Source organism: Danio rerio, chromosome 12 (genome assembly GCF_049306965.1).
Source record: "Danio rerio strain Tuebingen ecotype United States chromosome 12, GRCz12tu, whole genome shotgun sequence".
Taxonomy (NCBI): domain Eukaryota; kingdom Metazoa; phylum Chordata; class Actinopteri; order Cypriniformes; family Danionidae; genus Danio; species Danio rerio.
The window spans coordinates 37,526,173-37,738,315 of NC_133187.1; the positions used below are offsets into that span (position 1 = coordinate 37,526,173).

The 212,143-nt window shown below is 36.6% G+C and overlaps 2 protein-coding genes, 1 long non-coding RNA gene and 1 other non-coding gene across 57 annotated transcripts; 1 reads left to right on the top strand and 3 right to left on the bottom strand.

The window, feature by feature from the left end:
• Nucleotides 1-6,762: 6,762 nt before the first annotated feature.
• Nucleotides 6,763-95,373, top strand: baiap2b (BAR/IMD domain containing adaptor protein 2b). Of its 49 annotated transcripts, none has more exons than XM_073918742.1 (15): nucleotides 6,763-6,941; nucleotides 29,842-29,917; nucleotides 33,032-33,126; nucleotides 52,081-52,142; nucleotides 53,615-53,686; nucleotides 55,434-55,571; nucleotides 65,782-65,934; nucleotides 71,040-71,279; nucleotides 73,981-74,176; nucleotides 75,678-75,879; nucleotides 75,971-76,039; nucleotides 78,309-78,468; nucleotides 81,424-81,461; nucleotides 91,020-91,047; nucleotides 92,946-95,373. In XM_073918742.1, the coding sequence occupies exons 4-14, from the start codon at nucleotides 52,098-52,100 to the stop codon at nucleotides 91,045-91,047; spliced, it is 1,341 nt and encodes a 446-aa protein (XP_073774843.1). In that variant the 5' UTR covers nucleotides 6,763-6,941; nucleotides 29,842-29,917; nucleotides 33,032-33,126; nucleotides 52,081-52,097; the 3' UTR covers nucleotides 92,946-95,373. The 49 variants fall into 49 exon arrangements, with proteins under 49 accessions (XP_073774843.1, XP_073774816.1, XP_073774849.1 ...); XM_073918715.1 differs by having other exon boundaries at nucleotides 33,032-33,118; XM_073918748.1 differs by lacking the exon at nucleotides 91,020-91,047 and adding an exon at nucleotides 81,668-81,719 and having other exon boundaries at nucleotides 92,946-94,907.
• On the bottom strand, nucleotides 94,394-98,029 carry LOC137490710 (uncharacterized). Its single transcript, XR_011010626.2, has 4 exons — nucleotides 97,967-98,029; nucleotides 97,545-97,608; nucleotides 97,136-97,261; nucleotides 94,394-96,169 (listed from the first exon to the last, which is right to left on the bottom strand). It is a non-coding gene; the product is annotated as an uncharacterized lncRNA (long non-coding RNA).
• A 2,908-nt stretch (nucleotides 98,030-100,937) lies between these two features.
• Nucleotides 100,938-189,775, bottom strand: aatkb (apoptosis-associated tyrosine kinase b). Of its 6 annotated transcripts, XM_678332.11 has the most exons (14): nucleotides 189,251-189,775; nucleotides 140,385-140,518; nucleotides 126,958-127,099; nucleotides 116,025-116,104; nucleotides 115,176-115,294; nucleotides 112,563-112,650; nucleotides 110,682-110,815; nucleotides 109,110-109,194; nucleotides 108,804-108,925; nucleotides 108,537-108,686; nucleotides 104,745-108,198; nucleotides 104,505-104,649; nucleotides 104,209-104,418; nucleotides 100,938-102,732 (listed from the first exon to the last, which is right to left on the bottom strand). In XM_678332.11, the coding sequence occupies exons 1-14, from the start codon at nucleotides 189,330-189,332 to the stop codon at nucleotides 102,704-102,706; spliced, it is 4,974 nt and encodes a 1,657-aa protein (XP_683424.7). In that variant the 5' UTR covers nucleotides 189,333-189,775; the 3' UTR covers nucleotides 100,938-102,703. The 6 variants fall into 6 exon arrangements, with proteins under 6 accessions (XP_683424.7, XP_005156444.2, XP_073774810.1 ...); XM_005156387.6 differs by lacking the exons at nucleotides 140,385-140,518; nucleotides 189,251-189,775 and adding an exon at nucleotides 132,786-133,101; XM_073918709.1 differs by lacking the exons at nucleotides 140,385-140,518; nucleotides 189,251-189,775 and adding an exon at nucleotides 132,786-133,101 and having other exon boundaries at nucleotides 115,651-116,104.
• On the bottom strand, nucleotides 110,413-110,497 carry dre-mir-338-1 (microRNA 338-1). Its single transcript, NR_034207.1, has one exon. It is a non-coding gene; the product is annotated as a microRNA 338-1 (primary transcript).
• Nucleotides 189,776-212,143: the final 22,368 nt, after the last annotated feature.

The window sequence follows — 212,143 nt, forward strand, 5'->3', positions numbered from 1 at the left end:
AACTGCTTATTTATATACATTTTTTTACAGTGTACACATAATTTTGAATGGTCATGCTGATACAATAATATTTCTTCATACATTTTGCTTCGGCTTAGTCTCTTATTTATCAGGGGTCACCACAGCAGAATGAACCGCCAACTAATCCGACATATATTTTACGCAGTGGATGCCCTTCCAGCCACAACTCGGTACTAGGAAACACCCATACACTCTCGCATTCACACACACTCTCATACGCTACGGTCAATTTAGACCATCCAATTCATCTATAGTGCATGTCTTTGGACTGTGGGGGAAACCGGAGCACGCTTAAAATGTTTAATCATCTTGTTTGATCCTGCCTCTTTTTGCAGAGCTGTATGACAGAATTTTGCATGCTCAAACTCTAGTGTGACCACGGCATAATTTTGAGAGGATCACGTGCTTATGATTGACCACGGCTGGTCCCGCATTAGCTAACACACGATGCACCAATCATATGATTCCTATATCAACATAAATAATCAGAGTTTCTTATCTTAGTTACCCTTGTCTTGAAGAATCCCTCCTTTTACCATTACTCTTCCTCCTCCCCCTTTTCGTAGATAGGGCAACATGGTGTCCCAGGGGTTAGCACTGTTGCATCCCAGCAAGAATGTCACTGGTTCTAGTCTCTAACAGGCCAGTCAAGAGGGGTCTGGCTGCAGACCTGGTGCAGTGCAATCTGGGCTGCATCCAATGCTTTTTAATGGGCTCACCTAACCCTACCCGTCACAGTGACGTCACTAGCTCCATTTGAGTGCATTGTGTCTGACATTGCATCGCTGAGTGACGCAGTCTCAGCTTGCATCATATAGGCTGCATCCAGATACTATTGGGCCAGTTGACATTTCTGTGTGGAGTTTGCATGTTCTCACTGTGTTCGTGTGGGTTTCCTTTGGGCGCTCCGGTTTCCCCCACAGTCCAAAAACATGCGCTATAAGTGAATTGGATTAACTAAATTGGCTTTGGTTTCTGTGTGTGTGTGTTTGTGTGTGTGTTTGTGTGTGAATGACAATGAGAATGAGAAAGTGTTTCCTAGTACAGGGCATCCACTGTGTAAAACATATGCCGGAATAGTTAGCAGTTCATTTCGCTGTGGTGACCCCTGATAAATAAGGCCCAGTCTCAATTCTACCCCTTAGTCCTTCCCCTTGCCCCTCGCTTTGTGCATTCCTGTGAAGGGGTTGGGGTGTCCCACTTCTCTTAAGCTTGAAAGCATGTGCTAAGGGGGAGGGGTAAACACCCCTTCGAATGAAGATTTTTCAGCGCCACACTCGAAACCAAGGGGTACGAAAATTTCCCAGAATACACCAGCCACAATGGCAGATAGCTGCACCCGGAAGTAAGGAGATCCACAAAATAGTATTTTTTTTTGTCATTATTACGAATTTTTACAACAAACAAGCACATGTTTTAATACATTCATAACCGTGTTCGTGTTTTACCTTCATACTTTAAAAAAATGCTTAAGTAAAAACTGCTATATTTCGCAATCTATAATCCCTAATAATAACTCCAGTATAGCAGTTCCACACCATTCTGTCACTCGATGACATTTGAATACCCTGTCAGAAAAGTCTAGTGACTGGAAATGAGCTGTTTACAGTGTCTGCTATAATGTTAATGTTGTTTTTGGTGTGTTTACACAGATGCATATGGCCACTGTGTAAATACACAGTTCAGTTATGATCTTATTGCCACATTATATCATTATGATAACATGATATATGCCTTCGGTGATTTTCTGAAGATAAATACCAAAAAAATAACACAACTGGAATAACTACAGCAGTCACAATCGTCGATCCCAAATGAAGCAAGAGATCGCGATGACATATGATGATGTGTGCAGGGGCTGTAGTGTTGTCCCAATTCTTAGGAGTACATTTTGAAGCCCTTCCCCTTCACATTGGTTTTTAAAGGCCAAGGAAAAGGGGAAGGGGTACTAAAATAGAATTGGGATTGGGCCTAAGCTAAAAAAAAAGAATGAATAACATTGTTGTGTAAGCATGACCATTAAAGATCATTCATGCACTGTTAAAGAATATCTGTATAATAACAGTTTTTTGTATTTTGTGATTCGTCTTTTTATTTTTCCTTGTTTATTTATGTGTTTGAGTTGCATTATGGGAGCTTGAGCTTACTTCCAACAACTTTTAACCTTGAAAAAGGTTGAAAAAGTGACTTTTAAGAGAATTGACCAAACCAAATTGGCACCAGATCAGCTCTTAGTCCGCAACATATCTCATTCATTCTTTTTTTTCAGGTTAGTCCCTTTAATAATCAGCTGTCGCCACAGCGGAATGAACCGCCAACATATCCAGCAAATGTTTTATGCAGTGGATGCCCTTCCAGCTGCAATCCATCACTGGGAAACATCCATACACTTTTATCCACACACATACACTACGGATAATTTAGCTTACCCAATTCACCTGTACCACATGTCTTTAAACTGTAGAGGAAACCGGAGCACCCGGAGAAAAGCCACGCCAACACGGGGAGAACATGCAAACTCCACATAGAAATGCCAACTGACCCAGCCGGTACTCGAACCAGTGACCTTCTTGCAGTGAGGGGATAGTGCTACCCACTGCGCCACTGTGACACCCTAACAATATATCTCTCCATAGCAATTCCTAATTTATCATTAGCCATAAACAAGGAATTGAGTTCTTGAGATCTACTTGAGCTGAAACTCTCCACTCGCCCTTCAATCAGGAGGGAGCCCCAGGCTTGATGATCTTCTGAGCATGCCAAACAAGCTTTATTATCAATCATCAGCTAAGTGTGAACTCTTGAAAACATAATTAGTCTAATCAAATTAAGTCCATTGCGCATTTCGATTAATTAAAAAAAAAACATCAAAAACATATTGAATTAGGAATTAAAAAAATATTTTATTAGTTACAATGGATATTTCAAGAATTTACATGCTTAAAACAAAAAATAAATATGGTTATTTTAAATTCTATTCATGTAAGGTACTTTGGGAAACCAAAAATGGCTCTTTTATGGCATCTCTGTAAAAACACCAACTTGGAAGCTTTATTTTGAAAAGTACAAGATAGCACACATAAGAGTTGCTAAATATTCTAGAATCCAAAATAATAGTGTAATCAAATCATATTTATGTTCACTGTTTAAACGAGGATTTAAAACAATTAATTTATTATAAGATGAAGACTATGATACAACAGTAGACTATAATTCAATATAACTGTATATTGAAATATTTTTATTCTCAGGGACACGTTCAGTTTTATTTGTCAATCACATTTCTTTAATGATTATGAGTGCCAGTAATCCTGAATGTGCGGTATTTATTTGTGTAGTCATAGTTGTCTATTATATATACAGAAACAGACAGAGAGAGAGAGTGAGAGAGAGACAGACAGAGAGAGAGAGCGCAGGAAGAAAGTGTGTTGGTGGTGTGGGCTGGAGCTCCGGAGAGATAAAGGAATTCCTGCCTACATCACACGCACAGACCCACGCGTCAAGTGCCCACTGCTGATCCTCCTCCATTCCTCGGAGAACACTCCACCATGAGTGATGCAGTCATAATGATGCTCCATTTTGGAAAAACAATCTTAAATAATCTTCATGTCTCTATTTATGAATTACTACAAATTTTTGTTTGAATGTACATTTATTTTTATGTTGTTTTTTGACATGGATTGCACATTTGAGTCATGATTTTGAAAGAGTGATAAAATTGTTTATTTCCATGTACTGTTCGCTAAAGTCATGCTCTTTTATAACATGAACAAAACACTTTTGAGAGGGTTTGTGAATAAGCATTTAATGCTGGCGAACCCATTCAGTTTAAGAGTCACTTACTGTGTCCTAAATTGAGAACGCTTGTACTTGAAGTGTATATTGTGTGAAAAACAGTAGGCTAGGGTAAATTATGAACGTCTGAATTCATATTTGAAACAGTAAGCAGCCCACATCCAGTTAAATTCTGAAGTGAAAATTACACTTTGCTAGGATTTATAAATAGCAACGAAGCAATCAACTGATGCTGGTACACTTGAAAAATTCCAATATATATCATAACCCAATGTTGGGTCCAAACATTGGGTTGAAAAGTGTCATTCAAATTTAGATAACACAACATTGGATTTGTCTATAATTGACCCAACACTGGGTTATGACAACCCAGCATTTGTTAAAGTACACCATGACAGAAACAATACAGCAAATGTTCATTAATTTATTTTCTTGTCGGCTTAGTCCCTTTATTAATCTGGGGTCGCCACAGCGGAATGAACCGCCAACTTATCCAAGAAGTTTTTTTACGCAGCGGATGCCCTTCCAGCCACAACCCATCTCTGGGAAACATTCACATACACTCATTCACACACACACTCATACAGTGCGGACAATTTAGCCTACCCAATTCACCTGTACCGCATGTTTTTGGACTGTGGTGGAAACCGGAGCACCCGGAGGAAACCCACGCGAACGAAGGGAGAACATGCTCCACACAGAAACACCAACTGAGCCGAGGTTCGAACCAGCGACCTTCTTGCTGTGAGGCTAATGTGCTACCCACTGCGCCACTGCGTCGCCTACAGCAAATGTTTTATGTCCAAATTTTTCATTTTCAGAACATACTTTAAGAGCGAAATTTCATACAGGGATATAATTACTTTCAATCAATTATAAAATTGTTCATAAGGTTTACAGAGATTTCATTTTAAGTTTCAAAATGATTTCAATAGTCAAAGGATAAAATTTGAAATGATTAACAGCCGTTGCACTTGTGTCTTTAGTGTCTTAATCCATTTACTTTTTCATTTCATTTTGTCTTCATTCAGTCTTTCAAATGGACTATATTAGTGGACTAATTCTGAAAGGGATACAGCTGTGGATATGGACATCAATATAGCATATTTTTTGTGACACTGTACAATATTAAATACTTTTTTACGGGTCTGTGAGGGGTACAGGTTTAGAGTAGACGTTAATAAAAACAATTTAATGGGAAATTGAATAATTAATATAAATTATTATCGTTAACTTCTCTATGGGCGATGCGGTGGCACAGTAAGTAGTGCTGCCACCTCACAGCGAGAAGGTTGCTGGTTCGAGCCTCGGCTGGGTCAGTTGGCGTTTCTGTGTGGAGTTTGCCTGTTCTTCCAGCGTTCACGTGGGTTTCCTCTGGGTGCTCCGGTGTCCCCCTCAATCCAAAGACATGCGGTACAGGAGTATTTGGTAGGCTAAATTGTCCGTAGTGTATGAATGTGAATGAGTGTGTATGGTTGTTTCCCAGAGATGGGTTGCAGCTGGAAGGGCATCCGCTGCGTGAAACATATGCTGGATAAGTTGGCGGTTCATTCTGCAGTGGCGACCCCAGATTAATAAAGGGACTAAGCTGAAAAGAAAATGAATGAATGAAGTTCTGTATCCTTTCTAGCAACAATCCACAAAAAAATAAAAGTAAACGAATGAGTATACGAGAGATAATTAATGACCACATCTTCACTTGTCTCCACCTACTGGCGAACGATGTAATGTAGAGAAATAATTTTTTTGTAAACATATAATTCAGTGTATTGACAACAATAATTACTATTTGTACGCTACTGTGAGAGGAAAAGGTTTAGGGTTTAGGTAGATATTAATAAAACATTTTAATTGGAAATTTAATCATTAATATAAATTATTATTGTTAATTTCTAAATCCTTTCTAGTAACAACCCTACAAATAGAGAATAGTAAACTAATGAGTGTACGAGTGACGATTAAATTGACCACATCTTCACTTGTCGCCACCTACTGGTGAACGATGTAATGTAGAGAAAATAATTTTTTGTAAACTTAAAATTCAGTTTATTGACAACAATAATTGCTATATTACGTTACTGTGAGGGGTACATTCGACATTAATAAAACAATTTAATGGGAAATTTAATAATTAATAAAAATAAATATCGTTAACTTCTGTATCCTTTTTAGCAACAACCCTACAAATAGATAAAATGGAACGAATGAGTGTATGAGAAACGATTAATTCGACCACATCTAGTTGCCACCTACTGGCGAAAGATGTAATGTTGAGAACGGATTCTTTAGTAAACAGTTAATTCAGTTCATTGAAATTAATCAATATTAATTAAAAGAGTGCTTCAGTTTCCCCCACAAGTCCAAAGACATGCGCTAGAGGTGAATTGGGTAGGCTAAATTGTCTGTACTGTATGTGTGTGAATGAGAGAGTAGGTGAATGAGAGAGTGTTGCAGCTGGAAGGGCATCTGCGTAGAACATATGCTGCATAGGTTGGCGGTTCATTCCACTGTGACGACCCCTGATTAATAAAAAGACTAAGCCGAAAAGAAAATGAATGAATGAATTACAAGAGTGGGTTTTATTGTACAAAGACGATTCAAGAATGCACTGAGCTTGATGATCTACTCACAGCTTAGCGTCTTGCCATTTATTACAACAGAGTGTTACCTATAATGCTATAGTAAATGGTCTTAGTCTGAAGCTCATTCACTAGCCCCGCGAAAGCTCCTGACAATCGGAGGACGCTCTTCTCTTTTCTTCCGTCGCGTCGCTCGTTCACAGCGGCGCGGGAGGTGAACGCGCAGAGGCGGAGTCCGCGGGAACATCAAGTGCAGCTCCAGTGACGAGGATGAGCGCGTACGGTGGATTCCCGCCACTCCGGCGGCTGCGCGTGGGCATCAGTGAGAGAGTTCCGTATAAAAGCTCCCGCATCCTCCTCTGCCTCTGACACTCTCTCTGTGTTTGAATGATACGGTGTCTTCTTCCTCTCCTCCTCCTCCTCTTGTGTTTTCTCGGAAACATTTTCCTGCAGTAGATATTGAAATTCTCGTCTATGGTTCTGACTCAAGCTTCCAAAATGTCCCGGACTGACGAGGTGCACCGTATAACGGAGAATGTTTATAAGGTAAGTTATTATTTAATAGACCTATTTTTGTCTTTGTAAGTATTTTGCATTAATCATTATGCAGATATTACATGTCAGGTTAAATTATTAGTGTTTTAAAATGTAACCGAAAAGGATTTAAAGTTGCTTACTGTGAATAACTTGTTTGATGGGACACTTCAACCCCCCCCAAAAGACATTTTGTCGTCATTTAGTCATTCTTACGATGGTCAAAAGTTGTAGTTTGTGTCTCTGTGTGTTTGTGCACATATAGAGAATATGAGGGGCTCGTATCCTCCATTTCTACTGAGACTGTTACTTTGAAGTCAATTTATACAGAATTTGTACAATGAACTGTCCCTTTAAATGATGCAGACTAGAGACACATGTAATGTAGAAATAGCTGGTTTCAGTGTGGAACCAGTTTAACCAAATAATTCAATCTGTCATCTCACCTGTACTCTCTGAAACTCATGTGAGTTTCAAGTGCCTGTCACTTATGTAATAAGCTTGAGTGTTCACTTCTGTACTTTTGTGAAATCTTAAATAGAAAATTTAACAACCCTCGCCTTGCTCCAAACCTGTTTCAGTTTCTTTATTTTTGTTGAACACAAAATATGCTGATGAATTTTATAAAACCCATTCATTGTAATGTAATCCATAGTAGTTAATAATACAATGAAAGGTGATGGCTATTTGGGTTTACAACATTCTTCCAAGTATCTCATTTTGTGTTCAACAGAAAAGAGAAATTTATAAAGGCTTGGAACCACTTGAGGCTGAGTAAATGATGTGATTGTTCTGGTCTTTGAATGTGTTAGCTTGTGTATGCTTGTATTTGTTTTGCTCTAAGTGAGTTCTCGGTTAGTAAAGTGGTATGAAACTGATTGTGTAAAACAGATGGAGCATATCTGCGTCCCATCAGGAAAGAGTGACTAATGCACTTGCATGGATCCCCATGGCAGTCGCATACGAACATCCTTTTACTTCTTTTCTCTGCCAGCTTTTCCCGCGTGGAGCTCACGTCTGTTGTAGCGTACAGTACCTCTTTGAAACCACCTGACTCACCAATCTAAACCTCGGTGGCTGACCCAGTGAAGCGTGTTAGTCAATCCTGCTGACATCTGTTAAGGGAGTTTAATGTTTAGGTTGTTAATTCCAACCCATGGAGCTAATATCCTTGGGAAGGGACGCTATTATTACATGGGCATTTTTGGGGAGGGGTCAGAGGAATACTGTGCTGTGAGGATCTTTTGACTGAATTGATGTAGCAAATGCATTTTTTAAATAATTAAACATTAGAGGAGATGCAGTACATTTAGTTTTATACATATAGGCTGTCAAAAATCATGTAGATTATTAAGTTATATATTTTAGCGTAACAACAATGTATTTTTAATAAAATGGATATCTTTTTAAGCTCTGTGATTTGACTAATTTAATTAAAATAAAATCGGAATGAATTCTACATTTAGACATATATATTAAAATAGGAAAAATATATACTAAATATTATATGCTAAATAGTTTCCCAGAGATAGGTTGCAGCTGGAAGGGCATTCGCTGCGTGAAACATGTTCTGGATAAGTTGGCGGTTCATTCCGCTGTGGCGATCCCGGATTAATAAAGGGACTAAGCTGAAACGAAAATGAATATATACTAAATAAAAAAAAACTTTCATAAAAAAAGGTAATAAAAAAGTTACAGATCAGTGATGCCCAAAGTAGAGCCTGCAGGCCAAAGTTGGCCCATCGTAACCTTTGATTTGGCCCACCATCTCATCTGAAAAGAGAGTATAAGGGTGAGGGTTGGGCTGAATGCCTTGAACACGGAAATCGCCATTTTCTAATTTGACGCAACCGTTGTTTGTTTTATTGATGAACTACAAAAAAGCAAACTGAAATTAAATGTTTCAATTAAATGTAAATCAATCTAATTTTAAAAAATGTAATTACTGTGACTCGACATATAAAGGATTATGGAGACGTTGGCAAGCAAATCAAGGCAAAAAGTAGTGTAATTCTGTTATAAATTAGATTGTTTTTACTGTAATAAGTTTATTGTACAATGTAAAAAAGAATTAGAGAACTAAAAAACATTATTAAATAAATTAAGAAACTACCCATGGCAAATTGCTCCACCTATATTTACCTTCAGCCCACTAGCCTCAATCAAGTTTGGTTTTTGGCTCATGTTCTAGATGAACTATGCATGTTATACTGTATATTAAATATTTTTAAATCCTCAATTACATATAATCTGAGTAGAGCTTGTATACAAATTTCGACAGTAGCCTGAGAAAGCAGTTTAAAAATAGTTTAAAATATAAATTAAATTAAATGGGTCATTGAGTGTGTATGGATGTTTCCCAGTACTGGGTTGCAGCTGGAAGGGCATCCACTGTTTAAAACATAGTATGCTGGATAAGTTGGCAGTTCATTCCGCTGTGGCGACCCCTAATGAATAAAGGGACTAAGCTGAAAGAAAATGAATGAATGAATGAAATGGGTTTAGATTAGTCACATATCATCATAATATATGTATATAATGCTATTATAGAATTTAAACACATTTTAAGTGCTCTTTTGGCCGATATTAAATGTAGATTAGTATTGTACGGTGCTAATTTTACTTGCAGACTTTGCGAAAATAAAATACATGTGTGATTTTAGGGAAACACAAAACAGCGATTGATACAGCACTCTCTGTATGTGAACAAACAGGAATCTTGTGCTTCCTTGGAAAGACTCGTCTGAAGCTGAAGTCAAAAAAAGGCAATGATAATATCTCAGTTCCTAATAAAGGAAGTTATATGTCTTCCACTGTAAATCTTTCTTAAACGTGGAGATACATTTTTCATACGCTTATAAAAGTTGTGTAACCGACCAAAAGAAAAGCTGTAGTTTAATAACTGGGCGTTTCTTGACCACATAATCCTCCTTCAGGATTATTTTGCATGCGTTAGTACAGTATTATGTTCTTGTCAATGGCAGAAGTTTCAGAATATTTACATAGAAACCATCTCCAGTGTTTGCACGGCCTTTGATGATTTTTTCCTGGATAGATTGTTTCAGGATTAACTAAAAACATAAAGCTTACACATTTCAATGTCTTTACATAGATAGGATGATTTTTAAATAGTCATAATTGGTGGAATAAACTACTTCAAAACCCATATTAAGACACTTTAGAAAGTAATCAGTTGAAGCCGGCTACAATATTAATGATTTGAAACCTCTGTTGGGGTTCATTACTATGATATCCTGTGGTGTATTATATTGAATGAGAAATGGAAACTCAAGTCACGACCAGTGTTACCTCTAGCTTTGAGCATTAAGGTCATTTTGTCCTTTCAGACTTTCAAGTGGGAGGATATTCATTCCTCACTGGGTCTCTTGGCTTCTTTAGGCTCTGTGATTTGTATAATTATGGGTATTGTGAGACCACAGTGGGGTTCTCTATTATAAGAAATAAAGAGACAGCGGATGCAATGAAGCGATAAACTGTACTCAGTACTCACTGATAGAAGAACGATGTAGTGGGCCATTTGACAGCGTCAGGCATCATCTTTCACATCAGTAATTCACAACTGGTGTGAAATGGATCAGAAATGGGGTGCAGGATAGTTCTGTTTCAGACAGCAGGGCAAAACAATTAATGACAAAAAATTCTGGACACTTCTCTTTTGTTGGACGGACTTTTACATTGTTTTAAAATATTGCTGTTGCTGCCTGAACTGATTTGAGTCTAGTGATGTGTCATGTTTTATTAGAAAGCACTGCAAGAAATCATTATTGATCCTTTAAAACCATTTCAGTAAAAACTGCTAGTTTAACATTGGTGCATCCGTAAGCAATGCCATATATAACATGTAAAATAGACAACTAAATGTTTAAACATACATAGATGAAACAGCATAACAAATACAGTTATTAATTATGTTGTATCTTTTTGTGCTGGAAAAACCAATAAAACTTTATAGTGAAGCGTCAAATTTTAAGGCAAGCCATTTCACTTGGCGGCCATCTTTGAAACGCGTTTCTAGCAGTAAGCTTGGGCATTCTATCTGAATGGGGAAACATCAAATTCTCCAAAACTGTTTGCCAAGCTTACGATTACATTACATATTTGGAATCACCAATTAAATTAATCAATAACTGTCTCATAAGTTTAATTTCTAAACTTTCGAATCAAACAAAAATCTTGTCAGGTTGCCTAAGCTAATGGGCATGCACACTTGAAAGGAACAAGATCACGACACCAACCTCATTTAAGGTTTTATTCTACGCATTATCATCCTCTGAACAATGCTTTGTCAGATTATGCTGTTTTTTTTTAATAATTCACAACTTGGTCTTGATGGTAAATCTCCTCCAGAAATGACAGAGAGGATTTGTTTACAAGTTAGTGGGCATTTGAATGGTTGCTGTCATGTGATGTGGGTTTGACAGGACGGACTGTACCTCATGTTCGTTTCATACAGATTGCAAAACCAAACAACTTTTGTTTTCAAGGGCACTTCAATTTAAAAGCACAGATTTCAAGCTTTATGTGGATATATTTCTTATGTCTGTGAAGCAAGTATTGTCAGATGCCAGTGGTAAAAGCATACGTCTGGTCCGAGCTTCTCCCCTGATGAAATGTCAGTCTATGGCAATCAATGATTGGCTCCTGTACTAAAAGGCGGGGCTTTATTTCCATATTGACCGTTACACTTTTCCTCATTCAAAACTATAGGGGTGACATGTCTTGTGTATTCTATATTCTTTGTTTTGATGTGTTGAATGTTTAATGATGACACTTCATAATCTATTCAGTTCATCTTGGTGCATCAAGTACATTTTGTCACCTGCATTAACTGGTTTACCTGAACGTTTCTTGAAATACCTGCTTGTGTTAACCACAATGTGTTTTATGTGAACTCAAATATTGGGTGAAATTATGGGTGTTTCCCCATTCAGCTTATTTATTGTTTACATTTGCTTATCACATTCATTGTGTTGGACATATGCAATTTATTTATTTATGCAGCTACCTATGTACATTCACATTTTTACCACTATTCTGAGTTTTAGATACATAGATACATGTAACTGGCTGCTTGCTTTGTCTTTTATAATGCTCATATTTATGTCCATGTGAAACTGTGGATTGTGTTGCACAGATTTTTGTGGGGGAATATATTTTAAATGCCAAAAACAGCCATATCACCTTGCAGCCCAACACCGGTTACTCACTGAAGCTAAGCAGGGCTGAGCCTGGTCAGTACCTCGATGGGAGACCACATGGAAAAACTAGCTTTCTGTTGGAAATGGTGTTAGTAAGGCCAGCAGGGGGCGCCCAACCTGTGGTCTGTGTTAGTCCTAATGCCCTAGTAAATGTGAAGGGGACACTATACTGTCAGTGGGCGCCATCTTTCGAATGAGACGTTAAACTGAGGGCATTAAAAACCCCATGGCACTTCTTGTAAAAAGTAGGGGTGTAACCCCGGTGTCCTGGCCAAATTTCCTCCATCGGCCCTCATCCATCATGGCCTCCCAATCATCCCCAACCACCGAATTGGCTCTAAAAGTGTCTCTCCACTCCACCTATAGCTGGTGTGTGGTGAGCGCATTGGTGTCGTTGTCCTGTGGCTGCCGTCGCATCATCCAAGTAGATGCTGCACACTGGTGGTGTGTAGAAACTAGGGGTGTCACGATTTTTAATCGAAATCGATCGAAATTTATGCTCAATTTTGACTATCGAATCAAAAAATAGAATTGCCGATGCTGCCACGCCCCCATGTCCCGTCAGCTTGGCTTGTTGAAAAAAACAGGCTTGTTGAAGTGCTTGTTAAACTGCAGAAGCAGGAGACCCATAGACAGAGCCTAAATCCTCTCCTCTTTCAATGAAGTCGCCGGTGTGTAAGCATTTTGGATTTCCAGTGAGTTATGTTGACAATTTTCGTGTTGTCGACAAAAAAAAAACACAGTTTTGCAAGCTCTGCTATGTACATATTACGTACGGTTCGTCCGATAGACAACACCGGCATCGCGATCCTTCGCCCGCCCCCGTTGCAAATCCGCTCGCGGAAAGTACACACTCAGGCCCTGTTTACACTGTCTTTGTTTTTAAATGGCATTTTAGAACGACAACGATTTGACATCCACAGTGGCGTGTAGCATTTCTGAGCAGCCCTCCTTCCTCTCTACCTCTGAAAATGCACATCACGTGACCACACAGACACAGACGCACTCACAGCCATGCGCTCAGCAGGTCCAGGACTGCTTCAATCTTTCACTCACTTGTTCTTAGTCATTTTAGCGAACACCTCAGATACTGTTGGCTGGTTCCTGTTGGTTGTGCGTCTTTTTTAACCGACTTCATTATAACGACACAGATCACTGCCTATTCATGAGTCCCGCAGAAAAAGTGATTGACAGGTGGTAATGATGTGTGTATCTTGCCTTTATTCATTTACTGTATGATTTGTTTATGGGTAAAACAAAGACCATGCAGGTCAGTTAGTTTAAACAGTTGGCTACAAATAATTAATTGGTCATTAATTAATTAATTATTCATAATCGAAAATCGAATCGAATCGTGCCTTTAGAATCGAAAATGTAATCGAATCGAGGATTTGGAGGATCGTGACACCTTTAGTAGAAACCCCCCTGATTATTGTGAAGCGCTTTGGGTGTAAGGCCATACACAGTAAATGCGCTATATAAATACACACATTACAGTACATTAAACTACAATTTAGTCAAATGCTTTGAATGGAAATATACAACGCTATTATGGGTAAAACATCAGACTGTTTTATAAACAAACATGGAAGGTGTGTAGAAATTGGCGAATGGCAGATCTGCTGAATTATTTTGTAGCAGCTTTCATGAAAAACTGGATTTGCTGACTCTCTGCGGATTCTTTGTCCAACTTTGTATGTGATTTCGGGAGTGTGTCGGTGTGTATGTTTGTGTGTATGCCTGGCAGCTGCTTAGTAATCTCCCAGGACCCTGGGAGCTCAAATCCACCCGTCTGCACTTACGAGTGACTCAGCCTGCATCTGCCAGTGTGTGGGCAGTGTCTCACGGGCCATTGGAGTATGTGTGTCAGTTTGTGCATGTGCCTCTGTCTGTGTGTGTGTGTGTGCGGGTGTGGGTAGTGTCTCGCAGACTGAACGGTCTGGTTGTGAGAATGTGCCTCTGCCATAGCGTAGGGGTTTTGTGTAAGTTCAGCTTTGTGTGTGCCCACGGTGAGTAGGACAGTGAGACCTCCGAGATTGTCATCTGTTGGAGGCTGTTTTCTTCATACCACGCTACACTGCCCACATCCAGTCCACATGTCCACACTTGTGGGCCACACGTTTTGTTTTTTCAATGTAGGTATTAGGATCAATCATGCATATGCTTATTTTGGTAAAGCATTATTTGGTGGTCCCCTTTAGGCATTCAGTTGTGCTCATATAATGTCAACTAACTCTCATTAGACTAGTAATAGAGTTTTATTAGACTCTTAGGTAGGGGAAAGATCTAGTTGAATATCCTTTTGATGTAAATACAAAGTTACTAAGCCTTTTTTTATTGGTATGAGCTGATAAATGTTGATTTTATGTCACTTTTATAGGCCTTATTTGTTAAAGGGGATAAATTCTGGATTATTTCTGCTGATCCACTTCAGGTTAGGTTGGTCTCAACATTTGCTTTTCTTTTAATTTCTGATTACGCCCCAAGTCTAGGGGAAACAAAAAGGGCATAATAAACGAAGAAAAAACAAATGTGTTGGGGGGGTGGATTTCCCAAACTAAACAAAACTTAAAGCAAAAGATTCCCACAAAAAACTCACACACTCAGTTGAGAGTATATATGAAGATATCTATTATAGAAAAATGGGGTTAATATAAATGAGCATTTCGTCAGGGTGATCACAGGCCAAAATAACAACAAACAAAAGAATCTATAAAATAAATCCACTAAATTACCTATTACTATTTAAAGGAAAATACAAAAAAGCTTATCTTACTCCCTAACATAAACAACGTCAAAAGTTATCAAATAAATAGGCAGGTCACCCCTACACGCTCAAACTCTCAAAAATATTTTCAAGAGTTCACACTTAGCTGATGATTGATAGTAAAGCTAGTTTGGCGTGCTGTCCCGGGAGAGAGCCCTGAGCTGATAAGATCCTCGAGCCCTGGGCTCCCTCCCGTTGCAAGGCGAGAGGGGAGTTTGAGCTCAGGTAGCTCTCGATGACTCCCCTTCTTGCTTGTTGTAGCTAAGTGTCAGATATGTATACTGAAAGGTGTACTCAGAGGTTAGCTAATGTATTTTGATTAATTATTTAGAGTGCTTGTTTTTGAACTGTGGGAGGAAACCGGAGGACCCGGGGAAAACCCGCGCGACCACGGGGAGAACGAGCAAACTCCGCACAGAAATGCTGTCTGGTTTGGAAAGGAATTAAACCAGGGGCATTCTTGGTGTGAGGCAACAGCGCTAATCGCTGGCCACCGTGACGCACTTTTGAAAGGAGGGAAAGTAGGGTTGGGTGGGGGAGGGGGTTTCTTCGAGAAGAAGATATTGAGATGAGAAAAGTCTGGTTATTTATAGTGAGTTAAGGATCGTCTGATACGATTAGCTAAAGTTGGAACAGCTGCGAACAATCATAAGCACGTGATCCTCTCGAAAATTGTTTATGAATAAACTTCACTTAACATATGATGGTCATCAATACAATGTTGGTTGTTGGTCGTCGGCCGGAGGGGTGAGGGAAACCCGGGAGCTACACTCCAAACACCGAACGCACAGAAATGAGCTCTTCGAACCCTGCCGGAAGCTCCTTATATACAGGCTTTTGAGACCAGCAGCCAATCAGAACAGGGAATCACGCCGGTATGGGAGCCTATGAGACAACAGAAAAACAACAAGAAGGCGGGACAAAAGAAAAGGACAGAGTACAATCCGCAATAATAAATAAATAAACTTCAGTCGTGACAAGGGAAAACAAAAATCAGAAATTATCAGAAATTATCTCTGCTTTTATTAACAGAATTGTCATTTTGGATGCACCAACGCTTTAATGAAAGTGCTGAATAAGTGAGGGATTAGTATTAAACTGGTAAAGCTGTCAGCCTTTGGTATCACATTCAAAATGTAAAAAAGTGTTTATATCCACCCCATGCATTTCCATTGTTTGCTGGATATCTGCCACCTAGTTCCAAAACCAGCATTGTGTGTTTGCTTTGTGTTCAGGTGTGTGTGTGTTCCCAACGAAAAGTGTATTTTGAGGGCGGAGTGGGGATTTTCTTCACAGGCTTGGGTGAGGTCAACTGGCTTTCCTCTCTCAAAGTGTTATTTGATTTTCTGGTTCATATGCATAGCAATTAGAAAAGCGCAGTATGTGTCCTCTTGCGGAGTGGTTTTGGCATTATATAAGAAGTCCTCGTTTCAACTTTGCCTCTTATCTCAGTCCAAGGCATCTGGAGAGACTTAAAATAAGATAGATGTCATTAAAAATGGGTCCTAAATAATTTTTTGTTTGTTTTTGTGGTGTAAGCTGTCGAAGAGAAGACAGATGGTAGCTTAACAACATGTTGGACAAAAGCTGTTGGACTGTTTGTTTGCGTCTGTGTTTTTTGACTGCCTGTAGTACCTCTAAAGGGAATGGGAATCTTAGTTGAGACAAGGAGATTATAAAAGCTCTGTAAAGGGCAAAGCTTATGACTTTATGCAAAAACCTGGTACTTACAGATGGTCGCATTATGACTGTGCCGCCTTCCTTCATTATGGCATGTTTGTTTATTAATTGACTGCTTTATAGCTCTTGGCTGAATAGTGACCTCTGTTGTTGTTTTTCTACTTTCAGAATTCATTTTCATTAAGAACAGACTGTGAATCCAAATGGTTGGCCATATTCGTATCGGCCGGTTTTTAATGTTATCGTTATTGACCTGATAAGAAAATAAGTAATCGGTAGAATAAATTCTAGATTATTTTTGGCAGTTCATATGTATGCTGCATGTGTGCATTTAAGAAGACTTTTGCTAATGGAAGACTACATATTCACAGTCTGTGTGTTTGTCACATTGGAAAAAAGGAGTTTAAAATTGAATTCTTAAATGATTTTGGGAATAACGCAATGTTTCCTTGTTTTTTTTAAATGTAAAAATAAAACAAGTTGTCCACTGTTTTTGTTTAAGATGAGTTTTTGTAATTAGCATCAGAAAATGTTACATCAAGATTCAAAATTATCAGCCTCTTATATCACTTATCGATTTCCAAATATAAATAGTCATTAGCCTAAATTTCCTTGTCGATGCATAAGTTTCTTTTTTAAAACATAAGATTATGACAGACAGATTTTGGGCTCTATTTTAACGGTCTAGGCGCAAAGTCTAAAGCTCATGGCAAAAGCATTAAGGGCATGTCCAAATCCACTTTTGCTATTTTAAGTATAGAAAAATACGCTCTGCACCCTGGCGCATGGTCTAACAGGGTTGAGCTTATTCTCCTAATGAGTTATAGGTGTGTTTTGAGCATAATTTGCAATAAACCAATCAGTCTCATCTCCCATTCCCTTTAAGAGTCAGCAATGTTGCGGCATGGCGCATTTGCTATTTACATGGTGGACTTTGTAAGTGGAAAAACTAAAAGCTTCACTGTTGAGAAAACAGTTAAACAGACCATCTGCAGCACGAAGATAAAGATCGAACCTCCTCCATTCATCCTCTTTACTTTCCCTTTACTTTACTCTTTACTGTACTCCTTTACTTTGTGGATAAAAAACAGTGGAAAGACATCATCAGCTTACATATTTTTGTTTGTTAAGCTCAAAGATTTGTTTTAAAGCTATTTCTAAATTCAGTTCTAAAGTGTTTTAAAAAGTTAAATCAAAACACATGTCCTATTCTTATGCCACATATAGTGATGCATATGTCTCCAAAACTCGAAAGGAGGACAAAACAAAATAAGTTTTTATTAAAACAAATATAAATTAGCATATAATAAATAATACAGCTGATAATAATAGTATTATACAAATGCAAATTATCATGAACGAACTGAAAAAAGGCATGAAGAAGGCATGGAGGCGGTGGTTTTTATATATATTCACATAGAAAATAATAATTTTTGTAACATTAGATTTTTTTGTAACACCTTTAAATTTTTTCATATGTAGAGATATTTGCGTACTGCTCTACATTCTGTATGTATTAAGCAATGTGTAAGCATTTGAACCCGCATAACTAACGCGCTCTACGCTGTACTTTTACCAGCATTTAATTGGTCACTGGCGTGGTCTATTTCAGTTCCCCCAAATAACAACGCCCCAACAATGCACCTTAACACACCTTCATTTTAGATCAGCACACCCATGAGTCTACAGATGGATTTTAAACAACATGGTGCAAAACATGAAAATTAGGGTTGCGCTGGTCTAAAAATAGCTACTCTATTGTGCTGGCTGTATGATAGAACCCTTTGTTGTGAAAGTGAATCAGTTAAGAATGCTACATTTAGATTTTGAGGGTACTGTATGTTAACCAGGCCAAGTGTTCATTTAAATCAAGATTCATTTAAATTAAAATATTTCACTCCTTATTTCAGATGAATATATTGTATAATGTATAAAATAAATAAGTGATTATGAGTCATGCAGTGCTCTTGGTTTGATTGACTTACTGCTTGTCAGGCTCCTCAGGTTATCAAATCAAATGCATTTCGAGCAGTTGTACATGCAGACCTGTCATTTAGCAATTACTGGTGTTTAATTTGTAATAAATGAAACATTTAAGTCTTGTAATTCCAGGCACAGGCTTAGTCAGGGCTCAAACGTGGCATGAGATTGTATTTTTGTTGGTGTGGTGTTGTGGTTAAAGCTAAGGGTTAGTAGTAACCAGATTAAATGGTTTTATGTGTGCACGCAGATGGCGAGAGAGACCGCACTGCTGTGATTTGTAGGTGAGAGCCTTGCCAGCTGTTTGGATGTCAGTGATGATGAAAGAGTGAATGAGAAAAACGAGGAGGAAAAGATTTTATGTTGCCAGCGGCATACCATCAGATTATCGCGTCCTTGCAGGCACAGAATGTTTTTGTACTTTATTAAAAAAATCAGAGTTACACTCTTGGAGCACTAAACAGAGACATCTGTGCAATGTAATCAATTCTTTTATAGTCATTTAGACTCGAATGGCCCTGAATTTCGGGAATTCATTAAACAATGATTTAAATAACATTTTGGACCTCTCACATGAGCTTTATGTGGAAATCCACTCCAGGGTTATTGATAGAAAATGATCTAATTGTATAAAATGCTTTAGGAGATTTAAGAGAAACTAGATTTACATTTTCTGAAGATATTTGGTGGCTGTCTGTCCAAATCAGTTCTTACCGAAAAGAGCACATGCTAAATTATATTATCCTTATATATGTATTGATATTGTCTCAGGCTGTCTACAGGCTGTAATATACACTCACCGGCCACTTTATTAAGTGTCCAATTGCTTGTTAATGCAAACTTCAAATCAGCCAATCATAAGGTAATAACTCAATGCATTTGGGCATGTATACATGGTCAAGACGATCTGCTGCAGTTCAAACCGAGCATCAGAATGGGGAAGAAAGGTGAATTAAGTGACTATGAACGTGGTATGGTTATTTGTGCTAAAACATGAATCATCTTAGACTGGTTTCTTGAACATGACAATGTACTCAACAAGTTTACGGCACTCAAATGGACTCCACAGTCACCAGATCTCAATTCAATAGAGCATCTTTGGGATGTGGTGGAACTGGAAATTGGCATCATGGATGTGCAGCTGACAAATCTGCATAATTTTATCATGTCAATATGGACCAAAGTCTCTAAGGAATATTTCCAGTACCTTCTTGAATCTATGCCATGAATAATTTGGGCAGTTCTGAAGGCAAAAGTCGGTCCAACGCGGTACTTGTATGGTGTGCCTAATAAAGTGGCCAATAAGTGGATTTGTCTCAAACCTACAAGGGGATCTGCTTACATGACAATATTTTGGCTTGTCCCCTTCATTCCACTCCATAGGCTAATGTGGTCTTTTGGCAGCCATCATGGATATAATGTGATTGAAGAGGAATCTGTTTTTGCCATGCCTGTTATGAATAGGGCCTGAAACAGAATCAGGGCAAACATACTACTGTCATATGTCTGCCAGCCAGTGGTTTGAGTGGGTACCAGAATAAGGACGGAGGATGGAACTGGCAAGAAATGAAAGAAACATATTACTATTTCCCTGATGCACAAATGTGTAAGGTTACTGTGATGAGATTCTATATTTGCCTTGATTATACTGCAAATGATAGCAGTCTATCAGAGTCTCACTGTAACTGACAAACTGTCTGGTTATAATGATCTCATTTTAACCTGCAATAAAAAAATTTAAAAAACGTTTGGGAGAAAATATTCTGATCAATTCTAAATATAAATACAACACTGAAAACAATATTATATATTTATAAAAAAAAAAAGCATTTAAAATTTTAATAAGGTTGGCGCGGTGGAGCAGCGATGTCACCTCACAACAAGAAGGTCACTGGTTCGAGCCTCAGCTGGGTCAGTTGGCATTTCTGTGTGCATGTTCTCCTCCAGGTGCTTCGGTTTCCCCCACAAGTCCAAAGACATGTGCTATAAGAGAATTGAGTAAGCTGAATTGTCGGTAGTGTCTGTATGTGAATGAGCAGCCTGATCTCAGGAGAAATGTAAGTATTTTACGTTTTTTTCAGTTTAGTGGCTTATTCAGTTTATTGGAGTTTAGTCATATAAAAATGTACGATTTTAAAAAGGAGGCGTGGCAACCAACCCCGCCCCTAAACCCAACCGTCATTGGGTGATAAACAAATTGTACTAAATTGGAATTAGATCATACGATTTAGCCTCTAAATCAAGAAGTTACAAATTGTCGTAAGATTGCGTTGGACTGAAAGTGTATGGGTGTTTCCCAGTGATGGGTTGCAGCTGGAAGGGCATTCTTCACAAAAACATATGGTAAATAAGTTGGCGGTTCGTTCCACTGTGGCAACCCCTGGTTAACATATGGGGCTAAGCCAAAAAGAAAATGAATGAAATATTATTGAGGGCGACATGCTGGCTCAGTGGTTAGCACTGTCGCAAAAGTGAACATCAAGATGATTTGATTCCATCAATATTTTGGATTTTAAAAAATGCTATTTAGAATCTGTTATGTTTGTGACACTTTTAAAAATGAAGGTTCCAAATGGGTGTTTTTATGGGTGTTATACCATAATAGAGCCATTTTTGGTTTCCCAAAGAACCTTACATAAGTGATATTTAAAAAGGAACTGAGTGCTTTTTTTATTAGGGGCCATGTAAAATCCTTAAATATCAATTGTAATTGAATAATAATTTTAAAATTCATAATTAAATATATTTATAGGGTGGCGCAGTGGGTAGCACTGTCACCTCAAAGCAAAAAGGTTGCTGGTTCGAGCCTTGGCTGGGTCATTTGGTGTTTCTGTGTGGAGTTTGCATGTTCTCCCCATGTTCGGGTGGGTTTCCTCTGGGTGCTGGTTCCTCCACAAGTCCAAAGAAATGCTATAGGTGAAGCGGGTAAACGAAATTGGCTGTCTTGTGTGTGTGTGAATGAGAGTGTGTAGATGTTTCCCATTACCTGGTTGCGGCTGGAAGGACATCCACTACGTAAATATGCTGGAATAGTTGGCAATTCATTCAGTTGTAGCGACACCTGATAAATAAGGGACTAAGCTGAAGGAAAATGAATGAATATATGAAATTTAATTGATAAATTATTAAATGTGTTAGCATTTTTTAAATTTAACTTTTTATAATTTAGAAAAATGTGTGAAATAATGTTGCATCACCATTCAGCATAACAGTATGTCAAAATAAATCACTATAATAAAAGTTCATAGTACATTTGATCATATTTTAAATGATTTTATGATATATTACTTGCTAACAAGCAGGTATCAATTGGTGGTTTGAAGGATAGTGGCAAATTAATATAAATTACATTCACAATTTTTGGAGGGTTGCACTATAGTTCTTCAATAGAGTGTTTTAAAAGATCTTTAAATACATGTCTGACAAGATTATATGAAGTTTATAAGGAACTACTGTGACTGCATGACATTTTAGTTGGTTGTTCTGTTAATAGTTTTAAAGATGTATAATACAATTTTTTTTTTTTGCAAAGACAAAATGTGACATTCTGATAATTAATATTTATAACAGCAAGTAGAAGGAATTTTTGGCATTATGGTAATAAGGAATTGGAGGAAATCGTATTTTATTGTTATTAAGCAATCAGATCTTTTGATTTTGATTTCTTTAAAAGTTAGAGGTAGACTACAATAGAAATATACACTAAAGGTGCAAGGAAAGGAAATAGAATGAACGGATGCATGTGTGTGTTTGGGAAAGGGTGAGAATCTTTGCTGTGACATTTCTCTCGAGATCTCATGGGAGAGTGCACCAGCAGAAAGACGAATCCCTGATTGTGTGCAGAAACAGCCCCATTATATTTATACATATATTCATTCTACATAGGCACATGCACCAACACACGCATTCATCATTGTCTCCATCATTCAAATTGAAATCGTCCTTCACTCATTTCTCATCCACATTTCTGTGAATGGATTAAGGCTTTGGGCTGGAGGGGGACACAGTGTTCCATCAGTTTAAGGTAACGAGCTCTATAGCTGCACAAACTCCACCTCCTGCTGCGATCAGATGGTACGATCCGAACGTGCGGGGAATTGGAATGCGCTGAGAGTAATGCGGGGGAATTCCGACACAACCATACATGGGCAGGGAAGCTGTTCTCTCTCCATCTCACCTCTCCAAGCGTCCTCTGAAGTGGGATGCACACGCAGTGCTGATGTTCACAGCGAACTCGCACAGGCACACATACACCCACGCACGTACACGCACAGGGGCTCATCTCAAATGTAAATTGGTAAGATGAGCGCCAGGGCGGCTTGTAGGAGTGAGACAGCTGTAACTAAATGACTTGCAGCATCCACAGTGGACACGGAAAAGATATTGGTGCATGTGGGAAGCTGGAGGCAGGCGCAGCAGAAAAACTCAGATCAAGGACATAATGTTAGTCTTGAAGTGTAATAAAAGTGAAGTTTGGCAAGTGTGTGTTTGCAAGTTTTGCAAATTGATGCGCTCCCTCTGGAAATGAACGAACATTTCTGGAAAAATGGCTTCAAATTTTGATTTCAGACAGAAGCGGACAAAATGGTGTGCAGTATGCACTTGAATGATATATTCAGAATGTCAACGTGAATGAAAATATAGTTAACAAAACAAGCCTGATGATAGGTCAGATCTCCTGTCAGTCAAACTCCCAGATAAGGGTCAATTAAGCACTATTACATAGTAATATTAATGGCAATCATTTAAACTCGCAATGAAAGTGGCAGTTGTTTCTTGAGTAGTGATTGGTAAAATTTATCAAATGTATGAATGATTATAAGTGGCTGAATGCAATCTTCCAGTTTATTATCTAAAAGGGACAGAGTTGATATGGTTTATTTGTGTTTTTTTTAAACAATACACTACCTGACAAAAGTCTTGTCATCACTCGCAGTTGTAAGAGCAACAAATAATAACTTGACTTCTAGTTGATCATTTGAAAAAGTGGCAGAAGGTAGATTTTTCTGATGAATCATCTGTTGAAACACATCTCAATCATTACAAATACTGCTGAAGACCTATTGGAACCCACATGGACCCAAGATTCTCACTGAAATCAGTCAAGTTTGGTGAAGGAAAAGTAATGGTTTGGGATTACATTCAGTATGGGGGTGTGCGAGAGACCTGCGGAGTGGATGGCAACATCAACAGCCTGATGTTTCAAGACGTTTGTGCCACCAAATACATAACAAACCACAGGAGAGGGCAAATTCTTCAGCAGGATAGCACTCCGTTTCATACTTCAGCCTCCTCATCCAAGTTCCTGAAAGTGAAGAAGGTCAAGGTGCTCCAGGATTGGCCAGCCTAGTCACTAGAAATAAACATTACTGAGCATGTCTGGGGTAAGATGAAGTAGGAGGCATTGAAGACGAATCCAAATAATCTAGATGAACTCTGGAACTCTAAGATAACTTTATTAATAAGTTATTTGAGTCATTTCAGAGATGTATTGATGCAGTCCTCAAAGCTCAGGGAAGTCATGTACAATATTAATTATTTTTTCCACTGCACCATGACTTTTTATTCTATACTATACAATATTTTTGTTAAGTGACAAGACTTTGGTTTAATTAAATTAAATCATTATAAATCAAGGCATGACCATATTTTATATTGGTAAAAATAGCATAATCTACAGGCCTTCACCTTTCATATAAGCCATTTCTAATACTAAATCATCAACTAGAATTCAAGTTGTTCCTAAAACTTGGATAGGCGACAAGACTTTTGTAAGGTAGTGTACTTGGGAAACTTAACTTGCAGTTGTATATATAATTATTTTAATTAATTGATTATGTAAATCCCAAGACTGACCATTTAGTTTGATGCATGAATAAAACAATTCCAGTAATTACATGAAGCGCTGTATTACATGTTTTGGAAAAAAAAATATTCATTTCTGACCATTTTACCAGAAAAAAAAAAATCGAACAATAATTGTCATTTTGGTACACTTTGATGAGTGAATTACTACTAGTAGGCTCAAAAGGTTGTTATCATTCATCCACATGGAAGTTAACAAGAATTATTTATATTGTTAATTAAATTTCCCAATAATTGTATTTTATTAACGTCTACCCCTACCCCAAACCTAAACCCAACCATTACAGTAATGTAAAAACAGATCTGGATCTGGAGTCTTCTTTATTAGTATAGCTGATTAACCATGATTAGTTGGCACAGAAGGCACCTACTGTTCCATATCTATCAGCTGATAACCACTGATAACGCCCATTCAATCGAGTGATAACATTTGAAGCGGATGTGTACTCCTAACATTGTAGAAACTAAACATACCCAAAAGTATAGCAATATCTGGTAACCTTGTGGGGACATTTTTTTTGTTCCCCATGAGGAAAATGGCTCAAAAATGAAAAAGAAAGAAGTAAAAATGCAGATTGTTTCCTAAGGGTTGGGTTTTAGGGGTAATAGTCAGGGAATATTCCCATAAAGATAGCCATACAAGTGTGCGTGTGTTGCATTTTACTTGTTTCTCTTAGAAAAAATGAATGTGTGATAAAGCTGAAATGTCTTGCTTGCTAGGAAATATATAAAATGTAAATTACAGTGCTTCAAGGCATAAGAGGTCTTTCTGAACAAGCAAGTGTCAGGTTCACCTTAAGCTTGAACAAGTAAAGAGTCAGGGTCACTTTAAACTTGCAGTTATGTAGAAAACATCTCTGCCCACATATAGTTTGTTTCTCTCTATACTTGTATAATAATGAAATAAATTTAAGTGTCTTTGGAATTATACGGATTTAAGCCACATCTACAGTATTAACATCATAGATACAATATTATATACAATATTATTTCCATATTTCCATGGCGGCGCAGTAGGTAGTGCTGTCGCCTCACAGCAAGAAGGTCGCTGGGTCGCTAGTTCGAACCTCGGCTCAGTTGCCGTTTCTGTATGGAGTTTGCATGTTCTCCCTGCGTTCGCGTGGGTTTCCTCCGGGTGCTCCAGTTTCCCCTCACAGTCCAAAGACATGCGGTACAGGTGAATTGGGTAGGCTAAATTGTCCGTAGTGTATGAGTGTGTGTATGTGTGGATGTTTCCCAGAGATGGGTTGCGGCTGGAAGGGCATCCGCTGTGTAAAAACAAGCTGGATAAGTTGGCGGTTCATTCCGCTGTGGCGACCCCAGATTAATAAAGGGACTAAGCCGACAAGAAAATGAATGAATGAATGTTATTTCCACTGAATATCAAACAAGTGTGTTAGTTTCAGAACTGATTCATTTATTTCCAGCATTGAAAATTATAACTAACAGACTGTAATTAACAATGCTTTGAGCAGAAGGTGAGCTGTTTAAAATCAACCCTGCATGGTTTTAAAAACCTATTTTGACCCGCCGATTAATACACATCATCATCATTTCCCCACTCAACTGTCCTGAAGCTGTAGGACTCAAGAGAATTACATAACGCTGAAGCCTTTACCAGGCTGAATCCCCACAATGTTTTAAAGTGTATGTGAAGGGGCAGACGAAAACGGCCACTTTTGTGCACCCACCTGACACTGAAGCATAGATTACACTCATCAATCTGTTCCAAGCTGTCTGACACAGCCGCTCTATCAGTTTCACATCACAGGTTTACGTTATTGCAGGTTTACTGTGTATACCACAAATTGGTTGGTGTTAATGTACTGTATAAGCGTGTAGATGCGGTAAATGAGGCATGTTTACAAACCTTCCAGTTCAACAAAGTCTGACCATTCTGTGAATAATAGCATTATAAAGGCAGTTTTTGTGTAAAGTGGAGAGTTGTTCATATTCTCAGAGGCTCCTTGCTCTTTTAGTAAATCCATTTTATTAAGACATGTACAGATTTAAAGTAAAATAACCAATGCAACAGGGTTTTTGGAACAAATGCTGTAGATTTCTGCTGATGTGAATAGATATTTATTAAGACACTGTGAAAATGGAGCTTAATTTGGTTGAAATATGTTACATAAAAATGAACATCCTACTATTTCCATCTACAAAACTATTCTGTGCTGTTTTATACTGTAATATGTGAGTGTACCTTCATTTCAGGGGAAGCGTGCAGTTTCTCTGTGCAAGCCCTGCTGATAGAATATTCATCAATATAAAATCTTACTCATTAGTTAAGACTATTAATTACGTCCTAATGAACATGTCTGTAATGAAGTGCAGAAAAATTACATGGTAATCTGTGTTTAGTGTCTGGCAGAGGCATACAGAGAAGAAAATGACACCTAATCGGGAGTTTGGTTGCTCTCGTTCATGCTTGTTAGACATGAATTGATTGCTGTGGGTCTAATCAAGGAAAGAGAGTTTTGCCTGTGGAGTGTTTTTAATGCTTTTAATGATTAGATGTTGGGTGGACATCAGCTTGGCACTGCTTCATGGATTAGGATGATTTCAGCGCTCTGAGAAATGTTGGGGAGAGGAAATGTAGTTTGGTTAAATTTATTGACTTAGTCTTTTTTTGTCTACTTGTGATCTCATAAAACAGATACGATTTTAAGGTTTGGAATGAATTGCATTTTGGTTATTTATTGCTTTATGACTGCTTTATGTTTAACCACTTATATATTTGTATACTAATATCAAAAGTTGACTTTAAACATGTGTAGAAACACACTTCACTGTTATGTTGTTGTTTTTTCAAACATGCTAAAGCTTCACTTTAGTCTTTAATGCCTGAATGGCATTTCACCTCGTGCAAGTGATCATGTGCTCTCATCTCACAAGAATGTGGCGCAGTGAGATCCATCATACTACAGTTGTGTAATTCCTTTCTTGATGAAAACATGCCAGCTGTGCTTGCCTAGCACCCAACCATGAATATCTTTGTTTCCTTCTCATCTCTTCAGTTGGTATTTATGTCTTGGTCTGTGATTCCTTCTTCCTTTATAAGGATTTTATAATGAAGATTAGTACGGCTGGACGGACTGATGTATGATTACTTACAGCAGATGACGAATTACATAAGAAATAATTGTGAGTTGAGATGATGTTAGATAAGACGTGACGGTGAGAGAAAGACAAGGATGTCTATGAATGATTTTCTTGGGGTTGATTTAGTTGCCCTGCTTATTTCTAGAAGACTGGCATACAGTATTGTTGAGTGTATCGGTATGGTTTTAGCTGGGATTTGTAAATTTGTAATTATAGATGGTAATGATAATGAATGACCAACACATTTATTTAAATTGTAATATTTCACAGTATTGCATAAAATCCAAATGAATGAATTTAAAGATGTTTCACTCAAAATGTACAAAACAAATTCTGTTTTTCTTAAACATTTTTTTTTTCTGGGAAAATATAGTGCAATGCTTCACATTGAGTGAGTGGGCCTGATAAACCATCTGTAGGATACATCTCAAACACTCAGTAACAAGGATTGAATAATCAAATAATAAAACATAAAATGAAACCCATTTACACTTGACATGGAATCTATATATTGCTGTTTTCTGGTGATTTGAAGTGCTTCTTCTATCCTGAATGTTCTTTTATCCTATGAAAGTTGCTGTGGGTAAAAGCATCTGCTTAATGAATAAATGCAAATGTAAATGCTTGGGAATATATATTTAAATTTCAGATGAAGAATAAAAAAAAAAGTTTAAACCAAAGAATTTACTGACAAATAATCAAAATCAAATTTCTTAATTAGACTATTTTGCCTTTATTAATGTTGCTTAATATGTTCTTTTTACTAGTAGGCTTATGTCGAAAATTATATTAAATGTATATTTCTGATAATCACCAGTGATCGAGTGTTTGCGTGTCGCTGGAGAACTACACATATGCCACTTAAATGAACTACAACTTTCATCATGCACCTCACACACACCAGTTCCTGAATCCCCCTGATTACACACATACAGCTGGAAGTTCATGATGGACTGATTACCGGGACTATACACAGCACACACACAGATCTTTGCTGAGTCTTGTGATCTGAGTGAGCACTACTGAAGCGTTTTCCTTGTCTTGATGTGTTTTTGACATTTGCTTTGTTTTGCTGTTTACGTTGTTTTGCTGCCTGTCCCAAACATTCATCTGTATTTTGATCACGCTTTTAGATTGTCTGTACGCTCCTGTCTGTCCCTGTTTTGACCTTTGCCTGCTTGACAGTTTTCTTAATAAACTGCACATGGATCCTACTCTTTACAAAAGTTATATAGATAATGTAAAAACATTTTTAGATAAAGCTTATTTCGGAAGACCTTTAAGTCACAGTTTTCTGTACAGCAATATGAAGATTAAAACAGCCTGTCTTTGTCCTCATTTTATTTTACTGGGAATCTGCTGTCACTGTTGTCAACTGGAGCACAGGATGGGATTTGGGATATTTCCAAGAAATTTAGAATATAGTCAACTTTATTTAAGAACATAAACAACTTTACTCCAATTCTGTAAAACCTAGCATTTTTCTCCATAGCCGTCACAGTGTTTGTATTGCACAGCACTTTATTGCTAGTGGATAGCTTGTACGTTTACTTTCCTACATTCTGTGTCCTGGTGTACTCTACCCCTTACTATGTCTCTTTATATGCTGCCCTATTATTGTCAAAGTCTGAAGAATGAACAGAAAAAAAACTACTTTTGTGGCCAAATGTTCTCGAAGCAAATTCGTCAAGTCGAGATGGAGAGAGATTTTACTGTGAATAGACCAGCAAAGCTCTTTTGCGAATAGGAAGAGGACTCTTCAATGAGGAGTTTCAGCAGAAATGAATAGATTTTAAAGGGCAACTCTTAATGTTGGATTAGGTGAGTCAGGCTGTGGGTAGATCTCCACATTCTCCCGCAATCCTGTGCTCACCAGCAACAAAAGAATGGCAAATCCCAGCTGGCACAATGCCCTCCCAGTCCTGCTAATAAGTGTTCTGAAGGGAGGGGGCATTAGAGCTCTGGCTCACTTTTTCTCCCTCTATTCATCTCTCTTGTTATCTCCACATGCACTGCATCATCCTGTCCATAATCATTAACAATAGACAGATCCTTTATTGTAATATGGAGTTGACACTTACAAGCAGCTATCTGCTTTCTTAAACATGATTTATCATTAAACTTCATTACATTTCTCATTTTTGGTGGTGATCAACATTTGGTTAAAAGGAATATATAACAATTTTAACAGTACTTACTTTTAAAAAGTGACTTTATATTGTAATAATTTACCTTTTCCCCAATTAGTATAACTGCTGCTGTGGTGTTGACAAAATCTGTGTTGTTTCTGTTGCAGTCCATCATGGAGCAGTTCAACCCTTGCTTAAGGAACTTTGTTGCCATGGGGAAGACTTATGAGAAGGCCCTTTCCAGTGAGTACATCAGCGGCTTGTTCATTACCACTCTTGCAGGCAATGAGCCAGCTATTCAAGCTTTTTTTTCATTGGTCTGCTTTTATTTTTGAGAATAAGTTGCTTGAAATTCATGCTTCAATGGGGCTCTGCTCCTTGACATTCCTTGGTTGCATACACCTTCACGACCAGCATCTGGGATTTTTTTTTCTGATATACAAACTCAAGTTCTTGCATAGAAATAGCAGATTGTTGTTTAAATGTTTGTTGAATGTTTGTTAAGAATTTATGTTTTTATGTTTGTGGGGCAGGATACTTCCTGCTTCTTTGTAGTCATAGAATGTTTAACGTCTAAATCCATCTGCACCCTGAAACCCTTGAGCATCCATCCGGTTCATGCATGTTGCATCTCCAGAGCTGTCACATCCATGTAACCAATGAAACTCGATGTATTATTCCTGTTATGTGTGCGGAACTCCATGTGTGTTTTCGAGATTTTGACTGGGCAAGGACAAAGATGTAGGCGTTTTTTTGGAGCAAAAAATATGCACTGGGAGTATGGGAGAGTAAATTGGAACAGAGGACATGCATAAATAGGCCAGAGAGAGCTCTGGGAGCAGACACAGTCCCATAGAGGGAGCGAAAAGGGAACAGGGAAGATGTATATTCAGGACAAGAATGGTACGTGGAAAGAATATGGCGAACATACCAAGGTAGCACAGGTACAACAATTAAATGCCATTTTTTTTTCATAGTGCTTCATCTGAGAGTAAAAATGTACTAACATGGTCTTATGTGAACTTCTAACTCGTAAAATGTTGGGGTGGGTGATACTAACTTGGCACAATGACATAGAAATTATATTAAAAGCACAACATCTAGTGTCAGTTGGTGTCGTGGCTAGTTAGACATTAACATGAATAACATGAAATAGGTAACTTTTAAATAATCTTTTTTTTTTACATCATTTTTTCTAAGTGCTAAACCTTTGAGATTTGCATTATACACTGATAAAGTTTTGCCCTAACTTCTCAGGGTATAATGTGTACCATTTTGTGCTCAATGAAGCCCCATAGACAGGGCAGAACATTTAGAATAAAACCCAGAAGAACAGGGGTCTCCAACCCTGCTCCTGGAGAGATACCATGCTACAGAGTTCAGCTCCAACCCCAATCAATCTGTTCAAGATGTTCAGGATAACTTGATAATTGCAGACTGGTATGTTAGAGAAGGTTTGTAAATGAAGTCTGCAGGAAAGGAGCAGGGTTGAAGACCTCTTTTTAAACACTGTGCCATGCTGCAGTGGACTATCATTTCACTCACCATTCCAGACTTCATCTAATATTTTATGAGGCAGATAATACAGGGAAACGACCAATGCTCTAGAGGGTATCCACAAGAGCGTGTGTATGTGTGCGAGAGTGTGAAGTCTGATAGATAAGGTTAAAAATAGACCCAACTAGAGTGAGATTTGCACTTTCATCCTTGCAGTCTTGGCTGTTGCTTTGGAGGTTTGCAGAATCCATCGTGCGGATTTGCTGCAGTTGTAAATAGGCCAGGTTTAACAGGCAGCATGGTGGAAACCCTCAAAAGTACCCACTAAAGACTAGTGCAGATGGTGGCCACTGGGCTTTTGCATGTTTTGGATTGCTTGGCTAAAGAAACCAATAGTGAAGCTAATAGATCATTTGGAGACAATAAAATGTCATAGCGCCAAAAAATTGACAAATTGGCAATAGTGGCTTGTGGTCAAGTTGATTTTGGAGATCCATCTACATGCCTTACCATTGTTGATAATGACGATGTCTTTGTGCATAAGCAGCTGTTAAGCCTAAAGTTTCTCTCTCCATTACCTAACACTCTCAGAAAAGGACTGAACGGGTTAGGATGTTAAAAAATAATTGGAAAAACCAAAGACTTTACCATTTGTATTCAATTAAGATTTCTATCTGCACTAAGCTAGAGACTATCACATACACATTGCAATGGATAACTGGATATAGATTGGGCTTTTCAACTTGGGATTGTCTCTTGTGGCTGATCAATGCTTTCTCAGAGATGGCTGGAGAGACTTTGTCCTATTTTTTCAGACCTCTGTAATCCTCTTTCCTTCTGCTGCCTCTCTCGTTTCTTTACCCCTCACCACTCAGCCTAACCGCTGGAGCACCAAAGCCCCCAGATTTCCCCCTCTAATCCCTCACAACCAGGACACACCTTATCCTGAGCCTGGGATTTGTGCGGACACTAGTAAATAAGTCTATACATTCATATGTGACTGGGCTGCCATTAGTGTCCAAACACTCCCTTTGCTTGGAATTGAGATGGCCATACATCATAATGAATTTGATGTAACTGTCAACAAGGTTGTTAGGGACAGAAGTACAGTCCTTTTAATTCAGATTCCAGAAGCAGATCCTCAAACACAAGGATGTGATTTGCAGTGTGTACTACTGCTGGACAGACAGGCTCCAGTGTTTAAATTCTGGTCTCTACAGATAAGCCAGACATTACTGTCGTTATTTTTCATGACCTGTGATCCTACAACACACTGGGTGTACTTCTATCCCTTATAAGCCTTAAGATTTGATTTTAAAAATCTGAAATCTATCAGTTGATTCTACTGCACATGCTAACCTTTGCTAACCGCTTCCTCTGTACCTTCTGGTTGTAAGTTTCACGGTGCTCCAAAACACTTTGTGCTTCTTGGCTCTCTCCAGCCTCGCTAAACTACCATGATCCTCTGGCTTCGACGAGAGCCTGATTTCAGAGCCAGTCCTCCTTAGACATGGTGACACAGAAGAGGCACAGCTGTCCTTGTGGCAGGACCTCACACAGAATAAGTGATTGCTTTCAGTAATGCGCTATCTGATGTGAATGATTTTGGAGGGTATCAAGCTTTCTTTATTTCTGCTTTATTATTTCAAAGTAATGGTACTTTTGCTATTCATTACTCACCAATCACAAGCTCCACCCCCACCCCCCCAGTTCTCTGGCCGAGCCATCATAGAACATAGAAGCTTTCCCATCCACCACTCCTGTTTTCATAGACGCAGCACCTGTGGGTTAAGGGAAGCTTCGGGTTAGCACCTAAGCACAACCCCAATTCTTATGTCCCCAATGCTTCCATGTTTCCAGGTGTGACATTTGCAGCAAAAGGCTACTTCGACGCACTGGTGCGGATGGGAGAGCTGGCCAGCGAGAGTCACGGCTCTAAGGATCTTGGTGAGTTTGTATAGATTGTAGATGCAGTGCCCCCTGTGGTTGGGAGGGGGATTGCAAAAGAGAATAAACTAAAGGTTTCAGTGTGAATGGCTTTGGGTGTGTGGGTACATAGTGCAGCATATCTAAACTGTATCTTTGGGCATATCACAAACACACACTCTGCAGATTCCTTCATTTGCTCGTTGGTGAATGGTTGCATTGTGTTCATTCTATCCTGTCATCTTATTTCCGTGTCTCTCTATGAATAACTGTTAGATTTAGGGAGTCTAGACACTATCATTTACACAAGTGTACAGTTCTTTCGCAGTAAATGTACTAATCCTGTCACTTTCTTTGCCCTTTGATGAACGGTTTGGCTGATTATGAACACGCAATCAATTTTTAATTGTTATTTGAGTAATGACATTAATGGTGACTTTTAACCAATTCATAAGGTCTGAGTAGTTTTTTTTTTCTTAGCATACACCCTTTTAGATTTCAGTTTTAGTTTTTGCACATAGCATGATATTTTTTTTATATCTGTATCATTTTGTAAATGAATACTATTTTTGCATTAGGAGAGCATCAATTATTCTCTCCTGCTCTTGAATGAAATGTACTATACAAATGATCACACAACATGTCTATGGAAATGTAATGTTTTTTCAGATGACATAAAGAGAACTTAGCCGAAGTCACAGTACAATAATGCATTCTTTCCTCACTAGTCTTGCTGCCCATTCATTATTTATACAAGTGACTGTGTTTTGTAGCTAGAAACCATAGCAACCAATGGAAAAATGGGTGCACCAGATACTTCAGAACATTTGTCTTTTACTTTTCCAGGAACAGTTGTTCTACTCTATTCTGAAACAAGCTTTTTGAACCAATACATGTGAATATCATTTCATTTAAATCAGGATGTGTTGACTGAGACTCATTACTCTGACAAGCCTTGTTGTCAATGTGTGTTTAGTAAGTCTGATAAATTGGACTTCAGAAGAATGTAAGACCTTTGACAGAATTGACTGAATCTACAGTATAATCTGGGATTCAATCTAATGTTGCTAAAATCACATCAGAGTCACAGCAGAAAATATGAGTGATTTACAGGGCTGGCTATGGCCCAGTTCCAATTCTATTTTTGTACCCATTGGCCCTTGAAACAGAGTGTGAAGGGGAAAGGCTTCAAAATGTACCCCTTAGAAATGGGACAGTACTATAACAACTGCACATGTCATCAGATGTCATCGCGATCTCTTGGTTCATATGAGATCGACAACCTTGTCTGCTGTAGTTATTCCAGTTGCATTATTTTTTGGTATTTATCTTCAGGACATCACTGAAGGCAACGATATCATGCTATCATAAAGATCTAATGTGGCAATAAGATCGTAACTGTACTGTGCATTTACACAGTGGCCTTATTCATCTATGTAAACACAAGAAAACCACATTACATTATAGCAGACACTGTAAAAAGCTCATTCTTAGCCACTAGACTTTTCTGACAGGGTATTCGAGTGTCATCGCGTATCAGAATGTTGTGGAACTGCTGTAGAGGAGTTATCATTATGGATTATAGATAGTGAAATGTAATTTTTTTTAAAGCAGTAAAACATGAAGACCGTCATGAAAGTATTGAAACATGTGCTTGTTTTTTGTAAAAAAAATTAATAATAACAAAAAATTCTAATTTGTGCATCTGTTGACTTCAGTGTGCAGCCATGTTGCTGTTGAGGCTGGTGTATTCTGGGAAATTTTCGTACCCCTTGGTTTTGAGGGTGGTCTTGAAAAAAATTTGTTTCAAGGGCTATCTAGCCCTTCCCCTTAGCCTTACTCCTTCAAGCTAAAGAGAATTGGGAGACCCCTACCCCTCGTTTTGCGCATTCACTTGAAGGGGTAGGGGTCTCCCAATTCTCTTTAGCTTGAAGGCGTAGGGCTAAGAGGAAGGGCTAGATAGCCCTTGAAACAAGAGATTTTTCAAGACCACACTCGAAAGGGCTAAGGAGTAGAATTGGGATTGGGGCTACATTTCCATTATTCATCTCAGAAACATTTTTTATCCTTTTTTCTGAGCATTTATCTTCACTGGTTGGCATCTCATTAACTACAAATTAAATGGACTTTAAAATCCTAGTTCTAATTTGCACTGTAAATGGCTATTATTTAAAGGAATTCAGCTTCATCTCATCCTGAGATTGTTTACCTGATTTGCAACCTTCTTTATATATCTAAACCGTATATAGCCAGTCAGAACTGGAGTCCTTATGAGATTATATTTTAGGCTGCTGGCGAGTTATATCTTGATTGCTGCTGTCTCAGCATTGTTAAAAAAAGGAGCAATATCGGTCACACTTTACAATAAGGTTCATTAGTTAATGTTAATTAATGCATTTACTAACATGAACAAACAATGAACAATACATTTACTACTGTATTTGTTAATGTTAGTTAAAATTAGTTAATGATAATACAGTAGTTTATTGTTAGTTCATGTTAACTCATGGTGCATTAACTAATGTTAACAAGCATTGACTTGGATGTTAATAATGCATAAGTAAATGTTCAATTATGATTAATTAATGCTGTACATGTGTTGTTCATGATTAGTTCATGTTAGTAAATGCATTAACTAATGAACCTTATTGTAAAGTGTTACCGCGATATCTGTATATGAAAAAAAGGTTTAATATACGCCTTTTCACTAGAGACTTTTCACCATTAGACACATTACAGCACAGTCATTTCTCATGTAATATACTCTTCCCTCTTACAATATTGCATTTAATGTGTAATTTAATACTCATGTCATCTGTCTGTGCCTGTAATTTACAATATAAGACAACCATGACTGAGCTTATTAGTAATCTCTTCTTCTGGCATGTTATAGTGAATAGATTATGACATACCCAGAGGTCGCTTAATATTTTTAAAAAGTTTACATTAAAAATATCAGCCAAAAATTCAATATCAACGTATCACTACAGTATGTTTCACCTTTGCTAACAATTGAAACTAATGAGGAGTGTCATAGAGTCTTTCCCTTCACATGGCCTAAGAGCATTCCAGATGCATGTCATAACAACAAAACATACCTGTTCTTTGTCTGCACTGTGTGCTGTGATTGATATGCATGAGCAAGACGAGTGACAGGTTTTGTTAGGATCAGATCAGTTCAGAAAAGCACATGTTGAATGTCAGTATTATAGGGCCAGAGGCTTTGAACGAGCTTGCAGGAGAACAGCAGCATGAAGTGGAATCTTTTCTCCAATTTGGCCACCGGCAGAATGAGTTTGTGTTACAAGTTTATACTCATGCAGCATTTGAGTGGGTTTAAGCACGTGGGAACTGTAGCATCAGCCATGTGGACCCAACCGACTGCTGCACACTTAAATAATTCTCTACAGAGAGGTCTTAGCCCAGCTTTAATAATTGATTCAGACTTCTTTCTGACTTTAGCATAATTGTATGCTATAAGGCCGTTGTGAAGATTTTAGTCTGACCTTGCTGACCTCAGACTATCATGATAATAGCCATGAAATCAGTGCTACAATCTCAGACTACCACTTTTGCCTGTCAGATTCAACAGCAGAAGATGTTCCTGTGTTCATGAACCTGTTAGCGTGTTTCTGAAATGGACTGGAGGATGTTACACAACAGCGGCTAGATGTGTATTAATATTGTAAGGCCTAATGCATAATGCGTAGCACAGTTCACATGTCTGTGATGTACTGTACTTTAAGTCTTTAAGTGCACTTGTTGTACTTGTTGCTTATGCATATTGAAAAGTGGGACAGTTGTATATATATATATATATATTTGTGATACATTAAACAATAAAAATAAACAATGCTTAATGGTTTTCGGTTAGACTTTAAAAGTATTGAATAATAGATATTCAATAAACAAATGTAAAATAACACTGAACAGTCTTTATTCTGTTGCATGAAATAATTAAACAATAAATCTTCATTAAAGTGACAAACTTTATTATTTCTTGAGCCCAAATGGTTTAAATTCACTTGAAATCTAAAGTCACAGGCATTAAAAAAACTCATCCAAACAAAAGTCTTTCATATTATTAGAGTAAAGGTAAACTTTGCGATTACTACACAAATCGCATGTTCTCTGTGTTTTCTGGTTAATTATAATCCCAGTTTGACATTGCAGATCTGGTGATATATTGTGCAGCCCTAATTTTTGGATATTTTAGCAATATATTTGCATAATATTACGTTACTAAGTAAAGTGGTGAATTGGTTATGTGAACCAGAAAAGAATTGTCATGAACCAGTTTGCAGAAAAAAAGGGTGTAAAAATTAAGTTTTTTTCGGTGCACAGACGAAGAAAATTAGGTATCAGTAATAGATCCTAACTGGTTACTACCTACTGACGTCATTTATCTCATATGGGCTATGTTACAGTAGTTTACTATTGGGAGGGAGCCGATTATGAGTAACTAAAATGCCCCAACTACTTAAAAATGCAGAAGCTCTGCATGTTTCCTCTCCTCTCGGCTGTTAAAGCAAACTTGTGGATCCAGACTCAAGCATGTCTGCAGAGCGAGTTTTCTCCACCACGTCTATCATGGATCAGCTGTGATCGCTGCGTCACTCGGTGAACAGTGCCAGAGCGTTAGAGCCAATCGCAGCCTTTTCTGTTGAGCATGAGACCAATCATATGGTGTAAGAACTCACTCTACAGCGCTTAAAAAGCAAGCTAATAAGCAGGGATAATATTTACGTTTGTTTATTTATTTCTGTGATTGTATTTTTTGAGTTTTGTTTGATACCGTACGTTCAAAAAGTTTTCTTTGAGCAGGTAAAATTAAAGGTACAGTGCAAATATCTGACTTAAATTAAAGGACAAACTTGTATTACAAATACACAGAAAATGTATTTATAAATGATACATTTTAATACAGGAATTCTTGTGCTGTGAAGTAAAATATGAAACTGTGTATGGAAAGCATCGTCAATGCACTGTGATGCATTGAGATATCAAATTGAACGGAATTGATGGCATGATAATCGTAACCTAACCGAACCGAAATGTGAGGCCAGTGTAGGTTCACACCCCTAATAAGCAGATTACCCAGTCTGCCTAGGGCTGTAGACTAAAGGTCAAAACTTTGGAAATAACGTTCAGTTATTTTGTAAAAAATCATCATTTTGCTTTGAAAGATCTCAATGCATCATTAAAAGCCATGGGTGTTCATTTTGCAAAGTAAATTTTAGCTTTTGCGCAAAATTAGCCCATCAATATTAAGTGTAAACTGAACTGTTCATTAGCACAGATAATGATGTCAGCCAGAAGTTTTCAGATAGCGATCAGTCACAGTTACACAACTGACTGAGCAGAAGTAATCGAAATGCATGAAATTCTTTTATATGGTTGCAAGAGCTTTGCTGTCAGGGTAGCGGATAATGGTGAGATTTCATTAAGTGGCGTTATCTTCCTCTTCATTGCATCCTCAACTCTGAATAACTCGTGATCTCTCGCTGCGTGGTGATTCTTCAATGCAGCACTTGTGCGTATCGCAGTCAGCCCACGCACCGATGCAGGAGGAGAGAGAGCGAGCCGTGAGCTATAAATAGATGAAACCCTTGCCTTAACAGGAGAAGTTCCGCTAGAGAGAGAGAGAATGAGAGAGCAAGAGTAATGTGAACGCGGCCCGTGCTGTGGATTTAGAGTCCCAGAAAGCCTCCTCGGTGATGTCAGTGTTTCCAAAAACAGCTTCCCCTGTCTGCCTCTTCATTGCTGCACGAGTGCGTGGAATACTAAACAGCTTCCTGTTCCCCCTGCCCAAATATGGCTATCAGTCGTCATGCCTGTGAGATACCAGCAGGTCGTCGCATTCTCACGTTTGTCGTTTCAGCTTTGGGAGGTTTCCATCAAATTAAAGACCCTTATGCTGATAATTAGCCTAAATCCTGGATTTTCTTGCTTGAGCATAAATATTTGCAGAAAAGCAACTGTGTTCGCTCACCAAACACAATTAGTTGCATCTGCAAGCATCTCGCTGTCGCTTTAGTCACAAAATAACTCTGGGGCGTTTGAATAATTAATGCTGGCAAATCTTGGTGCAAACTGAAATGCTTCGGCAACACATCCGGTCTCATTTTTGATAAGCTGTTCAAACAAATCCCTCAAAATATGTCTTAGATTAGATTTGCAGTCCAGATATAGAATTGTTGCTACTTTAACAATGGATTTAATGTTTGGAAAATGGCCTGAAAGCTAAATCTGTCCTTTAATAAACTTGGATTGAGGAAAATGTGACATTTCTGCTGAAATATTAGACTTTTCTAACCATTGCTGAATAATGACCAATTGAAGTCTAAGAAGAACTAATATAAATTAAAATAAGTAGTGTGAAGTGATTGAGGGAAGGATGGAACATGAGACTGACAGGTGGATTAGTGCAGTGGCAGCAGTATTGCAGTCGATGTGCCAGACCATTGTGGTAAAGAAGGAGCTGAGCCAAAAGGCGAAGCTCTCGATTTACTGGTCAATCTACATTCTTACTCTTACCTATGCTCATGAGCATTGGGTCATGACCGAAAGGACAAGATCTTGGATACAAGTGGCCGAAATGAATTTCCTTTACAGTGTGGCAGGGCGCACCCTTATGGCCCATTCACACAGGGCGTCAGCGTCAATGCTATTGCTGAACTGAATTATGTGTCTGTTAACGCTGCTTCAGTGGCATTGCCCACTGCAAATGTTGGGACTTTTTCAACTTTTCAAGCGCCAACGGAAGCGTCAACCGATCAGATCACTGTATGCAAATACACCAGCTCAGACAGTAGCCGATTCCAGACTAATTTCATTGGCTGACGCTGCTATGACGCTCACATCAGCCCCAACTTCAGACACGCCCTCTGTCAAGGGTTGATGCTAAAGCCTCATGTGATTCGGATGTTTTTGATAGGGTAAGGAGCTCTGTCACCCGGGAGGGGTTCGGAGCAGAGCTGCTGCTTCTTCACATTGAGAGAAGTCAGCTGAGCGGGCTCAAGCATCTGTTTTGGATGCCTCCTGGACACCTACCTAATAGAGGTATTCCAGGCATGTCCCACCGGGAGGAGGCCTCGGGGAAGACCCAGAACACTGGAGGGACTATGTCTCTTGGCTGGCCTGGGAATGCCTCGAGAGCTGGAGGAAGAGACTGCTGCTCTCGTGACCTAACCCCCGGAAAAGCAGATGAAATGAATGAATGAAAATAAGTAGTGTCCTTCCTTACATGATGTACATGCAATAAACCAAATTGAATAAAATAGTATAAAATACAAGAAAAACATTCAACAAGAACAGTGCAAATACTCTCCACAGGAAGTGAAGAAATAGCACTTTACTATGTGATTGACTCCGTCCTGATGTTGGGAGCGCAGCAGCAGGTTGGCAGAGACATAGTTTCATTTTCACTCCAAGTAGGTGGAATTGGTACTGTCATAACAGGGTTTGAGTGTTTCCTCACCTCACTGAAAGTCATCGTCTCACCCTCTGAGTGTCTTTCCTTACACACAAACAAGCACACGTTTATAAAAAATGGCAAATGGCTCCATCACCTTTGAGGAAAGCATCACAGAGCTGATAATTGCTGCTACAGATGCCATCACAAACAGTAGAGTCGCCTGGCAATGAATCCACCGCTGTTTTACCAGAGCAGCCCTGGGAGAACACATTTCTTAAAGAGCATTTCATCCTCTCACAGGTAGACAAATTAATGAGTCGGGCTGTAGAGAAGGTTTCGCTCATGAATATTGCATTTACATTTTTGTAGCTCTTTCATAATCGACTAGTAATGTAAGTCTTTGTGAGCTACCTACTTAGATAGCAATTTAAGGGATTATAAGTAAGGGGCATATTTGCCTACTTTAATATCTCTCTTTTTTGGAAGACATAAGGTGAATTAGCTTCGCTCATATTTTAAGCAGTGTTGATTTATGAAGTATTCATTTTTTTCCATACAGGGATTTAAAAAGTCTTTGTTAAAGCATTATAAGAACAAAACCAACCAGCTGTGATTGGAATTATATGTAAAGCAGGCAACAATTGTTTACATTATATAATCAAAAACTAGTCAAGCTGTTGATTGTATATTAAAAGAAAATGTACTTTAAGTTTAATATGCCAATCGTACACGCACATTTAGGTAATTTTGAGAACAAAGGAAAAGTGTAAAAAAACTTACATCATTTGCATTCTCTTATGGCAGTGGGCGGAGCTAAATATTTATTTTGCAATTGTGGAGTTAATGCAAACACATACAATTACTTTAAGCATTATAAGCAGAGCTCATAACAATTATTTCTTTAAAGGTTTATCGGCTATTGGTAAAACATTCAAAATTCTATCTGAAGAAAATGAATGGGGGTTTAATTCCAGCACCTGGCTGTTGCAGCATAAAAGGCTTTACTCAGTATCTGTCCTTCCCACATGTTTTTACTTTCATGTTGTTAGCTTAGCAAAATCGTAATGCTTGGCTCCATTGGAATTCCATGCCCTACTTGTGTAGTATACATTCATGGCGATGTTGACCAATTTGGCATTGGATGATGTCTAATGTGAAACTTTGCGATGGACAATGGCATTGTTGGCATCGTGATGGTTGTTATTAAATAATTAATTTATAATGAATTGAATTGTAGCCTACTGTTTCCACTACCTGACCCACATTGTCTTTGTTTTACCCATAACTATTGCAGATGTGCACATTGCGTTATTAATACTGAATTAATATATTGTGCAGCCCTAATGTTGGAGTAGTTTTCATTAATAAAATGGCAGACAAAAAGTACCCAGTTCATGTCTAGACAGTAAAGTGCATAATGTCTCATTTGGGACACAACTTATTACTTTGGTTATATTTTACTTAAACTGCCTATAGGTAATAGATAGTAGGCAGCACAATTTGGGAACAGTAATATTTCTTGATCTTCATGAGCTGAAGATCCTGCTGGTCCAATGAAAATCAATTGTCATGGACAGTGATAACAGTGTAAATTATATTTCATCATCAACAAATGAATTTGGCTGCCCAGCACATCCAACCTGCACCCCCCCACACCCGCCTCCCTCCCTTATATCTGTTCTGCTGCAGTAATCAATCTCCATTATGACCTCATCAGCTGCTTTCTAATAGTTATGTATACGGTCCTGAGCCACAAAGTAATGACCGCAAAAAAATGATTAAGGCCTTGGGGTTTCGCTCTCAATGAGGCATTTACAAATTTCATTTTGGGTCACTGGGTTTTACAGTCAAATACGAGTGGACAATTATATTGAAGTGTGTGGATCAATTGAATTGTTTTGTTTGATTTTCTGTAGATATAAACCAAAATGTAAGAGCAGGGAAAAAGACAGAGTTATGCACTGCAGCGTTAAAAGAAATTCAGCCTATCAGAGGATTCAGAAGAGCAGATTTTGATTCAAAAGTTGGTTCAAAGTTTTTTATATAGATTGAGTGCTGTCTAATTTTCCCAGTATTACTATTATCAGAAAGACTGAAATCATTTGAGAACAACTACTGTTGATGAACTGAGTTAGATTAATAAGAGTCAAGAGAACAAAATGGAAAATAAAAGAAGAAAGTGAGAGGTTTTCTACATAGCTCTCTCTCTTTCTCACTGGCTCTGTGTTTGATGAGAGTGCATTATTAGGCTCATCTTTCTCTGGAAGGTTAGGTCGACCCGCTGAGACTCCACAGTGTCATAAAATCTTGCTTTTAGGGCCTTTGATTTTTTTTAACTAAACTACATATTTTTTGTATTCTGGTATTTCATTTTTTGCTTTCTAATGGCCCGTTTCCACTGAGTGGTAAGGTATTGTAGAGTATGGGTCGGTACGGGTCACTTTTATCAGGCTTGCGTTTTCACTGCCAAAAGGGTACCAATGGTGGGTGTGGTGTACGATAGAAAATTTCATTACTAACCTTTCTATGAACATTATTTGATTATAACTGCAGATCAATAAAATAGCCTACCGTAACGTCTGCGATTTAAAAAAAATAAATTAAAATAAATAAATAAATAAATAAATGCAACATACTGTACATGAACACATACAGACCCTTACGGTCTCAGATATGTTCCTAATTACAGAAAAATTACACTCAGCATAAATTTAGTCCTTATTTGGGTTCAAAAACATATAGCCCACAGTCAGTGCAAACCTCTCATCTGTATCTTTAGCCCATGTAACCTCTGTTAGAGAGTAATTCCGTCATTCTGAGTTCATAATAGTCCAAAAGGTGATGATAATAGTTAAACATCTTTTAGGTTGCTGAAAGAATCATTTGCTCCTTTGTTTTTTCCGGCTTCTCCTTTGTTTTTTCACGCTTCACTCTTGTGTTTGTCTATTTCTGAAAGGATGTCAAAAGCATTTCAATATCACATGCACATTATTATCATCAGCTCATAAAGTTATTATTTCAAATACAGGCGCGCACACGAGCTCTTTCAAGAAAGTTAAACTGCTCATGCTTGAGACAGCCTTGTAAACAACGAGCCAGATGATAGATTCTGCTCTTCTTCTTGGCTTTGTGGCTGTTTATCAAGACGACGACAAGGTTTTGTTTAAGCTCAGGTCGACCATGGCTCATTATTATTGTATACATTATCACAGTGTAATGTCTCAGCTGTGTATTGAAAAATGGCACTTCCTTTGTTTTCATTCTCCTGGCTTATGCACACGCTAGTAACGTATCACTGTAAACCAATGACGTTCAGCTGCATGTCTTGCTCCACCTTTTGGCCCTCTTTTGTTGTACGGTACGGTTGACTTTTTGGTACTTTTGACAGTGGAAACGGCCATAAAAGTGTACCGAACCATACCATACCACTCAATGGAAACGGGCCATGAGGTACTGTACAGATCACTGCATAGAATCAGGTTTTTAAGTGAAGTTTCCTAAACTCTTTTCAAGAGGAGCACATGATATGATTGAGCACGACTGGCTGCTCATCTGTAATCAGTAATAATCCAATCAGATTGATCCAAGCTTACAATAAATGGATTGATTTTTCCCTACTGCTCTATCTTTGTTTTGGAAGAATCCCCCCCTCCACCCCATCTCCTCCTTATGGGAACTTATGGGACCTACCTGATCTCAGATCCCCTTATATGCTTATTGACCGGGTGGAAGCCAAGCTCAGGGTTCTCTCCCAGGACAGCACGCCAAACCTACTATTAACGCCAACCATATCTAAGAGGGAACTCTTGAATTCAATTCAATTCATCTTTACTTCTGTCGTACTTTTACAATGTACATTGTGTCAAAGCACTATAGAAATAAAGATGAATTGAATTCATCATATTTTAATATACAGTTGTTGTGTAAATGTACCTTTAGTTAAATCTTGGGAACTAATTTATAATTTTAGTTGATGCGTGGCCATGTTTTACTTAATTGTACTCATGCTTGGCCATGTTTTAATTTGTTTCTTCTTTTTAGTTATAAAGTGACAACATTGCACTAATTAGTTCTTTCATTTTAGTTAAATCCTGGCCACATTCTACTAATTTGTTCCCTTGTTTAAGTTAAATCACCACTGTATTGTAGTCTAATTAGTTTCTTTATTTTAAAAGCGTCTGCTAAATGACTAAATGTAAATGTAATTAAGGTAACCTTTGGCCATAAAGAGAACAGAGTAAAGTGATGGGCATGGATTTTTCTCTTATGGCAATGGTGTCTTTTTCCATTATGTATTAAACTCCACAGAAAACCATGATTTAGCAAAAAGAGATTTTGCGAAAGCCGTTTCATGTTGACTTGTGTGCTGCAAATCAAAAGTCATTCTCATTTTAAGCTCTTTATCTTTTTTGTATTTACTCCATACTAAGTCCTCAGTGCTTTATTAAAATCATTTACTAATATGTATTTTTTTCCTCAAGCAAGCCAAGATGTCTTTACTAATTATTTTTCAAGGCTGGGTGCTAGATGCCACAGCATTTTTTTTCAGACTGTACCCTAATTGATTTGGCCCTTTAAGAGCAGACAACAATATGTTTAAGTCTTTGAAAGCTGCAGATGTTGTGATCCGTGCTGATTACTGGTAAGCAGCTTAGAGCCCTGCCGAGCGCGCCTGAATTGCAGCAGAGGGACGGAGGGGGTGGGAAGGATGAGGATGGGGAGTGTGTCACACTATTGTGCTGACTTACACAGGAAATGAGAGTGTGTGTCGACCCGCAGACCAGATATCTGGATGGGGGACAACAGGGTAGGGGGAGGTCAGGGAACGGTCTGCAGTGGAGGGGTCTTTAAATTACATAAAAGATGATGAATGCCAGTAGAAAATAAACATGTCAAATTATGTCTTAATATCTCAGGTTTTTAAAAAAGTTATACACAGTGTCCACATAAATAACTAAAATTCTATATTATGGATATCAGGCCAGCAACCAGCAATGTCACTTTGTAAAGCAACACTACTGTACATACATGACCACATACTGAGTAGTCTGATGTTGTTGTTTTTGTTGTCTAGAACTACTTACAGTATACTGTATGCATGCTTATAGATCGAATATGTAATGCTCATGTGCATAATGTCACTCGTGAAAATGAAATTACTAAAATTTGTGTATTTAAAAAATCTGTATTTAAAAGTTGCATTTTTACATCGACCAAAATGCCGTTATGTTGTAAATCAGGGGTGTCAAACTCAATTCCTGGAGGGTCGAAGCCCTACACAGTTTAGTTCCAACCCTGCTCCAACACACTTACCTGTAGGTTTCAAACAAGCCTGAAGGACTCAATTAGTTTGATCAGGTGTGTTTAATTAGGATTGGAACTAAACTGTGCAGAGCTGCGGCCTTTTTGGAACTGAGTTTGACACTTGTGTTGTAAATGAACAGCCAAAATGCATACAAAGTGTTGTGATCACTTTAAAATAATGGTCCATTAGGTAAGGTTAGTTAAAGAGCCCATATTATACATGAAATAGGGTCATATCTTGGTTGTAAGGGTCTCCAACAACAGTCTAATATGCATGCAAGGTCAAAAAACACTTTCATGGTCTCATAATCTGCATTTATTTTTACCTAATTATCCCAGCGACTCCCGTATGAATCGTCCAGTGATTCATTTGTTCCCAAACCCCTCCTTAGCGCGAATCTAATCTGCGCTGATTGGACCAATGACAGCCTGTTGCGATTGGTCGACTGCCTTCAGTCAGAGAGTAAAATGCACAACAGCTAATCAGCAATATAAAAGTAATCACAGTTCATACACGCTCGATAGTGTAGGCGTGGATTTTAGCTGCCAGTGGGTCAATGTATATTCAGTCGATGGACTTGAAAATTCAGACGATTAACTATTTTATTGAGCAAAAACTCCAAAAACTGTTGAGGAGATATCCAAGCTTGTCTCACTCTGCTCTTTTCACAGACACAAACACACACACACACACACACACACACACACACACACACACACATTGCCATTGTCCGCGCACACAAACACAAAAACACACACAGACCTCCGGGCAACAACGCGCGCGCGCACACACACTACCCTCGTCCACGGAGCTCCGTAAACAAAGCAGCATGCATCGCGTGACTTTGCACGCGATAAGAGAATATAGCCAGGTAACCTGATACAGTACACGCGGTTACAAGTAATAAACCACAACTAAATACATTTGCAAGCTAGAGTCAACGAGGCAACAACTTTAATCGCACGTACTTACACTTGAGAAATAGAGGAAGAAACCCATCCTGACGTCCATCAGTAAGTTACTCTTTACTGATCCTTCCTTTAACAAACGCCGATGAAGTATTCTTTGTAGCATGTAGTTTGCAGAAGTTTCCAACTGCTTGGTTATAATGCTGAGGTTTCATCTTTGGGTAGAGGCTCGATAATATCCAGTGTGACTTCAATCGACCGGCATGTTTGTGTGCGTGTGTTTGTGGGTGTGTGTGTGTGTCTGCGTTACTGCGTCAGAGGGCGGGGCCTCAGGTTTGAAATCTCCCGGGTTTGCGCGTGCACGTGAATAACTTGGTTTCGTTCGTACGTCATAGCGAAACACCTAATGACTCGGTATCAAGGCGACTCGTTTGAAGCACTACGAGTCGACTCTTTTATAGATGAATCAATCGATTTAAACACTGTACTCTTACAGATTTAAGCCTTAGCTGGATACTTCACTTCACTTAGAGCTGTTACACACTACATGGAGGGGAATTTTCAAAAACCCATAATATGGGCTCTTTAATGTATTTACTAACATGAACAAACTATTAGTAATACATTTATTATGGTATTTATTCAACTTTATTAACGCTAGTTAAAGTTATTTAAGTTAAAATAATGTTAGTTCATATTAGTTCATGTTAGCTCACTTTGATTTACGTAACTCATATTAACAAGCACAACTTTGGACTTTAATAATGCATTAGTTAATGTTGAACTATGATTAATAAATGCTTTACAAGGTTATTCATACTTAGTTAATGTTAGTAAATACATTCACTAATAAACCAATAGTACCCTTTTGGTGGGCATGCTGTATGACAGAAAGTTTCATTCGACGTCATTCTTGCTCGAAGACATGTCAAAGTAAAGCTGTACGGGTCATTCACAAATCGTATGAGAAGCACTTCTCACAAAACAGATGCTTTCAAAAGGGTACCTAGCACAACAAAAGGGTACCAAAAGGCGGAGCCAGACGGGCAGCGAAATTTACACAGAAACATCACTCACTCGTGCACAAGCCAGGAGAATGAAAACAAAGGAAGCGCCATTTTTAAATACACAGCTGAGACATTACACCGTAATAATATACATATAATAACAAGCCATGGTCGACCCGAGCTCAAACAAATCTTGCCGTCGTCTTGATAAACAGCCACAAAGCCAAGAAGAAGAGCAGAATCTACCCTGTGCAATGTAGTTGTTTACAAGGCTGTCTGAAGCGCAAGTGGTTTCAGTTTCTTGAGAGAGCTCATATGAGCATTTATAATTTATGTTGCGTGGGTGTTGAGATCCCGATCTTTTAACATTCTTTAATGATCTGTAAACAAGTAGTGAAAGAAAACACCTTTATTGAAACTCACCACATCCACATGAGCTCATAACTTCTTGAGCAGATGATAATAACGTGCGTGTGATTATTGAAGTGCTTATGACATCTGATCCTTTCAGACACGGACAAACGTGAGAGTGACCCATGAAAAAAAGGAGAAGCTGGAAAAAACAAAGGAGCAAATATTTTTTAACAGCCTAAAACATGAACAAACTGCCATGTTTAACTATTATCATCACCTTTTGGTCTATTATGAACTTGGAATGACAGAACTACATTTTAACAGAGGTTACGTGTGCTGGTGAAGATTAAAGATACAGATGAGAGGTTTGCACTGTGGGTTATTTGTTGCGTGTTGTTTTTGAACCCAGATAAGGACAAGACACCAAGTTAGCCCTGAGAAAAACCTGCTCAGATGTACATACATGTAGACTTTCAGAAGAGATGTCAATGTCTTAAACTGTGCTCAGATGTGACAGCAGACTTGGCAAATGACTCAATGTATCAATATACTAAATATTAACCTTGCTTATTTCTAATAAGAATTAAAAAATAATTCACAAAACATATTTTTCTAAAAAACACATTGCATCCAGTCAAAACTGCATTATTGAGAGCGAAAAACATATCTTGTACTTAATTTACACAACATTTGGATTCAACATTAAGCAACAGGTAGCCCCAAATAAAATGAAAACCTAAACTACAAAATTATGATGACACATTACCAGTAACAACTTCATTAACTTTATCTTCCATTTTTATTTTTGCAAATCACATAAATTCATCCTTAATATTTAGCCAGCTATCTACTAGATAACAACCGCAATTTTTCATTCTCGACCTTACAAAAAAATTTAATTCATATCTGCTCCCTCGTTCCCGCAAATCTCTGTGCCAGAAACATTGGCTGAATTCAGGTATCAGCACATGTGTAATGTGCGTGTGCATATCCACCCTTAATAATCTCTCTGTTTGGATGGATGTTACTGGTTGCATGGCCTCTGCTGACCTTGAACTGAAACAACACTATCAACTGGACTGTCCCTGTATTTCTCAGAAGGCAGGGCTTAAGAGGAAGTCTTGATTAGATATGTACTGATGCAGTTATCCTGGGTCAGGGATGGCCGATTCAAAGACAGCAGGTCACGCTTTATGAAACTCTAGCTCAGATTTAGAAGGCATCTGTATTGATTTCATTGAAGGCATTTAATATTTAGTTATATAGCTCCACAATATGAGGTATGATTCATAAACAGGAATGATTTGCATCCACTGGCAGTCCAGGAGGTAGAGAGACGTCATGCCCATTGGATGTACGCGAATGTCTGTCATTGTTCTTTTACTGTAGAAGTGTTTTGTATGTCTTTCCAAAGTGTCTATGAGTGACACTGCCCTCTGTGTTACATACTGTGTGTGTGTTATATTTCATTATTGTATAGAGCCAGTTCTAACCTGGTTAATGCAGAGTTAGAGAGGAGTTTGATGGATGGATGGATGGAAGAAAGTTGTCTCAGCACTCTACTATTATGTCTGTCCCTGTGGACATGTGCATTGACTGACTAATGTAATGAATGGAAGTCTTATTTTTATGGCTGCTTTGATAACTTAATATGACTTAAACCTTTACTATCGCACTCAAAGATGCCAGCAGACAGTTTGAGCTTTTAAAGCATCAAAAAACACTTGTGTGCTTTGATGGCACTTGCCCTTGATTTGTGCATCAGAAAAACACAGAGATAAGCAAAATTTCAGCAGCCAAGTGTTTGTGCTTAAACCTTCTGCAGAAATTCTAACTGTACACTAAACAAAACCACCCAGGCTTATTCTGAAAACGTACCTCTATATACATTTCTGAAAACCGCCCAATATGTCCAAGGAGCTACGTTTTATGCAGTTTTTGTTTTTAAGAATCCACCGGAGGCTGCTGTGTTCACTTTTTGAGATCTCAAATTTCTCTCGCGAGTGCTACTCATGCCTGCTGTTTTCGCATAAATCCACCAGAGGTCGCTGTCGACTTACCGATCGACTGACCCACCCTCCTCCATCCCTAAACCAATAGTATTTTTAAAAGCACAGATTGACCAGTGAGATACGATTGCAGATTAAACTAACTTTTTTCTTTATATATTTAAAAAAATTATTTATATGATGCAATAAACATATGCTAATTCTAAAAATGTATCCCTTTATACATTTATGGAGATCATAAATTATGTAGCCTGAGGTACACATGGGTGCGTTTCACCTTTAAAATGAACAATATGGGATGGTATGATGCCTTTTCTTTTCGCGCTTACCTACGTGTGGACGGCTTTTCTGCTGTTACCAGTTTGTCCGGTGGCTCGCCGCGTACGTTGGCAGACTTGTATCAATGAGCGAAATTGACCGCAATGACAGGGTTTGAGTCTGACAAAGAATGGTTCCAGAAAGGGGTGGGACACAAACTCAATCCAAAAAAGTAAATAACAGGCTGAGAATGTGGTAAGATCTAAAAACATGGTAAAAAAAAAAAAAAAAATAAATATATATATATATATATATATATATATATATATATATATATATATATATATATATATATATATATATATATATATATATATAGGCCTTTTCTTTTTCTAGATTGCTTTTGAAAACACTGTCGATTGGGTTTATGGAGGTGGGTGGGCGGAACAATTTGTGGTTTTGAAAACATTGAGTTTAGGGAAGGAGGAGGGTGGGTCAGTCGATTGGTCAGCCTCTGATGGATTTACACGAGAACAGTAGGCATGAGTGGCACTCACAAGAGAAATTTGAGATCTTAAAAGCGAACACAGCGGCCTCTGGTGCATTCACAAAAACCGAAACTGCAAAAAAGCGTAGCTCTTGGGCCGTTTTTGGCGCTCTCCAGAAATGTATATAGTGGTACGTATTCAGAATGAGCCTGCATTGGATGCAATGATGAATTTATCACTTTGATTGTTAGTGATCTCTACATTCTTGACATTAATATGCTGATTATGTGTTCATGAAAATTGAAAGTGTATTTGCATTTTATTACTTAGAATGTTTTACAATGACAAAGTGTAATAACAATAATAACAAATATTACAATAAAGAAATTCAACAGGTAATTCATAATAAATGCTGATAATTAAAATGTAAAATTATTAGTCTAAACATGGGTGTCAAAACTCATTATCAACATCTTATTTTTAATGATTTTTGAATGCCTTCTATTTTCACTGTGGCATTGTAGAAAACACTGCTGTGAATCTGTGTTGATGATTCTAGGGCAGCCCTCTGGCCTGTGTTATTTATGCATTTAGTGTTAGGGGAGGTTTGACTCATTCACCCTCTCACTCGTTCTCCTTTTCACTCTGTCTTAAGGTTTTCTGTACTTTTGTTCCTGCTCAAACTAGGTCTTTTGTTCCTTTTTTTACAATGCATTGCCTAATCAGAAGAGGCAGCATGTAGGTACCCCGACTAAACACAGCACACATGCCTCAAACGGCTGCATGATTCACCTCTTCTCTCTTTATTCGTTTCCTTTGTTCAATCTTGTGCCACAGAATGATACGTTGATATGAAAAATGTATGCTAACATTTTCCATGAATATTTTTTTCATCTTTTTTATCATTTTTTGCTTTTCATGTTTATTAAACATGCTTGCACCGTTTTCCATTAATATTTTTGATTTATTTCATTTGGTATGCATCTTCACAAAAGCATATTTTAGTCCATATTATATTTCAGTGTGATCTTTCATTTGTTTTCTTTTATTAAACAACTTGGTTTAATATTTTGTGGATTTGAATTTATTTATTGCCTTTTGTAGCTTGATTGTTGGTGTTTATTTTTACTCTTCTCTCTCTTCCCCCTTTTTCTCTTCAGTGCACCTTTGTCTAGCTGCGTAGTGCAAAATAATTGTAATGACAATTTAATTATTTCTTCTTTGTCTTTCTCTTAAGGGGATGTGCTTTTTCAGATGGCGGAGGTTCACAGACAGATTCAGATGCAGCTAGAGGACATGGTGAGTGTCATTAATGTGATGAACATCATGTTGCCTCATAGGCTCACATTTTCTCATTACGTTTTCTCACAACATGACTGAGTCGATCAGGTCGTATCTAAAAGAGCCCATTAGCCCCTGGGGTAAGGAAATGGAAGGGAGTGGTGTCTCAAAATGTCACATCGACTGCTTCCGTATATACATGGAGGACAATAGACCACAGTCACGTGTAAATACAGTACACAGACTTTCCTGTTCTGTGTGACACAGCTGCAGAAGTTAAACAAGCCATATCTGAAAGGATAAGAGTGCTAAAAATGTCTCTTTTGGTTCTTTAGGCTCTTTTGTCTCTTGCTTTTTAGTGTTTTTATTGGTCATTAGGGGTGTAACGGATGACGGTTGATCTGTGATTTGTACGGATCACAACCCACGCTTCGGAGCACACGTGGTCCGCGGATTAATACGTTTCTTTTTTACTGGTAGATTAATCCTAAATTTGTAACGATCACAGTGAGATCGCCTCTCGCGTCATTCAAATAGAAAGTATAAAAGCATTTAGGCTTTCCTGTAAATTGTAATGATAATGGAAGCTGTTGTAGGTTATTCGGGATGTGGTGAGTTTCATTAAAGGTGTTTTCTTTCACTACTTGTTTACAGATCATTAAAGAACGTTAAAAGATCGGGATCTCAACACCCACGCAACATAAATTATAAATGATGGTGATTTGCATTTAATGGATCGGCAAATTACCTTGAGCTGGAAATCGAACTCAGGTCGCCACGAGCACTTGGGTGCTATATGTCGACGCACTAACCGCTAGCCAACTACCAATGATTTGCATTTGTTTATTAATCCTTTGAATTGCTGCATTCATATATGAAGACATGAAAATCAAGAAAGAGTTTCAGTCTTTTGAGTTATAAAGTTACTAACAGTCAAATAACACAGAAGTACTGGGATAACAGTTTATAGCTTTAATACTATAACCCTAACCCATTGGTTTTAATAAAACCAATGATGTTATGCATTTAACAACAGTTAAAAGTTGAAAGTTGTAGCTAGCAGTTACATTATTTAACCAATAGGTGGCGACAACCAGCCCTCAAAAATATGCCACTGAATAATTCTTCAAAAATTATCCATCTAGCAACGAAACATGAAGATTTGTGAGTGAAAAATTAAATCATTTTTTGAAAATAAGACTAAAAATAAATATAGGCTGTACAAATTATTATGTTAGAGTTCGGTGTGTTAAAACCAAGAACACTTGCAGTGCTGTTTTTGTAATAAATGGAAAGCAAATTACATTTGTCTTCTCCCCTTTTTAGCTAATCTGAAAAATGGTCCGATCTGTGATTAAAAGCCACAATGTGATCTGAAGCGTGAGATTTGTGATCTGTTATACCACTAGTATTCAGTTGCATGAGTAAAATTGCTATGTAGTTTTGATGTGTATTTGATATAAACTGTATTGTTCTACTGTGATTTTCAGCTGAAATCATTCCATAATGAACTACTCACAGAACTGGAGAAAAAAGTGGAGTTGGATGTTCGCTATTTAAATGTAAGTATATAAAGACACAAAAGCACTTACCATCTTGGCTAAACAGAAAATCTGCGTGTGAATATGTATGGGAAATTCTTTTGCTGGCGATGTGGTCGCCTCACAGCAAGAAGATTGCTGGTTTGAGCCTCGGTTGGGTCAGAGTTTCTGTGTGGAGTTTGCATGTTCTCCCCGCGTTGACATGGGTTTCTTCTGAGTGCTGCAGTTTTCCCCCATAAGTCCACAAGACATGCTGTACAGGTAAATTGAGTAAGCTAAATTGTCCAAAGTGTGTGTGTGTGAATGTTTCCCAGTGATGGGTTGCATCTGGAAGGGCATCTGCTGCGTAAAACATGTGCTGGATAAGTTGGCGGTTCATTCCGCTGTGGCGACCCCAGATTAATAAAGGGACTAAGCCAAAAAGAAAATGCTCTCATTGCATACTTTCATAGGTGCTATAAAGTATAGTTTTAAATTAATTTGGACTCTACTGTTGTTTTATTTTATAAATTTACCTTTATAGTTATCATCCTTTTTGTGAACGAATCTTTAATTGAGATGTGAAAAGTACTAGGCCTATGTTTAACTGAGTTTAAGTAGGCCTGCTATCACCATTTCATGAGCACTGAAGTGTTTAAAGTAGACACTGGTGAATGTGAAGAGAGCAAAACATTAATTAAAGATAATTAACCATATATATTTTTCAAATAAGTAACATATGATGCACGTTATAAATTTATTAACAAACTTTAGCTACCATAAGAACAATAATAAAGATGTAAAGCGTCAGTTTGTAAACAGCATGTTTTACTTTAGGTCATTAAAAAATATTAAATTCCCTCAAGATTGTCTTTTTACCAAACACAGTCAAGCACTGTGTCTATGTCTCATTTCTTATTCTCTATATTTCAGTAAATTGGTCTAATCCACCCCCAAATAACATCTCTTTTAAACCCAATAATTGAGTTTAGTGCATGTAATGAAAGCAAGAGCATTACTGCTATTAACACCAATGTCTTCTAAAAGCCTTGTCTTTTCTCCTGTGTGAAGAAAAGTGTGTTTTTTTCACTTGAAAGAAATCAGTTTATATGCATGAAAGATCAGCAGTGCATCTGAAACAAGGCTTTCAGCTACACAGATTAAAAAAGTCTTCTTATACTGGGGTCTTCGACAGGCTTGTGTGTAAATGCATCAGTTTGACCCTCAGCTTCTTGGCAAGAAATCAAAAGCACATTAATTTGGTCACTCGTTTTCTGCGTTGACAAAAATAATTAACTGCGCTCCCACACATAGTAAGGACAGGAAAAAAACCTCAGTCAAATGTAGCAGAAGGCTTTGGCAGGGAAGACTGGTGGAAACAAAGAGGCATGGTCTGAAACACAATGAATCCCAGGAGCAGGAAGATGCATTGAGGACAATGAAAGAGCTGATTGGACCAACTCAGCCAAGTTCCCATTAGTAATGAACATGTGAAACCTTCAGGTCTTTTAAATTCTGGGTTAAGCATTGCTAAGAAACAGTCAATTCAAGATGAGCATTTATTATTAACTTTTAAACCTCAGGATGTCCTGAGAATAACAGTATAATGCATGCTACAATAAAGAGGCCAATCTCATCCCATTCTAGTTGGCATTCGTCCACTTGAGGTCTTTTTGGGATGGAAGCTTGATAAATTTATTTAAAATGCAACCATTAAATTCCTCGTCTTGTCCATTTGGATATTGTTAGCCGCTGATTGAGATGAGAGCTGTGTTGTGTCGTCTGGCAGGCAGCTCTGAAGAAATATCAGATGGAACACAAAAGTAAAGGAGAAAGTCTGGAGAAATGCCAGGCCGAGCTGAAGAAACTGCGCAGGAAGAGTCAGGGCAGCAAGAACCCCTCCAAATATGGAGACAAGGAGATGCAGGTGAGTCAGCGCTCTACTTCTTTTTCGTTGGATTAGTTATGGATTAATTCTGTCATTCATTTTCAATGTGTCAATCCAAACCTGCACAACCTACCTTTCTGTTTTCAACAACAGAATTGTTCACTTTTCTTGCTGAAGACCTACAGTTTTTCATAAAAATCTTTATTATATGGCTTCAGAAGATCTAAAATCTACCAAATGAGCTTGTCCTGTTAATTATGTCTGCATGGAAAGTCCTCTTCACTCCATGGATTATGGTCATAAAGATTTGCAATGACATGAGGTTGAGTAAAAGATTTATTTTTGGATGAAATATTCCTTTAAAAATCGCTTTGTCAATCTACTCTTAATAAATATCATACTAAAATAAATGTCCAAATGAGTTCGGCAGTGCTTTAGAAAGTTCTAGAACTTGGACAAAGAATTTGTTTGTGGTGTATATGAAATCTGTAGCATCTAACTGAGATTTCCTGTAATGCTGTGTTCACACCAGACGAGTTTTGCGCGAATAAATTGCACTATTCACGCGTAGACACGTGAACATTTTGAGTTTACTAGCTTCATTTGCGCATCAAATTATCTTCATTTGTCTGTCAAATTCGCTTCACAATAGATGCAGATTCACATCATGGCCAGGGCTTTTGTTTGTCCACTGACTTGTTGCTAAATAGCTAACATGGATTTTATTAAGAGGGTAGCTGTGCTTTATGTGCTTTAGGAAGGCTAAAAAACAGTGTAGATTTGATCGGTGCCTTGTCTGAGTCCTCTAGATTCTTCCAGAGGTGCACTCAGCTCTGTGAGTTCATAAACTCCTCTAGAAACTGTACCTGGATGTTGTAAGCTTTCAGCTGTGATTTTGACTGAGTCGAGCCCAGTTTAATGAGCTGTTTCAGGGTTTCTACAGGCTTCATCAAGTCACATTTAAGACTTTTTAAGACCCTTAAGACAATTAAGAATTTAATTTGAGACTTATATAGGGTTAAACATTAAGCATTTTTCCCTAATGGCCCTGTATTATCATGAGAAATCATATAATTGTTTTTAGTTGTCTTTCCCCAGGCAATTTAATGGGGAATGTTGTGAACTGCTGTTATGAATTGTATCTCTTTGCGATAAAAACTTAAATATAAAAAATAAGGTTTTACTGAGATGTATTGTTGTTGATTGGATGAATGTTGGCCCAATTAGGTAGCTTTAATTGGACAATGCAAAATTAAGACCTGTTTAGAATGACGTAAGACCTACAACACAATATTTCAGTAAGTTTTAGAATTTCAGACAATTAAGACTGGTGTCGCCAGGAGAATTTCCCCTCGGGACACCCACTGTAGGTGCTACGTCATAATCATGCCCCTACAAGAGCAAGCTCCTGATTGATTAATCAGACACAAATGTCCGCTAAGTTCCAGACTTTTCCACTCGAGTGAAGCAACTTGCACCACTTCATACAAGGGAACCATGTCATTCGCGCAAATCACGCTGCAGGATGTCTATTCGCATCTTTGCATTGACTTAATATGTAAATCACTTGTGCTTGATGCTTCATCCGTGTCTGGTGTGAATGCACCATTAGGATGCAATATATGCTATAATGCATCTGTTTCTAGTAATAATCCCTATAAATCGCCTTTGTCTTTTAACAGCTCACATATAGATTTGAGAACACAGAAGTGAGAAAGTTGAAAGTTTTGTTTGAATGCCGAAAATATTGTTCAACTTGTTTATTCAAAATAACCATACACCGTATTATAGTTTGCAGGGGCATTTTCAAATCCTAATGAGAATGAATTTTCCACACATTGTAGATCTACAAGGTTTAAAAATGTTTTCATCATGTTCTTTCTTGTCAAAGGTGTATTTTTGCTGATTGATATGCTGTTGCTCTTTTCATGCTCCTGCTTTGCACTGAATCAGACATTAAACTGTGAAAACAGAAGACATAGATTGTAGTTTAAGTCTGTTTAGGTGTTAGAGAAAATCCCACTCTGTTTGGCTGAAGTCCTGCCATACAATATTGTATTTGCTTTGTGTGGGTTTGATTGTGAGCGGTGTCCTTGTGCTTTTGTTCATCGAGGCCTCACTGTACGGGGGTTGAACGGCTTGTTTTGAGCAGGTGTGGGTCAGGGGGAAGTGGGAGTGTTGTACTGTGGGCTGACCCCAGGTCACTTCATGCCATTAGCTGTAGGTGTGCTCCTCATAACACACAATGTTGCATAAATGCTGTGGGCTTCGCTTCCTTATTAAACACTCCACAGGTGTATAGCAGAAATGTGAGTGGGTTCTTGAAATGAAGTAAGCGACCTCTATAAAGCAAACTTCCTGTTCCAGATTCTAACAAAAACTGGAGGAGGATTACAGTGAGCTAAACATCAAAGGCAATTCGTTTCTATGCATCAAGAGTGGGGATAAATTCTAAAGTTAGGAATTTGTTTCCGGTTGTTGCTAGATCAGTTAAGTTTGTGGCTGGAAGTTAATGATAATTATTCATTTTATTTACAAAATTTCCAATTTATTGTATTTTATTAGCGTCTATGTAAAAACTGTATTTGTACCGAGTATTATTTATGTTATCTATTAAATTACCCAGTAAATTGTCTTTTTTAATGGCTGCCCCACCCCAACCCTAAACCCAACTAGCACAGTACTGTAGAAATATACATTTTTGTAATACAATGTCATAAAAAATGCAGCTATTATGATCTGCATATTGCACTTTCGGCCGGCCGTGTATCCATCCTAGACTTTACCTTTGTTTCTGTTTGAGTTCATGTTCAAAAAGAGAAACATGAAGTTGAATTGAAATGTGATGACAGAAAAGGAAAATTCTTCTAAACTCTAATTTAGCACACCAGAATTTCACTAGTTAATAAAGTTTGAGTAATTGTTTTATTCTACTGAGGTCTGTTAACATTTTTACCAAACAAAAATCACAAATTAAAGCAGGATTTTAACAGTTTTAATTGTTGCGACTGAAAATCAGGGTTATTCAACCAAACATTGATTTCCTAAATCTTCTTAAGGTAAAACATTTGTATTAGGGCTGCACAATATTGGACAAGTCGGACGATGTGATATTTTATTTTTCTGCGATATACTGTATCTATACAACTTCATTAAATGATTGAATAGCACCAATTTGGAAAGAACCTATAGTCACACTTCATTTAAAGGTTTAATTCTCGCTAGCAAATCCTTTAATATGACTTTTGCTTCAATAAACTCCTAATTTGCTCCTTATTAATATGTATTAATGTAGTTTAGGGTTGACACGGTGGCTCTGTGGGTTGCACGATCGCCTCACAGCAAAAAAGGTCGCTGATTCTAGCCTCAGCTGGCATTTCTGTGTGGAGTTTGCATGTTCTCCCTGTGTTCAAATTCCAATGACATGCGCTATAGGCGAATTGGGTAAGCTAAATTGTCCGTAGTGTGTGTGATTGAGTGTATATGGGTGTTTTCCAGTGATGAGTTGCTGCTGGAAGGGCATCCGCTGTGTGAAACATAAGTTGGCGGTTCATTACGCTGTGGTGAACCCCAAATTAATAAAGGGATTAAGCTGAAAAGAAAATGAATGAATGAAGGTAGTTTAGGTATTGGTTAGGGATGTAGAATAAGATCATATAGAATATGTAGATTATAAGTACTTAAAAGCAGCCAGTATCTCATCAAAACGCATGCTAATAAGCAACTGGTTAATAGTGAGAATTGGTCCCTAAAGTGTTATTAAATGTGTTCATTTTGATTGATTGGGATGATTCTGTAAGGCAGTGAATCATGCATAAAATGTAATGAACAAACTACAAGCATAGTGGAACACAACAAAGCAAAAGTAAATGTAAAATAAACAGTGCATGCTTTATCCTTTTGTAGATTTAAAATGTAAAAAAAATACACAGCAAAATCAATTCAACTTATCATCCATATCTTGCGATGCTGAAACGATATATTGTGCAGCCCTAATTTCTATTGTTTCTAAAAATGTATATAAATATCTGAAAACATTCTATCTTTTAGTTTTTAACAATTGCCATTTTATGCTGTTAATGCAGACATTAAAAAAAAAAAATCTGTATTTCGCAGAATTTTTGCTCAAACACAAAACCATCCATTTAACATCTAGAAAAATTTATAATTTCCAATTTATAAGTCTCCTTATAAGAATAAGAATAATAAAATAAATAAACAAACACACATATGAAATATATAAATAAATGAAAACTCTACTTTCAGCACTGCAATTGTTTTGGCCCTCTGAGACCTCAACATATTCGGCGCCAAGATTAAACTTTAAAACATTTATGCACTTATTTTCATGACTTGTGATCGAAGGCCAAAAGTTTATTGCAGCTCTAAAGAGAGAAGTGCATTTAGAAAACAGATAGAAATCACATTCTGAGTATTGGTTTAGCCGAAGCCTTCAGGACATGAAAAATCTGTAAGTCAAAACATCTCTGGCTTTAGCCTGTATACCCCAGATACTCTCCTGGATTTTTATTTATTTATTTATATATAGTTTAGTTGTTATGAAAGCTAAAAAAAACATGCTGTGTGCGTAAAGCCTTCCCATGGTTCTCTACGCGTGGCTACTCTCATCAGATTTATTAAATTTTTTCCAATGAAAGTAAGTTTTTTTCCTCCTGTAATAGCTTTTGTCAATTATTTATAGGTGTATGTGTGCTCATTCCATTTAGCAGCTCAGTATGAACCGTGGATGAATTTTACATGTAGGGCTCATGGTCCCCGCTGTGCGTCACACTGCTTTCAGAGATGGCATGAACAAAACACTGTGAAACTCACTTCTGCAAGCCGTGGAGAATACCTTTCATACACTCCATGACATGCAATTATAGTTGAAGCATATCGGTTAATGGTCAATTTTACCATCATTTTTTTGCTTACATGATAATAAAAGTAAAATAAATATTTAAAAAATTCTAATAACATTAAAATGCGATCTTTGTCATTTTCAAAAAAATATATTTACTCTACATTATACTGTCATGAGTAAAATCACTGATAGTATCAGTTTATTTAAACAAATTATCATTTTAATGTCCGTATAATATTAATTGTACAATTACCAGACAATCCACACACAATATATATATATATATATATATATATATATATATATATATATATATATATATATATATATATATATATATATATATAAAATATATCTTCCCATTGCTAGTTAATTGTAGAATCCAGTCATTAAAAAAATGTTCACAAAAAAAAGAAAAAAAAACAGTAATAATGGAAAACGTCATAGTTTAGCAAATTTATCATAAAAAGCACTACTGTACACCTGATCAGATATGGTGTCTGTGAATATTAATTCATAAAAAGTCTTTGAAAAAGTTGTGCTTGAATAAATAGTGCAGTTTCATTTACTCAAACACAAGTTCCAACAGTTTTATCTAAAATATGTGATATATTTGAGCTTTTTCTGTGCAATCCCATGTTCTGGTACTGACCTCTGGATAATTTTATCTACATTTGTTATATCTACTTTCATGATTTCAATTAATTTGACAATTAATATCAAATTTTTATAGGAAAACAATGCAAACTATGAAGGGGAAAATGTTTGTTTGAGAATCAAAATGGAGAATGTTAAACACAATAGCATAGTTTGTTTAAGAAACACTGCTTTTCCAGTTCCCTCTGCTTGCTAGAGAGAAACACAGGCCTCTCCCCACAGAAACGGTTCCAGTATTAATACCATGACCAATCTAATGCACTCATTTGTGTCTTTATTTCCTTGAGGAATCATAATGCAGAGAAATGATGTTGCCCTGCAATCGTATCCTGCATTCATATTCAGCATGTGTTGAAATGAGGCCATGCGGAGGGCAGGCAGATTGATTTGAGCTGGAATGTCATTTATGATTTCAGCCTGCAGTAGTGTAGGATATAGACCCACATTCTATCATTTTGCACGTGTATGTGTGTCTACATCTGTATTCCCCTTGGGTACTAAACTAAATGCATGTAGTGCAGAAATTCTCAAATGAATCAGACTTTTGATCCGAGTCAAACTATGACATGCTGCAGTAGTTAACTAGCCGTTTACCAACTCTAGTGTGAGCGCTGTGATTTTAACATGACAGATATTTAATGAGTGGCTATAATCGACTATGATTATGTCAGCGACTTTGTAAGAGGTATTTAATGTCAGTGCTAATCGTGCAGTCTGTGACCTGGACCACTGTGCGATTGTACTGTAAATAAAGATGTTGATTTTTTTTTACATGTCTGATCGTGCAAATATAGTTCAAATAAATCATAGGTGAACCTCTATTACTTCATGCTGTACTGCAGCCATCAAAGCTGACAGATAAAACACTGGGTTTCATACATTGCTCTGTAAATGAGAGTGAATTTCTGTCAGCATTTGAAACCCTTGTTCACTCTTAAAAATAAATGTTCTTGGTTGGCATTGATGGTTCCACATATAACCTTCAAAGAGCCCTTATTATGCATTAAAACGGTCATAATTTGGTTTTGGGGGTCTCTAACAACATGCTGATATGCATACAAGGTCAAAAAAACACTTTCATTGTCTTATAATCTGCATTTATTTTTACCTAATTATCCAATGACTCCTGTATGATTTGTCTAGTGATTCATTTGTTCCCAAGCCCCTTCTTAGCATGATGCTAATCTGCACTGATTGTTCTGATGACTCAGTCTATTGCGATTGGTCGACTACATTCAGCGCGAGACAAAGAGAAATACCCACCACAGCTTTTCAATAATTTTGAAGTAGCCAGAGTGCAGAGTATATGTGTGACCCCAATGAAGGAGTGCATTAAAGCAATGAAGTTAAACACCAGCATATTGCTTTATTCTTAATCATAAGTAATAACAATGACACACAATTAGTATTAATTCAGTAGCTAATTCAGAAACTTGACCGCCCAACGAGTATAGAAACAGCTGACGGTGGCCAAACCAACTACAAATGGCAGAGGATCGCGAGTTCACAAACGTGTTTGAATTCGTAAAGAAAGTTGCATGCATGGTTTTAGAGGCAATATGTGAATATAGAGGGTTAACCAGATACAGTACAAGTCGCATGGAGCGATTACAAGTAACAATTAAATACGTATTTTGCAAGCTAGAGAAAACAAATAATTGTGAAATGGAGGAAGAAACTGATCCATGAACTCTGTACTGATAAAGTTTCTTTCAAGCTCTGAAAAAGTCCCATAATGCAATAGTCTTTTCTGATCCTTCTCAGCTGAAGAATCCCCAGTTGCAGGGTAAATTTCTGCATTAATCACTAGAACGCTTATATATTCAGTCATGATGAGTCCCACACACACTCTGCTAGCGTTTGAAGGGAAAGGTGCGTTCACGTTTTACCAAATCCGGCACTTCATTGTTTTGTGTTGACATTGATACAAACAGGCAAAAGATCTGTATGAACGACGACTCATTTAAACGACTCTGGGGCGAGTTTTTTGTTTTAAAAAAGTTGATTTTTTAAACACTTTCAGATTTAAACCTAAGCTGGATGTTTTTACTTATTGCTGTGTTACACACTGCATGAAAGGCAATTTTCAAGAACAGATAATAATGTAGGGGCTCTTTACCATCCATAGAAACTTTTTATTCCATAGAATGTTCTTTACAGTTGAAAACGCTGCTCTAAATGATTTAAATAATCTTCACACTTAGAGAAAAATAGTTAAAAACTAAACTGGTCATTAGGAACCAAAACAGTTCATGATTGCCATCACTACAGAAACTATTACTTTTAAGAGTGTATATTCAGACCGTTTATGGGCAGTTTTGAACACAAATGCATATACGTTTAAGTTTTGCCTGACAATATAATGATACATTTTTGCACTTATCTCTGGAGAGTTGTTGCTACATGGACAGTTGTGTAAGTGCACTCGCTGGACCTCAGGGTTCAGCCATAGTGCGTGGATTGTACATGAACTGTACATGTAGATTTAATCTTCATGACTCAGACACTGAAAGAAAATTAAATAAAAGAAGAAAAGAGGTCTTGTGTATGGGTCATTAAATAAAAAAGAACATCCCGCACTGTAGTGCTGTCATTAACAAGTGAAAAAGACACAGTCATGTCTGATCCATTAGCACAAAAGCACAAGCAGTCTACATGCAAAGGCAGGATATGACATCATGTTCAAGTATCGAGATCAGAACATTTCTACTGATCACAGCTTGCTTAATCGCTTACAAATTCCATTGGGAATAGTAAGATGTTATAACAAATGTATTTTATTATTTAATACATTTAAAGTGAAGTTTATTCATAAACTAATTTCGAGAGGATCACGTGCTTATGATTTATCACGGCTGGTCTCGAATTTGCTAATCAGTAACTTCCAATCATTCGAGACCTAAGCTACTATAAATAACCACAGTTTTCAATTCACTTTATTTTCGTTTGGAAGAAACCCCCCTCCTCCCCTTTTCCTCCTCCTTTACCTCTGACTGGGCGACACGGTGGCCCAGTGGTTAGCACTGCGAGCCCCACAGCAAGAACACCGCCGGCCCTGGCCCCCTAGGACCGGTGGATGTTTCTGTAAGGAGTTTGTATGTTCTCCCCGTGTCCGCGTGGGTTTTCCCCGGGTGCTCCGGTTTCCTCCCACCATCCAAAGACATTCAATATACATAAAAACCAAGCATTTATCTAACCCTTGTGTTCCCTTAGCTACAGCAGCGGGGGAGTTCTGAGATCCACCAAGCTCGGGCTCCCCTCTCGCTCTGCCAAACGGGAGGAAGCCCCGGACTCGAGGATTCCTTGAGCTCGGGGCCCTCTCCCGGGACAGCATGCCAAACAAGCTTTTATAAATCATCAGCTAAGTGTGAACTCTTGAAATGTAATTAATTCTATTAAAATTAACATTGTTTTGCAGGTAACTATTTGTCAGATTTAACAAATGTTTTAGTCAATAAACCATAAAATAAGTGGTTCACCTATTAAATTGTGTTTTATATCATCTTGTACAATTAGAAAAAGGTAACTTAAAAGACCTGAAGTGAAGAAGTGTAACATGCTTTCAGTCAGTGTCTTCATTTCTGTGACCTACAACATTTCACTTATTAATTCCCAATAAAGTTAAACGTCAAAGCAAAGCCTTTCAAGCTTGAGAAGTAATGTGAACAAGTGTTTGTGTTGATGTGCAGAAATATTCAGCATTTTTGTTTGCTGATCATGCTACCTGTGACCACCAAACTCCCATTCGCAATAGTGTTTTACCTACAGGCTGATAACATCTAAACTTGCTTGACAACTCAGAACATGCTTTTATATTTGACACAACAACATCTGTTCCTTGATTAAGCCTAGGGTGTTTTAGTGCTTCCTGCTGTTCTCTTTCACCTCTAACTGTTATCCATCTGAGTTTAACGCAAAAGTTAATGTGAAGTTGAAGCTCATTTAGTCTTAAAATGTAGTGTTTGGTGATAGTATTGTGTACCAATGCACTGGATGAGGATGATTGCTTTGCTCAATCCAGTGACTAAACTCATGACACATCAAATACTGAGAGACTTAGTGAATATAGGGAACAAATGCATGCATCACCTGTGACATGTTTTCACACAAAACAATGACCTTTTTAACTTGAGACTAATAATAGATTCACAAACAGTGATTCCAGCATTGTTCATCAACACTTAGTGGGAAGGAATCAGCAATGCAGGTTGAGTAACCTTATGAAGGGTGTTATTTGTGTGTGTGTGTATGTGTGCTAGTGGTTGGATAACATCCAGTTCCTGCAAGGTGTATGTCCTTGTTAGATGATGTTTTGGCTATGGTGTGATCTCTAGCGTAGCAGCAGCTTTGGTTATTTTTATGTTGTTATACACTATACTTGTGCTGATTATTCATTTTATTTGTATAAAATTAACACTTTTTATATTTATTTTATTTTGCAATACAAAGCAAAGCAACGAGCAGGGCGATCTGTGTTACATGGAATCTGATCAAACCAAATAATCCGGCTACATTCAGCCCTCATCAGCTTTTGCGTGCTATGGATCATTGAGCTTTAGCATTCCCATTTGCCATCATACAATGAGAGTAACAGCAAGCCTACGTGGTCGTCATTTTAAATGTGTGGTTTGTCTTAGCATGGCCTTCATTACATCAGGCAGAGCCCAAATGGGGCGTTGTTTGCCATTTTTTTTTATGTCTGCTTCACACCACCTTCCTGTCCTTCAGTATGTCGAGACCATCAGCAGCAAACAAAATGAGCTGGATAACTACATCTCCGAGAGCTACAAGAATGCCCTATCTGAAGAGAGACGGAGGTACTGCTTTCTTGTTGACCGTCAGTGCGCAGTGGCCAAAACCAGCAACACCTACCACACCAAGGTGAGAATGTCACGTCATGCTGAAGAAAATTTGGGTCGCAGAAACACTGAAATTCACTTCAGTTAGACACAAATTGGGTTAAGCATGACTTATAGAACTTATGTGCTCATTTAAAAGTGTTAAAGACAACATGAAATGCCATTTACAAGACATTTTGAAGTGAAGCTAAATAATCAGTGAGGCTAATCTGACTTTAGATATTTGGTTGGATCGTTTGATCAGTTTTTTTGTCAAAATGGCATTCGTTGCATTAACAAAAATTACTAACACGATAAAACTCACTATAAGACAAAACCAACACATTAAAGAAGGTATATAAGATGTCATGTTGCCTTTCATTCATATAAAGCAAATCATATATTATAAGTATCCATTTTGCCAAGTACATGATGTAGTTGGACAACTTTACACTTTGTGTTCAGTTGTTTCTGCCCCCAAATCTCATTATTCAGTCATTCATATCATTTCAGTGCTGATCATTCCACCATGCTTGCTAGAGAATGTGCTTTATATTTTGGGAAAGAGTCTTGGTGTGTTCACACTTTTCTGGTTTGGCTTGATTGAAATGAACTTGAGTTGTAAGTGTGATTCATTAATGTTCTAATTGCAGTTTTCTTTTAACAGTTAAGTAACATATCTAATCAAGATTAATGTACTTTTGATTGCTTATCAGTTATCAAGGAGATTTAAGTGGTGAAAACGGTGGATTATTCACCATTACGCAGCAAAGGATGATTATTCATTTTAGGACACATTGATCAAAAATACACCAGAGATTCTGTGATATCTGGTGGATTCACCAGCACGCAGAACACCAGTCATTCCCACGTAAGCACTGACTCCTCCATGACGCCTACGCTTCAGAGTTGGTGATAGACAGAGCGCTGGGAGCAACGATGGCAAGAGAAGGAAAAGAGAAAGGGAGGGCCAGGCAGAGAGTGGCCCACTTTTACAAGAACAGACTGTTCAGAAGATAATCACCGTTTTCATGTATGTGTAGGAAGACATTTCTCTGCATGCAAATGAAGAAACATTAGAGACAAAGACAAAGAGGTGATTTTCATTGGGTGAAATTCTCTTCTTCGTAATACTAGCCATATCTCACCTACTTTTATGAGAGCAGGAAGAACAAAAGTGACGTGAACTAAACTGACCATCTGCCAGAGTTTGTCATTGCTGGATCTTAACGCTCTCACCCACGCCAGTCATGCAATAGCAATGGTACTTGATACTTACTCACTCGACTGCAACCGAGAGCAGAAGGAACAAAGAGAGTATAAAGACTCTCTCGCACTCAGATGACTAAGAGATTTTACCACAAACCAAGAGTCCTCCAAATCATCCAAATAAAAATATATACATTTAAAGGCTATCAGAGGAACTAATGGGCTGCATCTAAACATGCAAATTTCGTACAGCATGTAACAAAGGTCTGAACCCTAAATCCATCCAAAACTGTAAATGATTCTCAAAATCAGAGGAATTGTTGGATATCAATCATGTAGAAGTGCATAAAAACACAACCGTAAGCCTAAACTTAATACAAACGGTAAACCCATTCCTTAATTCTGATTGGCTAATTGGAACGTTGTTCCAGTATCAACATAGATGTTAATAAAGCAACATGACCTACTTGGTGAAATCAGGTTGGTGAGAGTCTGATGTCTGAATTTAAAAAATACCAGCATAACAACATTGTAAAAGTAGTAACTATAACATTTGCTCCCCAAAATAAGTACGTACTATGCAATTTTGGACACAGCTGTGTTCTCCAAATTCACTTCTTTTATCTAAAAAGTTATTTAAAATATATATTTACTGCAAGATCCGTCCTCATGGAGCAACTTTTTGAGTAATTCAAAATGGCAACATGCTAGTTACCTCTGAGTTTTAGCCAATATGTTTAGGCCAAAAACCAAAGTTCACCCAAAAACTAAATGCACATTGGCATAAGTCCTTCCAAACTTGTATGATTGCTTAAATTTACCAAAGAACATAAGGTGAGATCACATTTGGCAGAATATTTACCTTTTGGTACCATGTACTTCACATTTTACATGATCTTACAATACTTTTGGATGAGGAAGAAGCCAGAAGTGAAAATGTTTTTGGTGTATTATATCTAAAGCTCTCGTATCTCATTGGCTTCTTCAGTTTTAGCATTGAAGGATCTTGATAATATAGTAACCCAAGATACAAGAGATGTATTTTAATGCATGCTGTTAAGTGGAAATTTCAATACATGTCAACTAAACTTTTAATCCAGTGTTACAATTAATCTCTATGCTAATACAAGGTGGAAACAGGTCTTTTAAAACTGGCACAACATGTCTTGAAGTGTTTGTTTTTTTTTAAATAAAAAGGATTTAAGAGCTACAACGCTGAGCTAGACCTTTAGGAAATAATAGTTCAGGACTTCAGCAATATCAATCAGTGTTTGTGTTTCACCTAAAAAGTCAGTCATGGAAGTTTGGAACGGCATGAGAGTGAGTTAATGTGAATAATTATGACAGAACATCAATGTTCTTGGTGAACAATCCGTTTAAAACCATGTTAATATGTCAACATCTTCTTCAGCAATAGTTTAATGAGCTGTGACTGTTCACAAAATCTGTCATACCTTTTAAAGTGGAGACAGAAATTGCTCTCTATGGTTCTTTCCTATTGTGACACATACGCATGTTAAACCTTTTCCTATAACAAGAAAAAGAAATGCACACTGGGACTTTATAGGGAATTGGTTGTATCTCTGTCATTTGCTAACTTCTGTGAATGGCAGGCTGTTGGAGGGAAAGGAACCTTAAAAGAGAAAAAAGCCCCTGCAATTTCCTATAAAAAAATAGGATCTTTAGTTTTGGTTTTATGGTGACTAAGTTCTGCCAATTGTTTTGAACACAGTAAAAATGGTGCTATCGTTTGAGATTTTATGAACCCAGTGAGGTCGTGACAGAGTCTGCAGGTGCTCGGGCAGGCAGGACGGTGATAATTGCTTTGGGTGGGGTGGTATGTGGTCGTGACTTAGAAAAGGACCACGGGGGCTTAGCAAAAATGGTACTGACCTGCGCCGGCCAAATAGAGACTGCAGAGTTATTATGAGTTCAGAGCGAAGGAGAATTGAGAACAAAGATTAGATGAAAGGTCTTGACTTGTGAAAATCACGATTCATAGAAGTATGCATTTAAGATCGAGATATTTGGTTTAATGTTTAGTGCATTAATCATACTTTCTGTATGTTAAATTAACAGTGCACCCAAAACCACAAGTACAGTTAAAGGGATACAGTTGCTATTTACTCAACCACAAGTGGTTAGAAATCTTTAGGAGTTTCCTTTATCTGTTGAACACAAAAGAAAATATTTTTGAAGAAAGCTGAAAACCTGTAACAATTGACTTCCATAGTGGAAAAAAAATACAAATGCTATAAAAGTCAGTGGTTACAGGTTTCCAGCTTTCTTCAAAATCTCATATTTTCTGTTTGACAGAAGAAAGAAACTCATAAGGCTTTGAAACAAGTAAATGTTGAGTAAACGATGACAGAATTATTTTTGGGGCGAACAATCTTTAAACTATATTCCAAGACCAAATTCTGTTGTTTCTGTAAAGCAGAAAATACTAATACAATATCTGTGCAATTCTCAAATTCCTTTTTGCATTTTCAAATGACCACACACATACAACCGAAATCTAGAAAAATATTTGTATTTGAATGTGAATGCGAATGAGAGTTAAGATTTTCAGCCAAGATCATTGCATTTTTAAAATATTTAGTAACATTCTTAGGTTTTTCTTTCTCCGTCTCGGTAAAGATTCTACAAAAAAATAATATATTAAATTATTATTTAAGCACAATTTGTATCAGAAATATCTATTTAAATGTACACGTTAAATAAGGCCAAATCTAGATTCACTATAACTATTTATCTGTGATCATTAAAAAGAGCTTGGTGTTTTTATTGTAGATACTGACATGAATGACACGAGCAGTGTTGGGGAAAGTTACTTTAGAAAGTAGTGCATTAAGATATTGAGTTACCTCCCAAAAAAGTAATTTGTTGCGTTTTTTAGGTTCTTTTTATGGTGAGTAATGCATTATGTTACTTTTGCATCACATTTTTTGACCTGGCTGTGGCTTGATCTCTGCGATGCGTTTGCTACTTTTGTACTTTTTGTCTTATTAGTGAAGTAAAATCACTGTCCATTCAGATAATCCTCTTTTCCTTTTCTTCAATGTGTTCAAAATAATGAGAATATTTACATCACAGAACTGTAAGGCTCTGTCATCTTCCTTTCTGTCTGTCCCTGCAATCTCTTATTGTGTGCGGGATTTAACGTGAACTTTTAATTCAGAAATGTTTTTTTAAAAGTGAATTAACTAAACAAAAAAAGTAACTCGCATTACATTTTTCAAAAAGTAACTTAAATATTATTACTTAATTTTTAAAATTAATGTGTTACTTTACTCGTTACTTAAAAATTTATATTTTTACGCAACCTGCTTATAATGTGTTATACTGTAATACTAAAGTGTTTTCCCTAACACTGGACACAAGCGTGCATAAATTATGATTAATTAAATTTTTGGGTAAATTATCCCTCGTCACATCCTTCTAAAAAACGGGTCTTCTGTATTTTACCTAAGCATCCATGCACTGCTCAAACAGATGATCTGAATTACTGAAAAGGGTTTAAAGATAAAGCTGCTCTTCTTGCGCTCTACATTTGGAGGTCTCCAGGCACTCCTCGTCTCTGTCCTTCTTCAGCTCTGGTCAGCCAGACTCAGCGCCTGTGCATGGGGCAGAGTAATGAGGCTATTTCAGGCTTCAACCTACAGGGAGGGCAGCTTGTCAGGATAGAGAGAAATGTCTCAGAGCATCAGAGAAGCGTTAGGTGAGAAGGGATCACTTTATCACATCCCTATCAGTCCATCAGTTGAAGAGCTCAACCCTCAAACCTCAACTGTGCAGAAGCGGAAGTTTATTTTGGGAGTCTGTTGTCCTTATTTGCCCACATGGACTATTCTAAACTGTGCATTTGCAGGTGTGTACAGCTTGCATTACTCCTGCTTGGTGCTAATAGTAGTTTTGGTGCTGTTGGTTTGTTTTTAGGGCAGAGACTTGCTGACGCAGAAGATCCCTTTGTGGCAACAAGCGTGTGCCGACCCAAATAAACTCCCTGAGCGGGCAATGCTCCTGGCTCAGCAGATGAGCTCAGGGGCAGCGGGGACGCTGGGACCCAGTGTCCATCACACCTCCAAATCTAACCTGACCATCTCAGACCCCATCCCAGGGGCAAAGCCACTTCCCGTGCCACCTGAGCTCGCAGCTCTCATGGGGAACCAACAGTCGGTGAGTTCAAAACTGTGTGTGGTCCAAATAAAACATGACTGTGAGCCACCGAATGACTGACTGTCTCGACTGTAGCTGGAAGATTTGTAAACGGCTGCATTAATGATGTGTATAATTAAGTCCTGAGGGTGTTTGGGGGTGTAGGAGGGAGGCATTTACAGCCATAGGAAGGAGAGAAGGATATAAAGTCATTAAAATACAGTTTCATAATGACCACAGTGCTGTGAAAGGAATAATTAGAAACCTGCTGGCACTTGCATTTCTCTTTAGTTTACAGATTATCATCACAGAGCTGGTGCAAGGAGTATAGCTGAAGTTGGGGTGTAATGAATCACGGTTGATCCGTGATCCAATCGGATCACAATCCATGGTTCTAAACGCACATTACTTTTTTTGAACTTGGAGGTTAATCTAACATTTACAACAATTGCAAAGAGATCGCCTCCCGCGTCATTCAAATGACGTGTATTAAAAGCATTTTGGCTTCATTGTAAAATATAATGATGACTGAAATCGTTGTGGTGGGACCTAAATGTTTTCTTAGGGTGTTAATTAAAGGTGTTTTCTGTCACTGTTTGTTTAGCCTGAATTAATGTGTTCAGTGTAAAGCTGCGCAATTAAACATTAAAAGATCGGGATCTCAATTCAAACCCATGCAACATGAGCGATAAATGATAAGGATTCACATATGTTTGTTAATCCTTCAAAGCGTTGCGTTCAAATCTGCGTTTGTTTGAGAGAGATTCAGTTTTTACACTTTTTCACTTAATTACAAACAATGAAATAACACAGCAGTATTGGGAAAACAGGTAATATTTCAGATATAAACACTGATGTTTATGGTAAAGATTACCGTTTAATGGAACTTGACGCTGGCGAATGTTTTAGCAATTACATTGTGTAACCAGGAGAAGCAGTGGCGCAGTAGGTAGTGCTGTTGCCTTACAGCAAGAAGGTCGCTGGGTCGCTGGTTCGATCCTCGGCTCAGTTTGGCGTTTCTGTGTGGAGTTTGCATGTTCTCCCTGCTTTGCGTGAGTTTCCTCCGGGTGCTCCGGTATCCCCCACAGTCCAAAGCTATTTGAATTGGGTGAATTGGGTAGGCTAAATTGTCCGTAGTGTATGAGTGTGGATGTTTCCCAGAAATGGGTTGCAGCTGGAAGGGCATCCGCTGCGTAAAAAAACTTGCTGGATAAGTTGGCTGTTCATTCCGCTGTAAAAAACCCAGATTAATAAAGGGACAAAGCTGACAACAAAATTAATGAATGAATTGTGTAACCAATGGATGGCAACAAACAACCATCAAAATTATGTCAATGAATAGGTTTTTAAAGATGATACACTGAAACTAAGTTTTATGTGCGAGTTGTTAAATAATTAATTAATTATTAATTTAATATTATGTACAAGATGTTAGATTTCTGTATTAGGCATTATCAGCAAAAGTAACAAAGATTATTTTTTGTATTGAATATATTTCTTTTTTTCAGCAGCTTCTTTTTTGATATATATTTTTTATTAAAATGACAGGTTCTAAGTTTTGTTTGTTAAAACCAATGTTTTTTGCAGTAATATTATTGTATAAATGGAAAGCAAATGACATTTGTCTCCTTCCATTTTTACTGATCCGAAAAATGGTTTGATCCGTGACTCGAAAACTATAGTGTGATCCGAACTGTGAGATTTGTAATCTGTTACACCACTAAGCTGAAGTATATTCATTCATTCATTCAATTTTCTTTTGGCTTGATCCCCAATTCCAACTAGTGGAAGTAAATATTTCTTAAATAGTGAGCCTGTATTTGGTCTGTTATCCTTGATTTGCCAGCATGGGATTTCCAATAGTGAGAAACATTTGAATAAGCCAGATTTTGAGAAATGTTGCTTTTAAAAATGATTGTTCAGATAAAAAAAAAAAAGATAAAATTGCTATAGACCATTTCAATGTGGTCATGTTCTGGCCCATGAACATTTCCTGCTTGTTATCAAACTATTTCATAACTGTAACAAGCGGCGAATTATAATCATAACAATCATAACTTTGTTTAAACAGCTCTCATAACATTATTTATTAATATGTGGCTCTTTTTGGAAACAGGAAATACGTTTGGACCATTGTTATTGTTTAGATGTTTCACAAATGTCTATAACAGATTCAATTACACATGGAAACCCTGCATCTTAAAGAGTGTCTTCAATTATTTTAAAGATGTACCAGAAAACACCAGAATGTGCCTGTGAAGTTTCAGCTCAAAATACCTCACATATCATTTCACATTTCATGGAGTAATTGTGTGTTTTTGCAAAAACATTTTTTTTATATATTAAATGCAAATAATTTGCTCCCTGCCCCCCTATCCAGAAGAGGGCAGAGCCTTTACATTGCATACCTCAGATATTCTGACAACACAAAAAAAACTGCATCTTTTAATCTGCATCTTTATCAGTATAAACTCCTGATATACAGCCTTCCCAGTGCTGAGACACAAAGCATGTTCCCAGAAAGCTGGCTTTCAAACTACACGCCGCATTCTCTTTCATGTGACCTGTCAAATACACACAAAGTAATGTCAAAAGCTCACAAGAAAAGCACAACTTCACATAATACTGGTTGTGTCTGTCAATGCGCACTGCGGAATGGATTTTTGAACTCAGATCTTTTTAGGGCCCCTTCAATTATTCATAAAAAATGTCCGTTTTGCAGAGGATGATGGGAGCAGATAGTGTCCCCATAGTGAATGGCTCTGGAGTTCATGTCGGAGAAGACTACCAACGCTGGATGGAGACCAGAGCCGCACATGATAAACAATCCCAGCAGCCCCACAGACACGGTGGAGAGAGCTTCTCCAACACCCTTCCGGTCCGCAAAGTTGCTCCAGTAAAGCCCAAGAACACTCTGGGTAAGTTAAAGTTACAGTGCAATAAGTGAATCACCTGCCACTGCACTGAACTCCAGTCTCAGACCATCACATGAACTGCTGTTTATTCAATTCACAACTTCATTTTGAACTGGTGTCTGTAGCTGTGTCATTGTCTTTGCACCTGTGCGCTTATTCTTACGCTGCTCTCCTTGAGAAAGTAGTGAGTGGACAATAACAGGGCAAACACTGCTGGAAATGAAAACAGGGCAGAACAGGTGGGAATACAGAGGACAGCTTTAAAAATGGATAGAAAATAGGTGAAGGGTATAGCTTCTCTTTGAGAAAAGTAGATTTAGGAAGCAGCAGAATTGAGCGCTCTTTCTTAATGAGTGTTGTACAAGATTTAATTTTGTTCAACCGAACTGTTTCTAATTGGTTACTGCATACCTAGGCAGCATCCTTAAATAAATAAAATCTTGTGACCAAATTAAGGGAGCGATTCAAATAATGATTCTCAGGATGTTTTTACATCTGCCTTATTTATTTTGGTTTAATTTCACTAGAGTTCATTTTCCCTCTTGTTGCGGTTTGTTTGGGCAGGTGTGAATGTAGCAATCATACTCGAGTGCGCACCAAAAGTGGACCAAAAAAGCACTCTGTATGCTTTCAAATGAACCCTGTAGCAGTTTGTTTGTGGTGAGAACATCAGAACTATAACAGACCCAACCACAAAAAGTATTGCGCCTTTTAGCTGCAGTAGTCCGATGCAGTGTGCATTATGGGATGTGGAAGAAAAATATTTGTTGACAGTGCTTTATCAAACAATTTCAAACAGAGAGAGAGAAAGAAAGAGAGGGAAAAACATTACCTGATGGATCGTTGGTAATATTTCCGGAAGATGACCATGTCACAGTTTGGCTAAATTAATTCACGCCACCTCCTGAGGTGACTTGTGATTCGCCTTCGCTGTTTGGAATGCATTAAAACATTGTTTTCCAGCCGCAGCCGCGCTTTCATTCTCGAAATGTAAAGTTAGTCTAAAGTGATGTATACAAACTATATAGTATACTATGACAATCAGCCAGCGCAGTCGTCCCTGCATAATAAAAAGCAACATTTTGTGTCTGCTGGTTTGTTTACTTGCGGGAGTTTCGCTGGCATTTTCCTGCACGTTAATTCTGAACAATCGAAAAGCAGTTTAGGAAATACGTTCAATAACATCTGGCCAATGAGTGATGTGGATTTTGACTACATTTTGGTTCTTTCAACTGGTTTGGACCAAAGCAATCAGTGTGGTGTGAAAAGAACCCAAAAACGACAGAAAAACGCTACAATGTATTATTTGTTGTCCTTGGTCCAGATTAAGTGAACCGAACCACAGACGTGAAAGCAGCCTCACATGCACCAAAAATGTTATTGTCTCATTTTGTTTCGTTTTAAACACATAAATACAAATGGTACTTTTTAATATACACCTGATATACGCATTGATTTATAAGCCCTCAATCACTAAATATGCATGTCTAACCTCTGACCCCAGCGGAGACACAGACGCTGCCCAGGTCAAGCTCGATGACCACTGGATTGGAGAGAAATGGACGGACGCGTGTTCAGGCCCTCTTCTCCCACGCCGCAGGGGACAACAGCACACTCCTCAGCTTTACAGAAGGAGACATCATCACACTGCTGGTGCCTGAAGCCAGAGACGGCTGGCACTACGGTGAAAATGAGAAGAACAGAATGTAAGCATCCTGTGGTTCAAAATCTGCACATGCATAGGATTATTTTCGATAATGAAAATCTGAGAATCTGCTTCAAATTTAATATTAACAGGAGAGGCTGGTTCCCGTTCTCCTACACGCGCTTGATTGCAGAACCGGACAGTAATAAACTCCACGTCAGGTGAGTCTGTCTGAATATTAATAAGTTTACAAAAGCCCTTTCAATGTTTAAATGGCATTTGTTGCTGCGCTGGCACCACGCAATTACTGAACTGCATTCATCAGCAGAAAAACACCTTTAATCATGCCACTGAGAAAGACATGCATGTGCATTAAAGACATTAAAGGTGCAGTAGGTGATTGTCTTCAGAAACATTTTTTGTTGTGCTGGTTGAAAGTCTCTTCACATTCCAATAGTAACAATTAACATAAATGATCTAAATGTATTTATATATAAGTAATTTTATATTCTAGTAAGGCATAACTAAAACTAAAACAAAAAAAATGTTAGTCCAATTAAAAATGTCAGGCAGACAATTTCCATAATTCTAATAAGCAGCCCAAACAACATATGGAGATTTGTACATCACTCAGATCTGCCATTTGCATGTGTAGGGGCTCAGACCAGACATGAGTTTCAGCAGATTTTGTGTGAGAAGTTTAGAAATGAAAATAAATAGTTGTTGTTTAAATGTATTGGTGATTCCTAATATGACATTTAATTGTGAGCTTGGCAAGCAGTTGTGGAGAATTTGATGTTTCCCCATTTAAACAGAATGCCTGAGAGGTGTTTCAAAGATGGCCACCCAGTGAAATGACTTGCCTTAAAGGAACTTTGGTCACCAAAGCTTTAGTAGATTTTGTTTTTGTTACAAATGGGTTTTATGCATAGAAGTGTTGTTCAGCCACTAAAATCTACCATCGAAAGATTAATGTGACTATTTTCAGTTTTATAAGTTATTTTTTATTTAATTTAACAACAAAACAGAAGTAAATGGAGCTATTCCGCTTAGCCTGCTTCACTGAGGTGAAGTTGGTTTTATTTTCACATTGGTTTATTTTTGAACAATGATAACGCCTGACCTGCATCCTATATTGTTTAACATGCTACTTTGTATATTCGCTCTGAAATAGCGTGCAAATGTAAGTGTAATTCCTGCACACCGCTGGCCAACCACTAAGCCTACAGTAGTCGCTTTAGGGCAAAGACCATGAGAGAGTGAGACCAGAAATCCTGTATACATGAATTATACCACATTGACATTTATAAGTTTAGCTTGCTACACAAATGAAAATGTGCTAGATATATTATTATAATATAATATTATTATGCATATATAATACAGTTTTTCATTTAAAATTGTAGTATTATAAAGTACTATAAAGTTTTCTAACTTGTGAATGACCTAATCTAGCGGGTCTCTATCATCTTTAATGTGTGTGTTCACGTGATTTCAGGAGGCGTGGCTTTGGATGGCCGGGGAGGGATTGCGTTTTAAAAATCTTATGCTAACTGGTAAATATTTAGGCAGATCACCTACTGCAATGGTTTTCAAAGTGGGGGTCGGGACCCCCCGAGGGGTCGCGGGACAATGAAGGGGGGGGGGTCGCCTGGTGGTTTCCAAAAATCTATTTATTTTTAATAAACCATAAAAATTACCATATTTTATCCATAACCTTCTAAAGAGAAAAAAATAGTCGTTTTTACCATATAAAGTTACTATAGTAGCTTATAGTTACTACTTCTATTGGATTGCAACCCTGGGGTAATTGCATTGTATTAAAGACACAGCAATATTGCAGATGCAGCAGATTTCATAACACCTGGTTAAACTTTGTGACCCATTTACAGCTCTCATACATAAAAAAACAATTAAAAGAAGAATAGACTTGGGTCCATTGGTGTGTGTGTGTGCCATTGCATGCAAGGTTTCTGTATTTATAACCACCTCAGAGGATATTGGGGGTCACGAGTCACTGGCATTGTCATTTAGGGGGTCGCGGCCTGAAAAGTTTGGGAACCCCTGACCTACTGCACCTTTAATGCTGGCATGATGACTCAGAAGTCACCTTGTTTACTTTATTCATGCATGTTTGTAATCTTATTGGGTTTATTCACTGGTGCATGTTATTGAAAAGAAAAAAACGTCCTAGTAACCTTTAAGAGAAAATTAATGTCTTCCACTAAAATGTCTTTCCTTTCCACTGACGTCACTTGGATAATGTTAATGTCATAATGTTAGCAATTGAAACATTCCTTGTGCAAAGAGTATTCATTTTGTCTCCATTCTAGCAATCACCACCCACTTTTCTTGATCCGGTCAATTCGCGGTGCAATAAAACGCCGTTTCGCCATTCATGAAAAACATCACATAGCTAGCTGCTATAAAATATAAATGAGCTGCAAATGGCATTTGATGTTGACTTTAATGGTGTGTATGTGTTTGCAGTTTGCAGCATAACAGGAGCAGCAGCACAGGAAATCTTCTGGAGAGAGAGATGGCATTGCCAACGCCTGATTATGGCATGCCCACACGCTTCGCCCAGCAGCAGAGCACAGCACACAGCCGACAGAGACCATACAGCGTGGCAGTGCCAGGATTCTCACAAGTAAGCAGATATCACACACACACCCTGTCTACCCTCAGTGCAGCACCATTATGTACACAGAGATTAACCTTGACAGATATATGTATATATTAGTATAGCTTTCTATAAAAATGTCATTAGTACCGAAGCATTAATCACCTTTCATACACATTCATCAGACATGCTGAAATATAGCCGAGCGACAGTTCGATTAGAGCAGTCCAATCTCCAGTTAACCGGATAGAGGACGTTCCAGGACATTACCCTAAACCAGGATCACTTTCAACTGGGGGCCGTGTGTTATTTTAGCAAGCTGAGCCCACATTGAAAAAGACCTGTCCTGTTTGATTAAATGCCCCTTTGAGAGGCCATTTTAAGATTTATGAATAGACAGATTTGAGGTGGGGACAAATCAAAGAGAAGCGACTGCAGCAAGAGTGTGTCTGTGTGTGTGTGTGTCTGTCTGTCTGACTTAGGAGGTCTTCATATCAAAATGAAATCAGAATCACCTTTATTGGCAAATACACTGGAATATGTCTTGGTGTGCTACTTAAAAAATATAAAGCTATGAAATAATAATAAAAATAAATAAAATAAATAAATAAATATTAAAAAGTCAAATTAGAGATATTAATTGTGCATTGTAAAATGCATTTTCATACATAGATGCCAGAGTTGGTTGTAACACGTTCCACAGTAACGTGTTACTGTATTCACATTTTTGAAATGGTTGCTTCTTCAGGTGGAAATACATTGATTTCATTGAGCATGAAAACAAAAATATTGCTGTGAAATGCAGTCTATGTTTAGTCTCTAAAGAACTTTCAACTGCTTTTAACTCGACCAGCAATTTGTTCAGCACTAGAACAAAAAGCATTCTACGACAATACTCGTCACCAAGGAGGACCCCGGCGCCCAAAAACAAGGCGGTCCAACTCCAAATTGAATTTTTGTGCAGGACCAGGAGTGATGGTCATCTTCAGATTGTAAAGAGAAGCGTAGCTGCTTATAGGGCTGTACACATATTGCGTCTTTTGCACGTGTGCGTGTATTGGAGCCCATATTGTGCACTCACATTTCCCAGCCACACCCAGTTGAAAACAGCTAGTCACGTGACAAGAACTGACCTGTCAGCTTCATACTTCGGAATATCCACATTTAGGTAGACTAATTACCTCAGACAAACACAGAACACCCAAACACTGCAGTGCTTTTCATACTGTGGATGTTATTAGTTTCAGGTATCCAGTTTTCTTCTTTTGTGTAAAAAAAAAAAGACAAATGGGTTTGGAACAAGTAAATGATGAGAGAATATTAAGTTTTGGCTGAACTCTTAAGTATTTTAAATATGTCAAGCTGCTGTGATCAACCCTTCGTAGAGTTTTTCAGTAAATATATTAAATTACTGAAAGAGCTGCAGTTTATTTAGGATTTTAATACAGTAAATATATTTTAGATGTTTAAAAAGTAACTTCAAAGTAATTAGTAACCTCATTGCTTTTTACATGAAGTAATTAGAAATGTAATCAGATTACAATTTTCCAGTAGTAATCAGTAATTTGTAATGTATTTTTTAAAGTAACTTACCCAACACAGATGGATGCATAACCCTAGAAAGTAAAGCTATGCTTCGGCTTTCTGGATTTTTAATCGAAACAGAAGTCAGCATTGCTTTAAAACAAAGAATATGTAGGGTTTGACATTTGAAATTCATCACTTATTTTGATAAATCCTTGCGTGATTTTTTTGTACTAATCTTTAATAAAATAATCCAATTTGTATAGCATTTCTTGTGTATGTGTTCATTTTACCTTCTTAGGAGATTCAAAACACACGGCACAATCCCTTCCTCACAATCCTCTCACTCCACCCTTTTATTACACAGTCAATCATATTACGTCGACCACTCAATAGTTAAAAACAATCTCATTTTCGTTTCAATATACTGTAATTAACCACACAAGAAATATTTCCTTCACCCTTTAAAAGCGTTATCTCCATTGTACAGGAAAATAACATCAATGATCATCATTCACTTATTCATCTCTACGTCAATGTAATGAAATTCCGAAAGTCTATAACATTAAAAATGCATTTTCATCTTATTATTTGTATCATTACTCAAAATCCATGATTCACAATATTATAGATAAACAATAAAACATTAAAGAAAAACTGATAGGTCCAATTCTTCATTTAAATTACGAGTATTTTCTGTTTTTATTATGATTATTTTCCTGTTTAATGGAGATAATGCTCTTAAAGGTGAAGGAAACATTTCTTGTGTGGTTAATTACAGTATATTGAAATGAAAATGAGATTGTTTTTAACTATTGAGTGAGTGGTCATCTAACTAATAACGTAAAGTGATTGACTGTGGGATAAAAGGGTGGAGGGAGTGGATTGTGTCACACACTGAGGAAGGCATTGTGCTAAAACATCTGTGTTTTGTATCTTCTAAGAATGTAAAATAAAGTTTATATTTAATTAATGCGAATCATGACCTTCTGAATAATATTATTATTAGATTAATGAACCAAAATTTAAAAAACCGCAAGCACACTTCATTAATGAACGTGATTGCTCGTGTATGTAAAATATAGCACACTCTCATAGTGGTAAGGAACACTCTTTGTCATGGATTCAGAAGTAGGGCTTTGTTACATAACAAAGCCAGCAACGAACATAACCCGCTCATATTTACCCCAGGGTTTCCTGTTTAATGCATTCAATATTTATTGTCATGGCTGTAAAAAACAGATATGCCCAACTGCTGTTCCTCTGGTCCCCTGAAGTCATGCATAGTTGACACTTCCAATTGCTCCTCTTCAGAATGCACTCAATGACCTCCTTTTTACTCCCCGTTATAATAGAGATGCTTTAGCTCCAGCATCATCAATACTGCAGTTCAGAAGTAATGCATGTTCTTCTACTGCCATCTGCTGGATTTAAAGATCTTCTTCTCTTCCTTCACAGCAAGGGCTGGAGGAGTACGAGTCTCGATTCCAAGCAAGGTAAGACCACATTTTCACTTATACAAACACTTTCTGAACAACACTGACACGATGTTTAAAAACACTTTGAGTTCTTTCTTTCTTTCTTTTTTTGTTTGAATAATTTCTCTCTGGTTTTGTTTAATTAAAAATGCCACGTTTATATTTTGAACTCATGACAATTTTGGCAAGCAAAAAAAAAAAAGTGTTGTTTGCTTGACCTGCAGCCGGAGCAGACGAACATAGCAGATGATTCTGATGGTCTAGCCCAAACAAAAGGTGGGCAGGTGACCAAGAAATGGACACCTAAACCCATATTGAACAGGAGAGAATCCTCTGATTGTTTAAATGGGTTTCATAAAAGTGATAGAGTCAGTCATTGATGGTCATTTCCCCATAGATGAGAGGCATAGATATTATCTCAGACAATACTTTAACAATCTGACTGCACAAGATTTTTAAATTGTAGATGTATAGAAACAATGAAGAACCCTAGTTCATCCATGGGGAAGCAGACCATTCCCAGCTTTTATTCCAAATTCCTTAGCATCCCCAAATTTGACGTAGGTGCTGATGAACGTTTTTAAACAGTTTGTGTTTTTCTCATTTAAGTTTCCATCCCATTCTTGCTTTTGCTGTCCACGTGTGTCTGTCCTAATTAGACTTTAAGTGTCTTTTGTTCCAGCTTTAATTTCTATAGGCATATTCCCATCATAAGCAATCCCCACATGCTGCTGTAGTTTCACTTTACACCCTGATACACACACCATTTAGATTGGACTTCCATGATGCATTTGAAACAATGGGCTGCATTTTCACATTACAAGTGTATGCCTCGAAAGCTTTTTATGATTCCTGGTTTTGATTAGCATGTTTAAATAGCATTATTTATAAATACACATACATGTCTTGCAGGAAATGCAGCCCATTATATTATGTTTGTAATCTGCATTAATATAGAATTATTGTAGCAATAACATTAAAGGCATAGTTCACACAAAAAAGAAAATGGTCATCATTTACTCGTGGACTTCTTCCGTATTTGCAGCATAGAATTGGAAAATAAATCCGGCTTAAAAAATGGCTATTTTCTATATGTCTCCTGAAGGCATGCAATATTTAAAACAACTGTTAAACTAACTATTCTGTTACATAATGAGTCTGATCAAGGTTTCTGCAGGTTACACAAAGTCAGATTTAGGACTTTTTAAGACCTTTTTAAGGCTGTTTTGAATGAAATTCCAGATTAATACAGGGCTAAACACTATGGATTTTTCTTATGGCTCGGTTGATCCTGTGGAAAAGGTTTACTTGCCTCGTTCAAAAAATTACAAATGAGTTATTTTTTTCCACTTATTTTAAATAATGTGTCAAAACAAGAAAACCCTAGTTGTATACAAGCACATTTTTAGCATACCTGTTTTTCCCAAAAAATAAAAATAAAAAAACATTTTGGTAAATTTGAATTTGGCTAAAAGTGTTTTTGAGATGGATTGTTGGTAATTGGAGACATGGACAGATGAAAATTAAGACTTGTTTAATAGGATTTAAGACCTACAAGACAATATTTTAGTGAATTTAAAACTTTTTAAGACCTAAGATTTTATTTTTGAAATTTAAGACATTTTAACCCTTGTGCACTGTTCAAATTTAATACCATTTTGTTGTGTTCAGGGTGAAAACATCCACTGAATTAAACATGACACATGACACATAAAATAAATCAGATAATTTATTTTATCAAATTTCTTTTGCATAAATCTGTTAATCAACCTCAGTCCTGATCAAAACTATGAAATTGTTTAGAAAATTACAGGATTTTATCTCTTTAATTGCTAAATTCATAAATTATGTCACTGATTTGCTGAAAAAAATACACACAAAATGACGTATTTTCAATATAAAAAGTATGGACTGGATTGTGGACTGGATTTTTTTCTTCCTTTTATTACAGTCTCTGACATGTAATAAAATGCTTTGATGCATTGTTAGATTTTAATTTTTTTCCTCCCTAATTTACTGTTGGTGGCTGTTTTTGCCCCATTGACTTCCATTATAACCACATTTGATGGTGCATACATACAGTCTTTGTTTTTGTTTACTCCATGCAGTTCTTAGAGCTGAGATGCATATTTTGATTTTCTCAAACACATCAAAGAAAGCGCATAAAGGTCACTCTCACACACTCACAGACAACTTTAATTTGTTGCTATACTCCATATAAAATCCAGACACTAAGCTTTTTTTCTTCTTAAGGGTTAATGGTGCCAACTGATGATCAACAGTAAAAATGACAAATTTTACCTCTTCCCAACAGGGAAAACCACCAACAATCAATGCATGAATATATGGTGTCATGGTTTTGCAATGTTAAAATGGAAGCCAATGGGGCAAAAACAGCTAGCAAATTAAGGTGAAAAAAAGAAAATTGATCAAAAAAAATGTATCAAAGACCATGTTGTTTCACGTTCAAGACTTTGATAAAAGGTAAAACAAATCCAGTCCACAATTACTTTTTATATTGAAAATGTCATTTAGTATATTTTTTATGATAAATCAGCGACATCATTTATGAATTTGGCAATTAAACAGTTAAATCCTGTAACTGTTCGGAAAGTTTTGATCAGATCTGAGGTTGATTAACAGATTTATACAAATAATAATAATAATAATCTGATACATTTTTACAGCAGTTTAATTCAGTGGATGTTTTCATCCAGAACATAAAAAAGAGTAGTAAATTTGCCCAGAGTGTATTGTTTTTTTTTTTTTCAATTCAAAGCATTTTCTCAAAATGTGTGTCAAAATAAGATGTCACCCAAAATCATTTGCTGAAACAGAGAAAGTTGTGGCCAAATTAAGACTCAAAATCAGTGGATGAAAACATCCCCAACAGTAGATAAGGGTTAAGACCCAGCAGAAACCCTGATAATGTTTCATTACAAAATGACATCAGCTACAGACCTGGCATGCATAATACAGTGATTTACTCATGTTGTTTGCTTCTCTGAGGCACAGCTTATTTATAGAAGAAAAACAAATGAACTAGATATTTTCACATAGCATTAAAAGAAAATTCCCAACTATATATTGAAAGCTAGTCTCCAGTGTTCGATTCATATGGGCGTTTAAAAGGCGCCAGTACACATAAAGTCACACCAATTTGAAAAGTGCAAGCAAATGATGACAGTTTTCATTTCTAGGTGAATTATCCCTTGAACATCAGTGCTTATGCTCTGTGCTTCAATGTGTCTTTGTCCAAAGCCGACCTGGCAGCATCTCCCTCTCTTTGTTCTACAGCACGGAGGGCAAATTGATTTCGACAGTGTGAGAGGACAGACAGACAGACAGACACACACCCTACCCTCCGTCCACATTCACACCCCTGTCTTCCTTTATCTCAACAATCATCCCCTTCACTCCACCCTCAGAGGAAGAGGATCTAGATCCACTTCTCTTTCTCGTATTTTATCCGTTTTGGAAGCAGCCTAATGGAGCCGGAATGCCCAGTGTTCCATCTTGACCTTCCTCATTATACGCTCCTTTCATGAGGATGTTGAACTTACTTCAATAAACATGCTGAATTGCCTATATGTATCTCTTGCCTGTCTTTCATGCATGTACATGTCAGCAATGTGTAAAGTAAATGCATCAATTCTGCCATACAGGGGTTGACTGATTAAAGCCAAATGAAAATACAAACTCATTTACATCATGAGCCTTTCTTCTGTGGAACACAATACGGTTTATTATATAACATCTAAAAAAAAGAGTAGTGCTGTAAATGTGCGTTTCATGTCAAATACAAAAGTGAAAGCAGTTTTTTTACTGACACCTCAAAAGAAAGATCAAGATTGATCTGCTTCATGATCTGACTGCAGTCTGGGTTCATTTATTATCTCTCTTTATATAGCCTAATTTAAGCCTATAATGCAGAATTCTAGCCAACGTTTTTTTAATACATTGACTAATTCGATTTTTACAAAACTTGACAACTGAAACGAGACTATATATGAGAAAGTCTTAACTCTAATTTCCCTATTTCATACGTCACGACTTAATAAGTGTATATGGTGACCACAGCTGATCAGCATTATTTATTGTCACTTTGGAGCTTGGCAGCATTTGGATAATACTCTATTGTGCTCTATTGAAGAAAGCATATTTGTTATGGGGAGTTAATGGAAACTATAAAGCTGCTGTGAATTCATTGTTTGTAACGGTGGATTTCTTCACATATAAACATGTTAATATTGAAAAGGAAGGATTGAAAAACTATATAGATTTATTCAGCTGTTTTTGAAGTATTGGTTTCCACTCTGCAGTTGAGTTGATTTAATCCTTCTCCACAGCTTTCATTGTTTTTCCACTTGATTGATTATACTGCTGATGTAAAAGTTCTCCATGATCTCACATCTCATCTGGAGCCTCTTCAGTAAAGTGTGTTTTTTCTAAATGCATCAAGTGTTGATTAGAGAAGGTCATACTTGACCTTCACGGTGTCTCAAGTGATGTTTGTTGTGTTCTGAAGTTAAATCCGTTACATACAAATGAGAAAACATTTCCTGGAATAGAATTCATGCATGAAAGAAAAGACAACTGGTACCTACATATCCATATCCCATGATCACCCCCCACAAGAGGAGCAATAAGCTGAGAAGCCCCAACAAGCATTATTGTTTCTAAAAGATGTCTAATAGACGTCTAAACATAGTTGTTTTGGCTAAAACAAGGCTAAATTTGAGCTGTCAGTTAAAATCTAAATCAACGTCTAAAAAGAGGCCAAAATTAGACTAGTCATCAAATCAACAGAAATAAATGACTACTGTGGAAATATACATTTCTATCATCTAATTCCAAATGAACAACAATCTACGTATAACTGAAAAGTTATATTCTTTGGTTTTTAATTATATCATTTCATTGACATGCCAGCTAGGAGGGACATTTAACTTTGCCTTGCTGACTACAGGCTAAGCCACAGTGATGCAATTATCGGTTTCAGAGCATGCCTGTATCTATTGTCTTCTCTGTCTCCAGAACATCATTTGCATACTGTAGTACTTATATACTGATGAGATCAGACCTGGAGAAGGCATGGCACCCTGCAGACAACCAGACTTCATTTGCATGCTTTGTTTGACTGTCCCCACCTACATGTGTAAATGTATAATGTTTGCTGTGCAGTTTAGAGTTTGCTTTCGATGACGCCACAGCCTCGCTGAGTTCTTCTTATTAAAAAAGATTCTGCTTTGAAGACAACCGAAAGATTCTCCCTGGTTTTTGGGGCTCACTTATTTGTTTACAACACTGCACATATAAAGTCTGTCTAATCTGTCTTTGCGACTAGTCTAGTTTTGGCCTATTCTTAGACGTCTATTAGATTTTCACTGACAGCCCAAGTTTAACCTTGTTTTAGTCAAGCTGTCTAAGTTTAGATGTCTATTAGACATCTATTAAACACTAAATTGTTTGCTGGGTGTTGAACATGATTCCTAACCATGGTAAATCACTGTAACGCATGGTTGGCTTATTGCTTGTATAAATAAAAAGCAGAAAGAAATAAAGAATAGTCTACAGGTGCCAAGCAACATCTTTGCTGTAGAATGTTCAGCAGTGTATATTTTTACAGCGATACGTCTATATTAACAACGTGCCAAGTCTTAATATAATCCATGTGATCCAGTGCCTTGTACATAGCATATACTATTTGTATATACCATTAATCAGATAATGAAATGTAAACATGAATATTTTCTTTTGACATAAACACATTTCTTTTATTTACTTCAACAAGATCCCTGTACAGCTTTTTGATTCAAAACATTTGTAAACGCTAGCAATAATCAAATTTGATACCATCTTTTTTTTTTAAGTTCAGTATGACTTTACACTTCTTATAATACACTTACACGACACTTGTGTGAGTTTTTAGCTTCTTTTCACAGGAGTGAAAGCGTAAGTCTTTTAGTTCCAGTTTGACGAAACGGAACTGATCAAATGCTTTTTTATAAAGATTCGAAATGCTTATGATTAAGCTTTCTCTGATGTGATAGAAACACTATATCGCTTGTCAAACAGTAATGTTTAAAGCTGCGCTCACTGCTTTACTCTGTATTGTACTTGTTCATGAAGGTGATGCACAATTAAATAAAATGCACCTTCAGTATGTGTGATGATGGATCTCAATTTGATCTCTTTTTTCCTGAACTGACGATCCTGCCCGGTGCTTTGTGTCTATCATTCCCCTGATAGTTTTGTTTTTTTGGCTCTCTGTTTGTCTTTCTCTGTTTGTAACTAACCCCATGTCTTGCTATAGCTCTGCCAACACTCTCCATCTCTGTTTTGATGAATTTAGAGACAAAAGCAGTAAATCAAGGACTGGAAGCCATTGCCAGTGTTTCTTCTTTCTGCACTAAAGTAAAGACCGCCACGCTCAGAGAGAGAGAGAGAGAGCTCCGCCTCTGTCATTTATGTCATTTTGCTTCTGGAATGCCCACTTTTGGATGTAAACGGAGAGAAAGTACAATAATTGTACAGCAATGTGTAAACTCTCCAATGTGCATGTTTTTTGCCCAAATCTAGAACGGTGTAATATTGCTAAACGAATATGTGACTTTCTACACTTGAAGAAACAAATAAACAGTTCTTCAGATTAAAGTGGTGTAGTCATGTCTTAGATAGTTTTTGTCTGCCCTCATCATAATCATGCATCAACAGACTGAGAGACTGTCTTCATTTGAGTTATTTGTCTCTAAATTGATCTGAAATGGGTCAGCTGATGTTGTGGAGCGAGTCTTTTACTCTGTGTCCTTTAGCTGTGCAGTTTAAGTGATTGTCAAACACTCATATATTGATCACTGCACACACTGTCAATAATAGTGAAATGTTTGTCCGCACAAAGAATGAAAACTTTCAAATCATACAATAGACAAGAAAGACTTTAGATTTTTGGCTTGACAAAGTCTAACTTAACTGGAAGATTTAAAGGTCATACAGTCTATCAGAAAGACATACAGATAGCAATACAGATAGTCAAAATAATGCTTGAACACTCTTTGACTACAGTGTTTGCTATGCTGTAAAATCATTGTTAATAATTTGCTATAGAAATCTGGGTAATTGCTAATGTGCTAGCATTACTACCAATTTAAGAGTGCCTTAGAAGGAGAATGTAGATATACAGGGTGATTCAAAAAGAATACCACAACTTTGAGAATCGAGAATCCTGCAAAGAAAAATAGGAACGCTAAGCATTTTGTCGTCGATTTAAGGAAGCTCTGAAGTTTCACATTGATGAACTAAAAGAAGGAATAACTGCAGCTATCCAAACTGTTACCCCCGAGATGCTACAGAGAGTGTGGAACGAGTCTGAGTATCGGGTTGATGTCACTTGAGTGTCTGGAGGGGGTCATATTGAACATCTATCAACTTGTTTTCTACTGAAAAAAAACTTGAAGTACTCTTCACATTGATTAAATACCCAGTGTTCCATCGTGTTTCTTTGATTAAATACAGATTTTCAAATTGTGGTATTCTTTTTGAATCACCCTGTACATACAGTAGCTGAACAATAAGATTTCAGAACATGGAAATGTAATACTGTTAACCTGAAACACCATTGTTTCCTCATTCTCATGTAAATCTCATCATGAGATAAAATACCAGTTTAAAACAGGCCAATCGGAACCATACACCAATTCTGACAATACACATGGGGATCATTAATATGCATGACAGTGTATGATTGGCCACAACATTTTTGAGTGAGATTACAACAGAGATATATTTTCTTTATTTTTAAGTTTATCTAAGCTTGTATTAGACATACTCTGTATGTGGGACTTTTTTGATAACGAAAGAAACAGGGATACTAAAAAGTAGCTGTTTAGTGAGTGTTCATAGCTCATCTGAACACATAATTCAGGACGCAGATTATAAATTCATCCAGAAGTGGGATGAGGTCTGTTTAATTGTATCTTTGTTAGTTATATATCGTCTATATTGTTACATTTAACACAATCCTACTGTTGTATATGTCAGAGAATTCATTATATTGAACTTATCTATTGAAAGACATTCTATATATAAATATAAAGGTATTTATATCTTATGTATAAAATGCTCAAACCAAAAAGACTTGAACACACCTGACGTACAGTATGACTTGCCAACTCATAAAAACAAACTGTCCAAGAGGACCTGAACAAACCATTATACTAGATGGAAAGCTTAAATAAATCTAAAAGGTTTCTTAGACTGAAGTTAGATTTTTTTGTCAGTTGGAGTTTGAAGAGTCAATGCAAGTATTTTATTATCAAATGTTCAGGAAAACTGTGTTTGTGGTCATGGGAGAAAACTAGAGGAAATTGAGGAGTCTGACCTGTATAAAGACCTGTTCTGTGTTTGATGGTTGAACTGTAAAAAATTTTAGTTTATTTTACTTAAAATAAGTGAGCAAACCTGTTCCTTTTAAAATTAAGTAAATGAACTATGTGCATATATATAAAAAATAAGTTGGATCAACTTAAGTCACAAGTCACAACAGTTTTACTTTTAATTGATATAAAGTCAATGCTTTTAACGCAACAGGTTAACTCACTTTTTTAAAGTCAAGTAAATAATCACTTTTTACAGGGCGGCTAAGAAATAGCTAAGAAGTTAGACAAAGAAAATGTAGTTTCCTTAGTAGTAGCTCAAATAGAATGATACTATTTTTGCTTTTCTCAAGCCAACATGATAAAATAGTAGTTTTGATGGGTTTAATAATCATTCTCATTTCGAAACAAAAAAAATAAATCAATAGAAACCATCATAGAATTAATGCTATGTTACGAGTTAGTTATTAGTTAGTTAATGCTTTTAATAGAAATGATATTGGTTTTATTAGATACTTAAATGATTTTAATGATAAACTTACATGTTTTCATTCTATTGGTGGCATGTTAAAATTAATAAATCCTAATCGAATAAATTCCAGAACACACACTAAACCATTAAAACATACTTGATTTGATGGTTCAAATTTGATGGATTGTAATGTTTTTAATGGTATTTGAGTGGTAACCTGATCAAATCATTCTTGTTGTGAACAGGGGTAACAAGATCACATCCTTCAGCCTTAACTATGTTCATCCTCATGTTCATTTTATCTGTTTTGGAATCAAATCACAACTAATACGTTTATAAAATCATATACTACTAGCATCTAATTCCTTAAGCTATGAACTGTCAAATGCATAATGCTGAGTTAAATTCAATGATTAATAGTCCAAAGTTCTTGTAAAGGTTTTGAATTTATTGTAGGCAAAAATCTGAAAATCAATTTTTTTTACTATTAAATGTCAAAGTTGTGATTCTCAAGTCACTGCAGAAGTTTCCATTTGTGTGACCTTTGAAAGCTGATGATCGGTGTTTTCTGAAGGTTACAGCAGCAGGCTGCTTTAAATACGACAGCTTTCAGTGAAAGCCCCAGCCATGTTTTATTTGATATGAATTATAGAAACATTAAAACTATAAGTTGTTACATTAAAGAAGACAAAAAGTCAAAATCCAGGCCTGTTTTCATTTCTCTTTCAGCGTGGTTCCTGAATTTGAACGCTTTTGAGTGAGTAAATCATTTAATTAATAGGAAAATAAATAAAGAAACTGCATGACATCATTGCAAGTCCTAAAAACAATAACATTTCAAGGCCCCAAATATTTCAATGCTTAGTAGTATTTTTAAAGCAATATCTAATAGTAATGTTTGTAAAATACAAAATGTGTGTGTTTAAATATGTATTTTGGCACAATTATTCACACAAGAAGTGTTTGGTGTGGGTCTGTATATTGCCACTGGTTACTTTCCCTCCACAGCATGTCAAAGGTTATAATTTGCATGATTATAAATCAGTTTCATGTTTTGTCCTCCCGCTTGATGCTATGAAGCTTCACTTTGTTCAATGTCATATTTGAAAATGAAATATGATGTGGTCATTTCCTGACATGACTATTAATACAGCTACTCTGAAATGAATCTTATGAGGAATGACGGATGGATAAATGACTCCGGGAAGAGAGACGGAACTTGAATTATAATCGCTGCACAACAAAATCTTGCACAATTTACCTCCATTTACTCAAATATTCAAGTGTATCTATCTGCGGACTCCAAGAGAGTGGCGTAACAAGAATGGGGTGCAACTTGTAGTAAGTTAGAGATGTAACTTGCAGTTATCGAGACCCCATTGAACCATGCAATATGTCACAATGAGATGTTGTTGGCAAGATGGATGAAATATTTAACAGAGAATATTTAAAAAACGCTTTCATGAGTTTTCTCCAAATTTATCCAAAATCTATACATTTGATATATTATTATATTCATTCATTTAGCAACTCCACTCAGACTTCTTTATCTGTTTTGTCATGACAGTAAGCCTACTCTGCATCGCCCCCTGTGGCTGCAAATAACAGAACAATGGTGAGCGTGTCAAGTATGAGACTCCTGGCTGTACGTTAATAAATGTGATTGGTTTAGGGTTGAGGAAGGTGTAGATGTTATAAACTGTGATATTGGGTTAAGGGTTGGGGTAGGTAGACGTTAATAAATATGATGGTTGGGTTTACGTTTGCAGAAGGTGTAGATGTTAATAAATGTAATGTCTGGGTTTAGGCTTGGCGAAAGTGTAGATGTTATTAACTGTGATGGTTGGTTTAAGGTTGGGGTAAGTGTAGACATTAAAAACGATGATGGTTGGGTTTACGTTTGGGGAAGGTGTAGATGTTAATAAACTGTGATGTTTGGGTTTAGGCTTGGGGAAGGTGTGGACGTGCATAACTGTGATGGTTGGGTTAAGGTTGGGGTAGGTGTAGACATTAATAACGATGATGGTTGGGTTTACGTTTGGGGAAGGTGTAGATGTTAATAAAAAGTAATGTTTGGGTTTAGGGTAGGGGAAGGTGTGGACGTTCATAACTGTGATGGTTGGGTAAAGTTTGGGGTAGATGTAGACATTAATAACTATGATGGTTGGGTTTACGTTTGGGGAAGGTGTGGACGTTCATAACTGTGATGGTTGGGTAAAGGTTGGGGTAGGTGTAGACGTTAATAACGATGATAGTTGGGTTTACGTTTGGGGAAGGAGTATGTTAATAAATGTGATGGTTGCGTTTAGGTTTGGGAAAGGTGTAGACGTTAATAAATATGATGACTGGGTTTACGTTTGGGGAAGGTGTATATGTAAAAAAAAAATGTGATGGTCGGCTTTAAGGTTGGGTGAGGTGTAGCCATTAATAACTGATGGGTAAAGCACTATCTTGCTGACAATAGAGCTGTGGCGTGGGTTCCCATAACTTCAAGTTACAGTATGCAGACAGACCCTACTCTAAATATTGAGCTTTTTTTTTTTAATTCATTCCGCATGCCACAGGATTTTTGAAAATACTTTTAAAAACATGTTTTAATACAATGCCACATCACTTTAAAAAGATGCTGCGGTTTGTTTGTTTTTGTTTGTTTAGAACGATGGATCCTCTCCAATTCAGCACATTCGCGCTCACATCTCGGCAAAGACAAAGAAATGCTGCCAGCAAGCAGAAACCCAAACTCATCATAACTGAAGAGCTTGGATCTCGCCTTCTTCATTAGGACTTCAAATGCATTTTTGTTTTTGTAAGCCACATGGACTGTGACGGTTGGGTTAAGGGTTGGAGTTGGTAGACGTTAATAAATATGATGGTTGGGTTTATGTTTGCAGAAGCTAAACATAAGATTAAAGCTACTCTACAGAACTTTAACTATGGCAAATTACCCAGAGCTACAGAAAGCCACGCTCTGAGCTTCTTTTGACACAAATATTGCCATTGCTATTAATTCAGCTTAATATAGATCATTCAGATCATCATACATGATTTCCATCTATGACTGGAAGAAACTAATCTCTTTTTTGTGTATAGAGAATGTGAATTTTAAGTAAAACCTTTTTTATTTTAAGAGCTGTAAAAAGTCTGTTTGGTTTACTGGAGAAAATGCTCAAATGACTAAATATTATTTAAAAGCATGATACTTTTCTATTTGATATTGTTTTTTACATAACACATGCCTTTCTGCCACCATATGAAAAATGAACTGCGGTTTCCTGCACTTTATTTCAAATTAATATTATTTCCATAAATTATTGTTAGCCACAATCAAGTTCTCAGGGTATGTTTACACAGCAATATTTGGAAAAAAAAGAGAAAACTTTTTTTTTTATTTTGCATTTAATATTGTATTAAACGATAAAGAATTCTAAAATATAAGTTTGTAAAATTGTGAAATTCTTTTTTTGGTCTAAAGCAATGTGTATTGTCATCTGCTGTCATTGCATACAAAAGACAGTATTTTAGTTGTTTTGTGTGATGGGCAACCTATAGAAAACACTGTCATCAATAGTATAAGCAAAGCTTTTAAAAATGCAGAAAAAAACCGTTTTGAGCTTTAATACTGTGTAAACGTACTCTTCCATGAGATATCTTGGTGTCAAATGATATTCAAACATATATGAAATCTTTATCACATTTTACATGAGATACTCCCCAGCCGGCATTTCAACGGTGATTCAACGTTGAATCAACGTCAGGTCTATGGTTGGATCAACGTTGAATTACCTTTCGATTTTGCAAATTGGATCAACGTTTATATAGTGACGTTGTTTCACCGTCAGACCACCACCGGTGATTCACCGTTGAAATCACAACGTTGTTTCACTCTTACCTTCTTCATGGGTGAATTGTGGTCGTTTTGTAGACGTTGAATGAAGGTTGAATTACCTTTCGATTTTGCAAATTGGATCAACGTTGATACCGTGACGTTGTTTCACCGTCATACATTTCAACGTAAGTTAAATAGAAATTACATACAACGCAAAGTCCATAAATATAGCAAACAAAATTTTACTAATAAAAAATACACGACAAATACACAACTTAGTCTGTGTATCAATTTATTTAATTCACACCTCATTATTTCAATTATTCTAAATATACAGCAACATTTACAGCATACATAGTTCATTAAAACCATGCAGGTTATGCTGTACACTCAAATACAGAAAAAAGGCATACAATGAAATAGTCACTTTTTAATTAGGTTTCATGAATTAAAGTTAATGTTTACTAACATGAACAAAGAACAAATACTTGTACAGCATTTATTATTCATTTAATTAATTGAAATATGTCCTGATGCTATTAAAATCAAAATGTATGCTTGTTAACATTAATGCACTGAGCTGACATGAACTGTACTTTCTTTATATGAAAGATGCTTCATTGCTCTTTGTTCGTGTTAGTAAACACATTAACACTTACTAATACAACCTTATTGTAAAGTGTTACCGTCTTCAGAAAGACAGATACTAACTAAATTAAACTAAGTAACTAAACTACGCTTCAATTCTGTTTACAAAGTTTACAAAATACCCATTTTTAAAGTGGCTGCAGTAAAAAAATAAAATAAAAAACATCACTCACAACTAAGAATCACAAGTGAAATACATTACATCTGTTTGAGGTTTTATAGATTGATAGAAACAGATAGAGGTAAAAGATGGCACTGGGGACAAAGTATCAAGTGTAAAACACTAAAACATCTATATCAGTCTAGCAGTTAAATACATATTTATTTCTCAAACACCAGGTGAGTTTCCTACAAAATTAATAATGAGGTTTGCTATTCCAATTCATTGTGAATGAATGGCTTCACATTCACAATAGTGAAAACTCATGCTATAATCTTAACCTGACATTACTCATTCACTTTGCAGGTCTGCATGCTAAATATTTAGTTTTTTTTTTTTTTTTTGTATAAAGTACATCTATTGTGTTTAGCATTACTGCAGCAAAACTGAGCACCTGTGACAGTGGAACATAGACAAATATTTCAGTAAATCATCAAGAAAATGTGTTGAATATATGGTTTGATTCTCTCTCACAAACACAACAGTAAAAGCAATTTGTTATTCCATTATTATTATTATTAGTATCATAAAAATTGCATGTTCACATGGGTCTTATAATAATGGCTCACATTTGTGAATGTAGGACCACTATTTCACTATTACATGTCACATTAAGTGTTCATATAGGTTCTGTAATTAATTACTTGTGTCATCCCACAAGTCCTGTTAATCTTTAGAACACAAACTAAAATATTTTAGATTAAATGCTCCTCACCCTCTACAGACAGCAATGGTCCCAAGATGGTCATTGTCAAGATAAGGCACAAAACACATTGTCAAAACGTTCCATGTGACTTCAGTGATTTCAACTGTGAACATACCAAGCTCCAACAACACTTTAGTGAGGCAAAACAAAACATTAAATACAATTGTGTTTGCGTATATCTCTCCCTCATCAGATCAGCGTGTGTTTACTACGAGCAGTAAGCACACACCATGACCTGTTGTGGCAAAGGCAAACAAGTTATTTTTACAGTACTTACTGTGATTTAACCTTTATGACAAATGTACTGGACCTGTTACACATATCACTATCTTTTATAAACACAAATTTCACTGTAACGGATGCTATTGTTTTGCTCCAGTTATACCTTTAGAGAACACCGTACTAGTCAGACATCCATACAAAAGCAGAGAGTTTGGTCTTGTGTAGCAGAACTGCAATAGATGCCTGTCTGTCTAGGCTGACACTGGTTTAGGCCATCAGTATGTCCTTGATGCCCTCAAATGGAGCCTCCAGAAAACCTGCAATAAATGAAATATGAGGTTACAACTAAGTTGGTATCAGCTATTATACAAAGTGAAATTCAAATATTTATTTTTTTATTGAATCCAAATTAGTCCTATAATATCGCCACACTCAATCATTTTGAGTCATCCATCTGAATATTCCTAACTAAGAGAAGTGAAGAATTAGGTGTGATATCGTCAGGAAGCCCTTCGCTACCACCGGTGCCAGCATTTCCAGAATTCAAATTTCAGATTCTCGAAAAAATTGCTTTTATTTATTTTTTTTAACCAAGGCTGCAGTAAAGAATCATGAAACATTCAACACATCTAATAATTACAAGTTGTTGTAAACCATTACATGTACTGTAAAAGCTGTTTAAAGCTTTTTAGACATGGTTGAGAAAAACTCTAGAAGGAGTAGCACTTCTGCAAAAGTCTGCATGTAGGACAGAGAATTAAAGGGATAGTTCAAAATTTGTATTCTGTCGTCATTTACTGACCACGTTGAACACAAAAGAAGATATTTTGAAGAAAGCTGCAAATCTATTTAACCATTGACTTCTATAGTATTTTTTTCTACTATGGAGGTCAATGTTTACAGGTTTTTAGTTTTTTTTTTTTCAGAATAGCCTCTTTTGTGTTCAACAAAATAAACTCATAATGGTTTTAAACCATTTGGGGAGTAAAATGTGAGTAAATTTTCATTCTTGGGTGAACTATCCCTTTAAGTTGGAAAAGACCAGAATTCTTAAGTAGACCCTTTTCGCAAGACAGATGATGCATTTCATTTGTCATCTTAATCCTCAAGTTTTTAATATTTAGATTTATTTAAATAGCATGTTTATTTATTTGTTTTAATGACATTTAATAAAAACAACTTCTCAATGACATCACATGTACTGGACCTGCTACACATGTATCACTATTTTTTTTAATACAAATTTTACTGTAACGGGTGCTGTTGTTTTGCTCCAGTAATACCTTTAGAGAACACAGTAGTAGTCAAGACATCCATACAAAAGCCTTGGCATGGAGTAGCAGAACTGCAGTCTGTCCAGGCTGACACAGGTAGGCTATCTGCGTGTTCTTGATGCCCCTCAACTGGACCTTCCAGAAAACTCAGAAAGTTAAAACCCATTACACCTTTTATCTGCTACTATACAAAGTGTAATTTAAGCATTAATTTCTCACTAAATACATATTTGTTCCCCAATACTGTCACATAGTATAACATCACAACATGATTTCACAATAATAATATCAATATAACAATATAATATCACAACATGGCCTAACAATCAATAAACAAACAGATTAGAAAGAGAAAATCACCAACCAAAGCACCAAAAAGATTTAACAGATAGCTTTGTTAAAGGTAAAGTAAACTTACATGGACAAAGCCTTTTCCATTTAATGCTGTGCAAGTTAGTGCGTCTCTGGAGTAAGTTACATGTCTAAAAGCAAAAACAACAACAACAGTGAAACGACAGCAGTTCACTTTGTAATAATAACACTAATAATACAGCGTATAAAATGGATATTGTTTTATAACGTTGCTCAGTAACTTTAAACTGCGTTTGGAGTTTATCGCTTTGAATTTGCCATAAAAACGCTCATTTAGACTAACGTTAAACATGTGACATACTTGAGGTTAGCTGCGTCACCGGAGCGCAAACAAGACTAAAAACAAACTGGAAAGTTTTAAATGCTTCAAAATTCGAAACACTACACCAAGTCACATTTAAGATACACTGTGTGTAAAACAAAATCGGGGGGTAAATAAAACATTAAAGCATCTAAAAACACGCTTACCTCTGAATTCTGCTGCACTGCAGGTCAGGTGTTCGTAATTAAGTGAAGTGAAGCGCTGCGCGTGGCCGCGTGCGCCGAGTCCTCCGATACCATGGTAACCAAACATGTTGAATATTGGGTGAAGCCATGACGTTAATTCAACATACAGACCATGATAAAAAAAAATGTCAACGTTGATTTGTACAAGGATTTCTGTAACTTTTTTCAACCATTTATCATTCAACATTGTTTCAACATTAAAGCAACAACTGACGTATTTTCAACCACATTTCAACGTTGAAGCCTTGTCATATGCAGGCTGTTTTTCAACCGTTCAACATTAAACGTTCTATCAACATTATTTCAACGTTCAAAACACATCTGACCTTATTTCAACTATATTTCAACGTTGAAGGTCGGTCGTGTGCCGGCTGGGTCATGATACCATATTTAATATTGTAGGTCTCATTCATTGCAATCACTGCACTTGTTCATGTCAAACACAAAAGAAATGTATTTTTGGGAAAATGCCAGTTCTTTTAGTCATCAAATTACGTTAAAAATAAAACTAAAAAAACTAATCTACTACTGAAAAACTAAAAGAGAAGTTTGTAAACTCTTCAATGTCTTTTGTATTGCACAGAACAAAAGTTGAACACTTCAAGTCTAATATTTAACTAAACTTTTATTTAACTCATGAACCACACTGTTCCAGTTACTATGACCATTTATGTGAAGCTGCTTTGACACAATCTACATTGTAAAAGCGCTATACAAATAAAGCTGAATTGAATTGAATTGAATATTAGGGCCATTCTTTTGCCATTTCACCAAACTTTCAATTGAACTATCAGTAGCATTCATTCAAGGATAAATCCTCATTACCCAAAATATGTCATCAGCAAGCCTTACATTATTTTTTAGCAATGTTTTTGCAGATATTAAGATTTCAGGATGTATTGAGAAGGGCTTATTCATTCTTTTATCTCTTAAAAATATTTAAACCTTGCTTCTATGGCGTATAAACCGAGCGTATAAATTTAATGCCTTTCAATAAGGTATCACCTGTGTTCACTTACTAGCACAGACCATATCAACTATTAGCATACGATTTCACGACGTCCCGACTAAAGAGATAGTGTGTGTGTGTGTGTGTGTGTGTGTGCGTGTGTGTGTGTGTGTGTATGTGTATGTGTGTTTCTTTCGGTTTATCACGACGGGCTGCTGGGTACAATACGTGACGTCAGAAGCACTTTAAGTACACTTTTAGTACAAAACCCTTAGAAATTAAGTTTTACCTCAAGTTCCTTTTGGAGGATTGATCGTCATCTTGATAATCCAACAAACGTGTCCACTATGTGAGGATGGGTAGGTGGGTGATTTTCTTTCTCTCTTTTTTTATGGTTTTCATGACAAGACCGGCATTACAATACACAATGAACAGCGTCTCTTACTAGCCTTTTTTCCGCTCTTGTCAGTATTGGTGAGTTTTGCCTTCTCGATGACATCACGGCAAGCGATAAATAAAAAATGTCTTATTTGTAAATAATGTAAATATTACCTCTGTACTGGGAATTTTGGAAAAATGTCCTGCATTTACTGTGCACTTTTTTAGTTGTATTTTCTTTCCATTTTATTTTCTGCACTTGTACTGTTTGTCTCATATCAAACAATGTGCACAAAACGTATATGTTGACACAAATAAAGCAACCAGTTGTTTAAATGTGAGTGTTACCTGTGCATTTGTCTTATTTATACTCTTAGCAGTATATTTTTACAATGTAAAGGCCCCTACTCTTATGGCACATTTCAGATGTCCCCAATTTAAAAACAGTCAATTGGATTAAAACAGTTAATAATTACAACATTACAGATAATTCAGACAACTACCGTGTATTGGAGATGCAGTCATTTTGCTCTCTGAGGTTTAGAAACAAGTTGTGACCATTTCTATAAGGCAGACTGCTTAGGTTTAAGCTATGAAAAGCAAGCTGCCAACTTACAGTTTTTCTTGATTGCTATGAGGCAGCTGTCAACTGAAACTTTACATTTTAAAAATGGTTAACACACAGGCCTAAATAGCGGCCCTCATTGTCAAAATGACACATTTTGCTTGCATAAAGCACATACAGTGTCAAAACATTTAAAATATGCAACAAAAGCTAGTTTTACCTTCAAACAACACAACTTGCAAACAAGTATATGATCCTTTTAATTAATCATTACACAATAGACAACAAAATGCAAAATACAGAACTCAGTGTGAATCAGTGCACCATTGTTTGCCATTGTATTGCCAATGCCATTTGTTGTCTTTCTATTTGAGCTGTCAAATCTGCCTTTTTGCAAAGAATTGGATCTAGAATAAGAAATGGTTGGATAAAATTTATATTGAATTTATGACATTATTTTAAACTGAGGCAGAAAACTGAAATACTGTAAAAAAAAAAAAAAAAGAAAAAGAAAACAGACAAAATAAATAAAATACTGCAAATATTAGAGAAAACACATGTAAACCAATATACAGTCAAATGTATTGGGAGTATAGGACATAGTCGCTATTGACCTTCTCCATCAATGCTGGCACAAAACAACACAGACCTTCCATCGTTTTTAATGTTTGCAGACTGATTGCTAATTGAAGATTTGTGTGAAGGAGTGTTAAACCGGTGCTTCAGTGAATTCATACGGATCTTGGTGTTTTCTAATAGTTAGGAATAGATGGTTTCTGTTTGGTTACCATAGCTAAAACAATGGAGTTTGGCCTGCTTGAATGACATCCGTGTTAACTATCTTGAAAAATGGCGGGGAAAAAGTGTCAACCCAATGAGAGGGTTTGCACATTTGCAAGACCCGTCTTCTGCTCTGCTGGGATAGTGATAATGACAATGAAGTGGAATCTAGTTTCTTTAACCAGGTCAAAACAAACATGAAAAACTGTAAAAACTCATCGTAATTATCTGCATTGGTTTAAAATAAAACAAAAGAGAACCAGCAAACAGAATATTTTTATTTTTCTCACTAAGTTTGTGACACTTTGAAGAACAGACCAACACTTACTCTCGCTTAACATGATACTGCAATTCAAAACCATCGTGAGGGAAAAATCAGTGAATCTGCCACTCTGAATCAGAAAAAAACACACATGATGTGGCACAATCCTGTGCTGCGTTTCTTTGGCAAAAAACACATTTTCCCTTTACCACCTGAGTCTCCATTTGATCCTCCAGTAGTTTAAAATTGTTGAATTAAATACAAAAATAGTACAGACTGTTGTCTAGTTTGATCTAAGATGGACGATTACGTAGAATAAACGCCTTCGCGGGCAAACAAACAGAACATATCGAGAGTAAAGTATCAAGATTTATGCTTGCTCAGACGTACAGAAGTGTTCAGGTATCCATCCGTACTGTACACCGTACTGTTTTCAGTCGCATCATTCTTGTTCACATTCGATGTTGAACACGATGTTGAAGTGCTCAAACACTTGTGAAAAAAGTCACAAAATTGTATGTCCGTTTTGGTTATTGTCCAACGGCTATTGAAGTTCAGCAAGACAGTCTTTTAAGCATTGCAGTTTTTTCTGTTCTTCAGAGTTCAAGGAAATATAAAACATGTTGGCTAATAAATAATACTGTTTATATATGATTAACACCCTGATCATAATACAACCCGGCTTTAATCCTCAAAATATAGCCTAGTGGGCATGAACAGCATCATTTGAATGGGGTGATTGCAGGTAAAGTGGACACTTTCTGCTTATTCTTTTAATTAAATGCCTATTAATGTCATATGAATCAGGATTATTTAAATTTTAAAGCATTCCTCTTTGCAAGTAGTCACCCTAAATACATTACTTAATACAAGTCAAACCATGAAACCTCCATTGTGTTTTCAATTATATATTTAATTTTGATTATTATTTTCTACTCGTCTACATCGAAACTTCAATACTTTAAAATGGTTTCATCTTAATGATTCAAAAGATTTCATGGATTCAGCTGCAAATGTCAAACTCATGAATATGGAAATAGCTAAAAATATCAAAATCAAGTGCAAGTTGAATTTACAAATCAAAACACTAATAAAATAACTAAATAAATAACATAAAATATTTAAAACACTAAGATCATTCCAGTGTGATTACTTTAATAAAATCATGAAGTGGTTTCAGAATGCCATGTCACCAACACAATGCTACTCTCGGGCAGGTGACAAACACAAGGCAGCTGTGTGTTGTGAACTTCACTGTAGTCATAAAAACATTAAAATACCTTCTCCATTTTAAAACGACTGCTTTTCTACACGAATAACACTGCATTGATATTTCACAGTAAAAATCAGTTTGGTTTTGTTACATTTAGCTAAGATGGCGTTGTTCGATTTATGGATGCATTTAACGTCTTTCAACACTTTCCAAAAATACAGTATCTGATGTTGTAAACAGTCACAGTCAGTTTCCAGTCGGTCCATAAAAACTAAGCAGGTCCGTCCAAACACTCTCCCATGTATAATATATGCTTGGTTTTAGTTTCTTTGTGTTGTGTTTGTTTTCGTTATTTCCATATGTTTTTTTTTTCTTCAAAAGAGACGCTCTGTGTTTGCTGACAATAAGAGGCACTGTCTTTGAGGGGATTTAAAAACTGTTTCCAAAGAGATTCAAACCCTGTTCTTACTTTGATCTCCTTAATAAAAAAAAGAAGAAGAAGCAAACAAAAATAAATAAGGGTCCGTCACTGTTGGCAGTAGTTGGACGATTCACTCCTTTTCCCCATCTTCACTGCTCCCTTTAAGATATAGAAACAAAGAACTTTACAGCAGATGTATGTTTAACAAAAGATATGTTTACATGACAACAATGTACTAAAAACTGACCAAATGTTTTTCATTTGTGTTTGTAAAACCAAAAAATTTATTTGTATTGCTAAAATAATCCATGTTCATGGAAATTGTAAATAAAATATATTTTACATTCCAGGCCAGTAGTTGGTGCTGTCACTTTGTAAAGAAACTGTGCAATTATGTAACCCACCGGTCCTACCGCACCCAACCCAGTCTGAGATGGGACTGAACTGGCGATTCTTTGAATGGAAACCGGTTGCTCTAACAAGGAGGCTAAAGACCATGGCCTTTAACGTCTGTCGCTAGAGCGCCTTTTGAGTTCAGAGGAGTGAGGTTTACCTCATTGTACTTTGGTAGCTGGCCTCTGTTACACTCACCCCCCCTAAACCTCACTCGCATCACGGACGAGCCCCTACGTGTAACCCACCGGTCCTACTGCAACCAACCAGGTCTGAGCTGGGATTGAACAGGCAATTATTTGAATGGAAGTTGGTTGCTCTAACAAGGAGGCTAAAGACCATGGCCTCTAGCGTCTGTCGCTAGAGCACCTTTTGAGTTCAGACTTCGCTAGCTGGCCTCTGTTACACATACACAGCATGTTCCATTCGGAAGGGCTCATCCCTGTGCCATAATCACTTTAAAACGCTTACTCTCCCAAGTGACAGTAAGGGATGAGCTTTCTGAATGAAACATGCAGTTCGAAACCAAACAACTTCCTTGTGAAAAAGATTATGCAGTGTCCATGAGTTCTACCCTTCGAAGTACTTCATTTATTTTTCATACTATGGAAGCTAATAGATTTCAGCTTTCTCTTAAATTATTTCATTGATTCATTCATTTATTCATTTTCCTTCGACTTAGTTCCTGATTTATCAGAAGTCGCTATAGCGGAATGAACCACTAAACTATGGCGTCATATGTTTTACGCAGCTGATGTCCTTCAAGCTGCAACCCAGTAATGGGAAACATCCATACACTCTTTCATTTTCACACACTCATACACTACGGCCAATCTTGTTTACCGATCTCACTTATTTCACATGTCTTTAGACTGTGGGGGAAACTGGAGCACCCGGAGGAAACCCATGCCAACATAGGGAGAACATGCAAACTCCACACACTAATGCCAACTGGCCCAGCCAGGACTCGAACTAACGACCTTCTTGCTGTGAGACAACAGTGCTAAACACTAAGCCACCATGCCACCCCTAAAAATATCTTGTTTTGTTTTAAAAAGAATAAAGGAACTCATAAAGGTTTGTAAACCCTAGAGATTGAGTAAATAGTGAGTAAATGTTATTTATTTTTTGAGTGAACTACCCCTTTAAGTACACCTAGTGTTGACCCCTTAATTTGTCCAAACGATCTAATTGTGTTCTCATTAATTGTAAGAACACTGCTTGAAAGCTGTGCCTTCTCACCTCCTGCAGAATCCATATCTGAATCTGAGACATGAGTGATAGAGAAACGGGATACGCTGGATGGAGAAACGGTAAAACGGGAGACCTGTGCCACAGGTTTAGGGCTAATGGACTCTAGGTTTTGCTTTTCAGTGTGGTCAGGAGGGGACCCCTTGGAAGATGTGGGAAGGGGCAACAATGGGAAATCATCTTCCCATTCAAATCCTGCACCTGAGATTATGGAGAAAGCAGGTTGTTAAATACTTGGTCTGATAGATACTTAGATGTAAATGACCAAATAAGAAAGAGACTCTTACTCTCTTCTGAGATGTTTCCATCCGACGAATCATCTGAGGCATTGACCTTTTCCTGTTGGTGCTGCGCTTTACCTTTTGCACTTGGTTTGCTTGATTCTCCACCCAAGGGAAAACTGTGATCTGCCAGCTCTCTGGTTGGACTTTCCTGGAGGGTATGACATGCAGTTTATTGATTACACTTACTGTAAACAAAAAAATTCAATATTTCATTGAAAATCATCTTAAATATCTAATAAATACCTGATCAAACAAATATACTGTGACATCATCGAAGAAGGACACAACCTTCTTTTTGCCCTCCGTTTCCTCAGACAGCAAAGATGTTGGCATCTTAAGAAGGCTTCTGAGCTTGTGCGCATCACTGCAGTCACTTATAATGATGGGCACGGTCAAGACCTCGTCCTCGCTTTCTTCACTCTGCTCTTGGATGCTGTATGTGCGCAGCTCCTCATCAGACTCATCGCTGTCCTCAGAGTCGCCATCTTCCTCATCTGCCTCCTCACCATCTGTGGGAGAAACCCGTCCTTCTAGCGGAGGGGGAGGAGAGCCAGATCGTGCGGAGATTCTTTTCCGTCCTTCTCCTTCACAGTCCTTACTCTTGGATTTTAGCTCCTCGTGTGTAGGAGAGTCATTCTTTTCTGCTGTTTCCTTTTGAGACTGTAGTTCCTCTTCGGACAAAATGGCACAGCTGACATCTTTGACTATGTCCTCTTCATTCTCATCAGTAAGTACCTCTGGATTGGGCTTGTTTACAAGATTGCCTTCAAAAGTAACTTGGTCATGAGACAGACTATCTTCACTTTCTACTTGTTTGAAAGATTCCTCTTGCTTTCCATCAGTACCAAGTTCTTCAGATGCTAAAAGTTCTGCAGAGAGATCTGAAACAACACCAATATTTTCATTATCTTCAAAACTACTTTTTATGGTAGAAACGTCTTTAAGAGGTGAGAGAGACATGCTACAGATTGTGCCACACACAGACAAACTTTCATCTGTCTTTGATGGAAGGTTTGAGATTGAATGATCAGACAGTTCAGGGATTTTTTCACTCTCCTTTGTAGATGGCATAAGATATTCATCTACATCTGTCTCCTTTTGTGGAGGAAGTTGTTCCTCTTTATATATAATTTCCCCTGGTCTGTCTTTCTGATCTTCAAGTTCATTGATGTCCTCTTCGCTTTCTTTATCTTTGCCAGCATCATAATCAGAAAAGTAGGCAGAATCTCTGTATGGTGTTTTATCACTCAGTGCTTTCAGCTCTCCATCACTGCTCTCAGATGCTGTCAAGGCCACTGCAGTATAAAAATCACCCTCAAGTTTCTCACATTCTGTTGTTGTAATCTCTTGGTCTTCACTGACAAAACTTGTCCCAGATGTTACCTTTCCCAAAGGTTGAATGAAAGTCTTGGAATCTTGTACCTCATGAGGTTCCTTTAAGACAAACTCTGGAGATTCATTGTTTTCTGTGTCATAGCCACTATCTACAGTCTTAGGAGAGCTTGATGGATGGATGGAGGCCGGACTGAGAGTCTCACTGGAACATGCAGTAGACGGTATGTCAATAGAGTCCATGGAGTCTGGAGTACCAACTTGTTTTTGTAATGACTTGAATGCTGGACTGGGGTAGTCAACAGTTTCCACTTCAATTGCAAAATCACCAAAAATGCCTGAGGTTACGTCAGTGATGTCATCATCGCTGCAGTCATCTATCTCAACCAGGCTGATACTAGAGTGTCCACGGTCCATACCACTGTCTGCAGTCTTACTCAGCTCAGACTCTGGTTCTGGTTTGGATAATTCTGCTGGGGATATTTCCAACTGTGGGTATATGGCGATAATTTCAGTTTTTGGATCTGCTGTAGATATATCTTGATGCAATGTTTTTTCTTGTTTTAAGTTTGTTTCTCCTACTGCAATATCCACAAATTGCTCCGAGATGTCAAACTGTTTAGCTCCTTCTCTTGATGCTTCTATTTTGGAGATTATATGTCCAGCAGATAAAGGTAGATGTTGGTCTCTGTTGGGCAAGGTCATGGTTTTCCCTGGAATACAGTCAATCATGAAGCAGTTCCTCACAAGTGTTCCTGTTAAAGGGTCTACAAAATGTGAACTGCTCAAAGCTTGACAACATGGCACAGGGTATACTTCAGCCTCTCTAGGTTCGTGGCACATATGGATGTATGAGTTGCACTCAGGTGAAGGGTTTGAAGGTACATGTCTTCCATGTACCAAGCAAGTATTGCTTTTAATCGGTGCCTCCAAGTAGTCAACAGGTTTGGTCATATGGTATGACAGGGTCTGCTGCTCTGGCCATGTATCCTCAATATCAGTCATTGGCATAGTGTAGTGGAAGTCTGCATATGAATCCTGGATACAAGACCCCTGCCTCTGACGCAAGGTCCTTGGGTTTGTATTTGGTGGATTGCTGGCAGACCAGCTTCTTCCTCGCCTCTCCACAAAGATGTCTTCCTCTTCATCAGACTCGGTGTCATCTCGACCTACAAATACAGCACCACCTGATGCTATGTCAGTACAAACAGAGTGGCTACCTGGCATAGTCTTCCTCAAAGAACCCATCATATCATAGTATCCACCCGTTACATTCTTTCCTATAATGGAGCCTTGAATGCTCTCCAAATAAGGATCAGCATAGCCTTGTGGAGGACTTCCAAGTGATGGTGAGATGCCTAAAGGGTCCTCCAGTTCCCCAAGTGCTTGTCTCAGACTTCGAGAGCCCCAGCTTTCTTGTAGAGTTTCTGTTGAGTCTCGTATCATATAGCGGCCCATAACCTTAGGAGGTGATGGTTCAAAGTAATAACCTCCATCCCTGTCTTTGTATGAGACATAGTGGCCTGATTCCCATGCTCTAAGGGGGCTACCGTGGCCCAAAAGAGGCTCCATAGTTAAAGACATAGCAGGGCTGGAGTCGGAATCATAAGCACCACTTTTGTGAACTTCAGCTGACCAGTAAATGTCTGGTTTAGCCTCAGGGGGACAGTTCATACACTCACCAGAGTCTCCACTACCAGTTAAAAAGCTTCCATTACTGCCCCCAAACTCTGGGCTGTAAGCACACATGGTAAAGTTCATATCAATATTGCTTTGTACTGGCTCCTCAATGCGAATATAGTACTCGTTGCTCACTGATGGACTATGAGCACTTAGCACAGGCACCACACCAGGGGTGTGTAATTGTTTGGGCTCATAATATGAAGGAGAAACCCCTAGGGCAAGTCCATCAACAGCACATCCCCCCACTATTCCTCCTGGAGGATAGTAGACCTCCTGACAATGAGGATTGCCTTGACCCAAAGTGCCTGTTGTGGATGAGGAATGATAGTGCTGCTCAGCACGTGCCTGCTCCCATTTGTACTCAAAGTTGAGGCCATGACTAGTTTCAGTAACCGTTAAGATGTCATCTCCAGACTCTGAATGGTAGCCATCTCCACTGGGAAACTGCTCCAGCAGGGGGAACGACGAAGTGGTGGATGACATTGGCATATCAATTGCAAGTGCTCCAGCTCCATGAAGATTAGCTTGGCTTGTGTTTGGTCTCATGGAGTTCCAGCGTCTCTCAAAGTCTTCCTCTGCCTCACTGGCTCCTTTGGCACATAAGTAACTAAGCAAAAGATGAACTTCTTCTGCATTGGGCCTTTGGTCAGGCTGAAGCCAACAAAACTGCATTACTTCATACCTGATGACAAAAACACATACCCTTTTAGTGCAAATGCGACAAAAATATACTATAAATAAAAGTGAAATATTATGTCTTTTTTGATCTGTCTGTTTTGCACTGTAAATCCTCCATTATATAAAAGAAATTTGAAGTATTTGAATTTCCAGCTAAATGTAATGAATAAGAGCCAAATATGGAAAAAGTGCAATTTTTAATGTGTTTAAGGGCACAGACTTCACAGAAGAGAGGGGTGAAGATTAAAAAGCTCTACTGAAGCAAAAAGTCAAGGCTCTAACTCTAAGTAATGGTTAATGAAATGTGTAAGAAGAGCTATATAAAGTTTATTAGACACCCACCAGCGGTCAGCAAGTGGGTACTTAAGAATAGGCTTGGACAGCTTCAATTGCTGATCCTTCACAGCATAACTGAGAACCTGTCGGTCTGAATAATGGCGGTACGGCTGATTCCCTAACTCAAACAGCTCCCAGATGGTTACACCAAGTGACCTTAAAAACAGAGAGGAACATAGAACTCTGGTAAATAACAGCAATTAATGCATTTATATTCAACAATAAAAATGATTTATTCTTCCTAAACTGCCTAACTACTCTAAATACACTGACCAGATGTTGCTTTCCTTGGTTTGGTCCACTACCAGCAAATTACCATGAACCTCATCCACCAGTTCAGGGGCAATCCAGCGTAAAGGTACCCAGGTCTGGTCTGATGTCACAAAGTAGTCATCCTGGAAAAAAAAAAAAAAACATGAAGAGAGGGGGCTATGGTTAATGTTAATAAAATATACAAACTATGAAAGTATCTATGAAACTATGAAAATCTGAAAGTCATGCTTACATGTTAGTATTATTCGTATAATGGACTTTGTTATTGATAAAGTAATAAAAAAGTATAGATTAAAGTGTACATGCCTTGTACTTGTTGTGTGATAGTCCATAGTCTCCGATCTTAACTTTTATGTCTGATGTTAGCAGGCAGTTTCTTAAAGCCAGATCCCTGCAGAAAATCAGAGCCATATGAAATAATTAACCAATAAATGAAAAGTACCTTCTACAAATAGAACATGGTCTAAAATACATTATGTATGGAAGATAGCTTAAACTTAACTGGATGTTATTAATTTGGAATACTGCAAAATATACGTTCACTGGCCACTTTATTAGGTACACCTTACTAGTACCAGGTTGGACCCCCTTTTGCCTTCAGAACTGCTTTAATCCTTCGTGGCATAGATTCAACAAGGTACTGTAAACATTCCTCTAAGATTTTGGTCCATATTGACATGATAGCATCATGCAGTTAAGCAGATTTGTCGGCTGCACATCCATGATGCCAATCTTCCATTTCACCACATCCCACAGGATAGGATTTAAGAAAGATTTAAGAAACCAGTCTGAAATGATTCATGCTTAATGACATGGGGCGTTATCCTGCTGGAAGTAGCCATCAGAAGATGGGTACACTGTGGTCATAAAGGGATGGACCTGGTCAGCAACTATACTCAGGTAGACTGTTGCATTCACACAATGCTACTAATGAGCCTAAAGTGTGCCAATAAAATATTCCCCACACCATTACACCAGCCTGAATCAGTAATACAAGGCAGGATGGATCCATGTTTTCATGTTGTTGACGTAAAATTCTGACCCTACCATCTGAATGTCGCAGCAGGAATTGAGACTCATCAGACCAGGCAACGTTTTTTCAATCTTCTATTGACCATAACGAACTGCAGCCTCAGTTTCCTGTTCTTAACTGACAGGAGTGGCACCCGGTGTGGTCTTCTGCTGCTGTAGCCCATCTGCCTCAAGGTTTGACATGTTGTGCGTTCAGAGATGCTCTTCTGCATAACTCAGTTGTAACAAGTGGTTATTTGAGTTACTGTTGCTTTTTATCAGCTGGATTTAACAACCGTGCCACATTTAAAGTCACTTAAATCAGCTTTCTTTCTTTCCGTTGCTCGATTTGAACAGCAGATCGTCTTGACTATGTCTACATGCCTAAATGTATTAAGTTGCTGCCGTTAACAAGCAGTTGGACAGCTGTACCTAATAAAGTGGCCAGTAAGTGTACATGGGTACAAAAATGCAGTATGAATTGAATAATATTTTATGAACTGATTTTTACTTTTCAAAATTAATTCCCTTGTCTTCATGAACCCGTTCAAAGTACTGTATCTTGGCAAGGACATGTTGAAGTAGCTGGAAGATGTGTGGTGACCTCCGGCAACAAAATCACTGATGCTGGAGTGGAAGAAAAACACTCAGGCAGCATCAGGAGATTGTTGCAGGGAGAAACCTTGAGACAGAAAATCGGCAATGCACATATTCACAATCATAAGCTTCATACTTATCATTTCAATCTGATTGCAGGCTTCCAGTATTGTTTTCGAGAATGAAAATAAAGACTGTGGTCATTTGTCCTAGAATTCAAACATGTTTTACATTAAAACCGAATGATTAAGTATGAAAGTGATGACTGACCTATGGGTGAAGTTGTTTTTGTGAAGGTGCAGCAGGCCTGAAGTGATTTCGCATGCCATCCTCTGAAGCAGTAAAGGGTCAGGGATCAAGGAATCGGCAGTCCGGCAGCTGCACAGGTAACCTTTAACATCACCCTGTCAACACAGAAAACAGAAAGCACATGCTGAAATGCAAAGGATGCTATAAATTCTAATCAACATGCATAGACATCAAAAGACTGTGCTGTCAGTCTGATTTGCTTCAGATTGCCACTGGGGGGAGATATTTAGCAAGACATTATGAGGGCAGCAGCTTTTTGATGTTGTTGCTAAGGGTGTTCTGTTAAAAAATATACTGCAGCACATGTGATCTGGGTAGACAATAACATGAGACGAATGATCTAACAAGAAGAAGCCTAAAATGTGACCTATATATGGTAACATGAAAACTACATATATGACATATTTGACTATCACCTATATCAAATTTCATATATGCAGCATACTATACTTCAAAATATTGCAAAAATGCCAGCTTACATATATATCAAAAGTAAATCAACCATTGGAATTACAAATATGTAAATATATGTTCAATCATAGAGTCATTTATATACGGTTGAAGTCAGAAATATTAGACCCCCTGAATTATTTTTTCAACACATTTCTAAACATAAGACTTTTAATAACTATATATATATATAATAGTCCTGCTCACACTCATTCTTATACTGTAATAGCAAAAGTTGTAAAAAATTCTCTCTCTCTCTATATATATATATATACTGTATACACACACACACACACACACACACACACACACACACACACACACACACACACACACACACACACACACACACAATATATGAGTGACATGTTCTGAGTAAAAGCAACCCAAAATGTAATGTATTATTCAACTAAATCCTAACCTTGACCATCTTCTCAGTGCGGGAGTTCACAAAGACTGTCCAAGAAAAACAACCCAAGTTGTGGGAAATCAAGATAAATAGAAATGCAAAACATACTATCTTCTCTGATATTTAAATAGCTGTTTATTGCTAAAGTAAGTTCATCTGTCAAATAAAATTCTTAGTTCAATGTGGATTTTCAATCTAGTTAAGAAAATTCACAAATACCCCTTTTCTAGACACGTTTCATGTTTTATTGATGTGTACTTTTCAAAACCTTGCACTTGAATGTTTTTTCAGGGTGAGCAGTAGGGAACTTTCTCGCCAATAAGAGTTACATGAACATGCAGTCATGCACAAAGATTTCTGTTCAATTATTCATTCAATTTCAACAAACTCTATCTTATAACACTTGGAACTTATACCACATTGGATGGGACCATTCTTTGGTATTTTTGCATCTTATTAAAAAGCCTAATGTTGTTTGATATTACGGTGGCTCAGTGGTTAGCACTGTCGCCTCACAGCAAAAAGGTCACCGATTCGATTCCCAGCTGAGCCTGTAGGCATTTTAACCGTGAAAAAGTGAATTGAGTAAAAAAAAAAAAGTGTGCGTGTGTGAATGCAGAAGCGTATGGGTGTTTCTCAGAACTGGGTTGCAGCTGGAAGGGCATCCGCTGCATAAAACACAAGTCGAAACAGTTGGCGGTTCATTCCGCTGTGACAATGAATATATGAATGTTTGATTTTACAGCATATAATTATAAACAAGCGTAAGCAGGATATTTTAAAAAAATCTTCTTTTGTGGAACTGAATTGAATTGGTTTCAAAAATGGACATACAGCATTAGCCCATCACTAGACAGAGTAAACGATGACGTAATTTTCAGCTTTGAGAGAGCTGTCTTTAAGGTTTAGAGGTTTTAGAAGGGAAAAACACACAAGGGGGATAAAACATAAAATAAAGTGAAAAACAGAGCTATTAGACTAACCAGTGGGCAGAACTCCATGACCACCAAGTAGGGTGTGACCTCTGTGCACTGAGCGAGGCATTGCACTAGAGCTGGATGCTGGAGAGATCTGCAGAAAGAGTTTTAGAACATACATCACAATCATATGCTACATTTCATTTAAAGAGATTGTTGAGCAATAAATTAAATTCCTGTCCGAACTTACTCTCACTCTCATGTTGCTCCAAACCTAAATTACCCATTTTTTTCAATTATTATTTACTTTAATCTATGCGTTTTTATTTTAGTTTTTAATTAAATTCACTTTTAGTATTTGCTCAAGACAATGAGAGTCAGCAATTGTTTTTAAAGCCCTTTGACTTTAATTGTGTGAAACATTCAATAAAAAACAACATATGATAATACACATATGGTCTTTTAGTCTACAACTGGTGTTTTGGTTGTCAAGTTCTCATGCATGCCAATAGACTGAACATGTAACGCACATACAAAGTCACTTTTTTCCCCATAAAAATCCCATTTTTGTTGTTTACACACACTCAATGATAAGTTTAAAGTTTATGTACACACCTCAAAACAGATGTGTACATAAATAGTTAATGTGCATGAAACATTTTTAGTTTTTAGTTTAAAACTTGTCATGTAAATGCCCTCTAAATGATCACAGACTGTGCAGTTTTGAGTGATCCGTCCATTTAATCTCCTACAAAGGGCTAATTTCAAAGTCTGCATGACCTGGAAGTTACTGAGACTTTTATATTAGTATGTTGATGTACTTCCAACTGAAACCGAATATTGAGCAGGGAGCAGGGCTTTCTTTTGCACATCAATCCCTCATATCAAACTAATGGTACACTGAAAAGAAAAGATTCATTGGATTTACTTTTTTTTTTAAGGTAAGTGGCTGCAAACAATTTATATTGGCTGAATGTAAACAAACAAATTAATTTATACATTACTAACTAAAGTTCATTTGTTTAAATCCTTAGAAAAAACTTTCAGCCCATACAAATAGTTTGCTATGACTTACCTTAAATCCAATGAATGATTTGTTTTAGTGTAAGGGTATTAATATGCAGTTGCTAGGGAAGCCCTCAAATTTATGTCAACAGATGGACCACCACTCCAAACACAAAAGCAAATGGTCAGATTAAAGATTATCAAAACAAATAAATATTTTTAGCGAGTTAACTTGCACAGAATAATTATTCACCTTAAGAATAACAATGTGAGCTTGCAAAATAAACATTTTAAATATTGACTAGCAGTTTGTCCTATCATTTCAATAACCACACCTTATTTAGCTTGTTTCTTTCTTGCTAAACAAACTAAATGGGGTATATGCACACAGTTTAGTCATTTTCAGCCAAAGCGCCATTACAAAATCACCACGTTTAAGAACTGATTTCTTTAGTGATTTTCAGTGCCTGATTGATATATGAAATAAACTGGGTCATGGAGGATTGTATTAAATTCCACTTTTCTGCATCATGTCTTTACAATATTCAAATGTTCACTACCTGACAAAAGTCTTGTCACCAATCCAAGTTTTAGGAACAACAAATAATATTTTGACCTCTAGTTGATCATTTGGTATCAGAAGTGGCTTATATAAAAGGCAAAGTCCTCTAGATTACGCTTATTTTACCGAAATAAAAACATATCATGCCTTGATATTTAAAGATTTAATTAGGACAGTAAGGTCTGACTTCGCTTAGACGAAAATCTTGTCACTTGCATCCATACAGCTCAGCAATGACTCAAATCACTTCTGAATAAAGTCATCTGGAATGGCAATGTAAGCGTTCTTGCAGGACTCCTAGAGTTTTGATTCTTTGGATTCATCTTCAATGCCTCCTCCATCTTACCCCAGACATGCTCAATAATGTTCATTCTGGGGACTGGGCTGGCCAATCCTGGAGCACCTTGACCTTCTTTGCTTTCAGGAACTTTGATGTGGAGGCTGAAGTATGAGAAGGAGCGCTATCCTGCTGAAGAATCTCTCCTGTGGTTTGTAATGTAATAGGCAGCACAAATGTTTTGATACCTCAGTCTGTTGATCTTGCCATCCACTCTGCAGATCTCTCACACACCCCCATACACCCCCAACCTCAAACAATGATTGTTCCTTCACCAAACTTTACTGATTTCTGTGAGAATCTTGGGTCCATGTGGGTTCTAATAGGTCTTCTGCAGTATTTGTAATGATTGGGATGCAGTTCAACTGATGATTCATCAGAAAATCTTACCTTCTACCACTTTTCCAAATGATCAACTAGAAGTCAAGTTATTATTTGTTGCTCTTACAACTGGGATCAATGACAAGACTTTTGTCAAGTAGTGTATTTTACCTCAGTATATTAAATGGAGCTTCTGTGCTAGCCTGCTGTTATACTGATGGCGCTTGCGTTTACACAGCCTTTCATCTCATTTCACACTCGAACAACTAAATGAATGCTTCAGTCTATTTAACTGATTGTATTTTTAATACACTACAACATCGATGCTGTAAAAGAAACTTTATGACATTGAAAATAGAAACATAAACCTTTAACCAGATGTTTATCGTTGGCTGAAAACACCAGCTGTGCATATACCCCATTAATATACAGTAGAAATAAAATGGAGGATTACCGATAAGGCCGTGCCTCCTCCAGGAAATGCATCTGGTCCTGCACACTGGCACTGGCCTTCAGTTCCTTCACCACCACCTGGGTACTGCTGAGACCAGAGTGAACCTCCCCCAACAACACCTGTGGACGGCACCCGCCGACACACATATACACAAAACACACACAGACACACAGGGGAAAGACAACACAAACACACAAACAGGTGTGAACAGAGGGAAAATGGACAACACACACAAACACAATTATGGACAGAGTGACACAGACAGACAGACAGACACAAATAAATACAGACAAGAAGAAAATGGACACACGGGAAGAAAGAAAGGAAATGGAAGACAGATATTCCACACAAATAAGGATCAAAAGAAGTCCAGGAATCATGCTCAAATGGAAACGCAGACAGACCAAACAACACAAAACCAGATGGGACATTGGTAAACATGCAGCCACAGAGACACACATACAGATGGACATACCCATTCAATGGGAAGTTGGGGTAATTGGGGAAGTGTGTGTGTTTATGTATGTGTGTTACAAAAGACAAAGAAGTAGAGAGAAAGAAAGAGAGAATGAGAATGAAAGAGGCTCAGTTATTCCTGTGAAATTTTAAACTGCTTCACTGCTACATAGAAATATCATCAAATTCTCTGAGGGAACAGTCAAGACACCGGCCCAACATCAAAGCACAGACGAGGAGCTGGTAATGTAGCGTGGACGATATTTTCACATCCTCGGGACTAAACTATAGAGCTAAACCTTTGATCCACTGCAGTACAGTACATGCTTAGGGCATTGATGTCTGCGAGGTGCACATATAAAACAAATAAAACAACAAACTGACTAGATTTACCTTGCCAAACCAGCCATTTCCAATCTCCTTAATGTAGAGCAAACTCTGGCGGCCAAGATCGGTGGATCTCAGGAGCTGGACTGAAAGACCATTATCAGCAAGAAAAGACAGAGACAGAACAAGACAGTAATTAGTTAATGGGCCAAACAGAAGATCTGCCACTCAGAGTCTAGAACATTTAGATAGAAAACATAAATAAAGAACAGAACATACTATAAATGAAGGAATGAATTCGATTTTTAGGTACAGTACAAGATGGTCTTTGATTCATTCTCAAACTTTGAGACAATTCTGCTGTCATCAAGACTTTACTGGATGTAAAAAAAAAAATAATAATAATTGAAAACTGTCATTATTGACTTCCAATCCAAATTAAAACTCTGCCATTTCTTAATCCTATATATGCTGAGTTCAATGCAGCCTCTAAGTGCCATCTGAAATTATTATTTTCGTAGCCTCCTATATTTATGTTCAGTTATTTCACTATTTTTAGGGGTGACACGGTAGTTAGCATTGTCACCTCACAGCAAGAAGGTCACTGGTTTGAGTCCCAGCAGGGCCAGTTGGCATTTCTGTGTGGAGTTTGCATGTTCTCCCCATGTTCGTGTGGGTTTTCTCTAGGTGCTCCGATTCCCCCCACAGTCCAAAGACATGCGGTACAGGTGAATCGAATAGACTAAATTGGCCGTAGTGTATGAGTGTGTGAATGAGTGTGTATGGGGGTTTCCCAGAACTGGGATGCAAATAAAAGATGTGGTAAAACAAATGCTGGATAAGTAGGCGGTCCATTCCGCTGTGGTGACTCCTGATGAATAAAGGAACTAAGTCGAAGAAACATTTATGAATATTTTACTTTAAAGGCAATGAAACAACCTATTCATCACCATAAACGTGAAATTACTAACACAGGAGCCTGAGAAAAATTATAATTTTAGCAGACGATTTACTTAAATACAAGATACATAATATAAATAGATGATTTATGACATATTTCCTGGATTTAATATATGATATTGAAATTAATTTATAATCAAATCAAATCAAAGTGTATTAAAAAAGTAGCACAAAGCCAACACACAAAGAACATTTGTAAATAGTATACTGCCTTTGTTTTTGTTAAGTAAAACTAATAAATAATATCGAAATTAAGATATATAATATGTATTTAAATGTAAGAAGAATATCTTGAAAACACTTAAAGATTGATTACAGTAATTCCTCGATAATTCACGGTTCACTTTTCATGGCCTCGCAATTTCGTGGATTTTTTTCCTGCAATTTGACATGTTTTTTTGTCCTCCAGCACACTGTTCTGTGTTCTGTGTCTTGATTAGCGCATTGTGTTCTGCTTCCTGACTGGCTGTAGACCATTGTCAATCAATCTTCTCCGTGACAAGTCTCCTGTACAGTGTGTAATGCGTTCAGCTATTTTCATCTTCGAGCACTAGCAGTGTGACTCTGAAGTGCCGGACTGTAAGTTTGCAAGTTTTCTCCCTACAATGCAAATGAAACGTTCTGCACTGTCAAAGGCAACTCCAATAGCACCCAAAGGACAGAGGAAGATGCTAACCATTGCACGAAACAATGAACTACTGGACATGCAAAAGGAAGGTAGAAGTTTTGCGGCTGTAGGGCACCATTACGGAATAAATAAATGAAGATCGAATGGTTTTGATTTTTGGTTTCATTCTATAATACTGGACTTAGTTTTCTACTAAAGTTTGAACTTTGAGAGAATTTAAAAAGAGAGAAAAATGTAAATGTTAATGTCTGTCTGAGAAAGGTGTAAAAAGTGTGTACAACATCTATAACAATTGTAAAAAATAAAGCAGGCTACTTGGCAGATTTTGCCTATTGCGGGTTATTTTTTTAGAACGTAACTCCCTGGAATAACAAGTGACCAATAAAAAGACTAAAATCACTACTGATAAACACTATAATACCATCAAAAAGTGATGATTGATGATGGTTCAAACTACTTATTTAAAATAAGCTGAAACAACAAAATTCCTCAACTTTTTTTGGTGGGACAACTTAATTGTTTTATGTTCAATCCACTTTAATTAGTAAAAAAAAAAATCATAAGCTAACATAAATCCGTTATGTTGTCCCAGCACAAATCAGAAAGCCAGCATTTTTGCATATTTTACACACAGGAGCCTGAGAAAAATTATAATTTTAGAAGGCGATTTGCTTACATACAAGATTTTTTTTTTTAAAGATTTTGCATCTGAACATTGATTTTCATTTTGTTTGTAAGCTTTCTCACAATTCTGACTTTACATTTCTCAAGTAAAACTGCATTTTTAAAGTTAAAATAAACAGAATTCTGAGAATTCACTGTACAAATGCAGACTTTTTTAGTTTACATGTCACAGTTTAGATTATAAATCCTCTGAATAGAAAATAAATATGTTTTCTACCATGGGAGATAAAGTCAAAATTGTGATATAAAAAGTCATAATTACCTTTTTTTCTAGCTCTGGCAGAAATGGACTTCCATAAAGCGCAAAAAAGCAGAATTGTGCTCAAAATGTTTGGATTTCTTTGGTTAGATCCATTGCAAAGTCAAAAAGCAAAAAAACACAAACAAATAAAAATATAAATCAATCAAAAAGTACAACAAAGCAAAATCAAAACAACATTAGCTTAACTGTTACAACATCACACACCCTTAGTGCACAATTGAGCTTAACAAAAATAGCATCAAGATTTTCCTCCGACAAGAAAATCATCCTCCAAATATTCTCTCCAAAAGGCAGTGAGTGATCTCCTCTGCAAGAGTGATGTAAAATGGTACAAAGTAAAACTCAAGAGTCTGTCTAAAGTGTTCAAAATCTCCCTGTGATCTATCAAACCGCTTGAAAGGCATTTTTTCTTTCTCAGAGAAGACAGGGAATGGATCAGTCTGCTGCAGTAGGGACCGATTTTGAAGAGTGATTTTCTGTTTCGCTCAACCTCTCGTCTGTCAGATCCCTGCATATCTCTATCATCTTAAAAAGCCGTAACAGTGCCTTTCTCTCTTTCTCTCATCTTATCGTGCCCACAAACAGACAGTTTATTGTAAGAGTGCATGACATACTGTCTTGCTCCCTGTCCTCTTTTTTTTTATGCAGCAGCCATATTTTACGCCCATGTGGTGCTGTAGAGGCTGTTCATTCTGTCTGCCCCCTTTTAGAGAGCCTTCGCTGGGGAGAAATGGAGAATTGGGCTCTTTGTCATGTCGGCGGTGCTGCTTGGTACCACTGAGAGGATGGAAACACTAAAGCTATTATTCTTGAGGTTTCCAGCATGAGATATGGGAAAGCAAATGGCTGGTAAGCGAATCAGAAATGTTTGATGTGGGTACGGATAGGAAAAAACAAATCAGAATAATTATTACATCACGATAGAGTTGCAAACCGCTGTATATGATATATGACATATTGCCAGTATTAACTGTAATATACGTACACTGGCCACTTTATTAGGTACGCTTTACTAGTACCTGCCAGGTTGAACCCACTTTTGCCTTTAGAACTGCTTTAATCATTCGTAGCATAGATTCAGCAAGGTACTGGAAATATTCCTCTGAGATTTTGGTCCATATTGACATGATAGCATCACACAGTTGCTGCAGATATGTGGGTTGCATATTCATGATGCAAATTCCCCCTTCCATCACATACCAAAGGTCCTCTATTGGATTTGAGTACAGTGAACTCATTGTCATGGTCAAGAAACCTGAGATGATTCGTGCTTTATGACATGGCGCACTATCCTGCTAGAAGTAGCCATCAGAAGATGGGTACACTGTGGTACGGGGATGGACATGGTCAGCAACAATACTCAGGTAGGCTGTGGCGTTGACATGATGCTCAATTGGTACTAATGGGTCCAAAGTGTGCCAAAAAAATATCCCCCACACCATTACACCACCACCAGCAGCTTGAACAGTTGATACAAGGCAGGATGGGTCCATGCTTTCTTGTTATTGATGCCAAATTCTGACTCTACCATCCAAATGCTGCAGCAGAAATCAAGACTCATCAGACCAGGCAATGTCTTTCCAAATGTCTATTGTCCAATTTTGGTGAGCCTGTGTGAGTTGTAGCCTCAGTTTCCTGTTCTTAGCTGATAGGTGAGGCACCGTAACCCATCTGGCTCAAGGTTGGACATGTTGTGTGTTCAGAGATGCTCTTCTGCATACCTCAGTTGTAACGAGGAGTTATTTGAGTTACTGTTGCATTTCTATCAGCTTGAATCAGTCTGGCTATTCTCCTCTGACCTCTGGCACCAACAAGACGTTTGCGCCCACAGAACTAACGCTCAATGGATATTTTCTTTTTTTCAGACCATTCTCTGTAAATCCTAGAGATGGTTGTGTGTGAAAATCCCAGTAGATCAGCAGTTTCTGAAATACTCAGACCAGCCCATCTGTCACCAACAAATATGCCATGTTTAAAGTCATTTAAATCACCTCTTTTCCATTCGGTTTGAACAGCAGCAGATCGTCTTGATCATCTCCACATGCCTAAATGCATTGAGTTGCTGACATGTAATCGCCTGATTAGAAATGTGCGTTAATGAGCAGTTGGACAGGTGTACCTAATAAAGTGGCCGGTGAGTGTGTATGAGGGTGTATATGAGTGTGTATGATAACATAATAAAACAGCACAGAAGTCAAACCCAAGGAACATTTATATACTGTCTTCGTTATTGTTAAGTAAAACTAATAAAAATATCGAAATTAAGATAATAGAAGCAAATCTTAAAAACAAAAAAAGTTATATTTTTGAGATAGCTCAACAACACTAAAAGTTAAGACAATTCATTTTCAGATGAATGAAAACTTAATCTAGAAATAGTGTTAAATTAAAAGACAAATTAAAATTACCACCAATAAACACTATAACAGTGAATATAATCAAAATCATGGAATATCAAGGATGCCCAATCTGTATGTTTTGGAGTATGGCAGCTGGTTTCTGGATGGTTTATATATTGCGGATATTCGTTGATCCTAGCTGGTAGACCTTCCTGGATTAGCAGCCAACCAGCTGTCAGATTGTCATGCTAGCTTATGGTCATCGAACTAGTTTTTGAACATGTTCTGTAAGATTTGGACCAATTTACTGTATTATCAGATTATGGCAGGTCAACTAGAAGCAAGCTACAATAGTCTAAAACCCAGCTATCAGCAGGTTAGCATTAGCTCTTTCATTTACACTAGAAATGAAAACTAAAATGTAGCTTTTATGTCAATCCAGGTCTAGACATATATTTTTGTCACTTACAGAATTGACGGCTGCATTTCACAACCAAATTCACTGTCAAAAAAATTCACTGCTTACAATGTCATTACAAATACTAACTGCTAAAAGCTAATCAGGATGTACAGTAGCTGTTGCAGTTTCTTTTGTGTAGCCATAAAACACCAAAACTGCTGTTACATCAACCCCGTATTTTATTCATTAATTTCTGTGCATCACACACACAAACACAAAGTTTTGGTGGTTTATCAAGATTCTCCATTGGCGTAATATATTTTTATAGTATAACGAATGCTTATTTTTATTGCCTTACCCTAACCCTACCCCTAAACCCAACACTCACAGAAAACCTGTGGCAAATTTTGAATCTCAAAAGACATCATTAATAGCATTTTGACTTACAAGGACACTGGTCCTTGTGAACCACCTCAACATTGTAATATCTGGGTCATACTAAAGACTATTTAATACACAAGACATGTCACTTATGTCGGTTTAAATGGAGAAAAGTGTAACGGTCAGTATGGTGAATGAAGCCCTGTTTTCTAGAACAGGAGCCAATCATCAATCATGGGAACCATGCGTGAGTTTCGGTTTCTACAGATTTTGTGTGATTCTAACCTTTAGAAATTAAACTAAAAAGACAAATGTTGTTTAATCTTACTGGTGATTCCTAATATGAAATTTAATTGTAAGCTTGGCAAACAATTTTGTAGAATTTGATGTTTTGCCACCGATAAATTACTTGCCTTAAAGCAGGGGTCTCAAATTGCCGGCCCATAGGATATTTACGGCCCACCCTGCTCCTTCCTCCGGCACGCAACTGACGTCAAAAATATAACAAGATACGACCCGCCAAAACATATATTTTTGAACCCATCATTGTTGTGCAGTCGCGTCTAGCCACTTGTGGTTTTGACCCGCCACCTACTGGACATTTAAAGTTCTGCATTCAGATTAGTTTTACTTTCATTTTCTCTCAATGTACAGTCGAGAGTAACATGTATGTTTTAATTTTGTGGCTGATTTAAACGTTGAAAAATATGCCCATAAGTGCTCTATTTTTTACTAAAGCTCTATTTTTGTAAATATTCAAGGTTTTTTTTTTAATTATTATCAGTTTTATATCACTTGTATTTTGTTGTACAAAAACTTCTTTATGACTTACACGTTATGCTGTTAGTGTAACAAATATGATAATTTTGATAATATTCGATAATATGATTATATTCAATAGCAATATATTTTGATAATATTCTCATTCAATAGATTTTCCTCATATACTTATTAAGATTTGCATAAAAACTATGTACATTCATAAAATTGTCCTGCTAGTTGAATTGAACTTACTAAAGTAAATATGTACATCCTTTTCCCCTCTTGTTGTAGCTTTACAAAAAAGAAAGACATTGAGAAGAACAATTGCCAGTAAAGTCACATAAGCTACCCAAACTGCTTTCTGCTGTTCTTACTGGGACAATACAATCGGTTTGGACAGAATAATAATTATTATTCCTATTATTTGTAGTATTTTAATAGCAATTTAAACTACCCCTTCAATATGTACAACAGGAAACAAAATGCTTGAGTTGTGACTGCATATACTCTGTGGAAGAATGACTGAGTGTGTGTCTAACGCTCGATCATACACACAACCACAGATATATTTCAGCAGCTGATGTGTGACACGATAACCGTGCTGATTTGCATTAGCACTGATGACAGGTAATGCTTGAAATATAAACGTCATGTCTGTTGTCCTAAGATGCATCAATGATGACAGGTTTCCACATTTTATTTTTGTGCTTGATTGTTAAAACGGCCCTTCTTTGAATTGTCATGCACCAAAAATGGCCCCCCGCCAATTTAAGTTCGAGAACCCTGCCTTAAAGGGACTTTGGCCATGCCCATGTCATTATGCAAATGTGTCCTCATTACCACTAGTGCACGCACACACACACACAAACCACCACTATAACTGCACCTCCCACAAAATCTTAGCATTGAAAACTCATGAACAAAACAAGACTGAATTGAAAAACACAGACCTCCGCCAACAGCACGACAACAGCATCAACAAAAATCCTATCACATATCAGAATTCACTCATCATGTATTTGAATGTCTGGTTGACTGCCTGGCTTGGTCATTAGCGCAGTGTTGGTCAGTGACACTGACACGCAGGCCAGATGGCTGCTGGGAATGCGATCGCTGGGAGAAATAATGGAGAGAAACCATTCCACTCCAACCAAAGACAATTATCATACATTATCAAACAGGGTGAAATGTGTTTACCGCTGCCATGCACCTCTTGCTTTATTCATCAGTATACTTTCCTCAGCAATGCAAATCAGTTTGAATAATATTTCCGTCATGCATTTTAATGAAGTGAGTGTGATAAACGAGGGTGTGTGCATGTTACATACAAAGTGATGTGATCTTTTGAGTATTTTGCACGCTCAAATGTGTGTCTGTGTGAGGGTGTGTTTATGAGCACAGCTGTGTAGGGGCGGACACTGCACACCAGAGTGCAATGCATGATCTGTTTGGCTGAAAGCACTCAAATCGCATGATAAACACTACAATTAGCTTCTTCATTTGTCTAGCTGACGTCCCAGGAGAAGAAAGACAGGTCTGATTGCAGACAGATGCTAACGGTGTCACAGTGACTGAGACCTGCACTTCCTGGCAAGACCTTTGTATATATTACATCAACCTCATCCTTAAGGAGTGACATCATTCCAGCCACTCCTTAAAAAAACAAAAAAAAAACAGGCCCGTTTATGGTTCTTCCAGATGGGCTTATAAACCTCTACCATGAGCAAATCGTACTGGGATTAATAAATGTTAATATATGTCAAAATATTGCATCTATTATTCAGTTAAAGTGCTAATGAAATGCTAGAGCGAAGTTTCTGTGAGTGATGTGTGAGCTGGATCTGGATAACCACAGCCTCTTAGCCTGTTGACCTTGACTAATCGCACCACATTAGCTGCTAGCTTCACAGTCAGCGTATAATCAAATGAGTAGTTGTTGTGGGAAAGAGAGAGACCGAGAGTATCCATGAATCTCAGACTGTACACATCGTTTCTCGGATTCCTCAGATTCCAAGCCATACTTATGTAGGCCGGCTGAGGCGGCATTACGCAACAGGCAGATGTTTGTGTGGATTGAGACGGACCAAGAGAGAGAAAGACGGTAAACAATAGACTAATAAAAAAAAAAAACAATGCTTGGGAGCAAAATGGTTTGGGTTTTAAATTGGTAAATGCGAAAATGTTGGTGGGGTAACAAAAATAAAGTTAATTAGCAAAATATTCTACACAAACATGTTTTAATATGTAAGAATGCTTTAAACTCTTTAGAGTCAATGTAAATAAAGTTAATCTTAAATTTGGCACCACGGTGGCACAGTGGGTAGCGCTGTCGCCCCACAGCAAGAAGGTCGGTGGTTTGAGCCTCGACTGGTTTGAGTTGGCAATTGTGTTTGCATGTTCTCCCCATGTTCACTTGGGTTTTCTCTGGGTGCTCCGGTTTCCCCCACAGTCCAAAGACAAGTGCTATAAGTGAATCGAGTAAGCTAAACTGTCCGTAGTGTATGTTTGTGAATGAGAGTGAGTGGGTTTTTCCCAGTGATGGGTTGCAGCTGGAAGGGCATCCACTGTGTAAAACATATGCTGGATAAGTTGGTGGTTCATTCCACTGTGGCGACCCCAAATAAAAAAGTGACGAAGCCGAAAAGAAAACAAATGAATATCAATGTCAAAAAAATGAAAATAAAAAAGTATAATATGGTGTCACGGTGGCGCAGTGAGGTCGCTAGTTTAAGCTCCTGCTGGAATAGTTGGCATTTCTGTGTGGAGTTTGCATGTTCTCCCCATGTTGGTGTGGGTTTCCTCTGGGTGCTCCGGTTTCCCCCACAAGTCCAAAGACATGCGGTACAGGTGAATTGGGTAAGCTAAATTTTCTGTAGTGTATGTGTGTTTGTCCTGGTCCTCCAGGTTAGGGGTTGAGTGTTGGGCTAATGACCCACCTCGTAAAAATTAGATGTTGCAAAACACTAATATGGTGCGGCTAAATATCAACTTTGATTTAAACGGCTAAAGTACTTATAAAGCATAATATCTTATAATTTCTTTAGCACTTTCATTGATGTAGATTTCTTTAACAGCATCAGTCCTTATAATAACAAACAAAAATGATTCAGTTTTAACCTTTTTTTTTCTTGGGGTGGGGGAAAATATCAATACGCCATAGTGTCGCGTCATATTTTATATATATTTTTGGTTAAATTTTGAATTCAATTACTTTACACTCCACTAGAGTAGATGTTGGTGAGTTTTCCTTTTAGTTAGTGGTGTCATAGTAAAATATATAGGGTAGCATCACTTATGCAATATTTAATACAGCTTTTTATTAAAGTGTTGGTCTTTTTTCTGCTTGACAATCTAAGTTATTTGCAGTACAGAAGTATAACTAAAATGAGATACACAAACTAAGAAATGTTTCTGTTTAGTTAAAATAGAAAAAAAGGAAATTAGGTTAGAAGAAGTTGGCAAAATTTACATTTGGAAATATAATCTGTCTCTAAAAAAAAAAGAAAAAAAAAGTTGGAAAATGATAGTAAATGGCAATATATTGTTTTTCCCAGTACAGGGTTGCGGCTTGAAGCAAATCCTCTGCATAAAATATATGCTGGATAAGTTGGCGGTTCATTCCTCTTTGGCAACCCCTATTATGATAATATCATATCATGGGGACTCTCACCCCTTTTGTTTACATAATGTCACATGCACGTCATGATTTTGCAAAGTATGATGGGATCCTGGATTGACATGTTGATCCTTCAACGTAATTTTTGTTTGAAAATGTAATCCATACCTATTCCCTACCCCTAAACCCAACAATAACTGTAAAGTATTCCCAAAATCAGAGGGTAATAATAGTTGGATAACAATCATATAGAAGTCCATTAACATAAACGGTAATTGCATCCCTTAATTCTGATTGGCTGATTAGAATGTTGTTCCAGGATCAACATAGATGTTAACCCAGAAACATGTCCTACTTGGTGATATCAGGTTTTTGTTTTAAATGTGGGAATATCTATGCTCTAATGGTCACAAGTGTAGATTTCTGAAAGCAAATGAGGGTGAAATATTAAAAGTTCAATCAAAACATAGGGATGCACATGAATATCAATGCAATCAATTACCTAAAAAAAAGTCATTTGCAGCGCGTATAATTCCTGCTGTAGGGTGTGGCTAATTTAGTTCAATAAACAGTAAGGTCGGTTGTTTAACTTTGCACAGCTCCAATGGCCATCATCACTAGCATCTGGTCTGCTTTGTGAAGGTCCAGAGCAGGGCAAGGTTGTGGGAGAGTGTCTACCCCATGAGGGAAAAGTGGAGGAGGAAGCAGGGCGTTGGTCTCCTCTGGATTTTACACTGGAGATCTTGTGGGTTGGAAGCAGGACTGAACACATTAACAATATCCGCTGGAAGAAGAAAAAATCTATCCAGAGAATGTGAATCTCGTATGGGAGTTGCATAAGTGAGGTCAGAGCGGATTCAGGACTGGGAGGAAATCCTTCACACCCTCGCACTTTCTTAAATGCTATGGCATCTGGTCCTGCTCATACAGAAAGCTTCTTTTTAATAATCACGAGACATAGACCCACCTGATCGGCCAGGTTGCTTTGCGACAGGCAGCGAGACCTCGGTGAGAGGCAGGATGTAGACGTCAGGACCGCTGTGAGATGCAGGAGATGCCGGGGTGGACATGTCCGCTGGATATTCCTCTCCCTCTGCATTCTCAAACTCCTGTGGTTACAATAAAACACAGAGAGGTCAGAGGATAAGTAGCAGAACAGTTTAAGTCCAAACCCTAAGTGGGTGAATTCCATGATAAAAAAAAAGTCTAGCACACAAAAAAGTGTAACTGCAGTAGTACTGAAGTGATCCTACTAATGTAGTAAAACTACTGCAATAGTACTAAAGTGATACTAGTACTATAATGCAGTAAAACCATTGCAGGGGTACTGAAGTACTACAGCTATTGTAATGCAGTACTGCTACTGCAATACAACTAATGTACTACTACAGTACAACTGCCATACCGCTAATGCAATACAACTAAAATACTATTACAATACAACTGCAGTACAACTGCTACCTTTCCTGCTCAGTAGACAAGGGTTTCCAAATGAGGTTTCAGTACTTTAATTGTACTGCTGAAGTACTACCACAGTATATCGTATTGCACTTTTCCGAACTACAGAAATACATCTCCAATACTGCAATACATAATAAAACTAAAGTGCACCTTTAATACTTATGTACATAAGTGCAATAGATTATATAACATATCACTATAGCCCCTCTCAGTTTATGTAATGTTACTTCAGTTGTCCTGCACATTTTACTGCTGTTGAACCTATTGCATTGTAGTTGAACTGTGTTTATACCTCATTATGCTGCAATTTTGCAGTTGCATTGAATATTATATTATATTATATTATATTATATTATATTATATTATATTATATTATATTATATTATATTATATTATATTATATTATATTATATTATATTATGGCGACGCAGTGGCGCAGTAGGTAGTGCTGTCGCCTCACAGCAAGAAGATCGCTAGGTCGCTGTTTCAAACCTTGGCTAACTTGGCCTTCTTTGTGGAGTTTGCATGTTCTGCCTGCGTTCACATGGGTTTCCTCCGGGTGATGTGGTTTCCCCCACAGTCCAAAGACATGCGGTACAGGTGAATAGGTTACGCTAAATTGTCCGTGATGTATGAGTATGTGTGTGTGTGTTTGTGTGTGTGGATGTTTCCCAGAGATGGGTTGTGGCTGGAAAGGCATCTGCTGCGTAAAAATGTGTTGGATAAGTTGGCGGTTGATTCCGCTGTGGCGACCTCAAATTAATAATGGGACTAAGCCGACAAGAAAATGAATGAATGTTATATTATATTATATTATATTATATTATATTATATTATATTATATTATATTATATTATATTATATTATATTATATTATATTATATTATATTATATTATATTATCCTTGTATATAGGCTACTGCTGCTGTTGTACTGTTCAGTTCACTGCAGTTATTTTTTATTATTCGATTTTGCAAAAAAACCCAAAGAAAAACCTCTCAAAATTCTAATTAGAAAATGACTTGAATCCAAAAACATCCCTGAAAAGAGTACTAAATATTCTTGGAAGATGTTGAAGAACAAACCCCTTGGAACAGAAGTGCAGTACATTTTTTTACCACACCATTGGCATATTAGACTACAGCAGCAAATGTGCTATAAAGACAGAGTTTACTTGTTTTTACTGCAGTTTAGAGCAACTTATAATGCTGTTGAACTTTATTTTACTATATTTAAACTGTGTTTATACTTCATTGTATTGCAATATTGCAATTGTATTTAATTTTACTGCAGTTATAGTTCTCTATACTGCTGTTGTACTGCAGTTATACTGCAGTTTTACTTCAGTTTACTGCAGTTATTTTTTGTAAGGGACAAATTGGGGTAATAGTTTAAAATGTACATACAGTAGAAATAATTTCCATAACAATAAATGTACAAGTGTTTGTATGTTTGTGTGTGTTTTGTGACTTGATAATCAAAATACATAAATAAATAAATAAATAATAACAAGCAGACAGATCTTTAAATTCAAAAGAAACATCTGTGGCTGCTTTAATGAATGAGCATTTAACCTGATTATTTAAACAGAGCTAATATAAAAGACTTTTTAATGCTTACTGGAACAAATGGCAATTTATTAAACAGTCCATTAAAGAGCATGTCATTGTAATCAGATAAATAAAGCACCATCAGATTAATCTCAAGAGCTTTAAACTCGTATTGTACACCGTGTTCCAGTGCGCTTTTCATCTCCACATGGATATGGTGAAACTACAAAGAGAGATGAGACAGTGCTAAGAAAAGACAAGACAGACAAAGACGAGATTTGGCAGCAGTCGGAAATCGGAAATGCTCCTCCAGATGCAAGCAAATTTTCTGTGAACGCAAGTGCGGAGATACAGGGTCAGAGAAATGGAAAACAGTGACCCAGAGGGGTCGCGCACACTTAAAAGCACAAGCTAATGGACATTAATATACACACAAACACTCAAGTTCCCCAAGAGCCCTCGTGGTCCACATCTTCACACGACCCACACGACTGCCATATGACCCAGCTTCTGATCTGTTCAGCGCTACTGAACACTACTTTCATACAGACAGTGCTGGGATTTCCATGTGGACACGCTGCCGTCCTGACTAAAGACCTTCAATAATTTGACGCCTGAAACCATATTGTTAAGCTTAAGTCACAGGATAAACATTCCTGCCAGCTGAGTCACACTGCATTTTTACTCACATCAGGCTAATAATCAGAAACATCTCTGCACTATTAAATGCTTGGATGAAGAAGCATGGGGTTTAAGCCAGTTTACTGTCCTTTCCAAAAATTTCACATAATGCATTTCGTATTTAGACATTATTTTAGGGACAAGCCAATACATCCACCCTAAAACAGTTTGGCAATCCAGAAATCATTTTTGACAAAATTTTATTTATTAATTTTAGAAATAACTCAGCAAAGACCTTCACAAAAATCTTGCTTAATGTAAGTAAATAAAAATATATTCATTTTTTGTTAGACACTATATGGTAAGTTGTAAATCGTGACAGCATGCACAAATATATAATTATAAATTACACAATAGTTATGAAGGCCTCTGCGGGTCGGCGCAATAGCCTAGGGGTTAGTGCGCCAACATGTGGTGCAGTAGCACATCAGGGTGTCGCGAGTTCGAATCCCGGCTCGAGGACATTTCCCTACCCTACCCCCTCTCTCTCCCACTTCACCTTTGTCTCAATACTGTCCTATCAAAAAAAAGGCCAAAAATAAATAAATAAAAGATTATGCAGAAAAATTCCCATGCAAATTTTCCATGTTTTCCACATGGGAGTTCACACATTTACACCATTAAATTGTTTCAAAACCTCTCATGTGCAAAGTACATGTTTCACATGTGTAACATGTTACAGTTGTGGTTTTATCATGTGACCGTGTGTGTTTTTGGATTTGAAATTCATGTGTTTTTCTGCAATAGATATAATGACATTTATTTAAAGAAGAGATTCCAGATGTTCTGAAATATTCATCTGAGACCAAAAAAAAAAAAAAAAACCCACTTAAAAACAAAACCAGCATTATTATTTTTGGACTTTTACCTCAAAGTTCACATGACTGCAACATCATTGAACAATCCATAATTCCTACATATGTATAATGCACTATATTTTAGAAAGATTTGGGTTTCTCAGTTTGGGATCACTCGACATACATACATTTTTTTAACCCTTGTTTACTCTTTAAATTATCCTTTTGTTATGTTTGGGATAAAAACATCAACTGAATTAAACTGCTGTAAAATTATGCATCAGATAATTATTTTTTTTTTGCATAATTCTGTCCTGTTTAGGACGATAACCATTTTCAAGGTATACCGCGGTTTGGAAAAGCCAAGGTTTTAAAATCGTTAAAATTGTCAGTATCTCCAGGAGAAAAAAATATGCAAAGATGCCGTTTGAAAATTGTGAAGAAATCTGTTTTTAAAATAAATGAAGAGAGTAGAAACTTCTAATTCATTTAGCCTGACATGTTTACTGCTTTAAAATATTTTCAATGTTTCTCAAAATAAAATATATTGTGCTCGAAAAGGGATTTTTTTGTTTGTTTGTTTTTTACCCAGACAATTAAAAAGAACATATTTTAGAGCAGTAATCACAAGACCATGATACCATGAAACCATGATATTTTTATCCAAGGTTATCATACCAGCAGAATCTTATATCAGCCCATGCCTAGTCTTGATTCCCCAACCTCTGTCCTGATCAAAACTACCAAATTGTTTAGAAAATTACAGGACTCACAAATTTATAAATTATGTTTCTGATTTGGTGAAAAAGACACAAAATAATGTATTTTCAATATAAAAAGTAATTGTGGACTGAATTTGTTTTTTTACCTTTTATCACATTCTTGGACATGTAAAAGATTATTAAAAGCATTGGCTTTGATGCATTGTTAGAGCATTGTCATTTTTTCTTCCTAATTTACTGTTAGTGACTGTTTTTGCACCATTGCCCTCCATTCGAACCACATTTGATGGTGCATAAATACGCAGTCTTTGTTTTTGTTTACTCCATCTAGTTCTTAGAGCTGAAATGCATATTTGAAATGAATGCCAACTGAAATGCCAACAGATGATCAACAGAAAAATTACAAATTTGACCTCTTCCCAACAGGGAAAACCACCAACAATCAAAATGCATGATTATTTGCTGTCATGGTTTTGCAGTATAAAAATGTGGAAGTCAATGGGGCAAAAACAGCCAGCAACAGTAAATTAAGGAGAAAAAAAATCAAAAACTATGCATCAAAGCCAGTGTTGTGTCACATGTCCAAGACTTTGATAAAAAGTAAAACAAATTCAGTCCACAATTACTTTTTAGATTAAAAAAATAAGGCATTTTGTGTGTTTTTTTTTCTTCACCAAATCACTGATATAATTATGCATTTGGCCATTAAAGATTTGATCAGGACTGAAGTTTATTAACAAATTTATGCAAAAAGATTTATGCTGCATTTTTACAGCAGTTTAATGCGGTGGATGTTTTCACCCTAAACATAACAAAAGGGTAGAAAATTTGCCCAGAGTGTATTGTTTTTGGTTTTTTGTTTTTAATTCAAAGCATTTTTTCAAAATATCTGTCAAAATAAGAAGTCACCCAAAATCATTCTGCTAGCTGTAACACAGAAATTGTTTTGGCCAAATTAAGAATCAAAATCACCCCAGAGTGGATGGAAAAACCACCAACTGTACATAAGGGTTGTAAAAAGTCAAGTTACAGTTATTTTTTTAAATAAATGAAAACAGTCTGCCATTTGGATTACATTATAGGCACATCAGCATCTATAAACAATGCATTATTCATATAATGTACACTACAAAAACACTTTCATGTTTCTAAGTTTTGCATTGATTCAACCTATAGACACGTTTTTAAAAAAAGAATAACTTACAGTTTTATTTTTTATAATTAAATTACAAATTGAATTCACATGCAAACACTTTATTTAAATATTGCATATACTCTATTATCGGTAACACTTTATTTTGATGGTCCATTTACTGTAAGTATTAGTAGACTGTCTGATTAATATCTGATGATACTGCTGCTAAACAGACATTTAAGTGACTATAAGAAACTTTGCAAGTACATGTAAACTAACTCTAACCCTAACCTACAGTCTACTCATAATCTAATGAGAATAAGCTGGCATGTAGATGCAATGTAACTTAAATGCAACAAACGGACCATCAAAATAAAGTGTGAGTCTATTATCTTTAAATCAGCTTTCCCATTTTGTAAGTGCAAATACTTTATCAATATTGGATCTTACCTGCTTTTTAATGCATTAGATCTAACAGGTTGTGCAGAATCTTTAACTCTTGCCTTTCGCCCATGAACCTGCACCACTGGGCTCTTCATAGAGCACCTGTAAGGAGCCCTCATGACCCAAGACGGATCCCGCACCGGACACAAAACCATCAGGAACTGGCCCATGGCACTTCGTAACCGCTCTCCAAAATACATCATCATATCTCTCCCGAAAACGTACAAATCAAAAAAGCAAATAGATCCTGCACTTGAGAAGGAGAGAGAAAGCAGGGAGGGGCAGTTCCTGTGTTCTTCCCATGAGAGTGTGGACGACCAGTGATTAAGAATAGTGGAGACGCTTCCACATAAATGTGAGGCTGAAAAAAGAAAGAAAGTCTAACAGGGAAAGGCTTTCACATTCTGTGCTTATGACATCACTCTTTTTTTCTTCATCCTTCCTTCCTCGCGCTCATTCTTTCTCACATGTGCATGACAGGCCTTTGCTTCAGCCATCGGCACAAGTGAGTGTGATCACATGTATAACTGCACGCACATACAAATGCATGTTAAAGGGATATTGTGATGTGTGAGCTTCTTTATTATGAACACACATGCATGAAAAAGATGTTCTAAAGAATGTTGGCCACTGACTTCAATAGTACACTGTAAATAAAACAAGTTAACTTGTTTGTTGTTCTTGTCGTTGTTTTTTTTACAAATTTAAGTAGATTGAACAAAAAACAATGACGTTTTCCTTAAAAAGCCTTCAGAATTATGTTGTTTCAACTAGTTTTAAATAAGTTGTGTAAATAAATTCCATTTTAGATTTAGTTTAGTATTAGTCAAATAAATTTCATTCAATTTAAGTCGACTAAATCTACTCTAGATATATTTATACATATATATTTTATTATTTTTGCACTTTATATATTTACTTTGAGTGTAATTTAATTAAAATATTGTATAAATTTATTTAGACAAAATATTTGAACTTAAAATTAAATAAAACTGTATAACTAAAATATGGAATATAGCTTTTCTATTGAAGACTATAAACTAGATATGCATTGTTGATTTATATCATAAGTAATATGTAAAATTATGTGTCGGCAAGAACATTATTTATGAGATTAAGAATAAATTGAAATTAAAGATTAATGATTGGATATTGATTGGAGTTTTCGTCATCATCACTTAATTTTTATTTAGTTTTTGTTGGTAGAAACTTGTTCGTCATGAAAATGATGATGAAAAATTTTCATCAACAAAATTAACACTGGTGGATTGAACAAAAAACAATCAAGTTGTCCTTAAAAAAGCCTTAAAAATTGTGTTGTTTCAACTAATTTTAAATAAGTAACTTAAATAAATTCCATTTTAGTTTTAGTCTCATTTTAGTCAACTAAATCTCATAAGATTTTAGTCGACTAAATCTACTCTTTATTTAGTTGACTAAAATATACTTGCTTTAAGTGTAATGTAATAAAAATGTTGTATACTTTATCTTAAAAATAACTTAAAATTATTAAAATAATATTAAAATTATTAAAAACTGAAAATTATTAAACTGACTTAAAATTAAATAAAACTACTTAAAATATGGAATATACCTTTCCTATTGAAGACCAATAACTAGATATGCATTGTTGATTTATATCATAAGTAATATGTAAAGTTGTGTCTACGGGATCATTAATTATTAGATTAAGATTAGTTAAAATGAAAGATTAATTCTGATTGCATAATTACCAAAATACATCAACCAATCACAATCTTGTCTCGTTTTTATTATTCATTGAAAATGTCAGTATGTTTTTATTATAGTTGTCGTCAACATCACTTATTTAGTTTTATTTATTTTTCTTGTAGTTTTTGTTAGTAGAAACTTGTTTGTTACGACAATACTGACAAGCAATTTTTCATCAATGAAATTAACTATGGTGGACTGAACAATCAAGTTTTCCTTAAAAAAGCCTTAAGAATTGTGTTGTTCAATTTTAAATTAGCAGTTTAAATAAATTCTATTTTCATTTTAGTCATATTTTAGTCGTCTGAATCATTTTAGTTTTAGTCAACTAAATTTCATAAGATTTTATTAGACTAAATCTACTCTAGACTTAGTTGAATAAAATATGTTTGCTTTAAGTGTATTTTAATTAAAATATTGTATACATTTATTTAAACAAAATATTATAACTTATAATTAAATAAAACAAATTTTAATTAAAACATAAAACAATCAAGTTGTCCTTAAAAAAATCTCAAAAATTGTGTGGTTTCAACTCATTTTAAATGAGTAGTCTGAAGAAGTAGCAAAATAATTTTAAGAATGTATTTTTTTCACTACTATGGAGGTCAAAGATTATTATCGAAATGAAATTGTGCACTTTGCTCTCGGTAACAGCACTACCTACTGTGCCACCGCGTCACCACTTAAAAAATATATAAAATAATATTTTTTAACCATTTACTGATACCATTCTCTGTTACAAACGCACCATTTTGGTTAACAGTTAATCGGTTATTTTGAGCATCCCTACATTGGACAAACTGGTAACAATGGGAAAGCCGCCCATATGGAGGTAAGCGGTCAGCTGCTTTCGCGAAAAAGGAAGATCATACGTCATACAGCCCCGTAGAGTTCGTTTTAAATACGAAATGCAGCCATACATACGTCTGGCTACATAATTCATGAGAAATGTATATAGGGCTACTTTTTAAAAATGACACTATGTTGGTTTTTGTTTAAGTTAGTAACTCCAACACTCAATAAGTGTTGATCATTGACCAACATATTACAATAAAACACACTTTCTGCACTTTATGTAAGCTCCACATTTTACACTCAGCTCAAAATAACACACAGACACTTTTCTGCAGTGCTCAGGGATTGTATAAGTGTGTGTCTGAAGCCTCGAGAATGCTAAAGGGGAACAAATCAATTACCCCCAGGCCTGTCAGTCTCCCAACTTGTGTACAAAAACAAAACAAAAAAGTGTTAAATAGAGATAAAATGCACTGGATGACAGACGCGCAGAGCAGCTTTAGCAGTTGATGTTAAACTGCTGTGGTTCCACCGAGGGATCGTAATTACAAATATTTGGCCTTTACTGCAGACCAGGTGCTCAGAAGCATGAAAGCGCTTTCCTTCTCTCTCACACGGGTCTCATTTCTCCAGTGCCTTGACCCACTTTAAAGGTGCTGCTGAAAAATGCACAGTGAGATCTATGGCCATACGCTGTTTGAAGGCTTCTGCTCACCACAAAAACACGTCTATTGGGAAGCTATTGTGTCCCTGCGCTCGCTCTGCCTCGGTTCCTTTAACCTTATGAGACAGGACTAAGTGGTTTGCACTGCAGAAATTGCTTTTCTGTGAAACTCTTGGACTCTGTAACCTCGAAAGGCCGCGAGGACATGCAGCTGAACAGAATGCATGTGTTGTGCTACTCTTCAAGCAGTTGATCAAAGCATTCCTGAGGATCTGAAACAGACTCAGAAGTGACTCATGAACGCTGCTTACTTACTGACTTCATTCATAACTGCAGGACGGCAACAGGCCAAGAAGTTGCAATGGAGAGATGCTTTATGTTAATATATTGCAGAACGGACTGGCAAGTTTGATTATAATTTTCCTGTTAAAAAGCTTTCAGTGACAAATAGTGATAAAATCTGAACAGATTAAATTTGAGATTTATATTAGTGTTAACACTGTGATTGGTCATTGGCAATTCTACTTGAGAACACACAAACACTACGGACAATTTAGTTTATTCAATTTACCTATAGCGCATGTGTTTGACTGTGGGGGAAACCGGAGCAACCGGAGGAAACCCACGCCAACACATGAGGAGAACTCGCAAACTCCACACAGAAATGCCAATTGACTTAGCCGAGACTCGAACCAGCAACCTTCTTGCAGTGAGGCCACAGTGCTAGCCACTGTGCCACCCCCTTTTTTATTTAAATAACTGCTAAATTATATAAGTGAGGTTTCATGGCATTTAAATCTGATTTCTTGTTTAATCTCATTTCACTCTGTGCAAATCAATATTTCATGCCTTTTTATTAGTGTTTCTTAAGTATCACAAATCTTTGCCTCCAGGTCTTGTCACATTATTAATGTGAATTCTGCTTTCATAAACAGCAATATGAGGATACTAGTGCATTATATAAAATACAAAAAATGCCATAAGCTTCACAGTTACAATACATGTTAAAATAAATAGTACACTTTGTTGTAACACTGTTGTTTCTTGTTATATTTCTTTTTAATATTAATCTTTTGTTTACAAGTAAGAGTACTATGCTCTAATTTTATCATTGTTCACACCTTAACGTAATCTATTTGTAGAATTCTAAATGGTGTGTGTTTTAAACCATAATAGCGATCATCTTAAATTTACTATTGAGTAACCTTCTTCACAAGTGAGTTTTCTAGACTAACTTATAATAAAAGATGACAATAATTTGGAGACAGTGTACAGAAAGCCCACCGTCAAAAATATAAGTTCTCATGGTCAAAGTTTTCAATCCACCAATTTAAAGAAAAGTTTGCCTATTAGTCAGTTTAAGAGAATCCATAGGATTTGTACTTCTACTGAAACATACAATAAACAATATACACTTTCAGAAAAAAAGTACACGGTGGTACAAATAATGTTCCTTTAGGAAGAGTTTTGTACCTTTGTAAAAGTTGTACCTTATGGTACAGAAAAGATCTCTTACGATACTGTTCTGTACCTTTTATTGGTACAATTGAAACGAAGCTACACAATTGTTCTCATGAAAAAGGTACATAAGTGTTGGACAACTCCTTTATTGCAATATATATGAAAATAAATATTGCAGGAAAGGCAAAGTGATTTTCTGAATGATTTCCACCATAAAACATGAATCATTCTTTAAATGCATGTTTAAAGAAACTTATAAACATTAATTATTAAATTCTATGATACAAAACAACTGGTAAAACAAAACTACAGGTATTGTAAACTAAACATTTAAGGCATTTTTAATAAACATTTGTAAGAATTTTCTGATTGATACATTTTCATTATTGATATCTGCACGTTTTGGCGTTTACTTTCCACTACGCACGTGAGCTGGCAAAAGTTCTGCATATGCAAAGTGTTAATGTAGACATTTTATTATTGTAAAGCTAATCAAACATTGTGCATATCTCATTACAATACTTTTGCATAATTCTATTTCTATTTTAAAATTAAGTACATTAAATGAACTTTTAAGTGATTACTAAGGTATTGTGTGAACAGTGGAGAAAAAAGTTTCCATATTGTACATAAGAGAATGTAATTCTGTGTTTTTATAACAATATTGTGAAAAGAGTTGTGAAATGTTTAGCAAAAAATAGATCTTTTGATTGATGTTAAAGTGTTTTTTATTCTTTATTGTAAATGGAAAAGGTGCATTTCCACACAAAGAAACTTAAAAAAAAAACATTGTTTAGAAAATATTTGATGTTTTATTTTTACTGAAAATAAATGAACTCATTTTAGATATAGCAAAATGCCTTTAAATAGTTCTTGAAGGAACACATTTGACACCGTTAAGGTTCAAAATGTATTTTCACTTTAGTGGTACCTTCATCAATCAGATTTGTACCGTTGATGAAGCTACAATATTATATCTGCAGGTTTTAAAAAACAAAGGTACATTTTGGTTTCCTATGGTACAAATCATGGCCTTAAAGATACAAACTGCAATGGTACAAATTTGTTTCTTTGTCTTAAGGTACAATTCTGTCCCATAAAAAGGTACTGCCCCAGTGACAAGGCTTTGTACCTTCTTTGGTACAGCATTGTACTGTTTTTTCTGAGAGTGTAAGAAACTGTCAGCAGTTTAATGAGAGAGGTTATGTCAAAAAATGGATTAAAGCAGCTGCGGATCGTTTTAAAAACACTGAGAAAAATCCTTGGTCCAAAAATGACCTAAACCATAAATACAAGGATCTCCTGTATTACTGTATACAGAATTCGGCTCTAAGTAATGACGTTGCCAATATAGTACAAAAACATTGGCATATTTTAAACTCAGATGCTGTTAGGAGACATTATTGTAAAGATCCACCACAAATTGTTTTTATACAAGCCTCAAACTTGCAATAAATGTTAGTGAGAGCGGATCAAGGGTCTGAACTTTCTAACCATCCTTTTGCAGTTCCTGATGGAAATTAGAGATGTGGCCAATGCGCACTGTGTAACATCACAACTAAATGTCAGTTCTTTAGTCATCCACATTGAGGTAAGCAGTTCAAGATCAAAGACATTCATTCTTGCAATACAAAAAATGTGATATATTTGATCAAATGTTCTTGCGGTTTAGCTTACATTAGTAAATCAAAGTGGTGTAAAAAATGTGTATTGCTGTACATAGAAATAATATTAGACTAAATAACCAACGCAATCTCATTGCTGTTCACTTTACTGAATTGAAACATACTTTGTCGTTATTATGCTATCAAGACATTGAACAAGTTAAAATACTGAGAAGGGGCAGTGACCTAGATAGACTTTTACTACAGAGGGAAGCTTTTTATATTTACACATTGAATACTTTTTCTTCTAGGGGTTTAAATTTGGACTTTTGACTTGAAATCTTTTCTGTAATTGCATTTGGGTAACACTTTACAATAACAGTACATGAATAATGATGTATTAATATGTAAACTAAACATTACTTTATTATGAATTAATGATGAGTTAAGGTATGCACTAATCATGAATGAGTTAATGTGTGAATAATGGCTACCTTAATTACTTGTTAGTTCATGATTGTTTGTTAATTAATGTATTAATTACCACATTAGTTTATGCTTAATTTAACCATGATGAACTCATGATATGTTAATGTATAATTATGTTGTGACTTTACTTGGAGGGGCACATCATCATTAACCGATTCTTAACTCCTCATGAACTCCTCATGCACGTCCAACTAGTGAGTTTACACTGAATAACAATAGAAAAGTGTTCTGTCAACATCAACATGAAAAGGAGTTCATAAGTAGTTAAGGATGAGTTAATAGTGATGTGCCCCTCCAAGTAAAGTCAAGACATAACTATACATTAACAGCTCATGAGTTCATGTTGGTTACATTTAGCCTAAACTTAAATGTTAATTAATACATTAATTAACAACATGTACTAACAAGTAATTAAGGTAGTCGTTATTTACACATGAACTCATGTGACTCATGTTGTAGTTAAAGTTAATTCATGATTAGTGCATACCTTAACTCATCATTAATTCATAATAAAGTAATGTTTAGTTTACATATTAATACATCATTATTCATGTACTGTTATTGTAAAGTGTTACCTGCATTTTTTTATGTGTGTGTGTTGTGTGTGTGTGTGTGTGTGTGTGTGTGTGTGTGTGTGTGTGTGTGTGTGTGTGTGTGTGTCACATAAAAATATTTTACAATCTTTAAAACTGCATTTGAAATAATTAAATCTATATGAAGGGCCTGAGACTCACATTGTGTTGTTTCAGAGACTTTTTGTTAGCTTTATTCAGTGATTGGGCCATAAAAATCATGTCAGTCTGTTATATTTTAAGAGATATTGTTTTAAAAGTAGGTTGAAGAGAAAGACGGTCTCACCTTAAAGCCAATGTTGCCTCTTTTACAGCACAGACAAGCCAGCATGAGGAAGATGAAGGTAAAGAGTCCAGAGAAAGACACAGCCACCACAGCAAGAGAGGACGACCAGGACAGATCACTCAGAGGAGCGCCATCTGCAGGATAGGCAAAGCATCAGACACCTAAACTAGCTAAACGTCACAAAACTTCAAATATGACATTCAGATCATTTGTGTTCCTAGAAAACCATAGTGCTCTCCCAATGATATATGAGTACCTTTAAAATTTGTTTATATATATATATATATTTATTTATTTATTTTTTTAAGAAAACTTATTAATTTAGGTTTAAACTCATAAATATGTAAGTGTGTTTTAAGAAGCTGTAACTGCTCATGATTTAAAATCAAATTTACAAAGAAAAATATGTGATTAATATAATAGAATTTTTTTCATTTTAATAGATTTGTTTAACTTTCTATGCAGCCAGATCAGTCTCAAAAATAATACATTTACAAAATATAATTCATACATTCGCAACAATTCACATTAACAAAATCCATTTCGTACATTACAAACACAATTCATAAATACACAAATCTTTGTCAATTCAAAACACAATTCATAATATACACAAATAGCATGAGAAATTTGATAATTTGGGGCTTTTTAATTTTTGTTTTGCTGTTTTCATCTTGCGGTTTTGAAATCTTCACCATGCTGAAGTTATTTAGTTAGTTGTCAGTTTATTTTTACTACTGAATCTCATGATTTGATGTCTTTATATTATTTATAAAAACTCAAGATAAACTCAGAAAATCATCAGCAACTCATCACACACAAAAATGTACTGAAAGGACACACTTTTCTAATGCTTTTATTAAAGTCTACTGGTTGATTTGAGCATTCTGTCTTTTTTACAGTCACATCTTGTGACATCATGTCCTGCATTTGGTTCATTAAGATGTCTTTGCCGTGTGTTGCACTTGCATTCATATTTTAGTCAAATTGCACCAGAGTTTGTTTACAAGCAGACTGACACTTGTTAGTTCAGGGGTCTTGGTTGGTGTCATGATCACCAGCAGTCGAACCACCATAGGTAAACCATCACATTCACACAAACTACAAATTCGCTATTTTATGGACTACATATTCAGTCATGCAACACACACACACACCTGCTCCAAGTCTCCACTGATTAGACACTCACAGCTAAAGCTGCTCACTGACTTATTTATGGACTATTCACCTTATTCTTCGTCGACGAGCAGGCGCAGCCATTTAAATCTTTTTGGCTTGAGACTTCCGGTTTCATTCACTTCCATTAATATTTAGACATTAAAAGTGGCTCGTTTCGCTGTTTGATGTTGCAAACTGATATTTCCTTATTATATTATTCTACTTGGTCTATATAGTCATGCAAACATTTGTTTTTAGAGCAAGTAGTTTGACCATTTTCTGCCGTTTATTATTCCTGGTCATTTCTCTTATAGGCGACTGAATCGGAAGTTCTAAAACAATTGCGCAAACAGGCGCACTTCCGCATTATAGAATAAGGTAAATAAAACAGCACAGATACACACTGTTGCTGAGTCTCGAATCATGTAAAGCTAACATTATTATGTGGTTCCCCTTGCTTTGATTTCCGTGTTATACCTTGCTTTGTTTTGTTTGATTATTTCTGTATGCTGCATGCCTTTTAACCACTTGCCTGCTATTTTGACTATGACTCTGGATTGCCCATACACATCTGTTTGTTCCTGTATGCTTGCTTGACCATCCTGTTCAATAAAGACCTGCATAAGGATCCTTACTCTATTGTCAGTGTCACTATTACGATACAGTTGTATTATTTAGTGCACACAAGGTTTTGTATGTGGTCAAATTAACCATTCATTCATTCATTCATTTTCCTTCGGGTTAGTGCCTTATTTATCAGAGGTCGCCATGGTGGAATGAACCGTAAACTATTTCAGCCTGATTTATAGCACATGTCTTTGGACAGGGTGGTGAAAACCGGAGCACACAGAAGAAACCCACAAGAACACGGGGAGAACATGCAAACTCCACACAGAAACGCCAAATTTTAATTAAACTAAACCTAGAAAGTAAGAACAGATTCTAAAATGCAGCTGCAATGAAGGCCAACAGAGGCTGAACGAAGATAACTCTCAGCTTTCTTCTCTCTCTTTTTAACTGTCAGATCTAATATAGATCTAAGATGCAGGCCAGGGGTGCATTTATTATTAAAGAAGTTTCAGGGCAAACACATGAAGTAATAAACAGCATAATTATCAATAATACAAGGCACACGTGAGCTAATTCATCATCGTGCACAACAAAATAACAAGATCAAGAGTGACTATTATTGTCAGAGATGCCATATTTGCAAGCTTTATTTATTTAATAGACTTACAGGGTCTTATTTTTACTCCAAACTCAGCTCCAGTAGTTGCCGTGGAAACTGGAATGGATGAAACGTGTAAAAACTGGCTGAAAAACAGACCATGTTCCAGCACATTCCCTCAATCCATAAAACCAAGGCTCCATCCATCCATTCATCCGTCCGTCCATCCATCCATCCATCCATCCATCCATCCATCCATCCATCCATCCATCCATCCACCCACCCACCCACCCACCCACCTACCTACCTATCTATCTATCTATCTATCTATCTATCTATCTATCTATCTATCTATCTATCTATCTATCTATCTATCTATCTATCTATCTATCTATCTATCTATCTATCTATCTATCTATCTATCATTCTTTCCATCCATCCATCCATCCATCCATCCATCCATCCATCCATCCATCCATCCATCCATCCATCCATCCATCCATCCATCCATCCATCTATCTATCTATCTATCTATCTATCTATCTATCTATCTATCTATCTATCTATCTATCTATCTATCTATCTATCTATCTATTTATCATTCTTTCCATCCATCCATCTATCTATCTATCTATCTATCTATCTATCTATCTATCTATCTATCTATCTATCTATCTATCTATCTATCTATCTATCTATCTATCTATCTATCTATCTATCGTTCTATCCATCCATCCATCCATCCATCCATCCATCCATCCATCCATCCATCCATCCATCCATCCATCCATCCATCCATCCATTTATCCATCTATCTATCTATCTATCTATCTATCTATCTATCTATCTATCTATCTATCTATCTATCTATCTATCTATCTATCTATCTATCTATCTATCTATCTATCTATCTATCTATCTATCTATCTATCTATCTATCTATCTATCACATTTCAAAAGCAATACATTGTGAAATGCATTTCCGTCCACCCATCCATTCATCCATTCATCCATCCATCCATCCATCCATCCATCCATCCATCCATCCATCCCTCTATCTGTCTATGTATCAATCCATCCATCTGTCTATGTATCAATCTAACACATTTCATAAGCAATATATTGTGAAATGCATTCATCTATATTTCATCCCCTCTGGTGTCGAGAGGTTTTCTGGGTGCTGAACTGCTCACTGCAGCTGCATTACAATCAGACGTAAATCATTCAGTTCAAACCAGCAGAAAGATGTGGCTAAACCACTACCACTTTAATAAATAACCATCGGGTTGCATCTGTTTCACTGGGCAAAGCAGGTAGCTGGGAATGCATTTCAGAAAGGTCTACTTTATAACTCAGAATAAGCATATCCGGTTACTTTGAAGAACGAGTCATGGTGTGCAAAGGCTGAAAATTAGTATTCATCAATCAGATCGGATGCAGTGATGAGACACAGAGGGGAAGCGACAAAGACCTGTTCAAGAACCCTTCATTAAAAAAGGCTGATTGAAAGAAAATATACTGTGATTCTGCTGTTCCTAGGGGAAATGGATTCTATCACACAACCATTAATGAACATCTCAAATAGTAAGAACTGCTATTTGGGCTGTGCAGTAGCCTATATTATCAAAATAGGGTGAGATATATTTGATTTATTTTTGTTTGTTACCATGGTTAAAACACGGTGGCTCAGTGGTTAACACTGTCGCCTCACAGCAAGAAGGTTGCTTGTTCGAGCCCCACTGGGTCCGCTCCCACTGTGTGGAGTTTGCATGTTCTCCCTGTGATCGTGTGGGTTTCCTTCGGGTGCTCTGGTTTCCCCCACAGCCCAAAGACATGCGCTATAGATGAATTGAATAAACTAAATTGGCCGTAGTTTATGTGTGTGCATGTGAGAGGATATGGATGTTTTCCAATACTGGGTTGCAGCTGGAAGGGCATCCACTTTCTAAAACATATGCTGGATAAGGTTCGTTCCGCTGTGGCGACCGATTATGAATAAAGAGACTCAGCCGAAGGAAATGAATGATGAATACAATGGTTAAAATGTCTGATTTGTTTGGAACAGTAAAACATGACTGCTCACTTTCAAATGTGGTAGTGATGCTTCATTTTCCATAAAAAAAATGAAACATTCACTCAAAAAAATATTTTTTTGGAACAACTTAATTGTTTTATGTTCAATCCACTTAAATTTGTATTAAGTTAAATTAATTGATTAATAAATATTTTATTATGTAGCATGCTAACATATACTGCATTATTCTTCTGTATCGCACAACCCTAACCTCTATGGATGCCTACAAGAGCTGTTTTCCAATAAAACTAAAGCCAAGCCTATACATACATCGCCATAATCTTCAATGCAAGATCAATTTTATTGAGTCTTTTCTTGATGAAGACATTGAGAAGACCCAAGAGCCTTCCACTCTTAATGAGAACAAATATTGCAAAACAAAGGGCAATAAAACTAAAATAAGACTACAGATCAACACACATTAACAAAATATTTTTAGCTATTATCTGATTCCTTGATTAATTGGCTCTAGGACTACATAATGAACTCCTTTTTTAAAATTCATTATAGTGAAGATGCGTCTATAAACAGTAACACAATGATAATTTAAATGAATTAGCATCAATTAGCAGTTGGGCTTCTTCATATGTTACATATTTCTACAAATAAACTAAAGTTTAAACATTCGGTTCATCTAATAAAATCATGAAAAAAACGCCATTAAGGTTTCCACAAAAAATTATTGTCTTCAACATTGATATGTAACACCAAAGACTGGAGTAATTATACTGAAAATGCCATTTTGAAACGTGAAATGTATATAAAAGAGTTCAAGTATCTCACAGAACCATTGCTAAGTATCACTTAAACACTAAAACCTGAACCACACTGTTCCAGTTACTATGACCATTTATGTGAAGCTGCTTTGACACAATCTACATTGTAAAAGCGCTATACAAACAAAGCTGAATTGAATTGAATTGAAGTATCAAATAAATGGTAAATTAAATGTTATTGCAAATACAGGCAGAAAGAAATAAAAGAAAATAAAATAATAAAAAAGCGTTAGCATTAAGTTCATGCAAACATGCCCATGCTTACTAAGGCAACTGTGCAAACAATAAACTAGAGGAAACACAGAAGAGTAAAGTACTACACTGTAAAACCCAAAAAGTTAAGGTAACTCAAACCGTTTGAGGAAACCGATTGCAACAATCCATTTAGTTTCAAAAACTAATTCTAATGAGTATTGTGAACTTAATACATTTGAGAAATTGTAGCAATTTGAGCACAGTAAAACCCAATAAATGAAGAGAACTCAAACCAACTGAGTACTGTAAAACCTAATAAGTTAAGGCAACTCAAACCGTTTGAGGAAACAGATTGCAACAAATCATTTGAGTTAAAAAAACTAATCTTTATGAGTACTGTGAACTTCATTTAAGTTGAAGTAATGAGGTGATTAATGAACTCCTTCAACACTGAGTTCAAAACTCTTTTCAAATGAGTTGAACTGACTTTAAGTAAATTTTGAATTAACTACATTTGACAGATTTGACTGTTTTGTTTTATCTAAATAAATAATAACTGGTTACATAACGACTAAGTGCATAAATCAACCAAGTGCAGAATGCAATACAAACTAATCCAAAGTGAGCACCATGAATTGCCCTCACATATGAAGAAAACTTAATTATAAATAATGATGTCTAAAATTAAACCTCTCTACAATTGTTTTGACCAAATTATTATTTAATATCTTATAGTTTTCAGTGTTTATAGTCTAATTCATGGTTCACATTAGAATAGTGACATGAGTCTTGCAACACTATGCCACTTCTGAAATGATGACCATGTAGTCATCTATTCTCATCTTAACACATTCTCTAGATCCTGTGAGCTCAAATACCAGACCGCCTTGTCAATATGTGACTGTCGCAGTGACTCACTCCAATTTCACCCAGCCATTACAAGGCTTTCAGTTTCAGGTGCTTTCAAAAAATGTGGTCTATAAGGATTAATTTAGCTCAATCAAACCTCAGTCTAAAGTGTTTTCTGGAACTAACACACAATTCTCTGTTTTACCTTACAAAGAGCCTTGAGAGAAAAAGAAACAAAAACATCTGAATGAGCTGCAATCACGAGCTTTTAAACATAACCTTGCAGCCTATTTTTCACCCCAAAGCTAGTAAGTTTTTCTTCGAAGGCAATTAGTAACTATGACAGAAAAATGCAGGACAAATGAGTCAAGGACCATAGAAATACAGTCACCGTTTGCTGATAACTGACTATTTGTACAATGAGTAACAAAGGCAACGTCGACAGTACATTCATTTAAATACATTTGATATTGGTATATGCATTTAAAAAAACTGCTTCAGAACTTTTTTAAAATGACATTTTTTAAACTATGTAATCAATGTGTGGTTTATTTTGTAAACTAATTTCGAGAGGATAACATGCATACGATTGACCACGGCTGGTCCCGCATCAGCTAACACACGATGCACCTATCAGACGGATCTTAACTCACTATAGACCATTTCAATGTGGTGATGCCATTGGTCCATGAACATTTCCTGCTCATTGTCAAACTATAACCGTAACAAGAGGCAATTAATCCTACCTTATTGTTAAAACAGCTGTCATAACATTGTTTATCGAACTTTATCATTTTACCATATGACTTCATTCATTAATTTTCTTGTCGGCTTAGTCCCTTTATTAATCCGGGGTCGCCACAGCGTAATGAATCGCCAACTTATCCAGCATGTTTTTACGCAGCGGATGCCCTTCCAGCCGCAACCCATCTCTGGGAAAACCATATGACTTCATATGTCTATTTGGAAAGCATTTATAATGTTATAAATTGGGATGATTCTGCAGTGGGAGAACATCTTCATGAAATCTAATAAACAATCTATACAATTTTTGGGTTCCCACGACACATTTTTGTTGTGGTCTGTGCTATTTGTAGTGCATTTCAGTATTTGCATGTGTTGTGAGTATTTTTACCCATAACAATCTATAAACACAATCAAGAAAAAGATACAGTTGAAAAAGTGTGTTATCGTTTCCTGAGTCTAACAGTATTCAAGTACAGTAACTGAATGATAAAAAGAAAAATGTCAACAAAATTAATCATAGTTACGGTCACAAATGGGACAATTTCTTATACCTAAATGTTTTAAAACCATTATACAATCACAAGCATCAAAAAACAGATGCAAACAATCCATTACAATTCAAAATCAACATTGCATATCCTGCGATGTGACTGATGTAAATGATTGAGTTGTGATATTAATGCTGAAACAATAAATATATAATGCAGCACTAGAGTAAATCCATTGTAACTTGGAACAAGTTGACCTAACTTATTTTTTTATAATTATGCACATAATTTATTTCATTATTTTAAGGCAACAGCTTCACTCACTTTTTAAGTAAAGCAGACTAAAATATTTTTTTACAGTATGCACAATAGGCTTTTACATCCCTGCAACTTTACAAAGGATAAGCAGTTAGAAAATAGATGGATGACTGATAGACTGACAGTTCATTTCCCAGTAAACGCTTCAAAATGGAGCTCAAACCTTAAAGAAGATCAAGTTTTTTCCCCTCAGCCCTGCCTTCATCTCTATCAAAATTCAAGTCAGTCCTGTTGGATATGATTCAATTTACACTTATATATATATATAAAAAAGAGAGCATTTCTTAAATTCTGCAAAACTCTTATTCCCAGCATCCCAAAGAGACCTAAAAACAGAGAAACTACTGTGGACTCTTAATAGAAAAATACAAGAGAGACAGACAACAATCTGAGATTTATCTGGCATTCTCCAGGCATTTCATTTCAACGCTAACAGAGTAAATGAATGTGATAGAGGCTGCAAAAAAACCAGAAACAATGTTTTCAGAAAGAACAGACTTCCATTGTTAGAAATGAAAAACACACAGTTGTTTGCCTGCTCTCTCTCCTCGCAGTAGATGTGGGGTTGGTACCCGTTTTCAGGCAGAAAGCAGAAGCAGCTCTAATGACTAAATGATGAGGGATGGTGGGAGCAGAGCCACGAGAGCTGGAGAAACGTGTACCCTGATCCCGGTGGGAAGCCACTAGAGCTAGACAAAAGAGCTCAAGCAGAAGCGCTCATTCAAATCAGTCAAAAACAACAGCAATTCAGACACATCCATTAACATAAACTTAGCCCAACCTGTCATAACCAATCATGAGCCTGGATAGAGGAGGCGCTCGTTTCCATGGAGATGACTGACAGGTGACTTGAACAGCACAGGCTGGTGTTCACACAGGTCATGCACCTCCATATGAACTAAAACTGTCAGAACAGCATTAATAGGCCTCTGGTCATTTCTGCACACACAAACGCAAACAGACATACAGATTTTGATCTGATTGACAGGTCTGTTTGCCAAAACCAGAGAGCGTGAACTGAACTAAAGCAGTTCTAATAATTCAACATCCACATTTGACTTGGCTGATTAAAATAAGGAGGCAAAGCCTGAGGCTGAAAATAACTGTTTCACAAGGTTGCGTCTTTGTACCTCTTTATTTTTGTTCCTGCTGTGAATTTTTCATTCATTCATTTTCTTTTGGCTTAGTCCCTTTAGTAATCCGGGGTCGCCACAGCGGAATGAACCGCCAACTTATCCAGCATATGTTTTACACAGCAAATGCCCTTCCAGCTCAATCCAGTACTTGGAAACATCCATACACACTTATTGCTGTGAATCGTACTGTATAACAATTTATCATTTTAAAAACGTTGTGTGAAAGTTTACCCTTTAACATAACCAGGAACATAATCAGATCTTACAAATACAAATTTGTACAATTTTGTCAAAACAAATTTGCATAAGATTATAGTTTAGATTTGGATATAATTGTATTATATATATGTATTACAATATAACATATTTCAGTATATATTTTTTTTAATAAATAATATTAATAATATTAGTTAATATATAACTTTATACAACGATTCTGTCTGGTTGTTGAATCTGATTGGCTGATAACCATGCAATATTCTTCAAATAACAGCACTCGTCCAGCCACTTAACCCTTCACCCTTGTGTATTACTCCACCTGCATCAAGCAGAGGACACTCTACAGTTTGACAAATATTGCTGCCGTTGGACAACATAATGTACTTTTGAGGCTTTTTAGGCAAGAAAGTGGTTGTTTAGATTGCAAATATGCTGTTTATTTATAAGGCTAATGCCTATTTTAAAATGTATACTTTCTGAGAGACAGTGCGTCGGTGGCCATTAGCCTGTCTTTGAGCAAAGACAGTTGACAATGTTTATCCACAAGATGGATACAGAGACCTAAGAGACCTAACAGAGACATAACAAGCCCAAAGAATAAACAGTTTAATTCTAAACTAAAGCTGATCAAATCATTATTAAACGGGTGAATGACTTTCGATTTCTCTCTTTTGTACGTTGTGCTTTATTTATACCATAGTAATATTGTAATCTCCCGATTGACTGAGGGGTTGGATCTGCTGTCTTCAGCTGAAATAAATTACACAACTTATTTTCAAACTGTATTTTAAACTATTATTTTACAATGTGAATTTAAATTTTTATATTCATATTCGATTGTGTTTTTGCTAAAATGCTTATGGTATGATCAACTCAATTACTACTATAACATCAATTACTACTATAACATGTTTATTTTTTTTATTATAGTTTAATGTAAAAAAAAAAAAATACTTTCCATTCATTCTTTCATTTTCCTCTGCTTTAGTCTCTATTTCAGAGGTCACCACAGTGGAATGAACCACCAACTATTGCAGCATTTGTTTTACACATCTTCCAAGCTGCAACCCAGTACTGGAAGACATCCATACACACTCATTCCCACACATACACTACGGCCAATTCAGTTTATTCAATTCACCTATAGGACATGTCTTTGGATTGTGGGGGAAACTGGACCGCGCAAACACAAGGAGAACATGCATACTCCACACAGAAACGCCTCCTGGCCCAGCCGGGACTCGAACCAGCGACTTTCTTGCTCCGAGGTGACAAGTTCTTATATTACTAGAACCACAAAAATACAACTTAGTATCCTATTAAACTACTCAAACGATACAGTAAGTCAGTAAGAAATTGAATGTGTTCTTTTATTATATAATCAAATATATTATACCTAAAAACTGTACAACAAACTCTTTTGGCAATGATTTGACACCCAGTTATACTTATGCACAACACTAAATTAATATTAAGTGTCATTGCCCAAGAAATCATCTGATTCACGCATATAAGTGCTTCATTAAGAGTAATTGATTAAAACCACAGGCTCACATGAGTCATTTGTCAATGAACCGAACTACACTAATTACACCACAAGCTTGTTTATGCACACAGCAAGCAAGGTAAAGACATTTTAGCTAATTACACTACATTCATTTACATTTACCAAACATATATTTAGCAGATGTTTTTCTTCACAGCAAAGCACACTGCGATAAAACTATACTTTCGCTTGTTTCGTTTTTTTAATGCATTTCTTGGAATTCAAACCTACGTAATGCTCTATTGTTTATTGTCTATTGGAAGGCATCCAATGCAGTAGCAAAACAATGGGAATTGCTGCAAAACGAGTACACATCATGCTGAGAGAGCTCTGCACGACACACTTATCCTTACCCTGACACTCAGGTATTTTTAAAGTGCTGGCATTATTCAGTAACTCTTACTCCATCTCCAGCAGCTCTGCACAGTCAGCATGAAAGCAGACAAAAATGAGCGAAACTAGAGGCCGAAAGCCAAACACGCTTAGAGAAAAGAGAGAGACAGTCTGTTTAAACACGATCGAGCGTTTCATCTAATAAGCTGAAGCCTAATATTGATGAAGAGACAGAATGCAGGAACAGAAGGCGAATGGAGGGACGGGTGGAGGGGTGAAGAGGTGGAGCTGGATTTCGGCCCATAGCAGACAAACTGAAATGGACATAGACATAATGTACATATGGCCAAAGAGCTGCTCGCTCTGTCAGACTGACCCAAAATAATGCCTGAGTGCATGAAAAACACAGCACCCAGGAGACAGCAGTAAACAACGGCCTCCAAACAGGGCGAGACATGGTCTAAATCTGTCCTTTAAAAAGCCACACATTTTACTCAGTGGCCATTTTTGAAAAGGGTCTTTGGTAGAGGTAATATAAGATACACTGTTAGTATCATTGAGATACTGTCAGTTTTTATTAAAAGTGTAAATTATTATTATTATCTATTTAACATTGTATTGAATTTTTAATGGGCGAAGCAGTGGCGCAGTAGCTAGTGCTGTCATCTCACAGCAAGAAGGTCGCTGAGTCGCTGGTTCATACCACGGCTCAGTTGGCGTTTCTGTGTGGAGTTTGCATGTTCTCCCTGCATTCGCGTGGGTTTCCTCCGGGTGCTCCGGTTTCCCCCCACAGTCCAATGACATGCAGTACAGCTGAATTGGGTGGGCTAAATTGTCTGTACTGTATGAGTGTGTGTGCATGTGTATGTGTGTGTGTGTGGATGTTTCCCAGAGATGGGTTGTCGCTGGAAGGGTATCTGCTGCGTAAAAACGTGCTGGATAAGTTGGCGGTTCATTCCGCTGTGGCAACCCCAGATTAATAAAGGGACTAAGCCGACAAGAAAATGAATGAATGAATTTTTATTTATTTATCTACAATAGTGTTCCTACAGTGTTAATTATAAATAATATTATTTTAATAAAATAATAATAAAAATACTATTTCACTTGAAAAAATTAAATAAACATAAATATAGAAATATGGAAAATATACAAAATAACACAAAAAATATTTAAACTAAACCAAAATGACAATGAAAAAATGAAAATATTAAAAATAAAATTTAAAAAATATGTTTAAGTAGTACATAAAAAGTACTAAAATAAAAACTGACAATCAGGCGAAAAATTAAATAAATCAATGAGTTTTACACTGATTTCAAAATAATACTTTTTGTTTATAATATGCCTAATATTAAAAATCTGCATTTTATTCCCCATTAAAAATGCAGATTTTTAATATAAGGCATATTATCACAACAATTAAAAAAATAAACAGTAACAAAGATAAAACCAGACTGTAAAAAATGTTAAGCCAGTGCAAAAAAACATAATCTTCATTTCCTTTCACCTTTTCTTGTTCACTCAACATTTGAAAACATCAGCTGCACTGACCTAAAACTATTTGCCAGTAATACAAAAAACATTTAGTTAGGTTAACATAAAATTATTGGTTTTCCGGAGAGGTGAACTACTCTGTAAAAAAACTTAAGATTACTTAACTTAACATTTTTTTTTTTTTTGCAGAACTTCAGACCTGGGGTGTATTCCAGAAAGCAGGTTATGTGACATACCCGGGTGTGTGTGACAGTAAGTAAGTGGATAACCTCAGCTTTGGTTCCAAAATCGGAGGTAAGTTCTGGGCTATGTTAAGTAGCCATAGCAACCTACTCTTTGAAGATAACCTGCTCTGGAGCAGGTTATCTTCATGGAGTAAGATGTACTAGAGTTTGTCTGTTTCAAAGAGTTTACTGAGCATTGTGTGCTCATTTAATGAGAATATTTTTGGATGTAAAAGCACAGATACAAGTTTTTTCGTTGTGAGAGGGTTATAAGTGCACAGTTCTTTTCATAAACAAATACATATTTGAATGAGCGTTGTCGTTTTTCAAAAGAATCGTTAATGTAATTTACAAACCTTTTGAAATCAAACGTGACAAACCGCGGGTCTGCACTTACCATACAAAACATTCAGTGCAGCTCTTTGTATTCGCGTCAGGGCATTTTATGTAACTGTACAATGTGGCAATAGCGAGTATGACCATCTTTACAGTGTGCCTGCCACTGAACACTTTTATACACTTTTATACAGTTCCTTGGTCGTAAACCACTGCGTATCATTACACAGATTTGTTTAGAGTGCAGCAATAGCGTAGTGGACATGCATCATTAAAGAACAACGGAGCACACAGCGGAGCGAGTTTGAATCTCACATAGAGATTGTGTGTTTTTCTATCTTTCTTAATCTGCAGCACTCACACTTTCTGTAACTTATATATGATATAATATGAAGTGGCAGCTTTGTCTTTTGTAGGAAAATACATCCATATTTTAAGATGTAGGACGTCGTTCATATGTATACATCTATACACGCACACAGACACAAACACAGTCAAACACACACATACACACACACACACATACACACACACACACACACTCAAACACACACACACACACATACACACACACACACACACACACACACACACACACACACACACACACACACACACACACACACACACACACACACACACACACACACACACACACACACACACACACACACACTTTTCACTATTTTTGGACAGAGTTCTTCTAGCTCCAGAAGGATTAAAATTTCTATAAGCCTTATAGCTATACTAGTCAATACACATTTGTATTGTGGCCTTAAGAAATTAATGGCAAGAAAATTTAATTCATGAATGGTAACATAACATACTCAAAAAGGATGTTAAAGAGAAGTTTAATTTTTCATTACAATAAAAGGGAGAGTGGCATCTGTAATTTATTGAACTAACACATTTTCTTATTATTTATTTTTTCTTTTCTTATCTATATCGTATTTTATATTTCTTTCCTTCAATGATGCAGATGTATAATATGTGACTAAAACCTCCAAGTCTGCCTCTGTAAAGTGCGTTGCCCTTTTTTCTCACCATGACTTTCTATGGTGACTCATGAATTAGGTGATCTATTGAAAATGCCTTCAGGTATGCGCCGTGCATGCGCATTAACCCCCGCTTATCTTCAGGAGGTTGATTTAACTAACTCTTATCAGCTGTTTTGGAACCAACATACTCGCGGTAAGCAGGTTTCGGGTTATTCAAATGAGAGTTCAGGGTTTAGCAGATGATAAGTTAACCCAGCTTTCTGGAATACCCCCTCGAATGGCTAAAGTTGAGTAAACAAACAAACAAAACATAATACTTATTTAATTTTTCTCGTGTACTCAACATTTTTTTGTGAGTGCCATACAAGCCTGCTTTTCTTGCGTAAATCCACCAACCGACCATTTCAGAATGAGCTAAGTTACACAGGTAAGTGGGCTTGACAAACCACCTGCAGTAACACACTCTCTCTCTCTCTCTCTCTCTCAATAAAAAACAATTAAGTCTCTGAGCACAAACATGTTGCTTTTTATAATTAGCACTTCTTGCTTGTATTGCCTCGTCTTATTGAATTGCTGAATGCCTCGTCAATTGTAAGCAGCTTTAGAGACAAAAGTGTCTAAATGACTAAATGTTAAATGGTAGATCACCATGCCACCATTTTAGGTCCCTATAATATACTTTTATTGCTTAAAAAAAAAGACAAATTCAACTTATAAAGCCACTCATCATTACGTTTCTTTATGGGTGTCTCTGCTTGGTGCTTAATTTTAAATGCTAATGACATTTTCAGGCCCAGTAAGGGCTGCTGTTTACTGGCTGTTTTGAACATTACAGTAATAACATGCTGTGTCACAAAATCTAGTCTCCATGGCGACTCTCGAAAAGAAAAAAAAGTCTGCATCTCTGATCATTGAAAGCACAAATTATTTAGATTCATCTCAAACTGGTGCACAGGAAGTAAATAAAGCAGGCACACATACACAACACTCCTTGAGGAAATCTTCAACCATTAAACATTAAAACGGTTAGCTGTGCTGCTCAAGTGCTGTACAATTACATGTCAAATTATAAATACTAACCATTACTTTAAAAAGAGGCATTTGTAGTAAAACTGTAGTAAAATCTTAGTTTGTACACTTACTGTACTTATAAACATATTAAAATAATTAAAGCATTAAGAAAGGTTTGTTTATTATGAGTCATGCTGCAAATTGCTAATATGCTTGTAACGTTCATTAAATGTTTGTTATCATTTTGATAAGATGTTTTAAAATGCTGACATCTTAATAATAAATGTTTGCCACCATGTTTGAAACCTTTTCGTGCTGGGTTCTACACAAGAACACATGAAGGAATTTAGTTAATTATTACTTACAATTTAATTTAGTTAAATAGTAACAAATTTAAGTAAATTGAACATAAAACAATTAAGTGGTTCAAAAAAAGTTGTTTCAACTCATTTTAAATAAGTAGATTGAACAGACAGCAAATGTCTTTTTGAGTGTTTACACAGATGCATCAAGTTACTAGCATTTATGTTTGTTTTCTGGTTAGCAAGCTGAAATTTCAGCTTCTGTTACTTTTCACGCTAATTATATTTACGGACATATTATCGAGAAATAAACTAATATTTTCATGGAATTCTTTGCACACAAAAAAAATACCACAAAACAACTTGATCTCTATGATTTGTAATTGAAAGCATTTGACTCATCTCTCTATCTCTACATAGACAACTTTTCTGCAATGGTCAGTGTGCTCAGTAGTGCACATGGTAAAGTACTGTAATTGTGACGCAGAGTGCTTGGGTTCGAGTCAGGTGAAACACAGTTCCAAAAAAGAGATTAAAAAATGTGCTAGCGAGGTAAAACTATGTGGTTGCAGTGCATTTTCTCAGTTTTCGCAGTGCATTTTTAGCAGTTTACATTTGCTTTTGAAAACCCTATTAGTTAGGTTTAGGTAAGGGTTTATGTAAACCTAGTGTTAACCAGAGTTAAATAATTATTTCTACTATTGATTTGAAGAGCATAATCTAACTATTTACATATCTACAAGTCTTAAGTAAATCATAAACAAAATAAATTGCTGAGCGGAATTTAGTTTAAATTGAAAATGGGGAAATTTTACAGGGGGGAGAATATTTCTGGAGGGCTAATTCTGTCCAAAAAACTAATAAAATAAATAATAATAAAAACAAATAAATCTGGGACCACAGTTTTTCTGCAACAAAACTAGGAAACTAGGAAATAAGCAAGCATTTTGTGTGTTATATTTAAAAAAAGAAATATATGTAATATATTTCATAATCAATATTTCAAGTCGTAATACAAATTATTTTGGTTAATGAGAATGAGCAGCAGTTTGCCTAGTCCTCTCTGCTTTAAATTACACTGTTTTCTGCCACGTGTAGTGGAGTAGTTATATAAAGCTACCGTTCTGATCATCCAGACTGGAAAATTCGACATGTTTTTTTTACTGTTGCTAGTCCAAACCCAAACCCGGCATAAGAGAACCTGCTATTTATGGATAACTGAGCCCTGACCTTCAGAGCCCACAGCATTTGATATGCATTGAAATTAATGAAACGTATGTAGCCTTCCTGTCTCCATAGCAACCTCGCTTCAGCATCCATGGCTCAGTGTGAGCACACTTAAGCTTTCAGTTCTCAATGCGTAATCACACTGTGGCCATCTATAACCACAGCAACAGCAGGAAGACCAATTCAGGCTTTAGAGGAATTAGAGACGCTGCCTGAGTTCAGGTCTTGCAGATCAGTTATTCAGAGGGGAAGCCAAAATTCTCACTTTGCTTGGATTGAATTGTTATTCTTCTGCAGCAGGCTCACAGACCTGTCTTACTGTAGTCGGTGTTCTGATGTTATCATTTGAGACATGTCTCTGCTATAAATATTTCATACATTTATATGAGATAACTGGATATATCTACTGTGTGCTTTGTTTTAGTTTTTGGTAACTGTCCACAAGAATGTTAGTCAAACCAGGCTCATTCTGATCTCGTACCCCAATTATACATTTCTCGAGAAACAGCAAAATACATCCCACGAGATACCTTTTTTGCAGTTTTTGTTTTGCGAACCCACTAGAGGGCGCTGTGTATGCTTTTTCAGATCTTAGATTTCTCTCACGATCGCTATTCGTGCTTGCTATTCTCAAGTAAATCCACCAGAGGCCGCTGTTGAATAACTGATTTACTGACAGACCTATTGACTGATGCCTCCACCCTCTCTCTTCCCTAAATCCAACCAATAGTGTTTTAAAAAGCACTGATTAACCCACCAATCCACTTCCCTAATCCAAACCAAATTTTAAAAAGCAATCCAGAAAAAGAAAAGCCCCGATTTTTACCACGTTTTCAGATTTCACCACATTCTCACCCTGTTATTTACTTGTTTATTTTATTTTTTAGCTTTTGTTTTTGTCTTACAGGCTTTCTGGAATGGCGGTTCATTCAGCTGTGGTGACCCCGGATTAATAAAGGGAGTAGGACAAAAAGAAAATGAATGAATTCAAGTCTCAAGTCCGCCAACGTACATATCGAGCTACTGGACAAACTGGTAACAGCGTCCATTTTAAAGCTGAAATGCAGCCATACGTAGCTGTGGCTACATAATTTGCAATCTCCAGAAATGTATATAAGGCTACGTTTTCAGAATGAGCCAATGTTGATGTGGTTTTTTGCAACAAAAACATTAAAAAAATTTTAATCTTTTTGCTGTTGTATTATACTAATGTTGAGTCCCTAAAAAGGATAGGAGAAAAAATACAATCTGATGCTCACAAACTTCTGCATTCACCCAAGAAACCTTGCAGTCAAGATAAAAAAAAATATATTATAAAGTGGGCAGAAGAAATACATTTCAGTTGAGCAAGTACAAGGTTACTTTGGGGGATGCCATAGATTTGTAAGGGAATGCAAAAGCATGAAAATTTAATTTCCCTCTCAACGCATTTTATTCCATCACCATGTACTCTTAAGGACATCCACTGACTGCAGTGCGAAATACAGTACTTTGCATTTGAAAAAATTGTTTGGTATAGCTGATCGACAGTTATTTAATCGGGCAATAACATGTACGCAACTCTATGTACTGTATTTAGTCATGTAGATGTGGTCAAGATGGTAAAGTTCAAACTCAGTATCAGCATTGGGAAGGAAGACGATTGAAATGAATTTTAACAGGGTATAGTTTTTAATGCTTGATGGGTTGGTCTGAGTATTTCAGATCTACTGGGATTTTCACTCGCAACCATTTACAGAGAATGCTCTAAAAAAGAGATAAATTCCAATGAGCTGGAGCTGTGGATGAAAATGCCTTGGTCTCAGGTGAACACTTTGAATCTTCAAGGTATCACTCCTGTCAGCTAAGAATAGGAAATTGAAGCTACACTTCACAAAGACTTACCAAAGTGGACAATGGAAAATTCCTGGTCTCAATATCAGCTTCAGCATTCGAAAGGTAGGGTCAAAATCTGGCAATAACAACATAAAAGCATGGCTTCATCCTGCCCTATATCAGAAGTTCAGGCTGCTGCTTCTGGTGTAACAGTGTGTGGACTTCTTTTAGCACACTTTAAGCTTCTTAGTACCAATTGAACATAATTTAAATTCCCTGGCCTACCTGAGTATTGTTGCTGTATGTCCTTTATGACTTTATGACCTAACCCAGGCTAATTGGAGATACGTGTTCAGGGCTACACGGTTGGGAATCCTGAAATACATGTCTGTGGCTACATCTGCTTACAGTTTTTGTTTTCATAAATCCACCACAATCTCAAACATGTCACTGGGCCACAGTTTTTTAATACATACCATTTCTCATAAATCCACTGTGTACAGTTCTGTGAATATCAAATATGTTACTGTGCCGAGTTGGAAAGTGAAAATCATGACATGTGGCCAATACTAAATATTTATGCTCACAATTAACACAAGTGTGCAAACACATCCCCAAGAGCAATGGGCCATTGCTGCAGCTTTCGGGAAGCAGTTGGGGGATCGATGCCTTACTCAAGAGACTCACCTCAGCCATGGTATTGAGAGTGCTGGCTTATTCACTCCTACAACCTACAATTCCTGCCGAGACTTGAACGTGCAACCTTTCAATCATAGGTCCAACTCTTTAACCATTAGATCATGGCTGCTCATCATAGAGGGCCATGTACACGTCCTTCCGGCCGGCTTGTCATACATAATATATCAGCCTCTATCAACTGCCCCCCACACACTTTATCTAAACTCAACCGAAAGTATTTCAAAAGCAAACTAGAAAAGTGCATCATGGCCGCATACTTTTACCACGATTCCACACTTTTTAAATCTCTTTTCTAATATTCTTGTCACTTGTTCCTTGAGTTCACTAAACCCAAATGGCCATCAAATATGGATGATGCTATCATTCCACCATTTTCATGAGTTAGTGCCTTTGTTAATCAGAATAAGAATCAGAAAGAGCTTTATTGCAGGTTACCTTTATTACGAGGAATTTGTTTTCGTGACAGAGCTTCTATAGTGCAACAGAATTACAGAGACAGGACAAAAAACAGATCATAAATATATTTTAAAAATAGAAGTCGTGAATGCAAACACACAAATTGACAAGTGTATGTATATACGTTATTTGTGCAGCTGTTGTGTACAAATTGGCATGTAAAGTGTGTTTTTAATTAAGTGTACAGTATATGTGTATAAAAGGTATATAGCAAGTAGTGATGTTGGTTCATAATCAGGGCCGGATTAACCAATAGGCATTATTATCACAGGCTCAGGGGTTCATGTGCATGTGGGGCCCTAGCGAGGGGGGGGATTACCGATTTTGGAATGTTTATTTAGGCTAAGTGTAAATAGCACACCTCGTTGGAATAAGCTAGTTGAGTTATTCAAGCCCATCACCGTTTGACTGACAGAGACAACATAAGTAAAGAGCGCAATAGACAGCAGTGTGAGTGGCGTAGCTTGTAAAGTGCATGGCAACATGTTTTGACGTGATCAATCATGAGCCCGGTTCGAATCCAGCATCTGATGAACACATTCTTTTATTTTCCCCCAACAGATTTTGCCTACTCTTCATCACGAGGAATACAAGTAAGAATCATTAATAAGTGTATATTATGGAGGACTCAGATTCATAGAACTGAACTGGATTGGAGAGGTGTTATATCCAAATCATATGCATTATAAGTTTGTAGAAGTTATACATTAAACATATAAATTTAAATATAAATGTTTAGTACTGCTTCAGTGAACTTAAACAAGTATTTTAAAATCCATTAATTTCTCCTAGTTGTATTAGTATTTTTTTTTCAAAGTATGCTTTAAAAGCTTTAAAAATAAGTTAAATCTTTGTAGACTAGAAAAATATGTACTGTTTATCATTTATTTTAAAAAAGCGGGCAATACATTATAGATTCAATTTAATTAAAATATATAATATTAATCTTATTTTTTTATTCAGCTATAGTGGCCAGGTAGGGGGCCTACAAGACATTGTGCCCAGGGGCCTCTGAACTCTTAATCCGGGCACGTTTATAATTATTATCATCAAGTGTTCATGAGATGGATTGCCTAAGGGAAGAAATTGTTTCTGTTTCGGGCTGTTCTGGTGCACAGTGATCTGTAGCGTCGACCAGAAGGTAACAGTTCAAAGAGGCAGTGTGCTGGGTGTGAGGGGTCTAGACTGATTTTGGTAGCCCTTCTGCTCGCTCTGGATACCGTTCTTGAGGAGTAGGGAGGGTTGTACCAATGATTCGCTCAGCAGTCCGAACTATTTGACGTAGTCTTCGGAGGTTGGATTTGGTAGCTGAGCTAAACCAGTTATTGATGTGCAATCGGGGGTTGCCATAGCAGAATGAACCGCCAACTTATCCAGCATATGTTTTACGCAGCGGATGCCCTTCCAACCGCAATCGAGCACTTGGAAACACCCATGCACACTTATTCACACTACGGCCAATTTTAGCTTATTTAAACTGGACACCGGAGCACCTGGGGGAAACCGACGCGAACATGGGGAGAACATGCAAACTCCACACAAAAAAGCCAACTGACCCAGCCAGGGCCCGAGGTGATGTAAGGTGAGAGTGCTAACCACTGAGCCACCGCTCCGCCATGATGCTATCATTTAACCGATAAATTCTTGTACCTCATTTGAAGAGATTCGGCTGGATTGCTGTCTCTCAGCCCTTGTTTATGCAACAAATATTTGATTAAGAGAAATTCAGCCTCGGGCTGAAAACAGAGATAGTACATCTAGCTTATGATCAGGAGAAAACACTACATTCTAACAATTTTCCCCTCATTTTATTCTGTAGTACACTGTCTTCCTTTTATTTCTTCATCATTCTTTTATCAAGGTGCTTGTTCCATTATCTCCTGCTTCACTCATATACTGTATGTGTGTGCTTAAATTTTAATGTCATGCTCTTGTCCTCAGAGTTTGAGTATCCTCTCTGGATATGAGCCTTCTGACCTACACCAGAAAAGTGTATGTGGAAAAACATTTAAAAGGGGGGCTGGTAGCGAATGTTTTTAGCGCTAGTTACATAACTTGAGTGGCAGGGATCTGCATCTCTGAGAGGAGACGATGTGGTGGGTGTCTAGCAGGATCAGACCAGAAAAAAAGGCATTTACATTCCCAAGAGCCAACGAATGGGTTTCCACTGCCGAGACGGAGTAGATCTGAGAGGAAAGAGTGTCAGAATGACAGAGTGAGAGATGGATGAAGAGATGTGCTCAGCTGAGATGCCTACATATGCAGCATTTTGAGTTTCTCTTGACACGAGAGCTCTTCTAGAAGTTAGCCAGTATTTTTATGGCTTACAAGATGACTCCTGGACAAATTCCAAGGAAGCATTGCACTTAGCTTTCATGAAAATGACAAGCCTAAAACGCACACTGATAAGCTTTGCGAGAAAAAAAAAATCCATATAGCAGGAAGGAAGTGAGAAATTTTGAATGTAATATACTTGTTGTGCATATATTATGCTCTCCAAAGTGGTATACTTCATCCAAAAGCTAAAAAAACATAGAAATGTGATTTTATTTAAATATGTATGTTTAAAATATCATTAATTTCAGTGGTGGAAATGCTGAATTTAAATAAGGGACTAAGCTAAGGGAAAATGAATGAATGAATGAATGAATGAATGAATGAATGAATGAAAGGAAATGCTGAATTTGACCATTTTTTAAATTCAGGTATACTTATTGCTAACTTATGAATAAAATTATTATGTTAAAAAAACTGGTGCTTTAAGGGGTGGTCCAGGATGTTATATTTTAAACTTTAGTTGATGTGTAAAGTAGCTGTGTGAACATAAACTACATCTCTGAATGTAAGATGCTTAAATTTCAATGCAAAGGGAGACATTGGCCGTTCCATGAATCACAGCACATTATGTTAGCTGACCAATCAGATGCTCTTGAGGGCGGGCCTTGCAGAGGAACTAGGAAATATGACAGTCGCTTTCATGTTTGCTGAGTAGCTGTATATAATCAAAGTTAGATATATAAGAAAAAAGAAAATGATTTTCTACAAGTGAAGCATGAGCCCACATTGCTTTAACCAAGCCTTAAAAATATACTGTGGACCACACTACTTTGATGTTTAAATACATATTGGTAATTTCATATTTAATTTAATTTAATTTATTAAATTTTTTTTTTTTGGTTAGTCCTTTAATCTAGGGTCGCCACAGCGGAATGAACCGCCAACTTATCCAGCATGTTTTTACGCAGCAGATGCCCTTCCAGCCGCAAACCATCACTGGAAAACATCCATACACACTCATTCACTACAGACAATTTAGCCTACCCAATTCGCCAGTACAGCATGTCTTTGGACTGTGGGGGAAACCGGAGCACCCAGAGGAAATCCACATGGACGCAGGGAGAACATGCAAACTCCACACAGAATTGCCAACTGACCCAGCCAAGGCTTGAACCAGCAACCTTCTTGCTGTAAGGCAACAGCACTACCTACTCCGCCACTGCATCGCCCTTTATTTAACATAATTTAACTTAGTTTAATTGGTTTTTTATTTATTTTAGGAAAAAATAAAGACCACAGACTTTTGATTGATATTTAAGACATTAACAAAATATGATAATAATAATTGATAAACATTGTTTTTATAAAATTATAAAATTCCTCATGTAATCATCAAGGGCAACACAGTGGCTCAGTGGTTACCATTGTTGGCTCACAGCAAGAAGGTCCCTGGTTCAAGTCCAATAAGTTTAATAGGTTCAAGTGAATAAACTAAATTAGATGTAGTGTGCATGTCAAAGAGTGTGTATTGATGTTTGATGGGTTGCAGTTCGAAGGGCATCCGCTGTGTCAAAAATATGCTGGATAAGTTGGTAATGACATATAATTCTGCTGTGGCGACCTTGATGAATAAAGGGACTAAGCTGAAGGAAAATGAATGAATGAATGTAAATCACCAAAATATTAACCAAACATCTGAAACAATGATACTCCTGTGTGCTTTACTTCGAGTATTTAACGTTGCTGCTGCCTATGTAGAATATTTCAAACCATCATTTCAAAAGGCTTTACTGTGCTTCAAAACAGTAAAACATCTAGACGGCTTAAGAGGTTTTGGAACAGAGCCATGAAATGACTGGAGGCAGCAAAGACAGAGCAAGGTGATTGATCCATATGTTAGGGTTTTATATTGATTTTTGCATTTCTCTATCCATCGCTGACTCTTTTAGTGGCCATACGATGTGTCCTCTCTGCAGGTGAGTTTAGAGAACACACAGAGATGCTATTCCTGTCACGGGCATCATGTTGACATGCTGACTTAAGGGGAGTGTATTGATTGGAAAGGCTTCTCACTGTGCACAGGAACAACAGTATATGCATGTGTGTGCGTTTTCATTGGGAACATTCTTGTGCTTTGACTAAACAGAAAGTCAGAGTCACACTGTGGCCTTTTTGACCTTTATATCAGTTTGACCTTTTGCTCAAGGGATAGTTCACCCAAAGAGTAAACATTCATTCATATATTACAGACCTGTTGGATTTTCTTTCTTCTGCAAAGGAAGATATTTTGAAGAATGTTGGCAACCATCAACTTCCATGGTTTTTTTGTTCTTACTACTGGATGTCAATAGCTGCTTTTTTTCTTCAGAATATCTTGTTTTGTGTTCAGCATAAGTTTATAACTGATAAGTTTAGTGTGTGAGTAAATGGGTGTACTGTTCCTTAAAGCTGAGAAATGCACACACACACACACACACACACACACACACACACACACACACACACACACACACACACACACACACACACACACACACACACACACACACACACACACACAGTCCATTTACTAACTGTCTGATGCACATTGTGTCCAAAACAGTGAAAGCTAGCACAAGTATGGCAGTTGTTGTCTTATTGGCTGGTGCTTAACAAGCTCAAATGGTTCACTGTTCTGCCTAGAAACAAGATTTATGCTTTGATGACAATTTCAGTCATCAAATATGAATTATATAAAATAGAGATATACTGTATTACACAGATTTTTTGACTTGCTTTGGATGGTCTCCTTACTTGCTCAGGTATTGTATCATTAATGCAGTTGAATTCTGAATTATTAGCCCCCTGTATATTTCTTCCCTAATTTCTGTTTAATGGAAAGATTTTTTTCATAAGCATAATAGTTTTGATAAATCATTTCTAATAACTGATTTCATTTATATTTTCCATGATGACAGTACATAATATTTTACTAGCTATTTTTCAAGACACCAGTTTTTAGCTTAAAGGGCATTTTAAATTGAGAAATTAGGTAAATTGTTGTATAATGATGGTTTGTTCTGTAGATAATAAAAATATCTTGAGGAGGATAATAATATTGACCTTAAAATGATTTAATTTTTTTTTAAATCTTACTCGGTTATACATAATTTGGGAAATATTTAAAAGAGAAAAAATAAATCAAAGGAGGGCTAATAATTTTGATTTCAACTGTATATGGCTGTTTCTCAATTCCAAGAACGCAGAGAACGGACTCGCGTTCTTGTGGAGACCGGTCTTGCCAGGTCATCTCGGAAGAACGAACTCAGGAGACTGTGAGAACAGAATGCATACTGTGAGAAATAAGATGCTGCGTTCTTCCTGATAGTCACGTGACCTTCACGCCTTATTAATGTAAAAACGATTCAACATTAAAGCATTCATACAACGATTATTTTTTTTTCCCTTTTCAAAATATATACTATGCATAAAGACCTTACAAATATAAAATTTGTTTGCTTTTCTGAGCCCAATTGAAGAGTTTTTGGATCCAGATGAATTCAGGCTGTTCGAGGACTATGAACAGTTAACATCAGGCACAGAAGAATCTCGAGTCATAATGACAGAATAAAGAAAATGAGATCTGAGATCCAACTTGAAGATCACAGCGGGGAAAAACTCGATAGATCTCTTTTCTCTCTTTCTCTTTATGAAACAGATGGCAAGGTGCCAACCACTAAAATAAATGAACTGTATATTAAAGTAGGTGTAAAGGGATCAAGGGAACGGAGAGCAAGGACAGACGGGTCATTGAGTTGTTGATTTAGCATAACGCGAGCTACCACTAAACCCCAAAAGTGTTTCTGACACACACACACACACACACACACACACACACACACACACACACACACACACACACGTCTCTGGTGTGCATCCAGCAGTACTGAAATAAGCCTGTCTGTGTTCCTGCTTTAAAAATGTGTCGCACTAACTAGTGGTGACTGTACAAAAAAGAAGGACATCAGAATTTGGGTCAGAGTTTCTGCAAAGTAGGATAAATGACTTTGTGTTTGACTTGATTTACAGACATTTAAAATAAAAGAGCAGATAGTTTTTAAGTTAATTGTTTTTCATTCTGAATTGATTAAACTGTTGTGCTGTATTTGAATGTTTAAATTTGTTCTGATATACTCTAGATTTTGATCTGATATCTGAAATGTAATTATATTATTATTATTATTATTATTATTATTATCATATTTTTTATTTAAGCTGCATTCAAATCCACTGATTGATTCACTATGTATATTATTTATATTTTATTATTTATTATTAGTAATAAATGGACTTAATGACACAGTGCATAACCTTACTTTATTTGTAAAGGTTAAAGGTGACCTATTATGCAAAAATCAGTTTTATAAGGGGTTTAAACACAGTCGTGTGGCAACAGTCTGTGGATATAACCAGCTTCTAATGGTAGAAATGCCTTTTATTTTATTTTATTTAATCACACTTGATAAAACAGCCTGAAGAAACACTTTGATTGACATTCTCCCCTTATACATGTCATCAGAGGGGGAAAGCCCCGCCCCTTATCATAGAACTAGTCTTGTTTTTGAATCTGCCACTATGCTGACACCATAGACTGTAAAAGATATGGACGTAGTATCCGTGATGTCACCCATAAGTTTCTGAAGAGCGCTAATGAAGCAACAAATAGGCGTGGCCAACCGTCATTTTGTTCCCACGTCATTGCACCCACTGGGGGTGACCAAATAAGATCAGTGGAGCTACAAACCCCTGGTAGCATTTTGCTAACACCGGCTTTTCTTTGGGAGAAACACTTAGTACTTCATAAGCTGCGACTAGTTTGTGTTCTGACCACATGTACTTTTTGTGTACTGTACTATTTTAATTAATAAGTGTACTATATATTAATAAGTGTTTAGTCTTTTAAAAACAATGTTGTAATTCTTTAAGTCACTAAACATTGTTCTTATGTAGTTTTTCTAAAGAAGGAAAACGCAAATAGCTCCTAAACACTATTCATGAAATCCAGGCATAACATTGCATGACAACAATTCAACATGACTGTTCTAGAATCTACAGCTAATCAATTTATCAGATTCTGAAGTGCATAACAGGTCTAAAGAAAGTTATAAATGATAAATGATCTTAAGTAAAACAAATACATTCATAGAGATGGTATATAAGTATATAGTTTCACTTACCCTGGAAATGGAAGCAACTTGAACGGTTTGTGAGCATAAATTAGTGCACACAGCATCCCATATCATCTGATAATAGTAGGTAATAATCCCAAACGCCAATTGACTATGTAAAGCCACATGAAAACAAAAACAAAAATACGATGTATATGTCGAGTCCATCGGCTAATCAGCCGGAATCAGCTGAGGTGACGACACAGCGAGCAGCGAGACTTAGCTGTCACTCAAGTCGCCACGCCTTTAACTATGCAGACTTAATAAAACTTAATAAAAACTAAAACAAATGAGTTATAAAAATGTTTTACCCCCCTCACAGTTGTCATGAATGCTAATATTAGCTTTTTTGTACCAGGCTGTAAACATGTTTTTTATCAGCTGTAAACTTTACCATTGCAGTCAGAAAACATCTGGAGTTCCTGGAGTCAGCCAGCAAAGGCCAGTCGATGAATTGCAGTTTTAGTTACTTCCATATTAGCTTCCCGAGGGAGAACGGGGGGTTGCCGCTTGGCTGCCACACAGGCATTTGTAGGCCCACCCTCATTGAAAAGAGGGGTTGGGAGCACAATCTCATTTGAATTTAAAGCGTCAGTCACCAAAATGGCACAATTGGGATCAAAGCCTAAAAGGGGCAGTTGCAAAGTGTATAAAACATTATTTGTGGGGTATTTTGTGCTAAAATCTCACATAAACTGTCTAGGGACATCAGAGACTAATTTTACATCTTGGGCATTAGGTCCTTATTAAAAATCATTTATAAAAATGATTTACCTCGGTGGCTAGCATGTAACAGTTTTTGCACGTTAAAGTAAGCTAGATTAATATTAGAATGTGTCATACACAGTAAAGTCCAGGGGTGTCAAAACGTACGGGGTGTCAAACGTACAGCCCATGGACTGGATCAGGCACGCAATCAGGTTTAATCCGGCCCGCGAGATGATTCTGTAAAGTATAAAGATGACCTGCAATTTTTTAATAAAAGAAGCTGCTGTTCTAATTGTGTCCACTGGTTTGTGCAACTTCGAATGATTCATTTAATCTGATAAAGCAAGGATTCTCAACCGGTGAGCCGCGGCCCATAGGTGGGCCTCAGCGATTTTACAGGTAGGCCATGAGATAGCTTAAAATTAACTCTCAATATAATACTATAATGGAATTTTGGATTCCATTATTAAAATTCTATATTAAAATGAATGAAGTAATGCACTTTCTCCAGTTCTGTGATTGATTACTTCAAACTCAGCAAAAGCAAAAGAAGCCTCATGATTGTGTCTGCATCAAGTAGGCAACATGTAAGTCGGTTCATTAACAAACTATGCGTAAAGTGAAAGTGAAAGTCTCTCTTTGTGTATTATAGTGTGAACTATTTAATATCAGCTTAATGGGTTTTCTGTCATAGAATGTAAAATAAACTTGCATATGAGTTTCTGATGCCCTTTGGCAGAGTGGTTCACTGTTCCTTTCAGCGATCTAACAACAGATTTAGGGTGTTTACTGTATTTTACATTTGTTTGTATATATTTTTATAGTAGATATTTAATAGTAGATATTCAGTCAGTTCAGCTTAAAGCAAAAGCTGCTCTTTTGCAATCTCTCTGTTGACCTTTGGTTCTCTTTGAATTATAATTAAATTTAAATAAAATTATATATTTTTTTCAACAAAATGCTGATAATAGAAAATAAAAGAAGGCACAGCAAATGTTTTATAGATATATATAATACATTTGTACATACAGTATATAATACATATATTTATAATAAATAAAGGTTTAAATAAGGATTTCATAAAAATATTTTTGAGAAAAGATATTTTTCAGGTGGGCCTACAAAAATTGATCAGAGAAAGAAGTGGGCCCAAAGTAAAAAAAGGTTGAGAACACCTGCGATAAAGAAGCCTGAATCAGCATCAGTTTTACAGCCTTCTCAGAGAGAATGACCACATCTATGCCCTGCTATACCACACTGATGTGTTCTCACAAGGAAATGTAACTATTTCACTTTTTGTCAGTTGTGTGGCTGATTCGCACAAGTTCAGTCGTACGAAAATGTACGATATAAAAAAAGAGGCAAGGCACCCACAACCCTAAACCCAACTATCATTGGTGGACAAGCAAATTGTACTAATTGTACTAATGAGATTGTATAAATCGATATAAAGAAGCAACTAAATCAAAAAGTTAATTTAGAACTTCTGTGAGATTGTGTTGTCCTCACGCTCCAGCTTTGTGTTTTAGGTTGATCATATTAAAACAAAGAAAACAATCTGAAGTTGTTGTTTTAAGTTATTTATACCATGACTTAACTGGTCTGGCCCGCTTGGGAATAAATTTTCCTCCATGTGGCCCTGAGCTAAAATGAGTTTGACACCCCTGCTCTAGTCCAAGATGATTATATAATGCAGTTTTATCCATATTTGAAATGCCAGCTTTTATCCTCATTTTACCAATTCTGTTTTCCCAAAATCTGTTTGGCTCATTTGAATTACCTTTATGTTTGCAGATAAACATTTAAAGATTAGTTAAAAACACATCAACAAAATGTATATATAACATTTCTCTGGTGGTTTTTGGATGTGTTAAATGCACAAATTGTACAACTACATACTGTAGTGTACGATTAAATGTAAAAGCTTGATTCTATAGCTTTTTGAGGGGGAGTTCAGCATTCAGGTGTTCATTACAATTTCAAAGCAGCAGTGATGTGAAGTATTTTAAGAGAGGATTGACTTTCAATTACACTCCTACTGAAGCTTTTCCACTGAAGGTGGCAGATTTCACTGGGAGTTACATAATCCCCACGTTTGTGAGCCCAGCACGGCTACGAGAACTTCAAGCTTTAATGAAGACGGGGGCACCACAGGGCACAGCATTCACTGCTGCGACACAGATCATCCTCTAACGGACATGCTTAAGTGTGTGTGTGTATGTGTGTGTGCACGCGCAGTAATGTATGCTTGGAGCTTCTTGAAAACACATTCAGAGCCTTGACTAATAAGTGAGTCATTTTTTTGCTGTTAAAGAGGATGGAAAAGCGGAAATGCTGTGCTCTGCTTGCTTAGCGTGTCACTACAGTGATAATTTCATGCCATTTTTATGCAAAACAATGTATGCATTCATGCATAAAATGTGCTCAAAGCTGTGAGTGATCAAGTTAACTTATTCAATTTGTGATGGGACAACATGATGGTATTGTGTGGAACCCAGCATTTTTTGGAAATACATACCTACATTTTCGCAAGTTAATAGATACATTGCTCCTGGTATGTTTCATTGCACATTTCAGATGACAAACCTACTAGAGAGGGCTGTCTATATTTTTGCGTATATGAAATAGGCTACTGGGGTGTGTTTTGTTGTACGAATCAGATACATGTTCTTTCTTGAACATGTCTACAAGTAGGTGGGGCTTAAAGATCATACAGATCACCTAGCAAATCACTGACGGTTGTGACGGAAGTGTAATGGTTGTACTGATATTACTCAGTTGCAGTGCCACCTCTTGGCTGGCTTGCCACAATAAAAGAAATCGAGGTAAATTCAGGGGAAAATCTCCTAAGGAAAATCTCCTCAGGCCTCTATTCATGACATTTCTATCTCTGTTCCTCCTACACACACACACACACACATGATTGTGAAAATGTCTCAGCGCACATATTTTAATCCCTGTGTCAAAATTACTCCACACTATTGCTTTGTTAAAATGTCTCTGATCTGCGTCTTTCTGAGGGCAAGCAAAAAAGAGGTGGAGCTAACAACCCGCTCCTTCGATTGGCTGTTATTATTTTTTAATGGAAAAAAGATTCTTTCAACACATTTCTAAACATACTGTAATAGTTCATTCATTCATTCATTTTCTTTTCAGGTTATTCCCTTTATTAATCAGGGGTCGCCACAGTGAAATGAACCACCAACTTATGTATTTGGACTGGTAACTTGCAAACCCCACACAGAAATGCCACCCAGCCGAGGCTCGAACCAGTGACCTTCTCGCTACTACCCACTGTGTCACCGCGCCACCCCAACATAATAGTTTTAATAACTAATTTCTAATAACTGATTTCTTTTATCTTTGCCATGATGACAGCACATAATATTTTACTAGATATTTTTTTAAGACACTAGTAGCTTAAAGTGATATTAAAAGACTTAACTAGGTTAATAAGAAAATTTGGAAATTAGGCCTAATTTGTATAATGATGGTTTGTTCTGTAGACAATAAAAAATAGCTTAAGGGAGCTTATAATAATGACCTTAAAATGTTTTTCTAGCCAAAACAAAAAAATAAGACATTTTCCAGAAGAAACGATATTATAGGAAATACTGTGAAAAGTTATTTTGCTCTGTTAAACATCATTTGTGAAATATTTGAAGAAAAAAAACTGTTTATATCAAATATAATTTCAACATTTTGAAATGTGCTTATTTTTTTCAAGTTGTCCCATTCTTGTTCTCTCTTTTACTATTTTTGTACACAAGCCTACATTCTGGTTATTTTCATTTCTGTGCTTTCAGTTGGTGCTATTAATAGATGAAATAAATGCTAGTAGGCATTTTGCTTAGAAGGGAGTATAAGGCATAACAGTGGGTCTTTATTTATCCTCTTCATATTTTAAAAGAATGTTTGAATCATCAAGAAAAAAAAAAACGGAAATATTGAGGTGTAATTGAGTAGAAGACATAATGCACATTGCGCGACATACATTAATGATTTGTGATTTGTGTTGCTCAATTGACAGTGTGTTATAACACCTCCAGGGTTTCTTTGGGTTTGACCCTTTAAGAACACATGTACTGGCAAAATGAGTACACTGAATACACTGTAAAAAAAAAGCTTCAAAGCCAAATGCGGAATGGTTTTAAAAATAGTTGGTAAGGGGCAGGGGCGTCAAAAGACCCTATTTACCAGTGCCCCAATAAATGCTTTTAGTTACAGTTTACTTTAAATGTAAGTGTATTAATTAAGAGTGGCAATCGCAGAATAAAGACGTTATTCTCTATTTACAACTGAATTAACCAACCCAGGCTCAATTTGAAAACGTACCCCTATATACATTTCTGGAGAGTGCGAAATACATCCCAGGAGGTATGTTTTTTTTGCAGTTTTTGTTTTCACGAATCCACCAGAGGACGCTGTGTACGCTTTTTGAGATCTCAAATTTCTCTCGCGAATGCCATTCGCACCTGTTGTTCTCACGTAAATTCACCAGAGGCCACTGTCGACTGACTGACTGACCGATTGACTGACCCATCCTCCTCCTTCTCTACACCCAACCGATAGTGTTTTCAAAAGCAATCCAGGAAAAGAAAAGCCCTCGCCACAGATTTTTATTTCTTAATTTTATTTTTTGCCTTTTGTTTTTCTCTTACCTGCTTTCTGGAACCGTTTTTTACCAGACTTGAAGCCTGTCATCACGGTTACACTACGCTCTCCGTCACAAGTCTGCCAACATAAGTGGCGAGTCACTAGTGGTGAGTCACTAACCCTAACCCTAAGTAATAACAGTGAAAAAGCCGTCCACAATGAGGTAAGCTGTCAGTTTGCAAGCGCGAAATGTAACAATGTCAAACCGCCTGTAGCATTTGTTTGAAAAACGAAATGCAGCCATACTGTACATACCTCTGGCTACGTCATTCGCGATCTCCAGAAATTTATAAAGGGATATACATTTTCCAACTTCGGCTCATTCTGAAAACGTAACCCTATAAATGTTTCTGGAGCAATTATGTAGCCAGAAGTACGTATAGCTGCATTTCATTTTTAAAATAAAAGCTACAAGGCGGTATGCCAGCGTTCCTTTTCATGCTTACCAGGTGATCACTTACCTCCACACGGATGACTTTCCCCACTGCTATCAGTTTGTCCAGTAGCTCACCATGTACGTCAGCGGACTTGAGACGCAGAGATGACCACGACGAAGGGGTTCGAGTCCGGTGAGGAACAGTTCCAGAAAGCAGGTAAGACAAAAACAGAATCCAAAAAAAATGGGATGGGAGCCAATCCAAAAAAATTAACAACTTAATAACAGGACGAGAATTTGGTCAGATCTAAAAATGTGGCAAAAACCAGGTGAGGGATTTTGTTTTCTGTATTGTTTTTTTAAAAGTGTTGGTTGGACCTAGGGAAGTGGGTAGGCGAGTCCATCAGTGCTTTTGAAAATACTATTAGCTGGGTTTAGGAAAGGAGGATCATGGGTCAGTCGATCGGTCAGTCAGTCAGTCAGTCATTTAGTCAGTCAAACAGTCAGTCAACAGTGGCCTCTGGTAGATTTATGTAAGAACAGCAGGTGGAATGGCAAATTCTCTCTCAACCAATTTGAGATTTGCGAAAACAAAAACTGCAAAAAATGTAGCTCCTGGGATTAATTTTGCACTCTCTAGAAATGTATATAGGGGTACGCTTTCAGAATGAGCCTGAGTTGACATTTTCACAATAAGCCTATGATGCAATCAATAATGCTAAAAATTCCTCACATTGCATTTCAATAATTCTGCATTTTGTTTGGTAACAAAGGTCATACGTATTTTCATCACAATATGACACTGTCGTTATTTTTTACAGCAGTTAAATGATGGCTAATAAACTAAAGATCATAAAACCCCCTATTTACCAGGGGTGACAGAAGTGACAGAGGTGATTCAGCATCTGGTGATTTAATACTCCGGGCTAAGCTAATCAGAGGTTGATTAGTGAGACTGAAATGATGGGATGGTGTGACATCTGTGTCGCATGTTGCAGTGGAAAATAGAGTAATGAACATCTGCTGTGTAAATTCACCAGCAACGCCTCTGTTTTACACTCCTTGATCACACATAAAACCTGAGAGACAGAGCAATACTAATGGCCATTTACATGTGCTTTCATTACACATAAACTCATGCAGCAAATTAATGCTGGGTCTTCCCCAACATTCCAGCAAAAGCACCTGAATGCCAAGCTTTCTTAATCATCAGTAGTGTCACACTGCCTGCCAGAACGTACTGTAAAAAGGCAGTTAGCAGTCAAACAAATAAAGGTACTTTGCTTTCCTATGAAATATACCATTAGATTAGGCCTGTTTCGATATCTTTTTTTTTTGTTGTAAGATATATTGCACTGAAATAAATAAATAAATAAATAAATATATATATTTATAACACAATAAACAATATTATTGTCATTTTAAGACCATTTTATGCCACTCATTATATAATGTCAGAACAACAATACTATATCACGATGCAAGTACACTCTTTCAAAAAACACATCATATATTATTCTTAAGAATATTTCATATACAGTCATTTTAACAATTTAATAATTTGGCACTGGAATCAGAATGTGTAAACACATATCCTAAATAAATAATAATAAATGTTAACAAAAAAAGATGTAAGGAAAAAAGTAACAGAGCTGCGATATTTGCTACCAGATCTACTGTATTTTCAGTTGTCAGACACTCACATGAAAATATACTACGGTAATTTACAGTGAATACTATAGGGGTTTTTTAACCACACTGACACTGACACCTCAACTAGAGACAGAGATGCCGCAGTTTAAGTGTTGGCTTTTACGTATGGGCAATATATATTGCATGACCAAAAATGATTAAGGTCATGTCCATGTGTTGTGCGATAAGTCGATATATTGATTATTGTGACAGGCCTACATTAGATATGTCTGATATTCTTATAATCATCAGCTTGTAATTATGTAGGATGATTTTGAGAGTATAATAACTAAAAACTTAAAAAATAAAGTAAAAAGAAATCCAACTTTTTAACCTTTACTTAAGGTTTACAATGCAAATCCAACTAGAACCAGTTTTTGTTTAACAAAGCTACAAAAAGTCTATCATATAATATTTATACTTTAATACTCAATATTACTTCTATATTATTATACTTGCACATTTTGAAAAAAAGTATTGATATAAAAAATTTAAAGAATATAAAAACTGAATAAAAGAAAACTTATAAGTACATTTCTTAGGATTTCCCTGGGTGTAGATTCTTTGTGAGGCTGATTATAATATAATGTATATACACTCACCAGCCACTTTATTAGGTACACCTTACTGGTACCAATTCGAAACCACTTTTGCCATCAGAACTGCCTTAATCCTTCGTGGCATAGACTCAACAAGGCACTGGAAATGTTCCACAGAGATTTTGGTCCATATTGACATGATAGCATCACACAGTTGCTGCAGATTTGTTGACTACACATCTGTGGTGCGTATCTCCACCTCATCAAAGTTGATCTATTGGATTGAGCTCTGGTGACTGTGGAGGCCATTTGAGTACAGTGAACTCATTGTCATGTTCAAGAAACCAGTCTGTGATGATTCATGCTTTTTGACATGGTGCATCATCCTGTTGTCCCTGTAGTCATAAAGGGATAGACATGGTCAGCAACAATACCCAGGTAGGCTGTGGCTTTGACACGATTCCCAAATAGTACTAATGGGTCCAAAGTGTGCCAAGAAAATATCCCCCACACCATTACACCACCACCAGCAGCCTGAACCGTTGATACAAGGCAAGATAGACCCACGCTTTCATGTTGTTGACGCCAAATTCTGACCCTGCTGAATGTCACAGCAGAAATCGAGACTCCTCAGACAAGGCAACGTCTTTCCAATCTTCTATTATCCAATTTCGGTGGGCCTGTGCGAATTTTAGCCTCAGTTTCCTGTTCTTACAGTAGCTGACAGGAGTGGCACACGGTGTGGTCTTCTGCTGCTGTAGCCCATCCACCTCTAGGCTGGATGTGTTGTGTGTTCAAAGATGCTCTTCTGCAGACCTCGGTTGTAATGAGTAGTTATTTGAGTTACTGTTGTTTTTCTATCATCTGGAAACACTCTGGCCATTCTCCTCTGACCTCAGTCATTAACAAGGCATTTGCGCCCACAGAACTGCCACTCACTGGATATTTTCTCTTTTTCAGACCATTCTCTGTAAACCCTAGAGATGGTTGTTCGTAAAAGTCCCAGTAGATCAGCAGTTTCTAAAATTCTCAGACCAGCCCATCTGGCACCAGATGAGTGTATTTCATAATACATAATAAACACTACATTAAAATGTATTTATAACAAAAATAAACTCAGTAGAATCTACTACTACATTTACTGCTAACTATAACACCAATTAACCTTTTTGTATTATAAAAAATGAAAAGTAAGTACACTAGTTACACTAATAGTCTCAATAACATGATAAACAGTCCAAACAACAACACACTTTAATTTACCTATTGGATAATGCATTATTTATTAAAAGCTACTATTCAAAATTGTTTTTAAAACAACCTTGACACAGTAGGTGATTTTTAAGACTCTTGTTCAATAGCTATCTATATTCTACAAAGCTTAGCAATAGGAGAGTTATGGCTACTATATTGAGCTCAGCCATGGTGTCCTTCAACATGCTCAAATATATACAAGATGAGAGCAACATAATGGCCTCGGTCTCTCTCCAGAGCTCTCCATGGTGCTGATACAGAAGTAAATGTGCATTAAATGCCTGCTACATAATACACAAGATACACAATGCACCATGGTTTCGTCAAGAAACAAGATTCTGACCCTTGCATACAAACTTTGCACCAGTTTGCCATTTTGGACTTTTATTGCTCCCATCTCGACACTATGCCCTTTCAGCATTCTGTTCCACCCTGTACGAGTGATTTTGCTGTGCAATCCATCTGTATTTTCTGGGTCACCGCAGCCTGCAGTGAGTGTGACAAAAGTAACTTCTCTCAAGCAGACAGCGAGGACCATCAGACCATTAGCTGCTGATGCCCTGAAGACTTACAGACGGAGAAACCAAGCACCGAAGGCAACCCATCTAGAGGGATTTGTTTATTATGTGTGCAAAACTGCTGCCAGTTCAATGAAGTGGATAAGTTATAGCAACATCTGCCTTAAATATAGATAACACAAATAATCCCTTAAATACATTAAGGGATTTGCAGAGCCCTCTTATCATTCTGCGCATACACTGGCGTTCAGACCCTGTGAATTAAAAAGAATTATATTTGTTCTGCTCTGTCTGAGGAACAAAAATAGTCAAATATTTTAGTAAATACACTGTAAATATGCTTTTTGTATATTATAAACAGATTACTGACGTTTTTAAAATAAAATGGGCTTAAAATGTCAATATATTATATCCTGTTTTCCCAAAACAGGCTCATTCTGCAAACTCAGCCCTACATACATTTCTGGAGATCTCGAATTATGTAGCCAGATGTACTGTACATATGGCTGCATTTCGTCTTTTAAAACTAGAGCTTTTAAAACTAGGCTTTGAGTCTGCCGAAGTATGCTTCCAGCATGCAGCCAAAAAATAAAATAAACAAGTAAACAACAGGATGAGAATGTGGTAAAATTTGAAAATGTGGTAAAAAAAAAAACAGGTGAGGGCTTTTCTTTTTCTGGATTGCTCAGTTGGGTTTAGGGAGACGGTGAGCTGCTCAATCTTTGCTTTTGAAAACACTTTCGGTTGGGTTTAGGAAAGGAGGAGGGTGGGTCAGTCGATTGGTCAGTCAGTCAGTCAGTCAGTAGCCTCTGGTGGATTTATGTGAGAAGAGCAAGCATGAATGGCACTAGCGAGAGAGATTTAAGATCTCAAAAAGAGTACACAGCGGCCTCTGGTTGATTCACAAAAACAAAAACTTCAAAAAAACATAGCTCCTGGAATGTATTTTGGTGTTCTTCAGAAATGTATATAGCGGTACGTTTGCAGAATGAATGCCTCTTCCTGAACACCAAATAATTTTTACAAACTTTAAAAGTAATTAAACAATGCAACCAATAAAGATTGGAAAATCTTAATCATCAAACTGAAGACGGTAAAATGCCAGCATCTTTCAAAAATATCAACCTGAGGATGTAGTTGTGGATTTAGGAACATTGCCACTGTAATTTAGCTAATAAATACGAAAACAAACAAACAAACAAACAAACAAAAAAACAAACCTGAAGTAGGTTTAGATTTAGTTTGTCACAAATCATGCTATTAACTACTTGTTTATTACTAGCCTATTATTAATTTAATAACTGTTTATTAATGGCTATAAAATATGATCTTATTTTGTATTCCTAATCCTACGCAATACCCAAATTCAACTTCTACCTTACTAATTATTAATAAACAGCTCATTAGTAGTTTATCAACCTAGAAATGTTTGTTAGTTTTTCCCAGTGGCTTTATTCCATTTCTCAGATCAGAATTGAAATTCTCAAAACTACCTGTTCAATCTTCTCCTCATTGTGTCACCTGTGCACATCAGAAAAGCAATTTCTCAGTCCTTTAAGCAAGTTGCAAATGCTTTTGTACATTTATACAAATGATTGTGTGGAATTCTCTGTTTTTTCCCTACATTATCAATTGCGTATGTCATGTTGGTCAAAATGTATTATGGCAGAAGTGTTTACATGCAAAATGCTTGAACAAGTTGTCTTAATAGGGCGAAGCAGTGGCGCAGTAGGTAGTGCTGTCACCTCACAGCAAGAAGGTCGCTGGGTCGAGCCTCGGCTCAATTGGCGTTTCTGTGTGGAGTTTGCATGTTCTCCCTGCGTTCGCGTGGGTTTCCTCCGGGTGCTCCGGTTTCCCCCACAGTCCAAAGACATGCGGTACAGGTGAATTTTGGTAGGCTAAATTGTCTGTAGTGTATAAGTGTGTGTGGATGTTTCCCAGAGATGGATTGCGGCTGGAAGGGCATTCGCTGTGTGAAAACTTGCTGGACGGGTTGGCGGTTCATTCGGCTGTGGCGACCCCGGATAAATGAAGGGACTAAGCCGACAGGAAAATGAATGAATGAAGTTGTCTTAATATTTTGTCATTATGCATTTATCTATACATTTCCATTAAAAGCTTTTTTTTTCTAAATCTGTCTACAATTGGTAAATTTCTCCCAGGGGAATTTTGACTTTTTCTAATGAAGGTGCATCTCAAAGGAGATTCTTATGTTCACTTTTCTACCTTTATTTTGTTTTTCCTTAATGCTATGCAGTGCTGTAATTTATTTTCTGTATCACAATGATATGATCAGTCAACAAATTACAGTACAAACTGCAAAAAAAAAACAAAAAAACAAAACCAATGTTTTAAATCAGAACACCCCCTCCAGAGTATACTGCTATATTGACAGCATGACTATGTAATTTTACTGTCTTATCAGTACACAGTGACACAAGGACTTACAATTCCGATGGCACTGACACATTCATTGACACAGAAATTTAGTTTTGAAAGATGAACTAAGGATTTTGAGCAAGGACTGGCTTTTGCAGGTATTCCATGGTATTTTGCTATTTGTATGCGTTGTTTTAAGACATTACTCTTCTGCAAAATTTAAATTCTGATCGAAGAAATGTACCAAAGTCACTGAGAAAAACTGCAAAACCGTGAATTGTGACATAAACTAAAGTTTCACAGAAATAACTGAAGGGAAACAGCCTGTTTAAAATTTATTTTACCGTATGTTGTATTTTAGTTTCTTTTTTATCATATTTGTTCTAATAAATGACTTTATGAATAATTCTTTACATTATCATTGTTTTGGTAAGATGCATTTAACCAGCATGTTTTGGCTCCCATCCCAAAAACAAACATTTGTAGCATTCAATAAATTAACAATGAGGTATCTGAGCTGAAACTTTACAGACACAATCTAGATACACATGAGAGCTATATTACATCTTGTTATGCATAACAGGACCCCCTTTAACCCATGATGCTTTTAAAAACTAAATAATGATGATCACAGGTAAAGCCACTTAATTATCCGTCTCTTTATCTGCTGATCTTTATCTCTAGCCGCAGTCCAGATTTCAGCAGTCACTTCAGTTAGCATTTATCCTCTGATTCATCAGTGATTATTTTACCCTATAAATGGCTGAAAAGTGACTAGTAGGATGATGCCTTGATATATAGCTCTATATTTTTTAATCTTATACAGCACATCATCAAAAGAAGAGAAAGTACTTGAGTACTTTAGAGCTGTTCTAGGTCACCATCCTCTTTTTCTTTCACACTGAATAGCTCCACTCAAGCCATTATTGCAAGTCCCTGAAATAGTCTTGCTGTCTTTCGCTTGGCCTTGTTTTCTCAAAGCTAAGATGATAAAAGTTTGATAGCTCAGAAAAAGGACTCAAATTCACTCTCCTAAAATGTAATGTATTTTATACTGTAAAAAACACTTATTATATTGATTTAGCCTACCTCTACCCCTAAATCCAACCTTTAAGGGCAACATAGGCTCATTCTGAAAACACAGCTCTATAAACGTTTCTGGAGAACACAGATTATGTAGCCAGAAGTAGGTATGGCTGCATTTAGTTTTTAAAATGAGCACTAAGGAGTGGTATCATACCGTTCCTTTTTACGCTTACCAGTTGATCAGTCAGTCAGTCAGTCATTCAGTCAGTCGACAGCAGCCTCAGGTGGATTTACCCGAGAACAGCAAGCGAGAACGAAACTTGCAAGAGAAATTTGAGATCTCAAAAAGTGTACCCAGTAGCCACTGGTGGATTCACGAAAACAAAAACTGCAAAAAACGTATCTCCTGGGACATATTTGGCGCTCTCCAGAAATGTATATAGAGGTACGTTTTCACAATGAGCCTGGGTTGTTTAAGGGGAAACTTGTGGCAATGTTTGAATGCCAAAAGACCCTGGTGAGTATGATTTTGACAAATTTTAAATTACGAGGACACAGGGCATGTCCTCATAAACCACTTCAACATTGTAATATCTATGTAGTTATTCAAATTTGTGTCCTCGTAAATCACCAAAACCAGCACACACACATAAAAATGTTTTCCTTAAATATGTGAATGCATACACTGTTGTTCATTCATTTTCCTTTGGCTTAGTCCCTTATTCATCAGGAGTCGCCACAGCGGAATGAACCCTCAACTATTCCGGCATATGTTTTACTTTCAGCTGCAACTCAGTACTGGGAAACACCCATACATCCTCTTATTCAAACAAACTTTTCAACTACGGCCAATTTAGGTCATCCAATTCCCTTATAGCGCATGTATTTGGACTGTGGAGGAAACCACAGGAACAGAGGGAGAAAATGCAAACTCCACACAGAAATGCCAACTGGCCCAGCCAACACTCGAACCAGCGGCCTTCTTGCTGTGATGCGATGATAACCACTGAGCCACCGTGCTGTCTACATTGTTGTTGTTATTTCCATATTATTTGTCGAATCAAATGCATGATTATTATTTTTAATTCATTTATAATATTATGTTGCACTGGACAAGCAATTGTTTATAATAGCCCAGACATCTGAGCCGATATGTGCTGCAATCACATCCGTTATGATGATTCTTAATCAATAAAGAGTTCAGAACAAACATCAGAAAATAATCTCATGCCGACTTCATCACTGGGAGTGGCATCTGCTTTTTGGATTAGGGAAAATGGCTTTATTTTTTTCTAACAGCTGTAGATTTGGTCTTTCCATCAGGATCGATTATCTTTCACCATCTCCTGCTCCTAGACACTCATATTCCCTCATAAACAGACACACTTTCACATGCGCAAAGTAGTGCTGCTGTAAAAGCACAGGCCATTAGCAACAATCCCAGCAGCTTGTTTGTAACTGAACATGAAGGACAAATGACAGAGCCTGGAGGCAAAGAGTAGGTGTGGAGAGCTTTGCTTAGAATAGAACAGATAAGAGCAAATGAAAGTAAAAGAGAGCTCGCTGAAGCATGCAGAAACCCAGCCTTATAATTAACACATTTGTTTTTTTGTTTTTTTTTGTGACATGTATAACTAATAGGTACATCAAATCAAACAAACAGCATCTAGTGTTTCAGGATCACAATGCATCTGTGCACAAAACACAAATACCAACTAATTAAACACCTATGAAGCCCCACTGAATTCCCAATGGGAAAAATATGTTAAATGTCAAGTATCCTCGAGATACTGTCATAGATTTATTATATAATTATTTTGTTTTTATTAGATAGATAGATAGATAGATAGATAGATAGATAGATAGATAGATAGATAGATAGATAGATAGATAGATAGATAGATAGATAGATAGATAAATAAAATGATAAACTACATTATAATAGATATGTTTTACATTACATCAAACATTTTACATATGTTAAATGTTTTATTTTAATTATCTATACTACAAATCATATAAAACCAACAATGTTAAGTCAAATCAGATCAGATTATAATCATTTCTGAAAGTTTATGTGACACTAAAGTAATTTATTTGCCCTCTAAGAAATAAATAACATGGTAAAATATATTGTAGTAGATATATTTTACATTACATCAAACGTTTTATATACGTTAACTGTTTTATTTTAATTATTTATGCTACAAATTATATAAAACCAACAATAGTAAGCAAAAACAAATCAGCATAATCATTTCTGAAAGATCATGTGACACTGAAGTCATTTCTTTACCATCAAAGAAATAAATAACATTGTAAACTATATTATAATAGATATGTTTCACATTACATCAAACATTTTACATATGTTACAATGTTTTATTTAATTATTTATCCGAATAATCATATAAAACCAGCAATATTAAGTAAAATCAGATCAGATTATAATAATTTCTGGAAGTTTATGTGACACTTAAGTAATTTCTTTGCCATCAAAGAAATAAATAACATGGTAAAATATATTATAATGGATATATTTTACATTAAATCAAATGTTTTATAAACAATAAATGTTTTATATTTATTATTTCTATTAAAAATTCCATAAAACTAACAATGCTAAGTCAAATAAATCAGCATGTTATAATCATTTCTGAAAGATCATATGACACTGAAGCCATTTTTTTACCATCAAAGAAATAAAAAGCATGGTAAAATATATTATAATACACACATTTTACATAACATCAAACGTTTTATAAACATTAAATGTTTCATTTTAATTATTTATACAAAAATCCTTTAAAACCAACAATATTAAGTCAGATAAATAATATTTTAAATAAGCAGTGATTTTCTTTAACATTTAAAAATAATCACCGAGCTATTAAACTGGCAGTTCTGTACCATTTAATATAAATCAAAGCATCACTCACCTCACACTGACCTATCCCAGCTTGTTTACCTTACAACCGATGCCATTTCACTGTCCTTCACCATTACAGCTACATCCTTCATAAAAAGCATTTTGAACACAAATAAGCCTCTGTTCACAATCTGACTCCCGGATAGTTTTGAGGAATTTGCCGATGTTCACAAAACCTCATTATGTTAAATGTCATATTCCATCTTTTTCCGCCACTAGCAACATCTTCACTTGTGTATAATCTGGTATAACGCCAACGCATTCTTACCGATCCTTCTGTCTCTGGTCAGATCCTGTCTGCTGAATTCACCGGCAGGGAATAAACAGCACTTGCTCTTTCAGGAAGAGCCCGGTGCTACAGGATGGTCTGATTGTCTGGTGGTCAGGAAACTTGAGACCTGGAGGCTGGCATGGGATGGCAGCCAACCCCGCCGGCAATTACCCAACAACCACTGCTTCCAGAAAGATGATGTCATCATTACAATCGCCAAGCCTCGTCATCGTTCCAAATTCTATATTATTTAAAGGTCGCAGTAAATCTCAACATAATCCCCACAGGAACAATCGTCTAAATAAAGCCATGCTTTTCTGGAGTTATTTGAGGGGTTCAATGTTTTCATAAATTATGAGGCCATTTGAAAACTCATTATGAAAATCCAGCTGTAATGATGCTTAAATTGCTCTGCGGTGCATCATGACTCATGGTCAAAATCGTTGAGTCGTTGTGAGTCATTCACCTTCAAGATAAATGAACAAAGCAATCACAATGCAAATGATGAGGTTAAATAAGGATTTTCCCCAGACTTTATCCATGTGAAATCAAAATGTACAATGACTACGTTTACAAGGACATCAGTAATCCAATTATTTGCCTTAATCTGAATAAGACAATAATACGATTGAAGGTGAAGGTGTTTACATGAGTTGCATTTTGAATGTTCCTTTCATGATCCCATTTTACATGTTATAGCACATAATTCCATTAACGTCATTGCGTCACCACAATATCCACATTTTCTCTGGAGTTTCAAGTAATTTCAGGTGTTTCATTTTTAATTTGTCGACTTTAATTGCAGTTTGGCACTTTCACTTTCATTCAGAAACATTTTATGCATGCCCCCCTGATAAACGAGATATTGGATGCGCGTATGACCTGCTGGAAGAGTGTTGTTTTAATGGAATTTGATAATGCATCCTGTATGTGAAAAAAACAACCGTAATTCGCAATGCAGGTGTCTGTGGTCCTTCACTGACTCGGTAGGTGCAGAGAATAGTGTCAATCAGCCAGCATACAAAAATACAGTGTCAAACAGTTTGTGTACAGACTATCCTGTCGTAAAATGCAGCGAAAATCTTACATGATGATTTGGATTTATTGCGGTGTTTACATGTCTGTACTGCACTTCAGTAATGCAACTCAAATCGGTGTACCCCACATGTTTTAATCTGATATCTGTTTAGTTCAATTATGACCTTAATCGGATAAAATTGATCAAAAACAAATTACTGTTTACATGGAAGACTCTTAATCAGAGTATTGTCTTAATCGTATTCAAATTAGATTATTGCTGTGGTCATATAAACATACTGAATGTTTATTTTGCTAGTGCACATTGTTTTCTTTACGTGAACAACCAATCTGTCGACCCATTGAAAAAAAGTTAGTAATGGTAATCTTCAATTAAAGTCTGACCATTTGCATCTGTTTGGAGTGGCGGCCCTTCTCTGTTGATGTAAGTTTGACGACTTCAGTCACAAAATTCTTAATCACGCCCCCTTAGTTTGCTACAAGAGAATAATGTGCATAAAGAAAGCCCCGTCCCCTACTCAATATTCCATTTCAGTTGGAAATACATCAACATACACAACCGGTCAAAAGTTTGGGGTCAGTAGGATTTTTAAATGTTTTATCCTGCTCACTAAGGCTGCATTTATTTAATCAAAAATACAGTACAAATGGTCAAATGTTATTGCACTATAAAATAACTGTTCAAAAGTGGTTTATAATTTAATATAATAATTTATTCCAGTGAATCAAAGATGAATTTTCAACTACATTACTTCAGTCTTCAGAGTCATGTGATCCTTCGGAAATCTCTCTAATAATAATAATAATAGGCGAAGCAGTGGCGCAGTAGGTAGTGCTGTCGCCTCACAGCAAGAAGGTCGCTGGGTCAAGCCTCGGCTCAGTTGGCGTTTCTGTGTGGAGTTTGAATGTTCTCCCTGCGTTCGCGTGGGTTTCCTCCGGGTGCTCCGGTTTCCCCCACAGTCCAAAGACATGCGGTACAGGTGAATTGGCTAGACTAAATTGTCCGTAGTGTACGAGTGTGTGTGTGAGTGTGTGTGTGGATGATTCCCAGAGATGGGTTTCGGCTGAAAGGGCATCTGCTGTGTGAAAACTTGTTGGATAAGTTGGCGGTTCATTCTGCTGTGGCGAACGCGGATTAATAAAGGGACTAAGCCGACAAGAAAATGAATGAATGAATAATAATAATATTACTACTAATAATAATAATACTATTCAAAGTCTCATGAATGTATCAGTTTGAACCAGCAACCTGGTCTGCAACAAGCCCAGCAGGACCACTAGAGCAGATTCAGTTTCCTTTATCTCCCTCTAATCATTCCCAGACTCTCCACCATGAGTCCTACATCCATTCATCACTTTGACAGATAGAGCTTGTTCCCCTCTTCATCTCTGCTGACGGACATGATTACATTCGGAGGAGGGGAATAAGGTCTGTGGCTCCAAATTGAAAACGTAAAATTGTAAAACATGGAAATTCCAATTTGTGAAAGGTAATTCATGTAGATGTGGTCCATGTAGATGTGGCTCCAATACAGCTATTAATAGCACATCATAATAATAAAATGCAGTGAAATGTAACCACTGGTTAGATTCCTAAATCCAGCTCTGCAGACCCTCATGGTAACCATAGAAACCATGTGAGGAGGCAACAAACACAGCTGAGTCCAAATTTAGAAACGAGGGAATACCATTCACCACTGGTAACAGCCCACGCGATGGCTCATTTTCCCTCCATAGGGAGGCTTTACAAAGATAGTTCACCCAAAAATTGTTTCAATATTTACAAAAGATGTTGTTCCAAACCCATATGCTGTTAGATTTTATCCAGAGGGACACAGAGGTGTAGCTTAGAACAAATACTGTACAGTGTTTCAGATCAGGATTTCAATGGCTTCAAATTTATTGTAAGTGAACACTAATATTCACCAACCGTACAGCCTACGCCTCAACAGGGAGCAAGTGATTTGAAAGCTAACACAGAGCAAGATTTTTTAGCAAAGATATCATTACTGTGAGATGCAATGACCTTTATTCGTTTGAAAAAAAAAATAGGTTCACAATAAATGCCATTTCTAGAGCTTTTTCTGAAACTTGGGACCCATTTAGACTTCTACAGACTGTCAATCTAAGCATTTGGGTTTTTCAGTTGCAGAGTGAATTTGATTAAGAATATTGTAGAAGTATCTGAAGATTGAGTTTATAGTTTGTTGATGTACATGTGCACTTTGTACATGGGTTATTACTAAATGTAGATAATTCAATATATATTTTACACATAATTGACTATTCTTTTTTTTCTTTTTTATTATTTAATTTTGTGTGTGTGTGTGTGTGTGTGTGTGTGTGTGTGTGTGTGTGTGTGTGTGTGGGTGTGTGTGTGTGTGTGTGTGTGTGTGTGTGTGTGTGTGTGCGCGCATGTGTGTGTAATTGTAATTTCATTTTATTTATGGAAAAAGTTTGTGAATAATATTGGTTTCATTTTTTTCTGTAAAACTATCCTGCTATTTCTGAAAAGGTTTAATAAACAGACCCCCAAAAGATATTGAAATTCTACTGTGTAAAAACAGTTTATTTATTTATTTATTTTTAAATTAAATTTGGGTAAAATATTTGAGACAAACCCAACTGTTAAGTTAAAACTACTGATTGGAGATATTGTTGTGTGTTTTATTTAATTTGTAAACAAAAATTAATAGTAAATATTATGTACTAATAAATCATGACATTATTAAGACTTTTATTATTTATTCTATTTATTTATACAATGATGGGCTATACGCACATGGACTTTTAATTTTCAGCCAGGCAGCCCAAGGACTTTCGGTGAACTGTCTTTCCCATACAAAATTGTCACGTTTAATATTTGATTTTTTAAACATCAGCAATCTTCACTGCCTGTTAGATGAAGTAGGTCTCAGATCGCACAAGAAGTGCTGCATTTCCCCCGACATATCTTTAAAATATATCAGTTTATTTTACCCCAGTATATTAAATGGAATTTCTGCGCTAACCTGTAGCTACTGACGGCACTAGCGGTTACAGCGGCCTATCATCTCGTTTAACTCTTGAACAACCAAATGGGTGCTTAAGTCTATTTAATTGAATGTATTGTAATTACATTACAACACTGATGCTGTAAAAACAACCTTGTGAAATTTAAAATAGTCACAGTAAGCTTTCACCGGAAGTTTATCGCTGGCTTTAAAACTCTAGCTGTGCATAGAGCTCATTGCTTACAAAAAATAAAATGCTTTGAATTACTGCAATGTTTCACGTACAAATGTCTATATCATTAAAATGATTTATGTTTGCACAGATCCTTGAAAATTACAAAAAATAAGATGTACTTTGTATACCAGGCTGGTAGTTGGCAATGGTAAAAATAAATAAATTAATAAATAAATATTATATATATATATATATATATATATATATATATATATATATATATATATATATATATATATATATATATATATATATATATATATGGCATCACCATTTTCATTTTCATTTTTTTGCTGTTTACACAGAGATGATAATGGGACTGTTTTCAAGCCTTATTGAAACCCTGTTTATAAAAATTTGCATTTTCAAAAGCTTCACAAACCTTGTTATGAAGTAAACGATTGGCTAAAAGTCATAGAAACACTATGAATTTGTTTGTTTAAACAGCCCCAATCATTGCTATTACAGTTTAGCAGTAAGATTGTTTTTAAAACATCAATGACAAAGATCAGAAAATGTTTCACTTCAACTGTATTTCCTTCATGTCATAATTTTTTTTTTTTTTTTTGGCTTTACCAACATTTGTAGCTTTTTCATCTGATGCAGGTGAGCAATAATGAATTGTATGTCCATTTTATCTAAACACTTTTCATGATGTATAACAATATACATATAAAAGCAGCTTGATGCTAATTGTTAATTGCTTTTGAGGGTAAAATGTATGTGTCTTTCTCCAATTCCATTAACTGACCTTGTCATGACCCAAAGGTTATACTCTTCTTCAATTACCAGTCATTACAATCTTAATTATCTCCTCACTACACACACAACTCCCTAGAGGTTGACAGTGTCCTGTTTGTCCAATCAGAAACGGCTACCTGTGCATCAATAGCCCAATCTTACACCTCCACCTCTCACCTTCGACATGTGAATCAGTGGACGTGTGGAGAGGCAAATAGAGTAATTTGTCAGCTTTCACATAGGGCTCATGCTCAGAACAAAGGATATAATCTGCTGATTAAAAACAAACGCTCTTCATAATGCGAGTGTCATTCAGTAAAAACGCGATGTAGGTTTATTAGCTGCTCAGATTTTGCGCATCTCTAAAGAAAACATTTTTCTTCTTCTGGTAAATGTTACATGACACCACTCGGCATGCATTAATAATATGAATACAAGTGATTATAAAAGCTTACCTGAGTCAAAATGAGAGCTCAGCGCAAAACTGGGGTTGAAAAACGACGCAGACATGACCAACAGTGTTACAGTCCCTGACATACTGAAGATAACGCGAAGTCCAGCAACGGTGTCTCTGCTGTTAAATACAAGAGTTTATTTTCTGTTCAAACACGTCATTCTCGCGCTCCTCCATGTCACGGAGATCAAACACGGGAATAGCTGGATGAATCCACTGGTTTTGCAGTGCATTATCTTCAAGACGCGTCTCACCGCAAGCCACTGCCGTGTTGATGCGAGTCTTCTCTGGTCATTCTCGTTTGTAGGGTCTCTGCGGTGGGCGCTTCTGCTTCTCTGCACCAAACGACGAGCGCACTCCTTGTGCGTTTGGCTGAGGAGGTTTTAACAGAAGGAAATTCTGTCAGTGCTTTCCTTCTAATGTTTCAAGCCCCGAATGAGCAGTTTGTTAATAAGCCTGATGGGAGCTGTTCAGTGCTGAACGACACAGCGCCATCTTGCTCTTCGCGATTCCTCCACAGACTCTCAAGCGGACTGATTCTGCTGGAATGGGGAGGAGATTGCGCCACTAGCGCAGCTGGAAGTGACGCTAACATTTAACGCGCTCGATGAAAATACATTATCTAATTATTTGCTGCATTACAGTTCGCGGAACTGTGGCTCACAACTTTTATGTTGACGAGTGTCCTGAGGAAACAGATGGATTCTTGCATAATTGCTAATTATGAAGGAATCGTTTAGACTCTGAACTCTGATTAAATTATTAAACATATGAGTGTAACCAATCAGTGCAGACTTTTATAATTCTTAATGGTTGAAAATTATTGCAAACTCATTAGTGCCCACACCCTTGTTTTAGTATATGAGGGAAAGAACTACAATCCTATATAGAAATGTAATAGGAGTAGGTAGTCAAAATTCAAAGGGAATTAAAAATGTTTTTCAAAATTGTAATTTGACGTTGTTATTGGACATCAAAATGACATTGTTTTTAGATGCTGGCTAGACATAGAATTTTGGTCACCTGGCATCACAACCTAAATCTAACCTAATATTAACGTCTTATGCTGTTGTGTGCCTGCTAGAGTTCAGGACAAGATAGGGGGTTGTTCAATAGCTTTGGGACAACTTTATTGAAAGGTGATGATCCACTTAAAATGTATGCAAGTTACATGACAGACAAATTCATGTATGGATTTAACAAATTATGTCATATTTGCAACATCTTAACATTCTGCAAAATATCTTACAAATATACTGTATTTTCAACCATTGGAATTACATATGTTCAAATTTATTAGCCATAATTTTATATGTATTTTCATATAGGATCATTTATATGATTTCTATGAAGGATGTTGAATATTTTATTTAGAATTTATTTATAGAAACAATGTATTTCAAGTTAACTACAATAGATAGATTTGATACTGTTGATAGCTACAGTGCTAAGCATAAATGACTTCACCCCATTTTGAAAGTTAGAATTTTTATCCATTTCTCAGAGCATATATGTAATATACAGTATATTGGCACATTTAAACAAAACATATACATTTATTAAAACAATATTTTATTCACTGAACATCTTTAGAAATAGAAAGATAATACATTTAAATTCATGTGAAATATTGCAAAAATGTATTACAAACTGCAAAATGAAAAAAATTTTTTTTTTTTTTTTGCTGCTCTTGATTTTTGCTCTGCTTTAAATCATATTTCCTATTTTTCCCAAACAAATAAAATTTGAGCTACTAATTTTTGGACTGTTATTGTAAGTTATTTTGTTAGATGAGCTCCAGATTTGGCTTTAGTACTGGTTAATCTAATGAATATGCACAAAAAAAATAATGTAAAGCTTCCTATAGAAAATATGAATTTAAATGAAAGATTTGAGAGAGGTGTATATATGCTGAGCACTGTATATAGCTAGATAAATAGCTAAATGAATGGATAGATATATCTTATTCATTTACATTCAAGTGGCCTTTGAAACCTGTTTCCAGAAGTCTGAACTCCTATTGATTTTTTCCAATCTTCCTTTGAGTTTAAGCTGTGAAAAAGCTTGTTATGCTGCTTGATGTTGCAAGCTGGTATCTTGTCATTATATTCATTTAATTTTTAAGTGTTGTCATAAACACACTTGTTTGTAGAACAAGAAATTTAAGCATTTTCTGCCATTTGTTATTCCCTATAGGCAAATGAATCAGAAGTCCTGAAATAATCGCAGAGAAGAGCTGTCTTCCGCACTGCAGAATAAACTGAATACCACTGCCAGTGCGTGTATTCATGGACACGTCACCTTTCCATTAGGCCACAGGAGAGGATTTGTGAATGGAAGTGTAATCCATTGATGGTACGGTAGGTCAAGAAATAGTAACAACAAGCTGATGCAGTTTGTCCAAATTTTATTCCTATTACCCAAACTCATACTATACTGAGCATACATTTTATCTGTCATGAAATTTAGAATCAACTCTAGCACCTACTCAAGACGACAAGCAATTTTAAACACCTCTTAAGCATAGTGCAAGATAAAAGATATTTTCAATTCAAGCCAATAAACTCCAGGAGCATTTGCCTTAAAGGCTATATCAAGTGTACAATAGTGTGTCCTGTTACCAAATGTGTAGAAGACTTGAACACATTTGGCCTTACACTGTTTTGTGTCCTAACAGGAAGCTCATTCAGAGGCTTCAGTCATAATGTCAAGTATTCGGTTTGTCTGAGACAACATGTCACTCCGTCAGGGTTGCCGTGGAAACACCGGCTAGCGAGAGTGTTCATAGTTCTGAGATGAATGTTAAAAGCACCTCTCTTTTTTTTTTTCAACTCTCCCACTTTTCTCTTAGTCAAACGCACTGCAGAATTCTGTCTCTGTTCACATGCCTGCAGGTGAAAACAGACAACCATGAGTTGTGCTTTTTATGCCTCTCTCTTTCTTTTATTTCACAGGCTTTGTTTGCTTTTTAGATATAGAGGACAGTAGGAGAGTGACATGAAAATAAAGGGTAAGAGAAGAGAAACAGATTCGGGACGTGACCCAAGATTGCGCCAATCAAGGTCACAAAATATTTAGTAATACGTAATTACAAAACTGCTCGAAAATTCTCAGGTTTACTGGATTTACTAAGTAATATTTGTTTTATTCTATAAACGACTGATTTAGGCTGCACAAAACATCCTTTCAGCATCGATATCGTAATGTGCGCATACACAATCACAGGATCTGCAATGTGGAGTTAATTTTTTCACCAGGAGCCAGTTGCAAACTATAACCATAATATTGTACAAATTTATCATTTGCATGTGCTTTTAAGGCCTGTGATTGTGTGAGAACTTCGTATAAAGCATTCAGAGATGAGAAATATTTATAGTTTGTAACTAAATAAAGTTTATATGTTGTAAGAATTGAAATATTGCAAATATTCTGATGTCTTTGACAATTCAAAACATGAGCTGAAAACGAGCCTGGACCTGTTTAGCTACCTGCTGAACACGACTTACAACTGATAATGCTGCAGAGACTGTCTTGAATTGCCCCTGAACGACCTCAACAAGGATACATAGTGACCCCATGGACACATTTATATCTGACCCACGGGATCAAATGGGGGTTATCTGTAAGAATTGAAATATTGCAAATATTCTGATGTCTTTGACAATTCAAAACATGAGCTGAAAACAGAGACTGGTAACTTCACAACTCAGCAAGGGGAATGCGGGAAAAACCAGTTCCTGCTGCATTTGCATCTGAGTCTGCTTCATCCCCCCAACTCACACATATGGTCATTTCAATGTTTGAATGTTCTAGAATTAACCAAACTGACTTTAACTATCATGTTTGATATCATTTGAAATGTCTCAGTGTGACTGGTACAATGGTCTCATTCTCTCAGAAATAGACATAATCAGAACAATAAATATATAACTTCAGGCATCTTTTGAACCACTGAGAGGGGTGTGCCACTAAGTGTGAATGCCTTTTGTTCACACCCCCTTCCTTGAGGGAATTCTTGGATTACTTAAGGCAAGGTTTGAGAAAAACTCAGGGCGATTCTGCCTAACCAGATCAGCCCATAACATGGGGTCTGCCCATGTTATGTATATTTCAAAGTCAGGTATGCATCTTTTCATCTTGGATTTATCTTTGATAATTTGATGTTTTGTATTGATCATTTATGAATTGACTGATTGAATTGGCATAATACATTTACCTGACTAATAAATTGTTATGTTTTGAATGATTCAAACAGAGTTCGTGTTATTATCTTTAGTAGATTGTGGTAATTTCATAGCACCACAAGCCCCTGTTCAGGTTAGTAGCGGACTAGAACACGGTAGACGGAGCATTGCGGCACGTTACACGATGTCTCTAGAGCTCCGACTAACAAATTGGCATTTATTCATGTATACTTAGGCTGTAAAAGGATATCTAAGGGGATAGTCCTTCACCCGATAAACTTTTAATACTATTTAGATAGTATAGTGATTATTCAAAGTTACTACTAGTTTAAGTACGACTGGTCTGCTTAATTCTATAGTAATGATCGTTATATGACTAAATAGCTCTGTCTGATTTAGGAGGTAGCAGACCTATGGGGACCGCATAAAAAATATCCTAATCTGAGTAAGTAGGGTTCTGCCTTTTTAGGATAGCGGTCAATCGCCCCTGTTTAGTGACCAAGACTGACATGCTTGTGCTTAAGAAATTGTATACTCGGCCGGTACAAGATTCAGGATGTTATAGAGATCCCAATGAACGAGAATAACATAAAATGATGAACCGAAGAGAATATTCAATCATAATCTAAAATAATGTGAAAGGAAACAAAATAACCTTCTCAATGTTTTATAATTGGAGTCAGATAAAACGAGGATAAACATATTAATATTCTAAACCATCTCATACTAAAATTGGAGTCAGATATGAGTTAAGTTTAATATAAATCAACATTGTGCACTGGAAAGACCGAACATGCAGTAAACCTTCATCCACCATTGGATACCGTCATTGGACCAACTGGCTGGACCCTACAATGTTTAGAATTATTAATAGGATGAAGACTACACAGTAGAGCTGCACAATTCTGGCTAAAATGGAGAATTGCATTTCGTTTTTTGCTTAAAATCAAGATCATGATTTTTTTTTCACGATTCTGTAGATGTAAAACAAAGGTTAATATGAGTAGGCTATTATTACTGTTATTCTCAAACATATGGTAAAACAACGATAATAATATTAGGCCTATTAATAGGTCTACTGTTGGTTAAAATGCTAAATTTTATTTAAACTTCTGTTTATTAAAGTACACTATGTCCTCTCGGTAGTAAACAAACTGTGATTTCGCAGCCGCAACTACATTACATTAAGACTGAATTATACCTTATAAATACAGCATGTGACACTTTTAACGCCATTTGAAGGTGTCCAGCTGAGCAATTTGCTGTGAAGACTTGCCTTTATGCTTCTCTCCTGACCTTAAAAATATAATTGGCTGAATCGTAGAAAAGCTGAATTAAGATTGCCTGTAGGGTTGAAGCAGGATCACAATATTTTTCCGATTAATCGTGCAGCACTACTAAACAGTGCTATTTTACATTTGATTATTCAATTTCTGTATTAAGAGTTCCAAGAAAATTGTAAAGCAATATTTACTTCACGTGTATCTTTGATCTGCTGTATTTGAAATTTCATTCATTCATTCATTTTCTTTTCGGCTTAGTCTCTCACTTTTATCAATCAGGGGTCGCCACAGCGGAATGAACCACCAACTTATCCAGCATATGTTTTACATAGTCAATGCCCTTCCAGCTGCAACCCAGTACTGGGAAACACCCATATACTCTCATTCACACTCCTACACTATGGACAATTTAGTTTATTCAACATGCAACATGCAAACTCCACACAGAAATGCCAAATGACCCAGCCGAGGCTTGAACCAGCAATCTTCTTGCTGTGAGGCGACAGCGTTACCCACTGCGCCATGATTAAAATTTGTTTATGAAATTGTATGCAAATGATAATCTAACTGAATGAATAAATTATTTCCAAATAGAGCTGTTAAAGTCATCTGGTAAAAAAGTATTTATATCGCATTATAAATATTGCCAAAAACAAAATATCGCAATGTCAGACTCTTCCAATGTCATGCATTCCTATAGTCAGATCACATTCCTAATACAATATTATTTATTGTTTTGTATTTAGCAGAAATTATGTAAACTGAAAATCTGGATTATTCCATTAAACATTGCTTTCTTAACTTCTCTGAAGTTAAAATATTGGTATTGTATAATCTAATCATTAATATAAACATTATTTTGAACAATTGAAATGTTATGCTCTAAATGACAAGATTTTACATTTTAAATTGGAAAAGTATTTTTCAGACAAAACAAATAAATTTTACTTAATCGAGAGGGCTTTAAAACATTGACAACATTTGCATTCAAATTCACATTTTCAAAACTAGCTCTGCCAATTTTCTTCAGCATCTCATCAGATCTTTTGACCAATCATATGCTTTCTAAAATATGATGCGCCCTTCTCTTTACACTATATCCCAATACACGTATAGATTCTTTTCACAAGCCTGTTATGACACGTTTAATGGTTGTCATAATCTTAAATCCTTGACAGTTTTTAATATTTCGTTTTTTTTTAAAAACATGAACATTTATATGTAATGTATTATATCATCTTTGCATCAAATTACAAAAAAAAACTAAACAAATTACAGCTTATTCGAAGTGTTGGTAATGCACCGTCTAGGGGGATGAGAGTAAATTTGATGTTATTCTCTTCTCTGGCTGCCGTCATCATTCTTACACATTTTTTTCCTTTTTCTGAAAGCCTTGATAACACCATCATAGAGTTTTTCTTGTATTATTTCAGCAAATATGGTTGTAAAAAAATTATTTGTTGTACTCTTCGATTCACTGTGCTTTAAGTTTACCCAACCATGACGTCTTCCGCTACTGAGAAATGTAAAAAGGGTCTATTGTGAAATTAATTCTGTCCTTGTTGAAAAAGTTGTAAACACCTATGCGTATATACAGTTGAAGTCAGAATTATTAGCCCCCCTGTTTATTTTTTTTCCCCAATTTGTTTAACGGAAAAGATTTTCCAACACATTTCTAAACAAAATAGTTTTAATAACTCATTTCTAATAACTGATTTATTTTATCTTTGCCATGATGACAGTAAATATTATTTTACTAGATATTTTTCAAGACACTTCTATACAGCTTAGAGTGACATTTAAAGGCTTCACTAGATTAACTAGGTTAACGAGGCAGGTTAGGGTAATTAGGCAAGTTATTGTATAATGATGGTTTGTTCTGTAGACTACCATTTAAAAAATAATAATAATTAAAATATAGTTTAATTAGTAGTAATAAAAAGGTAAAACTGCTTTTATTCTAGCCAAGATAATACAAAACTAATAATTAATAATTATTACTAATAATTCTGACTTCAGCTGTATACTGTTAACAAATATCTAGACCCTATATGTCCTGTAAAATGTCTGCTGGGAGTTACATATTTAGACGAATTTGTAAATTATCATAATGAGGCTGATTTGACAAACGATGGGATTACAATGACACAGTTATGATAATTTGATTATAAAGTATATTTAAAACTTTAGACAATATTTATAAGCATTTAAAATCTCTGAAAGTTATGAATGATAGTTTACAAACTAATGTTTAGACCAAAAGGCTTTAAGATTGTGAAACTGATGAACTGGTATTGTAAAATGCACAGTACATGCACTTACTAGTTATCTAAATAATCAGTCTGGCTATAGAGTGCATTGGAGCTGAAACACAACCTCTTAAAGGCGCTCAGACAGGAGATTTCTCTCTGAAATTAGATTAGTTATTGGATAGCCACACTGAGTAAGATATAAGGAGTGTAAAAGTGGAAGAGGCTAATAGAGAAAGGGTGAGCATCATTCATCCACAACTGATTTATCAGGTATCCCATAAAACATACAAAAGCATTAGACTAGACTTTGAGCCAAGGACATCTACTATAAGATGTAAATAACACCACACTGGGGAAACAGAACAGTTGATTCTTAATTGATCTGAGAGCTCGGGATGGTCTTAAATATTCAAAATAGCCTCAACCAGCAACAAATCCCTTCAGAAATTAAGCCTCCATGAGGGAGCCATAATCCCAAAATAACATTAATATAAATAATTAGACTTGAGCTCAGACGATTAAACACAACATTAGCTTCCTCTGAACAATCAACGCAAACTGAAGGGCTTGACCTTGAGACAAAGCTTAACAAATGACTTTAATCAACTCTCAGATAAATTCACAAACACCAGCAACAAACACTTGAGCTACAATGTTTATTTTGCTACCATTAATGTTGTCATGATACTGTTTTTCGATACCAATCAGCATTGGTGAAGGTTTGCACTTGGCATTGGTGGGGACGAGTGAATCAAACACAGCTATATATATATATATATATATATATATATATATATATATATATATATATATATATATATATATATATATATATATATATATATATATATATATATATGTATGAGCAATATCACATGAGTAGCAAGTATTCCGCCTTGGATTCAAATCATAAGTGGACAGTTAAACAGCTGAGCAAGCATCTTTTAAACTTTAGATCTGTAGTGTCTGCTTTTTGCTGGCTGTATGTGGGCGGAGTAATACACAAAGGATAAAGAGGCTCTACGTGTGCTTATATTACTTAAATATATCACGGCTATCAGCCAATCAGATTCGAGAACCAGACAGAACTGTTGTTTGTGTGTGTGTGTTTGTGTATATATATATATATATAGGCGAGGCAGTGGTGCAGTAGGTAGTGCTATCGCCTCACAGCAAGAAGGTTGCTGGTTCGAACCTCGGCTCAGTTGGCGTTTCTGTGTGGAGTTTGCATGTTCTTCCTGCCTTCTTGTGGGTTTAATCCGGGTGCAGTCTAAAGACATGCGGTACAGGTGAATTGGGTAGGCTAAATTGTCTGTAGTGTATGAATGTGTGTGTGAATGTGTGTGTGGATGTTTCCCAGAGATGGGTCGTGGCTGGAAGGGCGTCCGCTGCGTAAAAAAACTTGTTGGATAAGTTGGCGGTTCATTCCGCCATTAATAAAGATCCCGAATTAGTAAAGGGACTAAGCCGACAAGAAAATGAATGAATGAATGAATATAAATATATATATACATACAACAGTACAATCAAAACTGTTGCCACACAAGGATTTTTGCATAATGGGTCACCTTCAAAAATAATTGTTGACAGGCCATTGAAATTTAAGAAATTAAAGTACACCTGAGGTGGTGATGTTGTTAAATCGTGGTGGGGATTATTTCATAAGAATTCAATTAACAAACCAGAGTCAGTTCTTACACTTACACAAGCGTTTCAGTTAGTAGTATCCCAAACAACTACAGCAACTCTTTACAATAATGTCCAATTAGTCAGCATTGGTATATATATCTTTTTTATTATGCTTTGAACAACAGATACATGACAATATATGACAATACACAAAAACAAGAGTGTAATTAATTAACTAAAATGCTTACAAATACAAATAAGCAGGGGCCTCATGTACGAAGACTTGCGTGGAAATCTTACTAAAACATTGCGTACGCACAAAGCTGTAAATGTGTGTACGCAGAAAAAATTTCAGATGTATGACACACTTAGTACGCTGAATCTCACGCATATTCTTTTGTACATCTGAATGAACGTGAAACTAAGCGTAACATGAATGAGCACAAAACCCCTCCCTGCCTCCTCCCCCGTATGAATATGCTAATGACTATACTAATGGCAAAACCCAACGAAAAAGCAATGGCAAAAGCAAGCAAAAAGAGAAACTTTGAACAGAATGTGAATTGGAGGTGCTTTCAGAGGTAGACCGGAGAAAAGCGGTGTTATTTGCAAGTTTGTTCTCCGGAATTAACAATAAAAGAAATAAATAGAGCGGGAGAGTTTAGCTGATGCGGTTAACACAGTTGGGTCTGAACATCGCACTGAGTGCATTGAAAAAAGAAATATTGTGGTTTATATCTGTAAAATGTTGCAAGATGGTTAACAGTCACAGTGGCGGTACTCGTAAGACCCATGTGAACAGGAATTGATACGTTCGAGCATGAACTCGGCTCGAATCCAGCGTCTGATGAACTCTTTCTTGTTTTTTCCCCCGCTACATATCAGATTTTGTCAACTATTTATCACGAGAAAGACAAGTAGGAATCATTAATAAGTTCATATCAATAAGCATCATATTTTATTTGCACATTTATTGAATGGAAATGTTTCTGATTCACGCATGCAAATTCATCTTCAGATAGGTATGTAAGATTTCCATACCATACAGTTGACCAGCTAAACATTAAAGCACAATTTGCAGCGGTCGCCTGTTTTCCCAATGTAATCTGAGCGATCTACTGCACGCACATTGCTATAAAGACACTATCTGAAGATGAATTTGCATGCGTGAATCAGAAACATTTCCATTCAATAAATGTGCAAATAAAATATGATGCACAAACTTATTAATGATTCCTACTAGTCTTTCTCGTGATAAATAGTAGGCAAAATCTGATATGTAGCGGGGAAAAAAGAAGAAAGAGTTCATCAGACGCTGGATTCGAGCCGAGTTCATGCTCGAACGTGTCAAAACATGTTCACATGTGTCTAACGAGCGCGCCACTGAGACTGTTCAGAGTGCTGTAACATTTTACAGATATAATAATATTGAATGGAAATGTTACTGATTCACGCATGCAAATTCATCTTCAGATAGTGTCTTTATAGCAATGTGCGTGCAGTAGATCGCTCAGATTACATTGGGAAAACAGGCGACCACTGCAAATTGTGCTTTAATGTTTAGCTGGTCAACTGTATGGTATGGAAATCTTACATACCTACTATATGATCCCGTCTCATACAGCTGCCATTGCAAGGCTCAGACACTTTGTAGAGAAGAATTTAACACAACTGCCTCTAGGAGTCGCCAATGGAAATAAAACAGACACGCACAAAAAATGTGCGTACGCCTGCCAGAAAGCTGCCGTGAAGTTGCGCACATTCCCACGTTCAGTTCATCGTTAGTAAATCCAAACGTGAGCGATTCTGAGCGTGAAACCTGGCGTACGCAAAGTTTTTGTGCGTACGCAGCGTTGATACATGAGGCCCCAGGACCTTTACATTAATCAAAAATTCTGAAACTAGAGCACAGTTGGACAGTTTTAATGCCATTTCTATTAGCTCTATGCTGAATAGTGCAAAAGTAATTTTTTCAGTTCTTTATAAAACACAGTAAAACAGGGTTTTTGTTGGAAAAATTTACACTTATGAATATGAAACTTCATTAACAAAATAAATGGGCTAATAACAAAAACTTTGTTATTTAAGTTATCATAATTAAAATATCCAAAAATTACATTTTCAAAATGAAGATTAAAATTAAAGAGTACTTTTTTTTTTTTTTTTTATAAAAACAGTAGCATCATACCAAAGCTTTTTAACATAACCACAGTGCCAAAAGATGTGGGGTACAGTTTCCAAATGCAAAGAACAAAAAGAGCCATTTATATCAACATTCCTTACAAATTTAGGAAAAGTTTAACCGGGTAGAATTTATAAATTAGTTTAAAAGATATTTCTTTTATCTTATTTGTAACCAAAAAATTGAGAGGCAATGACCAAATACTTTCCCATTTAGGAATTCTTACAAAGTTATTCCAATAGGTAATAGAGCTAGGTTTGGAAACAACTTGGTTTAAAAAAAGAGAGCGTATAGATTTGTTATTTATAGACTGAAAAAAACAAATTTTACCACACATTGTATCAACTAGACTGTTTATGGGCTTATAAATTCCAAGTTACACCTTTAATTAAGGAAACAATAATAGAATTAATTGCAGAGAAAACAAGAGAAAATTCCTTGGAAGTTACAGGAAAGTTAAAATTTACAAGAAACTCGTCATATGTCATAAGATACCCTTGAGTTTTAACTCAAATATACTGAGTAAAGAATAATTAATAAATATTGCACAATCATTCCTTAATTCTTTCATTAATTTATTTTCTTTTCAGCTTAGTCCTTTCATTAATCTAGGGTCGCCACAGTGGAATGAATCGCTAACTTATCCAGCACATGTATTATGCAGCGGATGCCCTTCCGGCTGCAACTTATCGCTGGGAAACATCCATTCATTCACACACATACACCACGACCAATTTAGCTTACCAAATTACCTGGACCATGTCTTTGGGCTGTGGGGAAAATCAAAACACCCGGAGGAAACCCCCGCCAACATGGGGAGAACATGGAAACTCCACACAGAAATGCCAACTGACCCAGCCGATGCTCGAACCAGTGATCTTTTTGCTGTGAGGCGATTGTGCTACCCATTGTGCCACTGTGACGCCCCTGGTGTATTTTTTGAATAACGAATATTTTTAGATGTAACCGTTGGTGAATTCCATGATGTTGATTAATGGGAAATTACTGTAAATTGTTACCATAGGTGTTTAGGCTACCACTAACTAACCATATCCAGGATCTCAACAAAATGACTGCAAAATTCTGAAGAGAATATTCAACATCCATTATACTTATCTGCACAAACAGACTGAAAAGAAAAACAGGGATCAATTTTAGAGTCTTGTGGTGATTAAACGAATGTTCGGTAGAACTGTTTTTGTGCTGCTATTACTATAGAAGTCTAATAGGGAGGGATTGATTCGCCTTGAGTTCAGCTTAGTGCAACTCCATTGTACTAAAACGCACATGGACTGCCAATCTCCTACTAATTGACTCTCACAAACATCTGCCCATTATGCCCGACTAGTACATTATCGGACATTTTAAAGCATAGAGGGACGTGAATCGGCAATTACAGACACTATTATTGCTGAACTGCACATTGCATGAAATATTTTCTGTACAGAAATGCTCAAAAGGTATAATTCCAGCAGGCTAAGGACGTCAACATGCTGTCAGATTGACATTGTACTCCAACATCGTGAGGACATTGCATTTTGCTTGTAAATGAAAATCGAGTTGACGTCAGAATCCAATGTCAGACCGACATCAATGTCCAACATCCAACCTTAACTCAACCAAATATCAACGTCTAATGATGTTACAGCTTGACATTGTGTGGATGTTACCACTATGACGTTTATCAGATGTTGGATTTTAGTTGCCATACCTGACGAATAAATGTTAGTATTTGACTTCAATATGACATTGTTTTAAGATGTTGGCTCGACATTGGATTTTGGTCACTTTCTAACACAATCTAAAATCAACAAAATACCAACATCATTTGACATCGTTATTGGACGTCATGATGTTGTCCTTAGACACTGGCTAGACATAAAATTTTGGTCACCTGACATCACGACCTAAATCTCAACTCAGCTCAATTTATTTCTAGAGCACTTTCAACAAACCACAATGAGTACCAAAGTGCTGTACATAAAACATGCAAATAAACACAAAACCAAAATAAATAAACTCACATCACATGATTAAAAGCTAAAGAAAATAAGTGTGTTTTCAGTGACCTCTGAAACGACTCAAAAGTTGAAGTTGTTCTTAAGGAGAGTGGAAGATCGTTCCAGAGTATTGGAGCTGCTACTGAAAAAGCTCTATCACCTCAACATTTTAAGCGTGATCGTGGAACTGTCAAATAGAGACGATCCTTAAAGCGAAGAGATCTCACAGGTTATTGTATATTAATTAGCTCAGAAATATACTCAACCTAATATTACATCTTATGATGTTGTGTGCCTGCTGGGATGACTTTAAAGAGTTTAAAATTCCACACTTTCATGACTTATCGCATACAATTATAAGAATTAAAATCATCTCTGAACCATCTGAGAAAATCTGTGTTTGACCTGAGAGCTTCATCGCTTTTCAGAAAGAACATCAGGAGGCGGCAAATCAGTAAATGCACTTAACTGAACACACACACACACAGAGAATCTTTTTTGATTGTATCGACTGATATGTGATTAAACTGAATGTATTTTCTTTATGAGGCTTAAATGCATTTTTTTCTTTCTTTAAGGATGCGTCTTAGTGTCGTGAATCATAACAGCTTACATAATAAATTGCAGTGTCTCAGGATGCTTAATTTAAAGCAGAAAGCCCCCTCGAGTCATCTCTAGCCTTTTCCCCCCATTTGTCATCTTCGCTTTTCCGTTCTGATCCACTTGGCTGTGTGGCAAACAGCCATCTAACTCAATTACGTGCTTCTTTAACTGACTGCTACAGCCAAGCAAAAGCTGGACACATGGTAAAGCGATTATACCCAGGAGCACAACCTAATGCACATCAAGGTGTATGTGTGTGAACGGCTATCAGAGTTGTCGTTTCTGAAGTCGAGAGCCGGAGGCGAAACGCGAGAGAGCACTAAATCAGCTCAATTTGTGTTTACTCTGCCGTGTCAATACTGCTGGGAGAGACTGAGAGAATTCGGCTTCTGAATGTGGGGGAAAACTGGGAGAAGACAAAGATAGTGTATGAATCATCGCAAGGCTAATGTATGCACGTTATGGAGGTATTATATAACTCACGTTACATAATAGCTTGAATATGACGAAGAATTAGGTTCCTCATTCTTCATAGCTGATTGGGAATAGGCAGTGAAATCATTTATACTTCAATACAAATAATAATAGATATTTTCTTTTGACATGAAATATAACAGTTTGCTTTTATTTCAAGGTGGTGAATGTAAAATTGGTTGATAAAAGTCAAATAAATGGTAAAATGTAAACCTAGGATTCCATAAAAATGTGAAAATTAAATTTGGAGATCAGAGAAAATGAGTGAGAATTTCTATATACAGTTGAAACCAGAAGTTTACATACACTCTAAAAAAAGAAACATAACCATTTTTTTTAATGTCTGACGATAAATTAGACTAAACGTTTACTATTTTAGGTCAGTTAGGATTACCTTAATGACTTACATTTGCTAAATGCCAGAATAAAAAGAAAAAAAAAAAATTTTGAGAGAATTTTTTATTCATTTCTAGACAGTCAAAAGATTGCATTCATTTCCTTGGTATTCTTTTTAGCTTTGCTTTTAAACTGTATAACTTTGGTCAAATGTTTTGGGTATCCTTCACAAGCTTCTCACAGTAGTTTGCAGGACTTTTGGTCCATTCCTCCTGACAGAATTGGTGTAACTGAGTCAGATTTGTAGGCTGTCTTGCTCCAACAAGCTTTTTCAACTCTGCCCACAAATCTTCTATAGGATTGAAGTCAGGGCTTTGTGATGGCCACTCCAAAACATTCGCTCTGTTGTCCTTAAAGCACATTTTAATTAATTTGGCAGTATGTTTAGGATCATGGTCTGTTTGGAAGACACATTTGTGGCCAAGTTTTAATTTCCTGGCTGATGTCTTGAGATGTTGCTTCAGTATTTTCTACATAATGCTCTTCCTTCATGATGCCATGTATGCTGTGAAGTGGACCAGTCCCTCCTGCAGCAAAACAGCCCCACAACATGATGCTGCCACCCCCATACTTTACAGTTGGGACGGTGTTCCTAGGCTTGTAAGCTTTTCCCTTTGTCCTCCAAATGTAACACTGGTCATTATGGCTGAACAGTTCAATCTTAGTTCCATCAGACCACAGGACATGTCAAAAATGTATTATTTTTCCCAGTGTAATTTAGCTAACTATAATCTGGCTTTTTTGTTAATTCTGTCTTGTAGATTTTCCCATGTTGTCACACAAGGAAGCAGTGTGCTTGAGGATTTCCTTAAATACTTCTCACCAGTTGTGCCTCCAATTAACTCAAATGTTGTCAATTAGCCATTAACTTTAACATCTGACTTTTTTAAATGGTGCCTTTTTATACAGTGTATGTAAACTTCTGGTTTTAACTGTATATAAACTATTGCTACTTCACAGACATCTCTTTAGAGCTAGTATTTTAATGAGTTTCTAGCATAATGTCTAAAGTGATGGCAAAACAGATGATTTTGCTGACATTTCAGAAATTTCTCCCTACAGTATTACAGTCGATTACAGTCTACAGTATTTCTCTGTTGCAATTGGGACATTAAAATAAGTAACCCCGAATGAAGCAACGCAATCACTACCAGATTACTGCTGTGTTTACGATAAGGAAAAACGCTTAACACATGCAGGCATTTCTTTTCTTTCTGTCAACTAAACACACATTTCTGATATGCAAGACCCATCTCACACTCAAAACACTACAATTATATGGTATACAGCACTACAACATACAAAGGAGAGAGATCAACTTAAAATATCACTTACTAGTTTAATAATGATTTGATACGCTGTAGGTCGAAATTAGGGGCCTTTTTGCACGCTGCTTATGCACCCTGCACGCCTTATGTTTTAACCGCCTGCTGCGCCTCGTGTTTTTGCCTTTGGCACAGTGTGCTCACAGTTGAAAAAAAGTCAACTCTGAGCGGAAAAAGCACATAAGACGTGTCTGTTTCATTCTACCAAATTAAATGAAAGCAGAGGCGGGGTTTCCGTTAAGGTGCCTGCAGTGTTTGTGTTGTCAGGACAACTACAGAGACTTTTAAAGATGGAGAAGAGACTAGCTGTCACTGTTTTGAGTTATCCGAAACTGTATGGTCTTCACAAATCTTGCCTATCACAATATTTTTAAATATTAAAATTATCACAATATAAACAGCAACACTCGCGGACAATACCCAGCTGATTTAGTCGTTGATTCAGTCAACAAAAAAGGCAGTGTGGTGCGCCTGCATTTTAAGAACGTAAAAGTGCGTTCAGTGTGATTGGCCCCTTTTCTCTTCAAATGGCTTATTATGTGGTCTCTGTCGCCATCCTGTCAACCATAAACAATGTCAACCGTCTTTGGTCTGCTCAATTACAGATTAATGGCCACAAACGTGCTGTCTCTCAGAAATTATAAGTATTTACAAAAGGCACTGTCCTTATAAATAAACTGCATTGTTGCAATCTAAACAACTACATTCTTGACTAAAAAAAGCCTTAAAAGTACAATATGTTCCTCAACAGCAGCTTGAAAGATTTGAGATCAGAACTAAATTGCTAAATGTAGATTAAAATATACAAATAAACTGATTCAAACGCAGAATTAAGTTGACGCGACAGCCTAGTGGTTCGCGCCGAAATAGGGTGCAGAAGGGCCTCCCGGGCATCCCAAGTTCAAATCTCGGCTCGAGGACATTTCCCTACCCTACCCCCTCTCTCTGTCCAACTTCGCTTCCTGTCTCAATACTGTTTTATCTTATAAAAAGGCCAAAAATAAATCTTAAAAAAAAAAAAACTTTAAAAAAATGTAAAGAAAAAAAGCAAAAATTGCCAGATGTAAACTGAATTCAGTGTAAAAAAATCAGAATTGTGGGCGACATGGTGGCTTAGTGGTTAGCACTGTTGTCTTAGAAATAAAATAAACAGATTCAAACTCAGAAATCCAAAGAAAACACAAAAATTTGACATGTAAACAATCGATTTTGGGGAGGGGGTTAGGGTCAAGATACAATTCAGAATGGAAAAAAAATCTAATCAGAACAGTGATATAAACAGTCACTATTACCTTTTGACTTTTCTTATTCTGTTGCAGAAAAAAACATCCATAAATAACATTAATCACATTAATCTAAGGCTAAACATAGCAATAGTATCTCGATGCAGCCTTTATGATGCAAGCTGAAATTGCATCACTTAGCGATACAATGTCAGACACAATGCAAACAGTGAGTGACGTTACTGTGATGGGTAGGGTTAGGTGAGTGAGTATATTAAAAAGTATTGGATGCAGCTCAGATTGCACTGCACCTGTTCTGCATCCAGACCCCTCACTATATGTAAGTGTTGTAAAGAAATTTGTGTATTGAAACTAATGAAGATAGCCGAAGACAAAGAGAATTTATCTGAAATATTTAACCTGACATGTTTACTGCTTCAAATTATTATAAATGTTTCCTAAAATAAAATATATTGTGTTTAATGTGAGAAAGGTAGTTGTTTTTTACCCAGACATTTAAAAAGAACTTATTTTAGAGCAGTAATCACAATACCGCAATATTTTAATCCAAGGTTATCATACCGTCAGAAACTTGTACCGGCCCATGCCTAGTTGCATACGTGAACTGATGTAAGAGATAACAGGTTAGCATGAAACTAAAGAAATTCCCAGGTTAAACAAGAACAGTTTCTATCAAGTCTACAATCAGGTCTTTTAAGGTCACACTGCTTCATTTGCCTGAGTTACACTGACCCTTCATGCCTTGAGGGACATAAGATGATGCCTCTCAGATGAGCCGATTCCCCTGATTAATCAAACAGTGAGAGTTAATGTTCATTACAAGCACTAGAACCTCCTGCAGTGGCTCTGCAAACATTCATCTTTACATGAGAGAACATCTCTTCGGCTATTATTACTGAGAGCTTTATGCTTACACAAGCATGTGTGTTGCTCTACAGCTATTTTGAGTCCAACCCACTGAAACGTCCAAAAGATCTACAGCTTACACAACAACATTTCAGACAAATCAGGATGGTGAATTTAAGAAAGATATTGATCAATATCCCCAGATGACAATACAAGCTGTTTAGTTGAAAAATAAACCACTAAACCTCAATATAGCCTGATAGTTTTAGAGTTTAGTACAAATGTAGTGGATTTTACACATTAATACTGTTTTCTTATTCTGTTTATCTTTATATTAGAATGATAAATGTGTATGTGTACCTAAACTAATGTGTGCATGTGCCTTAAGGGCATTAAATGTGCTCACAAGTAAAGCAATACTAGTAATATTGTCCTTATGGGAGAATTTTTGGTCCCCGTATGGAAATGGCTCATAAATCACCCTGAATAAGTATTACAAGCATAAGAATAATAAATATTATGAGAATATTAGTATGAAAAATACACGTTTAGACTGTTTTCTGTAAGGGTTGAGGTTAGGGGTAGCCTAGATGTGTTAGGTGTGTGTGTGTGTGAGAGAGAGAGAGAGAGAGAGAGAGAGAGAGAGAGAGAGAGAGAGAGAGAGATTTAAATTTCTAGTGGGCGCAGTCTGAATTAGGACAACAGTGTAAACAGAAGACAGCAGCAGAGAAACACTTCACCCACACTCTATCATTTAACATTTAGCAGTGTGAAATTCGTCACGTGACAGTAATTTCATAAGCCTTACATCCTACCTTTACACCATATGCCTATTTTCAGCACTGAAGCATCCAGTTCTCCTCTTTGTCGTCTTTCTCTCTTTCTCTTGTTATATTGTCAACCTCCTCAGGTGAAAACTCACAGGCCGGCGTGATGGAGTCAGCAGAAACCACGACCGTCTCAAACTTAGAGGTAAACAAACCACATTCGGTGTGTCTGTGCTCAGGTTTTATCATTTAATCCTTAATTTTGGAGACTAAAACGCTAAAACGAGATTATGTACACATTTCATTTAACTGCAACTGCCAATGTTCAACACAAGATGGCAGGATTGTACAACTGCAGGAGGTGCAAAACGCGCCAAATGCAACGCTGATCAAACTTTTGTGTTGACTCAAGCATGTTTTTAGGAATCATTTTAGTATATTTTTCTGTTATTTGCATAATAAGAAAATGACTCATTGATTTTTTTAACATTAAGGACGCAGATATATAAACTGTGTCTGTGTGCAGGGGCAAATTTAACCAATAAGTGAGGTAAGTGGCCACTTTGTCCCCAGAAAATCTGGGGGCCGACAGTACATACCTAGAAGTTTCTATAAATTTTATATAACAGGCCTGTAGCCAGTCCAGTGAAAGAGGTGGTTCTTTTATTTTTAAAAAGTGTGGACCTTTTTGCAGTTACTCAACGCATTTTCTATTTAATTATGATATTTAATTACTACTTTTTAGTGACATTTTAAGCACAATTTTAGCTGGATTAGCTTGTCAGATGGTCATCATAACCACAATTATGATGTACCAAAAAAATTCTAAAGATTTAGAAAATAAAAACATGTTAAATACAAATATATTAGGCCATATATCATTAGAAAAAAATAGGAATCTGTTAGTTTTAAATTAAAAACTGTAATCTAATGTCATTTGTTACGCAAATAGCAAACAGACCAGTGCATTTAACTTTCCACCGTCAGAATTTGGCCCTTTAAGTAATTTTAAAAATGATAATAATGTAGAGTTTCACAATTTTTCTAGCCTCTCTTGTAAGAAAGTATTTTCAAAATTCATGGATAACAACAAAAGCCAAATTAGTGTTCAAATTAATTGTAATATGAGCCTAATGGTGCTTCAGTGCACCTTTTTATTGCTCATTTTTTGTTTCAAGAATAAGCTGCAAGATTTATAATAAAAGTTACTTGTAAAATGTTTTCTATATTAAACAACAATACAGAAGGTCAGTAGAGTAAGATGACCTCACTTACGTCAGATTCTAATGTTTTCTTGCACAGCTGGATGTTGGACTCATAAAAAAAATTGTCTGCATTGGCCAAAACTGATTAGCTGAAGTCACATTGAAGTGACAGCCGACAGAGGATTTCACACCGTCTTCACACAAGCCTTTTTAATGGGTTATTTTCACTATTTATGATGTCATATCAGTCAAAATAGGACAAATGAGCTCATGTATGGGAAAAATGGGTGCATATTACTGGGTCCTGTGGATGGAATTGCTTAGGGCCAATTCTAAATGCTTAGAATTGCATAAAATTCACCCGTGTGTGCAAAGTTCTCTTTATTCTGTAGACGTGTGTGTAGGCCTAGTATGTAAACATTCAATTGAGGAAGAAATTAAGTGCTTGCTCATTTCCAGTTTGTCTAGATAAATATTAAAATGGATTGTATTGTTTAACATGACATACTACTATGTTCAGCTGTTAACATTATATATATATATTATTTGCATCAAATAAAACAAAAAGTGTAGAGGCTATACAAATGTTTTAATTTGAGAAGAGCTAATTATTTCTAAACAATATCAGGGTATGAATTACATTGGGGTATGTGGGAGATTGACCCTCCTAATTAAGGCTTGATCAATCTTGAAGAACGTCAAAATAAGATGTGTGGGGGGTCAGCCGTTTGAAACTAAGAAAAATTTTCATTCTGATGTGTATTTTAAATAATAAAAATGGTATTAATTAAAATAATAGACTTCCATTTGACCACCCCTATAATGGTTCATACCATTGTGAATGCATAATCGCGCCAATCAACCCATGTGAGGAAAAAAGTCATTCAGCAGTTTGAAACCGGCATATTTAGAGCACCTATAGACACCGTAAGAGTTTTAAAATAGGTGTTTGCTTCTATTGCCTAAGAGTAAAGTCAAATTAGATGCATTGTTTGTTTCCTTAAGTAAGGCGAAATAGCTAATCAGGTCAGAATACACTTAATAGCCTCTCCCACAAACACTAAAGCTTAAATACATTTTATGATTACATTGGATGTAATTTAAATAAACACACTGAAGCATGTATTACACAGACTAATATTACCAAAAAAGCTGAGCCCCCACGATCTTCCATGTATAATTTGCACACTGAACAATATCAATTATCAGACTATAATAAAAACAAATATTAACATTACTCTAACTGAAGCCCAATAAATCAACAGAAACCGAGAATTGCCAAATACTGTCCTATGGCAGTTCACTAGTGTATTTGAGTTTCCTTTTTTAATTTGTTTATTTATGATGACAGGTTTACAGATAGTACTGAACACCATGTCCTAAAATTGTGTTTATCCTTGTGCTTGTGACCAAAATCTGTAAACTGATGGATAGACTACACTGTAAACCGGTGCAAATATTTAGCTGCAAAAAGCAAATTGACATTACACTGATGTACTGTATGCATGTTCTTAAGGCAATGGTGTACATAATGAAGATAATTACAAGTAAAACAATTCCTCGCCACACATCAACCTTACTTTTTACTTAAGAGTGGCATTGTTTGTAAATGTAACGTGTCTGGTTCCCTTTGTCATCTGCTTACATTTCTTTTTTTGTTATACAAAGTAACTTTTTATGCTGCTTATTGCAAACTCGTATTTCTTATGTGTTAACATAATTGTTAAACAGTTAATTTGTAGTTTTACAGTTTACTGCGTGTTGTTATTCTTCCAGTTAATCCCAATAACGTCGTATTAACAGAAATCATATTTGAAAAAGAAACAGAAACAACAGACACAAGCAGGCACTATACAGTATAGTGAGGGGAATTATTGAACATGTTTTTATCTGGGAACAATATTTCTAAAGGAGCTGTTGACATGAAATTGAACCAGATTTTAGTAAAAACCCAAACAATACAAATAGAAAATAAAACAAAGAAATCTGAAAAAAATCTGTTATGTGTAATAACAAGGAAAAGACACAAGGAGAAAGTACTGAACTACTGAAACACATTCAATACCTCATATAAAAGGCTTTTATAGTGATGGCAGAGATATTATATGGAGATTACAGTCACATGCATTGCTCAGAGACTTTAACAGTGTAAAAATATTGATGGTTCGGTGGGTTTTGTCTAAAATCTGAGCTTTATTTTGTATTCTCTATTGGATTTAAGTCAGGTGATTGGCTGGCCATTCTATGGCATTTTCTTTCTCTGAAACCAATCGAGAGTTTCCTTGGCTGTGTTTTGTATCATTGTCTTGCTGAAATGTCCACCCTGGATTCCTCTTCATCATCCTGCTAATGTCGATGTTGGACTGAAGCAGCTATTCATTTACACTGATGAAAGGCAGAGGGTTGATGAAAAACTGTTGAGAGATATCAGCTGCTGTCTGGGCATTCACTGCCTTTCTACACCTCCCTTTCTTCATGTGTTCAATACTTTTCCCCTGCATTAT

What these genes read in the sequence shown, in the direction of transcription:
- baiap2b (XM_073918710.1), top strand. Translation starts at nt 6,870, where the DNA reads ATGGTTCTGACTCAAGCTTCCAAAATGTCCCGGACTGACGAGGTGCAC. An exon ending in GAAAATGAGAAGAACAGAAT is followed by an intron (nt 75,880 to 75,970) that starts GTAAGCATCCTG and finishes TAATATTAACAG; the next exon opens with GAGAGGCTGGTTCCCGTTCT. An exon ending in AGTAATAAACTCCACGTCAG is followed by an intron (nt 76,040 to 78,308) that starts GTGAGTCTGTCT and finishes ATGTGTTTGCAG; the next exon opens with TTTGCAGCATAACAGGAGCA.
- aatkb (XM_678332.11), bottom strand. Translation starts at nt 189,332, where the DNA reads ATGTCAGGGACTGTAACACTGTTGGTCATGTCTGCGTCGTTTTTCAAC. An exon ending in TATCACACAACAAGTACAAG is followed by an intron (nt 108,926 to 109,109) that starts GCATGTACACTT and finishes TTTTTTTTCCAG; the next exon opens with GATGACTACTTTGTGACATC. An exon ending in CAGTATATTTGTTTGATCAG is followed by an intron (nt 104,650 to 104,744) that starts GTATTTATTAGA and finishes CATACCCTCCAG; the next exon opens with GAAAGTCCAACCAGAGAGCT.